At 41.2% G+C, this 288,358-nt stretch overlaps 6 protein-coding genes across 8 annotated transcripts; 2 read left to right on the plus strand and 4 right to left on the minus strand.

The window, feature by feature from the left end:
- Positions 1–26,288: 26,288 nt before the first annotated feature.
- On the minus strand, positions 26,289–67,176 carry LOC121858348 (ras GTPase-activating protein 3-like). The gene is made up of 19 exons (XM_042354772.1): positions 67,047–67,176; positions 65,948–66,068; positions 62,843–63,050; positions 61,369–61,448; positions 58,366–58,522; positions 57,389–57,576; positions 57,108–57,261; positions 53,097–53,245; positions 52,349–52,550; positions 50,400–50,511; positions 48,040–48,146; positions 47,352–47,513; positions 44,356–44,429; positions 43,687–43,793; positions 43,313–43,437; positions 43,014–43,132; positions 42,267–42,418; positions 31,065–31,248; positions 26,289–27,993 (listed from the first exon to the last, which is right to left on the minus strand). Exons 1-19 carry the CDS (start codon positions 67,099–67,101, stop codon positions 27,870–27,872), a joined length of 2,580 nt encoding a protein of 859 aa, XP_042210706.1. The 5' UTR covers positions 67,102–67,176; the 3' UTR covers positions 26,289–27,869.
- Positions 67,177–96,792: 29,616 nt separating this feature from the next.
- Positions 96,793–123,783, minus strand: LOC121858349 (ring canal kelch homolog). 3 transcript variants are annotated; one of them, XM_042354775.1, is made up of 15 exons: positions 123,628–123,768; positions 121,066–121,159; positions 118,800–118,949; positions 117,814–117,920; positions 116,505–116,623; positions 115,743–115,918; positions 115,342–115,438; positions 114,128–114,284; positions 111,239–111,363; positions 107,182–107,294; positions 104,557–104,734; positions 104,310–104,450; positions 102,850–102,964; positions 99,961–100,101; positions 96,793–97,373 (listed from the first exon to the last, which is right to left on the minus strand). In XM_042354775.1, exons 2-15 carry the CDS (start codon positions 121,086–121,088, stop codon positions 97,198–97,200), a joined length of 1,818 nt encoding a protein of 605 aa, XP_042210709.1. In that variant the 5' UTR covers positions 121,089–121,159; positions 123,628–123,768; the 3' UTR covers positions 96,793–97,197. The 3 variants fall into 3 exon arrangements, with proteins under 3 accessions (XP_042210709.1, XP_042210708.1, XP_042210707.1); XM_042354774.1 differs by lacking the exon at positions 121,066–121,159 and having other exon boundaries at positions 111,254–111,363; positions 123,628–123,783; XM_042354773.1 differs by lacking the exon at positions 121,066–121,159 and having other exon boundaries at positions 123,628–123,783.
- Positions 123,784–133,192: 9,409 nt separating this feature from the next.
- Positions 133,193–187,059, plus strand: LOC121858350 (proteoglycan 4-like). The gene is made up of 5 exons (XM_042354776.1): positions 133,193–133,296; positions 150,207–150,249; positions 182,361–182,638; positions 184,623–184,756; positions 185,831–187,059. The coding sequence occupies exons 2-5, from the start codon at positions 150,213–150,215 to the stop codon at positions 186,975–186,977; spliced, it is 1,596 nt and encodes a 531-aa protein (XP_042210710.1). The 5' UTR covers positions 133,193–133,296; positions 150,207–150,212; the 3' UTR covers positions 186,978–187,059.
- On the plus strand, positions 141,559–147,493 carry LOC121858415 (keratin-associated protein 6-2-like). Its single transcript, XM_042354862.1, has 2 exons — positions 141,559–141,604; positions 147,168–147,493. Exons 1-2 carry the CDS (start codon positions 141,559–141,561, stop codon positions 147,491–147,493), a joined length of 372 nt encoding a protein of 123 aa, XP_042210796.1.
- LOC121858351 lies at positions 174,568–188,720 on the minus strand. Its single transcript, XM_042354777.1, has 2 exons — positions 188,572–188,720; positions 174,568–175,144 (listed from the first exon to the last, which is right to left on the minus strand). Exon 2 carries the CDS (start codon positions 175,065–175,067, stop codon positions 174,576–174,578), a length of 492 nt encoding a protein of 163 aa, XP_042210711.1. The 5' UTR covers positions 175,068–175,144; positions 188,572–188,720; the 3' UTR covers positions 174,568–174,575.
- An 8,540-nt stretch (positions 188,721–197,260) lies between these two features.
- On the minus strand, positions 197,261–277,609 carry LOC121858416. The gene is made up of 12 exons (XM_042354864.1): positions 277,204–277,609; positions 276,358–277,108; positions 209,081–209,318; positions 208,242–208,375; positions 206,982–207,228; positions 206,010–206,104; positions 202,587–202,656; positions 201,800–201,913; positions 200,188–201,274; positions 199,618–199,751; positions 199,103–199,314; positions 197,261–198,689 (listed from the first exon to the last, which is right to left on the minus strand). The coding sequence occupies exons 1-12, from the start codon at positions 277,607–277,609 to the stop codon at positions 198,521–198,523; spliced, it is 3,657 nt and encodes a 1,218-aa protein (XP_042210798.1). The 3' UTR covers positions 197,261–198,520.
- Between the last annotated feature and the right edge of the window lie 10,749 nt (positions 277,610–288,358).

Consider the following 288,358-nt stretch of genomic DNA (forward strand, 5'->3'; position numbering starts at 1 on the left):
TGTAAGTGGCCAGTTGTCAATTCTCTTTGTATGGGCACACAAACGTACGTACATGTAGACTCCTCGACTGCGAGGTCACACAAAGCCTCCGAAACAGAACTCAAATCTCCCAAGAAACACACACAACACCAGCGGCCACTCTAACCCGAAAGGCCCAAACAGACCACATTCACCACCTACTCCGGGTCATCACACGATACCCTCCACCCAGATAGCTTAGAAAGTATCCTCTCCCAGCAAGTGCGGACCCCAGTTCGGGGGGCGCGCCACTCCGAAACTGACCACGTCCAAGAGTGGGGGTTGGTGGTAAGCGTCCACTGATCGGGGGTCCGCTCACACTTGCAACCTGCAGTATCCTTCCAGTCTGCAGGTAGGACCACCTCCAATCCCAATCCGGTCTGGCTGCTCCTGGAGCTCCAGCCGGAACCACCAAACGGGCCGCCTATAGGCAAAGGCCCGTGTCGGACTACGGTCCGACAATCTCAACAACAACAACAACTACATGTAGATATCTCACACTCAGGAATGAGGTCGGATAGAAACTCACAATGCGCTTTCTGTATATATATTGTTGTACAGCGCAGTGCTTAGGAGTGACTAGGTGAGGAGAAACTTGCTCAGAGGTCCTGTACGGCGAGGAGGTTTCAGAGGAAGCTGAGTGGTGAGGAGCTGTGAGAGATGTTGCTGGTCCAGTAGCCGAGTGTAGAATGGTCTCTCTGGACATGACGGCTGTACGCTGATTGGCTGGTAGGCGCGTGGCCGGAGCTCAGTTGGGAGTTGTAGGGGAGAGGGGCCACTACACATTCAATGTTCTTTGATTTTTCAAAGTATCTGGTCCACTTTTTATGTGTTGGCAGATTACTAAATTCTTCATCACTCTTGTAATTTTCCACAAACTGCTTCAGGTTACTAACTTGGTCAAAACACTTCATCAACTTCTACCCCCTTATCAATCAAATATTTGACAGCTAAGTTGACAACACCGTACAGGAGTACAAGTGACTTATCAGCTGACGAAAACTGTCTCTACGGTTTCCACCTTCTCTCTCTCTCTCTCTCTCTCGTCATTACAGTTTCATGTTTTTTTTCCGTGGAGAAAATGATGGAAGATGAAATTCCGGACTTTTGAAGAATTTTAAAAATTCCTTCCGGATGAAGATTTCGAGACCTAAATGGAGGACATGTCCGGGAAAATACGGACGCATGGCAACCCTAGTCTTTTCCCTCTGAAATTCAACTGGTGATATTAATACTCGTCCATCTGACTTAATAATAATAAAAAAAAAATTTTGGAAGAAATTATGTCGAAATTGAACTAATATTCTCCTGTAATAAACCGTGTTTTCTCTTCCCCATTACGGAACAAAAGTTTACGTTTGTGTCTGGAGGGATTCGAATTACTAAGAAACACTTTACATTTGACTGCGTTCCAGCTACCTACCAGTTTACATATTCTTCTCTTGATCTGAGATTTACTGTAGACGTTTATTTACAATATTTACAACCGTTTAGTCAGTAACTGATTTATGATAATCGTCCAATGCCATCCTGGGTAAAGAATTTAAAAGAATATTACTTTCTCTTGTACGTCTGTCCGTCCGGGATTTGCCGAACACTAAAACTCCAACAAACAACATTGGATTTTAACCACATATTGCCTCTGGAATAACTAAATGTCAGGAGATATCAATAATCGGCACTTCCTGTCGTTGCCGTCAGGAGTTATGATTAATTCGACTCGGGCAGTAGTTCCCAACCCTTTCCGTTCTGTGGTACACCGGAAAAAATATAACCTTCGTGGCCCCCACCTTTCTCTTTCTTCGACGAAGCAAACAAAGCAGGTCATGGACATGTGAAAAATTAAAAATTTCTGTTGTGTCTGCAGTAAATGCAGTATATTATTATATCACATAAATAAACTCAACTCGACAACAACTCAGGTAATCAAAACTATGGACGCAGTGCATGCGCGCAAAATTTACGCGCATGCAATAAGAACACTAAAAAACTAAGTGGAATGGCTAAAATTGCATTTTTGTTACCAATTGGGGTTGAGTCAGCGAGGGTACAGAGGAAGTAATCTTCCATGTGGAGCCGATGACGTCGTTCCGACTTGATGCCCAACAGCGTGGAAAAACCCGCTTCGTAGAGATAGACGAGAATGGTAGAAGCACTCGTATTGATATTTTGCTGATAGGGTAACCACCTAAAACTCCGTCAAGCTCTTCTCTTCAAATGTGTCTTTGGCAAATGAATCGTTTCAGAGTTCCAGTAATTCATCTTGCATTGCCTCTGGTATGTTCTCCACGCGACAATTTTTGCCTCATTGTCGTCTAAATGAGGAAAATACTCATGAAATTCTACCTCCAGTAACTCCAGATGCTAATTAATGTCGCTTTTCGGTACAGGATTAAGCTACGCTAGTGCTGTGCTAGTATACTGCCATGTCGTTCAAGTTTTACCTAAATTTGATTATTAATTAGCAACATTAGCTCATATGGTTAGAATCCCCCCCTCCCCCCCCAGGGTGGTAACCACTGAGTTAGACTTTTGAGAAACGGTCGACAACCTTTTTTTAATTATCGTGTTTATTACGACAGAACTTGTGCAACACTTACTCCCATGATCTCTTCGTTAAACATACCCTATACATATTGTCGTTACTCCCACCGCCACCACTCTCAATACAAAAACAATAATCACTGCTGTTGCTCCCACCACCACCCCTCCTCTTACAAAAACAATAATCACTGCTGTTGCTCCCACCAACACCCCTCCTCTTACAAAAACGATAATCACTTTACTTTTATTTTTTCACTTTTATCCTCTTCACCACTAATCGGCTTGTTTGCCGCTTGGGCGATCGGTCACGTCTCTATTACGTACTGTTGGCAAGTACTGGGCATGCACCAGCTCCTGAATGTATCTGAACCTGCTCCAGTGCTTGTCAAGTCTAGTCTTGAAAGAGCCCACACTCGGTGCCGTTACAACTCTCTCTGGCAGATTGTTCCAAGAGTTTACAACTCTCACTCCGAAAAAGTTTGCCCTCACAGTTTTTTGGGCATGCGGCTTCTTCAAGCTTGAGTTGTGACCCCTTGTGGGGCGAGCGTCCGCCAGCTCCAGGTAAGGGCACTCGACTGAGTGTCCTTACCTGGAGTTTATACACCCCAATTAAGTCTCCTCTTGCCCGTCTGTAGTATAAACTAGGCAATTTTAGGCGTTTTAATCTCACAGGGTAGCTGAGGTGCCGTAGTGCATGCACCAGTCTGGTGGCCCTCCTTTGGACATTTTCAATCGACTGACAGTCCCTAGCATATCTCGGGAACCAGACGGGGTGACAGTACTCCAGACGGGGAAGCACTTCACTCTTGAAGATCGTTACGAGGGACTTTCTTATAAGACCTAATAATTTAGTTGCCTGATTTACCTTCTTCTCGCAATGGCCCGAGAACTTCAGATCATTGCCAACATACAGTACACGCCTAGGTCCTTTTCACATTGTCTCAATTAATGCAATTTCCTCGTCCCGTTGGGACATATGATACGCCGTCTTACTGTTGGTACGTCCCAAGTGCATCCTCTTACACTTCGCGACATTGAATCTTAGCCATTTCTTCGACCAATCCTGAAGCTCACAGAGATCCTTCTGCAGCTCTTCGCAGTCTGCTTGATTCTTAATTTCCCGAAATAACTTGGCGTCATCCGCAAACATTTGTATGGAGGAATGTACAACGTCAGACATGTCAGTTATGAAACAAACAAACAACAGCGGGCCCAATACACTGCCCTGTGGTACCCCGCTTGCCATTAATCACCATACACTGCTTGCAGTCATGGAGAAAGTCTCCAATCCACGCTAGGACATTTCCCCGAAACTCGTACCCTTCCAGTTTAATTTTCAGCCTTTCATGAGGTACACTGTCGAAAGACTTGGCAAAATCTAGGTAAATATTGTCGATATTACGACCTTGTCCCAGCCTTTGGGTCCAAACGTCCAGTACTTTGAGTAATTGTGTTAAGCAGGAGCGCCCCGGCATAAAACTGTGTTGGCAATCCTTTAAAAGGTTGTTTCGTAGTAGATGTTCCATCATGGCATCTCTTATAATGCTCTCAAGTACTTTACATACTATGCTGGTTAGGCTCACTGGTCTATAGTTTTTCGTGGAGTGATGATCGATCGCCCTTCTTGAAGATAGGACTCACAGAAGCCACTTTCCATTCACTGGGGACATTTTGCTCATCCAGGCATTTACAGAACAGGATCTTCTTGGGCTTAGCAAGCTCGTTGCACAACTTCCTTGGCAATCTGGGATGCACCATGTCAGGGCCGGGACTCTTATGAACCTTTAGTTTAGACAGTTTATTACTTACAACCTTTTCTGTGAACACAATGTGAGTCAGTGCTGTGTCGAACCGTCTGTCCTCAAAAGCAGGAAGTTTAATCGCATCCTCTCTTGTGAACACCGAGGAAAAGAAACTGTTCAATACCTCAGCTTTGTCCTGGTCAGAATTTGCGTAGCCACCATCTTCAAGCCTCAGGTCTGATACTCCTACTCACGTTTTTAATTTCGACTTTGCATCGCGGTAAAACACCTTTGGGTTTGACTTGACCTCGCTTGCAACCAGCCTCTGGAACTCCTTTTCAGCCCTTCTATAATCTGACTTTGCTTGGTTCCTGGCTCTTGCATACATCCTCTTGTCCTGCTCATCGTTTTACCTAACCCACGCCTTGAATTTCTGGTTTTTCTTAACTTTGTCGACCGCCGCATGGTTCGTGTGTAGGGGTCTCATTGTATTCTTAGAGGCACTGGGTTTGGTCTTGGGTATATATTTCTCGATCAAATGGTTCAATTTTCTAGCTATGATATTCAGCGTAGTGTCTGCGTTTTTATGCCGCTGTTATTCCCACCACCACCACCCCTCCCCTTACAAAAACAATAATCACTGCTGTTACTCCTACCACCACCACTCCCCTTACAATAATAATAATCACTGCTGTTACTCCCACCACCACTCCTCCCCTTACAAAAACAATAATCACTGCTGTTACTCCCACCACCACCCCTCCCATTCACAGCAACAACACCCTTGTTCCACCGTCTAGACTAGCTGGTGATGGGACATAACATTAAACAAGGCACAAGCATCATCGCGGGGCATACCAATGGCTACATCATACTGGAGCTACAACTGTAGACACTCCAAAATCTCTCTCTCTCTCTCTCGTGAATGTTCCGAGGTTATTATTTCAGTGTGAGAAACCACCATTTTTACAGATACGGATTAGCTGCCTGGGTTCAGTCAGAAAATTCAACAAGAAGGTCTTCATTAAAGCGATAAGAACAGTTTTACAGTGATGAAACAAGTCAACTTTCCCCTAGCAGTGAGCCAACACCAGTAACTTCCTGTCGTCGACATCAACACTTACCCCCTTTACTGCGCAGTATGATCGCCCTATCTCATAACCATCTCTGTTACTACGCTTTTTGTTTATTTATTATAATGATGTTTATATTACTCTCACGTTCTTAAGTCATGTGAAACCTGTACAGTATTTGACTACGACATCTGCATCTCGACACCTGCGTTCGCTCATTACAGGTGCAACACCTTATATTTGCTGATTGCAATGTCTGTGTATGGAAACGCGGCATGATGCAAAGACGTCTAGGTGTTTTTAAATATTGTTGTGTAAACACCTATGTTATGACATATCAAAGAAAAAGAGACACGTAGGTGTTGAACACTAGAGATACGCAGTGTCCGGTCGCCCACTAACGGAAACTGACGTAACATCCGGCAACAATAAGCCCTTGGTCCTTCACACTCAAAAGACACCCCCAGGGATTCACTCAGGGGTACAGTGCACACAGAAGACACCCCCCAGGGATGCACTCATGGATACATTGCACACAGAAGACACCCCCCAGGGACGCACTCAAGGAATACGTTCAAAAGATACACTCAGACGATACACTCGGGAAATACACTCAGACGATACACTCGGGAAATACGCTCTGAAGATACACCTAACTAACTTAACCTAACCCGATCCCCCCAAATAGCGTCAGAGTGGTTATTTTTGGGTGAAATAAACTTGGGGAGAACTCTTCATGGCGGTGATCACTCTGTATACTAAACCTTCAGTACCCAATGAGGCAGCGTACCAGCACTGCACTCGACCGCCTTCACTGTAAAGTCAGGTACCTATTTACAATTGGGTCAGCAGAGAGTACCCCCGATTTGAACCACGGACCCTTAGGGCAGGAGGCGAGCACTGTATCTAACCGGCTACTGCAATCCTACATTTAGTTATCAAACAAAATCGGTGCAGAGGATCTTATTCAAGGGATATTCTCCCCCTGTTTTCCCCAGTAGGCGATACATGAAACCATCTACGGTAGTTAAGGTAAAGTTTCAGTATACTGTAATTCTGATGATATTTGTGGACCTTAACTTTGCAATTTAGTTTGTCAACCAGTTACTCTTGGACCTTCAGTCACGAGAACTATCAATCCTACGAACCTTTGGGAATCCCTTACCAGATTACTGTCGTGAGGTCGTCATTAGGACCCGGCCACAAATTTTGGTTGCCTTAATTGTAGTGGATTTCTCCCCTACAAACGCTGTTGTCGCTGAGTAGCCGATCCCGCGAATTCCCCAGTGTATGCCTCGTGGTCTAGGTCAACCAGCGCCGCCATACGTGACGGAGGTCAACTACTAAGCCACGCCTACCTCCACTATTTAAGACCTGACCTCGTGGTGACCTACCTCTCTTTTCTACCTACACCAACCAGCAGGCAACACCCCCACCTCCGCCGCTGCCTGGCGGTCCTCGCTCCAGCCGGCGAGCATGGCGACCCACAAGCTGTCCTCCTTTGAGCACCCTCACCAACCAGCTCTCTCTACATCACGCTTGTAACCACGCTGCCACTTCCCAGCACCAAGCTGCATTGTAAATCCAATACAACATGTATACAGAGAGCACAATGTGAGTTTCCTTTCTCCATCCCATCCTGAGTGTGAACCCATACCCCACAAATGGTGACCCAAACATCCTATACCCCACAAATGGTGACCCAAACATCCTATACCCCACAAATGGTGACCCAAACATCCTATACCCCACACCTTAACCAGATTTGAGCTCCGTATCCTCATCTTCACGCACTTGGCCTTTGTACAATGTTTCTGGGGTCAAAGCTTCATACTTCCGTGGTCTATATAATTACGTAAACTATATAGGATTAATTCTCTCTCATCCTGGTTCATCGGGCATTAAAACAATTATAAACAAAAACAGTACAATGCAGTCGTCAAATTCGACATTCTTAAAGCTGAAATTCTTCGCTTTAAGGGTTCATGTTTGAGTTTCAATGTTGACACGATACATCTTATTTTTTTGTCGTTTGTGTGTGTAAAGAAGACATTTATAGCGTATATAAGGGCCTTAATATCCATGTCAGGAACAAATGAAAGTAAGTTAAGACCTTATCTGTACGTCTGTGTTCATGTCTGTATCAATGGGAATCTTTTGGAAACAAACTTTGACATACGCGAGGGGCCGACGGAAAACACTACTACAGGGTTTATGACATGAATTTTCTTCTTGAATTATTAAAAACTCCAGCTCCCACTTTCCCTTCCCATTCTTGATAAAATAAAGGTTTGTATCTTTAAATCTGTAAGTCAACAATTTGTATGAGCAGTTGGCAGCAAAAGTTCTCCCACAGCCATGTGTAGCAAGTTGTGGGAAGACTATTGCTGGCAATTGTACATAATCTGGAGTGAAGTGCTTGTTAAGAGGAGCAATATATTTATGTTGTGTTGTCAAATAAGAGAAACAATTGAGACCCTGCAATTGTGTGTAAATGAGGCACAAAGTCAAATCAGCAACCTGGGACTTGGTCAAAATTTTTGTGATGCCATATAGCAGCAGGGTCTACCATTAGACAATATATGCTTCCAATATCTTTCCAGGCGTTAGTACCTCCGTTTAGTAGCTGCCTACTACCTGCAGACGGCAATGTAAAAAAATGGTACGTGTGGTGGTCCTGGATCAGTGTGTGCTGTTCCCATCAGAGTGTACTAATGGTATCATAGTCTTTAATATTTTTCCTCTTGTTTTTAAGTTCACACATATCTAGGAAACAGTTGCTTGTGGCCAGAGAAGCCGTTATATCATCTTCATTGAGTGGGACGGGTTGGAGAGTCATTTAAAAAAAAAACCCAGGTATTCTGGCTGATATCAGCTTGAGTAATTGAATCATATGCCATTGGGATGAAATACAGTACTAATTTTGATCATAAAATATGCCCTACTATTCATTGCAGATGGCCTCAAAAAGTACCTGAAACTGGTAAAAATTCAAGGACTATGGGCTCGCTACACTTGGCCCCTCCTTACACCACTGAATGGAAATAAAATAATGTCCGCATCTTCAAGTCTTGCCCCTCCCCCTTTCCAGAAACTTATATAAGCCACTGGTGCAAACTCGTCTGGAAAAAGTCACAGAAAAAGCAATAGAAACGTCACAATTTTGGACTGGGAAACTTTTTTTTTAAGATGAAGACATATTTTGAATAGCCTAAATAAAGTTTGGTTAAGGTTATAATAGGTACTGGTTATGTTAGGCGTGAGACATGCCTTTGACTTTTTTCTTACATTAAAAAATTGTACCCTCTCCCTTATGCAGAACAAAGTTCAAGGGCTATTCCAGTCAGACTCAGGCACAAACTTTTTCCCTTGTCAACATTCCTATCTTTTGTCATCGTTAATCTTCCCGTTTCATGGAAGGGATAGATGAACCTCAGTGGCTACCTATGGTATTCAATCTTTTCGTCCTACAACTTTTTGAGGAAATTTTTTTTCTTATAATAATTCCTCTCCACTTGTCTACACCATGTGGATTGTGGCAGGCTAGCAGCGTCACCTCACTAAAAATACCTGCTGCCTTTTGGCCACTCTGCCTATCCAGTACACAATGAACATTACTTTACTTTTATCCTCTTCGCCACTGATCGGCTCATAAACCACTCTGTTGGAAAGTACTAGGCATGAACTGGCTCCTGAATATATCAGGAAAGCATTGACTTGGGGACAATACTGTACCTGTACTTCTACATGAACAATATTGTATGTTCTAAGCATAGGTGATCAAAACCCTTGTGTCAAGTCCCATGTCAAAATTCTGAATACCTGTAAATTTTTTATTTTTATTTTTCTAAAAGGAAACAATTAAACACCAAACTCATTGTCACACCTGCACTGCCAACCAGTCCGCAAACACCATAGGCCTGGTATACTGATAATTTTTTTTTTTTTACGGGAATTAATGTAAGTGTGTGGTGTATGCAGTATATCCCCCCAAAATGAGTTCAGGTGCGAGACACTATTATTAATTCTCCAACACTATAATAGTTCTTGATACGAATATGCACGTCATAGCTGCTTTACAACTTTATCATGCACCGAGTGAAACCAACATGTGGCGTCAAGGGTGTGTTTTAATAGATATTGTTTATTTGTTGGGGAGTTAGTGTGGTAACACGAAGTTAAAGCTATTTATACGTTGCAGATTCTAAACACATACTAACTGTATGAATGTCAAGAATGCATTTTCAGATGACCTTACTTCAGAGAACAAGACAAGAAGTAAATGAATATTGTAGCCATGTTATTTATTAGTGGGAACAAAATATTAGTTATATAAAAAGGATATGTTTAATCATTTTTTGAATTCGTGGAAAAATTCAACACTGTATGGGGGATATGTCCATGGACTGTGCCGATGAGTTCTCTTACCTGGATCATGCTCGATGATATGATCAGTGCTTGAGAAGGTGCTGAACCCAGCTCAGTTACAAGAGTTAAAAGTGGCTGGAGGAAGTTTATTTTATTATTTTTTTTTAACGGGAATTAGCCCACCCGGGCACAGGTCAAACGACCCACAACGGAGCCTGGGGGGCGAAAAAAAAGAACGGAAAGAAATTAAAAATATAGAAAAAAAGGTTATACTGTATTAATCTACACCACGAAGATGCCGGAAAACCAGCTTTTTAAAGTGAGACAGATTGTAAGAGCATGGAAACACAGAAGAAGGCAGAGCATTCCACAGTTTGGCTGTGTGAGGAAAGAAGGAGGTACTATAACGGGTTATTCTCGTGTGACCGACATCCACAGAGAAATGGTGGGCACCGCGGGCAAGACGTGTGTTACGAACCCACGGCCTTGCCGGCGGTACACAGGATGCCAAATCCACTGAACATTGCTCGTTAAAGTACCCGTAAAAGAGAGAGAGTGAAGCAACATTGTGGCGAAGAGAAAGGGGAGATAGATTGTCGACTAAAGGAGGAGAGTTAATAAGACGAAATGCCTTTGATTCCACCCTATCTAATAGTTGGACAGAAGAAGAGCCACCCCAGATATGAGAGCAGTACTCCAAGTTAGGACGAATGAATCCCTTATATACTTGGAGCAACTGCTCAGGAGTGAAGTAGCTGCGGCATCTGTACAGCATTCCCAACTTTCGGGAGGCAGCTTTAGTTATACTAAGGATGTGTGATTTCCAGGACATATTGGAGGAAATGGTGAGGCCTAACATATTTATTTCAGAATCTGGATGATAGCGTCCTGAAATGTAATTGGTGGGAGATCGTCTACTTTACAAAGTGTAATTGGTAAATATTGAGTTTTACTATTGATCTTAACCAAGTTTGTATCTCCCCATTCAGAGATGCTGCACAGATCCGCATTGATAGAAGTAATGATATCAGTTCTAGAAACAGATCTAGTTTGAGAGTTAGGAGGAAGGGGAAAATATGAGGAAGAGTGAAGAGTAGAATCATCGGCGTAAGAATAGATAGAATTAGTTGAAGTGTGAAGTAAATCATTGATAAAAAGAAGAGAGAGAGTTGGTGAGAGAACAGAACCCTGTGGGACGCCACTATTGGTAGAGAAAGAGCGAGAAATCGATCCCTCGACAACAACTGCCATGGATCGATTCTCAAGGAAGCTAGAGATGAGAGAGCAAAGTGGGGGAGAGAAACCAAAAGAGGGAAGTTTAGATAGCAAAGACTTGTGCCATACCCTGTCAAATGCTTTGGAGATGTCGAGGGCCACGACAAAAGTTTCCCCATAATCCCTAAGAGAGGATGACCAAAGATGTGTGCAATAGGAGAGCAGATCACCAGTAGATCTCGCCTGGCGAAAGCCATACTGGTGATCCGACAAAAGAGAATGGTGTTCAAGGTGGCGGAGAAAATGGGAGTTCAAGATAGTTTCGAAAATCTTAGAGAGGGATGAAGTTAGGGCAATGGGGCGATAGTTAGAGGGATTAGAATGGTCACCCTTCTTTGGGATGGGCTGAATCCAAGGCATGCTTCCAAGAAGAAGGAAAAGTTTTGGTTTTGAGGCAAAGGCGAAAGAGGCGAGCAAGCACAGGGGCCAGGGCTTCAGCACACGAGGGGGTTTTCCGTCCGGTCCATGCGCCTTACTCACATCCAACCTGGATAACACACCGGCAACCCTGCGAGTGGAGATTATAGGAAAGTGCATGGGTTCAGTAGGAGGTGCAGGGGTAGGAGGGGTAGAGTGGGAATCGTCTAAGGTGGAATTAGAGGAGAATAAGGTGCCAAAGAGGTTGGCTTTCTCAGGGGGAGAGTTGGCTATAGAGTTATTGGGACGGAAGAGGGGAGGAAAAGAAGGCGTGCAGAAGTTGTTACAGATGTTTTTAGCTAAGGACCAGAAGGATTTACTAGAGGAAGAATTAGTCAGGACAGCAGTCTTTCTTTTAATAAAATTCCGCTTGGCCCTACGAAGAATAGCCTTACAACGATTCCTAGAAGTAATGAAAGAGGTGTGGGTAATAGGAGGAGATAGTTTCATAGCTCGATATGCCCTATCTCTCACCCTGCAAGCAAGAGAGCAGGAGCGATCAAACCATGATTGTAATGTGAAAGTTTTGGTAGAAGATGGGATAAATGCACTCATACCGCCCTGTATAACCCCAGCAATGCTGTCAGCACATACTGAGGCATCCCGAGTGGAAAAGCAACATTCATCCCAAGGAAAGTCGGTGAAGAATTCTCGCAAGGATTGCCAGCTTGCCCTCCGATAGTGCCATAGTTGACGTTTAGAGGGGGGTGGGGGAGGTGGTCGTGCCCAGTTTGATTTAATAGAAATAAGGTTGTGATCAGAAGACCCTAAGGGGGCAAAAATTGAGTATGAATAGTGTGAGGGGTTAGAGGTAAAACAAAGATCAAGAATGTTAGCAAGTTGATCGTGTCGATCAGGAACGCGTGTAGGGTGTTTGATTATTTGTTCCAAATCATTAAGTAAGGAAAAAGAGAGTGCCTCAGCTCCACCTGGGTCATCCCTTGCAGAGCCAAGCCACTCTCTGTGATGTACATTGAAATCCCCTAGGTAGAGGATCTCGGTGTTGGGGTGTGTGGATAGCAACGACTCATGGCAAGAAGTGAGATAGTCAAAGAGTTCGAAATAGTTGGTAGAGTTGGGAGAACAGTATAGGAAACAAAGAAAAATAGTCACAGTAGGTAGAGATATTTTGAGCCAGATGACATCATAAAGGGGAGATTCAAGATCCGTGAGTCGGGCTATAGGTGTACGTGTATTGCAGTAGGCGCATACACCTCCCTTAGAACGGAAGTAGGTATAAAGGTTGTAGTTAGAGACTTGAAAAGGTTTGGGTGAAGCTGCTTTGGTCAGTTGAAGTTCGGAGAGTAGTAAGAGATCGGGGGAAGAGGTTAATAGATGGTGCTCCACAGAAGAAAAATTGGATCTCAGTCCGCGAATGTTGGAGAAATGAAGCGTGAAAAAAGCCGATCCTCCAGCAACAGTAGTGGCGTCAGTTGAGGCCCCAGTAGCTTGATGATGATCAGGTCGGCCCTGGGGTCCACAACCTTCCCGACCAGTGGGACCCATCCGAGAAGGCCCAGCTTCAGTATTAATATCAACTGACATAGGAGAATAAAATAGAATGAATAAAACAGATCAAGAATGAGTAAGGTTTTAGTTGTGGTGTTGTCAATAGTAAGAGAGACAGTTGAGACCCTGCAATTGTGTGTAAATGAGGCAGAAAGGTAGATCAGCAACCTGGGACTTGGTCACAATTTTCGTGATGCCATATAGCAGCAGGGTCTACCATTAGACAACACATTATGCTTCCAATATCTTCCCAGGCGGTAGTACCACCCTGTTTGGTAGCTGCCTACTACCTACTACCTGTATTGACATTTGAAAGGAAAGATGAATGTAACTGGCATAAGAAGTGTAATGTTGTATGGCAGTGAAATACAAGCATATACGTAAAAGGGATGACTTATGTAGGATTGAGTGAACTGATATGAGGTGGATGTGCAATGTGGCATTCAAGGACAGGGAACCCTGGTCAAAGCCAAAAGGAGCTCGGTCTATTGGCAAACTTTTGCATAGAGGTAGGCAGAGATGGAGGGCATGAGGAGAGAATAGATGAGACCAACTGGGTTAAGAGATGCACGAGTCTAAATGTGGGGAGGAGAGCCAGGGGCAGACCAAGAATGACATGAGGAGAAGTTGTAAGAAATGACATTAGAGTTAAGTGGCTGTAAGACACCATGCAGCATAGAGAGCTGCCATTAAGTAATTATGGCTAGCCCACCCAAGTGTGGAAAATGGTTGTAAAATGATGAGAGTATATGAAACTACATTAGGTTGTATACCTAATTATCTAATATATGCATACCTTTTTGTAACCACACATACTCCAGTTTTGTTCAACACTGAAGCGGTGTTTATTGCAAGCTTAACTCTCTATCCTTCTGGAGAGTGAAAACCTCTTTTTGATACATGATCCTATTCAAGACTGAAAACCTGGTTTGTACTGTTATTACTTAACCCCTACACAACAGAGACATCATTTTTAATACTTTATTTGGCTAACGTCAGATGATTTTATTCAGCACAAGGAAGATCCCATGCACAAGTAACTAGCATGTATAATTTCTCTAAGTTAGCCATAAGCTATTAGTACAGTACTGTATTTTTTCATGTTACAAGAAAATTACCACAAATGGGAATGAAAAAAAAAAAACTGATTCAGTACAACAGAGATTGCCTTTTGTGAATGAAACACTTCTGATGGGGTGTATTAATTTTTTGTTGACCATTGAGTATAGATATGAGTATCATTCTTAAAGAAACTCTCCAAATCTTTCCAGATACAGTGTAAATCCATCTTTCAAAGTTTAGCACATACGATCCTCCATGAGGTGAATTTCACATGCAAACCCCAAAATCCGAGCTATGTGAACAGTAGCTATGCTTGTTGTGGTACATCCTGACAACCGCTGCACACTTACCAAATCATTCACAGCCACTAAGAAATCCCTCCTTCCATCACCAAAAATATTTCTAATAAATTACAGTCAGTAAAGGATATCTATCTGTGGTTCACAATGGATATACTGTACAGTATGTCAATTCCAACTTTAGTAGTACTGACTGTCTAATGGGACATCCATTAAAAATTTAACTAAACTTACAACAAATATTATCAGGCAGTTGTTTGAACAACCTCACCTTAACTAAACAGACTGTGGCTACTATAAAACCCTACTTACACAATGTATAGGAACTTAATTCTTGCACTCGGGTATTTATCTGTTTCATACATTAGAAAGAGATTATACATAGTCAGCTTATAAGCAATTGACATAATATCCAGTCAGCACAAATGTTAACATCAAAGTATATATAATTAGGTTTTGAAAGACCCATTTTCTGAGTTGGATAATGAATTGGTTGGTGCAGGGAGGATTTAACCTATAACTTGAGTGACTTTTCCATCCTTCCTGAAGTACCCTTTTCTTTTATGAGCTAGGAGATGGTACAGTATATTATGGTTGACAAACTGACTGACCAGCACCCTAATACTGTTTACAAACTAGTCAAGGTAGGTTCTGGCACAATCGACTGGTATGCTCTCTACATCCAAGGCATGTATGGTTTGTTATTTTAAATAGAAGACATTTTGTATAACATTTCTTGTTTACACTCATTTAAAAAACTGCTCAAATATGAAAATAAAAAGCAAAAATCCTTCAAAGACTACTCTTTAATAGTCAATTTACAAATTTCCATTTAATCATGTTTCAATACAAGCATAGTAATTTTCTTTAAAAATTACTATTTCTTTGAAATATCAAAGAGTGGTGAGCTAAACTGTGCAAAAGGGGTTACAAGAAATGCACATTCATAGTTAATAAAAATTGTTGTACATAATGATTTACTGAGGACAGTTGCATTATTGTTTTTTTTCAGTCATTACTTACCACTGGAATTCATCAATTACATATGGCATTTTCTACTGTACTCACAAATAAATTTATGATATTCATATACTGTACTGTACTTGATGGTCATACGGTAATTCATAAATTAAATTCATCAGCCAAGTACTCATGAAGGTACAGGCAAGAATAAACTAAAATGTAAATGTCCATTTGCTGAAAACTCATTCCAAAATAGCTATTTGAGGAGATACTAATATTATTGTAAACATCTTAGTTTTAAAATAACAGACCCCCCAAAAAGCCAAGAAACCTCCAGATGGCGACACATCAAAATGTATCACTTTTTAAAAAATTTTCATACCAAAGTCCTCTTGGTGGTCATATGCGTATAGTTTAATGTAACATAAGCAGTGAATCATACAAAAATAACAAATACACAATTTCTATGGCACAAATAACAAAATATGTAAGTAGAAGAAGCCCTGAAACACTAAGTCTATCACTTGGAATGTTAGGTTATAAAAGGAGACTGCTGTAACACCACACAATATTCAAGTCATCCATATTTCCTTTGTTATTAATTATTCTAACATAATATACTGTAACCTTGTACAATATGGACTGAATTCTTAATTTAAATTTTATCTGGTATTAACATGATCAGTGTCATTAGTATACTTTAAAAAAAAAAAAAAAAAAAAAAAAAAATAGTGACCCCTGAAGGAAGTAATAAATTTAGTTACCACTTAAAATATTGTACAGTATTGTATACTGCCAAATGGAAGAAGCCATGAAATTCTTATTGAAATCTTTACTAGTTCCAAAGAGCAAAACTGTTTAAATAATAAATACAGCAAAACCTATGACATGAAAGAATGCTTACACTGCTATATGATTTTGCATTTGCTTCAAACTAGAAGAATCTTCTGTAACATAATGTGATGTGATACCAGTTATTTGGCCCATATGTCCCTACAATTAAAATTTTACATTAAACTCAAATTGGATACAGAAGACACAAGGTCATTTCAATACTTGGGAGCAGCTTAAGATGTCAAATACATATATTCATTTGTGTTTAAAACAAGATTATTACACAGATGACTTCATTCACCGGTCAAGCTTGACCCCCAAGATCAATGAGTGTGAACAAGGCTTAAGACTTTAATATCAATACTGTGCTTGTATTATCTTTATCAATCATTTTTAATAAAAATCTACTCACCAGGTAGTTATAATGTGACAATACATTATTTTTGCCAAAGTTGTTGCAAATAACACATAAAGAGCTTACTCTCAAATTTTTCACTTTGATACTTAGTACAGTATTAACAAACGCATTACCTTCTTAAAATTTAATGCCAATTCTTTACAAAATACATACGCAACAACTTTGGATTATCATGTTCAAATATTTTACAAGGGAAAAAATATTTGGGGAAGTTTAATAAAAAAAAAAAAAAAAATATTAATTTTATCACAGAGAAGTCTAATAAAGTCAATAAATCACATGAAAGAGGTCAGCTATATGCAGAAGATGAGTAGGCTATCATTAATAATGGGATCACACCAGCAAGTGCATCCATGAACTGCACCATTTATAATAAACAAAAATAATTTAAAAATTATCTTCTATAATTATTGTTTTATTCTTATCATCTGCCACATAACACCAGAAATATAAACTCAATTGTAGTATTACAACCCAAATTCACTTAGTGACATCAACACTAAATTATCAATTAATGGAATAAAACATCCCTCTAATGAGGATTTTCTTAACTTGAACTGTTAGATCTGGATATACAAAACTGTACACTAAAAGGAGATGTGAGGTTACATGCACTTCATTCAGAAAAAGGAAAGAAGAAATCTATGTTCTATACAGAGGTAAATTAAATAATACCTACTATGGTTTCTTTACTTAGAAATACTGTATAGAATCAACAAAACTTAAGTACTGTACAAACATAAGGCTTTCAGAACTACCAAGATATCACTGGTAAAAAAAAAGTATTACAAAATTATGCCAAGAATTTAAACGAGGACCAGATAATACTCCCCAAAGTACATACAGGTAAAGAGAAAACATTACTAATCAACTACAATTGGTTGCAAAATGTGATTCAGCTCATCAAGAGTCATGAATCTTAATCTGTCAATAAAAAAATCTGCACCTAAAAAAAAAAAAAAAGCATCGACAGATATTAATTAACTCCTTGAGATCATGCACCAAAAATTGTCTTACACGCACACAAATATCACATTAGAGAGTCCTTTGATTCAGTTAAAAAATTTATACTGTATGAAAATGCAAAAAACCCACTAACAGAATGTATAAAAATATTGATAAATATTACTAGAAAGACAATACACCTAACACATGGTAAAATAGCACTATAATTTAGGAAAATGAGCAAAGACAATCTATACAAAAATCACAATAAAAAATATATATATACTGTACTGTACTGTATATTATAGCCTACAATTATCACCCCAATAAGTGGGATATAAACTTTTTGCCTGATTCATAAGTAAGTATTCTTTTTTTTTTATATTTAAGAATAAATGAAGCACTTTTTTGTGTAACGAGAGATGAACAATTTACGAAAATTATTCACGAAAAGTTTATGAGTAAACACTGAGTTTGTTCAGACTTTGTACATAAGTCTTTAGTATTACATCTTGGCACATAGCATGATTGTTATACTCAACATGTATGGCAGTAATATCACTCTAATATCATACTGCTAAAATGATGGAGGGATATTTACATATGGCTTAGCAATAATAATGAAACTCTTGACCCACATTATGTAATTGTCATTTTGTCAGGAACTACAAACAGTTCCCATTTATGAACTAACATAATGCAACAATGCTTTAAGTTGATAATGATATTATTATATACATAAATTTACCTGACTGGAACAAGGAAAGAGTTTTTCTGTCATTGTTCATTACACATATGGTAGCAATAATAATTACACTTACAATTACACTGAAGATGTCTTGAATAAAGACGAAAGCTAAGGTACTCCGTTGTTTCCATTTTCCCGTGTGATTTTATCAAGATATATATATATATATATATATATATATATATATATATATATATATATATATATATATATATATATATATATATATATATATATATATATATATATATATATACACACACACACACACACACAGGTATACCAAAAGCTTAGCCCTTCAGCATATGTTTTCACCAAATTTCACTACACGACTTTTATCTTTCATTGTACAGTACACACACAATGCAGTAACACCATAGTTTTGGATTCTCATTAAAAAAAAAAAGGTCAATACTACTCTTAATGATACCATGTTTTTGCATAGTTAAGAGCGATACACATTTATGATTCACTTCTGACAAGAAAATGAAAGTTTGTGGCACGAATATTTTCTTGTACATATTGTGAGAAAATATATAATAATATTCTCAAGTCATTTGTGACAAATACACATTCTCGTCTCTGCTGAGAATGGAATATATTCTTTCATCAGTTGTGACTGAATCATATTCACAATACAGTGGTAAAGATGGATAGAATTGTAACTGAAATAATACATGAACAACTGAGACATGTTAACAAAAAATACATAAATAAAATTGTAAATGACTTCAGAGTAGAAAATTGAACATAAGGAACACTTGTATGTGCAGCTTGGCAAAGTGTGTGTGTGGAATGACAGAGAAAGAAATAGCTAGATGGTACTATGATATCCACAGATCCATAAAGGAGAATACTGTACAGCTTATTTGCTCATGCTACAAAATGTGGGATTTATTATGAAGAAACAAGTTTAAAGGAAATGCAAAAAATAATACACAAACGGTCAACCGATATACAATATAAGTACAGATAAAATAAGTTACAAGAAATATATAGGAAGTAAAGTACAACATTCGATTAAAATCTAGGAGTGTTTTGAAGCGCTAGTGTTGATATGGTATGGGCTCGTGAAGCAAGTGAAGAGGCGTCGTTATATATAATGTACAGTAAATGAGACAAATGAAAGGAAGAAACAGGAAAAACAAGATTAAAATCGAAGAACAGAGTTTATGAGTAAAAGTGAATGCGAGTTGTCTTGTTACCCAGAAATCTCTCTTTCCTGGAAGTACTCTGCACTAATTGTTCCAGCTAACGGAGATATTACTATGCGGATTCCCATTATGTTTTGTCGTCACAGAATGCACCACAGCATAAAGTGGGGGTCATATATGTATATATATATATATATATATATATATATATATATATATATATATATATATATATATATATATATATATATATATATATATATATATATATATATATATATAGAGGACCCTCACTTTATGCTGTGGTGCATTTTGAGACAACAAAACATAATGGGTTTATTCCCTCTATGTTTTTGACCTTATGAGTTTATTATTAAATTTTTTGCACATTCTGTAAGAATGATTGTGTGTGCATGTAACAGGATAAAATACAATTATGTACATCTACCCAAAATTATGAGTTGAACAATAGTGTAGCTCAGAACTCAGGCACAGCCACTCTGACTGCTATGTGCTAGCTTCATGGATATTATTCCTCATTATCCCTCTTTTAGGATATTATTTCTCGTTATCCCTTGTTCAGCAATCATTTCACTTTTTCAGGAATGCATCCCGATCGCTAAACGAGGGATATTGTACCTGTATATAATTACAGAAGCAGATTTTTGAGCTTCCAGTTGTGGCTTTTGAATTTTGATATGACTATTAATGTGAAGGGTGGGAGAGGAAATAAAAGAGACAAATGCAACCTACTAGCACAGCTGACAGAAAGAAACTCGTGTACAGCGGAACTCCGCCCATGCTTTAGTACTTCCTGGAAGTTTCCATCGCAAGATCATGCAGTCGTCTATGAGGCACAAAAAGTTGACGCAATTATCTTGAAAACTTTGGGGGAATATTTTTTTTTCAAATTTAATAACGCAATCCGCATCACCGATGCAAATAGTGCCACCCAATTATTTGACGTGATTTGTGTCAAGATGCACAAGAGGGTTAATTAGGAAGGGCATAGTCATGGTGCAACTGAGTGTGAAGGATGTACTGCTGCAATTCTGTAAATATGTACAGAAATGGGGTTGGCTGAAGCAAAGATTGTACATGCCAATTTGCTATAGAGTAGAGAGGACAGGATATAAGTATGGTGATCATACTTTTGACATCACAAACACAAAAAAATGAGAAAATTTGGTTGTGAATCATTTGGAAAAAAAAATGACAAGGGCATTCACATAAATGATAACTAGCAATGGCAATGATAGAAGAGCCAGTGAGAGAAATTAAAATATACTTTAATTTGTACCTATATCTTCATTCTTCTCCCATTTTTGTGAAGGATGGATCATGGGGTACAGAAACCTCCAACTATGAAATAGTAAGGCATTAACTTTTTGAATAGAAATGTTAACCTCAGTATATAAAAGAGTTCATGACAAACCAATGAGTAAGGAGAGATATACTCTTTTAGGGCCAAAAAGAAGAGAAAAGTGAGCTGGGTGATCCTCTAGAACACTAACTGGAAGAACCTGCTCAGTTCAGATGGCTATCTTTATTCTAGACCGGGAGGGGCGCAGTTTAATATTTAAATTTCTACATAAACACCTGGTTTCCCCGTCAAACTAATTTTTACGAAGCAAGCTCCTATTCTGATTAATTAATTCCTTTAAAATTAAATGAATTGCGTGGTATAATGGTGACAGTTCACTTAACTCTAGCACCTCGGTCAAAAGCATAGATCCTAATCTTTGTTTAAAAAAAAAAAAAAAGGTTAATTTTATATTTTTTTCTCTAAATCCTACAAAGAATGCAACAAAGCTGTCAAATATGTTAAAAGTAGGTGAGAGGTTGGGGAAATGAGAGGACTGAAGTTTGGGACCTAGTTTGTGACCGAGTGGAGTGAGCCAAGAAAACTGATTCAAAATGATGGCTTTTAAACTACCATCAGATTAAGGCTGTGCAAATAACTTTTTATTTGTTAACTTAAACTGACCTGACAGCCCCTGGGCAAGGTGGGCTCTGTTAAGGGGGAGGAGGTATAGTTAGGAATCTCACTGCTCACTTGTCAAACAACTTGCAGACCATAAAAACTGTATGATTATGATAAAAAACCCTGTCTCAATTTAACCCAATGCCCTGTAATGAAAAAAGTTGAAAATTGCAATAAAATGTTTTTACATGGTATTGGTAAAAGGAAGGCAGGGAGAGTATGCAATAATTGTACCTGTATATGCATATGGGTAATCATGCAAAGACCTAAAATAAAGTCCATTATAAAAAATTTATACAATTAACTACAAAAGGATTAGTACATCTCAACTGGTATACATGAATACAACAGATGGGAGACTAATTTAAAGCTAAGAATGGACATAAACGGACAATGCATAAGAAATCACAAATGAGATATACAAGAAGCAAGGATCAAGAGTGTCTTTATGTGTATAGAAAATGAAAGGATATAACACCATGTAGAAGAAGTGTGCATCAAATTGCGTTAATTTTTTTGCAAGAGAGATCCAAAATAAGGTGGTCCTAAGTGCTGAAAATTAAACTATCTGATTTGCTGATTGGTCACCAGCATCATAACTGCCAGTGGCTACATCTTGAGGCAAAGAAGTTAACTTAACTGGACTGATAGCCGGAAAGACAACTTTCAAAGATTCATTCATGAACCTTTTCCATCAACCTCTACTGTGTTTTATGCCCTCATTTTTAAATGTAACTTTCCTTTGCAAAGTACTGTACAAGTTAATATCTCCATTAGCCAGAATCCCTCTTGGCTGGAACACTCCAATACCCAGAATTAAAATTTGTTCGTAATTTTTCCGAAAATTTATCACAATTCTCGGTTTTGGAACACTTTTCTAAAAAAAATTGAAAAAAATTCTGGGGGAAAAAAAAATCGGGTCTGGGAGCAAATTCCAAGGGTGAAATAATGTAAAAATTCAAGAAACTTTTCCCAGAACCCGGAAAATTTTTGGGGATGGGGGATTTTTCCGTGTTTGAGAGCCATCTTGTTACTCTGAAATCTCTCATTCCCAGAAGTGCTCTGCACCAATTGTTCTGGCTAATGGGGATATCACTGTAGATCTATGTGATTGATGGCTGTGTCCCAAATAATCATTAGTAGAAGTTCTTGCAACTGAGGGATTCCTTGGAGGAAGAAATTTCACTTCCAAATACAGTACTGCCAGTCTAATTCACTGATTCATAAATCTGACAATAACCTTCTTTGAATGCTGGTCAATGTGGAAATCTGAAATGTTATTTCCAATGATGCTGTCACACACAAATGACATTGTATCCTGATGATGATTATGGTTATTATTATTATTAAATTATTTTATCTATACAAATTACCTGACTGTCCTAATGAATACATATACAGTATATAATATAGCTTGAAACTTCCTTTAAAATTTATTGATCTTATTTAACCTCACCTTAAGATCATCTTTAAAAAACTTTCCTGAACTTCACAACCATATAACTGTTTGTGTGCTAACAGGTTATACAGACCAACTGAGTAATACCAATCCTTCTAAAGACTTTGCCTAAAACAACTAGTTCCCAGTTTCCATAAAAATTTATGGCACAACACAATGGGTTTGTCTTTAAAGTCACTACTTCCTACCTCAGCCTTCATTATTTTGTATTTTAATTTCCCACAAGACAGGAGACTGGTTAGCACATAATTGAGGAAACTTAAATCACAATGTTGATTTCAGTTTAGCTTCTACAGTTTAGCGATGTTGTATTAATGAGAGTGAATTTGATGTGAAGCTCCCTAGGTTTTTGTAATTATATTTTCACAGATGTCTTATGTACAGCAGTACAGCGTGATGCAGATGGCTGACACAGGTGCAATGAGACAGGGACCGTGTACGACCGTATGAGATAAAGGCAGTTACAGGGGGAGGGAGCTTCACATCATATTCACTCTCATTAATACAACATCTTAAATGTATTGTAACATGGAAACAAAACAGAATCTGGCATTTTACTATAGACACATTGTGGTTTAGAATTATCCAAGGATTTCATCCTCCAATTTAATGTATTCTTTGCTGAATCACCCTATACAGTTCTTGGAAGTTGAACACTCTCACAAGAGGAAAATAGATAACGAGTTTTGGAATAATGCACAAATTAAGTCAACCTTATAGTTCAGCCCATGTTTCACTAGTCCAAAATTTACTTTGACTGATTGCAAACAAATTAAATTTCACTATCTGAATAAAATTGTCAGTTAGTCTTTATGAATAAACTTCAATACTTCATACCCTGCTAACAGGCACCTATAAGAATGATGTCTTCAATTAACTATTATATTATTCTCTTCTCCATCTTACCATCATAAATGGTTGGTTTGAAAAAAAAAAAAAAAAAAAAATTAGATATATATATATATATATATATATATATATATATATATATATATATATATATATATATATATATATATATATATATATATATATATATATATATATATATATATATATATATATTATATATATATATATATATATATATACAGTGACCCCTCCGTTAACGAACTCAATCCGTTCCAGAAGGTCGTTCGTTAACCGAAAAGTTCGTTAACCGAAACCATTGTTTCAATGGGTTTTTGGGTAATTGGTTACAGCTCACCGAAAATTTCCTAAATTCAACAAAAATGGTAGAAAAGTTCACTTACTTTGAGGTGTGTATGTAGAAGGCTCCTGGAGGATGATGATGATGATGATGATGATGATGATGATGATGATGGGATTTAGAATGGGGCTGGAGGAGAAGGAAGAAGAGAAGGCATTGGGGTGGAAGAGAAGTCGCCCCATGGTGCCATTTCACCCATAAAATTTTAGCTCTCTGGTGTAATTCAAGATTATTTTCTTTAAATCAACACTGCACTGCATTATATATTGTCAATATGCAAAATATATTTCAAAATGACCAATAATTTGCTTGGAAACACAGAAAAAAAGCGTTTAGTTGAAGAGAGTCTCAAGCAAGATGTTACCTCCAGTGAAAACAGAGAGAGACTAACTCCTGTTTGCTGTGTTAAGAGGCTGGATGCCGTGCATTAAACTAGTCACTTTACCTTCAATTATGTTCAATAATTGTTAAAATGACTAAAAAATTGAATATTATACTTTTAAAATTATTGAATAGTATAAACTTCTTGATATTTACTAAAATAGTAAGAATTTGCCCCAGAACCGATTAATGTATTGGCGACTGATACTAAAGCTGGTTGCTCCGGTCAGTGCAAGCGTAAAAATGATGTTGAGGTCGGTTCGTGAAGAACTTTTGTTAACCAAATTTTTTTTTTTCGCTAACCGACTGAAGATCTCTTATGGAAGGCAGTTCGTTAACTCCAAATTACGTTAACTGGAGGTGTTCGCAAATCTATATATATATATATATATATATATATATATATATATATATATATATATATATATATATATATATATATATATATATATATATATATATATATATATATATATATATATATATATATATATATATATATATATATATATATTCTCTCTGAACAACAAACATTTAACTTGAAGTATGCTAAACATATATGGGAGCAAGCAATACCACTCTTTACACTGAAGGAACCATAGAGTGGTACAACTTCTTCAAATAAAATTAGTTCAGTAAATGCAAGAAAAATGGGCATCTTAGTATGATTCTCTCTGCAACTAGAGCAATCAAAAAGGATTCTTTACTTCTTAATTAACTTAAAAAATGGGAAGTATACTATAATAGATGAAATTTTGACAGAATTTGATAAAAATATAACTATGGTCCTTAAAATTTGAACGGAGTTTGGGACTGGTCACCACAGTAACCTCACCCCATGTAAAGTACAGTATTACCCCGCTTTACGCGGTTTCACTTACGCGATTTCTCACATACGCGGTGCCTCGCCAGAACCGAACTTTCACTTTCCGCGGTTCATCTACCCATATACGCGTGAAGTATATATATATTTTTTTTTTATTTAGCTCATAAAATTCATACAAATTACCCGGCCAGAATATAATTTACATTGCTGGAATTCTTACAATTTGATGATCATTTTGAATATAAACATCATAGATTTTGCATTAGACATACAAATTTTAGATGTAATGTTTACTCTGAGTAAATATGTTATCTTTTGTGCAAAATATATGACATTTATATTCAAAATGTTCCTGGTCTTACAAGGAATCCAGCAATGTCAATTATATTATCCTAACTTTAGTCTGAGGTATTATTTGTTACTAAAAGTTAAAATTAGCTTTTTCACCAAACATTTCTCTGGTAGGGAGGCAAGTTGGGGTACTTTGATTGACAGATAGTGTCATGAAGAATATTTTTTTTTTAACTGAAGATATTTGTTTTAGCTCATAAAATTCATACAAATTACTGGACCAGAATATAATTTACATTGCTGGAATTCTTACAATATGATAATCATTTTGAATATAAACATCATGGATTTTGCATTAGACATACAAATTTTAGATCTAATGTAATAATTTGGTTTACACAAAGCAAGTATTTTATCTTTTGTGCAAAATATATGAAGTTTACATTCAAAATATTCCCTGACCTGCAAGGAATCCAGAAATGTCAATTATATTATCCTAACTTTAGTCTGAGGTATTATTTATTACTAAACGTTAAAATCTAGTGTTTCACCCAATCATTTCTCAGAGAGATAGGGGCCAGTGAGCTGGGAAGAGGGGGGGGGATTTGAGTCTATTATTTGAATGGACATTAACCTGGCGACTGTATTTCTCTTAAATATTAATTGTGTGAGCATACCATCATAAAATTTAGATGTTATTTTTACTACAACATAGGTATTGTGTCGGAAAAAGTGGAGTTTGGGGGTCGGGCCAGTCTCTATCGGAAGTAATCCCATATGTTCTGTTGTTCCATTTACGCGGATTTCACTTTCCGCGGTACCCTGTGGGTTCAATTGACCATGTAAATCGGGGTACTACTGTATAAGTTGTTTGGACTGATAGCTGCATTTAGTACAATGATTGAAATCAATGGCTAAATTATGAAGCAAAAATTCTTATCAATATAGTCAAAACATATCACAAAGTGACTTGAAATTCTTTAGCATTTATGAATACAAAAGTTCTACTACATAATTATATTTACAAAAATGAATTTGAAAAGTAGCACAGCATTTGTTAATTTCTAAAAAGTGTTGGAATCAGGCACGAGCAAGTCATATGAAAAGGGAAATATTTCTGTATACAGTTCTGAGTCTCCACTGTTATTCGGCCCAACTTAAGTACACTAATGTATCTAGCAATGCAAAATCACAAAATCCTTGTTCCTTTCAATCCAGATAATTTTGTCTTTGGCGTGCATTATAAACTTCCCTATGTAATCCTAATCTCTTACAAATATTAGCTCTTCAAGATAAAATCATGTTTCTAAACAGGTAGAGAGCTAATTTCAGAGAAATCTGAAAGTCCATGCAACAACAGCTCAGGGCATGTTGCAACAGACTCAAATGGAACCTTTTGAAAGCTAAGCCCAAACATTCACATTTCATATGCTAATGACTTTGGTCACACCAATGTCACACCCTGAACTCCTTTCATTAACTAGACTGGAAGGATAGTTAACCTTTACCAGTTAATCACTTACAAAATTAAATAACAAACTTTTATGCTAATCTATACACTAAAATATAAAAATTCTTGGTCATAGCCTCAAAGTATAACCTATTTAGAGCAAAAAGTCTATTAACATATATTCTACACAGTTTACTTTTATCCATTACCATTCATCTCTTTTCATTACCATTCATCTTACTGTCTATGAATTCTTAGTTCAATTTAGGTTATATACTGCAATTTTTCAGAAGATTCTTTTAATACAAATAGCAACTGCAATTAACTCTTTGTACTTGAATAGGGTATCACATGTACTATTTCACAACAAAGAAATATGCTATCTGAATCAACCATAAACTTTAGACCAGTCTTATCAAGTTCCCTAACTACCAACGAACCAATGACATTGGAGTCAGCCAATACCAATTGGTTTTTCTTTAAAAAGACCATTAAATATTTTGAAGCACATTTGGCAAGCTCTTTAAGTTAATTCCTATGAATATCCGAATAATGTACTTTTAACTGTTAATAACTTTTAGACTGATCAGACAGCTATTCTAATGTGCAATTAGCATACCCAGGTCATCAGTAAAACTATCTGATGAATCCTAGAAATGAATTGCGATTCTAAGTTGGCAGAAAAATTCTGAACTATGCAGATGTAATTGGTTAACAATCCAATCATACAATACATAAACTTTTAACTGACTGCATTATTTGCTTTCTCTCATGAAAATGAGTAACACAGATGAGGTGAATAATCATATGTTTCACACACACACACACACACACACACACACATTGAGTTGCAATCAACAACAGTCAACAACAAAATTGTATTCAGGATGCACCTCAGGTCAGCAGGGACTACTCGAGGTTTTGTGTACTGCATTAGTCATTTCACTTCCACTGGTGTTCAAGTCAAACTTAGCAATACTAGAAGCCAGAAGCAAGTAGTTGTCATCACCAATTGGGGCTTGTCTGAAAGAATATCACCAAATTTTTAATGGCATGAATATTATCTGAAATCACCAAGTTAGTTTGCTAATGAAATAATGATTGCTCAAGGAACAAAATAGTTGTAAATATTTAATACTGTAGTATCACTTGCTTTGAAATGATGAATGAATTGTAAAAACCACTTTACAATTGTTCCTCCAAATTTCTTATGTCTAATATGTAGAGTTTTTCAAAAGTTATAGAGTCTATCAATCACATTCATTTCCTAGCCATATGAGGTGGAACATGTGCATGTGCAAAATACTACAAAATTAGTACAGTATATACTATATTAGAGGATTTGATCCTGAAATCATTCATGGATGTGCCTGCCAAAAACCTGAGTAACAGAATAAATTCACCTTTGATTTAATGTATAAATAATTTGTCACTCCCAGTGTCTCTTGATAATATAGTATCAAAGAAAATTCCTTCTGAAAGTGATCAGAATGAAGTGCAAAATCCAGTGTAAGAAGTTTCCATGTACAAAATGTCGCCAGTTGTTGATTGGAATTTTTTTTTGACATTACAAAATGCTTATGATCTTTATCTACTCTCCGAATCAGGTCAGAAAAAATATTTGATCAGGATTTGAATGAGAAAGAAAACTAAATCAAACTTAACCAATAAGGGGCTAGTAACCCTTTAAAACTGCTGCAGATTTGAGGGAACCTAAAAGATCTGACAGGGAGGTGGCAACAATTAAATCTGACCCCACTTGTTCCAGTCCAAGAGAAAAGTATCAAATCATGCCAAACCCTCCTGAAGAATAGCCGACAGTGATTTTCCAACCTAAACCCCAACTACAGTACAGTATACAGCATTTGAAAGTACTGTACAAATTGATCTGGTCCTAAAACTCTTTAACACAATGATAAATACTATTCATAAACTTACCATTCACCATAAATCCCACATGTACATATGATCTCAACATCCACAAGTACATTTAATGGATTTTTCATTACATATACAATTTATTAATATTCATCTATATTCTAAAACACATTTCAGCATCACTACTACTCTTGCTTCAGTACGTGAATCATTGTCCGATTCTCACATTCCCACTAATTCAATTTACTAGGAATGGGAGGCATGTCCAGTCATCTTTACATAAACCTGTATGTCTGATGAATGTTCCATCCAAATGAATGTCCTATCTATACATTTGCCCCACCATTGGTTTTCATTCAATACAGGTTACAACTTCCTTGAAATGCTTTAACATCATTTGCTAACCCCTACCCCCCAAAAAACCCAGTCTGCCAACCTACAGAAAATACCATTGGATCATTCCATTGTGAGGTTCGTTACAACTTATTCATGTATTCCAGTTATATTGCTAAAGTATAACTACTGTACAGTACAGTATAATCAAATGCCTCTTATAGCATATATTACTAACACTTAGAGTTATATCATGCCACTAATCAGAATGTCCCTGTGTTATAATATGATTTTATATTTAATTTCAAATGTTACTGTGAGGGTCTTTATCGTTACACTGCCCATCTAGTTAATCCCAAGTGTTCATTTCCTCATTTCTGTGAATTGACGGATTCACTCAAGAGTGCTTCATATTAGTAGTAAGTCAACGAATACAGTTCATGACCTTACCTGGTAAATTAGATTAGTCATTGTAGTTTTGAAATTACTGAGGAAAATGTGACTGAGGTTTTGTTACAGGAAAACATAAGGGATGTTGCCAAGCAATTACCATTTCTTTGACATTAATTATGACTGGAGATAACTTATACAATATATTGTAGCACACAAACCTGTAACATTTGCTGATTGATATTTTCAATCATGGCACAAAAACACGAACAAGTGCACGAGGGTCGTTGCTACTGCAGTGATAACGATACCTCACGCTTAACATGTAACAAACTTCACGGGTCTTTGTGGGATCGCAAAGCTCCAGAGAGAACATTCTAGGGTCACGTTAGTATGTTAATAGGAACTTATTTATAATATAAAATTAATTGGACTTAATCTAAATAAGCTTTGTATTGGGATAAAAAAGAAAAGAAAAAAAAAAGAGGTCCATTACTTTGGAACTACAGTACTGTATAGTATTCCCCCAAGTTTGTGGATTTTTAATTCTAGGCTATACGCGGATGACACCCTGGATGTACCCAAGAATGTCTGTGGTTAGTTTTAAAGTTGCCCGCATTTTCGCGGCTGGGACAGGGAGCTATTTGTTCTAGAGACAATACACACACACACAAAACACATACAAATAAATAATATTTGGAAAATCCTGACAAATAATCAGAAAAAAATTTATTAAAAATGTGAGTCTGCCCTCAAGTCCATGCTCTATTAATAAAGTATGTAATAGAGCACGGACTTGAGGGTAGACTGTCACATTTTTAATAAAATTGTTTCTGATTATTTGTGAGAGGATTTTCCAAATATTTATTTATTTGTATGTGTTTTGTGTGTGTGTGTGTGTGTGTGTCTACAAACACACGCACACATATACAATACCACAGGTAAAAGAAAAATTTTTCCTAAGACCAGAAACATAAAGGTAATATACCCCCTGTACATTTCTTTGTACACAAGTAAAAATATACCCCCCACCCCCTCCCGGTCCGCAAATGTTATTTGCGGATTTGGCGATTCGCGGCCATTTTGAGAACCTAACTCCACGAATTTATGGGGATCCCTCTACACACATTTCAAGCACATGTCAATGAAAAAGTACACAAGATAATTAAACATTCTAGCAGTGTTTACAATACAACAGGATCCTTGTCATTCTGTACCATTTAAAAAAAAGCCTCGACCTATAGATACTTTGGCAAATAATGATGGTAAATGCAAAATTTTAGGTAGTTCTGTTTCTTCTGTTACATGATGTGACAATTTTGATTATAGCTGTTTTTTTGGCTGTTAGAGATTTTTTCTTTTGAATGCTTTCAAAACACACAATTTATTAATTTTGGTGAATTTTCAGTTCTGGCTCTCAGGTTGACATTTTCAATGGATGATCCCATTCACAATAAAATAAATAAATTACTTATTTTCATTTTCCAACTTACTTTGATCCATATCTTAAGGTACGTAGAAGTCTTCGCTGGTGATCACGATGCTCCTGTTGTAATTGTGTAACACTAGTAATAACTGAACTGAGGGACTTCAAAGACACAGTTGGATTGTCCAATACAATACCCCCAACAGCAACTTCTTGTGGAGTTCCATAAATGGTGGCACTTTCACATACATCTGCAGAAATTATAAATACCTTTCAATTAAACAGAAAAATCTGAGAATATACTGTGCACAAAAAAGTAACAAAGACTGGTACATGTAACAATATTTTGCATGGTATACTTGTTTACACTGAGGCAGGCAGTCGCATCCATGGCGACATGTGCATCATACAAATTTTTAAATACCTCATAATCAAAAATTTTTCCCAATATTTCAAAAATTGTTAATACTCTGTACGTCTAAAGGCATATTGCTTTCCTCTGCGGCATCACTGTCAAGGTCCCTCTCCTCCCCAGCCTGTCTCTCCTCTGCCTCTGTCCTCCGAGGCACTAACTCATCCCCCAGACTGTTTCTCTCCAGACTCCACACCTTCTTCAATTTTCACATCTAAACTGATGGATAGAAAGACAAGATTTCTTGGGTACAATACCAGCAGGACTGTTTGCAGGATGTTTACCATGCATGGTGATTTATAATATACAGGTATATATAAATTTTTTAATGTTGGCCTAAAAAATAATTTATGGATCAGCACAGCTGTTGTAAAGAAGGAAGAAAGTGTAAGACTGAATTTTGGAGGGCTGGGAATGTGTGGGTGAGGTGGGCCCTATACTGGTACCATATGCGAGATTCAAAATGACATTATACAGGTATCCCTCAAGATACGAACGTCACAGGTACAAAAATTAACTTGTATGAACTTCCTAGTGACACCACTATTTCGTATTATGAAAGCTTTCCCTCCTTATATGAATTTGGGTCCCGGTATAAATTCAAATCACACATCCCCAGGAGTCAGCTGTGGCAGCCACAGCTCCTTACCAGGCTGAGGTAGGAGTTATTATACAGTATAGTCTGCATTTACGTGGTCAATTGAACCAGTGGAGGCCCGCATAAAACGAGAAACGCATAAATGAAATAACAGAACATATGGGATTAATTGAAATAGAGACTGGGCCGACCCCCAAACTCCACTTTTTCCGACAATACGTACGTTGTAGTAAAAATAACATCTTAATTTTATGATGGTATGCACACACAATTAATAATTAAGAGAACTTTCAATAATATTAGGTTGTTTAACACTTACGTTAGTAGAAAAGCTGGGTCGGTACACGTGGATGGCGACTGGTTCCGAGGCAGAGGGCAGATTAGTTGCCCTCCAGTGAATCACTTTCACTACTCGCAGAGGTTTGCAGGGCCTCCCTGACAAACCCCTCAAAGTCCATATCCACACTGTCACTATCACTGACTTGGGCTGACTGTGGTTGTGGTGGGTTGCGGGCGAGGAAGTCCTCAAGATTACGTTGACGACTAGCATTGATGTTGTCGTGATAGACCTGGATATACGGCTCCATAACTTTCGACAGAAGGTTATTAGACACTTCATACCGATGCTTGTCTGGGTCGTTGTCAAGGACGAGCTTAATTTTCTCCCCCAACTCGATGATTTCCTTCACATTATCTTGGCTTGGTCCAGGTAATTCAAGGTTTTTCTTGGGTGGTGGGGGTCCCGGGAAGCCATTGTGAGGGGAATAGAGGGCACAAGAGAGAACTGTATACGCGGACTGAGAACAATGAGACAGGCCTGACTAGGTCAGCGACTTCTACCCTCTGGTGGCAGGGCACGTCATGTTACATTAGACCAATCACAGCTAGCGGCGGAGGGAATGCGTGGGCAGTAAGGATGCGTGGCCCAATCACAGCTAGCGGCGGAGGGAATGCGTGGGCAGTAAGGATGCGTGGCCCAATCACAGTCCGATACGTCATATGACGTCAGCGATAATGTAAGAGTGGCACTTCCCGCGTATGGTCAAGAATGGACCTCGTGGGAAAAAAATGGCGAGGCGGTCTGGACGTCTCCAGCTGTTCGTTGCGTAAATGACCAAATTTACAGCGTAATTAAAACATTTTCATTCTGGCAAGGCACCGCGTAAATGACCAAATGCGTAAACAAAAACCGCGTAAATCCAGACTATACTGTACTGTAGTTATTTTGCTTTATCAATTTTCCCCTAAAACTTATTTTTATTGGCATAAATCTTATATCTTTGGCTTTATAACTAACTGCTCTGCAACATAAAAAAAAAAAACCAAGTACTGTATAGTATATAAGTAGTAGGCAGCTATCAAACAGGGAGGTACTACCGCCTGGGAAGATATTGGAAGCATAATGTGTGGTGTAACGGTAAACCCTGCTGCCATATGGCATCACAAAATTGTGACCAAGTCCCAGGTTGCTGATCTGAATTTCTGCCTCATTTACACACAATTGCGGGGTCTCAATTGTTTCTCTTACTTTGACAACACAACATATATACAGTATATCGTTTTTCACTATTGATCTTTTGTTTTTGATTTTTGTATTTATTTACGGTTCTATATTCTAATTTTTATTATTATTATTATTATTACATATATTTTTCATATTTTTTATTAATTTTTAATTATTATTATTAGTGTTATTATATTTTCACCCCCAGGTCCTGATGTGGGCCACTGACCTGTGCCCTGGTGGGCTAATCCTGTATATTAAAAAAAAAAAAAAATAAAAAAAATAAAAAACATCACTTCTAATAAACATGAAAAAAGTACACACCAACATGTTCACAACCTCCTAGCTCAAAATTGTCTGAACAGCTTTTTAAGTCCATTATTATACACTGCTAGAAGTAGAATTTTATGAGCTTCCCAATGCAGTACTGTAATCAGATTTTTCATATAACCAACAGATTTTGAGAAAATTGCAAAAAATGATTCTCAAATGGTACAATCTTTTTTTTATCTTTTTCGATTATTTTTGTGCCAATGTTTTATATGGATATAAATTATATTGCATCTTGTAGTCCACTGTTACCTGGTATGTGCGGGTCGGATCGTGTTGCGTCTCTGTAACAAAGCGTGTTGATACTTGGGACTTCGTTGTTGAGTGCCAGAGATTGGACAGTGATTACATAAGAGCATCAAGATCGTCTTAGTGATGTGAAAGTGTAAATTGATGTAGGACTTTTATTGTTAGTCGCATTTGTATATTTGAAAATTCACTCTCCACCGACTAGAGGTACAGCAGCCTACAACGCTAGGCCGGGAGGCTTACGACCATAAAATCATTGCCATATGACACGATTTATTTTTTTTATTTTTTGAGTTGTGCTCATGGCTGTGATTGACCATCCAAAGGCCAACTAGAGAGTGTAGTACTGTGACTTTAGTTAAGACAGTTCACAGCGACATCAGTGACCGCCGAGGAGGTTGTAAATAATTTGAAGTTAAGAACAAATTGGAGCTAGTAATTAAGGTACCATTGCCAGCAGTAACCAAGTTGTATTATTTGTGCCACAAAGAATTTTTCTTTCTTTTGTGTGTGTGCTTTCTCAAGGACTGAAATTGTGCCTACAGTCTCTCCTAGACTTACGGCAACCCGGACATACAGCCGCCATGGTCGTATAAAATATTATTCACATTACGTATTTTCGAGTCCCGAAACGTTTGGTCGTAATGTGACCCCGTACGACAGCGTGGGCTGGGCTGCCTCGTGGTGTACAGCATCCATGCCGTAGCCCACTCAGTTGGTGTTTGGTCATCGTTGTTGTTGTTGTTGGTGATCGCGCTGTATACTGACAAAATTTTCGTTTGTAATTCCCTTTAAAATGGCTGGTAAGCGTAAAAGTGAGAGTTCTCGTGGTAATGAGAAGAAAAAGAGACAGTCAATTACTTTTGAGATGAAAATGAAAATAATGCAATACGAAAATGGAAAAATGGTAGCAAACACTTCACGCGACCTTGGCTTCTCTCAATAGACGATATCAATAATTTTGAAGGACAAGGAACGAATCTGTGAGGTAGTGAAAGGATCAGCACCTATAAAGGAAACAATAATAATGAAAAAAAGACAAGGTCCTCTTCATGAGATGGAAAAATTATTTGTGATGTGGATGGAAGATCAGCTGCAAAAGCGTGTACCCTTAAGCCTTCTAACCATACAGGCTAAGGCAAGAAGCCTTTTCGAAAGCCTGAAAGAGCAGGCAGGAGATGAGTGTGACCAAAACTTCACAGAAGTCATGGGTGGTTCCAAAGGTTTAAGAAACGTTACAGTTTGCACAGTGTAAAGGTGAGTGGAGAGGTAGCAAGTGCTGATGTGGGTGCTGCTGAAGCTTTTAAGGAGATAGATAGTGTCATTGTGGTGGGAAATTATTTGCCTGAGCAAATATTTAATGTGGATGAAACTGGCTTATTCTGGAAGCGCATGCCAGAACGGACATACATCCACAAAGAAGTGAAAACCATGCCGGGATTCAAGGCATTTACGGACCGAATCACACTTTTGTTGGGAGGGAATGCAGCTGGTTTTAAGGTAAAACCCTTCATGATATATCATTCAGAGAACCCAAGGGCTTTTAAAAATGTCAGCAAACACACACTGCCAGTGTTTTATCGCAGTAATAAGAAAGCATGGATAACCCTAGCATTGCTTGAGGATTGGTTCCTGAGTTGTTTCATTCCATGAGCCAAGGAGTATTGTCTGCAACAAGGGGTTGCATTCAAGATTTTATTAATTTTAGATAATACTCCGGGACACCCACCACACTTGGACGACCTGCACCCTGATGTTAAGGTAGTCTACCTTCCACCTAACACTACCTCTATCATCCAACCCATGGATCAAGGTGCTATTGCTGCTTTTAAAGCGTATTATTTACGTACGACCTTCGCTCAGGCTATTGCTGCTACTGAAAATGAGAAAACGCTCGGAGAGTTTTGGAAGGACTACAACATTTTGCAATGTGCAAAGAAAATAGCTACAGCATGGGATGAGGTTACAGGTCAGTGCATGAATGGAATGTGAAAGAATGTTCTGAAAAGATATGTGAACAGTTTCAAAGGATTTAATGAAGATGAAGCAATTTCTGAGATTAGTAACAAAACAGTGCAGATGGGTCAACAGCTGGAGTTAGAAATTGATAATGAAGATGTTGAGCAGTTGGTGGAAAGTGTAGCAGAAGAGCTAAGTAACGAGGATCTTATTGAACTGGATGCACAGAAAATTGCAGAGGAAGAAGACAGACAAAATGTAGAAGAACCTGCACCCCTAAAAGTTTTCAGTGAAACAACTGGCAGAGGCATTTGCTACTATTAATAAGGGGATGCAAATATTTGAATAAATGGATCAAAATGTTGAGCATTTTGCAAAAGTTGACAGACTGATCCAAGATGCACTTGCTTGCTACAGGGAGATTTACAATGAAAAGAAAAGGCAAACTGTGCAGTCTAAATTGGACATACTTTTTAAGAAGTCCCCCACTGTTGTCTCCTCACGCCCCACCACTGCTGCCTCTTCACTCCCTAAAGATGATCCAATACCTTCAACAAGCAAGTATGTTAGCCTGTCTGAAGAAAGCGAACTTGATGACCCACCCAGCCCTGTCTCCTCCTCAGCTTCATCCAATTAATGTAGTCTCCGTGCTTAATTAAAAAATTATTGAGGACCTGTGTGCATTCAACTGACTACATTAAAGGTAAGTGCACAGTAACACTTTATTCATTTTTCAATGTTGATTACTTTTACTGTACAAAGTGTACAGTCTCTCCTCGACTTACGACGGGGTTCCATCCAGACGACCGGTCGTAAGTCGAAAATGCGAAAATAATACACAGAAATTCTAAAATGGGCGTCTCTTTTTCTTCTCAGCACCATGAGAACTCTCACTTTTACACTTGCCAGCCATTTTAAAGGGAATTACAAAATTTTTTTTTGTCAGTACACAACGCGATCACTAACTCGGTACAGTACAATGATCCCTCGGTTAACTACGGCTAACGAGCATTCCCTCGATTAACGAATTCCTTACGAATTTTTCCCAACATGTTTTCGCCTGCATTTGGCTGCCCACAAGCTGTAGTATTAGTCCGTCAATACAGTAATCGGTTCTAGGGCTTAAATTCCTTACTATTTTAGTAAATATCAAGAAGTTTGTACTATTCAATAATTTTAAAAGTCTTGTATTAAATTTTTTTTAGTAATTTTAACAATTATTTAACATAATTTAAGTACAGGGAAACTAGTTTTTTGGGGGCCAAACAGCCTGTCAACACACCATACAGGTGTCAGTCTCTGTGTCTTTTCAGTGGAGGTAACATCTTGCTTCAGACTCTCTTCAACATAAATGTTTTTTTTTGTGTTTCCAGTCAAATTATTGGTCATTTTGAAATTTTTTTTACATATTGACAATACATAATGCAGTGCAGTGTTGATTTAAAGAAAATAATCTTGAATTACACCAAGCGAACTAAAATTTTATGGGTGAAATGGTGCCATGGGGTGACTTCTCTTCCACCCCAATGCCTTCTCTTCTCCCTTCTCCTCCACCCTCATTCTAATTCCCATCATCATCATCATCCAGGAGCCTTCTACATACGCACCACAAAGTAAGTGTACTTTACTACCTTTTTTGTTGACTTTAGGCAATTTTCGGTGAGCTGGAACCAATTACCAAAAAACCCATTGAAACAATGGTTTCGGTTAATGAATTTTTCGGTTAACGAGCAACCTTCTAGAACAAATTGTGCTCGTTAACCGAGGGACCACTGAGCCAGAAAATACTTAATTTAAAAATATTTTATACGACCACGGCGGTCGTATGTCCGGGTTGTCGTAAGTCGAGGAGAGACTGTACATAGATTTTGCCAAGGCTTTTCACAGTGTACCCCATGAAAGACAAAAAAATAAAACTGGAAGGGTACGGGATTCTGGGAAATATCCTAGCATGGATCAGAGGCTTTCTCCATGACTGCAAGCAGTGTGTGGTGATTAATGGCACAAAATCATCATGTGTACCCGTCACAAGCGGGGTACCACAGGGCAGTGTATTGGGTCCGCTGTTGTTTGTTTGCTTCTTAAATGATATGCTTGACGCTGTACACTCCGCCATACAAATGTTTGCCGATGAAGCCAAGTTATTTCGGTAAATTAATAACCAAGCAGACTGTGAAGAACTGCAGAAGGATTTCTGTGAGCTCCAAGAATGGTCGAAGAAATGGCTGCTAAGATTCAATGTCATGAAGTGTAAGAGGATACACCCGGGACGTACCAACAGTAAAGAGGCGTATCATATGTCCCACCGGGACGGAGAAACTGTATTAATTGACACTGAATGTGAAAATAACCTAGGTGTTTATGTTGACAATGAGCTGAAGTTCTCGGGCCATTGCGAGAAGAAGGTAAATCAGGCAACTAAATTGTTAGGTCTTATAAGAAGGTCGTTCAGATATCTAGACGGTCCGTCCCTCGTAACAATCTTCATGAGAGAAGTGCTTCCTCATCTGGTCCCTAAGATGTGCTAGGGACTGTCAGTTGATTGAAAATGTCCAAAAGAGGGCCACCAGACTGATGCCTGCACTACAGCACCTCAGCTACCATGAGAGATTGGAGTGCCTGAACTTGCTTAACTTACACTACAGACAGGCAAGGGGAGACCTAATTGAGGTGTATAAGCATCTCAAAGGGCACTACTCAGTCAAGTGCCCTTACCTGGAGCTGGAGGACTCTTGCCCCACAGGGGGTCACAGCTCAAGGTTGAAGAAGCCGCAAGCCCAGAAAACTGAGGTGTAACTTTTTCGGAGTGAGAGTTGTGAACTCTTGGAATAATCTGCCAGAGAGTGTTGTGATGGCACCGAGTGTGAGCTTTTTCAAGATTTGACAAGCACTGGAGCAGGTTCAGATACATTCAGGAGCCGGTGCATGCCCAGTATTTGCCAACAGTGCATAACAGATATGTGACCGATCACCCAAGCGGCTAATGAGCCAATCAGTGGTGAAGAGGATTAAGGTAACTCTATTATAGAGAGAATGGTATTGATAAATTTCATGTAAGTCTAGAAAATCATCCTCTTTCAGAAACTTTTTTCGAGACATTGTCACCATAACGAGGTTGTATAGCCTGATACGGTAGCGGCTTTTGAAAACTAAACACTTTCCCTGTAAATAGGGAAAAAATATTACATTACACAACCATCACTTCACTTTACTTCTCTAACACCAAAAATAAATTATTTCAGGAGTTGGGTAAGCACTGAATTCCAGTTGGAGTTGAGGCAGCCTGCACAGAGTTATGGAAATTTAAATGGACACTGTTCACACTCATGGTCTGACTGCGGAGATAATACTGCGCACTTATTGTTCTGATCTTCCCTTCCTATGGGCCTCGAGAGTGGTATTTAGTTTATTTGATAGAACTTACTTGTTACTATGACGCATCAAAATTTGACGTAATTCTGTTGAAAACTTAATTTTTGGCAAATTTTTTAAAGTTTGGCGACTCGATTTGCGTCACAGTGAAGTTGATCTGGTCTTATCACAAATACAACGTGAATCACGTCAATATGTGTGAGAGGGTTTAAGAAATGATTATTATAATGACAAAAACATAGAGAATAAACATTACATTCCTGGAGTTAGCTTGAATCATGGGAGCAGGTGGTGGTTCAGCACCAGGTTCTTGGGCAAGATGTGAGCTGCATTATTGTTATTTTTCAACTCATATTTTCTGGTAGATATACATAATTTTCTTTTTTTCTTCTTTACTCTGTTACATGCACACACAATCCTTCATACAGAATGTGAAGAAGAAAAATTTTCATTAAATCAAAAACATAAGAGGGATTAAACATTTACAGGTTGACAATCCCTTATCCGAAATCCTTGGGGCCAGATGTAATTCGGATTTCGGAATTTTTCGGATTTCAGAATTTTCTTTTTTATTTATTTTTTTTACAGGGATCAGCCCACCCGGGCACAGGTTACTGACCCACATTGGGGCCTGGGGGATGAGACTGTAATAATAATATTAGTAATAATAATAATAATACAGGCATCCCCAGCGTTACGGAACCCCGGGTTGCAGAATTTGTAAATTATGACCAGTAATTTTGCGATACGGCCCGTAAATCTGCCCTTACGGAAATTGGGGTAAATTTTAACAATTTAAAAAAAAAAAAAAAAATGCAAAATAAAATAAAAAATTTTTGTTAAAAATTATAATTTGTTTGGTGTGGATTTCTTGGTGTTTGTCACAGCCACGAGGAGTCACTCCATTTTTTACATCCAGTGTGCGCGAATGTTTCTCGCCCCAGCAGTTGGATTTAACTTTTACAAACATACAGTAAGTACAGTACAGTGCATTACCCTTATTCAAGATGACTGGAAAGAGGCCATCAAGTGGAAGTGACCGCAGTAGTGCAAAAATAAGCCGCAAAGGCATTACATTGGATATTAAACTTGATGTTTTAAGAAGGTATATCATAAATTATTTAATGTACTGTATTGTATGTGTTTATAAATGTTTATTTTCATTCATAAAGTGCTTGAATTACTTTTTTGGGGCCAAAAAAATTCCTTAGGAACGCATCTCCAGTTTTATAATGGAAGTCAATGGAAAAATAGGTTTTGCTTTACGGAATTTCGTGATACGGTCAATTTTCCAGGGACGCAACCCTTCCGTAACGCGGGGGATGCCTGTAATAATTCATAGATATTGGTCGTGTTTCTCACTTGTGATATTTTTTCCATTCTTGCAGTTCTTTATTATTATCATTATTATTTTATTAATAATATTATTACTATTGTTATTATTTTATTTTTGTAATCTTTTATTATAAATTTTATTTACTGTGAATTATTATTACATTTTCGCCCCCCAGGCCTCAACGTGGGTCGGTGACCTGTGCCCGGGTGGGCTGATCCCTGTAAAAAAAAAAAAAAAAAGTATTCATATATTTTGCTCCACTGAAAAACTTTCAGTCTTCAGAGGTTCTCGGTTTTTGGAATTTCGGATTAGGGATTGTCAACCTGTATTACATGTGTGGGAGTTAGCACAAAAAAGTGGAGAGAGTGAGGTTCTCTCACGGCTCTGCAGGAGACCTGGGGGTCCAGACAACCCCTCCCCCCCTCTTTTCATCAGAAAATTCCAATACTTATACTTTAATGTGGTATTGTACTCAGGCATTTTTATATTGTAAAATGTAACTACTACTGACATCAGAATATCTCCTAATATCAAGTGTACATAGCTTCAAAATGCCCATGATATTGGACGATTAAAAAAATAAATAAAATTCTGGGGGGGGAAGAGGCTTATAGCACCTGGCCAAAACTTCCCAGCTGGGTGGGCTTGCTGCACTCACCATGTTCCCCCACCCACAACTTTTTGGACACATCCCCCCTTTGATATTCCTAGACCTGCTCCAGATCTGCTGTCTCATGTTAATGACAAAATTGCCAAATGACAATGCAGTATTTTTCTGTCCTTTTAACTATTTCTCACATTTACTGATACATTATATATTATTTTATGTACAAAGAATAAGTTCTTCCACATGCAAGCCATCCTAAGGTCGGAGTGACACATTCAACAGCTTAGCCTGGCAGTCACCGGGGACAACTTTGAACCTCCTCCGTGGGTCGTACGTATTATGCCCTCCCATAAGGAAATGTACTAAAGTTAAACTTTATTTTTTCCAAGTGTTAGGTAGTAAATTAGAGTAGTTGTGTACTATTTACCATTAGTTATGAAGGTTTTGTTCTTGTTTGTGAGCTGATTTTGTGTTTTTGGGGAATGATAGTGGATCATTTTTGTCATTAGGGAAACAGTCTATTTTTACTACATGTGTATCAATCTAATACAAAATTTCATCCAACAATTTTGCTTTTTCTAACATAACTCAATCATATCTTGAGGGATACCTGTATCAGAATTTTGCAAAATATCAAACATTGTTCCCTAATTATCAAACAACTTTATATAGAAACGACGCTGTTTGGCACGACGTAAATCAGTGAATATCTGTACAGTCTTACCCTTTTCCTGTTAATTTCTAGTACATGACACACCTCAATCAATTCCCCAATGACTGAGTTTTCTGTACCTCTTGATCTACACAACAAAAATGTAAGAGATGACTAAACATAATAAATAGACATAAAGAGGGACTTTGGTTTTCTTATACAACTAGGAATGAATATTCTAGATACATACTGAGTAGCTTTTCTAAGCTGGCCATATTTTCCATCAGCACTGAACGCAGTCGCTCCATTTCTCGATCACTGTCTATGTGAATTTTTAGGTCACATTCCAAATAGTTTGAAACAGCACTACAGCCTGGGGCATGTTCACTTGTGGACTTGCAGCTGGTGATTGAGTGCAATATATATTAATGTCATCTGCACAAACAACAATCTATGACAATAAAAATTTCATGTCATTACATACTTCATAACATGGCATATTGATAACAAAATGGGAATTAAAAAATGCAATATAATGAGATTCTTGAATCATGGCCTGCATTAACAACAAAGTATGAATACCCTATACCATATAAGGAATACTTTACTTTTACAGTCAAAAGTTTTAAAGAAATCATTTAAGTAGTTAGAGAAAAAGAGAAGGACAGTGGCAACTTGGCTCCCCTTGTATCAATGACTTCAAATTTAATAGTGACTCCTTTTAGTATCAGTGGTAATTGAAATCTACTATAATTATTAAAATCATCTGGAAATAATAAAAAAACAACAAAAACTTATCAAAACTATTGAAAAAGGCAAGGATCAAAAAAGAAAATGCTTTATATGTTTGGTCTAAATCATTTTGTTTAAATTGGCCAACCCACACTAACTAGTATAATGCAACAAGCTGCTCTATTAACCTTTAAATATAATTTAATTGATTGCTTGTGAATATACATGTGTATGGTAAAAACAAACAAAAAACAATGCCACTTACCATAGCCAAATGGAGTTGATATATGCTCCTGGATGATACTGTTTCAAGCGATGGCTGTTATACTGGCACACTTTAGTAAGGAGATCCAGCCACTCCTTCTCTTCCACACAGTTCGTTGCCTAAAGAAAAGTATTTTCAATGCTGACTTTCAGTATATAAAGCAAATTCAGCAAACCCCTGATTCAACCAAGTTAGTTTCTTAGAAAACCCCGATCCAAAGACTTAAAATGTGAAAACTTAAAATTCTGCTTCCATATTTATAATTATCCAAGTAAAAATATGAATTGCATAATAATTACCTGGATGTAGAGTGTCCTATTTGGTTGAACTAGTTGGAACATATTTTTTATTTTGAACGACGATTCCTGTACTCTTTCCACTGCCAGGATCTCATCTACAGGGATTGCACATAAAGGGGTTCCACCTAAAAATAAATGAATACTGTATAAGATGCAAAACTACAGTTTCTCCATTTTTTTTACCATGAAATTTGGCCAGAAATTAGTTACATGTTGAGCCATTTTCATTAAAAGGGGATGTTGAGTTATCACCATCCATCCATTCATGAAATCCAACACAGGTTTCTATTTAACAAATAAAGAAGACTTACACAAACCTCATCTAAATTTACAGGGAGTTTAAGTATTATAAGAAAAAAATCTTAGGAGCTAACCTTCTGTCTTAGAATATGAGAGACTGTGAGTTGTTAGTCTGAAGAAACGAGTTTTGAAATTCTTGATGCCAAATTTTTTTCTTCCTTGTGCTCGTTTGATCATTGTTCTGCAAGTAGAAAGGGATAATATTAAATGGTAATTTTTCTAATTACAGTACAGTACTCAACAATTTCAATGGTAGACATATTCAAAGTTACATTGCAATTACAGTACAGTACAGTTTTTATGTAAAAAAAGAAATAAAATAAAATAAATATATAAAATAAAATAAACTAACCTTTATCACTCCTCTGATGGCAAGTAAAGAGAAAGATAAATTACACATTTTGACTAAAATATCAGTACAGTAACTTACTAGAAAGAAACTTTGATAAATGGGTAAATATCTCTTACACTAATCCTTTAATCATAAAAAAAAATATCTATTTCTTCATTAAATCGATTATTAAGGACATCTGACAATAGATGTAGGGATGCCCGGTAAATGAAAAACAATAATATGATGCATTTGAAAACTAACACCTTTGAATGCAAAAACAGTACAGTACAGTACAGTACTTGTTATTTTATATATAAAAAATCCTTAAAAAAAAACTGATGGCTTACTGCACATCCTTTATACATGTTTTACTGGCATCTGATATTCACCAGAAATGTGTGGAACTTACCCTTCCTTAAGTATAAGTGGAGTGTCATAGGCTTTCTGGCCTCCATTGGGAATTGACGAGATTATTTCCAAAAACTAGAGAGAGAAAAACAGATTAGTTCCAGAATAAACAATTCAATTTCCATGTGTGTCCTACTTGTGCAACAAAGACATTTTTTAACAAACACAGCATCAGGTTTACTGTAGTGAATGTGATAATGACTATGCCAGTGTACTGCAAAACAAGAGAAATTTTTTTCAATATGGTACAGTAATCTATTTATGGTGAAATATGTACAGTCAACCCTCGCTTTACGCGGTCCCACATTCCGCGTTACCACGTTTACACGGTACCCTGCCGAAACCGGAATGCTCACATTCCGCGGTGCGTGTACCCCTTTACGCAGAGAGCGGCTGGAGAGCCGCGCCATTTTTGGATCCAAACCTCCCGCCATCCGCCATGTTGTGTAAGTGGCGCGAGCAGGGTGCGCACAAGGTCGCCCAGTCATCAAAACATTACCGAGTTCTTCACCTGCCACCCACCACAGCCGGCCCAAGTCAGTAATAGTGATAATTATAGTGAGGATATGGACATATATGGACTTTGAGGGGTTTGACAAAGAGGCCCTGCAAGCCTCTGTGGTGGATAGTGCTACAATTGATACAAGTGATACAGGTGAGGGCCAATAATCTGCCCTCTGCCTCGGAACCAACCCTCCATCCCCGTGTGCCCAGCCATCTTTTCTACTAATGTAAGTGTTAAAAACCTAATATTATTGATATTTCTCTTTAATTATTAATTGTGTGTGCATACAATCATAAAATTAAGAAGTTATTTTTACTACAACGTAGGTATTGTGTCTGCAAAAGTGGAGTTTGGGGGTCGGCCCGGTCTCTATTTCAATTAATCCCATATGTTATGTTGTTCACTTTCCGCGGTACCCTGTGGGTTGAATTAACCGCGTAAAGTGAGGGTTCACTGTACTGCTTTGTCACCAAAATAAGATGCCCTATCTTTTTTACCTACAGTATTCTTATTTTGAATTCTTTCTACTTTCCATTATATTTCTATGTATTTCTTCCTTCTTTCATTACTCCCTACTTGCACCTAGCACTAGGTACTGTATACCCTTCCCATCTCCTAAATTTGCACCATCGTCATCTTCTTCCTACATCGTTTGCCTATTCTTATTTTTCATTATTATTCCCTTAAACCCACAGGCCTATTCCATTCTCAAGGATTGCTCTCTCAAATGGTCCGATTCATCTTCAACCTCCCGGACATACAACACCTTATCTGAATCACTTCCTTCAATCTTTCTCCCACACTGCTTTTCTTAGCTCAATATATTTTATTCCCCTTTTCTCACATCTTAAGTATTATTCACTCTAAACCTTTCATACATTATTTGTCATATTTCTACCAGATAATGGCTAGCTTCTCCAACCTCAGCTCATCTTAGTATATCCACATTAATCAACTTCCATTTCAATCTTGTCCTTCCATTACATAAGCTAACAATATTCTATCTTCTCCATTGTCCCATCTCTATGCATACTTATGATTTTTTTTCTAACTGTACTGTATGTTTAACTAAATATCAATCTTCTCTCAACATCTTGCAGTTTCACTACATTCCGTTCAATTCTTGCCCTCCACACTTCCCTCAAATCTCCTTTACTTCCCTATCACCAATTTTCTTATTCAAATTCTCCATTAATATCACTACTGTATATCTCTTACACTAAAGCTTTCAATACAAATACAGTATACAAGTTTTCCAAAATCTTTTTCTTTCCCATCCCATGGTACATGTTTACTTATGATAACACATCTTTTGCTCCCTAATAATGTGAGTAAACCCTTTATATTAAATGAAACAACTTCACAGTTCATCACAATTACAAAACCACACACTTCTAGCCTTACTTAACCCCAGTTCACCTCCCCCCTTTGTTTTTGTTTTATCTTTGTTTCACACAAAACCAAGATATTCTTTCAATCACACCTCGTCTAATCACCCAAATTACAGTCATACACATCAAAACTGCCTTGCCCTTTTTTTTCTGTTTTCTCTCTCCCACTTCCTTTTGTTAGCTGAAGACAAGGTGGGGTTACCAACACCATGTTTCCAAGATGATAACAGCTCTCTTGCCTATACCTGTATATATTACAATACAATACAGGAATACCCCGGTCATCGCAAGGGATGAGTTCCTAAAAGTCATTGCAATTAATGAAACTGAATATTAGGGCAATTTTCCCCATAATAATTAATGTAAATGGGGGATATGCGTTTCCAGCCGGCAACTTTCACCACACATTTTTTTTTACATATACTGTACAACTGTACAGTATTCCTCATAATGCATGGCTATTAGGGACCAGGCAATCAAAGGTTGGCCTAGCAAGGGGAGAGGTAAGGAGATGTAGCGACAGTGGTTGGCGACCTGCCAAGTCCACACACACACACACGTTCATTAGTCCGGGTTTTACTTGGGCCCCACACGGGAGAATGCACGTGTTCACACGGACGTGTTTTTCATGCTTCAGTTCACCTGTATATGACAAAAATAATCACAGGCACTTCCAGCCCCTACCATGTTCATTATATAAAAATTTCTAGAACACTCGGTGTATTTTGGAAGAACAAGTACAGGCATGGGGTGAGTGTCTCTCGCACGTGAATTTTCATGCGCTTTCTGTCCCATTGAACTTCATTAATTTCTAAACCTCATGGGTCTGTATGAGCGAAAAAAACATACACACAAAAACAAGCAATCATGTGTGATGCGGGCCTTACGTCATAACATAAAGCTGCGGTTAGCTCACCCAGTTTGAAATATTACTGTAGGCCATCATCATTTTTCATATGCGAATGAGAGGGGTATACCTTGCGAATATCGATTAGGGGTGTTAAAATATCAATTGTAAATAAGCAAAATTGCAATTAACAGGGTTGCAAATAGCGAGGTATTCCTGTATTACTAATAAGTAAAGTTATAAAGATAACTTACCGTGCGCATCCCTTCAACGTGCTTATCTGTAACACAATAACCGAAGACCTCTCGCATGTATATCTCTCTAAAGTTTGGATGAGACGTTCGAGAGCTAACCAGATTCCCAACACTTTGAACTGTTTTACTTAACAAAGTAAGTGTTCGGTGTGTTGCAGGATCCTGAAATAGTTGAAAGAAATCATTAATAGAATGTAATTATAAAAATTAAAATAATAATAACAACACCAAGAATGAAGGAGGATAAGAAGTGAGACGATTATTTTCTCTTGTGATAGACCACACCCACAAGGTGAGCTTTTTCAGGAAAGAATTAAGATAAAATAATATTTTAACTCTAATATATCATTTCCTGAACTTATAAAACAAGTGTATGCTGCTATTACAACTGAAATTTTCCACTTAGAAATCCAACTAATCATAAGTGAAAATAAAGATGTGCCAGTCAATATACTATACATGACATAAGTAACAGAGTTAAAGGATAAAGTCAATTTTATCAAATGATGCTTTTCTCAACTTGGATTACCGGTATGGATTTCCAATGTTTCCTGTACTTCATCTGATCCATACAATGGCTGCTAGATATTAACTTTTTGTTTCATTGTATGTCCAGGTTTGCAATAGTAAAATTACGTTGTTTCATGAACACAAAACAAAAATTACATAAAATAAATAAATATCTTACAATCTGTTCTGTGGTGAGGTCAAAGAGCTTTGGGTGAAGAATAGCTGGTGCAAAGAATCTGAGGAAGACGAAGCCAGATATGACAGAATACCTGACTTCTCTCTCATCTGTTGAAGAAAAATATAAATTTTGAGTTATTTACCATCTGATTTCAGCAACTAATATTTTTCACAGCTATTAATAAATGCAATGCCTTCCATATCAATCAATTCATCTAAGTATATTAAAAAAGTACTGAATCAAAAGTTTGAGTAAAAATTCCTTTTTGTTAAATTGATCTAAACTAGGGGTCTGCAACCATAATAAGAGAGGGACCTGTGCAAGGCTACGACTACTGATCAACCTGTAAATGAGAGCTAGTGTAAACCACTCAATAACAGGAAAGGCTAGCAACATGTGGAACTGCTCCCACTTGACTTAGCATTGTGTGGTCATTAATGTTATTTATAATAAATGTAGTTTTCCAACTTCTCTGAAATGTTTTAAAGCAAATTACATAATATTAATAATTTGATGCTAATTGAAAAGAATCAAATATATCCATTAGTATGTGTATTGGGTCATGAATATCAGCCTGCCATAAAAGGACACCATATTCAGACTCCAGCCCATCCTCCTATCACCAATAGCTTACCTGAGAGTTCCATAAAAAAAAAAAAAAAAATAAATAGTAAAATAAAATAAATAAATAAATACACATATATTGCACAGACTTGTAACACAAGCTGGGAATGCAATCCTAATATGCGGTACAACATTCTAAGCATAATTTATGTTTTGCCCTATGTATTTACAGTAACCCCCCTATAACTCGGAACATATGGGGCTCAAGGCCTTGCCGAGCTATCCCAAATTCCGACTCATTGAGGCACTTTCCCCCTCCTATAAAAATACAACAATAAACAGTTATCGACCCACCCACATATGTGTACATGTAATTACTAAATGTAAAAGAGTAACACTTACCAGAACTGCAGGCAAAGAATGAAGCATCATAGTAGGTGACACTGCCGAGTTATATGAAATTCCGAGTTATGAAATGCCAAATAATTGAGGGTTCCTATCCTTGCCTAATATATACTATGTTGTAACTGCAAAAGTAACTCCTTACACCTCCCCCATCCCTCTAGAACCAAACACCCTCCTCAAATCCCATATCCCACCACCAACTTACACACTGACCCTCATCATCCCCTGGACCGCTTCTCTCCTTCACTTGTGAATGCTTCAGATTCATGAGTCGATACTCTTGGGTTCACACCTCACGGACGAACAATGCTGACAGTAACAGTTGGAAAAGTCCCAAACTCTACATATGAACGATTCCTGCTCCTACTCAAGATTTTGTCCATGATGTAACATGTTTGGACAGGGTCCAAAAAATAATTTGAACTTTAAATTCTATTGTACATTGATATGTATGTTAAGCATTTGTAAATATATATGGTTTAAAGATCATAGCAGTTTAATTTTTTTCCTTCATAAATGACCATGTCTAAACATCATTTAACAATGCTCTCCTGGATGGGCTTTGCCTGAATGATTCCGCAGGTGAGCAGTTGCTTGCTCTCCTTCATTTTGATCATGTACAACAATCCAGGGTAAACTATATCTCAAGCATGGTTGTGAAGAGAGAGTACAAAAGCAGAACATATCAAGAATAAATACCAACAAATGTTGAAATATATTGGTGTGCATCAGCTCTTATTTCTGGCCAACCTGCATTATAAAGAAAGAAGGAAAGAGCGAAAGAATCATTTGAATCATTATATCAAATTAACTGAAAATCAAAAAGCAAATGTTCTCTCAGTAAGATTCAGTGCAGTGAAGCACATGCATGGAACTGCTCTAACCCATCCAGAGCCACTACATCTTTTAGACATATCCAACTACAGGTATGTGTGTAAATAAAATTGTCAAGACTATTTCAGAAGTGAGGAACAAAAGTTTCATTGGCAAGAGAAAAAATAATCCAATAAGTTTTCTTAAAGGTGGTGAAGACTAAGCAATCTTACTGTTTTCTTAGTGTTACAAGCTCTTTCCCACTACATTACCTATAATGCAGGATGGCTAGAATTAAAAGCTTTAGAAACTCCATCATTTGCCTTTTCTAACTACCTTACCAAATGTTTTATGCTATCAAGTCCTACTTCCGCTTTAGGAATTCATCTTGACATCAACACAAATCTAACAGTGGCTCTCCCACTCTAGGAGTCCCAGCAGGTTTTTAATAAAGGACTGTATATATTTTGTACACTATATGAGGAGCATCCTGCATGAATGAATGCAGGGAAAGCAAGTATAGATAACAAATATAATCCTGAACTTAAAAACATCAAAATCATACCCTTCTTACATACTTGGAAAATATGTGTTGGCTAGTTCCTTAAGTTCTGAGAATATTTGGCACATAACTGGTGGGCAACTGAGTGCAGAGTTGATGATGGCCTTCAAGATGAGGCTAATATACTCCTGTGAATTATAAGAAATTAATAGTAGAAACTGTTTTTGAATGCATTTCAAAGCAGTAAATACAACACTACAACACAGCATATATTTTAGTAAGACAGTAATGGTATGAGTATGAAAGTAAAAAAAAAATATACAGTACATGTAGACAAACCTTCATATTCATTCAATTCCAATTTGCACTTTATTATATATGCAGTAATAATGCCATTAGTTGGAATAATTGGTGCAGAAATGTTTTAGGAATGAGATTCCTGGATATGGAGAAAAATTTTCTCTTGACCAGAAAAAATTGCACATCCCTGGAATTTTTCTGGGTACAGTACAGGGGAATGTTTTCTGAGAGTTTAAACTACTCATTTCACAAGTACAGACACTATTGCAATCCCTGAAATTTTCCAGGTACTGTAGTGTACAGCATATACAGTCAATAAAATTAGCAAAAAAAACAACCTCCACTCCACCTTCGGTGGCGTACATTGCGAGTGTCGTATAATCACCTCAAGACTCGACTGCCTCATGATAATTTAATAATTAATAAGTACTGTACTTTACTAACATGTATTATGTGGTTCTGTTTTTAATAAACAGGTATACAGGTATTATAATGCAGCAATAATGAATGCCACACGAAACACTTTCTACTTCGAATGATTCTCGTATCACTCTCCTATTATATCAAGCCACAACCACAAGCAAAAAAGTGTATAAACTTTTATCCATAACGTGTTCTAAGGGTTTTTTACGGGCATTAGCCCACCTGGGCACAAATCACTGACCCACATTGGGGCCTGGGGGCGAAAATATAACAACAACAACAACAACAACAACAACAACAACAATAATAATAATAATAATAATAATAATAATAATAATAATAATAATAATAATAATAATAATAATAATATTAATAATAATAATAATATTAATACTCCTGGGAGCTCCCAGTTCACCTAGCTGTAAATGGGTACCTAAGTTTACAACTTGGGGAAGTGAATCGGCTACTTGTGCAATTAACCAGGCCGTTCACATATATTTATTATTTGGGTTTAAGTAACGAAACCCAAACTGTAGTTCCTGGTTTTATTATAAAAAGGATTGTATCTATAATTCCTGAGTGTAGATCGACCGTAAGTTCCACTGTATAGGAGTGAATGAGAAAAGGACGGCGTTTATGTATTATAAACGTTAGGTCACGTCCTTACGATATAACTTTCTGTGAGCGACTACTCGAGTAAGGGCCTCGCTGTGCGGGCTTACAGATATGCTGACAATGGGTCTCTACCCTCCTGGAAGAGTTGCCCTCTCACGTGTACAACTCATGTCTTACTCATAGACATTGGAAAGTTACAGGGTGGTGAATCTGAATATAATATCAGATGTATTGACCCATTTATATAATATGTTCTGTTGATGAGACAGGGGCCCATTACAGAAGTGAAGGCAGTCGAGTGCAGTACCAGCCATGCTGCCTCCTTGTGTACCGAAGACTAAGTATACAGTGTGTTGTACCCACACTGTCCTTAAAGGGCAGTCATGCCTATGGAACCCACTTTCACTTTTTCATGTCTCATATAGTCAGCTTGGTTAATTTTGGTTGCATAAGGTGTCTGAAAAACAGCTTCTACAAGCAGATGTATCCTACATTTAAAGTACCAAGTCTATGGAAAAATCAGGTTTATTTTTATTTCACTTTAAGTAAACATCCCTTTCATATACAGTAGCAAGGACTACCTGTACTTGAGTGAAATGCAACATGAGTAAAACTACTTGACATTTAAAGATCTCTAGAGATGACCAGTGGTCTCAAAATAAAGTAATTATTTAAAAATTTACAAACCTTAAGATTAGTTAGGTTAATTTCTCGACTCTCTCCCTGTTGCAACTTGGTGGGGTCAATTTCACAAGGCTTTCTTTCCCTGAAGATCAAATCTAGTGTTGGCTTAAGTGTTGAACGTAGGTAGTGATGACCAACAAGCTTCATCAGTTCATCAATACACTTTGAAACAAGTGTATTTCCACGAAATATTGTATTTGTGTCCCTGTAACAGAAACAATGCATAACTGAGTACCTATATGTACAAAATCTTAATTACTTAGTCCCACTGCCTACAACACATACAATGAATTTTCCCTATTCAGTAGAATAACAATGGAACAAAATCAATGCAAAGTGAACAGAAGTGGATCAGTTAAAAAAAAATGTTCTAGTAATTTTATTTTTAGCTTAAAATTATATAAGGCATTTATCTTTATTATATTTATTACTTTACTGTTGAAAGCAATTCATGAACAGTGTGAAGAATGGAAATTACTGTACGGTACGTCAAATACCTGTATACATGTATATTGTATCATATATTTGTTTACCTTACTGTAAGTTTCAACAAGACTACTGTACATAGAGGAAAATTTACCAATTAGATAAAAGGTCTTAAAAATCATGCTTAGCAACATGAGAGAGAAAGATATCTTAAGATTTATAGCTTCAGCTCCTTCGATAGTCAAGTATATATAGATCAAGTAAAATTTACAAAATTTGTTCCTTGAACAAACAAAACTTTAGCCTTAGAGCAAAATCTACTTACGTGACCTTTGATATTTCATGACGTGCAAAGGCAGAGACAAAAGCCACTACTTGGCCATGATGCAAGAAAACACGAGTAAGGGGCTGCACAACATCCTGCTTCTGAGGTACCACTTCACCCAGTAGCCACGACACAGACGATGTGATGGGCTGTAAATAAAAAAAAAAAAAATGTGCAACCTTGATATTCATGCTAGACATACATTTATATAACCATTGCACAGCCTTTCTTGAACCTTCCTTCTCGTCCTATTTAACTAAATTATCTGCAAAACTTTTTATGCTTTTTATTTGATAACTACAGTTACCAAACAATCTCTCCTTCTTTTTGTAATATTTATTCCTCCTCCATTTTTTAAGGGGTGGAACATGGTAAAAAAAAATTAAATAAAAAAATAATATTGCCCTCACTCATACCTTCAGTTGAGTTCCTAGAAAAGGCTGGTATAAGTGACAATGGTAAACACAAAGATATGATTCAATAGTAAGAGATGGCAATAAAGAAATCTGGTTGGTAAAAGGTAAACCATGTCAAAGTCAATTTGGTTATTGTGGAGCTCATATAATGAAGGCAACTTGTAAAGGAAAGTGCTGCAAGACAAGCATGGAAAGTTATGAGATATAACCAAGAAAATAAGCAGATATACCCACTAAACTAACAGACCCTAGGCCTGCATATACAGTTAGGTATGCAAAGTGAATTCTTGGTTTCCACATTACTTCACAATGCTTAAAGCTAATCACTATGCATAATTCAGTATGTTGATAATACATGGGTTTACATCCATTCCACAAGCATTTTTGCACAAAATAAAAGTAGCTATTCCACTAATTTTCAACACTCTCCTCTTTCGTAATACAAAAAAGCTGTTCTTACAATTTATCCAAAGGTCACCAACTTTTATCATATACTGTACACCTCAGTGGCACATTCTTTATGAATGAAAGTCTTGTTATACAGTGATATTATATTACCTAAGAGTTGTTGTTCCACAAGAGTGGCTATTTAATAAGGTTTCTATAAATGTAATGGGAACAAATGCATGCAATTCATAAACTGCATTCACTTGTCGAGAGGCTATGTAGACCAGCGGCGGCTCTCCCTCAGCTGGACAAAACTAGTCCACATTATTATTTTTAAAGTTTCTAAATAACCCAACAGTCCACTTTCAGTTAGTTTTTTTTTCACTTGGGAAAGTTATTCAGTTTTCTGTTTTACTTGAAATAATAATCGGATCATACAAATAAAAATATTTACTAATTATTTAAATGTTCAGCAATAGGATCATCGGCAACTTAACAGAGGTCCAGAGTTGTGCATGATGTCTTGACATTTTTTAACTATACTTTATTTCTAAATTACTGTAGATCACACTGAAAGCTTAATATTCTTTTGCCGTAAGTATTTTTGCATCCATTATTTAATGATTTATAATACCTGTAGATACTTTGTCAGATGCCACTGATATAATTTAAGAAATTAAGTGAAGCTGTAATTTAGATTCTTAATTAAATCGCAACTAGCCAAACATAAACAGTAGGAAATAGGCAGTATATAGCCTGGTGGCCTAGTCAATAGATTGGCGTTATGTTCAGTAACTAATCAGTGATGGTAAACTGCCCCCGTTAAAATCACGAATGATCAAGATTTTGAAAAATTAAGTGACGATGTGTTACGTGAGCCGAGATGAAAATGTTGTAGTTTGTGCACGTTTACTGAGCAAAAAACAATCCTCGGAGAGCTGAATTTCAATATAAGTAAATATTTCTTGACAGCAAAATGATTTGAGGCAAGATATTTAAATTTTAGTATACTGTACAGGGGCTCCCCTACTTACGAAGTGGTTAGGTTCTTGAGGTTTGTTCGTAAGTCCAACATTACTCTTATCAATACTGAATACTGTATACAGCATTGTAAAAAAGGGTTGTACAGGCAGCTATATACCCCAAATAATACTCGACAGTATTTCTTACCAGCCTTAAACGGTATTTTAATGTATGAATAGCATGTATAGTAATAATAAATAAACACTCACCATGTTTAGCCTTTAAGTATTCAAAGAGATTTATGGCCTTCCGCTGAATTAGGCTTATGGGCATGCAGTGCTGATGCTGGTCTTCCAACCACACACTCAAAAGTTTTTCCATCTGCGATCACCGAGCCTCTTTTCTTACTAATGATCGTGGAATGCATTGGCACAGAACCTATCACATGTTACATAATGGGCTCTTTGTCCTTCAAAATTGTCCCAACAGTCGAACGATTCATCCCAAAAGCATTTGCTATGCTTAGCATTTTCTCACCTCTTTCACAACACTTTATAATGTCCACCTTAGTAATCAACGTAATAGTGCGACGCTTCTTACTATCATCATCACCACTGGCATCACTCTTACGCTTCTGAGACATGTAGGGGTCAATAATATTCGTCAAAGCCACAAATAACACCGTGAGGCAGCAGAGGAACACAACAACAACGACGCTACGGATACAGGGCGACGCTGAACAGCCAATGCCATCTATCGCGCGGCGATTAAACTTACAACCCAGCGCAGTTTTCAAACAGGCAATTGGACATATGGACGGGTGTGTTCGTATCTCCGAAAGTTCGTAACTCGAATGTTCGTAAGTAGGGGAGCTCCGGTACGTAGTTTCTTATGTGTTTATAAAAGCATGACAACTATTATTTAGAGAAAGGCCATATGCTACTTGATATTTGATTTGATAACTGATTATGTGGGTGTATCATCAGTACAACCACAGTACACCACTGGTATACCTCTTACCATTCAGTAATGACTATACCAAACCGACTCCACATATTTTCCCTATGCAGTATCCCCTCTTCTAACGGGCTCCCAAGTTCTATCTTTCCACTACATCTCTAGTCTTCTGTATCACCAGTCTTTTTGTATCACACTGATGTACTGTAATAGGTATCCTGAAGGAGTTGCCAACTTGTAGTGACAGACTATCAGTATACAAACAACTTTGCAACTGGGCCAAATCAAAGGAAGTTTGTGATTGGTCGAGTCATGCTGGATAAATGTGTACACGGGAGGTGAAAAAACAACAAATGCCACTTATTGCTTTAACTTTTTTTTTCCACTATGTACAGTAACTAAAACATTTTTTTTCATTATGTACTCTTAAGTTATTAATGTGCTTTACATGCAAATTTAAATTTCCTGGCTTCAGTTACCCTTCATCCAGCTAGTCGGCTGCATTGATAATTCTGTTCAAGACCCTGGTTGCAAAGCTAATGTGAACCTCCAGAGTATAGGTACTAAACACTCAAAACAAACACTTTAGTCACAATTCCTACATTGATAATTTTAATTAGGTTATATGATTATCACAGTATGGAGTGAATACAGCTGAGATAAGCCCTTCAGGTGCTACTAAAAATGCGGAAGAGCTGCCGTGTTTTTTAAGCATACACAATTAGGCAGAGAAATTGTAAGTTTGAAGTTATCATCTGGCTTCTATTAACACAGTCAGGCAATGATTCGAACCATCCTTGTAAATTTATAAATACAATATTCCCGTCTATGCAGCAAAGCATTCTTTGAAAAAAAAAAGAATAAAAATTACTTACCTGCTCTTGTACTGTATATACAATACATTATACACACCCAACCTATACTCTTCCATTTATTTCTACAAACATACTGATTATTTATCTACAACCCAAAATACTATTTCCTTCAATAACTGGTTTACGGGGATCTCTTTGCGCTGAAGAAAATCATCTGGCATTGACCAGATGAAATATTAAAGGTGGCATCCTGTAGTGGAGATAGTTTATTAACCCCTTAGGAGGGTGTCTGAGCTGAGTAAAATTATCTGGCATTAACCGGATGAAAAATTAAAGGTCACATCCTGCAATGAAGGGGTTAACAAATGTGCTGGACTGCAGATTAGAAGCGGACTGCTTATTTTTACCTAAAATATGGTTAACCTTTAGAAATCTATTCTTCAGTATCTTTTCCTCTCTTCAGTCAAACTTACCTCAATCCCAGTGCTTTGAAGGATGAGGTTTCGTAGAGAATCATAAGACTGACTAGAGAAAACATGATCGGAGGTATAATGAAGGTTTAGCCTCAGGGTTCCAAGGTCTCCCCTTTGGTGCTTTCCTGCTGAATCTCTTGGCTGAAGAAAATACCTGAAGAAAACCAAGTATGTATGAACAAAACTTTAAAAAAACAAATTTGGTTATAGCTGTACCTAATAATCTTTAATCATTCATTTCTTTGGCTCATATATTTGCCCTACACAACAAATACACTCACCAAGCATTGTTTTCATCACCGGGCAGCATATCATTGAGGGGAATCTTGACTTCCCCAAGAAAAACATTCCCAAACACGCCTGGAGAATCATGCCACAGAGCAACTCGAACTTCTTGGAAGCCAGCATCCTCATCTACTAAACTGTACATGTTCTCTCGATCCTGACTCCCACTTCTTTGGCTACTTTGCTGCAATTAAAAGAAATATACAGTTGAACCTCAATAAATCGGACTAATTGTGGCAGACCCCAGTCCGAAAAAAGCAAATACTGTATATGGGAGAGGTGATATAAAACTGTTCATCTGAACTGTTTAAAGAAAATCATTTGTTTTTACATTATCACCGCACTTCAACAACTAAGGTCTTCAAGCATATTACACGGTTATTAAAAGACTTACATTAACAATGTATGGTTGTAGACAACTGTTTTCACCGAGATAATTGTTATTTACTGTAGTGTTATATGTAAGTAACCAAAGAATTTGTCTTATGGATAAAGAAAAAACTGCATACTGTACAGTACTATAAAGAGAAAAATAAGAAGTGAAGGAGTATATTGTGTGTGGAAGACGAATGTATATCTGGGACCAGCAGGCAGAGGGGAAGGGCCGAAGGTAAGTGGGTGGGTGGCCCCCTTCCCCTCTCTCCCTCCAGATACCTTTAACATGTCTTGATGACAAAATGCAATGGAGTTTCATTGAAATAAAGTTGTTTGGTATACTGTACTATAAAGATGCACTACAAATGTTATGTATTAAATTTAGATTTGAATAACATATCTTCACCACTTTTTCTTCTCACTATTCCTACTCAAAGGCTTGGCTGTGAATTCAGGCATGATCCAAGTTATCTCTTTTACTTTGTGAGAGGTGAATCAAGGGGTACAGAAATCTAAAAAACAAAAGGGGAGAGAGAAAAAATACTGAAGGAGAGGAAGGCATAAATATGGAAAGAGACAGAAAGGTTTCACATCTTACCTCAAATATGAATACTTCATCAAACCTTGGTGATATGGTTTTCTTCTTAACCTTTGTTCTCTTGGATTCTTGTTTCTTATTTGTGTAGAGCATTGTAACTATTGCAAAAGGATCACATGAACCACTGTTTATTGCCAAGTCACTACATTCTTGAATTCTGAAAGAAAAACAATGAATTGATAAGGGATATTCCATCTTTTTTTTTTTGGAAAGAGATTAGCCCACCCAGGCACAGGTCAATGACCCACAACGGGGCCTAGGGGCCAAAAATTAAGAACAGAAAGAAATTAAAAGTAGAAAAGGAAAAGGTTATATTAATCTATAAAGCGAAGATGCCGGAAGACCAGCTTTTTAAAGTGAGACATTGTATGAATATGGAACCACAGAAGAAGGCAGAGCATTCCACAGTTTGGCTTTGTGAGGAAAGAAGGATGCACTATAATGGGTTATTCTAATGTGACCGACATCCACAGGGAAAAGGTGGGCACTGCGGACAAGACGTGTGTTATGAGCCCACGGCCTTGCCGGCGGTACACAGGATGCCAGATCCACTGAACATTGCCATTGAAGTACCTGTAAAAAGAGAGAGTGAAGCAACATTGGGGCAAAGAGAAAGGGAAGAAAGATTGTCAACTAAAGGAGGAGAGTTAATAAGACAAAATGCCTTTGATTCCACCCTGTCTAACAGTTGGACAGAAGAAGAGCCACCCCAGATATGAGAGCAGTACTCCAAGTAAGGAAGATTGAATCCCTTATACATTTGAAGCAACTGCTCAGGAGTGAAGTAGCTATGGCATCTATACAGCATTCCCAACTTTCGGGAGGCAGCTTTAGCAATGTTGAGGATGTGTGGCTTCTATGATATATTAGAGGAAATGGCGATGCCTAGCATATCTATTTTAGAATATGGCAGAATGATAGCGTCCTGAAATGTGATTGGTGGAGATCATATAATTTGGAAAGTGTAATTGGTAAATACTGAGTTTTATTATTATTGAATTTAACCAAGTTTCTACCTCCCCATTCGGAGATGCTGCACAGATCCGCACTGATAGATGATATCAGCTCTAGGAACAGATCTAGTTTGAGAGTTAGGGGGAAGGGAAAAATGTGAAGAAGAGTAAAGAGTAGAATCACCAGCGTAAGAATGGACAGAATTAGTTGTAGTGTGAAGTAAATCATCAATAAAAAGAAGGAAGAGAGTAGATGAAAGAACAGAACCCTGTGGGACACCACTATTGGTAGAGAGAGAGCGAGAGATTGATCCCTCGACAGCAACTGCAATAGATCGGTTCCCAAGAAAGCTAGAGATTAGAGAACAAAGTGGGGGAGAGAAACTATAAGAGGGAAGTTTAGAAAGCAAGGACTTGTGCCATACCCTGTCAAATGTTTTGAAAATGTCGAGGGCCACGAAGAAAGTTTCCCCATAATCCAAAGAGAGGATGACCAAAGATGGCTGCAATAGGAGAGCAGATCACCAGTAGATCTCGCCTGGCAAAAGTCATACTGGTAATCTGACAAAAGAGAATGGCGTTCAAAGTGACGGAGAGTCAGTACAAGAAGACCCATGCAGTGTATCCTTAAAGTATATGGATTGCCAACCCAGGTTACCATTTATGGCAAGAAACTGCAAAAGTCACAGCCACAGCAGACTGTTCAACCTGGTCTTCCTTAGTCATTCATCAGCCATGTTGTATTTTTAGTAACAAATCTTGGTCCAGCTAAACTTCAAAATAAAGTCATTGGGAGGAAAGAGGGTTTATGAGTCTTTAGTGTTTTTTTACATAAATAAAGCACAAGGAGAGATAGGACACAAGCTGCTGTCAAATCTAGTCACAAAGGCATCCTCAATCCAAATTGGTTAAAAATAGAATCTCTTGTATCAAACAATCATATATTCATGTCAGTCCAAGGATACTTATGCATCTGCTATCAGGTAGAAAAAAAGGAAGCACCAGAAAAAATCCATACTACTGTGACCCACACCCTAGGAGTGTTGGCAGGTGGTAACTAAATAGCTACATTATGACAGTAAGGCTTGAAATCAAACTCCCATTGCTCACCTAATAGTCAAATCCTAACTTAACCTAACTAGAATGGACATTAGGGCCATTTTTCTTACATATATGATCACTTTGTGATGTTCCTTTGAACAAGAACCCATCAAACACAGCCTGGTTGCCTGGGTTAGACATCTGCCTAGACATTGAAATATTAGAAGCAACACAAGTAAACGAGTATATTACCTGCTGCCTTCTGTTATATTAGGGGTCGTGCTCCTAGAGGAGGCTGGTAATAAGCAAAAACTATATAAACAAAGATAGCTTTCCAAACATTGATCTCCCCTTTGACAAATATTGTGTTCTGTATTAAGTTTTCATGCCTGCAGTACTGCAAATTTTATTGCATTACATAATGAATGAGTATATTGCACATGTGGCTGATAGGGAGTATGTTATACTGTACTGATGTCAGAGCTCCCAAACAGATGGTTGTTTCATTGTCGTGAAATTATGAAAAATGAGGTAAAAATGGGGCTTGAGCTGTGCAGTATAGTTTTAATGTTTAATCCATTTTATAACATTTAGAAGTATGTAATCATTGAGATTAGAAATTTCAGACAGTAACCGAACTGTGACAAATTAATATTTGCACAGTAACAAATTATGGAGGTTTTAGTGTACCTGTATATGTTATGGGAAGAAAAATGGAAAAGTGGCGATAAGACATGAAAATGTGGAAAGGATATACTGTACTGTACAGTGCAATAGATATACTGTACAATAATGTGAGATTTAGAAACGAGGAAGGCCAGGATAACCTCGAATGAGGTGATCCAGGGAATTGAAAAAAATATACATTGAGGAGAGTATAAGTGTCCAAGAATGTGAATGGACTATGTACTAATCAAGTTTCCCTAAAAATTCGTAATTGCATTACTAACAAGCTACAGAAATACACCTATCACATAAAATAAATCACAGGTAAACAGAGTAAACTTACTTGATTTCCACATTGTGCTGTGGGTATCCATCATTCATTTGTCTTATCTGAAGTAATCGAATTTCAACATGAACTTTGCCCTGAAACACGATCAAAATGAAAATGTTATGCCTCCAAATATTAATGCAGCTTTCAGTCAATTTGTTAAATCTGACATGCAATGATGTAAGAGTTTATAATTACCGTATCTCTAAATAATATACAGAGGTCCCTCAGTTAACGAGCGACTCGGTTAACGAGATTTCGGTTAACGAGTTATCTTCCATAAGATTCTTAACTTCAGTTAACGAGCAATCCCTCGATTAACGAGTTTCTTACGAGCCGACCTCAACATGTTTTCGCTTGCATTTGGCGGTCCACCAGCTGTAGTATTAGTCCGCCAATATAGTAATCAGTTCTAGGGCTTAAATTCCTTACTATTTTAGTAATATCAAGAAGTTTATACTACTCAATAATTTTAAAAGTTTAATATTGAAGTTTTTATTCATTTTAACAATTATTGAACATAATTGAAGCACAGGAAACTAGTTTTATGCGCGCCAAAGAGCCTGTCAACACACCAAACAGGCGTCAGTCTCTGTGTCTTTTCAGTGGAGGAAGCATCTTGCTTGAGACTCTCTTCAACTAAACACTTTTTTCTGTGTTTCCAAACAAATTATTGGTCATTTTGAAATTTATTTTACATATTGACAATATATAATGCAGTGCAGTGTTGATTTAAAGAAAATAATCTTGAATTACACCAAGAGAACAAAAATTTTATGGGTGAAATGGTACCATGAGGTGACTTCTCTTCCACCCCAATGCCTTCTCTTCTCCCTTCTCCTCCACCCCCATTCTAATTCCCATTATCATCATCCAGGAGCCTTCTACATACACACCTCAAAGTAAGTGTACTTTTCTACCTTTTTTGTTGCATTTAGGCAATTTTCGGTTAACAAGTTTTTCGGTTAACGAGCAACCTTCTAGAACGAATTGTGCTCATTAACCGAGGGACCACTGTACTACAAAAGTGCAGAACAGAGTTGTTTGAATATACACACGATTCCTGTTCAGATTTATAAGAACAAAATGAACTGAAACACGATGTACTTTTGTGAGAAATCCAAAGCACAACAAGTCTCCATGAGTAGTAAGGAAAATTTGGATTTGTGAAGTGATAGTCACTTATCAGAACAAGAATTAGGACCAAACAATACACACCCCAAAAGGTGCACATCAGTGTGGTATGATGTAAATCCAGTAAATAAATACAAATGGTAAAAAGTGGGACAAGAAAAGACAAAATCAAACAGTCTGTAAATTTAAGCACATCACCTAGAAGCATACAAATAACTTAACTGTATGTTCTTTACATTAATCTGTTTACAGCTTTATATTAAATGTTAAAATTTTAATAGAAATGTGCACAAATCAGTCAGTAAAAAAATATCATCAGGTAATCTAAAGATGTACAACTTTTGAACCATCTCACCTGTACTTCCGAGTCTGCATCCACCGGTGTAATGGGGAACCACTGGTCTTTGCCATGGTATTTGTGTAAATTATCCTTCTTAATTGACACCTTTCCCATAATTCTGTCAGTCTTCATTGGGCGATCACGATCATATAGATAAAATGAGAGGAACCGGAACTCACGTGGAATGTCAAACTGGAACTCTTCACCAAAGAAGGCTGAAAGGCTGCAATGATTAGATCCAATTAGTCATTCTTTAGTAAATGAAATGAAAATTCCCCTGACTATTTTATGAACTGGATTCACCCCTGATCCATAAAAAAATAGCATAATTAATTGTAAAAAAACACACAGAGAGAGAGAGAGAGAGAGTGTGTGTGTGTGTGTGTGTTGAAGGAGGTGTCTTTATACAGCTATGCCTACCTAATCCATAATGCACACATTTGCACCACAACTGATGGGACATCACCTTGGATTCCTGAAGTGACTCCTCATAATCAGTACCCTGCTAACTACTCAATAACCCTGGGGAAAAGAGAGGGTAACTATGCTTCTTGGTTATGAGCTCAGTTATAAAATTGAATTTCAACATCAATCCTCCATTCCTAACAAGCAGCTCTCAAAACAGCAGCCAGCTAGAATAGAGGGAGGTGGTGGTACTAGAAGGGCTCCAAAAGTTCAGATAGAAGCTTAGCATTAAAACTAAGTAAGGCCAACTAAAAAATTGGTAACCCCTAAGTCCCCCACATCTTCAAGTTCAATATTATTCCCGGAAATCAATGTACACTCGCACCAATAAGTATCGGTGCAGGGTGTGATCGACAACTTCCGAAACGATACGTATACACTGTGATATGTCGGGAAGGTTGGTAAGTGTATCCTCATAACCCCCCTCCCCCCAATAGGTGTTGCCAGATGGCTGACAATCAGTGTGTTTGTTTCCTCTTTTCGGATTGTTGCTTTGTGTCGACTGAATGATGAGCGAGGGTTCGGTGTTGGTGAACGTGGGTATAAAACAGAGGCAATATGAAGCAGTAGAGATCTACACATGCCAGACGACATGGAAACCTCAGAGGGAACACGAGGAGCTATTATTGCCCTTCATAACAAAGGGTTCGGCGTCACAGATATTAGCCGGCGGTTTGGTGTCCACAGGAACACCGCTGCACGATGGATTCGGCGATACCTCGAAATTGATGCTACAGACGACAGGTCTCGGAGCGGCCGTCCACGCTGCACCACCCCTCAGGACGACAAGGTTGAGTGGTTTATTTGGTAGCATAAAATAATGTGGCAATATTCACAAGTATCACAAATAATTTTGTTAACAGGGAGCTCCTCATATTTCATACTGTCTATTTATCACTTCCCGACCTTATTTATAACGGTTTGTTTCACTTGACCAGGCCATAGTAGCTGCTCAGCAGGGTTACAGGGCTGCCAACAACGGCTGGAACAACTCGCCTTACCCAATACCTATCGTCACTGGTCTCAAATTGTTCACACTACAGTATGCACCGATACTTTATGTTGCGAGTATACAATAACTCGATCAATCAACGTTCATGGTGTCCTGTAGTATGAACCTCAAACACTTCTTATGAAACTGGTCATGTGAAATCATTTCTCACAACATATCACACCTAAACCGCGTCGAAGAATTCTGAAAGATAAGTGACATACCTTAATAAATACCCGAGAGGAAGATTACTCCTTAATCAAATCCAAAATATGCAGAAAAGTTAAGGAGCTGTCACCCAATCAAAAATTGCACTTAATACTAATAAATACAGAATTCCAGTCTTGTCTTTATAATAACTTGAACTGTGGCAAATTCTACCAACTACCATCTTAAAATGCAAGAAGACAAGGCAAGCCTGTAAGTGTGAAGGTTAAGAGAACATGACGACCATCCAAGGAAAGTATCTGGAGAATGAATAAGGAGTCAATCCTGGGATTCAGTGTTGTGTGGAAAGTGTACTAACATGGTGGGCATAAGTCTATTAAGAACTCCCATACCAAGCGAGAATATTCAGTTTCAATATCCATTTCTAATGGCTACTGTTAAGATATTAAGTAATGGATAATCATAAGATCGGTCTCCAGCTATCAACAACAAGAGTCTAATGGGTCTATTGTACTGTTAAGTTGTATCATGAGATCTGCTAGGTAGAGATCATTAGATTAGAATAGTTATCTATAAAACTTGTTTTGCACTCAATTGGTCAGAAAAGGTGAAGAATATTCTACACATTTACTCCACATAAACAGCCACCCCTTTCCTTACATTCACTCCAATTACATCTGTATATTTTAGTCTTGTGTGAGGTCTACGTCGCACTCCTGGCATACCCCATTTACTTAATCACTGAATTAATTCATTTTAGCCATATCCAGTTCCTAAGTTCCTCTGGTGTGTTGACACCATCTGAACTTCCGTGTATAATATAGTTAGCATCCTTTATGTTATATCCCCACAGTTGTGTAAAGTGGCAACCACTAAGCAAAAAGGGCTAGCATGCCCAGTATATAAATCATACAAAATAACATACTTTCAACCAAGCTTAGCCATGCCATCTAACTCACATTTCATAGATAATAGTCAAAGCCCATAAAGTGAGCTATGGCTTTCTTATAATTATCTACAGCCACATCATGAAACTGGCAATATGTGATGGCACACTCTTCCCATCCCATCACCCTCTGATCAAATTATTTGGGTACTATTTCACTTGTTGCCACTAAATGAATCTCGGGAATTTTATAGTTGCAATCAGTAACTTTGACATTCTAAGACACTTTTCTTCAATGGCATTCCTGGCAAAAACTACGCTTAAGCGAGATATTTAACTTTTTATTATGTATGCTCGAATGTGGCCGTACTCACGAAAAACATCAAATGACCGTGGAGCTCCCCAGTTAGGTTAGGTTAGGATTTTGTTTTTCGGTGTTTTGAACACTTTGTACCTTGATTTTTATAACAAATCTCTAGAAATGAAAGTCAAATTCGTTCATCAATAACCACCGGAAAAACAAAGTTTTAACTTCGAATTCGTATAGTGGCAACAAGTGAAATTTTAACATTATTTTCTACTTGACTTTACTTTGAAAAAAAGAACTCACTCTAATGTCTTTTCTGCTGTCGCTGATCGAAATATTTCTTCTTGGTCTAGGGAAATTGCACAGTAAACATCACGCTGACCTGAATTACCATGGTTACGGAGTACAAGATTTTTGGCTTCACCTGAAAATGAAATAAAATGTAGACTAAAAATTATGCAAAATTAGAAAATATTTTAATGGGATCTAATATTTTCATCAGATTTTTAAACCATCAACATGAGAAAGTGACTAAATTTGAATAAAGCATAATCAAATACCATATAGTACTGTACAGTACCCCTCAAAACACAAGGGTTATTCTCAATTATTTCCCTAAATAATAAAATGTCAAGGGAGAGATCAGTCATTGTCAAATTTACTGATCGTAGCATATCCATTACAAAAACCTGAATCAAAATCAAGCAAAATAATTTTAACTGAGTGATGAATTTTGGATCCACAATAGACATTACCTTTCCCAAATTAATATTGGTGTCACCAATGTTACCTATATTTAAATCTTTTCAATGGGAAAAAGTCTCTTAATTTAAAAAGTAATCATGACAGACCAAATCTAAGATATTAACTCCTATGTACAGTTGTGTACTTTATCCAAATCCTTGTTTTTAACTATGTATACCTAAATTTGGGAGAATAATTCAATCCAGTTGCACCATAATTAGCACACATACATTTCACTGTTTTTTAAATAATCACGATAATTTTAATGAGAGATGAATGCTTCCTGTCCTTATCTTTACTCAAACAATGCAGCAGGTGGTTTAGTCCTACATTTCTAGGTCACACACACCTTGTTTCCTTGCCATTTCAACATCAAAAGACATCCCCTGTCACTTATACCAAAGCTTTAAACTGATCATCTGGTGGCTGCCAGGGATGAGCCTCGGTGTTACAGTAATACACCCAAGGATGGTTATTAACGTCACCTCGGTTCATTCAGTGACAGTCAACAGACCATCACATCCAAAACAAACTTTTACAAGGTCCGTTCTTAATGGGAATTCAATATATTTCTCCTATTTTTTACTTCTACATTTTATCGAACACAATTTTAAAGTACAAATAAGACGTTTTTGAGATTAAAAACTAATTGTCATACCTATTTTAACCCTTAATCTCTGCTCTAGCCTGACTTGGCCAGGCGAGGCGGCCATCTTGCTCCATCACCCAGCCCTGCCAACACTCCCGACCCCTACACGGTCACCTTATGGCTCTGGCTTTATCTTACATTAAACAACTACTACTGAAAAGTAGTTCCAAATAATTGTTATTAACTGTCTTTATAATAAAAAATCGACTATAATTTACTGATAGACAATAAAGTAATTATGATTTAATATATGGCATTATTTATATTTTCCAATGTAAGATTCGGTACACTCGGACTAGAGGGTTGATGACACGCAGCCAGTAGTATAGTAGAGAGAAAATGGGAAATTCATTCACAAATGGGAGCAGACAGGCTAAACCAACAAACTTATTTGGTTGACCATCACCACAAACAATTAATTCTCTTTTATAAGACAACACCAGTAAGAGCACGACCAATACCTAACTTGATAATCCCTTACCATTCCAACAAACTGAAAACATTATAACTTAGAGGTGTTTATGAACCGAATAACACTATTGTTTCATCACTTCCCCTGTTGTTTTTTATAAACCATAACGCAACACGAGAAATACAGTTAATGTTGGAGTATGGTTAATATAATATTTGTGCCGGAGATGTGTACAACACAGAAAAATAGCTAAGCAGAATTTTATAAAAAGAAAGACCGCTGTCCTGACTACCTGTAACTCTTCTTCTGGTCCTTGACCAAAAACATGTGTAATAACTTTTGCACTCCCCTTTTCCTCCTCTCTCCTGACCTGATAACTCTACAGCCAACTCTCCCCTTGATAAAGCCAATCTCTCCGGCACTTTATTCTCCTCTAACTCCACCTTAGACGATCCCAACCCTATCCCTCCTACTGAACCTATGCATTTTCCTATAATCTCCACTCGTAGGGTTGCTGGTGTTACCCAGGTTGGATTTGACTAAGGCGCATGGACCGGACGGAATACCCCCTCGTGTTCTGAGGGAGTGTGCTGAAATTCTAGCCCCTGTGCTTATTCGCCTCTTTCGCCTTTGCCTCAAAACCCAAACTTTTCCTTCTTCTTGGAAGCATGCCTTGGTTCAGCCCATCCCGAAGGGTGACCATTCTAATTCCTCTAACTATCGCCCCATTGCCCTAACTTCATCCCTTTCTAAGATTTTCTAAACTATCTTAAGCTCTCATTTTCTCCGTCACCTTGAACGCCTTTCTCTTTTGCCAGATCACCAGTATGGCTTTCGCCAGGCGAAATCTACTGGTGATCTGCTCTCCTACTGCACGCATCTTTGGTTATCCTGTAGCGTAAGTATCTGGCGCACTTACTCAAATTTATCTTTCTTTAGGACTACAAACACACGTACATAAAGGAGATCTCGCACTCAGGATGGAGGTGAGGAAGGAAACTCAGAATAGCGTTAACTCCACGTATATTGTATGTACAATGCAGTAGGATGCTGGGGTGTTATTTACATTAAGCCTCTTCACCACTGATCGGCTCGTTAGCCGCTTGGGCAATCGGTCACGTCTCTGATTACTTTTCCTTTAATCCTCTTTACCAAAAGATCGGCTCGTTAGCCGCTTGGGCGATCGGTCATAAGAACATAAGAAAGTGGGATACTGCAGGAGGCCGACTGGCCCATACAGGGCAGATCCCTTTCACACCCATCCCAGCACTTCCATGTGCCTATCCAACTTCGTCTTGAAGCTCCCCAGCGTCCCCGATCCTACTATAACACTCGGTAGCCTATTCCACATATCCACAACTCTATTACCAAACCAGTGCTTGCCTATATCCTTTCTGAATCGGAATTTATCTAATTTAAAGCCATTTGTTCTAGTTATTTCGTTATTACTGAGCTTCAGAACATCTTCCATTTTACCCTTGTTAATCCCACTTACCCACTTGTACACCTCTATCATATCTCCTAACTCTACGCCTCTCAATGAATGTAAGCCTAAGCTTTTCAGTCTTCCTTCATATGGAAGGTTTCTAATATTATGGATCATTTTTGTCATTCTTCTTTGTACTCTCTCCAAAGAATCTATGTCCATTCTATAATAAGGACACCAGAACTGAACCGCATAATCCATGTGTGGCCTCACTAATGCTAGGTAAAGTTTCAAGATAACGTCAGCAGTTCTGTTACTCACAGACCTAGATATGAACCCAAGAATCCTGTTTGCCTTGTTGCGAACGCTAATACATTGTTTTCTAGGTTTCAAGTCGTTGCTAACAAATACACCTAGATCTTTTTCACAAACTGAGTTTTCTATTTCCGGCTCCTGAATGTACCTGAACCTGCTCCAGTGCTTGTCAAGTCTTGTCTTGAAAGAGCTCACACTCGGTGCTGTCACAACACTTTCTGGTGCATTGTTCCAAGAGTTCACAACTCTCACTCCGAAAAAGTTTGTCCTCACAGTTTTCTGGACTTGCGGCTTCTTCAATCTTGAGCTGTGACCTCTTGTGGGGCGAGCGTCTGCCAGCTCCAAGTAAGGACACTCAACTGAGTAGTGCCCTTTGAGATGCTTATACACCTCAACTAGGTCAGCCCTCGCTACTCACCCAACAGGTCCTCTAAGCAAGCTTCTCACCACATGGCAACTCCCTAGCACTGCACTGTACTTACAATATATAAAGAAAACGCAATTGTGAGTTTCTCCCCTACTTCGTCCTGAGTGTGAGATATCTTCTGGCCACACATTCAGTACGCTACAATTGGTGACCCCCGGAGCTGTGAACACCACACTCTCTCTCTCTCTGCTGCCGTGCCCCCGGAGCTGTGAGGACCGCCCTGTCTACTACCATGGACGACAAACGGATCTCTCTACCAACCTTCAACCATAACATCGAGGACTGGTTAATTCATGTTGAGGCAGCCCTTACCGGATCAACAGCTAATGACGCGCAAAAGTACGTCGCCCTGCTCTGTTCACTGCCCATGGAAGTCGCCACGCAAGTCTCGGAGATCATTACCAACCCTCCAGCTGACAACAAGTTCGGTGTCCTGCGGGATGCTCTGAAGACGCGTTACCACACCAGTCTTCTCCAAACCCTAACGTCTCTCTCCCTCGGCAACTCAACGCCTGCACGTCTCTGGGAGTAGATGTGTAGACTGAACTCCCGGCACACAGACAGGCTTCCCGACACTGTCCTGCGTCAGCTCCACACACAGAAGCTTCCCACACAAGTTTGCATCGCCCTGTCCGCAGTAGATTACTCTACGACACCAGAACTCTACTGTACGCAACCTCGGCAGACAGAATATTCAACGAGTGTGCTGCTGCACACCTTGCCGCCGCGGACAACCCAATGACCAAACCAGTACTTACCTCCGAATTTGTAAACCTGGTCAGCACCCCTCAGCCGAACAATACCTCACAAGACATCAGGGACCTGTTGCAAACTTTGAACCGCAGGATGGACACCATTGAACAGCTCTGCTCCCCCATGCCTGCTGCTGGGCCTGTTCCTGACTCACGCACCGCGTCCTACAAACCCCGACGCCTCCTTCCTGCCCCGGAAACCGCCCCCAGCACAACGGATCTACCCTCTGCTGGTATCACAGACGCTTCGGCGCCAATGTTCGACACAGAGAGCCCCACTGCACCTACTCGGGAAACGGCAACAACGGGGATTGGTAGACGCCACAGCCTCCGTTACTTCAGGTGTCTCTTTACTGCATATCACCGACCGCATCTCCGGCGTGAAATTCCTAGTCGACACAGGTTCATCGGTCAGCATCATCCCTCTCTCACTTCAAGACACATCAAAGCAACCCTCTTACGACTTGTTTGCTACCAACGGTACCCCCATCGCCTCCTTCGGCACACACATCCTTGCCTTAGACCTCGGTCTTCCCAAGACTCTGCGCTGGTCGTTCGTGGTGGCAGACGTCTCTCAACCCAACCTTGGCTTTGACTTCCCCACCTTCCACAAGCTCGTCGTCGACCCAAGCCACCTCTGCCTCCTCCATGAGCCTACAGCACACACGATCCGGGGTACACGTGCCGTAGCCGCCGACACTATCACCTGCCTCTCGCCGACCAACGAGTTATCCCCCCTGCTCGAAAAGTTCAAGAAACTTTTCTCACCACGAGTCTTACCCTCACCACCTACGTCAGGAATTTTCCACCACATCGAAACTAAAGGACCTCCAGTCTTCTCACGCCCCCGCTGCCTGCGCCCCGAGCTCCTGAACATAGCCAAGGCGGAATTCAACAGACTCCTGCAAAACGGAATCATTCGTCCTTCAAAGAGTCCCTGGGCATCGCCTCTCCACATGGTCCCAAAGTCATCATCCAACGACTGGGGGGTATGTGGTGACTACAGGGTCCTGAACCTCGTCACCAAACCCGACAGGTACCCTATTCCGCATGTCCTGGACTTCCACCACAAACTCCACGGAAAGACCATCTTCTCGAAGATCGACTTGGAGCGTGCCTTCCACCAGATCCCTGTAGCACCTGCAGATACCCAGAAGACAGCCATCACCACTCCGTTCGGTCTCTTCGAGTATGCCTTCATGAGTTTTGGTCTATGCAATGCAGCCCAGACTTTCCAGAGGTACATGGACCACATGCTTTGCGACTTCGATTTTGCCACTGTCTACATAGACGACATTCTCGTCGCATCTCAGATGCCTGCCGAGCATCATCACCACCTACAGCTCCTTCTCCAACGCCTGCAGAACAACAACATGAGAGTTCACCCTGCCAAGTGTGTCTTCGGAGCCTCCTCCATCGACTTCCTTGGTCACAGAGTCTCGCCGAGTGGCATCCAACCCCTACCACAGAAGGTAACTGCCATTAAGGAGTTCCCCAGACCTGAAACGGCGAAGAAACTCCGAGAATTCCTACCACCGCTTCATTGCCAACACCGCCACTGTCCTAGTCCCCCTCTACGACCTTCTCAAGTGGGATTTAAATTTTTTTCTGTAAGTATAGTATGCACTAAGCATGTGCTTTGACTTGCGTACATTTTCGGCATAAGAACGTTCTCAGGAACGGAACCCATTTGTAACCCAGGGACCCCATGTACATAAAAGATACACTAAAAGTCAACTGATGATTTTCATCCTACAATTGATGGCAAAGCAAAGGCACATGTAAAATAAATTAAAGAAAAATGACACACCAAAAAAATGAAGAAATCCAGCGTTTTAGAAAACCCCTTGTTCATAAGGCATGTCCTTTTTGAAAATATAAATAAAATGGTAATGAAAAACAATCACACCAGATACAGGGTATCCCATACCAACTACTACAGTGTTTGACCATTTTGGTGAAGGTAAGAGAGATTCAACACTTATTCAAGGACACTTTATTCAGATGCTGTCAATTTGTGAAGAATGTGATATTATGTGGTGCTTACCTAAATATCACAGGAAAGTAAGTTTCAGTGATGAAATGATATGTTGCATGAAAATGCATGGACACAAAAATTGTAATGTGGACATATAAAGTGTGTATGGACCTGGATTTGTACCATACAAATAAAATGATAATTCAATATCTAGGTGTTATAGCATGACACTTTTACACCATATAGTAGACCCTTTCTATTCACGGGTTGGCGATTCGCGATTTCGACGATTCGCGGTAAGCAGATGGTGGCTATGGTGGCTAGCTTGGGAGCTTTCTCCCGCAGCACAAAGAGTCGCCCCACGCAGCATCTCGTGTTTTACTCTCAAAACTTTAGTGTTTCTGTGTGAAATGGCCCCTAAAAGACTGCCAAGTGTCAGTGCTAATGGAGTGAAATGTAAAAGGCAGAAGTCAGTGATGACCCTGACAAAGGAAGTTTTATTACTAGACAAATTAAAGGAGGGGGTGAGTACTGCCAGGGCTGGTCGGTTGTTTGGTATAGGTGTACAGCAGTGCACTAAGGCAGTATAAGTTGCTGTTTGCGGTTTTGCCTATTCGCGCCATTCCTTGGAACTTAACCCGGTGAATAACAAGGGTCTACTGTACTTTAAAATTTTCATTAAACATAAAATGGTAATATACTGTACTACAGTATATACTGTATATCACCAAGAAGGCTGCCATACCTTAGCAAAACAATATACACTGTCATATCCAAACAACATTGGTTACTGGTGACTGCCAAAACTCATTTCGTATATTTTACTGTGTACTGTACAGTATTGTCATTTTTTTTACTGTAAAATCCAACTCATAATCTAAATAATCAGTGAATGAATGCATTTACTGACACTCAAAAACATGGTTTATTTCATTCTATAAAAAACACCTTTAGGGAGTAGAGGAAGTAACCAATATTATCCCTTGGTTCAACCTTGCCAGGTCTTACTAACACATCATTATCATCTACAAAGCAAATGGTTTGCAGACTAGGTAGTTTGATACACCTGAATGCTTTCTCAAGAGACTATTAAACTGCTAATACTTAACAAACAAAAATAAGTCTTCAAAGCATGGTGCAAGATACAAAACCTACACTGCATTACAATTTCAACATTTAATTGTACTGGCAAAGGCTTATTCTCTTTTTCATAAAAAAATCTAAATAAAAATGTTCTACACATTTTCCTGACATCACAATATATATATATATATATATATATATATATATATATATATATATATATATATATATATATATATATATATATATATATATATATATATATATATATATATATATATATATATATATATATATAAACTGCAGATGACAGGAAAGGTCAAAGACAGTTAATAAAAAAACCTGCACACTTGCCCATATCTTTAACTTGCATAAAGTCAGAAATAATTATAGTGTGTATAAGCCTTCACTAATCCCAGAAGCAAGGTACAACTATGAAAATTAAGATCTGGTTTTAACTGCTCTATTAGCTTAGTACATGTACTTTTCCTCCAGTTACCCAAATAATTTTTTTAATTCCCTCCGTAATGTACTTAAAAAACTGGTAAATGTGCATTGTCACACTGTTCTCTGTTAGAAAGTAAAAAATATATTTTTCTAATGTATTTGTGTGTTTAGACCGAATATGACCTTCATTTTTGGTGGAAATTAGCCTTTTTTTTATCAAATTTTTTTTGTTGGACGTTTTCTGGAAAAAAAAAATCATGGCAAAATACACCAAAAAACACTAGAAAACAAAAACCAAACCAAACCTAACCTAACCTAACTAACTCTCACCATATGATAGAATCACCTATTTCTTACCTTATTGGCCTGGTTCTTGTTCGTCGTTGGATTCTGAGATTCTTACACAACGCCACATATGTAGGTCTTTGCGATATTTACATTCGGTCTTGCTCTTAGTACACTTTACTGAGGTTGGAAGAACACCATGCGATCAAAAAAATGCTATACTTTCTTCGTTTTTTCCAAAAAACTCGCAATCAGCTCCATGAAATTTAAGTGACACCCATCGCAGACTGCCATGGTCGGAACTGAACTTGAATTTCGAAATATGAGAGACCCAAAATAAAACTCGAATTTGATTGGGCCAAATATACTGTGAATTAAACCCAAAATAATTTTAATTGGTTGCAAAAACAAAAGCTTTTGATTGGCTGCGTGACGTGTACGGAACGCATGCGCGTGATGATTTATGAAGGAGACACAGAAGACACGCAGTGTTGGAGGAGAGGCAGACGATAATATTGGAAGATTAATGGAAGAAAATATTGAAAATTTTGGATAAGTTATCTCCGTTATTATACATCTCCCCAGGTAATGTAATAGAAGAAAATTATCTTATAATTTGACGTCTTATTCGAATATGATAATTGATTAGTGGTAGGAATGAATGGTGTGTAAAACGAATAATACCAAAAAACTTCTCATGTAAATACACTAGGTATGAAACAAAAGCACCTGATACTACCAATGCAATGTTTTATAGAATGTGAGACATAAAGCTTAGTGGCTCTGATTATATTATTTAAGATGTGACTAGTCAAATTGGCTCCAGTTCTAATAATTCTTAACCCAACTATCAAGATTTGGGTTCACTCCTATTGGGTCTCAATGCTAAGTTAGATTAGGGTCTTCACTACATGGGCTCCACTTTCTCGTTTTAATTTGGCTGAGAGAGGAGCCCATACACAAGGGGTTAGAACTGGAGCCTCCTTGACCTGTAACCATTTCAATTAAATTCAACCTGCAACCCCAACCTTACATGTGATGACCATTATACAGAGATATGATTAACATGACATTTCAATATTCCCTATTACATTTAACTAGATGACTTTCTGTACTGTAAATGAGATTTTGTCTCTCCTGAACTATACACAACTGAAAACTTGTGTTAAGAAATACCCGGTACACAAGTTATCTGAAGGTGGCATATTCTCCAGTCATGGTTTACAGTTTTATATTATAATGGGTCACAGAGTCTGTGAAATTCCACTAAAAGCTTTGGGTAAGTTAGTTTTACATTTCAAATTTTTTTTATTTCTAACAACTTTTGATTTGAGTCAGTCTCTTATATGGTGTACATTTCTTTGTAAATAAAATGATATATTAAATAATAGAAGAAAAAAATTGATACTGCACCGTATATAATTTGTATTATGACTTCAAAATAAAAGGACAAGCTGTATCAGAAGGCCATGTCTTCCCTGACCACTGTTTCACTACCCGCCGACTGCCGTCAAGGCCAGCTTTTGACCTGAATATTATTGATTTATTATTATTATATTCCACTATGATCAGCATCTTATAGCATACAATTCATGATAAATAATATAAAGTCTTCAATAACAGAAAAAATATAATACTGTATATACAGTAAACCCTCGGTAACTCGGCAAATATGGGGCTCTGACCTTGCCAAGTTATCCCAAATTCCAACTTATCAAGGCACTTCCCCTCTCCTACAAAAATACAACAATAAAAAATTATCGACCCATATGTGTACAGGAAAAAAAACAAAAACAACACTTACCAGCACTGTGGACGAAGAATGAACCATCATAGCAGGTGACACAGAGGCATGGTAGGTAACACAAATCCATGGTAGGTGACAAAGATCCATGGTAGGTGACACAGAGGCATGATAGGTGACACAGATCCATGGTAGGTGACACAGAGGCATGGTAGGTAACACAAATCCATGGTAGGTGACACAGATCCATGGTAGGTGACACAGATCCATGGTAGGTGACACAGATCCATGGTAGGTGGCACAGATCCATGGTAGGTGACACAGATCCATGGTAGATGATGCAGGTGGCCAGATATGCAGATTTTCCCAGATAATTTTATATATCCCGGCATTTCCCGCGTTATACTATAATACATTCCGAGACCATATCCATGCCAATATATATGAAATTCCGAGTTATCGAGGGTTTATTATAATATGTATTTTGACTTGATAATAAAAGGATACATTGCATCAAACGTGGTGCCTCACTTCATCTTCTCTCCCTCCTCCCTGCCACAACATAGTAACCCCCCATAAAAATGATAGAGAGAGAAGCCATTTATTATGTCTGCAGTTGACTGTATTTCTCCAGTAACCATATAGAACAGGCTTATGGGCACAAGTTGGCAGGCTCGCTGAATCTAAAAATGTTCCGTTAGCCCACAGAAATTTCCAGTAGCCCGTAATTGTTTTTGAAATGTGTGGGGAAATCTTTCAAAACTCTTAAGGGCAGAAACAGTGGCCAAAGCATCAGACAGTCCTTCAACCAGAGGGGCTGGGTGAGGGGAGGAACGACGACTCTACATGGACTCAACGCTTCAACACTGGTGAATAGGTCTCAACTTATGCTGACATTCCTTAATTTATGCTTATTATGTTTGCTTTTATTCTTGATTGACAATCTGAACGACAGATTAATCAAGGGGAGAAGGGAGTGTTTTGGGGGGTGGCTGGTCCCTATCCTCCCCAATTTTTTATATTCTTATGGGATTTATTGCTTCGAAAACCATTGATTCTCTATCTGTTCACCTTTCGCAGTCCGCATATGCGTCGGTTATTGAGGTATACCTGTACAGTACATTGGTATACCCCACCCAAGAAGCTGGGAAAGGTGGAAAAACAAAAATTACCCAAGGACATATATTATGCTCTCTTATCATGTGTGTGTGACGTGTTAAACTATGGGCAAGTTACTTTACACCATTTGCCTCTGTCTACCCAACAGTAATTGGGAACCTGGATGTTAATTGATTTGTGGATCGTGTTCCGGAGTAATGGTTAGCCAGTGCAGTTGGCGAGTTACCTGGTCTTCTTGGACTATTAGTCAACACTGGGTCATGCAACTTGTTAGCTTAGGGTATGGTTGTTGTGTTGGTGACAGCTTCTACACCTTAAACAAATTTATGCCTAGGGAGCCCTTGGGCCGGCCATCCTCGTTACACGAGGAGCAACCATTATATATATACTGTACTGTATATATATATCAAACTTCACGACACTAGTTCAATTCTATGCAGTTTACCCAAAATTTTAAGAAAAAATACTATACTACCCTAACTCCTGCAAAGTTTGGCTTTTATACTTGAAGAAAGGACAGGGTATGCAATATACTTTCATCAAAAAACTCCCAAACTATGAAGCCTACATTATTTAAGCCATACTGTACTTGTATTGTACCTGCAATTTACCCGAAAATACATTAAGTTTTATGTGGACATGTGGTATAAAAGCAAAATTATGTTGATAAGGCTACTGCTAATTCTGTCTCAAGACAATTAACTGAACTACAGTCAGAATAATGCTGGTGTAATTATCTATACTAAATCTGATCTGACACTGACCAAATTCAAACTGTTACAAAATTTGTATTTCATGTATATTTATCCATAATAACAGTTGCATCATGAGTGAATACAATAAATGGTTCTGGCTGGTTCTATACTCTAGGCCCTACTTAGCTTAACCTTCAGAGTGGTACAAATTTCTAATGAGGCTGCAGTCCAAATGGAACCGAAACCAAACTATTAAGTTAGATGGGACCATTTGACCTGCTAAGAGACATACTGCTACAGGTGCCTTCCAAAATATTAAAGTACAGTACAGTACGTATATTAAAAAGAAATGGCTATTTCTAGTGATAAATATAAATAATTTACACATCAAAATATATTATCATCATTGTACTAGTTACAGTGGTCTGGTTACACAAGTTATTTCACATGAGATAGGAGAGAACACCGTGCAAAATTTTTAATGAACTTTCCTTTTTTCCACTCCAAGCTGTATTTAAATTTGAAGTGGTGACCACCATCTTGAGGAGTTTTCATGACAACAAAGTAAGTTCTGCCACAACTTCAATGCATCTTGATACTTTGTCCTGGTATATATAAACTCTCTTTGATATGTGTATACAAAGAATAGACTCACATTTATTCATGTTATAGCAATGTTTAATTTTTATATGAAATTCTACTTTCAAGTGACAAGACTAGCAACTTTTGTATGTATTGCCCCAAAATCACTCCGTCTCACAGCTGGGGAAAGTTCCGAGTGCTACACTCTCTCACAAATGTTAACCCCATCAGTGTGAGACCAGTGAATTGCAAACCACCTGGGTAGAGTCCATCATCTGATAACAGTGGGTAGGCGTGTGGGGGTGTGCGTGCAGCATACAGTTGTCATGTTACAGATTTCTGCTGGTTAATTATGGATGTAGGTAGAAGGGGTTATTTTGACTTAGAGATAAGGTTTACATATTCCTTAAATACTGTATATGAAAATATATACAAGTAAGTAAGGGAGGAAAGGAGAACATATTGTAAAATATTGAAGCTTTCCATGCAGTGGTGACATTAACAATGTCAGTAGCCAATCACAATGTCGCTGAGGTATTGTCAGGATTACATAAGTATCAAAGCTTATTATCATCTTGACTTCTCACGAAGAAAAAGCAGGAGAGGCAACTAGCTTTGTAAGGCAACATTACTATTTTCATATTTTCTGGACACAATTAACCCATTACAAAGGTTGACTATACAAAAAGTTACTAGCACCCAGTCCTCGCTTAACGTCGTGGTTACGTTCTTGTAAAACACAAAGTTAACGGAATCAATTTTCCCCACAAGAAAGATAAAATATGCTAGTTATGTTCCCCAGCCTCCCTTTGCCCCATAAAATACATTACATATACATAAATTCAATGGAATTTTATGGAAAATATATATTATAAACTAGCATCAATAACACTTGATGGGCCCTTGGGAGCCATTTCGAATGGTTACAGTACAGTATTTATAGCAAAAACACTTCGGCATGCATGTACGCTGTGGAAGCTTAACAAAGATGTGGGAAGAAAACGCTTGGGGATGCTGTGACGCTCCGCGAGAGAGCGTAGATGGCCAAGATGAGGGAAGGTGGCACGCCATAAAAAGTAGTCCGTGTTGGGTGGCAACGTTATAACGAATCGGTTGGGTCGTAAAACAACGTTGTTGGAATCATGGGTATCTAAAGAGTAGCAATGTTATAACGAAACAACGTTAAGCGAGAACTGGGTGTATTTTCTAGCCCATGTTCTTAACTCATATTAGGACCCTTCCACCTTCATCTATCCTTATTATACAGAAACAATACAGTGGTCCCTTGGTTAACGAACTCAATTCGTTCCAGAGGGTCGTTCGTTAACCGAAACCATTGTTTCAATGGGACTTTGGATAATTCGCTCCAGCTCACCGAAAATTACATACAAAGAAAAAAAAATGCAGTAAAGTACACTTACTTTGAGGTGTGTATGTAGAAGGCTCCTGGTTGATGATGATGATGTGAATTTGAAGTGGGAGGTGGAGGAGGAGAAGGGAGAAGAGAAGGAAGTGGGGATGGAAGAGAAATCACCCCATGTTTGATGCCGTCATTTCACCAATAAAATTTAAGTTCACTAGGTGTAATTCAAGATTATTTTCTTTAAATCAACACTGCACTGCACTATATACTGTCAATATGTTAAATAAATTTCAGAATGACCAATAATTGTACTGTAAAAACGTAAAAATAGTCTATGTTCAAGAGAGCCACAAGCAAGATGTTACCTCCACTGAACAGACACACACTGACACCTTGGTGGGTGAATGAAGTGGCTGATGGGCGCAGCAAAAACTAGTTCCCTGTACTGCAATTATGTTAATTAAGTGTTAAAATGACTAATAATTTTAATATAAAACTTGGAAAAATATTTAATAGCACAACCTTCTTGATATTTACTCAAATGGGAACGAATTTAAGCCCTAGAACCGATTACTGTATTGGCGGACTAATCTACCAGATGGTGAGCAAGCAAAAACATGTTGACATGTTTTCGTAAGAACTTCGTTAACCGAATTGAATATTCTTATGGAAGGTAATTCGTTAACCGAGGGACCACTGTACTTGATAACTTCCTCCTGCACAAAACTCAGACACACTACCACCATCCCAAACACCTAGCCTTCCATCTGTCCCCATACACAGTGTTACAAGAAGAACGGAACTCTACCAGTTGTTTGAGCTCAATGGTATCCCATTTGTAGGGTTCGAATTCGTGGGTGGGTGTATCACTCGGAAATTTCCCAAGCTGTACTACTTACATAGAAGAAGCCTCATTCTTTTATTTCTCCCTCTTCAAAATTGCAGAACTCTTCAACTATCCTCGTAGGCAGCCTTGGTCAACTTTAGGTGCAAAGGGGAAATTCCCGAATTAGTAAACTCCAATGTATGAAGACATTGCCAGACATATAAATTGATACTGAAATTTTTTTCAATGAGTACAGTACCCTAATTTTAATATGAGTAAGACAAAATATGTACCTTCAGTATCAGTACTACTGTATTCTTACCTGTCCTACTGACAAGAAGCATAAACTTATACAGTATTATCATTATAACTTAGACTCAGATGAGTACTGTACTGTATCAACTAAGAATTACAGAAAATTTAAACCTTTGATACATCTATACCGGTAATAATGAGTTTCACATTCCAGGTCTAGATAATAAAAATGGTACAACTATTCAGATCATTAAATATAACAACAATACTTGAATAACTAAAGTTGTGATATGAATCTAACCTGCTTGTAAAATAAAATCATTGCTGTTTAATCTGCCACGACTTTTATGTTCTGTATTAACAAATACTAGTGGAATGCTGGTAACTACTAACTTCAGGACCTTGCTGTGGAGGGAGAACACTATCTGGTAAAGGCATCTAGGAGAATAAGCATATTGTTCTTTTTTCTGGTTTGCAGGTGTGGAGAATAACAATACATAGTGTACAGTACTAAACCACATGTTCTTTAGACTTTTGACAAGGCCTAACTTCACCATTGTAGGTTTATCATACACATAAATAATATTTTTATCATAATTTTAGTCGTTGACAAAGTTTAAAGTAACGGCAAAACAAAACAGTTGGCCATTGTTATCAAGACTGTATTTATAAAAAAAAATGATAATGTGTCTTCTTATGACACTGTAATCATAAACACCACAAGATACCCATCACTGTATTGATACATTAACATGGTAATTGTTACCCAGTAATATACTGTATTGCTATCTTCAACTGTGCTGTATAAACCAATTGTTAGACAAAGAAACTCATGTATGCAAATATTTTTTGGATGACTTTTCAAATCTGTTGTACGAGGTCACAACTAACAGACTGTGTACAGTGGTCCCTCGGTTAACGAGCACAATCCGTTCTAGAAGGTTGCTCGTAAACCGAAAAACTCGTTAACCGAAACCATTGTTTCAATGGGTTTTTGGGTAATTGGTTCCAGCTCACCGAAAATTGCCTAAATTCAACAAAAAAAGGTAGAAAAGTACACTTACTTTGAGGTGTGTATGTAGAAGGCTCCTGGATGATGATGATGGGAATTAGAATGGGGGTGGAGAAGGGAGAAGAGAAGGCATTGGGGTGGAAGAGAAGTCACCCCATGGCGCCATTTCACCCATAAAATTTTAGTTCTCTTGGTGCAATTCAAGATTATTTTCTTTAAATCAACACTGCACTGCATTATATATTGTCAATATGTAAAATAAATTTCAAAATGACCAATAATTTCCTTGCAAAAACAGAAAAAAAGCATTTAGTTGGAGAGTCTCAAGCAAGATGTTACCTCCACTGAAAAGATACAAAGACTGACGCCTGTATGGTGTGTTGAGAGGCTGGATGGCATGCATAAAACTAGTTTCATTACCTTCAATTATGTTCAATAATTGTTAAAATGAGTAAAAAATTTAATATTAAACTTTTAAAATTATTGACTAGTATAAACTTCTTGATATTTGCTAAAATGGTAAGGAATTTAAGCCATAGAACCGATTACTGTATTGGCGGACTAATACTACAGCTGGTGGACCGCCAAATGCAAGCGAAATCATGTTCAGGTTGGCTCGTAAGAAACTCGTTAATCGAGGGATTGCTCGTTAACCGAAGTTAAGAATCTTATGGAAGGTAACTCGTTAACCGAAGTCTCGTTAACCGAGGCGCTCGTTAACCGAGGGACGACTGTACTGTATTTCACATGAAGCATGTACAAGTAATGATCTCTGATCATAATTCTAATGTGGCATGACTTGCAACACATTATAATTAACAAGTAACTCATTTAACTTTGTTGTCTGTAAGATAACTGTAAAAAAATTTTATGATAATCTCCATCAGTGTAGAGATGTGCTGTACCTGTATAGTACTTCACTGGTCATGGTCACACTAAGTGCTGTAAAAAATTAAGCGTGTTACTTCAAGACAAGGCAATGGGTGATAAATTTTTGTTATTACTGTACATACTTATAACAATAGTGATAATAAAATTAATCTCTGCAATACAGTACAGTATTGTAAAATTCACTGATCTTCACATTTTAGGTTTGTATTTATAACCACAATTGGTATATCATTGTAGCAACAGGTGAATGCATAGTGCCAGTGTACATTACCATGAACCACTACACTACAAATAGATCTCGGAGTGGACAGTTGAGAGTGGTGTATATATAGAGATGACTGATGCAGCTTCAAATCTAAAAGTAACAATTTATCTGGCAGGCAATGTTCAAACAACAGTCAAAAGTGATATAAAGTTGAGACAACAGAAACTATCCTTCTTTACTGAATTATTGAATGTGGTCTTAAAACCGAGCAGCATTCACATATTACAAAAGATGCATTTATACTTTTCTATACTATTATTACAGTACAGTATAACAAAACCCAAAAGATTGAAACAAAAATAAACTTAAAGATAAATTTCACAATTAAAACTTTTAAATTTAAATCTCAGTTGTCAAAATTATTTTCATGAAAACATATTTGACAATGTCATACAGAGGTGAAGTGAAGTTAAATGGCTAAAAAAAAAAGGGAAGCACGAGGATAAGATGCAACATTGACTCATTAATTATGATTCCAATGAGACTTTACTTTATTGAATAAAAAAATAAGAATTGACTTTTCATTAATTGGCTTTATATACAGTGGTCCCTTGGTTAACGAACGCCTCGGTTAACGAATTACCTTCCATAAGAATCTTCATTTCGGTTAACGAACAAAAATTTGGTTAATGAAATTCTTAGGAAAACATGTCAACATGTTTTGGCTTGCTCACTAGCTGGAAGATTAGTCCGCCAATACAGTAATCGGTTCTAGGGCTTATATTCGTTTCCATTGGAGTAAATATCAAGAAGGTTGCGTTATTCAATATTTTTCCAAGTTTTATATTAAAATTATTCGTCATTTTAACACTTATTTAACATATTTGCAGTACAGGGAACTAGTTTTTGGTGCACCCATCGGCCACTTCACTCACCCACCAAGGCGTCAGTTTGTGTCTGTGTTCAGTGGAGGAAACATCTTGCTTGTGGGTCTCTAGAACACAGAATATTTTTACGTTTTTACAGTACAGTGGTCCCTCGGTTAACGAACACAATCCGTTCCAGCAGGTTGTTCGTTAACCGAAACCATTGTTTCAATGGGTTTTTGGGTAATTTGTTCCAGCTCACCGAAAATTGCCTAAATTCAACAAAAATGGTAGAAAAGTTCACTTACTTTGAGGTGTGTATGTCAATATGTAAAATATATTTCAAAATGACCAATAATTTGCTTTGAAACACAGAAAAAAAGCGTTTAGTTGAAGAGAGTCTCAAGCAAGATGTTACCTCCACTGAAAACAGAGAGAGACTAACGCCTGTCTGGTGTGTTAACAGGCTGGATGGCACGCCAGAAACTAGTTTCTTTACCTTCAATTATGTTCAATAATTGTTAAAATGACTAAAAAAGTTAATATTAAACTTTTAAAATTATTGAATAGTATAAACTTCTTGATATTTACTAAAATAGTAAGGAATTTAAGCCCTAGAACCGATTAATGTATTGGCGGACTAATACTAAAGCTGGTTGACCGGCCAGTGCAAGCGAAAACATGTTGAGGTCGGTTCGTAAGAAATTCGTTAACCGAATTTAAGAATCTTATGGGAGGCATTTCGTTAACCGAGGCGTTCGTTAACCGAGGGACCACTGTACAATTATTGGTCATTCTGAAATTTATTTAACATATTGACAATATATAGCACAGTGCAGTGTTGATTTAAATAAAATAATCTTGAATTACACCTAGAGAATTTAAAGTAAGTGTACTTTACTGCATTTATTTTTACTTTGTATGTACTTTTCGGTGAGCTGGAACCAATTACCCAATATCTCATTGAAACAATGGATTAGGTTAACGAAATTTTCGGTTAACGATTGAACTTCTGGACGAATTGTGTTCGTTAACCGAGGGACCACTGTGTGTGTGTGTGTGTGTGTATATATGTATATGTATATATATATATATATATATATATATATATATATATATATATATATATATATATATATATATATATATATATATATATATATATATATATATATATATATATATATATACAGTAATGTATAGATTTATTCATCAATTCCATAAGATTGGTCACACAAAAGAAGTGATGTACCTTATTAGTACAGTACAGTATATGATACCGGACAAGTTAATAATGAACATTAACACACACCAGTGTTTTATATTTGTGGCACATCATTCCATTTTTATGATGTTTTCATCACATGGAAATGAACTAATAATGCTGTGCTGTACTGTACTGTACACTGTTAATAGAAGAAAAGAGCAAAACAAGACAGTGTTGATCCATCATCAAACTGAACAAGAATCTAAAGAAACTGAAGCTTTATCACAGAACAATTGTACAGTACTTAATACTGTTCAACACACTGAACATCAGTTACTTGCTTCTAGAATATAGATTGTCTTTCACTACTACAACTAACCCCTCTTTTTGAAATCTGCAAATGTACTGAACTGAGTGACATTCAAGGACATTAAAAAAGTGCTTATTTTTTAAAAATTATTAATGCATCACCTATTAGCTTTGTTACATTTCTTTGGCATGTGTCACTCCCATTAATGTGCACTGATAACAACTGGAAGATGTGTCACAATGTATGAAATATCTTTATCCACCAAATTTTGGAAGCAAATGCCTAAGAAACCCATACTGTACTGTATCATTACCAAACTTCAGTATTTTGGTCATCATCCTAATTCATGTTTATTTCATCTCTTTCTTAAACCAAATTATAACAAATCTATAGTTTCCTATTTCACTTTAATGTTATCAAACATATAATTTGTAAGGAAACAAAAACTTTGGCAGAAAGTGTAATATCATGGCATTAACATTGAATATCAACAACATTTACCGAAATAAGTGAGTGCAGAGGCGCCATGGTCTTTGCATTTTGACATAGAATTTATGGAGGACTAAGAACAAAGCTGTACATCTAATTTTTTCTAGCAATACCCAAAAACCCATTTCCCACATCTAAATAGATACAATATCACAATAAAAGCAATCCCTTAGTCAATCCAAACTGTATGACATTTTATGTTAAAGTCTCGTCTTGGACAAAGACTTTTTACAGTACTGTACAGTATATTCATTGAGTTATTAAATTTCATTATCACCTTCTATAAATGCTAAAATTTTACAATAAAAGGGCCTACATAGTATTGACACACCATTCATTACATGATACAATTCAACACAAAAAAGGTAGCAGTCATACACATCTTAAAAGGTACAGTACATCAACACAGCTTGTATCATCAATGAGCTTAAAGTAGCCTTAAACTTTGTCTCTAAAAATTGAATTCTTAACTTTCATCGGTTTATATAACTGATGCTCATCTAACCTGTGTAGGAGAGCAATAATGAGATTCATAACAATGACATCATGATAATGTATAATACTGTACTACATGTGACTTATACCATACTATACCCTACATGGATCTGTTGTACTTGTCAATTTTTCTTGCCACATTTCTGTTACAGTACTGACATTGAAAAAAATGTCCACCGTACTTATGAAATACTTCTTATAATTCTAATGGAGATTTTTTAGTATAATACCTATGCCTTCAGCATGGATAAATGAAATGCATTTTATATCTTTGCAAGTTTGAACACAATTAAGTGTTTTGGAAAAAATCACAGACCACATCCCACACAAGGGTGCCACAATGAGTCATAACACTGCAGTTACCGGTATAGTATTTACCAACTAGTATGTTCATCAGTGCAGGGGAGGACCACCATCTTTATTTTTACTAGAACAAAGCATACTAAACAGAACACCAACCTATTGCAAGTACTGTATATCAAATGAGGATACTGTAGGTGGTATAAAATGACATTTTAATACTTTTGAGAATTGTGACCATAATACTAAACATATTGAAAGATTCAAATCTACCATGAGGTTGAATGAAATAAGCTGTATAAACTTCACCTTAGTTAAAGGAAATCTGATTCCTCAAAATGTATTATGCAATGATTATTTCAAATACTGTATACTGTATCTCAGATTTATTATGATAGTTTTTTTTGGGGGGTGGGGGGCAAATATTATAGACAATTTCATAGCTGAAACTTAAAAGAAAAAAAGAAAAAATAATTGTCAACTGAAAAGACCAACTAAAACTGAAATAAATTTAGGGTAAAGATTTTTACGAGAATAAAGTGATTTTCACTAGACTAAAAATGAAGTCTGAGGAGGACAATAACAAAAAGGCAGTCATCTTTATCTCCTACTATTGTAACAATATTGTAGAGTATTCTTATAGAAAAAGGCACATTGTTGCTAATAGACTAACTTGTACAGCAAGTTTGATGAAGATAGATTCAACAATACTTGGCTTACGACATAAACAAAATTGGATGGATGGACGGACAAACAGAAGAATAAACAAAACCCATTTCAAAATCTCCTTTCCTTCCTCATCTTCACTGAAGGGGGGTTAATAAAATGGGATATGTCTAAAGATTTAGGCCTAAGTTACACAAAACTCGGAAAGGATGTTTTCCAGGTTTCCCCAAGACAGTAAGGACTTGTAGTAATGAATATAAAGTGATTGATGAGTAAACTAGAAAGCTGCATAATTACAGTCTTATGGAAATGATTTGTAATACTGTATATGCTTCAAACATATTCATGATAAAGGCATTAAAGGAAAGTAAATTTAAACATTGATCAAGAAAACCAATAAAAAGTGATTGTAAAGCATCAACGTGGAATTACTGTATGTACGTTATAAGTTTATAACAAAATGGGCTCAAGTCATGGCAGTTTGAGAGATACAAAGGGAGAGTTGTGCATGTTCTTGATTCTGGCCACCCTGCATCAGAGCTAGAAGTTTTCAAGGAAGAAAAAGATTAAGAGCTAAAGTTTGCCTCGTCTACTCGTAGCAACATGGTCCTTGAGAACAAATTTTATCCCTTTTCTTTATCACCACTAAATATAACATAGATACAGTATAGTTTATCCACAAATAATACTGATGACCTTACAGTCCACCTACCTAATTGCAATACTTAAGGATACCAACTTGGACAATTTTATTTATCATCCTATTTTCATGATTTTTATATAGTATGTCATTATGTTATGTATATCTATAGAGTATTGATTGCATCAAGTTTCAAGCATTTTAGTCGGGAATTTTGTTTTATTATTATTACCCTGTATTATAATAAAATAGCAATTTCAAGAAATTTTATTTTTATATTTCTCTGCCATCCCATGAAGAATTGTTTTGCAAATCATTCATGTGATAGCTATCAACATAATTTAGGATATGTTGGAATCATTTTTTATATTTTTTTTATATTTAGCAAAATATTATTTTTTATTTTTATTTTTTTCGTTTTATACTACAGGGGGTCCCCACGCTACGAACAGGTTCCGTTCCTGAGGACGTTCTTAAATCGGATTTGTACGTGTTTAAAATTCCACTATATCAGAGCCGAAGTCCTTATATGCATCTAAAATCACTTGATTTAAGAGAAAAGAAATAGAATACCAAAATACAGTAAATGAAAGTAAAAAATAAGTCATCAGGTAAATAAAATACTGTAAATTTCAAGTTTAACCTCGTTCATATCGGCGGGCGTTCGTAAGTCGGGGGACCCCATGTATATTCAACCTCACCTAATCTATTTTTTTCATAACAAAAAAGTATGACAATCAAATTTGTCATATTTTTTGTCCTTTCAAATGAGACCTCATTTTTTAAAATCGGCCCACAAATAGTGGAGAAATATCTGAAAATACTATAAAAAAACTATTTTGGGTAAGCGCAATGGAGCGAGGATTGCGGCAAGCAATAACTCGTACGTCTGATCGCTTTGACAGTTGAGAGCGTACCGCTTCTCCAGCTAGCCCAACACCTCCTCCGTCCTCCCTTCCTCTCTCCACATAACAGAAAGATGCTAGATAGTGCCAGAGAAAACAGAAGTAAGTTCTCTATCTTTTCTAGTTTATTTTCTATGAATAGTTTACAAGAGGTTGTTGATACGCGCCAGAATGACCTTGACCACGCACGTAAGGGGGAGGGGGGGGAGGGGGGGCATTCAACTGTTCATTTAATTGCCAAATGTCCGAAAATAATTTTGATATTGTGGGAGTGGCTACTCGAAGGGTGCACAAAGCTCTTTAGATTTTTTAAAATTTTTGATTATTTTAAATATTTTTTGATCATCTCGCCTCAGGCGGTTTCCATAATTAAAATGAGGTGGGAGAAAAGGTGCCAGTGGTTGGAATTACTGTCTGTAAACCGATGGAATATGTAGGGGATAATATGTGGTTATCAATGAATAAACATCAATGTGGAAGACTGCCCAAGGATGTTGTGTAACTTGGCCAAATTACAAAGCAGGAGAGAATTTTATCAGCATCTTTATTCCTTGGGGTACAGAGATATTAAAGACTGGAAATAATAAGAGAATAATGAGCAGAACACAATAACTGAAATGTAATTATTTAACAAGTAAAATTACAAGGAAGCGATGACTGAAAATATACACCACAAAAAATAAAAAAAGACAATAACTGATGAAACAATGAAGATGCATTGAATGAAGTGAAAAGTACACTCGTCCCATAAAATTTCTGCACCCCTTGGTCTGATGGCCACTGCAAAGATCACTGACTGAGGCCATGTTAATTGGTAAGGTTGGTATTTCTAGTTGTGTGATGCATTGTATAACCAGTGTGATGTATTTTTTATATCACATACAGTTAATACAGAGAAATTAACAAGAATCACCAGCATAAATGAGTGTTGTCGGAATTCTTGGTCCGGTGTGTCATATTGTTAAAACCATGAAGGCACAAAAAAATTTTTTGTTGACTGTACATGACAAAAATAAAAATTGAGTTGTTTTCCTAATTCAAATAAAATCTTGTATCCTTATCCCATTACTGATCAAGACCCAGCCTGACATGTATTCTTGAAAGAAATAATTCATTAGTGAATAGAAACTACCCTGTACTGTAGAAGATAAACAAATCATACAGCCTTCTGAGGAGAGGAAAATAAAATTAATGGACAAAAACCCAACACCATACAGTAAACCCTTGATAACTCGGCACCTATGGCGCTCTGGTCTTGCCGAATTATCCCACATTCCAAATTATCAAGGCACCCCCCCCCCCCTACAATAATACATTATCGGCCCATATACTATACGTGTAGTACATGTAATTACTAATAAAAATAAAACACTTACCAGCACTGCTGGCGAAAGAATGAAGCATCATAGTAGGTGACACAGGCATGGTAGGTGATGCAGGTGGGGGAGGTGATGGAAGGGGAACACTATGTAAACAGTAAACAGTGCGGTGCGGCACTTATGTATGCTACTGTAATTTGGTCAGTTATACAAAATAAAGAATAAATTTAAAACAAAATACAAATGTTTTCTCTAATTATAATTCAAGTCTGAGTATGTATACAAGTAACTTAAATCACTCAGGATATTATAGTCCACCCTATACCCTTTCAACGCTAACCTGGCCTGTAAGCCACGCCCCTCTTCTATAAAAATAGCCGATTGGTTCATAGAAAATGTTTGTGTAGCTGTCCATTTATTCAAGCTAAGTAAGCTCACAATTGGTAAGCAGATCTGTTATTCTCTAAAATAATGTTAAATAACTAAACTATCAAACTGTAAATGTTTTTAAGGCGCATTAGCACTTGAGAGAGGATGTCAGAAAATTTTTAATATTTATCATAAAAGGTCAAAGTTAAAAATGAAATTTGCTTTCGAATGAAGACTTTTCATATGTCTTTATTTTGTACCAAACATAAAGCAAACAGAAACAAATGATACCAAACATGTAGCACAACAGGTAATGAACTACAGTTTGTACGGCTGGATATATCATTTGCTACATTAATTGATTAAACTCGATATAAATATGCGATTACAAACGCGCAGCCCAGTTTGAATAAATGGACAGCTAAATGAACAATTTCTATGAAACAATCAGCTTCTAGTAGCTGTAGATGAGGGGAGTGGCTTTCGGGCCAGGTTAGAAGTACAGTACTAGAGTAAAACCATTTTTGTTATTATAAAGCAAAAGAGTACAGTATTGTATACAGTACAGTACTCTAATGTGGCTTACAAATAAAGAAAATATAATACTATATAAAACAAAAAAATATGAAAACAAAGAGCAAAATTGTGTGTTTGTGTGTGTGTGTGGGAGGTGAACGTATATGGAGGCAGTGAGCTGCACTGCATGGCCAACTCACCCGCCTTTCTCCAATGTGATGTAAAGGCATACGCACATACATTTCTCAGTTAGCTGGTTGACTGCCAAGCTGAATGGTGTGGTGTCACTTAAATGAAGGCTTGGGTATGGAAAGAGCTATTTTTTTGTACAGAAAATATGGATATTGAATTTTATAATATTACTATGTATTTATCAATTTTATTGTTTATCATAGCAAATTTGGTGTCAGATACGGGAATATATGACTTCAGTTGTGTTTGGATTCTTGGACTAAATTAGAATTTTTACCAAAGAGGACAAGTTGGGATACCTGGAAAATTTAGATAGTTGGAATTTGGATAAAATGAATTGCACTGTAAATTAAATAAAGTCTACGACACTGGATTTACAGTAACAGTAGAGACCTTCTGCATGCAGTGGCTGGCCTGACATGAATGGGGAAGGTTGTTGGGTGTTACTGGGTGAGTACCTTGTCAGTACATTGTAATGGCATTATTACAATGTTAATTACTCACCAACTATGGGTTTCCAAGGTGCGATTTTGGTGTTTTCGTGTTATTCTGGAAGTACGGTACAGTAGAATCTTGATAAATTGGACTAATTGGGGCAGACCCGTGTCTGAAAAATGTGAGTCCGAAAAATCAAATCTATGGGGGGGGGTCACAACACTGCTCTCCTGACCATTTAAAGAAAATCAGGTGTTGTCATAATGTTATTACTGTGCTTCAACAACTAAGGTCTTTAAATGCATAACAAAGTTATTAAAACATTACACTAACAATAAAAATATGATCAAAACTCTCAGGGTTGAAAATCAGATATACGGTAAGTCTGGTTGTCAACAACTGTTTTCTTCGCGATGATTGTTATGTATTGTAAAGTGTTTCATGTAAGTAACCACAGAATTTGTTTTGTGTATAAAGAGAAAACTGTATACAGTAATGTAGGTACTATAAAAATAAAAATAAGAGGGTAGAGGTATATTGTGTGTGGGAGATGAGTGTGATCTGGGATCAGCAGGTGGGGGAGGGGGGGATAGCACTGGTGGATGGGTCGCTCTTCCAAGATCTTTTTAACACATCTTTATGCAATTTCACCATAATTCTCATATCATTTACGTTCCTTTGGTGTTGGGTTCATAAAATAATCAACATTCCTGAAAAACGATTCCCACACTCAACACCACAAGTCATTAGTTTACAAAAGGCAAGCAGCTGATTGGCTTAGGTCCTTCACATCTCGTGTTTACCACACGTTGTGTCTTCAGCACTTTGTAAATTAATACAGTACTGTAATGTATTTATCAGCACTTAAGTAATATTGTAGTGTATAATATTATGCATCTGTATATATCATGGTGTATTCATTAATCAGTTATGTAAGGGTACAAATAGCAAAACCGAGTCGTAATGTATCACTTAAAGGCAGTAAATAACGTTGTTAGGAAGGTATCTTCATATTAAATACTATACAGTGTGTTATAATAAACCCTGTTGTAAGCTGGTTATCTGAAAGCTCTCACACGAACACATCCCGAGTGAATAACTTCTGATACAGCTTATCATTTTATTTTCAAGCCAAAATACAAATTACATACAGGGGGTCCCCGAGTTACAAACACCCGCCGATACGAACGAGGTCCCATAAGGTCTATTATTTTAAGAATCAGACATAGGTACACCTAGTTCATAGTATTAACATACACAAACTAACTTGTGTGGTGTAGAGGCAGGTGAGTCACCCAGCCTTGAGGGAGCATCAGTACACCTTACCCTCACCTCAGTAACGTGTGTCATCAAGTACAAACTTTTGCTTTTAACTATTATCTGCCCTCATCATGGCTCCCAAACCTGATGCAAGTGATAGTAGTGCAACCAAGAAAAGGAAAACAATTACAATGGAAGTGAAAGTTGATGTAATTAAACGTTCTGGAAAAGGTGAAACACCCTCAGTCATTGGTAAAGGGTTGGGCTTCAGTCGGTCAACCATCGGAACAATATTGAAAGGCAAACACAAAATTCTTGAACATGTAAAAGGATCTACACCAATGCACTCAACTGTGATAGCAAAACTAAGAAGTGGATTGTTAATTGAAATGGAAAGATTATTAGTTATATGGGTAAATCAGCCAGCCCCAAGGTTTCAACGTCAGTATTAAACTTTTAATTTTTACTTTCCTTTAATGAATTTTGTCATTCAATTTCTTCTTTTTGCTTAAATTAAGTGATTCAAGATGTATATAAGGACTTAAGCCATGATATTGTGCACATTGAGTATGAGTTCTGACTTGCGTACATTTCCGACTTAAGAACGTCCTCGGGAACGGAACTCGCCAATAACTCGGGGACTCCCCGTATTGTAATTTTTTCTATTATCAAATATTTTATATTAATCATGAAGAACCATACACCATAAGAGGCTGATAATATGAGAATATAATAACAACTCAATAAATAAACCTGTGGAATAAATGCCAGATCAACCCTCTCCTGTCCCAGCCTGCTTGTTAGGCCAACAGTAAATCTGGTTAAACCATTGTACAGTATTCAGTGAGCAAGTGCTGTTCTCTTCATAAGATTGTCTTTTTTTTTTTAACTCGGTCCGAAAAAAGCAAATTTCGATATTTATCGAGGTGTTTTAATTCTTGTACAGTATTTACCACAAAGTTGGTGATGCTGTTGATGGTTAATTTTTTCAAGTCATATTTCTCCATCAAAACTTTTGCAGACACACCTTTCTCATGATCTTCCAGAACTGCTAGCTTGTCCTTCAAACTAAACTCCTTTCTGGCCCTATTCTGACTTCCTTTTGAAGTGGTCTTGCCTTTGGAAGTCATGGTAATTAGTCCACAAAGTCACAAACAGTCCACAGGAGGCAAGAGATGCATACAAAAGAGCTGTAGCAGTACAGGTGGTTTGTAAACAATGCAGCTGGGTCTGGCATTCATGTGCGCCAGATAGCAATCCAGATATTTCATCCAGATTTTTCTCGGTCAATCCATACTTTTTTTGTGGAATAAAATAAACCCCCTCCGGAACTCACTTTATCTGAAAATTTGCTTAACATGAATTGGATTTCTCCCCAAATTAGTCCAGATTAAGAAGGTTTTAATGTGTGTGTGGGCGTGTGTATCCTGGTCCAGTGATGTAACCCAAGTGGTACACGACACCGTCTGCTCTACATGGAGGTTAAAAGACAGTGGGCCACCAGCATCACTGGTGTTTCACAAGGAACTTGCCCACCCAACCTCATCACGGTGTGGCACACAGGTTTTAAACAAATGCAGCCATGGGGTGTGTGACAAATAGGTACAAAGACCAACAAACATACATGTAACGTCCTTCATATGAGGCCACTTTTATGAGAGCAGCCATTTTTTAAATTGCATGCCAAGAACATAGTACATCAAGTGTTCCTTTAGATCTCTCACTACCCACACCTCAATATGCCTCTCAGTTACTTTCTGCCACTCCCCAGCTTCCTCCTCCCCCTAGTATCTTGGCCCCATGCATTAGTTTAACAGTACCGCAGCTGAACAAATATAAGTATAAATATATTTAATCTTATAAGATAATAAGTTTCAAAGTTTTTATATTTTGTTTATTATGCATACAGACTAAAAAATATTCAGTAATAAAATCTTGATTTTCTTTATTTAATGTTGATGAAAAAGTATGAACTACAGCCATTTTGGCATACAGTACTATAATGAGACAGGTTGATTTGTAAGTTCATTGTGTATGTGTGCGCACACACACACACACATAATGGTTGCCCCTCGTATTACGAGGATGGCCGGACCTAGGGCCACCTAGGCTTGGATTTTTTTATGGTATAGAAGCTGTCGCCAACACAACAACCACACCTTGAGTTAACGAGCTGCATGACCCAGTGTCAAGGAATAGTCCGAGATGACCGGACAACTCGCCAACTGCACTGGCTAATCATTACCCCAGAATACGATCCGCAAATCGATTAACATCCAGGTCCCCAATTACTGCTGGGCAGACAGAGGCAAATGGCGTAAATAAACTTGCCCATAGTTTCACCCTGCCCGAGGATCGAACACGGGTCCGCTCGCTAGCGAGGCGAACATGCTGACCATTTCACACACACACAAAACTACAGACAAAACTAAGTTTATCAGCATATCTAATGCTTTATCACAGTACGGCAATTTATTAAGAAAACAGCAATATATTAAGAATACATTATTTTACAAAAAGTTTTGATAATTCACTATAAAGTTGGCATTTCTTTGTTAAAACTACAGTTCTCTTTACCTTGTTGGTTCTCTTAACTAAAGGTTAAACAAACACAGGTAGTCTGTTCCATGCTAAATTGGCCTTAGTCCTATTGGACACCAACCAAATCATTATGACTGAGGTCCTTTAAGACAGGGCTCCATCCCAAATGATTTAAGTTAGGTTGGGCCTATCAACAACGCCCAGTTGTCTTTTCACTGGCTTAGCCTAGTCTGGTTTCATCTTTCCTACAGTATTTGAATAACTGATGGGGGTGGCCATGACATCAGAACTCTTCCTGCTTATAATAAATTCTCAAGATACTCGATACAAATATTGTGCACCAACTATTTGAGCCAAATTTTCTATCAACTTTACTTTTATCTAATCTTTTTTGTGGGGTGGATCATGGGTTATGGAAACCTCAAAGGGGGCAAAAAACAGGGGAGAGTGATGATAGACAAGTGCAGAAAGTAATAGGAAGAGCTAAGACAACAAGTAGATATCACCCATACTGATTCATATCTTCATTTTAAATGCAGGATTTTTTAATTTGGATCTTCATCGTAATTTATGTATTATTATTATGACCACTGCTTTGCAACGAGAGCCTGTTTGGGGAACCTTGCTGTACATGTCAATTCAATCACATTCCTAATATATATATATATATATATATATATATATATATATATATATATATATATATATATATATATATATATATATATATATATATATATATATATATATATATATATATATATATATATATATAACTTGGCAAAGTAATATAAATTTATTCCCTAAAACCAAAAGCAGGGGTCAAAGGCAAAATCAGGGATTTTTTTGACCATGGGTAAGTTATACCAGGGCAAATCTGATACTGAAGCAAGCACTATCCCAAACTCTCTTTACAAAATGTGCTTGAGCTAATACACTACTGACATTGCAATTCAGACAATATATTAAAAATATTAGATCCTTTAAATTATAAGCAACATAAAAAGAAGCAAATAACATGAAATGAGTGGGAGTCAGCAAAAAAAGTACAGTTTATTACTCAAGTAAAACAACATTGACTGTCAACCTTGTACATGATGATCTTTTGAGTGAGAGAGCTCGGAACAATGTGTCTGATTCAGGTCTTACAAATCATTCCGAAAAGGACATCATCAGAAGGTTCATACAGTATGTTTAAATATTACAGGGGCCTAGAAAGTTAGGGATCAAAGTATATTACTCTACAAGCCAATTAATCAACTACTTTTATTTATCAAAGTTCTGGTCCCATGTTGAAAGAATTATTCATATTCTGATGTACTTCCAAACTGATTTTTTATGTAAAAATATTGTACTGTACTGTATATTAAAAATATGCTTACTGATACAAAATGATAGATTATTTTGATCATATAATTTACTCTGTTGTACCATTTTTCATGTAAAAGTAAAAAAAAAAAACTAATATTTTTTTTAGCTATACTGTATTCCCTTTAAACAATTTAGTTTTCTATTCTAAACCATTACCATTTTATAACTCTCAGAAATAATAAATAATGGCACCAATAACCATCTTCAGCTCGTAACACCAATGATGTATAATAGGATGCAAAAAATTATAACCATTAACTTAAGGCTGCTAGCATATCAGATATGTTTTATACTGTCCACGATTCTGTGAATAATAAACCTTAAGTGGATGGCAATATAGAACTTAATTTACCATGAACTAACTTAAGAGTACCCAAATTATTCTAGTGTAGTCCACTGGGTATACTGTACTGTATATATCAATAATCACAGAAGTCACTCCCCTGCACCCTCTGCCTCGTCTCAGAAACCCGGTTTATCAATAATAGCTACACCTGCATAGGATCTGCCAATGCCCATGTGTGCCGGCAGTAGAGTCCACACGTCTGTTTTTGGGTTGAAGACCTCCACTGATGCTAAGTTGGAGGTACCATCGTCTCCGCCAACTACATAGAGCAACCCATTGAGGGCAATCACACCTGCAATTTTACATTTGTTTAATAATGTGAAGAGAAGATAATTAAATTAATTATTATGCATCAGCCCTTATTCCTAACCTATGGTCAGTACTTATTAGCCCCCTTAAACACTGCCCCCCAACATGATATCAGTGAGCGGTCATCTCACTCATAATAATTTTACTCCCAGTATTTTCTCTCCCCACACATTTCACTCCATGAAATAATTTACAAGTGCAAAAAAATATATATTATAGTGTTCCATAATCAGTGCTGGCTGTACAGGTAGTAGCTCAATGAATGAATAAGTTGTTTGAGAATACATTCCGATGGTTGCAATTGAGTGCCCTCCAATTCCTCAAAATAGGCCTGGTTATGAAATTCCAGACAACTATAAATTCCTAGAGACAAACTGTTCTTGCAAATTTGACAGCGATGAAAATGATGGAAACAGATTTCCTATTTTCCATAGAGAAGGATCTATAGCATGGCAGGTGATGTAACATTGGGCAGGTGATGTAACTTTCAAATATTACAAACATTTACTTTATTAGTTGTATACTTTTCATGTTCAGGTGATGTCATTTATTGTTCCAAGATTATAATTATGCACTTCTTCTAAACAAAACGTGAGATGTACAATTTATTTTTCACAGTTATTAAAACTACAGTAAAAACCCCATTTCGAAATAATGGGAGCTCTAATCATTACAAATTACAAGATTTTATGAATATGGGGGACACCTGAAAAAAAATAAAAAAAAATAAAAAAAATAAATAAAAAAATGGTACTTTTATGTTATCTGTCCCAATCAAAATTTAAATGTTACTAAATACAATGCAGTACTAAAAGAAAGTTCTATGTTAATTATTACTTAGTTATTTTACCTTCCATTATTTGATTTTAGTCTTTTAATCCTTTATTTTAATTCAGCGACATATGACCTAAGCCAGAGGTGGCCAGACTTTTGTGCGACTAGATCTACCTTTTCCATGGTTATCCACAAACTTGATCTACTAGCACAATTTTTCCTAACATCCAGCAAACAAAGAATAGATTTTGACTCTTTATGGGAAGAGAGAGAGGGAAAGAGAGCTTATATAATTTTCAATGTATATCATATATCCAAGAACGATATGGGGAAGAATTTACTTTAACCATGTGATCTTTTTGTTTCCATTACATGATACAGTACCAGAGCAAAAAAACTGATGGTTTTACATGAAATATACTGCACCATTCAAAGTTGTGTTTTTCCAATTTCTCCAATCACCATTTTTAGAGAATTGACAACTTTTTCAATTAAGCTGTTCCACAGATTTACATTAAGTAATGAAAAGATGTTATGCATCAGCTTAATTTGTGGTCATGACGTGAACTACTTGAAAGTGTAATCTCTGGTATTTCTATAATATAATCTCAGTACTAGGAGCATCTCTTATACTAATAGCCTTTGCTCAGAGTAACAGTCCATGCTCTAACCTGCTTAACAAAGTATTTCACTTTTTATCAATTTTCTTGATTTCACATTTTAATGATTTTGTCTTAAAGCCATTTATCACATTCACCCAAAAATAAGCCATGGATGTGGAGATAAATATTGCTTCAGAATGTGACAACTCATTCACAGATATGGCAACCGAAAAAATACGAGCAACACAATTAATCCTTATGAGAATGGGGATTCACGATTAAAACGTGGTTTAACGCAGTTAGCTTGAGGGAACCTTCACAATACAGTACAGTAAGCCCGGATAATTTGCGGATTTTTATTTTGAGGTCCTCTATTATTCGCGGATGACACTCTGGATGTACCCAAGAATGTCTAAGGGTAGTTTTAAAGTTGCTGGCATTTTCGTGGTCGGGACAGGGAGCCATTCGTTCTAGAGACAGTTATTTCCTTTACCTGTATTGTGCAGTCAGGGTCAAGAGTTTTGAACACTTGACAGTATGTGGCATGTAACTACCCGAAGATCTTAGGTATTAAGGAGAGTTTTATCCCATTTTGTGGTTCAGGCATAATGTGTGATGACAAGTAGTGTTATTAGTATATCCCAATCATATATGTATAAATAGATGCCAGATATTGCAAAGTGTTCAAGACTTTTGACCCTAACTATACACATGTGTGGAGACACACAAAACACATACAAATAAATAATAATGGGAAAATCCTCTCACAAATAATTATAATCTTTTTTATTAAAAATGTTGAGTCTACCCTTAACTCCATTCCATGTTTTGTTATTAATAGAGCATGGAGAAGACTTGAGGAAAAACTTAACCTTTTTACTTTTATTTTTTTTCTGATTATTTGTGAGAGGACTTTCCCATTAATATTTATTTGTATGTGTTTTGTGTGTGGGTGTCTACACACACACACATATATATACAATACAGGTAAAAGAAATAATTGTCCTAATGCCAAACACAAAGAGAATATACATTTCTTTGTACACAAGTAAATATGTAACCCCCTCTCCCCAAGTCAGCAAATGTTATTCGTGGATTTGGCGATTCGCGGACATTTTGAGAGCCAAACCCCCGCAAATTTGAAGGGCATACTGTAGTTAGCTTGGAGGAAACCTACACAATAGAAAGACTTACCTGCATTCCTACGACAAAGGTTCATGTCAGCAACGGGGTTCCATCTGTTGGTGTCAGGATTATAAACTTCTACACTCTTCCTCACCAGTGGACCATCATGACCCCCAACAGCATACAGGAGACCATCCAGCACTCCTACCCCTGTACCGTATACATCAAAATAAATAAATAAATAAATAAATAAATAAATAAATAAATAAATAAATAAATATATATATATATATATATATATATATATATATATATATATATATATATATATATATATATATATATATATATATATATATATATATATATATATATATATATATATATACCTATATATATTTTTAAGCTACCTGTTCATTTATGAACACTTGAGCTTCATATTAATTAGCACATGAGTAAAGGATAAGAAGATAATAATGTTGGACTGGCCTGACTGGCAGTTTGTGTGCATTGGCTACTGCTCAGAGGACAAATGTAATTACAACACATGGTGAGTACAGTACACTTAGAGGAAGTTTTAACAATTTAATTCAATTAACCTAAAACAGCTATACCTGTACAGTAGTCTTCATATTACTAGTTTGACATGCGGTACAGTACTGATATTGGAATTACACTGTACATTTTCACTTTCCTGTCTACTTTTAGGCATCCTTAAGCTGACATCGCACCCACAATGCACTGTGAGCAGACCTCAACATGTTTTCGCTTGCACTGACTGGGAAACCAGCTTTAGTATCAGTCCGCCAATACATTAAACGGTTCTAGGGCTTAAATTCCTTACTATTTTAGTAAATATCAAGAAGTTTATACTATTCAATAATTTTAAAAGTTTAATATTCAATTTTTTAGTCATTTTAACAATTATTGAACATAATTGAAGGTAAAGTGACTAGTTTAATGTGCAGCATCCAGCCTCTTAACACAGCAAACAGGAGTTAGTCTCTCTCTGTTTTCACTGGAGGTAACATCTTGCTTGAGACTCTCTTCAACTAAATGCTTTTTTTCTGTGCTTCCAAGCAAATTATTGGTCATTTTGAAATATATTTTACATATTAACAATATATAATGCAGTGCAGTGTTGATTTAAAGAAAATAATCTTGAATTACACCAAGAGAGCTAAAATTTTATGGGTGAAATGGCGCCATGGGGCGACTTCTCTTCCACCCCAATGCCTTCTCTTCTTCCTTCTCCTCCACCCCCATTCTAAATCCCATCATCATCATCCAGGAGCCTTCTACATACACACCTCAAAGTAAGTGAAATTTTCTACCATTTTTGTTGAATTTAGGAAATTTTCGGTGAGCTGGAACCAATTACCCAAAAACCCATTGAAACAATGGTTTCGGTTAACGAACTTTTCGGTTAACGAACGACCTTCTGGAATGGATTGAGTTCGTTAACCGAGGGGTCACTGTACTGTATATAATTATGCCATGAAAAATAAATCACAGAAATTATAATTTATTTGGTGTGAATTTCTTGGTACTTTTTACCACCAAGTGTGGGTACAGTGGCTTAACAATGCTGACACAGTGTGTCGTGATCTCTCTGGGGGATAACGGCACAGTGTGTTGTTATCTCTCTGGGAGATAACGGCACAGTGTGTTGTTATCTCTCTGGGAGATAACGGCACAGTGTGTTATCTCTCTGGGAGATAACGGCACAGTGTGTTGTTATCTCTCTGGGAGATAACGGCACAGTGTGTTATCTCTCTGGGAGATAACGGCACAGTGTGTTATCTCTCTGGGAGATGACAACACTGTGTTGATAACAGAAAATAACAGTCAGTATCATAAAAATATAACAAATAATTTGTATTGACTTGATAATAAAAGGATACATTGCATCAAACGTGGTGCCTCACTTCATCTTCTCTCCCTCCTCCCTGCCACAACATAGTAACCCCCCATAAAAATGATAGAGAGAGAAGCCATTTATTATGTCTGCAGTTGACTGTATTTCTCCAGTAACCATATAGAACAGGCTTATGGGCACAAGTTGGCAGGCTCGCTGAATCTAAAAATGTTCCGTTAGCCCACAGAAATTTCCAGTAGCTCGTAATTGTTTTTGAAATGTGTGGGGAAATCTTTCAAAACTCTTAAGGGCAGAAACAGTGGCCAAAGCATCAGACAGTCCTTCAACCAGAGGGGCTGGGTGAGGGGAGGAACGACGACTCTACATGGACTCAACGCTTCAACACTGGTGAATAGGTCTCAACTTATGCTGACATTCCTTAATTTATGCTTATTATGTTTGCTTTTTTTTCTTGCTTGACAATCTGAACGACAGAGATTAATCAAGGGGAGAAGGGAGTGTTTTGGGGGGTGGCTGGTCCCTATCCTCCCAAATTTTTTATATTCTTATGGGATTTATTGCTTTAAAAACCATTGATTCCCTATCTGTTGACATTTTGTAATCTGCACATGCATCGGTTACCGAAGTATACCTGTATTTACAATCTGTTTACATTGTCTTAATTGTGAAACATATTATAGGGGAAAAGAGAGGCTGGGAATGTAACCTACTTATTTTTTATGGTTCCTATGGGAGACATTGATTCATTTAACGTCGTTTCACATAACTTTGCATTTTACAAGAACATAACCACGACGTTAACAGAGGACTTACTATTTTTTTTCTTACCCTAAAACACTATGATCATTAAACTAAATTCTTGCTCAGTAGGACCTAACTGTGCTTATAATTACCCTTGGGTTTTACACCATAGAATTGTAGGCATGTCTCTCATGGGTCACTCCCCGTAACCCTTATTTTCCATTAGACCCAGTCCTTGTCATCCACGTTTTTGCCAACTGGAAAAATTCTAGGACCTAGCTCCTGTAGTTGGTGAGGGACTACTGTATGTGCTATAGTGTATTGTCTAAATTACTGACCTGCGCCACTCCTGCGTGCTGACATCTCTGATACTGATGACCACACATCAGAATCTGGACTGTAACATTCTACTGATGCCAAACACTGCCGTGATGCTCCATCATATCCTCCAACCTTAAATTGTAAAAATGTAATTATAAATCCTATTGAGTAGTGATAAAGTGTTTGAGAAGAAAATGGTTATAGGTTTAATTCTCAACCAGAAAGGAGGACTGGGTTTCTTCCTTGAAAACAAGCCTTAGTGCACTCAGCAACGACACAAGCACAATATCGGGTCCCCTTGCCAAAGGTGGAAGAACCCTTCAGTGGACTATAGCATCTTGTCAAGGGGGTGCAGTAACCCCAAATTCTGAATGCTGAGCATCAGGAGATAAGTACTTACCCACCCAAAGGTGCAGCAAATGAAGTTACTTAATTACATTGTACCATTTAGAGTTTTTTTGTTTGTTATTTTTTTTTATTTTTTTGTTTTAGTAAAAGCAACATGTGTTAGAAAGGGAATGATAGGTTTCAGTTGCATAGGACTAAGTAATGTTGCTATGATGTTCAATATTTTCCTGAGAGAGGTAGTAACAGCAAAAGCAAGAGAAAAGGTGAGGTGAAAAAGTTTGGTAAAGAGGGATACGAGATACAAATGGGAGGCGAGTCCACTGCTGTTTACAGATGACACAGCTCTGTTGGGAGATTAGTAAGAGAAGATACAAGGGTTAATCAGTGTGTGTGTGTGTGTGAGTGTGTGTGTGTGTGTGTGTGTGTGTGTGTGTGTGTGTGTGTGTGTGTGTGTGTGTGTGTGTGTGTGTAAGACTGTATATTTAGAGATATTCAATTATAAATGTGAGCAAAAGTTAGGTGAAATAAAGCAATGAATACAGATAGACAGGAGGCAAAGAAAAATAATTATTATATTTTTTATGGAGGTACAATGGCGAAAGTATGAGTAGTGGAAAGAAGACATACAGGTAAAAGATGTATACTAAATGTAAGAGAAATGACATGACTGGAAACTACACGTGGGGTGAATAATATGTAGAAAACAATTAATACAGAAATTAGAAATGGAAATGAAATCATTGTTAGACTGAGAGCTGATTGGTGTTTGACAAGGTGATATGGGCATATTGTGGGAAAGTTAGCTGAAGATAAAAAAAAAGAGAGTATATTATCCAGAGGAAAATGGGAAGACCAAGGAGATGTAAGGTTGGGACAAAGAACATACTAAAATGAGGGAAATGGAAACCCAGGAAGCATTGGTGTGCAAGAATGATAACAGAACATGACTTTGATAGGTTTACGGTGAAGTTACAGCAGTAAAAGTAAAAGGATGACAGCAAGTGAAGAAAGCATCTTTGTTTGCTCTTCAGTTGTTAAAGTGGTGACAGTGGGATATAGAAAACTTGTGGTATATAACAGAGAGAGAGAGAAAAAAAACGAACAACTCTTAATTTAAAGGCAGACTTACTGCATAGAGAAGCCCGCTCACAACTCCTACTCCAACTGATGACCGCCGAGTTGACATTGGGGCAATCATCCGCCATTCATAAGCTTTTGAGTCGTACATCTCTGCACTGTTCAGACCAGTAGAACCATCAAATCCACCCACCTGAAAAATTTACCTCTCAGAACAACAGCTTATCAGTCCTTTTTAATTATCTTTCTCATATCCAGTTACAAGCAAGAACCTATGAAGGGAGGAGTTTAACACTTACGGCATATATACAGCTGTTAAGAGTTGCTACACCCAGTGTTGATCGTCGTGCTTCCATACTGGCACAGGAAGACCAAGAATCTCGAGTGGGGTCATAAACATCCACAGTACGTACACGTAAAGAGCCATTAAAACCTCCGACGGCATAAACTTTCCCATTGATTACAGCTATGCCACATCTGATGATTTCCACAAAAAAACAAACAAAAAAACACAGAATTAATTACAACAATGAAAATGGGTCTCCAAAGCATGACTGCCATCTAGAACAGTAAGGGTAAAGCATACTAAGCCCTGAGTATGCAAGGAGGCAGCATGGCCAGCATGTACTGTATTATTAGACCACCTTCACTTCCCTTTCTATAAAGTTAGGTATCCATTCACAGTTGCATGAACTGTGTGTGTCCCAGGATTGAACCATCAACCTCTAGGGCATTAGGCTAGCACTGTATCTACTCAGATGTTGTGTCTTTATAACAAAAGTAACTTGAGGTTAAAATTATTCCATGGAAAATATAAGTAACTAAAAAATATCTCGTTATAAAAAAAAAAAAATACAACTTTAAAAAACTATAGTTAGTGACACTTTTAAACATTAAAGGACACATCACTTAAACTTTCAGTCACTGCAAAGACTGTACATAAATCACCCAAAAATCTATGACAAAAATAATATCTTGCACAACTTGCCAAGCCTGTGTTAGCCTGAGATACAAAAATTACAAAAAAAGAAAAAAAAAGGAGAGTGCACAGCCATGAATCTGACCACATTAGGAGGAATGTGGTCATTCCTGCTTTGAAATTTTTTGAAATGTTTTAAACTTTACTGTAATACTGGTATTCTAAGAGGATATGCAGATACCACCAGAGCTGTCTTGATAGGATTAACCACAAAATATACGAATATAAAGTTCACTAGCTAATACTTTACTCTAAATATTAGACTTTCAGCTAATATATGGTTGTCTTTAAATGTCTTTCCATTGTTCATTATAATAAAAAAAACAATTCCTTTTTATTCTGGATAGAGTTACTGTACAGTACAATATCAGATTTGTATATAACTTTCACATTAAACGATTGAAATTAACTTCCCAATCTTTAACAAGAGTTACATTTACAAACATTCCTTTATGTAATGCTACATTTCCCTTCTTCTTGACCTATCCTTACCAATTATCAATAATTAGTTCTCACAAAGCCTTCTCAACCATCATCATAATATCCAAGCTTCTATTCCAGACCCCTCTACAATAGCTGGCACATTATGTTTCAAAAGTGCTGGTTCTTTTTATGATAGAAAAAACTGACTACTGTAGTGTTGAACATTTAACAAAGTTTAAGAGACCAACAAGAAAGATACAATTATTAAGCACTACAACTACAACCATCATCTAAGCATGTAGTTGTACGTGTTACATTTAGCCAACAATTTAGTGGTTTATTTTAGATTTTCTGTTATTGGTTAGTTTCCTCACCAAGGGAAAGGACCCTGCTGGAAATAGCATATGATGGCTTCCCTGGAATATCCTGAGTCAAGCTAACTTATTGTTTACCATTGCTTGTATACCAGCACTGTCTATGTACATGCAGAATCTATGTCAACTTGTAGGACAATTTTATTGAATAAATATCTATCTACAGTGTATTTATAAATTGTATTAATATAGGTGTGTTTTGAAACTATATGATAAGTTGGGAATTGTTGCAGATGAGTTGGAAATAAGACAGTGATCTGAAGACTCAAGGGTATTGGCAAGATAGTCATATACAGTATGCTCTCAGAGTACGCAAGGCTTATGTTTCTGGGATCTGCATGTAAGTGCAAATTCGAATATATTCAGGCCCCCCCCCCCCCAGATCATAATTTCTAATGACATAAGACTGCTGGCTTTGTCAGGAGCATGTGAAAGGAAATTCTACCAGCAAATACACCTTTACACATATCCGTTGAGACATTGTTACATAATTATTTGACAAATTTCATAACCGAATGACAACACATATCGAATGACAATCTAAAATAACTTCGTTCATGCTAACGGAAGTGATTGACATAAGTTATGAAGTTGACAGACGTGAACAATAAACCGACAGTCTACATTTAGTTTGAAAATGTAACAATTGGAGAATGACATACCACCAACAGTTATTTTAGATTGTCATTCGATATGTGTTCTGTCATTCGGTTATGAAATTCATCAAATAGTTATGTAACAATGTCTCAACGGATATGTGAAAAGGTGCATTCACAACACTTTAAAAGAATGTGTCCAAATGTTGTGTACAGTACTAATTTCCTTTCTAGGGTTTGTCCATTCAGTTAAACCTCTGTTATTTGGTTAAATATGACAAGCATGACCCTTGGAGAGTGATCAAGAGTTTTGTCTTTTAGGACTGGGTACAGTGGTGTGAACTGGTTCTTCCAAGGGAATACCATTACAAGCATTTGGTCTTTCTACATTGAGAGGCAACATCCACATCACTTGGCAGATCCACATGTGCTGGACAGGTAACAACACACAGTTGTCTAGCTCCAATTGCTCAGAGTACCATTGGGTGACATTGTCATAGACTTAGCATGCTCATATACATAGATCAGTCATTGTCTCAATCTTAAACTTACCTGCAACGTCTTGTTGGCATTTCTGCCACAGGAAACCACCGTTCATCCTTGAAGTCATAACACTCTACACTGCGAATTGCCTTAGGAGCCTGTCCACCAACCACCAGTAGAACCTAAAAATACAAATTTATTGGATATGTAAATTTTCATAAATATCTTAAAATACATTGGTACTAACAATAATACATATTGGTTACACACTTAATACTTACATACACTCATCAATAGACCTAAAATTTCTGTAAATTCTTGAATTTTGGTTAGATTGTCAGATTCTAAATGACATACTGACAAGCAGCAGAGGCGGCCATATTACAACATCTAAGATTTTTATAAATAACTTCTAAAGCGAACTTACTCTGCATTTTATGGAAATAGTACTATATGCAGTGACAATCTCATCCGTTACAGATATCATTCGCCCTCTGAAGCTTCAGTGTGACTCTCTAGTAAGATTATTTTTATTACCAGTATTAATATTGTTTGGAAGTGGCAAAATTGTACAGCTCTACCAAATCAATACACATATTGCACTTTAAATACAGCACAGTACTTATTGGGCTCTCATCACAAGGCACGTTCTTAATGGTGAAATTATATTGTTGTACGTATATTGTTTAGTCAGTCTTTGATGGGAATGTTGTCCTTAATGAAATTTGTGTTTGTAATATGTCTTCCTATTCAATATAAGGACTAGCAAGAGTTTTGTACAGTGCAAGGGATATTTCTTTAGGTCACTTGAATGTCCTTTTCCAAAAAGACACATTTTTAACTACATGTAGTTCACTGATTTTCAGGCACCCCCGTGACCAGAACCATGCTGGACCAGCGGTTTTTCCAAACCATCAGAGGTCAATTTATCGGTAAAATCATGGACATAATTTGTAGCAACACCTCACATTCACACCAACGTGTCTTGGCCATGACCACCACCACATCAGTTGATGCTATGAACAGTGTTATCAACTCTGAAATTGAATTCCTGCCAGTTACCAGCTCCCATGAAAAATAAAATAATATATACCACAGTAGGTAGTAGGCTGCAATCAAGCAGGGAGGTACTACTGCCTGGGAAGATATTGGAAGCATAATGTGTTGTGTAATGGTAGACTCCTGCTGCCATATGGCATCACAAAATTTGTGACCAAGTCCCAGTTGCTGATCTGACTTTCTGCCTCATTTACACACAATTGCAGGGTCTCAGTTGTTTCTCTTACTTTGACAACGCAAAATACATACGGTACATAGTTTTTCACTCTTAATCTTTTTATTTTTGTATTTCTTTATGGTTCTTTATTATTATTATTAAATTTTTGCTTCCCAGGCCCCAACATGGGTCAGTGACCTGAGCCCTGGTGGGCTAATCCCTGTATAAGAAAAGAAAAGAAAAGTAACAGCCTAAACGGTAAGTCAAATGCCTGAAGCAAACTCACAACTTCCAATACCTATTTGCCAGCATTCATAAACCATACCACCTACCTTTCTGTAGTTATTTAACAATTGTGCTACTTCAAACAACATTTGTATACAATCTAGATGAAAAATACAGCTAAAACAATTAAGAAAAAGCCAAATGAAAGTTTAACACAACTGCCATTTGCATAAATACTTGGCCACAGCAACACAGGTCAGCTCGAAGACGCTACCTCTGCCGACTCCCTAGCAACACCACCCTCCACACTCCACTCCCTTCCCAGTACAACCAGCTAGCTCCTGCACAATGAAATGTTAATTCCTTTTATGTTTTTGACCTATTATTATTATTATTAATATTTTTCTGCACATTCTATATGAATGACTGTGTGCATGTAATAGAGTAAAGAAATATATCGTACAACTCACCAAAATTACGAGCTGAACAATAACATAGCTCACAGCTCAGCCTCACCCACTACTGGGTGGTGAGTCGGCTATACAATTATAGCTCCTCCCCGACTTAAGACCACCCAGACACATGACCGCCTCAGTTGTACCCAAATTTTGTCAAATTACGTATTTTCGAGTCCCAACGTCAGTGATTGCGCTGTGTACTGACAAAATTTTTGTTTGTAATTCACTTTAAAATGGCTGGCAAGCTTAAAAGTGAGAGTTTTGTGGTGCTGAGAAGAAAAAGAGACGCCCATTTTAGATTTTCTATGTATTATTTAAGCACTTTCGACTTACGACCATTTTGACTTATGTCCTGGATTTGGGTCCCTAACCCCGTTGTAAGTCGGGGAGGACCTGTACATGCCATCTCCACGGATATTATTCACAGTTATCCCTCATTTAGGTTATTATCCCTCGTTTAGCAAAAATTTTGCTCAACATTACGTTTTTCAGGAACAAATCCCCATAGTTAAATGAGGGATACCTGTAACTCTGTACAAATATAGTTGTTATTAGGGGTAACACTCTAAGCCTTTACCATGGGAGGGAAACTTTATGATCTATAATACAAATGCCAATCATATCACCAGCATGTACACCTTTTATAGTCCCCAATAACCCAGCCTCATGCTGACTGAGAAAGTTTTGGATTTTTTATGTACTATACCTGTACCTGTATTACATAAGAAACTTTTCACAATGGTGTTCAGTACACATAATCAGTGTTGATGAGTAACAAAGTAAAAATACAGTACGTACAGGTATCCCTTGAGATACAAAGGGGTTATGTTTCAGAAAACTTGTCAGTAACTCAAAACGTATTTCCCCTGGACTTCCTATATACAACTGCAGATATGTTCTTAGGAGTAAAAATTGTCCCCACAAATTATACTAATTAAGCACCTAAGACTTTTTAAGCAAATAAATAACTGATTTTGTCTTTTCATAAACCATGTACAGGTATCAGTGATGTGCAAAATTACAAAAGTGAAATTAACCCCCCCCCCTCCCCCAGGTAATGTGTGTTAAGGGGGGATGCATTCCTGGGTGGGAATTTTTGTTTGGGTACTTGGGCTGATTTTTCATACAGAAACACACAAAAATCAATAACAAATATACTGTATATGGAATAGAATATAAAATGCACTTGAGAAGCATATCCATATTGTTGCTCTCAAGTGATGCATCTCTAGAAGATTCATCAAGTGACAACCGAGCACCACTGTGGCACAGTTAGCCACTACACCCAGTTTCATAACTCTTACTTCTTTAAAACACTAAGAATGTAATAACTCTAAGAATGTATAAAGAATTGCATAAGTTGTGGTAATTAGTGACCACCTGAGAGCTGTGTGCATGTTCTGTCTCTCACGACCATATGTCAACTCACCAACCACCACCATTTGCTGTACAATACTGTAATATTTACCGCTCTTATGACAAAAGCAATAACTGCAGGAATGCATAAGAGAACAGTGTAAACTGTGGCAATGAATGATTTATTGAGAAGCACGTGAGGTTTCTCCCTTACACCGCAGTTCGTAGACTGAATTTTTAGAAGGTTCTATTAGATGCTTCTCAGTTGCAAGTAATTTGTGTAATGAAATTTGCAATAAACATAGATTACTTGTACAGTACTAGTAAAATATTACATATATTTTTAATGGACATATTGAAGAGAAATATGAAGCTGATTCTTGAAAATAATAACCCATAAAAAGCAAAAGCAAGGCTTGTCTAAGTCTGTGCCCCTGAGATTTAATCAAATAACACTGAAAATAATTTTGGTGTCATAAAATAGAGTAAAATAATAATAATAATAATACTGTACAGTAGAACCTTCTCCTTGAATGCCCAGAATCTCAGCTTGATTCAGGGGCACTTATGGAAAGTAGTTCACCCTCCCTCCTCCACAAAAGTTTATCAAGATATACTGTAGGTACGTTAGAACTGTGTGTTACTACATACACTTGTACTAACAAATGTTATAAAAAATACCAATCAACAAAGGAATAATTCAAAACGTGTCTAAAAAAAATAAAAAAATATTAATCTCCAAAAAGTAATGTTAATATATGTTAATAAACAGGAAACAGTGAAAAAACTAAAAAAAACTAAACAAAAACTTCTAAAAAAAAAAGGGCATTACGAGAAAAGCTTATAATTATATATGACAATATTTCCTTACTTCGCTAAAATTTACCTTAGGAAGACCAACAGGCTGCCGGGGTTTGGTTCTTGGAGACTTAAATAGTGCCTTCTGTTCACCTTTTAACAGATGAAACTTCATAGCTTCTATTAGGTAATCTTTACCTGTAATTTAAAGACAAATATATATAAAACTACGTATAGTTAAATAAATGAAAAATACATCTTAACTTTTTTTTTACACACTTTTAACATTATCAGTAGCTTTATGAATACCTAGCCTGAGTGACTGACTGATTCACCCAGAGCTCTTTTCACCAGACCACAAAGACCAACTCACTCCAATGAAGCTTCTGGTCACCCAGGTTTAACTACATCTGAAATTTATCATAATTTTGCTTTGTTCCTTACATTCAGCTGAGTGGACAGTGTATGCCTAGTCTAGGTTTAAGACGACAGCATCTGCTGGTGAGTACAGTATACTGTACCTTATACAGTATAGTAGTAGTATACATTATTTTGTTTACAGTACAGGTATTAACAATACACTTATTCCCCAGTATTCACGAGGGTTGTGTTCTTGGAAATTGTCACAATTCGTGAATCCGCAAATACTGAAAAAAATAGGGTCTGGTGCAGTTGTGGAAATGTGTTCCTACACCCCCTATGGTAACCCGTGTCTCCAAACGGCACCATTGCAGTAAGTAATATCTCCGTTAGCCAGAATCCCTCACACCCAGTACTCTCCAATAGCAGGAATTGAAATTTGCTCAGAATTTTTCCGGAAAATTCTCAGAATTCTGAGTGTGGGAACAAATTCCGAGGTTGAAATTCAGGAGCATTTTCTGAAAATTCAAGAAAAATCTTAAAAAAAATAAAAAATAAAATAAAATCTGGGTCTGGGAATAAATTTCCAGGGCATTCCAAAAGATTGCATCATGCTCCAACCCATCCACACAGGCCAGGCACGTGGGTGGATCCCTTAGTTCCTATTCTGTTGCCATTGTAGAAAGTTGTTCCCTCGCTAGCTGCTGTTTTTGTGTACAATTTGTGTTGTGCAGTACTGACCATTATTTTCCCAGAACCACATCAGCCAAGAATACAGTGTGCAGTGTTAAGAACATAAATAGTGATTAGTCACTTGTACTGTACATTCACATTACCCACACTGTGTTACACACATCAACACCACCCACACCATCCAACAACCCCCTCCAACACCACCCACACCATCCAACAACCACATCCAAAACCACCCACACACCCCTACATCACTCAAACACACCCTCACCCACACCCTCCAACAACCTCCCACACACACACACACCCTCCAAGAACTGCCCACACCCTCCTACAACCCCCCACACACACACCCTCCAACAACCACCCACACACACCCTCCAACACCTCCCCCACACACCCTCCAACACCACCCACACACCCCAACATCACTCACTCTCTCTCACACACACTCCCACACCCCTAACACAGGAATTAAGACAGCAGGCATGAGGGTCTTATTGTATGATAAATTTGTGCGTGTGTGACTGCACAGTAACAAGTAAAATATCAGCTGTTGAGGAGCGCTTGGCAACACTCTTTCCACTTCATCTTTCTAATTACCCACACCTTTCTGCTTTCTCACTATATATTTTAAAATGTTATGTAACATAATGCTGAAGGGATACAACTTTGCTCATATACTGTGTACTTATACTTATCACAATCTCCCCCAAAATACTTTAGGTTTCATGTTTATTCAAGACATCTTTAGGTCACGAGACCCACTAAACCCCACCCAACAAAGGGTGACCTGACATTCCATCAGAAGTTCAGTAATATGAGACCACTAATCCCCCATCTTACCTCCACCTGACATTGTTGCAGATCAGGTCAGTTACATGAGACCCACTAATCCCCCACAGCTCCATGGGAGTGAAAAATACCAGCACCGGTATTTGCTGTTACACATATTAACTCACGGCCGTAACATATAGATCTATAATTTTTAAATACAATATATTTATTTAACCAAACTTTTAGATAAACTATTCTGGATTCATTTAGTAAAAAATGGAGTTTCTAACTTGATTGGAACTGCTTTTACGAATTCCAGTACAGTAGTTGAGACTCAAGGAAAGCATCCCCAGTTCCCAGAAACATTCTGGGGGAAGTGGACTAGTGTCTGTGCAAGATGTCTAGTTTAGACATTCGGAACTTTTCCCAATAACAGGAAAAGATTCACAGAATAAGGAAGTTTTCCGGGTTTGAGAAAGTTGTCTGGTTAGCCGGAAATCGCTCATCCCCGGAAGTGCTCTGTAGCAATTTTTCAGACCAACGGAAATAGCACTGTAGTAGTATCAATACGTATTTATGAATGAAACACGTCCGTCTTTAAACAACCAATACCAATTCATTCATAAATAGTGATGCTACTACTATTGTGGCGGTGCCATTTGGAGACATGGGTTACCACAGGGGGTCCACAACTGTACCATGGCACCAAGATTATCATTCTTGTAATAATATTTTGGGTTAAAAATTATAAATGTTTCAGAGATGGTGTTGATGCTTATCTGGACCGAGTTTATGTAATACAAATAAATTTTTTTTAACAAAAATTAATGTTTTCTCTGCATATAATTCAAGTTTGAGCAAAAGAGTAAACATTACAATACTCTAATGTGGCTTAGAAATAAAGAAATTATAATATACAACTATAAAATAAGAAAAATGAAGAGCATAGGTGTGTGTGTGTGTGTGAGGTGAACATATGTAGAGGCAGTGAGCTGTACTGCGTGGATGACTCACCCACCTCCCTCCAATGTGACATAAAGGCATACACACATATGTCTCAGTCTGCTGGTTGACTGCCTGGCTGAACAGTCATTGTCATTATATAAATCATGCTGTGAAGCAAATGACTTACACTGAGTATCTTGTTTCAGAAGGGGTTCTTCTTCCACCCGCTGGATGAGATAGTCCTGAGAGAGTAGTGGCAGACGTACATATTCCATCAGTTCTGCTAGATACTGTTCTCGGTTGGTCAGATCACCACTCACCCAGCTCATCACACATTCAAATACCTACAACACAAAACAAGTGTTTAGTGCAGAAACACATACATACACACAGACTGACAGTGAAACCCACAATACCTTAAGAGTTAAAATAACCCAGGTTTGATAAATAACACTATTTACAGTAGTACGTACAGTATACACTTTCTGGAAGGTACTCCATTTATCCTCGCACTTTACTGTGCAGTACTTACAAGCCTTCAAGCAGAACACAAAAACACTAAAATTATAATCTACTGATGCCTGTGGTGGGGATCCATTTTCTCTTCAAGAGTTAAAATAAAAATCTTAAAATTCACACAGTTATACACAAATATAGATTATATTAACTCCCTGACTTCGGGTCATGTCACAATGACTCGCATTTCAAGAGTTCTGGTTACATCATATGACGTTTTCATATTTTACATGCTTGGTATCATTTGTTTCTGTTTGCTTTATGTTTGGTACAAAACAAAGACATATGAAAAGACTTCATTTGAAAGTGAATTTCATCTTTAACTTTGACCTTTTATGATAAATATTTAAAATTTTCTGACATCCTCTCTGAAGTGCTAATGCCTTGAAAACATTTGCAGTTTGATAGTTCAGTTATTTAACATTATTTTAGAGAATAACAGGTCTGCTTACCAATTGTGAACTTACTTAGTTTGAATAAAAGGACAGCTACACAAACATTTTCTATCAACCAATCAGCTATTTGTAGCTATAGATGAGGGGCGTTGCTTATGGACCAGGTTAGTGTGGAAATACTATAATACTGTATAACAAAAGCCTCATTAATATCTAATCTTAAATGATGTCCCTTTTTTCAGGGCTATGGTCACAACCTTGTTTTTCAAGTGATAACTTAATGGGTAATTCACAAGCTGCTTATTAGAGTGTGTTAGGCTTTGTATGATAAGTACTGTACAGATATACTGTACTGTAAAAGAAAATTTAAGGTAATCGTAGACCAATAGGAATGACTACAATGCCACACAAATTTCAATCCATACAATCTTTACCCTACTTTACTTACTCTTCTCTGAACTCAGGAGAAAGCAATAAGAACATCTTATACCTTTTCTTCAGATGGTGTGGTGAGTCTATCACTTGAGATAAGTTTGATGACTTGTTGAGAAGTTAAGGATAGGAACTCTTCACACTCGACCACCTCTCTGTGGAAAAACACAATTGATAAACTACATAAGATCATTGCATATTCTTGATTAGTAAAATTTAATCCCCCAAAAAGGTTTGTTTTATAAGAAAAAACTACAATACGAGATTGATTAGTCAGTAGTTTGGCCCCACTGATAGAAGTTTTCAAGGTGGCCAAAGAAAAAATACTGTGGCTGACTTGACAAGAAGTCTCAACTACTATCATCGTAAATGATACATTGTAGCCAAAGAATCTGACATAATAGCTACAATTTCAAGAATAAAATTATAGAATTCCAAGTTGTCAGTCAATAAACTTACGTAAAATGCTGTTCAACGTAACTTTCTGCTATGGACAGTAACTCGAGACACCCATGAAGATCTGCAAAGGCTCGAATACCAAGACAGTTTGTGGGGTGGAGCTGAGACTGAAGGAAGTCACAACAAGCATCTCGAACATCTGTCAGCTGAAGAAGATTAGCAGCTGGGAGAAGAACCTGCAAAAATAAGAAATAAAAAAACTTATTACACAATACTGTACTCTAATTTTCCTGACTACATTTTCAAATCTTCTTCTTTTACCAATACTGTATAATAAATGGTGGAGGTAAAACAAGTACACACAGTAAAACACTTTCCTCATTATGATTTTATTCATTCTTACTGCTGTAATGTGTTCTGCTATGGTTTTAAATTTTATGTTGGAATTTTAAATACTGTTATCAAATTAAATGTTTAAACATCCTGCCTAGATGGCAAGTCTCCATATCAGCATCAATAAGTGACATGACACTCTTAACACTTATAAGTGACAGATATATTATCATCTATTTTCAAATAAAAAAAGAAAAACTCATGATTTCCTGTAATTGTATCTACACATCAGTAAAAAAAGTGGTTACACATTTTTAATTTCCTTATTGTAAAAAATGAAAAATTTCTGATATATGTACAGTGAACTAATATGTTTATTATTACAAGTGTGTTTCTACAGATACTGTATCTGCATATTACATTTAAAAACACAGTGCTGTACAGTATACGGACAAGGTCATGCCATGAGCACGTACAACCTTATCTCACCTGAACATTTTCCTCTGTGACCAAAACTTCTGCTGTGTATACATAATCAATAAGAAGTTGCAATGCACTACCATCAATATCTTGTAATACTATTCTCTCTTGTCGACTTTCCTCAAAACCTGAAAAAAAAGAAAATACAGTATTGATACATCAGAAACATGTGTTACAACCAGGTAAATGCTTATGTCATGATGATGCTGATTTCCAGCACTGCCACCAGGGCACATTATTACAATAAATCGGTGGGACGCTCCACTTTTACAGGAAAGCTTACGGTAATTAAATCCAATGGTCTTTGGTAAAATAAATAAATAAATAAAAATTCGAGGATATTTACAATTTTCAAGCAATTTCAATGTCAAATATAAGAACATCATGGTTATGTCAACTTAGGAAAAAAAAATGAAACCAGAACTTTCAATATTAGATGGATACAGTAATTCAAACTTTTTGGGAACTAACCTGAAATCTTATAAAGTTCCGAAAGAGTTAAGGGGGAGGGGTCTTATTCTTCTATACTTATCAACTATTAATTCTATTTCCAATCCTTAGCTAGTATCAGAATGGATGAAGGAGTGCATAATTTAACCTCTCCCTACAAATAGCAATGTTGTACTACAGTATTTAAGCATATTATAGCTCAGAGCTATGACACTTGGCATACAGGTACAGTACACTAAAATACAATACAGTATACTGTAGTACAATATATTATTTGTTATTATACATATGCATGGATAAGAAAGCAAGGAGACAATGACTGTTCCATCTACCAAATCCTCTGACAGCCCTATGCAACTTACATTTTTAACATTAGTTCAACAGTTCTAATAAACTCCAGCATAATTAATGATCTGAGCATCACCAACTTGCCAATTTCAATTAATAAGTAAATTAACTAAATATGTACAGTTGGCAACTCAAGGCCGTTTGATTACTATAGTACGTTGTAAAAATTAAGAATGCATGTAAAAGTGATTGGTGATTGCTTACTTAGTTCCCCGTTACTTAATTTAATGGTTGGGCCTAGTTGTTTCGTATTATATTATACTACGTACTATAGTAAACAAACGGCCTAGAGTTGCCAGCTGTCTCCAGCAGTGTTCGAAGAGTCTTGAACGAGCCTGTACAAAGAAAGACAAAAGTCGTGTTGTTATATTTTGTGAAAATATATGCTGAAGGGCTAAGCTTTTGGTGAGTTCTGCCTTGTGGTAGGGGGCTCTCATAATGTTTCACGAGTTATATTTAATCTTCGGACAAAACCGCGACACGACTTTTGTCTTTGTACACATCGCAATACAATACTCACTAGTAAACATAGCATGGAAGTATGGACTGCATGAAGCCAACACCATCTTATGGGCTGGAACTTCTGTACTGTCTGCAACTAATACAACATCGCACAGCTGACTTTGTCTGAAATCAATATGAGTGTATTAAATTACTACACTAGAAAAAGAGGTTCACAATCATAAGTGCCAACAAAATAATCCAAACACAGTTGATTCCTCAGGTTATTCTACGGAAAATTGCAAAAATCCACAGGCCCTTACATAATCTCTCATGATTATTGAGTCTTTCATATAATTTCCAATTCATAAATTTGTCTGGTGGCTATAAAGGGGCAGTCAAGAAAAGTGAATGATTATCTCCTGGGTCATGACTTTATCCCCTCACAGTCCCCCTCCTGTGAGGCATTTACAAAATTGTAGAATATTGAAACATAATTATGCTGGTTTCTACAAAATTAGAAACTTCAAAATCCATTTCTTAAATAAATATGATCTTTCTATTTGTAAAGTCCAGTACATTCAATATTCCTTAAATTACAATTGAGAGCTTCTGCACAATTACTATTCTGTAGCCTTCAACAAAATAATGTTTACTCCAGTGATACTAAAACATGACAGTTAAAAGCAATAGTTTTTACAGTTGAAAGATGCAATTAAATAAAAATTCAAGATCTGGTTCCCCATCGTGTTAACAATTACAGTATACTTCTTCCACTATAACTTTTTTTTTCTGGGAAAATTAACATTTCAAATTTTTGGTGCCCTGCAATTCTTCACTTACACCTGCAACCATACTGTATTAATACACAGTTGTATATTCATCACCCTATTCTAATGTTTGTGTTTCATGGTATACCAACTTTAAGATATCCCTAGAATGTCCATTATGACTTAATTACTAAACCCATTACAAAAAGAACTCTGTAAATTATGAAATGCCCAAATATTTCTAATTTCACTCTGAAAAGATATTTAATCATTGCACCCTAATATTTTGTCTCACCTTCGCATCAAATTCAAATTATCAAATGCTCGAGGGAAATGTTGAGGGTTTCTGTAGGGCAGCTTGTGCTTGGTCTCTGAGCGTGGAATGTGTTTCTGAGAACTCTCATCAAGGGAATTTTGGCTGGCATGACGCAGTAGCAGGCGGTTGCTGGAATACAGAAATTTTTTTTTGCTTTCTTACCTCATGAAAGGCCCCCAAAATGCAGAGAAATATATATAAAGTGTACAGTACAGTACTGTATATATTTTATAATTCATAATGTATAAATCTAAAAAAATAAAAAATAAATTTCTACATAAATACAGTATCATCATGTCCTGTTTTTCCTTGCATAAAAGCATAAAACAATAAACATTATATCATTACTTCTATTAACAGTGGACCGCCAAAATAGCTCAAAACAGTGTCGGGTTATTTAGGCGTGACCAGTAATGCATCCTATTCGTTAATTCAGAGAGTTGTGCAATGAGCTTGCTGATCCCCTAAAGATCTTGTTAGGTAGATGCCTGGATGAGCAAAATGTTCCCAGTACAAAGCACATACCGGTAGACATCATTTAAGTATAATTTCTTTCATCCTTCATGCCCTGACTACTACAGATGATTTATGATCACAGAGAAAATGTGAAGAAAAAAAAAATAAATAAATAAATAAAAATAAAAAATAAATAAATAAATAAAAATAAAATACATAACATAAAACATGGGAATTATTGAGGACTGACCTGCAGCCGATTTTTCATAGAAAACGATTATAAAATGACACACTTTCATTGTGTTTTACAGTATAGTGGACACTCGTAGTTTGTGCAAATGTGTTAAAAAAACAAACAGAAGTGCTGTTAAAAGACTTCACCAACCTAACCAAATAAACCTACCTAACCTTACCCAACTTTCTAACCAGGGGCAGTATATTAAACAGAAAGAATTTACTATTATCGGTATATGGTGTAATTTTATGTTTTTTTGTGGACGTGAGAGCAGCCGCCCGCATCGGCATTGATCCAGGCCAGGTGACAGTGCTTTGAAATATGTCATATACAACACTGTACACAAACCCAGTTAAATTTCACAGTACTGCTGTGAAAAGTACTAGAACTGTAGCACAAGACCAGCGACAGCCTTTACACACCATGCTGAAAATGAAACTGGTACTGAAATGAGAGGCAAGTAAAATAAAGAGCGCGGCCGTATTACCACCGGGAAGACAAAGTAGTGCACCTTAGGCGCCTAAATATCTATCAAACTAAGTATATGCACAAGAAATGATTATCATATCAGTACTCACTGATGAAAATAGAGCACGAAAATAAACAGCAAAACAAATAACTCATCTGCAGTTCAGTCATAAATATTAACCAAATGGTTAAATATTATAAAGTAAAAATTAAAATAACTCAAAACTATAAATTTAAGACAAACATTATTGAATAAGTTATTTGTATTTTTTTTTCTATCTCCCCATATATGACTCGACCTTCAGTTAGGTGGTGGTAACTAAATATTAACTGGTCAATATTCAGAGAGTCACTAGGGACCTGAGTATTGAGTCATATATGGGGAGATGGAGAAAAAATAAATAAAACGTTTCCATCAGAAATGTATAGTTTTGAGTAAAAGTAAATAAAGGTAAACTATATTTGGCCAATCAGCATTAGTGTTGATGTGACGTTATAGTCGTGCACGCCAATCAGCGTGTGTGCTGATGTGATGTAATACTCGTGCACTAATCGGTGTTCGCAGCCAGTTAGAAGATGGCATCTGTGTGAGATGGATGTACAGTCGGCCACAGGAATAAATAAACACACTACAGCAGTAAGGTCCGAAAATGGTCTGGTAACGTTGAAACTGCGCATCCAGATGCATGATGAAACTCAGCTCCCCCCACCTATTATCTCTTAACTATTTTCTGTTTCCCCTTCTTTATTCTTCTATTTATTCCTCTTCCTTCCTTCCTTCCTTCCTTTACTAATCCAAACATCAGTAAAAAAAAGTAGGGTAAGAGACAAAGTGGGGGAGGAGGAGGGAGCCGTACGATAACTGCAATCCCATTCGGCAACAAGTTTACTAACATTGGATAAAATATATTACTTGTAATATAAACACAAGACACTAGTAAAAAATTCACAACAAATGTATTTATGACATATATGTAGGAATAAAACAAATTACAGGTCATTTTGTAATTTTGTCTGTTTTGTTCAGGATAGTGTTACCAGATATTTTGTCTGTAGATATACAGTATACTTATTCTTGTGACTGACTGTACATTGGCTGGCCGTTGCATTATTCAGCACATTTTGGCCAATGAAGCAGCAGCTGTTGTCAATTTTAGGGCTCACGGTGTTTTTGTTTCATCTGTAAAGTGTCAGAGATGTAATGGACGAGTTGATGGTTCTGGGTAAACACAAGAAATACACTCTACCACATTCGTAGAGTGATACAGTATATAGCTCCTCCCTGATTTACGACTGCCTCAGTCGTACCAAAATTGTCAAATTACGTACTTTCGAGTCCCAACATCAGTGATTGTGCTGTGTACTGACAAAATTTTTGTTTGTAATTCACTTTAAAATGGCTGGCAAGCTTAAAAGTGAGAGTTTTGTGGTGCTTTGAAGAAAAAGAGACACCCATTTTAGATTTTATATGTATTATTTAAGCATTTTCGACTTACGACCTGGATTTGGGTTCCTAACCCCGTCGTAAGTTGGGGAGGAGCTGTATATAATTTGCAATAAAAGTTGAAAGTCCTGCTATAATAGTCAAGATAAGTTTATTTCTCTAGAAACAGGGCTGCCATTTGCAATGACATCATTAGTTTCAAACTTATCGCTGCAGTCGGAGGTAGTAGAAAGGATGGCGTCTTCAGACCCCAAATGCAACGTTCAGGTAAGTTTTAAGGGTGTCTTTTTTTTATGGTCTAAGTCATGGACATTTCGTAAGTGAAGAAATGTGCTGTGAAGAGCAACTTCAAACATAGGTTGGATGGATATATGAGCGATAGGGGTTGGGTGTAAATACTACTCCCCAGTATGGGCCAAGAGGCCTGCTGCAGTTTCCTCCATTCTTATGTTCTTTTGGACATAAAAAGACTCCCATATTCACACCAGCTCAGCTGTCATGTGCTCTTACCTGGTAGACTTTCCCTTTTTTTTCCCCCAGTGTATTTACTGAGTATATCAGTACTAGATGGACATACGAGTAAATTTAGAAGTAATGACATCGTCTGGACTTTGTTTTGAGAATGCCCGATGCAAGGTAAACATGACAACATAGTGCTGTTATTGTTTTGATGATTTACTAATGAACCACTGGGATATATCATCATTTATATTAATTAATGGGTACAATTTTACTTTAACTACCAGAAGCATTTGGATGTTTAGATTTGAGATAGGCTATATAGGGTAAGTTTTAAGTTTGGGTCGTCCCTGTACTTAGACATGCAGACTATGTTTCTTTCTGATGGTTTGTGATGTGTTATGAACGATTTAGACCTTCACTTCTATCGAAAATCACTAATTATGAGTTACTACCCCCTTCCGATGTATGTTAAGCTAATCTTATAACTTACCATGCCCTAACCTAACCTAACATATGACCTGTATTTTCTTATGCGATCGAAAAATGTTTTGCGACACAAATCTCGTAGAGATAATAATGTGTCTTATTATTTAAAGTTCTTAATCCCATAGTTAGAATCTTAAGGTTCCCCAGATGACCATAACCAAAATAATACCAGATTGCTTGGAATGTTTATATTATGAAATTTGTAGTAGGGGCAGCTAATATACATTGAATTAATTAATGTGCTTAGTAATATTTATATATTCAATATAGCATTACTGTGTTGCACAGTAAAGCACAATTAATTATCTAATAATATTTATTTAGAGTCGATCAACCGAGAAGGTGGGACAACTACTGCTGGCTGCCTCCGGCTGGGAAGCTCGCCCCAACCAGTGACTTTACAACCAATCACAGAGCTTTTTGCAGTCACGTGACTTTTTAGCAACTTTAACCCTTATTTTTGACACTTTTTGGACCAATTTATTTAGAAATATGATCACCATAGTGAATTTAAACATTTTCTTGACCTGCCATCTTACGAAATAATTCTGAACATCAACTTGTCCATTCAGAGTGTGAGTACCGCGTAGGCATGGGACTGTGGTAGAGACGGACACCGTGTAGATCACCTGGCATGGAACTGTGGTAGAGACGGACACCGTGTAGATCACCAGGCATGGAACTGTGGTAGAGACGGCCACTTCCTCACTCAAGTGGCATCACTTTATCCTCCTGTACCTCTTACCTAAGGCACGTTTCTTATGCACTAGGGATTAGGTTAGGTAGGTTAGGTTAGGTTTTTGTTAGTTTTTTAAGGTTTTTCCATTGTTTGACCTACCACTTCCTTTCCAATATCTTCACTGTGCATCATTTCCGACGGTAACGTTAAATTTGTATTTAACACGATGAGTTACACTAGAAAACCCTATTTATAATACTTAGGTTCCTGGTCACCCTTTGTGAGTATTGACCAGTTAACCAATACACTAATAACTATTTTGTGCCCCTTTAATAAAGATGGTCTATGATGCATGTGACTTATCACTGTTAAAGACGACTGTATAAGTCTAGCTTCACTTCTATCACTTTATAGAACACATGAAAATTATATGTACATTTTAATGAAATCATGACATTATTTTTTGTTAAAGTTTGAGAGAAATATTACAGTGACAGTCTCGGGCAGTGACACAAGTAACAACATTCCACGGTTCATTTCCTGCCTCAGGCGGAGGGACCACAACGACTTCTCTTACCTGAACTGCTTATCCAGGTTCTCCGGGTCCGAGTCCATGGTTGTAGAGGGTAGTTGAGGCAGGGTTAGGTGTACATGTCAGCTGCCAGGTCCTGTAGTGCCACCTGCCTCCCCTGGTGTTGTGGTGTTGACGCCAAGGTCACCACCAGATGGCTCCACCGGTCACACCATGTTAAACTACTACTAAAACTATTTTATAATAATTATAAATTACTTTCTTAACTTTAGAAATCATACAAACCAAAACTATCCTATTGATATTAACATGGCAATATTTATATCACTATATTTGCTTGATTCATTGAAGAGTAATTGTGCTCTCTTTCTTCGTGGTTCTTATTTAACATTAATCATTCTCCCTGGCCACTACCTCTATATCTGCTTCAGTTCAAACACATGGATGAAGCCTACAGTGGAACATGAAAACTTATGTATTTCATTGCAGGTTCCAGTTTCATATTTGGTAGTCATAAGAATGGGAATCCAGTTAAATACCACAATTTTTAATTTACTTTACTCTTCTCCTCCTCGCCAGGGATCGGCTCGTGGGCGGTCGGTGGATCACGTCTGGTGTTGGCAAGTACTAGGCTCGCACTAGCTCCTAGCCTCCTGAAGTATCTGTAGTTCTGTACTATGGTCCCTTCCCTCAGCACTCCCTCCCCCGTCACACGCACTACACAGTGCGCCATCTATTACAGCACTTGCCTCAGTTGCTTCGTTATTCGAACCTTAAATGATTCAGTCACAGTGTGGCTGGCTGATGGAAGGAACTTTTGTCCACCATAGTACCTGTTCCAGTATTGGTAAAGTCTGGTCTTGAAACAGCTCACACTCGTTGCCGTCACTCCGAAAAAGTTTGCCCTCGCAGTTTTCTGGACTTGCGGGCAGCTTGAAGGCTTCTTCAACCTTAAGTTGTTACCCCTTGTGGGACGGGCGTCCGCCAGCTCCAGGTATGGCCACTCGACTGAGTAGTGCCCTTTGAGATGTTTATACACGTTAATTAGGTCACCCCTTGTTCGTCTGTAGTATAAGCCAGGGCGTTGCAGGCGCTCTAATCTCTCTGGGTAACTGAAGTGCCGTAGTGCAGGGCCGGCACCCAGTCTGTTGGCCCTCTGGACATTTTCAATTAACTGACAGTCTCTTGCATTACGTCAGGGACCAGATGGGGTGGCAAGGGCGTGGACTGACTCCTGAATGTATAATTGTATACAGTATAATTATAGTTTCTTCAGTTCATGAAATCTAAATAAATAAATGAAACAGAAGGGATGATGTACGCATCACCTTCGTCTTTTTACTTTACTTTATCCTCTTCACCACTAATCGGCTCGTTAGCCGCTTGGGGGATCGTTCACGTGAAGGCATTCCGTTGTCACTACCAGACAAAGAATTCTTTTTTTGTCTGTTGATTGTGTGCTTTAAACAACCAGATTCAACCTATGAATCTATGAGATGTAATGCTTGTCTTTGGCTACCCTACGTCTTCAATTTAAAACTTACCACAGCGGGTCTTCTCGTACATTTGCACCTGAGGGAATGGATATGAAACATGTTAATATACTGTAGATTACTAGCAGTTGAAACACATTGTTAGTTGTCTGCGGTGGCACTTAATCTGGACGTCCAGACTGTTTATATGTATATTTTCGACCGTGAAAATATAGACATAGAAGCCTCATGTATGATGCCATTGTGTAGTTACAAAAATATTGAAGAAAATAGAGGTAAAAATCTTCGCTAATGGCAGCAATAAATTGCATATTACAAAGTACAATGCATACCCTACACCCTTTTAAATGGTTGAATATCTACAGTAGTTTCGATGATATTGAAGGAAATATGTTTTTGGTGAAAGTTAAGCTAAAACGGCCGCTGCGCGACATTTTTACAGTGGCTTCATCATATGGAAATCTCCTTAAGGGCTAAACTGCAGGTGTCTCAAGTTTGATATTTTTTAGGAAAAACACAGTTTTGCACTTGGCATTTCTATTTTAACCATCAATCTTAAGTCAAGAGGGTCCTACCAATAATCATCGTTCATTGTAGTAAGCCGTGCACCCATTCAGGTTCTGAGGTCACTGATTATAGAAAACGACCATTAAGAGAGGACAATATATCCGTCATCCAAATACAAAATTCCAAACAGCTTCCTATTCCCGTCAATCTGGAGTTCGATGACGACAGTTCAGGGGCGGATCCAGAGGGGGTCCTGGGGGTCTGGACCCCCTTTTCATCAGGAAATTCCAATACTTGTTCTTTATTGCAGTACTGTACTCAGGCATTTTTGTAAAATAAAAAGTAACTACTATTGACATAATAATATCTCCTAATATCAAGTGCACACGGTTTCAAAACGGCTCCAAAATGCCCATGATATTGGTCATATTAAAATAAAAACATCAGGGGGAGGGGGCTTATAGCGCCCCCCCTAACCCTCCAGCTGGATGGGCTCGTTGTGCTCGCCATGTTTCCCTACCCCAAACGTCTTGGACCCCGATATTCCTGGATCCGGTCCTGCAATTTTCATTGTTTAGAAAATTTTGTATCGCCTCGAAAACCTTAGGGTTACGTTTCTGACTTGAACCAATACTTTACCCACTACACCTTCACCTAATGTAAGTCCTCTTCTCCCTACAAATGCTTTCGTATTCCCATGGTGTGTGTTCTCAGGCGTGTTCTTTTAAGTCTCGTTGTTTGAGACTGAGAAGCAACACTGAAAACCAATTTAGAACCTTAGTTATTAAGGGCAAGGAGGTGAAGAATCGCCAGATAACTGCTCAGCTTGATTGGGGATCTAAATGAACAGAGGTCTTTGGTGAAGAAAACAAACAGGTTTGGTTAGGAAAGCATATTACTATAATACGTCATGGAATTCGCAATCCTCTCTGTAGAACATCGGTTCATTCATATGCTGAAGGCAGAACTTTAACAAATCAATATATTACTCTAGCTTAGACTTTATATCTTTAAACATGTCACGGCCACTACTGAATAACTTCTCTCAGCAGTGCATCAACTCCTAGACCCAGTTATCAGACTTAAATTCTGAAATAACTGCTTTGGTTAACAGACCAGCATCATGTAGAAAATTTTATGCTACCCTCCGGCTGACAGTCAAGGATGACATTTCGTACAATTCCACTGTGAGATTACATCCAAGGAATTTCCATTCATTAAATTGTGCAAAGTGCGTCAGGAACCAAATAAAGGTTCGCATTTGCTAAAGAAAGTGTTCTGCCTTCAGCATATAAATGAGCCGATGTTCACACAGTATCACCTAATATTCACTCATAATACTAGTGAGTAAATTAATGCCAAAATACTTACAGTTACATACAATAGAACTCTGGAGGAAAATCTCTCAAAACGTAAAAAAAAAAAAAGAAATGTATAGCAAATCTTTTACAATTACAATATGCATAACTCAAAACTTTTTTATACAAGTACATAATATTATATTAATATAACATTATAATTATATAGGACCAACATAATTCACATGCAATGCAAATAATAAACTAATTATTACAAAGGTTATGCAGCCGATACAAAATTAGTATACAGCATACATCTTGATATTATATAAATGCATAGACGTATGTATCTTGTGTAACTAGATTACTAATTACACAAGTCCACCAATAATAAAAATTTATGAGAGAACTAATTATTACTAAGCAGCACTCACTAAGACCAAATTTGTTTATAATGAATTACTAATAAGAATTTTATTTGAAATAACTTAATCGACATTTTGTACAGTTAGAGTAAATAATATGCTCAATATCGAGTAATAAAGTTATATGAATTTACCCCCTCGTTCGGTTTACTAAAAACACTTTCCAATACTGTATATATCTTAAGTCCCCTGATGGTGTGCGAGGCCCGTGGCACTGTCTGTTGTTTTATAATGAACAGTATGTACTCGTATAATATGATAAGGAATACTCAGATTACGAGCGAAATTTGAGATCACTTCTCCCTAAATGCGTGCAATGATCAGCATGATTAAATTGTGAATACAAACATATTAATTTCACTCAGGATCAAGGAGTGGTGATGGGGGTCAAGGAATGGTGATGGGGGTCAAGGAATGGTGATGGGGGTCAAGGAATGGTGATGGGGGTCAAGGAGGACTAGTGAAGGGATTAAGGTGTGCTGGCGGGGTCAAGGTAGAGTATTAGTGAGGGAAACTGAGAAGAGAGGGAGGGCCGAGGGATGGTAAAGAGGGAGAAATGAGAAAGAGAGGGAGGATTGATGATAGTGGTGGACAGCTGATAAGAATGAAGGGGAGGCTGGGGGAGACGAGGACTTAGTGGGGGCTGGTGGATGGAAAAGCGCTAAAACACGTTGAATTGTCACCTGAGGTCGTTCTTGACCAGTGAATGAGTGAACTGACCTTACCTTCGTGGAGAGATGTGGGCTCCTTTTCCCAGTGCTGTCCTTAAAATCTTTACCAAGCTGTAATTCGTCATGATCCATTTGTTGGAAGGAGGTGAAGGACAAATGTAAAGTACTCAGTATAGGAGATGTAAACAGGGAAAGCAGATACCAGATGAACAACGATGTTATTGAGAAATCCGACTGCGAGAGAAATTTAGGAGTAATGATAAGTAGGAGCCTTAAGCCAAGTAAACAATGTGTATTTGCTCGAAACAAAGGTAATAAAGAATTTGGGTTCATACAAAGGAGTGTTAGTTACAAGACTAGCGAGGTCATCTTAAAACTATATCTTGCGCTTGTGAGGCCTCACTTGGATTACGCAGTTCAATTCTGGTCACTGTATTACAGAATGGATATAGAATCTTCGGAAAGAATTCAGAGGAGAATGACAAGACTAATACCGGGCATTAGGAACCTCGAGTACAGAGACAGGTTAAAGCATCTTAATTTGCACTCCCTTGAGAGACGTAGAGTGAGGGGCGACATGATCGAGGTGTATAAATGGAAGTCAGGGCTAAACAAAGGGGACATTACAAAGGTACTCGAACTTTCCAACCAGGAGCGAACTCGTAACAATGGTTTTAAATTAGACAAATTTAGATTTAGGCGCGAAATAGGTAAACATTGGTTTGGAAATAGAGTAGTGGACGACTGGAACAAGTTACCAAATATCATCATTAACTCGAATCCGCTGGATAGCTTCAAACTTAGGTTGGATGGATATATGAGCAATAGGGGCTGGGTGTAAATGGGACTGCCCAGTATGGGCCAATAGGCCCGCTGCAGTTTCCTCCATTCTTATGTTCATGTTTCATGGAGAAGTTTGTCATGGGAGCACATATACCGAGTCACAAGTTATGGCTAGGTGCTATTTATTTTCGTAAGTGTAATTCATAGTCAAATATTATCTGAAGAAAAAATCGTGATCCTTTCCAATATTTTTAAAGGCAAATATAGTTTACAGAAATTCACGAGCAAACTAAGAAAAAAACTTGTAAATCTTGGTCAGTCTACAAGACATCACGGCGGAGTATTTTTTTATTATTGACTTAAAACTATTTTCAAAATTATCTTGATGTCCATGAAATACGATAATTTTCATTAAATTGAGAGGGTAAAGTGTGTATCATCATCGTGATCAGCGACGTCAGTAATGCAGAACCTTACCTGACAGCAGACACGATACTGTGCCGGCAGTTTCGTGTAGCTAAAAGGAAATAAAGAGCGTAAAAAATATAATGTGCAAAGTTTTTAAAAATAAAAAGGGTCTCTACATAGGAAATTTTATTTCTAGAGGTACTTTCAGCTTAGCTACAGAAAATTATAATATAAACGAAATCAAGGCAATAACTTTACTTTGCGTCTGGCAGCGGTGCTGAAGCTCACTTTCTATTGCCGCGTCGAGATCCCTGTGGGTCTGGCCTCCTCCTCCCGTCCCCAATGAAGAAACAGGTAAGACCCACCAAGCCCCCCAACCCCCTGGGAGCAGACACAAGCGCTTTGGTGGTGGTTGGTCGCAGCTCCTTATCGTGGTTGCTGGATTAAGATATACTGTACGTCTTAAAACTGTTGCGTGAGTCCCACGAATATATATATATATATATATATATATATATATATATATATATATATATATATATATATATATATATATATATATATATATATATATATATATATATATATATATATATACAGAAGGGGGTATATAAAAACATAAGAGACCTAGAGAACTACAAGAAATCGATAATATATTGCTGGGGAGAGACTAGAAAGAACAAGGTAGATGGGAGAGAGACTTGGAAGAACAAGGCGGGTTGGAGAAAGACTAGGAAGAACAAGGCGGGTGGGAGACAGACTAGGAAGAACAAGGCGGGTGGGAGGGAGACTTGCCCACAGCGAGGACATGTAACTGTTAAGGCGGTGGGGAGTAGTTCGCCAGCCTCACACAGTCATATGAGCGCCTCACTCCTCGTCAACTTTTGAATTCTTCCCCGTACTAACCTAACCTAACTTAACAACCTAATCTGACCAATCTCAACCAGAGAGATATCTTACTCGCAATGTAGCATGTTAGAAGCGACTGGCTTGTCCCCACAGTTCCCACACACTTATCGTTCACATAAAAATTACTTGTTTTCGCCTCAAAACATACTTATGATAATCGGCTTTTTTCTCCTTTCATGAGACTAATTTTGCGTTTCATATAGTGAAATATGTACTTCAGTTTTGTATTAATTTCATGTGTGGTGGGGAAGTACCAGCTCTACTGTATAAATTATACCTTCTTCCTCAGTTGCACTGCAGGGCATTTTTTTTGGTCCAACGGGTATGTACAGCATATTTTCTTTTTTCTCCGATTTTAATTCGCCTAATCTTTGTTTTTATCTATATAGCATTAACCCCAACGCAGAACAGAGTCAATTTCCTGCTTTAATATCTGCCGAAAAAGGAAATAAATGTTGTTATCGTGGGTTGGCACAAATAGGTTGTACCGATAAAAACGCTCCGGATTCCTCCCGTTTCTACATATTGTTACGTATTTTTCTCCAAAGTTGGGGTATAAAGGGAACATATCTAGTTATATTATTGTCTCCGTGTTATCTTGAATCTATATTTGTCTCTTGCCTTAAGAGAGACTGTTAGAAGCATTTTTGTAACTCCAGTTGAAGAAAATGCGACGTATGAAACAGATTCTAACAGACGTCTACTCATTACCTGTTTGAGAAGCCTTCGGCCACTAACGGTATACTGATAAACTAGTGGGAGCGTTGATATTATGATGATTGAATGATATTGGTAATTACAGTGATACATAGGGATATGCACAATTATGGTGATAAAAGAATATATACAGTACAGTAAACATTTATGGTAATAAACAGATTCATACAAAGTTAAGACGATGAACACCAGAGATTACACACATGTATTATGAAAGATATTTATAATCATGGCTATAAACAAATAAGATGATAGAAAAATAGACAGATGTAGATAGATTAAATAAGATATGATAGAAGAGATAAAGGCCTTACTCCTACCTTGTGTTGGATGTACGGGTGAAGGGGTGAGGGGATGGGTGAAGAGAGGGAGGGAGTGGGTGAAGAAAAGAGGGGGGTGGGTGAAGGGAAGGGGGGAGGTGAGCGATGAGAGGGAGAGGGTGAAGGTGCGGGTGAAAGTGGCTTGACGGCTGCCTCGCTGGATGAACGGCCACTTGACGGCTGCCTCGCTGGATGAACGGCCACCTAGTCAAACCCAGCTCATGGTTGTCTCTTCCTGCAAAAATTCTTCTCAACTATGATTTTTATGATGTGCTGCTGAGTCTTCTGATGTGTATATACAAAGGATATTAATAAATTTGTTGTTGTGATGGTGGTAGAGGAGGCGAATATTGGTGATGGTGATGATAAATGGTGGTGATGATAAGTGGTGGTGGTGACGGTAAATGGTGGTGGTGGTGACGGTGAGTGGTGGTGGTGTACAGACACCACACAAATTTGGTTCTCTATACGGTATGAATATAGTTTCGGTCATCCCTGTATTTAGATACCTAACCTAACCTAACCCAGTGGTTCTCAACCTTTTTCACTCCATTTCCCCTTTGAGGAATTTTCAACATCCTCGTGGCCTCCTTCAGTTTTCTCCCAGAACAGACAAACAGACAAGTGATAAAGACTAAAGAATGATAAAGAAGGACAGATAAATAGGACAAGAGTTAGAATGGCAAACACACACACACATTCACATACATAACACGCCCATGCACTCACACATAAAGCACACATACAGTCATACACAAACATGCACACAGGTAAACATTCACACTCAAGCTAGCAAGCTGAAGTGTACTTCCTGTAAGCAAGAACAGGCCTCCTTTGACATGCACTGCCCAACTTGGAAGAATGAGAAGAATAGTGAGTCATACCAATTTAGCACTAAAAATGGTGGGATTATATAAGTAAAGAATGAGTATGAACAACAATGGCACCAACAAATAAGGAAATAATTAATAAAGGAAGTGGACAAATATTTCACCCACGTAAAGCAACGACCACATGAATTATGAAACAGAATAAGTAACACCAATTATGGAGTATATTATGCTTGAGTCAAGCTCAAACACAATATATGGTTCAGAGACAATACACTCCACTGTTTTCGTGATGGTATCCCAGGCCAGACTGAGATCATTCGGTCTTATCACCACTTGCAAAGGGATGACACACGGACACGTACTGAACAAGTCAGTTCAGCAGCTCGGTCCACCGCCTGTCACACAGACAGGGACTGGACCTGTGAAATCTTAAATAATCCGTAAAAAAAAAAAAAAAATTAGCACCAGAGTATGTAAATATTAAAATTGTATTGTCGTTATGATTAAACAAAATGACAAAAAAAGAATGAAAATTCTCTTCTGCCAAGTCAAAATAAGTAATACAAGTTTTGTTTAATTCAGATTCCCAACATTATTTGGAAACGTACAATTTATAACAGCTCGCCGTGGCTCCCCTAAATTCTTGCCGTGGCTCCCTTGGGGGCCATGGCCCCTAAGTTGAGAACCACTGAATCCTTACCGAACCGGGGGCTTCGCCTCCCAGCTCCTAAGATTCCCCGGATGACCGAAATTAAAATAACACCCTCTAGACTACAAGTTTGACTATCCCAAGAGCAGACATACTAATGCGATGCTGAAAAACTCTCCTTGAAGCTCCACCTTTCACGTAGCTTCCGTAATAACTCAATGGTAACTTAGTGGCGTATTTAAATGATAGTGTTGTACAGACTCAAGGTGCAGACGCAGAAACCTGTATAAGTTCATTATGTCTTTATAATATGAAGATTAGTTGCCTGTAATAAACACCACGACTGTATAAAAAGTGGATTACCATGAATATGGCAGAGACGTTATGGGGCGGTGAGATAAACGGAACTGCATGTTTTCACTCTCTAAAAGTTATGTCATTGCTTCTATGGGTAACATGATAGCCATACAGTGATACATGATCGCTCTCCCCCTTTCCAATATAGCCTACTGGAGGTCATGTGACGTATATGAGAGGAGCCCGCACCCCCCCTCCCCCTTCTGTACGACACTCTGGGCGAGAGTAAACGGCAACTGAGGCGATCACATCACCTGGGAGAGGCCGAGTGTTCCCCTGGCATCCAGTAAGTGAGAACGTGAGCATTACCCTCTTGGTGGAGGTGTTTGCGACCACTACTAACTGTAAGTGATATCCCTCTCAATTATATTTTATTATTGGAGTAAAACAGTTTATTATGAATGGTGATATGAAAGAACAAGGTGTTGTATCCTACATATGTCGTAATTGTGGATGTGAAATCACTAAATGCGACGTGTAAAAGTTTATTTGAGTGTACAATGACTAACAAACTTTTCTTGACCTAACTCAGTATCGCCTTAGGTTACAAATAGAAAATTTATCAGTTTTATAAGACAAGTGATCGTCGGCGCAGTACACTTTAACCCCCCCCCCCCCAGAACCTAAACTTGGACTCCCAAAGGCTCATGCGTTCAAATTTTCCTCGAAATTGGGGATATAAGAACGCATATGATTAGCCCACGTAAGTACCACCACACAGACAATACAAAAAGTCCAAAATGGCATCGGAATTGCACTGGGACTCTGCCTTCCCTAGACTTGTTCCCTCGTTCCAAATTAAAGGAAGGGAATTCACGAACGAATCTTTGGGAACCTAGAACCTATATCTATGCTATCAGTAAATCCCACACCTTATGACAACTGTTAGGCGACGGCACGCATTGTACTCACGCCTGACCCTTATGTTGTGGACCGCCGCTACCTCACACTCAATAATGCCATCGTGGCCAGGTTAGAGGTGATGTGGCCAGGCTAGTGGTTGAGTGGGTAAGCTAGTGGTTATGTGACCATGAGTGGTTTTATGGCCAAAATATTATTGTGAGATCAAGTGAGTCTTTATATGGCTGACTGGTTGTGTGGCCAAGTGACTGGTTGTGTGGTCAAGATAATGGTTGTGTGGCCAAGCTAGTGGTTGTGTAGTCAAGATAATGGTTGTGTGGCCAAGCTCGTTGTTGTGTGGCCAAGCTAGTGGTTGTGTGGTTAAGCAGTGTGGCCATTATGGTAGTTGTGTGGCCAAGCTAGTGGCTGTTTGATTAAGCAGTGGTTGGTGTGGCTAGGCAGCGTGGCCAAGCAGTGGTTGTGTGACCAAGCTAGTGGTTTTGTGGCCAAGTAGTGATTGTGTGGCCAAATAGTATTTGTGTGGCCAAGTTAGTGATTATTTGGCCAAGCAGTGGGTGTGTGGCCAAGAAGTAATTGTACGTAGCGGCCAAGCCGTGGTTGTGTGACCAAGCAGTGACATAGAGCAGTGATCGTGCGACTAAATAGTGAATGTGTGGCCAATCAGTGATTGTACGAGCAAGCAGTAGCTGTGTGGCCAAGTTTTGGTAAATATAAAATTAGTAATATAATTAAAAGATTTTGAGTGGTTGCGTTATAGTTATGTTGTTATAAAATTATATACAGTGTGGAGTGATCATTTGTATAAAGAGCGAAAATGACAGTCGTCAACGGCGTGTGTTTGATTACATAAAGTGGGATCTCAGCCATTGGTAGTTCCGTCATCTATTAACATTTTGGGATTAATTAAGCTGTTACTAATATTGTTATTCAACCACTACTACTACTACTGATAATAATAATAATAATAATACAATTATTATTATTCGTGGAAGACTAAGCGAATTCTTTAAAATTGGCGTATCGGCAGCCTTCTTTTCCCCCGGAATTTCCATTAATCTGTTTTTTTCTTCATATTGTTTTATCTTTGTTATTATGAAGACAGTACGTGAGGGTATATAGTGATATAGTTCAGAGAAGTCTACTCATTAACTGTGAGGCCACCAGTCGCTATTTACGTGATCTGAAAGTGCTAGTGCTGCCAACTAATTGTTGTGGTTAATCATTAATTGTGTGGCCATGTAATAGTGGTGTGGCTAATTTATGACTATGGGGTTGTGTGTGCCAAGGTAATTACTGTGGCCAGCTAGAAATTACGAGGCCAGCCAGTTTATGTGACCAGGGGTTAGGGTGGTGAAGGACGAGGTGGCCAAGGGGAGGGGCAGTGAGGGAAGGGGTGGCCAGGGGGGGCAGACAGGGCCAGAGGTAGTGAGGGAAGGGGTGGCCAGGGGGGGGGTAGTGAGGGACGGGACGGAGTGGTAGCTATAGAACCATCTCGCTTCACTCACTCCGTCCTTCTTGTCACGCTAATATCCGCCCCTACGGTGTGTGTCGTCATCACTCACTCAGTACTGACAACTCATTACCCAGAGTTCAGCAACCTACAAATACCTGCGTCGTAAAAAACTACAAGTGGGGCACATCTTATAACGCTGAGAAGTCGAAGTAACGTGGTGTTTTGTAGTTCATTCGACATCATCTCTTGGACGGAAGACTGAAACCAGAAACAACAGAAGATATCTCAAGCATTAAAAAGAAAAATAATATTGAAACAATGATTACAGTCTCTACAAACAATGAAAAACGCCCTTGCACTCGTCAGATTAACAATGTCCGTCTTCAAGAGTGTTCATGACACTCAGGTTAGGTTAAGTTGGGGTTCAGTCTGGCCAGGGTGTACTGGGCAGAGGGGCGTACTCCACGAGTCCCCAAATTACCGAATACATTTAGGTCTAAGTGAACAAAGGCGAGCCAAGACGTCTACTTTGATGTGAATATATAGTAACAAGACGGTGGGGAGTGCGACTCGACTCCTGCCCCAAACATCTCCTGAGTCCTGGAGTCACTGGTCTGCTCGGCCCCTTGTCTGTCATCATTGGCTCTCACAGTGACCCTGGAAATGTGTCACTTCATCTACTGGTAACTATAATGTCAAGATTCTAAATACCATACACAGGTATTAATGTCCTAGTTTTACACACTAGAAACCAATTTAGTGCTTTTGATCATTATGGTTCTCGGAGCCCTGGACAATTCCAGAAGAGTGCAGCGCAGTGTAGAAATTTCTAATTATAACACACAGTATACAATTAAATTGCTGTTGGGCAAATTCAGAAATACGGCTCGACTTGTTCGACTTTTCAACTATAATATAACTCATCACATTTTATGATCCTCATTTCGATACAGTTTCTTGATTGCACAAATCAGACTTAGACCGATTTCCCAAAATTAGCAGGTTCCCCAAACCTTGCACCAAACTTTAACTAACAGCTAAAGCCCTCCGCCGGGCGCCTCTGAGCAACACACCTGGAGCAGCAGTCGTGGTTACTCCGTGCGGGAAATTTCTCCGTCACTGGAGCCGAGAAAACCGTGAAACTTAGAATATTGAGGTTAATTTCTCCATCAGATGGCAGTGGTGCGGGCCGCTCCACTGGATGCCTGGGTAGATATTTAACTGTTTGTACCATATGTGAGGCTTTTCCAGGTTGTGGAGGCCAACTTGTACGGCAGTGATCCACTTTATTGTGGTCATTATCGTGAAAGTTTGCTACTTGTAACGTTTTTGGCTGTGTTTTAAATTTCAACGAAGTGTTTATATATGTATGTGTTTATTTGTATCCGTAGATTGTTTTATAATCAATTTTTCCCAATACCTAATGACATCACAACATAGAGGGCCGTCCCCAGTTAGCCACCACACAGCACCGACACACTCGCTGTTCCACTACATACCACATTTCTTTTGCTCTACTGTGGTAAAGAAATCCGTCAAAACAGAGCAAGCAGCTTACTCATAATATTAACGAAGGTGGCAAGGGTGGGCTGCAGGTCAAATGGGCTCCAACTCAGCCTTACTTAGTCTTACAATTAGGAATGGGGCGGAGTTCTAACGGGTACCAATTCTAATGGCTGGATTAAACTTAGAACCATTTAATCAATCACCGATGACAATGTAGGAGGATCAGCCAGTACTCATACCTGTCTGTCACAGGCTTAGACAACAATTCAGTCTCATACAATATTCAGTAAATGTTCTGTTGTTGATAAACACACCTGAGGAGTTACAGTGCGTTGAGTCACCGATGAGAACATTTCAGACATCCTGGGCCGGTGTAAGGTTCGTACTTCAAATTTCTCTTTTTAACTGGATGAATAAGAACGCCCCTAACTAGCTGACTTTCCTGGGGACAAAAATAATGTCCAAAATGGCATTGAAATTACAGCGAGGATATACCGCAATTGAGGAACAGCTCGGTATCAAAATAAACTTAGTGTTTCTGAATCTGGTCCCTAGACTCGATAACAAAGACCAGGTTTGCAGTGGTCGGGTGGAAAGCGACTTCTAGACCCTTTGAGAACTCGGCCATGGGAAAGGCCTTGATAACTTTGTACATTAAGATGCACGTGCATGATGCTGTTGACATGTGGTGAGAGGTGTTTTGGATGGAGAGAGTGTGTGTGCGTGTGTTTGTGTGTGTGTGCACTCTCCCCAAGCTTAAACTTTCTGAAGGGCGTGCAGATAACCGTCGTATTATCTGATCGTGCTCAGTTAGAACACTTAAATTTCAGATACAAGGTAACTTGCTAAAAAGATCTAGTCGAGATAGTCTTGGTGGCATACAGTACAGTACGTTTTCGTCAATTACCACTCACGGCGACGGGGTGGAGTGACCATGACGGACAACACCATCTGTACCTGGGAGGACAAGGAGACGCACACATGTATATATTTACTCACTCGGTATATTCACCAAGGCGTATACTCTAAGTGTGTGTGTATATATTCTTACACGACAATATATTTCATAAATACTAAGTCACTGTTTTAAGAAAAATAATCTCTATAACAATCAATAATTTACGGTCATATACTTGAGACCGCCATATATACGTCGACCGCTGTGATACGGTAACAAAATTAACTTGAGACTGTTACTCCCACGTAGCTTCCATGTACTGTACGATCATAACCTCGAAAAATACATGAAAATCACGGTAAGGATTTTGCATTCTTATCTCACCATTCACACTCTTAGCATTACGATTTTTTTAAAGTAAGTTTTATGCGTTTTAACACCTTTGTCGCACACTTTTCAGTCTTTATAAAACTTGTACAATGCTGAAGTAAGAATTAAAATTAACAAATTATTACCAGGAAAAACAGTATAGATGTATTTTTTTATATTCCTTTATTTATTAGAGTAAAAATGGTGTCTTGGTCTATGTACGAAAACAAATTAATCTAAAAACAAACAACTTGTGGCCCTCGAGGACAGTGTTCGCTTCAGAGCTTCATGGACGAGAGAACCTTCTGTCAGGTACAAACATTATCAGTCTGACCTCAATTTCTAGATCTTCTGATATTATTTATTATTAAGGCGGGCGGATGAGTCCTTTTAAACTCCAGGTTATAATTTCATTGGAGAGTTAGTCCCATTGAAATAAAATAATACAATTAAAGAATCAATACAAAAAATTAAAGAGAAAAACACTACATAATATCAAGACAAATTCCAAGTAAATAAATACACAGTAAAATTGCGTGACAGACACAGACAGAACTACTCAATATCACGGTAGAATTTTTTGCGGGGATGTATAATAACAATGAAATACTTTATGTGCAAGTTGAGGATTTGAGGGAGTGTGTATGTTGAGTCGATCTACAGCTTTATCCACTTTTGTTTCACTTTCTCCAGGCATTAGTCCCTTTCTTGTGGTTTCCATTTTTCTTGTTTTAATCCACACAAAAGTAGATACAAACAAACACTCATACAGATGCTGCTCCACCGTTATTACGTGTTTATATCGAAGGTGTATATATTGCCTCACGGGTCCATGACAAAAAACCCACCGGACAAAAACCCCAGGACAAAATCCCCACCAGACAAAAACTCCACCTCTACTGGACAAAAACCCCACCTCTACTGGACAAAAACCCACAATGGACAAAATCCCCTCACAGTAAATGCTAAAACAAAATCTATTTATAGTTTTTAATAGCCAACATTATGAAATGTAATTTACCTGATAAAGAATAAACTAAAACTATATAAACATCAACATTTACCTCAGGTTAAAAAAATAAGACAAAATCTATTTGGAGTTTTTATTAATTTCTTACAAAACCACTGAAAATATCTCTTATTGCAACCTAACCTAACGGGTCCCCTGAGGTCTCAACAAGTGAGGACAGTAATGGTAAGATCTAATATCAAAGTGGGGTTCTTGTCCTAGGGGATTTTGTCCGGTGGGGTTTTGTCCGGTGGGGTTTTGTCCGGTGGGGTTTCTGTCCATATCCCATTGTCTCACGGACAGTTTCAGACTTATTAGTATTTTCCAGACAACGTTAACACGGCACCCAGCCTTGACTGGTGGTATAATGTTTGTCTGTCTCGCTGTTATTTTCGTTGTCTGCGTATAAAACTTTGCACTTTTCCCGCTTCTTGTGAACTTGTATTTACTGTGCATGAATATACTTCCTCCAAGGGCGCGTCGAGTCAAGTTAGTAATTAGCGTTACGCTACAGAGGACTTAACATTCTTTTGTGTTCTCCGGGTGTCCTTGAGACCTTCTCGCAAAAATCTTAAACAAGGAAGGCTGGGGAGGATGAGAAGCAGGTATGGTGCTCCATCCAATCCACCACTCGGCTGAACCATGGGTAACGAGGAACTTACATCAACGTCACATGTCTGCCAACGGGTGGTGTAAAGAACTCTTCTCTGTTTCGGAACGACTTTCATCCGAAAATTTCCACTTATAATCTGATTAAGAGTGAGTCTTGACCGTGAAATCTCCTGGGTATTTTTTATGTCTCGTAGGTTGCGTTGTGTTACACTGACCTCAAGAGGAGGTCTCAGCTTTCTCAAACTTTCCCGACATTTATCGATAAATTTGTATAAGCCGCACCGGGTATTTAGCTTACAAGATACTTTCGAAAATATTAATTAGCGCGACACAGTGTTAAAGAGTATCTCAGGGGGCGTACTGTTTGTATACAGCATTTGGTTGTTAATGTCTGACAACGACACAACACGCCTGGAGACTTGCACTTGTCTGCTTGTTTACTTGTGAGCGGCGCCAACTTTCTAGGATTACACGAGGGCTCTCGCTGCTCGGGGTGTGGCTCTGTGCTACATACCGTGATTCTGATGTTTCAACTCTTGTCTTTTTTCATATCTATTCACACATATTGGCTATTTATCGCAGCCTCCCATTACTTCATCTAAAACCAATATTAACTTGAATGAATGCTAGTGCAGTTTTCAAGTGTACATTGATGTATGTCATTACTACCGCTAGCTACTGCCCCTGGAGAGAGCTGTTTCTTTAGTCGCGAAGACTCTTGACTAACTTGAATTTTACAATTCACAAGAGCAGTTCTTATAATCTACTGCTTGCGGTAGTAAGTGTCGCCAAGAAGCGTATCCAGGCAGCCAACGAATCGAAAAAAACCCGTGAAAGTGAAATCAGAATAATGTGTGGAGCTCAGGGGGCAGTGAACAGCACCTGGGTCTCCCATCCTCCCTCCATGGACCTTCACTGACCTACGTCCTCTAGTCAGGTACAGTGTCTCCAAAAATTATCCACCAGGATGGGTCTGATGACTTCCGAAATGCCCATAATGCACACGGACTTCTACATATAATCAACAACCTCACCCCGGCAGGACTCGAACCCACGATCTTATGTGTGTGAGCAGGGAACGTTACCTCTTATACCACTAGGACACTAAAAGCAATTCTAGACTTTGTTATGTTTCACACAAGGCCTGTTCGTCGAGCTTATGGCGCCGTGAACCTCCAAGGAAATTGCCCGTGCCTCTTAGTGGTGTAAGAGGTAACGTTCCCAGGTCACACACATAAGATCGTGGGTTCGAGTCCTGGTGGGGTGAGGTTGTTGATTATATGTAGAAGTCCGCGTCATGTCCAAATTATACAATATTGAACATGCAGTTACATGACTCTCTGACATGACTGTTGACAGTGGCCACTTAGTATCTCCAACAAACTAGCCAAGGAAATTGATTGAAATACGTTTGAACGGAGAGGTTAACATACCGCATATATTTATTTCCTCTCTTTTTCTTCAGTTTTCGTGCAGGAATACTTGTTCATACGTATCTCAAATATCTGCGTACACTAAACATCCATTTCACCTTTATTTGGTTTCCATAAAGTTTTGGCTGCCCAGAAAAAGTTGATAACCCGAGAGATAGTATAGTGAGCGGCGCTAGTCAGACCAACTACTGCACTCTCCCTTTCACACACGGGTGACCCCGCTCTTGCCACCCACACCTCCCCTATTTTTTCCGCTATACTCACTCGGTTTGTATAATAAAATTAATATCGTCTTAGTGAATTTTAAATACAATTAAGTTAAATGCGAATGACCGAACGACGGCCAGAGGTTTAATAAACATTTGAGGCTCACACTGGTGTGTTGCAGAGTTATGTGAGTGGTAGCCAGCAACTGAACCTCTTGGTTGTATGTGGATCAAGTTCGTGTCAGGGAGTGTCGTAACCATGACGGGGCTCCCAGTCACCCTTCATACTAAGGTTCTCACAGCCCGTAACCATCGTGGGGTTCAGTCACCTTCCACGGCGAAGTTTATACAGCAGGCTGCGTTGTTGACATTCACACACTCACTCACCATGATGGGGTTCAAGCCTATTCAGTGGTCAAGTTGTCTCATTGCAGTATACTGTATTTAATTAATATTGGTACTCTGTTCGACGCAAAGCCAGTGTGTGTGTCTATTTCTCAGCGTATACAATCTGTCTCTCATATCTGAATTGACTTAACCAATAAATTAAATTTTAAAATCTCTAGACTACTAATATTAAAATCACAGTTACTTATATAAAAAACTGGCATCACAAAGAACGGTTGGCTACTAGGTAAGAACGGTTGGCTACTAGGTACACTTTTTCCCGAACAATAACAAGTCCTCCCTGGTAACAAAAAAGTCAATGATTATGTAAGTTTTCTCCTCACCGTCGACAGTTTAAATTCAAGACGTGATTGTGGACCGATTCATTGTTTATCACGTGTGTCCGAAGTTATGGTGGTGTACTGTGGCCCATGTTTTCTGCCACTCATGGCTGCCTCAGGAGGACTCGAAGCCATAAATTCGATCAACTCCCTCTTTATTCGGTATCAAAGAAGAGACTGATTAAACTACATCGGAGGAATAGACAGTCACTCTTTACTCGTGGATGAAGTGAATAGTTCCCCAAGCAGCGTGTGTGTGTGTGTGTGTGTGCTGGTAGGGATTCGATGAGGCAGTATGAATATACTATTAACACGCACGGGAGGACTTGTCCACACTACCGTCAGGACCAACACTCTATACTGATTTAACAGAAAGTGACCCTTTAATTTTTTTTTTTTTAAATTATTTATTGGGCACTCCCCTACATCCTTGTGTAAGGTGAAGCGCAGAAGCGTTTACAGTGCCCAACAGGGAAACATGCTAAGTTCATGCTTGCCTTTATGTCTCATGAGTTAAGGGCGTAGAAGCCTGAAGAGTCAAGGGCATAGAAGCCTGAAGAGTCAGTGGTTTGTGTCATCAAGTTATTGGAAGCTCCAACAACTTGTCCCTGAATACGAATTCGCAACTTTCGACTTACAACAGGTACCTACTTTACTGCTAGGTGAACAGGGACTAATGGGGGCTAGGAAGTGTGTCCAAACAACTTCTCCGGCCCGGGAATCGAACCCGTGACATCTCGCTTGCGAAGGCAAGAGCGGTACCACTCTACCACCAGCACCCCTGACCCTTTAATGACGTAATATATTAACAAAGAAGAGGAAGATACACTGTTGACTTCCTCACGTCAACGTTAAACACTCCTCTTCCTTAGTCAACATCCTAACTCTTTCTTACACTCCTCAACCTGGTTCTCATCGTCCCCTCTCCACTTGTCTGTCTCCCTAGAGTCGTTCATTCTCTCGTTTACCCTTACCCTCTCTTATCTCTTGTTTCCCTTTACCCTTTCTTATTTCTCACATTCTTGTCCCCTTCTCTCACCACTCCCTCCCCCCTCTCCCCGGGCCACGTCATAAGGAAGAGGGAAGAAGGGATGTGAGTGACCTGAGGCGGGAGTCCCTCAGCAGGTGCTCCCGAGCGCCACTCACACCCCGACGTCACTCAGACGTTACAAAAGCATGAAGGCGGCCAAGGCTGTGTTGTAAGGCTGCGTGTTCCTTCACCATTACTGCTCCTTGTCTTAACTTTTTGCCCCTCAACGGTCAGAGGGTTCGGGGGCACTACTCATTCCGTCTGTGTCTGGTGTTTGTCGTCTGTTAACTTTTTTGTGTTTGATTCCTCCCACTAAATGCTTAATTATTTCTCGAGGTTTTGTCCAGTAGGCCGAGGAGTTACTCATCTTTCACGACCACTAATTTTAAGGGGTTCTTGTGTGTTTACGTGGCCAAGGTGGACCTGTGATGCCTTCCCCTGTTCTCTACACTTGGCTTTCTGTCACTTAGCATCCAGATCCCCGTCACCTCTACATTCTCACATCCTCCTTTCAACAGATTTCTCGTCTTATCTAAGAGCATACTGTATAATAAGCATTTCTTCCATATTTATCATGCTGCATATATCGAGACGAGCACCAACTAATAATAACAAAATTACCAAAAACATCTCAAACATACGTGGGCGGTGGTAATATAGGTGAACCTTACACAGAGAAACCACCGCTACCGAACCTGTCAGGCTCTCAACTGGTTAAATCCAGTCGACTGGGCGCAATGTCTGCGGACCTAAACGTTTTGGACTAAATAGGTTTGAGATTTTTTTTGTCTTTTTTTCTTATTGTTACCAGCACTGTGTTAATTTCGTCACATCCTAGACAATTAATATATCAAATTGGGTGTAAAAAGAGTGGGGGAGGAGAGGGAGGGTGTAATTCAGAGGCCGTTCACACTGGTGTAAAAACGGGTTATCACATCCCTTCTCCTCACACCACACGTTAGCTGCAGTCGTCCCCTTGCACCTCCGTCTTCCAATACTTGTGTTAACTGTTTAGTCTGGAGGGTTTGTAACAAATATTATCTGAGTTCTGTATCCTTTACATTAAATCTTTATCTGGCTGATGTTTGTCTTGACGTCCCTCAAACGTTAATCTGTCGTCCGCATGGTTTCATATGTGCTGTCCATATTCTTAATGCACTAGGATCAAGATGTTGCCAATAATAAATACCGAGAAAAGTAACAGATGAAAGTTAGTACTAATACTTTGAGGGGTTCCTGTCGGTGAGGTCTGGGGGACGATCATGAGAGAAGAGTGAAAGAGATCAGGGCCCACACACACACACACACACACACACACACAAAGATCGTCATTACCGTATAAAATATCATCAAAGTGACTCAAAACCTTATCAACATGGCGTCACACACCTCTGAGGGCCTCCGACTAGTATAACAGCCGCTGATGAGTCACTCCTGCATTTGACCGGATTGTTGTAAACACCTCCGCGATGGTTTCAGGTCTCATAACCCCTAGTCCTAATAGGTACAAGCTTAACCAAACTATTAGAATTGGGTCTCATTAGGGCTCGGGTCCATTAGAACTGAGCCCATTGACACTGGAATCTATAAAGACCGGGGCCTATTATAACTGGGGCATTAAAACTGGGGGCTATTAGAATTGGGACCCAGTAAAACCGGAGTACACTAGAACAGGACCCAGATTTAAACGGATGGGCAGTGTCTATCCGGCCTCACAGTGACCCGTTCTTATGTTGACACTGACATTTGTTTAACATTACTGTTTTTATAGACCATTGACGCCCACCCTTCTCTCCAGCCCCACCCACACCATTATCCTTACCCCTCACCCACCACTCAGCCTTATCCCTATCCCCAGGTTAATTCAGGCCATTGACAGGAGCTGGAGGAGAAGTGTGTGTGTGTGTGTGTGTGTGTGTGTCAATACGTCTTACATGCGAACTTTGCCTGCTTATATTTATGTTAATTTTATGATTTAACACTTATAAAGTTTGTTTCTTCCTTTAACGTGAAATAAAATCTCACACGATATATTTTTTCTTAACTTAAATATGAAAGATAATTACTGGTTATCAAGTGTCTAAGTGCACAGTTACCTTGTAGAGGATGATAGGGAGTGTTTATACATGAAGGACCACTCATAACGACCACAACACAGCGATAACTGCCGTGGTCAGCAATCACTGTCATCCTCATCAGTTTTTGTAAACTCACCAACAACTACGGTGCCATTTCTCTAATAATTAAAACCTCGTTGACAAGTGTCATCGTCACCAATATGTGAGTGTCACCAGTAAGTGGCAGTGTCACCGGTAAGTGGCAGTGTCACCAATAAGTGGCAGTGTCACCAGTAAGTGGCAGTGTCACCAATAAGTGGCAGTGTCACCAGTAAGTGGCATTGTCACCAGTAAGTGGCAGTGTCACCGGTAAGTGGCATTGTCACCAGTAAGTGCATAATCAACTCGGTGATGACGACACATCTAACAATTGACGAAGGAGTAAGGTGGTTGTGTGGCGGGTCACTTCAGTGTTGTCCATCAGTAATCAACACCCAGTACAGTGTTGTCTTAGGCTGTGTACCGGGACACTACACAGGTCATGGCTGAGAAGCACCAGACACGGCTCACTCCCGGGTGTTACTCTACTGGTGTGTCAACAATGGCGGTCCTAGATTTGACAGCCACAATAAGTGCCACACTTACCAATGACTGATGAGTGCCACACCCAACACTAAAGGGTAATTACACTTGTTGAGTGCCACTCCACCCATAAGTGTCACTCAACAATTGAGTGCCACTCACTCATTGAGTGCCACTCAATCATTGAGTGCCACTCAACCTAAGTCTCTTTACTTTCTAATACAGAAAAATTTCCCACACTTTACCGCCAGAATTAACACCAACGTGAGCGAATGAAGATCGTCTTGAGGGTAGTAAGGGCATCACGACCCAAAGATATATAGTTGACGGTTGCATCATGACGACAATAGCACAATTGTGGGGTGACGACCTCTGACCTGATGCCTTGACCCAGCACCTCCACGAGGCCGCTGGCGTCTTACACTATTCACTTTTCACCATCACGACCCTACGAGTTATCTTCGTATTTGGCTTAGACAGCAGCGGTACCTAAAATTCGATTTAAAGTAACTTTGGCCGTACACATACATTCTGTATATCAACTAAATACAAATGCTCATGAAGTGTGAATGACGGAACAGTAAGCACCGTGAACACTCAACACGGCCAGACAAAAGACGAGACGAAGAACAGTGCAATGGAAGTGTTCGCTGATGTATCAGGATAAGAAAGAATAAGAATTTTTTAGTTACAATTAGTTATATTCCTTTCACGAACGATGTCTATTGTACCAGGAGTAAATTCTTCTTTTAATTTTATAAACATCTTGGTGCAACTCTTGTTAGAACACGTCACTCCTCGACCCTCCACTCAAGAACGGTAGATGAAGCGAGTCATTTATTATTACTAGATTTAAAACCTTTACGGAGAACTTCAACAGTTAAAGTGTTCACGCTGCACTCCGAGTACCCGGGAAATGCAGTTACAAGTGGGTGGTGATGGGCTAGATGGTGGTGTGAGGAACACTTATAAGTAGTTGACGCTAGACTGACGTTGAGGTAAGAGCAACAAGCTGTTGAAGATAACGATGGGTCGATAAACCCCACCACAGTTATCCGCAACACGTCTCTACCGGTTGTGGTTGAGAGAAACTCCACATATGAAGTGTAACAGTGCAGCGGTTTACAGCACTTCACCATCTGACCTGACTACACTTTTCTTCAGGAAGTCTTCTACACTGAACTATAAAACGCCTACACAAACACCCAGCGTCTCATGTTTTACTGTTAACGGTGGCCCGGTGACCTCGAGTCCTGATAGTCGATCACCGCTAGGACTGAGTCTCAGTCGTAACGGTTAGGCTTGGGGTTATACTAATCTGGGTTCTATTAGTAATCAGCTTGATTGGGATTGAAAACCATGAACACTACACCGGCCCAGTCCTAATTGTTAGGATAGATTAGGATAGAGGCTGAGGGAAGAAAAAATAAAGAAGGAAAAAGAGTATTTTAATATACTGTACACCACGAAGGTGTCGTTGGCTCAGCCTACGGGTCGGTCGTTGGCTCAGTCTACGGGTCGGTCGTTGGCTCAGTCTACGGGTCGGCCGTTGGCTCAGTCTACGGGTCGGCCGTTGGCTCAGTCTACGGGTCGGCCGTTGGCTCAGTCTACGGGTCGGCCGTTGGCTCAGTCTACGGGTCGGTTCGTTGGCTCGTCTACGGGTCGGCCGTTGGCTCAGTCTACGGGTCGGCCGTTGGCTCAGTCTACGGGTCGGCCGTTGGCTCAGTCTACGGGTCGGTCGTTGGGGAGCCTATAGACGTATTTTACCTAAACTGTTCCATAAAACTCAGCGGGTGATCCTTTATGCTCCCGCTACACCCAATGACGTCACAAACATCTCGATAAAACAAGATGAAGTTGACAGGAAAACTGGTTCGACCTACACACTGGGGATTTATAAACTAAGGTGTGGTATCCTGGGCATGGTAGGAGGAGGTGTTCAAGGTTGTGACTTTTGGAGAAGTGAAGGCCAGTGGACAATGCTGCAACATTATTTCGTCCACCACTTGTCTCGCCGGTTGCACCAGTTGGGGTCTAGTTTTTCTTCACCTCTTTTATGTCACTGAATAAAAACATTGTTTGGGAGTGTACCCTGGTCAGTGCGGCTTGCACGTGCAGAGAATAAGAGTGAAGGATTAACAATGATGGCACCTCAGACTCGGGAAAGCAATGATACCAGTGAAGCATCTGTGCCATGACCTCCGACCTAGACGGGTAAAAAGGTCACTCCTTCCACTCTCTCGTCACTAGGGCAGCTCGTGACCTTACCGTGGCTAGTTGTGCTGACGGGGTCCCGCCCCGGCTTTATGCTGGTTACGTACTTGGCCCACAGGATCTGCTGCTGGTGCTGTCAGAACTGCTCTTACTGTTGTTGTTGTAATGGTATTTTCGCCATTATTTTTGTTGCTAAGTGGGTGTTCTCCTGTGAGGGCGGACACTACACCCGGGGTCCTCACACCTCACTACAGTGTCCTGCAACCCCTCAGTATCCAAGACCTCTTTGTACCAGCTGACTTTAAATCCTCCTTTCACTTCAGCTAAACTAGTTCTTAATATTTTGCAAGATTTGTAGCTTGAATATAAAGAGGCTATGGCACGTATTCGATTGAAACACAATTTTTTCTGTTTGATTCAGTTCAAGTTCTGTCAAAGCGATGGCGAGAATTTTCACCATCTTGAGGGAGATGAGAAGCCTAAACGATATTTAAATAATTTCCTAGTGTTAAAGACTTACGATTGATAGTCGAAAGCGTGCGTGTTCAATGATACGTTGTGTGTAATACTACTACTACTACTACTAATAATAATAATAATACAAATAATAATATTTAACTGTTTACTGAAGAGCATGGCAGCCAGAAGGCTGAAAATATACATTTACATGATTGGGGAATGGGTCACTTGATTGACAAATAATATACAAGTAACATAAGTGAAACAAATATGATATATAATAACTAGGTGGGGAAAAGGTTATACTACAGGGTATTTCAACATAGTGACAGTGCAAAAAGGGAAGATTAGCTGGGAGTAAACACACTGGTTGATTAATTACGAGTTGATAATTTTTACAATGGTTGGGACTGGACTGTTCTTAGAGAGATCAGTACGTGTTCGTATGGGCTGGATGCGGTTGTGGTGTCGAACAGCAATTCGCGGACGAGGGATCTCTGGTGGAAGTAGGAGCCGGTTTCGAGGTTGGTGTAGAAGCTTCTCGCCAAATTTGCAGATGAGGTCGTGGTGATGGTTAGAGAGAGCCGAAAGGGTCAGTGTGTTGAGCACTTCTTGATATGTGGAGTAGGAAAGGGAGAGAATAATCTTGCATGCCCTCTTTTGCACTTTTTCTAGGTGTTTACGTTTTGTGGTATTTAGGGAGGAAGACCAGGCAGGGGAGGCAAAGGTGAGCTTGGGAAGTATGAATGCTTAGTAAACACTAAGGAGCTCGGGGGCAGGAACTCCGAGGGACTTGAGTTGGCCGAGGAGGTGGAGACGAAAACTGGAGGATTTGACAATTGTACTGACATGCGTTTTCCTATTTAGTTTGTTATCTATAGTGACGCCGAGGAGCTTGGAGGAGTCCACAACCTGGAGTGTGTTGGCGCCCAAAGTAATGAAGGGAGGTGGGACAAGGTCAGAGGAGAGGTTGATGTGCATAACCATGGTCTTGGTATGATTGATGGTGACATATTTGTTGGTGGCCCAATTTTGGAGACTGTTCAACAAATCGTAGAGGGCGGCGTAGTCGGGAGCCGAGTGATTGACACTGATCCCAATGGTGGAGTCGTCGACATATTTCCAGCGGGCAGGGGTTTCTCTTAGAGCATCATTGATAAGCATGGGGAAGCCGAGCGGTCCCATCTGTGTGTGTGTGTGTGTGTGTGTTTTTTTCTCTAAAGATTATCGATTTTATACTTTCTCTTCCGTGTGGAGGATTATAAAGATAAGGTTGTTTGTTTACGTCGCCTCAGGGTGTTGTTTACGTCGCCTCAGGGTGCTGTTTACCTTCCTCACCTTAACATAGCTGCAACATATTTACTTGTCACTGTACAAATCTGAGAGACTACTGACATATAGAAATAGTGGCGGAACAAATAAGGTTTTCTCTGCAGTGGTAATCGGATGTTCCCGCCCTTGTGACTCATCGAAAACAATAGAAAAGCGTGAGTGCATCTTCGTATAAGTTGATATTATTTACACACGAGGCAGCAGCTAAGACCGTTCTGCTCACCACCCACTCAGATTATTACTGATATTGTTAGGAAATAATTTACTCTAACATTATAAACACCATTTTGTTTTATAATATTTGTAGCTATTTTTTATTGCTTTACTCTTTAATTTAATATCTAGTCAACTTGTCTACCCAGCCTTCTCTTACCTCAATGATCTATCAGGTACGAGGTCAGGAAACGTATTCAGAGTTATAATACATACAGGTGTGTGTGTGTGTGTGTGTGTGTGTGTGTCTATCAATTAGTATTATGATATTAACACTCTTTCCCTGTTACAGGTGACCATGTTGTTACGGCGACTGTGGCTGACAGGCCTTGTTGGTAAGTACTTCCCACCATTTGTTAACATCACCTACTTCACGCTCGACACTCAGCTTGACGACGGTATTAAAATTATGAGTCGCTGCTGATACTCTTCTGTCCTGCCATCCATCTCTCACCCTGAGTCATTCTCGTCATTCTTCTGGCCTGCCATCCTTGTGTCTCCCCGCACATGCCTGACTTTCTCCACCTCACTTCCAAACAATGCTGCAAACTTCTCACCTTTTTCTGGCGTCAATATTCATCTAATGTCGCCTTCCTGACTTGTCTTCCTGACGTTTGTGTGTTACGTCTCACTGTTTCTTAAAGCGTCTATGTGTATTTGACCTTAAAGATAAATTATGGCACTGGATAATCTAAATCACATTTGGTGGAAAGGTGAATGAGGTAAACGTGTGACCACCGACTCGTCCCTCGTCTGAGTTGTTGATAAACTAATTTAATAACAATACCTTAAACACTGTTGCTGTTATCGTCGTTAGAAATGTGTTTGAATGTCTCGCATTTCAAGACATTTAGAGATAAAATTGAAGTTTTTATTATTGAATGATATGTGTTCACAGCTGTTACAGGTGACTGGCTTTAATGAACTATGATGCATAAATAATCAGTAAATTTATATATTGTACAGTTAATTCGTAAATATATACTTAAATGGTAAATGACTATGCAGGTAAGTTATATGTAAATAATGAACTAAGTCATGAGCCATGGCATATTAAAAACTGATCCAAGGAACAGGAAGACAGTTTATATTACGTAAATTTTAGGGACGAAATTAATAAAGTAATTTTCACTGGTTGATTAGGGAGGCGAGGAGATAGACCTTGGGTGCCGTAGTGACCAGGTGGGGGGACTTCGCTTCCTGGTTCACCTGTAAGGCATCCCCCACGACCCAGAATGGGGGGGGGGAAGGTGACTGTGCGGGGAACGGTAGCGTGAAAGGTCAAGGGGCTGGCATCTGGGCCATGACCCCTCAAGCTTGTAATTCTCCTCCACCCCCCCCCCCTCCTCACCCTCTTCCCTTCTTCATCACCTCCACCATCTTCCCTCACCCCTTCCCACATTATCATTATTCTAGTCCTCCACCTGTTCCCTTCCTTCCCTCCCACGTTCCCCTGTTCTTCCTTCATTTGATTGTGGGTTAATCAGCGTCTACCTGACTGCACTTAATGACACCCGTCTTACTTTTGGTGACGGGCCCACTACCTCTCTCTCACCTCCACCATCCCTTCTCCATTCACCCTCAACCCCATCAACCCTCACCTCCATTCTCCCTCACCACCACCCCCCGCTACCACCCCTACCATTTCCCGTCCAATCTCCCTCACCATCACCCCCTTCTCTCATTGATCAGGTCAGGTCAAGTTTTCTGCTGTGCGTGACCTCATATTTTCTCGTACCTGTGATTCCTAAAACCGTGTGACTGAGACTCATACCTGCTCTCACGGCCACCAGCTACCACACTTACCAGGTAGTTTTTATCACCAGTCAGATGCAAGACAAATAGGCACCAGTTCTAATAGGCCCCATCCCAATGTAACAATTAGTACGGGAACCATCAGGACACGGCCAAAATGTTAATGGTTAGGTTAGGACTGCGACCTGTTTGATCAGTTAACAGGACAAGAGAAATATCTGATATTTTGTCTATTTTCTACCTGAACTGTAATTTTTGTGAATTAGTTTTGTTTACTTGAGTGAGCTAGCTGTGTTACCTTAGAGGTCAAGAGGTCATATGCAAATGAGCCTTGTGAGCCATAAAAGGTCACCTGTAAATGAACCATAGGGCTCGTAAAAGGTCAAGAGGTCACCTAAAAGTGAATTACATGAGCAATACACACACGAGGTCACATGTGAGCCATAAGAGATGACCTGGCAAGAGGTAATGAGGTGAACCGGTTGTGTGTGTCACTTATATACGACCTGGAGTTATGAGGATGATGAGGGTCACACAGTAGAGAGGGGCGTTAGGGTAAATAATCCACTGTACACTAACGAACGACCCGCCAACAGCTTCGTCGTTTGACTTTATTTGCTCCAGCAATCTGCCGATCATCAAACATTACAGACCTACTCTGTCACTAACAGGCCCTAACTTAACATCAATTTGACACTAACAGGCCCTAACTTAACAAAACCTGACACTAACAGACCCATAATCAAACACCAATCTATCATTAATATGCTTTTAATTTAACAATTTTAACACTGTTAGGCCCCAATCTAGCAAAGCTGACACTAATTTAACACAATATTCGTGTGTGAACAGACAGACAGGTGTTGGTGAGAGGGAGAGGGAGGCGGTCACCCTCTGACTGTCCTTGACTGGAGGGAAAGTAGGAGTGTGAGCGACAGTGGCCAGGTAAGTGGTGGTGGGAGTGAATGGAGGAAGAGGGGGGGTGGAGCGGTGGAGAGAGAGGGAGGATGCAGGTGAATGGAGGGAAGAGGAGAAGGGGTGGCTAAAAAGGGAGGGAGAGAAGGAGGTGCAGAGTGAAGGAATTAGGAGGAGGCGGAGGAGATGAAGACGGTATGTGGCCAAATGGCGGAGGGAAGGGGGAGGGTTCTGGTGGTTGGAGGAGAGGGAGAGGAGCAGTGGTGGCAACTGAAGGACATGTAGGGATGAGGGAAGATTGTGTCTAAAGGACAAGAAGAGGACATTAGAGGAAGAAGTAGGGGTGTGTTGGAGGGACGAGGACGGGTGTGTTGGAGGTACAAGCAGGGGAGTGTTGGACTGCTGCAGGAGGTCGTGTTAAGTCAGGTCAGCAGTCCTCGAGGATTACAGCCACGTCTCCAGGTCTGGTCGGGTCAAGTCGACAGTCCGACGCAGGATGTCCCGTTACGTTTAATGGCTCGAGCTCTGGTTCCCGCTTTATCAAGATTTTATTAATACACCTTGTTAGGCTAGAGTGCCCTGGACTGTTCTTTGGCTGATAAGATATCAGAGGTTGAGTGAGGTTTACACACACCCAGGAGAGAAGGTCGAGGCTGTGATATCTTATGCTTTAATAATTGAATCTTTGACGGACCAAACTTCGATATATTAAAGTTTTTAATGTCTTGGGATCACGCGACAATCTTCTTTAACGAAACAAGTTTTCATGGTTGCTACACGACCCTGACAACTCAAATTTGTATGCATACAATGTAGTAAAATACAGCAAAATAACAAATGTAGAAATTAAGAATTCGTGCTGGTTACTTTGTATGCAATTGAGAATACGAGGATGTGTCAGTGAGTGTTTGTGTAGCGTTCCTACTTATATTTTAAGCCCATCCCTGTCACTTCCTACCCCTGGCCTACACTAGTCTCCCCTTACATTTCCTCACATTCTCAGAGTTTCTGTTCCTAGGGACCCATCCCATGCATGTGTTAGTATAGGGAAGACTACACTGAGTCTTCGAGGTAAAATATTATGGGCCAGATACTAAGCTGTTGATTACTCAGACATACATATAACGTTCTATACGCTTTGTTTATAGAGAGAGAGAGTGTGTGTGTCAGGCCGTCCGTAGATCAAAGAAGTGAGAGGAGAAGGGCGGGTCACGTTTATGTTGTAAATTATGGGCAGCAGACCCGTGAATGTGTACAAGCCACAGCGAGAACAAGGAAGAGCAAATGGGTTGATAAAACTTGTGGAGAGGAGACGGAAGAAAAGAAACAGAACCACAATACCATGACCAACGTATAAGACATAAAATAATGCCCAAAACAAAAAGACGAAACAGGAACTCTACGAAATATTAAAAATATAATAAAATCGATAAATTTTAGCCCAGAAGCAACAAGAATAATGCACCAGTCTAAGATGGATGCAACACTTAACTCATACAATGTGGCAACCAAGGAACTACATACATACATCATTTCTGGCTTTTTTTTGTCTCTCTTACTGCATCTTGAATATTAACTAAGAACTATTATGCAAACTTCAGGTGAGCAGCTGGGTGGGACCCGTGGACGGTCGCCATTCACAATTGTGGACTGTAAAAGGGTAGACAGTGTGATCCTGCCCTTAGCCCCCCCCCCCTCCTTCCCCAGCCCTCACCACCTCAGAAAGATCAAACAGACACAACGTACATGACCTGAGTCCTGCTTTGTATACCTATTAAGAGTCTTTTCTAGTACACATAACCTCAGTTTTGTGTACACTATCAGTACGACTTGACAAATTTTCGAAGTTATTTTTAAAGTAAAGGATGGAGGGGTAGGGGAGGTGGGGGGAAGGAGGGGAGGTGGGGGTAGGTAGGAGGTGGGGATCACTAATCTTTCAACCAGACACCTAACTTAATTTAACCTAAGCCTCCCCCTAACTCCATCTACTGACAATAACACAACTTAATCTACCTTAACATAACCCCGAATTTACGTTACTCAATTTATGTCACCTAACCTAACTTAATCTAACCCTGAATTAACAGAGCCCTATCTATCTCTCACCTAACCTAACTTAATCTAACCCTGAATTAACAGAGCCCTATCTATCTCTCACCTAACCTAACTTAATCTAACCCTGAATTAACAGAGCCCTATCTATCTCTCACCTAACCTAACTTAATCTAACCCTGAATTAACAGAGCCCTATCTATCTCTCAACTTACCTAACGTAACCCAACCCAGTCGTACTTCGTGTGGGTGATCATTTGACCCTTTTAACATGAACAGAGTTTTGCCAGGGTGTACCGAGCGCTTAATCTGTTGATATAGCCTAAATCTGCAGCTTTATTATGGCGAATTAGTCCTTCATTGTACACCATCGTCCGCCATAATCACTGTTTATAGACGAGCTTGTTCTGTGTTTGGTCTGTGGTAGCTTTTGTGAACTGGAATCGCTTACAGACACGCCCACCTCTTACATCTGTTGTCGTCATGAACTTTCAGATGGTGGCTGACTGAAGGTTATATGAGATCTGGTAGTGTGGCGGTTACTTCATTGTGTGTGTGTGTGTGTGTGTGTGTGTGTGTGTTCCTTGTAAGAGAGTGATCGTGAAGGTGATCAAGAGTATATAATAAACATGAACACTTCTCCACACACCTTCCCTCATTCCCTTTATCGGTAGGATGAGGAAGAGGGTACGTGTGTTGGAGGCCAGGGTGTGTGGTGGAGGCCAGGATGTGTGGTGGAGGCCGGGGTGTGTGGTGGAAGCCGGGGTGTGTGGTGGAGGCCGGGTGGTAGGGAGGCTGGGTGTGGTGGTGGAGGCTGGGGGAGGCTGGGTGTGGGAGGTGGGAGGCTGGGTGTAGGAGGCTGGAGGTGGAGGCCGGGGTGGGGAGTTGAGGCTGGTGATGGTGCCAAGGTGAGCCACAATCACCACACTCCCCTCTCACCCACCCCTCACCACACTCCCCTCTCACCCACCCCCCACCCCACACCCCCCTCTCACCCACCCCCCACCACACCTGTCACCACACCCCTCACCCACACTCTCTCACCCACCCCCTCTCACCACCCCTTCACCACGTCACCACACCCTGTCACTACACTCCTGTCACCAAACCCGTCACCACACCCTCACCACACCTGTCACCAACTTCACATACCCTGTCACTACACCCTTCACCACACCTTCACCACACCTGTCACCACACTACCCAGTCACCAACCTGTCACCACACTCCGTCATCACACACCCACTCCTCACCACACCTTCACCACACCCCTTTTTTCACCACTCCGTCACCACACCCCCTTCACCACACCCGTCACCACACCCCTTCACCACACACCACACCCCCTCTACCACACCTGTCACCACACCCCTTCACCACTCACCACACTCCGTCACCACACCCCTTCACCACACTCCTTCACCACACCTTCACCACACCCGTCACCACACCCCTTCAACACACTCCCCTCCCTCTCTCCCCTACACCACACTCTCCCTCACCTCCCGAACACCGCTTACAGCTTGTGTTATTTCCACTAAATTCCCCATGATACGAAGTGCTGGCCGGAACATGAAACGCCTGTTGCGTCAGTTGAGTTACTCCCGCCACTTTCATTTAATTATTTCTTATATCTGATTCCGATTATATGTGTTGAGGCATTGTGTATTTGCTTTTTTCTCTCTATATATGTTCAAGTAACTTATCATGTGTTACTGGAATAGAATATTGGGTAATGAGTTCAGAGTTTGTACAGGACTGTTCAAAAAGTTATTTTCGTTCAGTTTTATTTATTGGTCATGTCTCCTTAGGAAATGTCAGCGGGGTAAACATGACCTTCAACCCCACTCTCTTTAGTAATCACTTTTCAGAAACTTGGAACGTGTTGTGTTCAGTTTGGTTATGTATATTGATGATGTCATGTTTACGTCACTCATTACTAGTTAGTTTAAACTTGTCATATGGTACAAGAACTGGCTTGTCTCTTGATGCTCGCCAAAGTTGTCGTTTCAGATTCTCTTACCAGTGTAGATCAAAGGATGGAGCCCAATCCTAATGAGCTTAACTCTCTATCTCATGAGGCCCCAATCTGAACGGTTAGGTTAAGTTGGATTAAGGATTATCAAGACTGAAGCGTATTAAAACTTAGAGCTAACCTGACCTAAAGTTGGTATTCGCCACTGAGGGCCACTGCGCGTCTCCAGCAGGTAGTGCCCGGGCTAGCCTGACATTTTCACTCGGGGACAACCCCTGATATGTGGCCACTTTACATTAAAGAACAAGACCGTTAGCTTGCCATTACGGCACATCTCTCGGAAGCTACAGTAGACGCCGGTAGTTAGGTAACACAACTCGGTATCTAGACGTATACCGTTAAGGAGCAGGACTAGTACAGTACCTTGACATTTTGCACTGGGGGATAACTCTTCACTGCCTGGGTATTTCCTGTTCGGTGATATTAATCAGTTTTAGGACATATATCTCTTTGGCTCCTAAGATGGCGCCTATAATGGGCTCCAGTCCAAATAGGCCCCAAAGTAATCTAACCTATATTCGTATTAGGTTCCAATTAGGATTTGGGTTCATAAAGATCGAAACCAGTCGGACTGAGGACCAATAGAACTGGGCTCCAATATAAAGGTTTAGGTTGGGTTAGAAAGATCTTAAGACGGAGGTCCATTAGATCAGTCACCCTGACCTCAGATCATCAGTTGCTGGGGACGGTCTACTGCTCTTGATCAGTCTTGTTTACTTTCGCCTCAGCTGGGCGGCGAGCGGCTGATGCCATACATTGCCCAGACTGATGCTGCCCAGCCTGACTCTTGCTACCTTCACGTCCGCAGGTGTTAAAGGGATCCTCTGTATAACTAGCATTTCATAGTCTATTGACATTATTATACTCCTAAAGGAAATAAAAGGCCACATAGTATTTAACAGTTATGAGTGCTCGGAGGCCCTGGTTGTGAAGGCAACGATCATTTTTTTTCTTGCAAGAGCCCAGATTGCATAAACCGATGACTAACTCGAGATGCTCTTCTCTTACAAAGTAGTTCTACCGTTCTCTACATGTAAGGAATAATCCCAAGTGGACGAGAGAGAGAGCGTCAAGGCCAGTGTTACTACACCCTAGCTAACATGGTATCAGGCCACTAATACTACCTACAGTGATGTAACAGATAGGCGGTTCGCTCACCGCCACGATCCGAGATTCTCAACGAATAGTAAGTTATTTTCTTCCCCTCATGGAAATGTGGGAATGTTATCTCGCGACGGTAGACTGTCAATGGAACTTCGCCGCCGCTGTCGTTTGTACGGGACCTTTAATGCGACTCAGGTAGATACGTTCTCATGTCACCAGCCAGAGAAGAGTTTTACACTTATAAGCATTTGACAATCCCCTTCCAGGCTGCCAGGGAAGGATGCAGGATAAATGGGTCCCAACCTAAACTAATCCAACGTAACATAATATTATTAGAATTTTGGCCCATTGGGACTGGGGTTTATTTAGACTGATATAGGGCCTATTAGTACTAGGGCCCATGAGTACTAGAGCCCACTAGGACTGGGGCCCATTATGATAAAGCTCATTAGAAATGTGCCATAATTCTAACTGTTAGGTTAGGTTAGGGCTTATTAGTAGAGCTGGGACCCACATGACGAGTCACCGGCGGCGGTAGGTTGTGGGGGCAGCTTAACTTTCCAAGTGAGAGAGAAACCCAAGAGCCTCGGCACACAGCCACGGGCCAGCCACCAACCGTGTTAACCCGCTGCTACTGCTTGCTGACACCCGAAATGAAACTAAAATTACGGATCATCTGTAGAATCTCCCCCTCTAAACCTAACCTAACCTAACCATCATCACTCTTTCAGCTCAATCTTGACTGATTCACCGACTGACTAACCTTCTGAGAGAACCTTTCGTCACACAGGTTATTTAATATTTATTCAGCTCTTAAGTGTGATGAGGAGCGAAACGCAGTGTTAGTGATGGATACATTAGTCTCCGGTGCGTACATAGGGGTTACGTTTTCGATTCAGGAACATTATATACGCCTTACAATGTATATGTTTTATGTTTCCTATTATTATTATTATTATTATTATTATTATTATTATTATTATTATTCGAATGAACCTTGAGTTACAAATCCACCTGTAAATTCGTAACCCGTTCTCAGGTAACTTGTCATTTCTTACCTGTTTTCCTTCACCTGTTATCACGATCACCTGTTATAATGCCACTCATAACGGGTCTTCCTGTTACTGTTCAACGGATTTCCTGATGTTCTGAAACAACGGCGAGGAGCTGTTGAAAACGGTACCCAGCGATAAAAAGTTGCTGTTAACGGAGTGACGAGTGGCTCTGCAAACGGTACACTCATTAAAACGGAATTATTCACAAAACCTTTTCAGTAATTCCAACCCCTTGAGTACGATGTCTTAACCCCTTGAGTACGATGTCTTAATCCCTTGAGTACGATGTCTTAACCCCTTGAGTACGATGTCTTAACCCCTTGAGTACGATTTCTTAACCCCTTGAGTACGATGTCTTAACCCCTTGAGTACGATGTCTTAACCCCTTGAGTACGATGTCTTAACCCCTTGAGTACGATGTCGTAACCCTTTGAGTACTACGTCTTAATCCTTTGAGTACGATGACTTAATCCATTGATACTGCACTCAGGGGGAGTAGTCATCGTGCTTAAGGGGTTCAAAAGGGGCTCAGGATTGGATTATTTTTTTATAAATTTATAGGAAGTAGAAACCTTCTTATCTAATGTTATCTCCCCTGAAAGATTATCCTCGCTATAAAAGTTACAACAACATTCACTATAGATCCCCAGGTCCCTCGCCAGGTCCCTCGCCAGGTCCCTCGCCAGGTCCCTCGCCAGGTATCCCTCGTCAAGTGTCCCTCGCCAGGTATCCCTCGTCAAGTGTCCCTCGCCAGGTATCCCTCGCCAGGTCCCTCGCCAGAAGTGTCTCTCGCCAAGTGTCTCTCGCTTCGGTATCCCTCGCCAAATTAATCCCTCGCCAGGTGTCCCTCGCCAGGTGTCCCTCTCCAGGTCCTTCGCTAGGTATCCCTCGCCAAGTGTCCCTCGCCAGGTGTCCCTCGCCAGGTCCCTCACCAGGTCCCTCGCCAGGCTGCCACCCACGAGAGGAAACACTATGGCCACAACACCATGAAACAACGAGGAAAATGACCCATTATTAAACTCTGTTATACGTGTCACAGATGGTGACTCTTGGTTTACTTTATTCTCGTGATATGCGTTTAAAGACACGGACTGGCAGACACACACACGGACAGGCAGACGCACACACGGACAGGCAGACGCACACACGGACAGGCACACACACACACACGGACAGACAGACACACACACACACGGACAGGCAGGCAGACACACACACACGGACAGGTAGGAACACACGGATAGGCAACCGCTGGGCTGAGCAAGATGTTATGTACCAATACAAAGATCAAACGTGTCAGAGGAAACCCGTCTCTAGTAGAGCATCCTGTTGAGACATCTTAAGTGCTTCTGTAACATCGTCATTACTTGGAGTTATCCCTTAAGTAGCACAACACTGAATGACGAACGCACGCAGTTATCACTTAAGCGGTCCTCTGTTACATCACCAGGTCCAAGGTCTGGCAGGTCTCCCCGTTACTAGTGAAGGACCAACGCCACTGTTTCCAAGGCCATACACCGCACACTGGACCAGCCTACTGAGTCTCCCTCCAGGACGAACACAGACTCTCACTACTTCTTCCATACTAATAATAGGGCGCGATTCAAGTACAGTAGAGGCTAAACTTAAGTGAGTTTAACAGTCTAAACCGAATTAAGATAAATCCAAGTTGATTCAAGTTACTGTATAAACCAAAACAAGTGACGATGTAAACCGAATCGAATTAAAAGTAAACCGAATCAAGTGCCATACCATATAATCAACAGACGTTGCGTTTATTGACTTTTCAGAGATATTTTTTTCTTCTCTACGTCGTTCGTTCTGGGAATGTAAGAGTGGTGGAGGCTCAGGTGTTGACGTCATGGGTCGCCAGGTAATGTTTAGTTAAGTAGGAAACATTTACATTTGACTTGGTAATTTGTATCTGTGTGTTTATCGGAGTTTTATTATGTACTTTCGTGTGTTTGATGATGATGATGATAATGATGTTGATATGTGTTGGTTCGTGCTTATTATTACACATGCACACAAGCACACACACTGGCTTACACACACACAAACGCGCGCGCACACACACACACACAGGTGGTCTTTGGTGTGCGATGGCGGTTCCTCAACTATAATACCATAGACTTTCACTCAAGACTTTACACCTATGAAAGGGAATTGAACGATATACAATAAAACAATCGAGTAGAAAAATGAGCCGAAGTAGATGAGTTGAGATGGTAGACAATAATAGTAAAAAAAAAAATCTTAAAGTTAGGTACCCATCCACAGCTGGGCCGACTAGAGGTTCCCCGGACGCGAGAACCAACGACTCCTTAGCGTAAGAAACTACCACATAAGTATTTAAGTAACAAACACAACAAATACAATAGTACTTAAATGCATAAACTTACAATTAGATAATATATTCAACACATGTACTGTACGTAATTTGCTGTACAAACATGATATCTTACACCAGTCGATAAGGAAGGGAAGCTAATGGGGCTTTGGTGGCCGTCCTCACCTGCCCCCCCACACACACACACACAGGGACAGGGTAGTGTGAGTATCGTGAGGGGTGTCTTGTACTGTGTGCTACTGCTAGGGGTCACCTCTCTCTCTCTCTCTCTCTCTTCTTCCTTTTTTCATCTTTCACCTTTTCCACAACATCGTGCCTACTGCTTCCTCCCCTCTCTCCCTCAGTCGGCCAGGAGACCAATTTACCTTGTTTGCTTTCTCTGTTCCTGCATTATTCTTCCCTTTCTCTGCCTCTCTCTCACTCACCACGTTTTGTAGTTTTTTTATATGGCTACTACAGTTTTTATTTCTTGTCATTATTCTTATTCTCACCTCTCAATCTTTAACTGTTTTATCCTTTATGTAATTCTGTGTTTTCTTCGCTATTGTAATTCTTAAATTCCCTCATTACAGAATTACTTCATCGTGTCCATTGTCTCTTGGGTGTATTGTCAGTATAAGAGTTTTCCACATCTCTGTTTTGTTTATACACTAAGTCATCCACTGTCTCTGGCTTCTCCATCTCTTGTTCCAGTCTTGTACTATATATAAGACCATTACACCGCCAACGCAGGCAGAAGGCGAGCGAACCAACGTCTGGCGTTTTTTCATTGAAGGGCTCAGGGCTTCACCAGGAGCCGCTAATTGATTGTGTTGGCGCTGTGTTATAAAGCTGGGATATGGGAAGGTCTTCTCACTAGTGGAAAATTGACCACTTAGACTGTCAAGAATGTTACGTTAAAATTTCTTCTTTAATACAGACATAAGAACATACTTGTCTGTTTGAACTGCAATGAAGAACAGAAGAATAACACCAGAATGGAAACTGTTTACCTTAATTAGATACGTTCAGTCAGCACCACTTAGTACACGCTGTGCTTTATCTTGCCTCTAACTGGGGTTAAGTCAACGTCTCATGACAATACCATAATCCACCCAGGCCATGATGCTCCCAGGCCATGATCCTCCCAGGCCATGATCCACCCAGGCCATGATCCACCCAGGCCATGATCCACCCAGGCCATGATCCATCATGGCCGTCAGCCATCAAGAGGCACACTCTCACTCTTATCTTCAACAACTTGACCACACCCCAACCTATCAGGCTATGAAGAGAAGAGAAGAGAAGAGAAGAGAAGAGAGGAGAGGAGAAGAGAAGAGAGAAGCACTACACACGTCACCACAAGACTCTGGAGGTTCTCAAGGTTATAGGTTGCCTGAAGAACAAAGACTGTCTCCAGGGCGCTGATCCCCCTGCTGCTGCCACCCGCCCCTCTGACTGGACACTTTACAGTCTTACAGCGCTGCAGCGTCTTATTGTCTACAGTCTACGGTCGTGAAGGGGCTGTGGCTATCTGAAAGCTTAGCAGTGTTGTCAAGGGTTTATGTTAAACTACATTTTTAGCAGTATTGCCAGTAATCATGTTTAATATGGTGTAGCAGTGTTGCCAAGGTGCCTTTCTAACTCTCTCTCTTCCCACGATGGTGTTATACCTATGGTGATAATAGGTCCTGTTTAACCCAAGAGGATAAACCATCGTGGAAATATCACTAAAATTGATACATAAACAACTGTTGCAGCTAAAAGACTGTAGCACTAACTAATCTCTCTAACCATCTCCTGTATTTTCTTCACGGTCTCTTGGGGGGGCTGAGCGAAGGGAGGAAGTGGTACGGGAGATGGTGCAAAACGAGTGTAAAAAGGGAAGGGGAAGAGGAGTAACAAGTAAAAACAACACACACACACAGTCAAGCTGCAGACAAAGTACTTTATAAACAATTGACGATCACCAACGTGCTCCGCGAGACCAAAGAGAAAGGAAATTCTTTTAAGTCTTCATTGTGATTGGTTAAAACGATAAGTTTGTTTTTAGGATATTGTGTGGATGAATGTTACCAACTGATCTCTTATTATTAATCATCCTTTTGGTTATTAAATCCTAAATGATGAAAATATTAGAGCTCGACTTTATTGAACACTGTATCTCTGTTGATGGTTTACACTGTACCTTATAGTGTACAGTGAATAACACTTGATTCAGGACAAATTAAATTATTAGGTTTATCCACTAAATTATATTAGTACTGCCAGAAGTGTATATAATTTTATGCTATTATTATACTTTAATTTTTGGCTACTGATGGTGTAAAGATCAATGGGCAACTGGCCAGTGTTTATCAGCGCTTCCACCCTGATGGTTGGAGCCACTAATAGTACAGTCAGCGTTAACTAATTGACTGAATCTCATGGAAATACGCAGTACAAAGACGATACAGGAAGATACCAGAGGAAGCTCTCCCACGCCCTCTACCCTGCTCAAAAAGTAAACAAAAGCGAGTGACAATGACCCACTGAGATAGAGACTCTCAGTTGTTTCTCCACAATGGCGCTCCATTACGCTCCCTAGTTTTTCAGAGATCCCGAGGAGCACAACTGTTCTACACATCGGCGTTAGGTGGGTCTTGGAAGCTGCTTTGTTCCATCTGGCCCTGATGTAATACATTATCTGGAAGGAACCCTGACATGCGTGAGAGAATTTTAGCATATTTAGTTCTGCTCAAAGGAATATTCACCGAGCCATGTTAGATGTTTTGTACGGCTAATGTTGCTGGAACTGAATGTACTATACATTTATTTATTATAACAAGCTTTAAGATGGATTAAAGTTTTCATTTATTGCTGTTTCAATCTTCATAACCACCAGTGTTGCCTTCAAGATCAGTATCTTGAGTTCAAGGTCCCTGATGATACAAAATTATCTCATTCCAAAAGCAGCAAAAAAGGGGCAATTCAGAGCCAAGGTCACACCGTGTGTTCATGACAAGAGGCAGCAACTGGTTAGGACAGGTTAATAAAACGCTTCACATTACATTTTTCTTCAAGGTCGACCACCAGCTTACTGTATAGATAAAATTTCTTCATCAAGTGTTACTTAATGATGCAACAAAAACTTGACAATTAAGCACACGGATGTTACAGTACGTAGATAAAAGAATGATAAGCAGTTTCTGAAATAACTTATAAAAAAAAAAACCCGTGAGACAACACTTGTAGACGAAGGCGACGCAGGAGTAAGGAGTCAGCTGTTGTGCTAAACGTTAGTCAAGCTTCCAAATATGACGTCAGTAATCCACCAACTTATGTGCACAAGATTTAGTTAAATGGCTTAGTATCAAGTAAAAAAATGTCCACCCAATGATATTCTGATTCACGTCTTTACTATAATAACGCATAAATGATTAACTAAACACCAAAAGACAGAAAGGTCGATGCTTAAAATGCTTTTATTCTTCGTTTCATTGACCGTCTCAGTTGTTTCCTGTATGACAAAGATTCCGAGGAGAGAACTTCTATGATAGAAACTGGAAATTCCTTTTGGAGACCAGTAGACCTTTCTTGGAAACTGGATCTGAGATAAGAAGGGCGTGGATGGTCATCTGGAAGGCCAAGAATAACTTCCTGGAGGAGGTGCTGCCGGGTACTGGTCGATACACAAAAAGGGGAGGAACGTCACAGGTGTTAACAGATACTCGGTAACCTTCAATCCAGACCTGCTGTAAGTGGCACCGCCCTGAGAACTTCGCTATATCAAGCTGACAGTTCCTACCCGCCCAAAATAAACCCATATCTTTCCCTCCCAAATGTTTCCGAGCAGCACAAATAAGGAAGAAGGTCGCTCAAAGATTGAACAGTTGAACAAGTCGTGACGCTGCTCACTGCGGTGCTCTGGTTCAACTGTTACCTGTCTCACCGACCTCCCAACTCACGCAACCTTGGCTCAAAAACTTTCAACTTAAGCACTAGTAACTTACGCACACTCACTCACTCACACACTCACTCACTCTATACAAGTGCCTTCAGCTTCTTATTTAATTTACGTTTAATTGACACATCCTAAATAATTTGCACACCCAATTAATCGGCTCACTCACGTAATCGAGGCGACAGAGTAATCAAAACATCCCAGTTAATCGGCACATCCGGTTACTAAGTGTATTCTGTTAATCGGCACACCCACATTACTCGACGCCACCTAAAGGGTAAGGACAGGTTTTTATCTCGTAAGTAAATAAATTTTTTCCTTCTCAACAAGGGTGGGACCATTATGGCCGCCGGGGAGTTCACCAGCCACTCCCTCCTATAACACCACCACCCAGTTGTCCTTGCCACATCAGTCCAGGGGATGACTAGTTCTGATTGGCTTGCCTCCTGATGAGCTCCTGGCGCTGAGTTTTGATTGGCTTGCCTCCTGGTGATGTAGTAAGATGAGCTCCTGGTACTGTGCTTTGATTGGCCCTTCTCCTGATGAGCTACTGCATTCTAATTGGCTCTCCTGGTGATGTAGTGTGATGAGCTCCTGATTTGCGTTCTGATTGGCTCGCTTTCTAATAAACTCCTGGTACTGGGCTCTGATTGGCTCGTTTATCCAGTGCAATCTAATGGGGCTATATTGTCACGTATAATGAATCAAAACCTGTAATCTAAGCAGAGGATAGATTTACGATATCCCCCCAAAATTAACATTGTTATCTCAACGTTACCGCGATAACCACCCGATATCGCAGCCACTTCTTTTAGTCAAATATATAACATTACGATAGCGAGCCATTGAGAGATATAAAATGTATGCTAATCAGGATAATAATAACGTCCAGGTATCGTGAAACACCAACCACTACTTATAATCTAATACACTTAAAAGAGTTCTCGAAGTTTATCGCGCCTCTAATATCGATACAAGGGGATTCATAAAAACACAAACACATACTATTTTATATGTAAAAAACAACAACAAAAAACCCACAGTATTAATCATTGTCACAGCACAAACACACGAATTAAGTTTGACGAGGTGGGGAAGGCGACGGGGCGGTCGACACAGTGAATTCCTCGAGCTGGTTCTGTGTGTGTGTGTGTGTATAGCAGGTTTGTTTGTATATAGCATTTATGTTTGTGTGTATAGCATGTACGTATGTGTGTGTGTGTATGTTTGTGCATGTGTGTGTATGTGTGTGTATGTTTGTGTATGTGTGTGTATGTTTGTATAGAGCATATGTTTGTAAAAGATATGAATGTAAACACCATTAACTCTACTGTAATTGAGTTATATGTTAAACAAAGGACTCTGTAATATTGGTGATTTTTTAGGTCAGGATTCTTGCAACTACAGAAACAATAACAATAACACATCATGACGGTCTATTTTGGCGACATTTGAGCATCGAGGACTTTTAAAAGTCAGTAATGTTTCGTAGAGAATTGTTCAGTGCAAGGCGGTTTTCTTGCTTTCTTGTGTGTGTGTGTGTGTGTGTGTGAAGAGCACAAAAATGGCTCAATTTCATACAACATCTAAATTGCTTCACATTTTTTTTCCTGGAACATGACGGAGAACCGACACACAAATAACCGATGGTCTCAGGATAAAATGACATGTTGGTTAAGTGAGAATGAACGAATACATACAATTCTCTTCTCCATTATCCTGCACTACCTGTCACCTGTTCTAACTTCAAGTGGACGACAACAACGGAAGACTCGTCACGTCCTACCTGTCATAAACAAGAGAAAACTCACCTTTATTTACCTGTTGAAAATTCTGGAGTTAATTGGCCCTCTAACTCATATATACCTTTGTGTTTGGTGCAGTTAATTGTCTAAGTTTCTCAGCACATCGACAATGATCAGCCGGAAGTGACACGACGCGGTTCTTGACCACACCCGCTCAGTCATGACCAAGTATGACCAGGATCTCAGCTGGTGGGAGCCAATGGTAACCGTCTGTCGTCTTTAAATGGGGTGTGGCCCCATGTACCCCAGTGTAGGGGGAGGAGCCACATGGTGTGTGTAGCCTATGAAACGGCGTGGTCTATGAAATCTCAGAAAGGGTGTGGTCTATGTAACCTCAGAGGGGGCGTGGTCTATGTAACCTTAGAGGGGGCGTGGTCTATGTAACCTCAGAGGGGGCGTGGTCTATGTAACCTCAGAGGGGGCGTGGTCTATGAAACATCAGAGGGGGCGTGGTCTATGAAACATCAGAGGGGGCGTGGTCTATGAAACATCAGAGGGGGCGTGGTCTATGAAACATCAGAGGGGGCGTGTTCTATGTAACATCAGTATTAAAGTGTTGTCTATCATTAACTTCAACAGGGTAGGTCAGTAGGCTTGGTACAGCTCCAGTACAGATCTTTGGACGGACTCCATCCGCTCTTCATGACCTTCAGTGTCAGATAATCCAAATCAGTCCAAGTTCAGGTCAGACCAGGACACGTCGCACGACTCAACAAAATAACTATTTCAGTGATAACAGGATCTTGGTGTAACTGCCTGCGTTCCCTGTGCTAATCCTTGGTGTTAGCCCCGGGTTCTCTAGTGACTATTTACGGTGTTGTCTCAGAGTGGGGGAGTAAACTAGTCTCCCCTCCCCTCCCGGAAGTGATGCTTGACGGTGATCACAAGCCTCGTTACGTGGACGAGTTCTACTTCTTTAAAAAGTTTCTCTGGTTTACAGCCGCGAGTCTGACTTCCACCTTAGCTACAAACTTGTGGTGGCTGGGATCCGGTGTCCCATCACGGCTCACGTCTCTGGAAGTTTTTGATCTCTAACAAATCAGGAATATAAGTTTCTCTTATAATGTGATCTGAGCACTTCAGTATTCAGGTAACTGTCTGAATTTTGAATTTTCTTACGCTTGAAAAACTACAGTAAATATTTTGACCATGCAGTATATGGAATATTTTGTGTCGTTCTAGTTGTCTTTATTTTGCTGCAGTTCATGAGAGACGCAGCGACCTTCATTATACCTGAACAGAGGTTTGTCGGACACATGGAGGAGCTCTTAAAGGCGACCAGTCAAATAGGTATGAACTGTTTGCTTAAGGTGAAGAAACTGGAGCCTTAACAACACCCACGCCACTCCTTGAGTTCGCGAGCTGTATGAACCAGTGTCAAGAAGATCGGACAGCTCACCCAACTGCACTGGCTAACTGTTACTCCGCAACATAATCCACTAGTATATTAATATCCAGGTTCCCAATTACGTAAAGAAACCAACCCATTGTTACACCCAGCCCGGGGATCGAACCCTGGACCATTAGCTTGCGAGATGAGTATGCTGATCACTATACCGCTGATTACCCTTAAGACACAACTGCACAAGTGTCACTCTCCAATATTTTGCTCTTAACCTGTTCCTCTCAGTGGTTTATCGGTAAAAAAAAAACCCCGTCAGCTTCGTTTTATTAATTCATTTTGTTCGTTCTCCTACAGTCACTTGTTTTAATGTGGCGGATTAAAAAGTTAGTCAGTTTATGAAGACCTGAAACACACAAGAGAAAACTGATCTCGAGCTTCGCACCTTAACGCTGTACTTTCTAAATTCAATTGTAACTTACACACACCTTACAAGGACCGTGGTCAAGCTCGCACAAATTAAGTAAACTATAGCTCGCGTTACACCTCAAGATTGGCTTTTTTTCCGGATAGCTACCTGGGAAAAAATCATATGCATTTTTGTTATTCATGGTTATTAATTATTTAAATGAAATCCTCCTCAAAACACATAAATTTTAACTGATGTGAATATAATGGTTTCCCGACAAGTTCTGGGTTCATTGAATTCAAGTCGGGAAACTTCTTAGACGGGGCGGGGCGTGTTGGAGGTGGGAGTGGCGGAGTGAATGTGAGTAAACCCTGCTGGTGGAGGTCACAGTATACTGTAGCTCTGACAAACGATCAACTTTCTCGACAAAGGAGTTTTCTCTGCTGATAGCGGAGTCGCTGTTGTAGCGGATCTTGATGTTTTAAACAATAATTACGTAAGGTATATCACTTGTTGGTGTTACAATCGCGGCCATAACTTCTACAGCTGTTTCCTCGAGCTGTGTGAGCCTGATTCCTTCAACATGTTTTCTTCTCACCTTTCCATAAATTTTTCCTTATTATCAGTAATTGTTTTCCATTCCATCATCATCATTGCTTTATGGTCTGGTGGCCTGTAGGACGGTCCCGCTCACTGTGGCCAAGCCCCGTTGGATGTGGCTCTTAATGGGACGGCGGTGGAGGAGTCGGCAACACTACCGTCACATCACTGGGAAAGTTTACCATTAATTCAGTTATTACTTTTACTGTATTCAAAAGCCTCGCTTCCTTCTTTTAAATCTCTTATAATTCTCTTTATATTACAGCCGAAAATTTGCTTTGTGTTTACACAATGTAGAATTAATTCGCCAAGCTGTACTTGTTGTAATGTTTTCTTGACGCTAAGGTGGGAGAGTAAATAAAGACGATAGACTTAAAGGAGGAAAAAGGGGGGGGGGGGAAGGGATGGATAAAAAAAAGAAGAGAATAACTCGTGTAAACACCGCCACCATCAACACTCCCAGGTAGTGGCTGGCGGTGGGAGGATCACCACTGAACTTTCCCTGAAGATGATAACTTTCTCTGGTGTTGAGGTCTGTGTGGGGGATCTGCCACTCTCGCCCTCCTGCATAACTCCACATGTGTCTATCGGTAATTCGTCATACATAAACCCGCGTCCGGCACCTACCGTGTCATAACGTGCGGTGGTTCTCACGGCACCTTTCACCAACACACACTGGTTGAGTTCCCTTCTCGTCGAAACTTCAAAATTTACGTTTTCTTTTAATCTTTATTTCGTCTCACTCTTTAAGGCAATTGAAATTTCACAAATCTCTCATATTCTTTTCATATATTTTCACATTATTAGGACGGTTAAAAAGTGCGAGTGATAGTTAGGTAATTAACATTCAGGTAAATTGTGGGAGTTTTACCGGGAGAAAGAATGTTCACACACACGGCGCTGAGTCCCCGTGTTTAAGGTGTGTGACGGAATTATTTATATTTTCATGTTCAATGCATAAAATGGCGTGAGAAAATTACCTAATATATACTGATGTTTTTCAAAGTATCTAATGATAATAATAAACATAAGGATAATGATAGTAAAATAATAATAATAATAATATTAACCCTTATTTTTTGTTAAAACACTTAAGAAAATGATCACCTCCGCGTAGGGTGAAATTTGGTAAAGTAATTTGTTTAAGCCACCCCTGCCTGTCACTTTCACTGAGGTCCGTCCAAGGTCACTGTGGCTCCTGATCCCCTCCATGTCCCTTCACTTTGTTCAACTATCTTCACTATTCATTTTCTGAGTGAAATTTACGGAGTCATTATTCAACTCATTTTCTTGAATAATAAGTCATTTTCGTCGCATTTGTCAATCATTCGCTTCCCGTTTCTTGCTTCCCTTGTTACTCGTCTCCGTCACTTACCATCCGTTAATCGTCTTCAGTCACTCGCCGCCCCTGGACTACGACAATTTCGTTTCTTCCTAATTTTCATTGGTGTATTTTTTAGTTAGATTAACATTGTGGTGTTTAATCAACAGGTAAAATAAGAAAGGGTTTATAAACGTCACGAGGGATGTATTCCATTCCTTTAATTACGTTTCGGCTCGTTTTTATTTATTATTTTTCCTTGTCAAATATTTAAGAAAGGAGTCATTCAATAAGGTTATTGTTATTATTTTGTTTATGTTATTCTGTCTATTTTCCGTGTTCTCTCAAGCTCGATAGATATTCACATTTTTGTAATTTTCTTTTTGCATTAGTCACTCCTAAAGGTCAATGGTTTTCCTTCTCTCTCTCTCTCTCTCTCTGTGTCTGTTTATCGTCTCATCACCGCTGTCACTCACCATTATCTTTGCCCCCTAAGCGCCCTCTGCTTCACCCGGTCTCCAAGCGCTGCAACCGTGTGCGTGTCCCACCGGTTGTCCTTCCTCGTGGATAAGGTGACCGATGTGGTGGTGGTGTAAGTTGCCGGAAATTCTGGGAACAGTGGAGCCCACCAAACCGGATCTATAGTGACCAATACTGAGCCAGGCTGTAGAGATGGTGGTGCACTAACTCATGTTCACTTTTCATTTGTTTTCTGTGTGTATTGCTTAAGGAAAAGTCAAGTCATTCTTTTTTTTGTGGAACCGATTTCTTATCCAGATTCGAATTAAGTGTTGAATTTAGGGCTAAGTTGAGTTAAGTTTGGCTAAAAGTTAGTATGATAAAGCGATTATTAGGCTAGGTAAAGTTAAGTTAAGTTAGGTTAGGTTAGGCTAGGTAAAGTTAGGTTAGGTCAAAGTTATCATTATGCTACGGCTTCTCCAATGTCCTACGAGTGTGTATATATTATCGCCCCTGGGTCATGAACCTTGCTCAGTGTCGCCTCGACGTGGCTGCTGAAGGTGACCACACAGAGGCAGCTGGAGGCTCGCAGTGAAGTCTTGGGAAGGAAATGTAAACACTGAAGAGTTTACCTTGCCTCGAGGATCATTATATGAATAAATCTGACTAATAACTACTCGTGCTGGAGATGATATAATGCCGGTAATAACTGTTGGTGCAGCTGATAATTCAGGAGCAATTTGTGTTTTTTGATTCATGTAATGACTGAGAATGTGATGTTTTTTTTCTTCAAATATTTTCCTTCACAAGACAACGCCACCATTGTTCAATGACGTTATCATCGACCACAGGGCACCCCGTGTACAGCTTGTTACCAGTCGAATGGGCCCCAGTACAAATAGGCCCCAATGTAAACCAACCATTATGGCTCAATTAGGCTGCCCTTCGTTACAATGTCTTCCTCAATACGCATCTGTATACACGAAGGCTTAAGTCTACGTAAGAAAATAAGGAACAAAGTACAAGATGAAATTCTTTATCCTACTCCTTCCTTCTGGTCAAGTCCTCAGTCTTCATCAACCAACAAATCAGATCAACGGCTATTAGGACTAAGGACCCATCTGACCGGTCACGCCTCCTGTCTTACTCTCTCGCCGCCGCCGCCGCCACCACCATCACTCCCCCTTGTTCCTCATCACCCCTCACCCCCTTTTACCCCCCATAACACCCTCCCCATGGTCTCTTAATGTTATAAAGCTCCCTCCCGTCATAACCTAATCTAACCATAATAGTTTTGCGAATCAACACCTTCACAAAATCCTTCCCATCACAACACAATACAGTAGACCTTCATTTACTTGTTTGCGTCACAACACCTTTTCGCCACTTTAGACCATCCGTCACAACACTTGCCCCGTCGCTTACTACCTTGACATACGCTCTCCCCTTCACCCATACCTGTGCCGGCCCTTCCCTCATTATCATCACTGCTACTATCAACAGGTCAACTTTCTCCTGGTTTACTGCACAACACAGCGATGAAGTCCTGCTGCTGCACCTGTCCCTTCCCTGCTGCAGCACCTGTCCTTTCCCTGCTGCTGCTGCTGTCCCTTCCCTGCTGCTGCACCTGTCCCTTCCCTGCTGCTGCACCTGTCCCTTCCCTGCTGCAGCACCTGTCCTTTCCCTGCTGCTTCACCTGCTCCATCCCTGCTGTTGCACTTACACACACGCATGCACGTAAACGTTAAATATATTCACTTTACAACCAGAGTTCAACAACCTGCTCTTGGCACCCGAAGGAATGTGGATCATGCGCCTTGACGCTCGACACACCACTCCTTTGATCTCTCCGTTTACTGTAAAGGACGTTTGGGGACCTGTAGGGACGTGGTTCAGTGTTATAGGATGTCTGTGGGGACCGGCAGGGAACCTTTGAGGAGTCTGTGGGAGACTTGTTAAACCAATGGTAAGCCCGTGAGAGCTCCGCGGGGACCTGTAGAGCGGCTGATGATGATTCTCTTGGGATCTGATTAACTCCTGGGACGTGTGATGGTGGTGGTGGTCAGGGACGGGAGGGCTTCTTTGACACAGCAAAATACTTAATTCGGTACTTCTCTGTCAATGCGTGTGTAAGAGTGCGTGTAACACTCACTCTTTACTGTAGCCTACGTGGATAAGACACTGCAAAAATATATATCTACGTTTCCTACAGTTAAGCGTTCACCTACAGACAGCTCACCAACATTCTCCCTCAGCCAGATCGCGTTACTTATAGGAAGCACCAGTTTAGTGATTCCTACTGGACCTTCACGTTATAATGTTGGTGCTTGTAACATGCAGCGCAGCACAAGTACAGTAGAAGGTACAAGGTATAAAAGAGTCACCAAACATATATTCCTTCATAATTTATTGTAAGTAACATATTTACCACACACGTGACATCTCTTCATCGTCATACATCACTGTGTTGGAAACTTTTATAGCTGTAAAAGTGAAAAAAAAAGTTACGTAAATTTATTGTTGGAGTGAGTAATGCACCAAGACTAGTGTAGTACAAGTCGTGAAGGTCGTGCCTGAGGTGGTCTTGGGGTGTACAGGCACAGTAGTATACGACCATTGTTCCTCAAGTCTCTCCAGGAAGTGTACTTAACTGTGAAGGTAACCAGTGCTAGACCTTGGTATCTACCCCTTTAATTAAGCACTGTAAGACTGACATCACTAAACACTGTAATCGTGTGTAGCTTCTCCGAATAGTGCGCGCGCGCGTGTGTGTGTGTGTGTGTGTGTGTGTGTGTGTGTGTGTGTGTGTGTTCATGTGTTCGTAGGAAGACACAACATTAGTTTTAAGGTGTTTAAATATTCATCAATTTACACCTGCATCATTAAAAGTTAAAAAGTAACTGACACAAAAAATTCGTGTTAACTCCAAAGATAAAACAGTCGCATGTAATAAAATACAGCATTTAGAAGGAATAATTACTCTGGTGGACGTGGTTGTTGTGGGCAGGCAGGCAGGCAGGTAGGTACAATACTCGAGTAATTTATTTCACCACTTGAGTATCACACATGGGAGGAAGATCTCACAAGTTTTAAGAAAAAGAATGATCTCTTAAGACGAAGGTTACATTCTACCAGTTGAATTTCCGCATCAGTTTTTCAGTATTCGGTGTGTACAGTATAACAAAGCCTTCATGGTGTAACCTCTGGGCCCCTGCCAACGACGGACTGACTCGAACACGCTGCCCGGCTGACTGAGTGCAAAAACTAGTATTATGGCGAACACAACCATTTTCTTTTCTTTTTGTTTTACAGCAATTAACTTTAACTTAACATTTTCCTTTTTGCTGTTTCTAAATAAAAAAACTAAGTTTGCCTCCTAAGCTTAATCAAGGGAACTACACTCAAGCTAATACAATCTCTGAAAGAGTAACTCGACTCCTAACAACACCCCGCCCAGTGTGGCTGTGTTAGGTGGATTATCGATTCTGATTCGCTAGATTTGTTGTTTGATAATTTCGCTGCTCATACGACAACATTTTATTTTTTACATATTTTAACTTTAATAAAGTTACCCAGTTCGTCAAAAAGACCAGCACAAATTGAATCCCACGTCTCAAGCAGTTGGTGAAGCCTGGTGACCCAACCCTGAGAGAGATTTTCCAGCATGAGAATCCACGAGTCATTCAGTTCTCGAGATTCAGACCTCCAGGCTTCGAGCAGTTCTTCAGGGATGAACCTCCAGATCTCAGACAATGGTCGTAGTGTAATAGCCCAGGTCTCAAACAGTTGATGATGTGTATACTCCCAGGTGTCATACAGTTCATTATGTACAAAATCACAGAGATGTACCAATTCTTGGTATGTATGCCTCCAGTCCTCAGGGAAGTCTAGAAGCACAGCTCTACAATCCCCATTGATTTCTTGAAGTACTGTCATCCAAGAATCAAAGAGGCCTTCCATCACGGTCTCCCAAACTTCAGAGAAATACTCTAGCATGGCACTCCACACGTTCAACAGTTCTTCAATCATGGCTGTAAGCTTCAAAGAACCAGAGTCTTAAGGACTACTTGTTGTATGATCCCCCAGTCCTCAGACAATTTCAGCTTCTGTAACAAAAAATGAAGCAATTTCTTTATACGATGTAGTAATACCAACCATCAGCACAGTACTGTACTGACCGACAGTCTGAGGTACAGTAAATAACAGTCACAGTGTAAAGTTAATTATGTCATGATATAAAGGACACGCATTTAAAACATCAAATATCAAGTAAACTCTGACATTTTCTTAAGGTTAAGCCTCCGTTACAACCTCGTCTTGGGAGTACAGTATGTAAAGAATGTCTCCTTCCTGCTGTCAGGTGACCTTCCCGTATGATGCCTCAACCAGGTGGACTAGTTTTACCTGGGACAACACGGGCACCAGGAAGTAACATTGAGGCAGCTGTAGCAGTCTAATTATTGTGAATGACTCCTTCCCCGTCACCGTGGATGGTGATCATAACTACTATGTCAACAGCATGAAAAAAGTTACATAACCAATCAACAGGAGGGCCGCTTCCCTTAGAACTTGTCAGGTGTTTACATCTGACCTACGATATTTTCATGTCAGGATCAACCGGCTTTAAAAGTTGGTGCTTTAAAGGGAGAACGACATTGAACACGTACAGTATATTGTTCTATCTTCCACATCGTATCATCAACAAACTGGCCAGATTAACAATATTTAATCTAAGTTCTCCGCTTATGTGGTTAGTGTTTGATGATGAAGGTGGAGAGAGTGAGACGGGGAACTACAGACGACCCGGGTGTTACCTGCCTGTACAGTACTCACGGCCCACAGTGTATTGCAACAGTGTGTTGCGGCAGTATTATCAGGTTATTTTTTACGTATATAAAGTGTGATAGGCCAAAAGACAAAGATGCGCCCGCCCGCATAGCTAGTGTGTGTGTGTGTGTGTGTGTGTCAGGCGACAGCCACTGTGAACGTCATAAATCACTTGACTGCCACAGTTAATATAATACTGTGCTGTACACGCAGGTAAGAGGTGAACCCTCCTCAGTTTCCCTACACATCGGGATATATATATAACCTTAACTCATCAGAACAAGAGGGATATAGTGCCCAACACATCAGAGAGAGACTTATTTTTATATACTGCACTACATTAATCCGAGATCCATTTCTATTTATCTCGCTCACTTCTCCAACTCACGGATGGGAAGTATTCTCAGGGGACAATAAAATTATTGGTGCAGCTAAAAACCCTCGCCCCTGTGTGGACTGATTGATAACCTGGTTAAGTGACTTGTCAATGCTTCGGACTTGCTTTTAGGGGTAACGATAACAAGTGACGAAATGTCTGACCGAAGTAAACATTACGAATAGCTTGTGTGAGGGTTTCACTGTACTGACCCTGCAATGATGGTCACAAAACGCGGGTATTGAGGAACTGTAGGTGACTGTGAGGAGTAAGTTGCAGCAGGGAGGAATTCGGGGACAGATTGTGCCCTTTGGTTGACTGAGCACGAGTCGGAGCCTCAGGAGGCTACTTGAAGGTGACTGGTCAAATGGGTGCCATTCCTAACGGGTTCCACTACTATTGGTGACAGATCCATTTGGCATGAAACCTAAACATCGACAGTCAAGTGAGGGAATTGTACAGGTAATTGTGGTAGGTACCAGGCAGGCTAGGCTAACACTCCCAGGCCGCTTTGGTGTTTTTGTTAGTGCTGTATGGTGGGCGGCGCTAGAGGGTCGAGGTCCTTGCCTCAGTAGACGCTGTAGGCACCTCCCTTCCGGCCGCCCTCAACTGGTTGCAACAATGGGTGTGTCAGGTAGAACTGCTCGGGACACCGGTGGAGGAGTGAGGATAGCAGATGGGTAAGGGACAGTTTGTCTCGGATTAAATTATATCGAGTCTGTCTGGATAGAATACCCCCCATTTTTTTTTAAATATTTCTCGACACATTAGTATCTACACAGAGAACACAAGGTGGTAAGGTTTATTGTATGTGTTTATACAGACGGGCAAGTTGTCTCAGGTCAAGTTATGTTGAGTTCTTGGTTGGGACTAAGGCATCGTCTCGTATTAGTTCGTAAGTCAGTATCTGAACAAAAGATCTGAATAGACTTCATTCATAAGGGATGGGGTTTTCTGTGTGTGTGTGTGTGTGTGTGTGTGTGTGTGTGTCTAAGGAGCACACACAGCTTCTAGCATGCACACAAGTCACTTTCACTCGTGTACACACGATCATGTAGTCACGGTGGGAGCGTTGTTACCACCGTCTGCCAGGTTCCATCCGTTCCATTACAGCCATAATCTTCACGTGTCTGGCTTCTTATTAGTTATTGTCCGCTTAATGGCTCTCTTAATGTTCTGCTCTTCAGGGGTGAACCCAAAACGTCTTCTCTCTTCCTGACAATAGCAGTGTCGTCGCTCACCTTTTACTGAACGGGTAGGCGTGTGGTCTCTTAAGGGTCCACTGGTGAAATTAATCTAATTTTACTGGTCTTGTTTCACTGTCGATTGTTGTTGAGATGTTCATGTCTTCTGCTGGTCTGGGTTATTTCACTGTTCTCTCTTCACTGTTCTGGCTGTGTTCTCTTTACTGTTCTGGCAGTGTGTGGCTGTGTTCTCTTCACTGTTCTGGCTGTGTTCTCTTCACTGTTCTGGCTGTGTGTGGCTGTGTTCTCTTTACTGTACTGTTCTGGCTGTGTGTGGTGTTCTGTGCTGTGTGTGGCTTCACTGTTCTGGCTGTGTGTGGCTGTGTTCTCTTCACTGTTCTGGCTGTGTGTGGCTGTGTTCTCTTCACTGTTCTGGCTGTGTGTGGCTGTGTTCTCTTCACTGTTCTGGCTGTGTTCTCTTCACTGTTCTGGCTGTGTGTGGCTGTGTTCTCTTCACTGTTCTGGCTGTGTGTGGCTGTGTTCTCTTCACTGTTCTGGCTGTGTGTGGCTGTGTTCTCTTCACTGTTCTGGCTGTGTTCTAGTACTGGTGGAGTTTGTTTACCTTCAGTGTTCCTCACTCAGACACTTCCTGCACATATTACAATTCGTCGTCATCATCATCATCTCGCTGACAAGAGTTAAACTGTAGACTTGAACCGATGCATTTCCAGTTTGTAACTTACCGATTAACTGAACCTTTTGATACGGGGGAAAAAATAATCCATAAACCGGACCAAATGATCTTCGATTACATTGAAGTTCCGGGTCTTGGCCAGGAAGAGTGTGAGTCTCCTTCATGTGTTGTACAGTAAGATGACACTTAAGGCTGGTATATCTCGCTGTGAAATATGACTTAACAAGTACGTCACTCTGGAACTTTGGTCTTTAGGAGTATATACAAGAGTGAATGGCTTTTACTTTCGTGTATTGCTTCCTGGTTTGGTGTGTTTGCCCTGTACAATTTACTGCTGTTTCCCCCCCCATATTCATTCCTTGTCCCGTCGACCACTGTCCACCGGGGTCACGAAACACAGGAACACCAGGGAGGAACTGAAGAGTATTGGGTTATAAGAATCAGCGAGGAACTACAAGGTGGAGGCAGGAGTTGGTGGTGTCTTATTACTGTAGCGAGAGGGAAAGTTACCGGACGATCTCTCTCTCTCTCTCTCTCTCTCTCTCTCTCTCTCTCTCTCTCTCGAGAAAAAAGGACCATGGCAAAGTCCCTACGCACAAAAAATAGTTTATTTCTAATGACTGCAGTGCTGATGTAAAACTAAACCTGTTTGGGGAGATCCATGGCGTCAGTGTCACAAACCTGGACATAAACACTGATGAAGGGAGAGGAATATTTGATAACGCTAAAAACACAAACCATCAGATTCCTGGCTGGATGTGTCCATGGTGTCAATGGGCAAACTTTCTAGACTGATGGGGTGAATTTTGCACCATAACATTGTATCGTACTCCAGATATTAAGTTATCGTACGAGTATATGAAATAAACAAAACACGAAAATGTATCGTAGTCTTAATAATATGTCGTAATAAAGCCGTAAATAGCCGAGCTTTCATCAACGTTCCCAATACATCTGTTTATCATGACGGTAAGTGAGCAAACTGTGGTGAGTGCTGTGGATATTACACCCACCTCACACCCTTAACGTCTATAGTCTTTATTTACGGTTTCTTCTGGTAGTTAAGTGACGTAATGTTTAGATGTTGCTCTTATTACACAACTCTTGTCATATGTCGAAGTGTGGGAGTCAGTCTGCTGCAGGTTAACCCTTAGTCTCTTGAGCGTGTACAAACTGTTCTCATGTAGTACAAAACCCAACCACCTACAGCAAAGAGAACCACCTGAAATATGTAAAGTTAAAACGTAGTATAGGCCTAATCCTGAACCATCTGTAGCAGAGAGAACCATCTGAATTATGTAAAGTTAAAACGTAGTATAGGCCTAATCCTGAACCATCTGCAGCAAGCCAACCACCTGCTGAGTCGTAAGTGTGCCCAGTTACTGACTGCTGCAAAGGAACAGCTGGCAGGAAGTACGGAGAGGAGAAAGATGATTACCTCAGCTGGACAGAGAACATCAGGAAAACACCACTAAACCTTACATAACAGTGTGTGTGTGTGTGTGTGTGTGTGTCCAGTGAAGGGGACAACATTAGTCAGGACCACTCCGTAAACTTTGCTTAAAAAAAAAAACTGATTTAACAAATAATATATGAAAGAATGAATAAAATAAATAAAAGAATAATACAAATGTTATAACACAAGAAAGTCAGAACACAAGTTGTCTGTACAGTTATTTGACTGATTGACTGATAGTGAAGCAGAGTGAGTGACAGGTGTGTAGCCCCAAGTTACAGTTACCTGACCAGTTGACTGTTGGAGGACAGATGTGTGTGCCACAACAGTTGGCTTTAAGTACAGTTACTTGACCGAATGGCTGGAGGAGTTGGGTAGTGTGAGTGGAGGTGAGGCAGGAGGTATAGATAGAGATGGGGGTGGAGGTGCAAGTGTGGGTGGAGGTGAGGGTGGAGGTGCAGGTGAAGACGTGGATGGAGGTGGAGGTTTGAATAAGTTCATAAATATAGTATAAACGATCCTCTATGTCACACAAACCTCTTCACTAAACTGCTAAAAAGCAACTCATGAACAGCCTTAGTCTAAACTTATGCATTATGGGAAAACAGACCAGAACATAGCGGACTGATACAACGAGAACAATGTGACGGATAAGAGACGAATTTTCCTGTGTATTTTACGTGATGAATTTGACCGGTTGTGTCTAGATAAACTTGTCCTTGCCTACACACGAGACTACTACTAGAGATGTAAGACTTGTGTTCCTAGACGAATTACTGGTACTATCAAACCGTACCACATTGGTAGGCGAGAAGGTGTGTCTGGTATTGCTTTCGAGAGCGTGTACGTGGCTGGTTGGCAGTGGAGGTGATGGTGATGACTCGAGCCGACCTTCTGTTGACGGCGTGGCCTTACTTAGCCAGTAGGTTCTTAAGGTGCGCGCTGCGTCTTAACTAAATGATGGCGCGTGGTGTGGGCTTCAGTCCTAAGAGGCTTCCCCAATCACACCTTATAGATAAGACTGGGACACCTTGGGACCCCCTTTCATAATCTGTGGAACTCAATAAGACTGTGGTCTATTAGTACTGGGGCCTACTAGTACTGGGGCCTATTAGTAGTGGGGCCTACTAGTACTGGGGCCTACCGGGATTGGGACCCATTTTACCACTCAACACTTTAAACAGAGAGGCCAGTGGGTGTCGTGTGACTGAGTGGTCGCCCCCCGTCCGCGCCTCACAACCTCGGCGACACAAACCATAATCCTCTGGCCAAGTTGATGTCCTACACTGCCCATCTCGTCTTCGAAATACACTTAGTCATTCACCTATTCCATTACTGATACTTATTTTACAATCTGTTTGGGTATATGGTGGCATTCAACGATTTTTTAAAGAAGTAAATTAGTGATGAATGTTTGGCCAGTTCCTTTTATTTGAAGATGATTTTTTCCCTTTGAGGTGGACACTAAAAATAAATAAACGTACAGGGCCGTAAGCCTATTTATTTTTCACAAGACACAGACTAACGAAACCTAACCAAAACTATCGTAAGGTCTCTGGGTTAGATTGGGTTGGGTTAAGTTAGACTGGATTGGGATAGGTTAAGTTAGGTTAGATTTCCGTCATCTGCTTTAAAAAGGAAATATCTTGTAAACACATGATTTAGAGGTCTCGTTCGTGGTACTTTTCTTGCATTGGTCATCTTGCCCTTTTACCACAGCTGACAAACAACACCCACACCGACTCTCTCCTGAAGCGACTCCCGTTACTTTATATTCTTTATCGGGCGTCACTGGGTCTCTTGCCCCCCCCCCCCCACAACTTCCTTGGTTAAGTCAATAATGTTAATCACAACATCACATCAAGATAAAATAACCATCAACACAGGTTCGACGCGAAGAAAAACACATCATTCTTGAGGGCGTGTAAGAGGTGACAAAACTGAGGCAGGTCGAGATACCGCAAGGAGTAGTCTCTGTTTATCGTCTCATCACCGCGGTCACTCACTCCATCTATCTTTGCTCTCTAAGCGCCCTCTGCTTCACCCGGTCTCCTCCAAGCGCTGCAACCGTGTGTGTGTGTGTGTGTGTGTGTGTGTTTTGCTGGTAATTCGTAACAGGTATCCAACAAGACGAAAGGATCAGGTAAAACAATTAATGCATGTTGGTTCAGTATAGTCAGTTGGCCATGGTTCAGGGTAGGCAACAGTACAGCGTTCATAAATCTACAAGAATGCAAAAAGTCTCAAGTTCAGTGACCAGTTATAACAGGACAGCGAGGAGGCAACCCAACACACCCTAGCATAATGGTACAAATGGATTCAGGTCAACACACTTTCACTCCGATTCTTGCGTGCATTATGTCCCGTTCAGCAATAAAGATTTCGTAAGGTAACGACAGCAAACTAGAGTTATGGATATGTACGTAAGATTGTGTAGTCTTTTTTTTTATTAGAGAAAAGAAATGTTGATAAGTTCAGAGTGAGAGTAAAGTGTGAACATGTGAAGTAGTCTTTGTGTTGCTGGTGATGTTTAACCCGCCCTCCAACTCTTGACATTCATTCATACACCTTTACTTACTGCTGAACCACCCTGTCACGTCATCCATCATCTCACCATTGCTAACTTTAAGTATTGTTTCACCATTAAACTATCCCACTGTCAGCCAGTCTCTCTCACACACCCTGTATGCCATCAACCTGTTTTTCAGTAATTCATTTCACCGCCAGAACGTGTCAGCGTTAATCTTCAATCACCTTCCTCGACTAATTAATGTTCTTGTTACAGGGTTACTCGCGGCTTGCTTGGCAGCAGCCCAAGACAACTCTACTGCCGCTGATCCTGCTGCCGAAGAGAAGCCGGTAGATGACAAACCCAAACTGACGGGGAACCCTCAAATAGATTACCTTCTAGATCCTAACCTGCCACACGAGCTTATTGGTTACGATCTTAGCAACTATCCCTTCTTCAACAGGCTCCCGAAAGATCTCCTCGATCCCAAGTTCAACTTCACCTGCGACAACCGCCATGATGGCTTCTATGCCTCCATCCCTCATATGTGTCAGGTGTGTATGTGTGTGTGTGGGACCTTCCCTCCGAGGTGAAGGTGAACAGTTTATACTGGTGTGTGTGTGTGTGTTAATAAGCACATACACATGGTAGTAATAATAAGGGAAGAGAGCCAGCACCTGGAGGTTGGTTAACAGGTGTAAACAACAAACTCCACATAATAAACACATAAGAAGCATCAGATTTCATCACACTTTACTGTTTTGTTTCTGCTCAATCTTACCAACAACTTTCTGCAAAAGATAAAAATACCGCGTAGGACAAAAATAAATAAAAGGAAGTGAGAAATCAAATCGACTCATCCTAAGACACCTAAAAGAAAACTATAAAACTTCAGTGATCTAAGTGAGACTTCTTAGATAATCGTGCAAAACAACTCGAGTGGGACGGAAAAAGAGAGAGGGCAGGGTGGGACTGATATACGGAGAGAGCAGGGTGGGACGGATATAGAGAGAGAACAGAATGGGGCGGATATACAGAGATGGCAGTGTGTGGCGGATATAAAGAGAGGGCAAAGTGTGGCGGATATAGAGAGAGGGCAAAGTGTGGCGGATATAGAGAGAACAGAATGGGGCGGATATAGAGAGAGGGCAAAGTGTGGCGGATATAGAGAGAGGGCAAAGTGTGGCGGATATAGAGAGAACAGAATGGGGCGGATATACGGAAAGGACAGCTGGAAAACCACAACTGTATATGCAACAAGAACATAAAAAAGCTGCTACCTCAAACACCTTAGTGCAGGTCTCCTACACACACGGACAAGGACGTAGTTCTAATAAAAATAAGGACGACAAGAAACTGAATAAGGAAGTCATCCTAGATACTGTTGTCAGATCCTCAAACCAGGCAGGAAGTCCCTCTACCCTACACTCCAGGTCGAAACTGTATCTAACCTAAATGAATTAAGGAGTCTTCAGTGAGTGGATACAATTTTGCGGACTTGTTAGAGCCGTATCAGAGCCTCGGGTGTATTAACAGACTTGACAGCATAAAATTTTCAAGTCCCATTCCGCTAAGGGGCACGAAACTATCACAGTGTGTGGACATGAACCTCTTCTATAGGTTTAACAGCGCTTATAGAACCCCCCCAAAAAAATGGCATTGGTGAGTACATACGCGAGGGAAGGAGTCACAAAGCCACTACAATCCTGTTTCTGGCTACACACGAATCCTAACTCCTAAAGACTGCTGGTGGGAGAGGAGTTTCCATTTGGTTAAGTATAAGTTAGTGCATGACCAGCTGAGCATCACCGTGAAGAACATCCCTCAAGATATCATAGAATTCAGTACCTTTCGTCTTGTTGTTATGGGGTTTATACTTCACTTCCAGGATCAACAAGATGGGCTTAGAACACAACTTCTCATTATTATTTCATTTATTGACAGAAGTGATTGTTAATAATTATGATTCCAAATTTTGTTGATTTATTGATATTGAAGCCATTTGAATTCTTTTAGTTATAATTATTACTGTTATAACTGCATTATTAATATTATTATTATTATTATTATTATTATTATATCCTTCGTTCCCAGCGTAAGTGATAGAAAGTTACAGCTTTTTCTCTCTCTCTCTGTGCTACTTTCCTTCCAGTGTCCATTGTCACTTTCTCTTTCAAGGGATCTCCTCAACTCTCTCTCACAAGTCACAACCAATTCTCACAACCCTCTCTCTCACCCCCCTCTCTCTCTCTCTCTCTCACCTCCCCCTCTCTCACCTCCCCTCTCTCACCTCCCCTCTCTCACCTTCCTCCCTCTCTCACCTTCCTCCTCTCTCTCCTCACCTCCCCTCTCTCTCACCTCTCTCTCACCTCCTCCTCTCTCTCACCTTCCTTCTCTCTCCTCCCCCTCTCTCACCTCCCCTCTCCTCTGTCACCCACTACTCCCTTCCTTCCTTCCTCTCACCCTCTTCCCTCCCTCCATCCCACCCTCTTCTCCCTCCCTTGCTCTCCTCCCTCTCACCCTCTCACTCCTCCCCAGGTATACCACAACTGTCTCTTCGGCCAGAGATACGACTTCCTGTGCGCTAACTTTACGGTGTTCGACCAGAAGAACTTCATCTGCCACTACGTCAGCGAGGTAGACTGCCCGAACTCAGAGAAATATTATAGCAGGTGAGTAACCAGAGGGAGCTGGATACTCTCTCTCTCTCTCTCTCAGGCGTTCACCCTCAAGGGACTAGAGCAGACGAGTGACGGAAGGGAGGTGGATAAATCACTCTCACCACCTCACCCACGTACTCAACTGCTCATGCATTTACTCATCTACTCACCAGAGCACTCTCACTCACTCAAGTAGCCAATGCTTGGGTCAAAGTCTTCAGTGCTCCAAGATGGCGGAGTTTGTCAACGCCGCCATTTTCTATCACCGAGACTCGTCCGGACATTATTTTTTTTAGCCAATTTTCCTCTAAATATATTTAAAACTTATTAATCTTTTTATTTACATATTGTTTCATTATCATTATTATGGCGTGTACATATGATTTATTTCACAAGTGACTGAAGGGTTAATGTTCAGCTTACATATTGTTTATCTGAACAAAAGTAAAATTTAATCAAGAGGTAATGGGTTAATAACTTGTTTTAATATTATCTCCGAATATAACACTTCAGTAAGTACCATTAGCATTGAAGTAAAATTTAACAAACTTTAATGAACGTCTAACTAAACCTGAAGACGATGCTGAACGTATTAGTTGGCCTGAAGGGTAATACTTGTAGAGATGTTGTACCAGTATGCATTAAACGCTGTTCACAAGATTTTTCACCATATAGCATTTATTCATTTACGTTAAACAGTGCATGATATTTACAGACAAGAAAGACTAAAGACAAACCGCCGTTACTGTCACGTTTTAAGGACTGCTAGTGGTTCAGGTTGTAAGTTTCAGTCTACTTTTCTTCTTTGTCTTCCAACCTGACGACGTAAATGTCTGCGTCTAGGAAATTATACGCGAGAGAGTGTGTAGATGAGGCTTTACTTGTAACTGTTTAGCGTGTTATTAAATAGGTCCTTAAGTAGTATTAAAATATTAAGACTCCCTCTCATTAAGCATTATAGCAATTAAACAGTTGATGTATTCGACGAGTGTATGAACTTTGGTAAGAGAAATGACGGCCTCTGGTTGTAATGTCGCGTGCAGCTCAGCACTGGTCCACTCATCCATCTACATTTCTCTTTTACAGGAACGAGGAGTTATATGAAACCACGACAACGACCACCGTCCCCCCGCCTCCCCCTCAGATCATCTATGTGGACAGGCCTCGCCCTTCGGGTAATAGGCCACGTCCTTTGGGTGGCAGGAATCGCCCAAAGCGTCCTAACCGTCCTCGCCCCTTCGGTAAGCATCGCACCACCACCACCACCGCAGCACCCGATTACTATTACGACGATTATTATGATGATCAGTATTACGATGACTACTATAACGATTATACGAACGAAAAGACCACGACAACTACGACCACGAGAAGGCCACTGCGTCGTCGTCGTCCCAACAGGCCAAGGTCAGGCCAGCAGGGTGACGGTGACAGACAGGGTGGGCCATTTAACGCTAGGGAACGCCAGAGGCCGAGGATCAACCCGCCTGTGCCACAGTATGATGAATTCGACGGCCCTCGAGCATCCCACCTGCAGCAGTCCAACAACCCTAGAGAACAGATCTTCGACGATGTTCCACAGGACGCCCCATCTGGAGATCGCAGACGTCGTCCAAATCGTCAGAACGATTCAAAGAATCACCAACGACGTAAGAAGCCTACTACTACTACCACCACCACCACAACCACTGAGGTTGCGCCAGATTACTATTATGATGAATACTATGACTATGTTGATGATATAACCTCGACTACAACAACCGCTGCTCCCAACACTCGCAACAGACCTCGCGGCACAGGGTCAAGGTTGCGGCTAAATCGTCCAGAGCGAACAGAAGCGCCCACTACCGAGGCGCCTGTTGAGGAGCCAACAACTATAACCGCAGCTCGTGTCAATGCAAGGAGAAATCCTGTTAGTAACCGCCGGGTGACCCAAGCAGTGCCCGCAGACGTTGCTTCAGATCCATCCCAGCCAGAGCGTCAAAGTCCCCAGCGGACGAGACCTAAATTCCCTCGTCGAAGAACTCAAGCAGCCGCAGACGAGGCAGAGATCATCGTAGCGCCAGGGGTGGAATTATCTGATGTTAATGCTCCTGTAGAGGCTGCACCTGTTTCTGAGGCACCAGTCGCTCGGGAGAGGGTTCGTCTTCCAACTAGGCGCCAGCAGGGAGGAGCTCGGAGTTCTGGGGTGCGTGGACAAGGCCAACCACCCGCAGAATACAGCGACTTTTAAACCTTATATTTATTGTGTACAGTCATTACCTTGTTTTTGTACGTTAGTTGTATTGTTTTTACGTATAAATCTTTTAAATAACCACACGACTATCTATATTAATCCTTCAGGTTTTATTTTTAAAATCTTGAAAGCCTTTTGTCTCGCTATATTGTTTGGAAGACGAAACCAAGAAGGAACAGTGACTCCCTTCCAGTGACATCATTCCTTGTTTCTATTCGCTGTAACAAGTTTCTTCTGCCTTGGTGTTGCTCTCCCAAAACACAGACTTTATGATACTTGTTTGTTTTATCTCTGCCGCTTCATATAAACTAACATAACTACCACCAGAAACCACTGAAGCATCTTGGCCACATTACACAAACGCGACGTACTATTAACTCACACTTAACACTACACACTAACAAACACTTGGCCACATTACACAAACACGACGTACTATTAACTCACACTTAACACTACACACTAACAAACACTTGGTCACATTACACAAACGCGACGTACTATTAACTCACACTTAACACTACACACTAACAAACACTTGGCCACATTACACAAACACGACGTACTATTAACTCACACTTAACACTACACACTAACAAACACTTGGTCACATTACACAAACACGACGTCCTGCCTCCATATTATTTAGTTTGGGATTCTCTTCTCACTAAACAATGTCTATATGTAACTGCAGAAATATGTCCAGAGAGATGAAAGAAATAAACCAAAGAAGATGACACATATGAGGTGAGACGAATAGTGAAGATAAGAGCCATCCGTAGCAAAACAAACCAGGCGGATGGTGGGAAGAGTAACTAGACAACGGTATTGGAATAGTGGATGTAAAAAACCCGGAAAGGAAGTCAATATTAAGGTAATAAGTAAGTAAAAATGCAGCATAGAGCAGATGGGTTTGATCAGCGCCCAGCAGAATTTTTAATACAAATGGGATAGAATACCCGAGTCCCGACCGCTTACAGCAAGGGAAACCAAACAAATGACTTAAAAAACCCAGGATTTCTGTTATCTAAAAAAAAGTGTATTATAGTTCACCCGTTTAAGACAGTTTAACAAATCATGGCAGCAAGGTGTGGTAAAACTAAAACCGAGTTTATTTGAAGGTCAAACACTAGCTCAATTTGGATCAGTACTTGACTGTGTAAGGGCACTGAACAGGCTAAAACCATTATCATAATGGAGTCTTGAAGTCATCATTAATCACTCCCTTCGTGGAGCTAAAACAAGTGTTCTATAGACCCCAGCTACGACAGACATGGATACAAACTTTGGATCGTGACTGTTCTGCACATTCCTAACTTTCACTCGCTCTTAACGCTCCAACGTCAGTCAACCTGATTTAGAAATACTTTATAATTACCTGAAGATAGACAAACACACAAAAGAAGGCATTGTACAAATTTTAGGCCCAGTTACTTTTTTAGACGTGTGCAAACTAAGCCAGTCACGTGTGCATTTGGCCGACGGATACTGAAAACTTGACCTTTTCCGAGACAAATATAAGGTCTTAGGATCTATGGTGCAAATAATGAATAAAGTCTATATTCATTTTTAGTTCTGTTATTGTACTCACCAGACTCCTGCTGGAGGGAGGGGGGTAGTTCCAGTGTTCTTCCTCACCACTTAGTACCTGGACGTCTTGGCTTCATGTCCGAGTTAAATTTCCATTTTTCCAGATTGTTCCCCAACTTCGTCGGGAAAGTCCACAGAAACGTTAGATACCTGTAAAGAAGTGGGGAAGTTTACAGTTTCGTCAGTGATGCCTTGGCCGCCCACCTACTCTATTGCCCCACGATTCACTGGACGAAATATTTATCCAGTTCCAGAAGAGCTCCGCCAGCTTATCAAAATTAGAAGACAAAAAAGTAACGATAAAATAGGGCGAAGAGAAATAATGGAATCTTCACTTGATGATACTGCCCACGCGATTTCAGAGGTTGTGTAATTAAATAACAAATATCATTGAATTATATACAATATCTGATTTCAGCAGGACGAAACACTAATTGTCAAACTTTCGTACATAATGGTCAATTGTCCGTTTCTGGTTAAAACCAGACCACGTTGTGTTCTTCATTTAAACACCAAAGGCTCCGGCGGAGGCAGCAGTGTGAGCCCAAAAAATTTCTTCCAGATTTTATGGTCGGTAACTTTCTTTACTCCAATATTATTATTTAAAAATACTTTTATGTTAAGCTTCTTATAAACTTAACAACTTAGTGGAGCTCTTCTGAAAATTTTACATTCTTTAATATGTAGAGTATGAACTGTTAAGCTAGGTTGAGAGATTAAGAGTGTTACGCTAATCATACATGCTATGCAAGTTTTAAGTCACGATAATTACACAAAGTCAGTTCACGCTCAGTTATACTTGGTTACATGTAAGAAACTTGAAGGCAAATACCGTGTGGCTGGCTGGTCATCAACTTACAGTAGATCCAGCGAGGCACCAGTGTTACACCTCGGTTATAAGAGATCGAAGAAATTTCACTTGTAAGTTCACCATAACAATGCAGTTAATCAATACAACACAATATTGTAGCTACTAAGTAAATCAATCTTGGTGATTAATTCGAACTCAAACAAAGCTCAGGGATATTTATTTATTTTTTCTCCACATTTTCCCTCTACAGTACTTCAAAGCCTTGTCCACTTTAAACTTCCATGATTTTGTTGGTAACTGGGTTGGGGCCCAGGGGTCGTATCTCCATAAAGACTCATTTACGACGGAAATAAAGGTCAGATTCGTTTGAAACAACACCAAATACACCCGCAATACTTCACTTGATGATCTTAGTTGCGAAAAACAGAGAGTCCATGGGCTACAAATCAGAGTGCACCAGCGGCCCTTCAGGTGGTTTGTAGTTTTAGGATTTGTATAGGTTAAGTTAGGTTTGTTTAATGCGTTTTTTTTAGTATTTTACCCAACATTTTCCCTCTACTTCAAAGCCCTATTACACAACCGAATTACCTGCGGCCAATTCATTTGTAATAGGACACCATTAGCTGTCAGAACTCCGAGATGCAAGCAGGTGATTAGCGAGGCCTCTGAATGGTCGTGTTTTCAGACTTGGGAGTTTTTTTATAAACTTGCATTTTTTGGTGTAAAATTAAAGTATTTAAAATTATAATAAACTTGATAATCACCATAAATCACTGGTGTGGAATAAGACTTACCAGCTTCTTATATACCAGCAGCTATGGAGCCTACGAGACAGTCAAGTGCCCCCCCCTGCTCCTCGCTGTGTACTGTACCCCCACTCACTTTGAGACCAAATGAGAAAAGTAAACAAAAACGTCACCAGGCTTACCACTAGTGACCAGAGCCATCTAGTGTTGTGATTCATAAGTGTTTAGATCCTATATTGTAATTAAAAAATATTCTGAGCCCTCACTGGCTTATTCTAGTGACAAGTTCTCTAATGCTCATTTTGTGGTATTCAATATATATATATATATATATATATATATATATATATATATATATATATATATATATATATATATATATATATATATATATATATATATATATATATATATATATATATATATATATATATTGTATTTCCCCGACAGCCTTTAAGGATATAGTTAATAGTTAATGCATCTAACTCATCCATTGTTCACATATTACTGGAGCAGATCATCGGGTGGTATTCACTGGGCACTCTTAAGGGATGAGACGATACACTAGTTTCTATTTTTATTACTTAAAAATGTGTAAACAGACGAGAGCCATTTTACGGCGGCGTGTGGTGCTGAGTACAGTACTCTCCTCCATGGCAGGAAACAGCAAAAACTGAAGTTCCACTACATGTAATGACATATGTTATCTCCGGAGTCTTTGTTATTGTAATTATTCATGTTGAAGAAGTCAGAATGCAGGGTAGAACTAAAGACAAACCTTAAGTCACGAGCAATATGACTCCGAGGTGAGATTTTAGGAGAAATCTTTAAGAGAAGTGTCTCAATATTATGACCAAAGACTTAGGAGTACTTTGCACTAACCGTCTACACGTATAAATGGTGCCCTAACTTACATAACAAACTCAATCCGCAGATAAGCTAACAATAAGGATTTTTTTCTGAATGAGATTTTCTTGTTTTTAAATCACATTAATTATAGTGCTGTCCACATCGAACATAGAAGTCACCAGGTGAAAGGTCTCTCCCGAGCGTTATGTCGACGTCTGCAGCGTTGAATACCTTCAGAGCCTGGGCCTGAATCGTTGCCTGAGTAGACGTGTCATTGCTCAAGCCATCAAAGTAATATTCTGATGGCATGACTGGTACGGGTCCCTGTGATTCCAGGCAGTCGTAAGTAAACTCATAAGGGTACCAGTTGCCTGAGGTGGAGCACAAATAGTCCCCTGGCACGTTCAGCTCAGGGGGAACCTGGAATTCCGTATCAGAGCCGCACATAGACACAGAATCTGCCAGCGTAACTATCGTGGCAGACGAGAGCGCCGTAGACTGGCAGGTCAAGAGTGTGGCAAGGACATCCGAGGATGGTGACAAGGAAGCTACAGGTGCCAAAATTGGTGGAATTGTCCCAGGCAGTGTAGGTCATCTGATGCTGTCCCCAGCCCATGACCGACCCTGCTGGGTAGTTGCTCTCCACCTGTGACGGAGGAAGTCAAGACGTTAGTCAATGTGAGGTCAGGTACCTTCTTAAATCAATGATTAAAGCAAACAAGAGCTTTACATACTGGAGACATGATGATTCTAAGGAAACAATTTGTCCAAATATTCCTCGAAGCAAATGTGGCGTAAATTGCCCTCGTGTTTTGAACCAACACTGGCCGAGCAAGACAAAGGGACCGCCATGAACGAGCCCCGCTCGCTGTACACTCACCCCGTTGATGTAGCCAGAGTCGTCGTAGAACACGGGATCAGACCAGTTCACGATGACAGGCGAGCTGCTTTCTTTAGTCTGAGACTTAGGACACAACTGCTGTTCCGGGGGCGTCTGGTCTGGTGTAGTAGTTTTGGTAGCCTTACATTACAAACACTATCGTAGGAAACATATGATGGTTTTTATTATTAGATTACATTTGAGGAGCTACTGTAGTTACGTCATTATCCCCCTCCTCCTCCTCCTCCTCCCCCTAATTTTCATTGTGGTTAAATAACTCTCCTAGTCTCATCTTGTGAATTAACATCTAGTGTACTTAAGGATGTCTTGAGGACAGCATCTCATTAACTCGGCTTCCTTCAGTGCTGGTACCGAGTGTTGCACAGAATGTACAGTAACTCCTGGCTCCAATCTCCACAAATTTGTATGGTAAGAATAAAGGCAAATTTCGTCTAATGTAGAAATGGATAAGTTTATGTCGAGTTCAAGACCTTGACCTTATTGTTCACTAGGGGGCTGTGATGTAACAGTTACACTTGCGTTACACACGAACAGAGGAAAACAATGGTAGTTATCACTTTACATACTGCCGCCACCCGCTGGAGTTGTCGATTTCATTATCATATTCAAATTATGCTGTCCCGAATGTGAACCCTTGTTGACAGGTAGACTCTACGTATGTTTTGACTAAAGATGTTTTACCTCCCCTCCTCCACATTTTTTGAGCGGCAGTCTACACGTAACCTACCAACCTTTGTTTTACTTTGGCAGTGTTTGTTGCCCGATAAACGGGGCTAAGTACCACCAAGTGTCAGTTCCCAGCGCTCACTCACGTGCCTCACCCAGAGCCAGGCTACGTGTGTGTGTAAACGTCAACAGCACGCTTCACTCTTCTTGTATATATTTCTCTGAAGTTTCTATCTATGGGTTTCTCAACATTGCTAGGTAGAGTCATTCCATATTCGTGTGATTCAATAATTTCTTGGTATTACAGAAATTAAATATTAACAAAGGATGAGTTACCTTCTACATTGTCTGATGTCCACTTTTAATAAAATTATATTTTTTAAAGAGAAAAATTGTTGTTCCCGGATTAACTGTTCTCAACTAGACCTTTCCTTTACAGTTTATGATCTGTTTATCACCGCTAATGCTTCATCATCGACCAATATCACTTTAAATTAAAATGTAACTTAGTGTTTATGTACTACTCTATATTTACTGCCACCAAGCTCTTGGGATCACGCTGGGGTTAGGTTATGGCATAGGAGCATTTTCTTCAACAACCTGATTAAATTTCTTGACAGTCCTCGATGTAAATTTTTCATATAAAAAATAAGTCTGAAACAGAAAACTACTACTTGAAGAAATACACGAAACGGGAAATCATGGAGAAGCCATCACTTAAGAGGCTTTTATACAACGTGATAATTATGGCCACTGCTTAAAGTCGTCCAATTTTACCTTGGACCATTAGTGTTGCCAGCAAGCTACTGATGTGCAGTGTGGAGACAGTTGAGTGTATCGACATATTTGAGATTATGATTCTTAGCTTTCTGAATCTGAGTTCCTGATTATATGTAGACTACAAGGAAATAAAACTTAATTTGGTTCATATCGAATAAAGCGAGCAGAAAAAAAATATTTGTTAAGTTGTGACGCGTCGCAGCGGTCAAGAACTTTACATCTCGTCCAACCATTTGTTGGCAACACGAAATATTATCGTGAACCTAAAGTTAGAATGAAACATGAGTTAAGTTTTGTTCCACCGTATAGAAACTGTTCACTATACTGTACAGTAAGTATACTGTAACTGTCAGAGTTATGGCGCCAGTACAGCTGTGGTCTTCACGACTGAAAACAATGAGGAACCCAGAGCAGGTGTGCACTCAGTGAGAAGTCACTTGTGATGCATGGGAAATACTCAAGTGTAGCTGAGAGAGAACAAGCATGTGGAAACATCTTTATACGTGATTTGTGTTGATTATTATAGCAAGTGTCTCTTCGGTACAAAGCTTGTATTATACAAAACTGTTCCTCAATAGTTTCACTGAATATCTAAAAAAACAGATGAACTGTATTACATTAACGATGATAATAAAGGAAAATAAATACTCTGTAAATCAAAAGATTTTATTCATTGTATAATGCACATTATAAAGACATTGTACATGACACGGAAAGCCACCAGTGGACCACTGGGCGAAAGAACTTGACTGCATCCCAAGACCACTGGAGAGAGAGAGAGAGAGAGAGAGAGAGAGAGAGAGAGAGAATGTCTTAGCCAAGTATTGAAAAAAGTAGAAGGGATCCCTCAACAGCCCTGGACCACTGGCTGGGAGCTCAGCACGGAGGACAGCCAAGGAAACCGGACATAAAATATTGGAAAAATATCTCCCCAAAACATGACACAATATTTCTGTGGCTAAAACAGAGACTGTATAATGACTGAATGGGTTGTGTACTTACGTTAGACTTTATCCGTAAGTTTCATTATTGGTTTATATTTATCAAAATGTAAATCACATCATACTAAAAATGTTTTGACTCGACTAAGGAAGCAAAGGAAAACGTTATTTAACAAGAAATTTGTGAATGAAAGTCGGTTCTCACAATAAATTCTGACGGCACAGGATCCACTACCAGGGACCTAAATTGAGGGAAGGATCCGGTGGCAGGGACCAATGAGCAGCACCCCATTAGGGCAGAACCCTAAGGGTACCACTCCAAAAGCAAGTACCTAAGGGCATCACACTTTAGGAATGGGACCTAAGATTGGTACTCGTGAGGGCAGGAAACAAAGACAATGATCTATAGGCAGGGACGTACCTAAGGGCAGTACTCCAGAGGAAAGGGCAGAACCAAAGGACAGCCTTGTGAGATATGGGACCTAAGAGTAGTAATCCAAAAGGCTGGTCAAAGAAGACATTCCTATTTGGACATGGACCTAAGAATGACACTGAAGGAAACAGGGAGGAGGGCATCATGGGTAACATTCAGGAAGGCAAGACCTAAGGGCAGCACCCAATACTGCGGGGATCTAAGGACAGCACTCAGGTCAAGAGGTCAGGGACTTGGGGGAAGCACTCCAGAGGGCAGAGGTCCTCGTACTGGGATATGTTGACAAAATACATGGGACTTAAAGTGGAGGTTAACACGGTCGGGATCTCATAGTAAAGAATCTAAGAAGGACATGGAAAAAGATGTTCTTGTATCTGAGTTCTAAAGTCTAGATCTCTAAGTCTCTTACTTGAGGGTGAGAAAATTTAAGATGCAAATTAGTTGTCCTATGAGAAAGGAAACACTAAAAGAGTAGAAGCAACTATAAGGAGCCAAGTCAGAAACCTGTTAAGAGTTGTAACTAGATATACTAAAGGGTTAGAGAATTATTATTATAGATCTACAACTGACAAGTAAAAGGGAAGGGTAGGGAGAAGAGGGAGGGAAGGGGAGGGAGAAGAGGGAGGGAAGGGGAGGGAGAAGAGGGAGGGAAGGGGAGGGAGAAGAGGGAGGGAAGGGGAGGGAGGAGAGGGAAGGAAGGGGAGGGGGCAACAGTTGGCACATGGATGGACTTTGGGTTCGGACGAGGCTAGCCCACCCCACCTCACGCCCCCTGGCTCACACAAGTGCGCTAACATTAACAGGCCGGCTCAGTAGCACCTTCAGACATCCTTCTTCACCTGGGATCCTCGGAGAGGTTTTCTACAAATCTTACTGTATGATCAGGGGGGAGTGGGTGAGCCAGGGACGTTTGAGTGGGCCGGCTGCCAGTAAGCTCTAGACTATGCCGACTCGTATGACACTCATGTATGATACAAATGACACTTAAGCTTCAGTGTTTTTTGGGGGTAGATCTACAAACTGAACGCCTTTATGGCACTTGTGTCCTTTAAAAAACTAGATTAGCGGTTGTGACATTTATATAATAGTCTTCAATTGTTTTACTTTTTTCTTTACACGAGGCAAGATTATATTCATAATACATATGGGACTCATGAGGCAAAAGTATACATGGATCACACCTGTAGACATATCAGGCAAGACCACATACACAACTCGTGAGGTAAAATCACATGCATCATATAATGTTACTGATGAGACCAGATCACATGGATCATACATGTAGACTCGAATGTGTACATGGAGGGATTCACTTCTGAGGTCCTGTTGGAGACTCACGGAGGCTGACTCAAGACTCACGCAACGCCAGGCACACGAGGCACAATAACAGTGAGCATAACTCGCATTACAATAAGTCGAGACAAACTTAATTTCCTTTTTAATTCTCAGCCTGGTATGAGCACCCACACAGGACCTCTCTAACACCTGGGGCTTCACGGGTCTACCCAAAATTCCGCGGTTTGGTGGAGGTTTGAGGCCAAGCTCACTGATGGAAGATTTGAGATCAGGCTCACTTGTGGAGGTTTGAAGCCAGGCCCACTTGTGGAGGTTTGAGGCCAGGCTCACTTGTGGAGTTTTGAGGCCAGGCTTACTTGTGGAGGTTTGAGGCCAGGCTTACTTGTGGAGGTTTGAGGCCAACCTCACTGGTGGAGGACTCTGACCAAGAGCTCACTGTAGGAGGACTGAGGTCAAGATTGGATATCCACTTTGAATAAATAGCACCAACACCACTGTCTCGTTTCCACCGCCTGCTTGATATGTTGTGGCCAGAGCGACACTCACCACAGGTAATGACTGAAGAACAAGCTTCACATAAACATCTCACAAGCTATACATTTCAGAACAAGGAATGCGTCACAGTGTAAACATTCTGGAAATGCTAAAATGGTTTCATGAATGATTTGTAAGTGGTTAAACTTTTATGAATGACTGAAAAATGATGCATATTTATATACATACACGAGTTCTTCATTTAAAAATACATTTCAAAATATAATGGAAAGCTTAGTGAAGCATATATAGAGTTGGCCAAATCACTGCATTCCTGAGCAATTTATATATCCTCAAGTTTATCCACCAATCCACTGAATTCCTCTAAGAAAACAAAACAATATCTAGGGTAATCTCAGGACACATCTTCCTGTATACAAAACATGATTCTACATAAATTATTTATACATTAAACTTTTATCAGGGAGGGAAATAAGAGTGCAAGAAACCGATCACCAAAGTTAAGATTAAAGAAAGTTGCTGGTCAGTATTGGCTTTACCAGAGTACGGTACGGTACGGTACAGTACGGTACGGTACGGTACGGTACAGTACAGTACAGTACGGTACGGTACGGTACAGTACGGTACGGTACGGTACGTACGGTACGGTACGGTACGGTACGTACGTACAGTACGGTACGGTACGGTACGGTACGGTACGGTACGGTACAATACAGTACAGTACGGTACGGTACGGTACGGTACGGTACGGTACAGTACAGTACGGTACGGTACGGTACGGTACGGTACGGTACAGTACAGTACAGTACCGTACAGTACGGTACGGTACAGTACAGTACGGTACAGTATACAATATTTTCTTACTTCTTTCACAAGGAATGATTCTCTGAGACTCACTACGTCATATTCTTATCAATGTTTGTCTTCTTTTTTTGCAATGTCTTTTTTCCCATCAATCCATCATTCAGAATATATATATATATATATATATATATATATATATATATATATATATATATATATATATATATATATATATATATATATATATATATATACTGTATATATATAAGAGCATTTTATGTAAGATGTTAACTACATGAACATTAGCGTCATGAAACAGAAAACACCATAAATATCAATAAAGCAACACACATATATTCAAATACTGCTGTACAATACTGAATAATAAATCTGTATTAATATTCCAATAAACAACTGTACAATTAAATGACTCGAAATATAGAAACACATGAGAGCGTAGCAGAAGTACCACCTTGTAGACCTAAATGCTGGAGTCCTACTCAACCTCAGTTAATACTTCGCAGAAATCATCTTTGTGTATTTTACTGCCTGGATGACACCAATCATACCCCACAATTGGTGAACAAGTGTGAACAACAAAGGCTTACTTAGCCACCATGTACTCCCAGCAAGCAAACTCTCTTGGACCCAGAGACTAGCATATCTGTTGCCTGTGTTGCTGTTTACTGTCTAGAACAGAACAGAAACATTGGCAGTGGTGGTGGTCGGGGGAGCGAGCACTTGACGTGTGCCAGTAGGTGTCACGTGAATGATGATGTGACCTCGATGGTGTCCGTGATGGACTGATCAATGGCCGACATAAAGGACGGGTTCAATTCTTTTTCTCTTTCTTTCTAATTGCCGGAGACAAGTTAAGCTCAGGGACCAACATCTCAACACCACGTATCGGGACCAGTCTCTGTTAGCTGCTGAAGGTAGGCACCAATATTTCCTGCTGCAGTCTTGAAAAGAACCATTAATGAGCTACCGAAGAGATGACTCAGTGATGTACAAGCTCCTTAGAAACTGTATTGAAATATATCAAAGGCTAATAATTTCTGACTTTATCACATACGAAAAGCTTACATTGGTCATTATCGGAATGTGGAGAGGAATGTCTTTGGCATTCAGGAAGTGCAAAATGTAAATCGTTATTTGTCAGCAGAGGAATGATTCTTGCTGATAAGGGACAGTATGATGAGTCCCAGGGAGGCGTCGCACAGCTGACCTACAGGAGGGTAATGTTGTGGTCTCGGTCAAGGCGGCGACGGGCGCGGTGAGGGACCTTCGCCATGATGTCTGAGGGTATGGGTAGGCCGGGGCGCGGTGCTGCGTTCACTTGGTAAAAGGTCTCTGTATTGCTATGTCGGTGACCCCACAGCACTGCCTCTCCACACCTGTAGAGAGATAATATAGTTTCAATGCTAAACAAACTGCGACTAAGTAATATGTCTACACAGCAAAAAATCTTCTATCTACACAGTTTGATTACGATTACCAGTACTTGAGAATAATTATGCTACTAATTGTCTTGTGGTGATACCAATAGTGTGTTAGCAAACAATTTGGCATCGTGTGAAAGACTGTCAAAAGGAACAACTGCTTCATGCTATCTACCACACATCATCGTCCTAATACTAAAACTTCACTTGCAAAAGAGAAGCAATACAATGGGAAACATCCCAATGAAAACATTCAATCTTGATATGCCTGGTCAAAAAAGTTTCAGTTGTCAGATCTACACAAGCCTGGTGAGTCTTGTCAGTTGGTCAAGAGAAGAAATGTTGAAAAACAACAAGAGTCTACCAACCGCAAGGTGACCTCCATGAGGCCTCGGTGGTGCTTGAAGTCCTGATGAGCCATGGCAATGAGGTCCATGTTGAGGGCTGTTGGTGTGACAGCAGAGAGAACGCTGTATGACCACTGTAGGAAAGCATCCCCGCCATCGCCTGCCTCAGACACCTCCATCGCCCGCTCTACTGCAGCCTGTACGTCCTCCAACCCAGACACTCCCAGCCGCCACTGGTCAATACACCATCAGTATTAAACACCCATGTGTACTGAGGGTTATGTCTGTTTCTCTTTCTCAGGGTATATGAGAGACATTTCTTGATACCATAATTCAACTAACATAACCTACTTCAACTGTATAAGCCAAGAACAATACAGACAACAAGATTTTTTTATATAATAGTTAAGTTTATCAGAGGAAACATAAACCAGCCTGATAGGTAATGCCAGAAACATTTTATTATTTGAAAATGATATGATGTAAACCATCCATTCTTCTAACTATTTTGACATAACAATGTATGATGGACTAACCAGGTTGTAGATGAGCTGAGAGTTGTTAGAAGCTGAAGGAGACAGCAGCAGGTGGAGGATGGTGTCGGAGTGCTTCTGAGTGTACAGGGTCAGCATCTCCCAGCCCTCTGCTGACCCACTGGCCTCGTGCTGACCTGTTGATACAAATATCACTCAGTTACAACTCCGCCTGCACTCTCTATACAGTATATGGTATTTTCATAATACGTACACAAAACAGTTTATGAAATTTCCCACCTTGCTGTGTTCCCCATGATATAAACAACATATAATCCTGACTATTATTAACTCCTTTATGTGCTGTGTAAATGAAGACTAAACAAACTGTGGTATTAAAACACTTTAAGAGTTAAACTATTCTCTTAAAGAGTTGATAAAATACTATGAACCTCCCCTGAACCAAGCCACCTCCCCCTCCCTCTTCCTTCCTGCGCTATGATGACAGAAATGAGGACATCATCTTATTTTTATGTAGGGAATGATAATTTGCTTCTGTCTTGAGTTATATTACTAACACGTGTAATGTATTTAATTACAGTATCATGTTGCAGGGAGTCAGTTGTTACCCACCTGACTCTGTGAGGTGATTCTCGGACGAGCGGTCACTCTGCATCAGGTTGTCGTCATCATCGTCCCTCGTCGTTAGCTCCATCAAGCCCCTCACAGCCTCTGCCAGCTTCCGATCTCCATTCTCTTTACTCTCAATATAGTTACTCAGGTCTAACACACTGATCTCCGACTCCTCGCTTCTGGACGTGTCCGACTCATCCTTGAAGTCCAACATTTGAGACTTCAGGCTCATGAGGTTACCATTAGGGCTGTCTTTACCGTTTGAGTCATAGTCTTTGGAGAGATTCCCATTAATCTCTCGGGTAATTTTCGGTTCGTCGTTGCTCAACCCATCAAGTTCTATCTCGTGACTTGGTCTATTTATCTTGTCGGGCGCAAACTGTAAATTCAGCTTATTTTTTGTGTTTTTTATGTTAAGCTCACTGTCAGACTGTACCCCGTCCTCGAAACCACTTTCGCTTTTTTCAGACTCATAGCCCAGTTTTGAGGTGGTCACAGTGCCGTTCTTAAGGATGGGTTTGGCAACGTCGCCTGTGATGTTAAGTAGTTTATTGTTGGAAGTATTTCTCTTTTCTACACTATAACGTGCCAGGTTGGACACTCCTACTCCATGGACACGTTTAGAACCAAAATTGATGCCATTATTAGCTGTGTCGAGGTTCCTTGGAATTCCATTACGTCCTCCTGGCATCCTCCGTGGGGTGGAGTGTGAGGACGCTGGTGGCCGAGGCCTGCGTCCTGTCAACACCTTGTAACGTAGGTCAGGTGAGTTGCTACCTACGTCTGGCAACGTGGCTGCCACTCGGATCTTCCTGGGTGATCCTGGTAAGCTCTGTGAAGGTCGCGACTCCAGCTCATTACATCCACTTATCCTCCTCAAGAGACTGGGACCCTTGGGTAGATGCTGACTGAGCTTGTGTGATTCCTGTGGGCTTGAGCACCTCTCTAAGGGGGTGTCCATGGCGGCGGGTAGAGTGGAGGGGTAGGTATGGAGGGACTGGCGGGACTGGAGGACGGAGCGGAGAGATGCCAGGTCCATGGACGCTGCTTCACTGTGTAGTCCCCGCTCTCCGCGACGTGGCATCGACTGTAAGATTCTGAATGTTAATGTAGGTCCTCCGTGCAACTGTTACAATGAATGACAATATAACTTTTGAAATGTTATTCAATCTGTAAATTTACCTTTGAACTGTTGTTCCATCAGCAAAAAGAACAATCGGGTCTAACTTTTTTCACAAACTACTGTGAAGGACTAAGAGAACAGGCACAGCAATGTCTTCTGATGGTCAATGACGAGTGATCTATATACAGTACAGGTTAGGCTCGTCTAGTACCATGGTTAACAATGATATCAAAAGATGGAAGTTATAATATAATTTTATACAAACTTGTACAGAGTTGTTAGGATTCAAGTCTTAAATTATCCACATTAATAAGCGATGAAGGACTAGACACTGTGGCGATGGTGTTGTCTGGTTCCTTACTGGCAGCTGGCCGGCTGTGTCCCTCACTTATAACTGGCCGCCTATCCTAGTCAAAGCTAACAAACTGCACTACAAGCTAAGGTGCTGCACAAGAGTGTGAGGAGTGAGGGAGGTGAACGTGTGGTTACCTTTGGGAGATTGGCGCGGAGAGTGGAGTGGGTCTCCTCGGGTACATGAAGCTTCAGAAGCTGTACTCCACCTGGCAGCTGGTACTCCACCCGACGCTCCTCAAGCACTCCGCTCTGAGAAAGATAATTAGATATAAATCCTCTTGATCTCTCACAAGACATGTAGATAGAGGCTGGACTCATGAGGTATACAGTAATATAAATTTTCAATACAACATGATCGCTTCACAGTCTATGTCAAGACCACTAACAAATAGAACACAACGAAGACATGAATAAAAATCTACAAGAGTTTGATGCGATATCTTCACTGGGAGAATGGAAGGTGAAACACTAGTGAAACATGGGCATAAGTCACAAGTGGGGAAGACACAAGGAGGATATCGATGGACCGGGTGAAGGCCACGTTATTCAGATAATTTAAATATACTTCACTCGTCCAAAATTGACAAAAAGGTTTCATCTATATCTTCAATCAGTTAATATGAAGTAAATTCCTATCTGACTATAAGCTCAATATACTTTAAGATTATACCACTAACAACTACAAACTGCAACTACTGACAAGGTTGTAGAGTAACAATCCTACGCCCCGATAAAGAATGTAACACAAGGGATTATTACAATACATTACCAAAGACCTCAACAACAATCCTACATCTCATTAAAATTTTTTTTAACATATATAGTTAGTCTTCTATTCACTCTTGTCCAAATATTTCGTCTGATTCTTCAGTTCTGAGTTGGATTGTTATTACTGATTGTATAAGACTCTAGTTATATTTACCTTCTGATTGTGCAGTGGGAGGGAGGCTAGGATGTGCGCCAGGTCACTGTCCATCTGTGAGTTGAGTATCCTGTAGGAGTGTAGGAACTATTAGTTAACACACACACACACACACACACACCCCCCCCTACACACCTCTCACAATAACAATAATAAAAAGCGACAAACTGACAGCTATTTCATACATCAGTCTTTTTGGACACTATAAGTGGATTTGCAGTCAGTGGTGGCGAGTGCTGGCAACATAACACTGTGGTGTGTGTATGAGAGCTAGATAAAGCGATATTGATGTTGTGCAGTGTTGTATTACTGCCGTCAACAACTAGGGTCTTTAAACCACGTTATCTATTATATGAACAAGGTATCCGTAATAAAACATTAAGAGAGATATTATGGAACCACTGAACTGTTGACTCTGGAACTACTAAACTGTTGATTCTGGAACTACTAAACTGTTGATTCTGGAACCACTGAACTGTTGATTCTGGAACTACTAAACTGTTGATTCTGGAACCACTAAACTGTTGATTCTGGAACCACTAAACTGTTGATTCTGGAACCACTGAACTGTTGATTCTGGAACTACTAAACTGTTGATTCTGGAACCACTAAACTGTTGATTCTGGAACCACTAAACTGTTGATTCTGGAACCACTAAACTGTTGATTCTGGAACCACTAAACTGTTGATTCTGGAGCCACTAAACTGTTGATTCTGGAACTACTAAACTGTTGATTCTGGAACCACTAAACTGTTGATTCTGGAACCACTAAACTGTTGATTCTGGAACCACTAAACTGTTGATTCTGGAGCCACTAAACTGTTGATTCTGGAACCACTAAACTGTTGATTCTGGAACTACTAAACTGTTGATTCTGGAACCACTTAACTGTTGATTCTGGAACCACTAAACTGTTGATTCTGGAACCACTAAACTGTTGATTCTGGAACCACTTAACTGTTGATTCTGGAACCACTAATCTGTTGATTCTGGAGCCACCAAACTGTTGATTCTGGAACCACTAAACTGTTGATTCTGGAACTACTAAACTGTTGATTCTGGAACCACTTAACTGTTGATTCTGGAGCCACTAAACTGTTGATTCTGGAACTACTAAACTGTTGATTCTGGAACCACTAAACTGTTGATTCTGGAACCACTAAACTGTTGATTCTGGAACCACTTAACTGTTGATTCTGGAACTACTAAACTGTTGATTCTGGAACCACTTAACTGTTGATTCTGGAACCACTAAACTGTTGATTCTGGAACTACTAAACTGTTGATTCTGGAACCACTTAACTGTTGATTCTGGAACTACTAAACTGTTGATTCTGGAACCACTTAACTGTTGATTCTGGAACCACTAAACTGTTGATTCTGGAACTACTAAACTGTTGATTCTGGAACCACTTAACTGTTGATTCTGGAACCACTAAACTGTTGATTCTGGAACTACTAAACTGTTGATTCTGGAACCACTTAACTGTTGATTCTGGAACTACTAAACTGTTGATTCTGGAACCACTTAACTGTTGATTCTGGAACCACTAAACTGTTGATTCTGGAACTACTAAACTGTTGATTCTGGAACCACTTAACTGTTGATTCTGGAACTACTAAACTGTTGATTCTGGAACCACTTAACTGTTGATTCTGGAACCACTACCTTACCTACAGCGTGAACACGAGGCAAAACACCATCATCTGACGTTGCCTTCTATCTTCTTTCTTCCGCTCTCAACCATCATTACACGTTAATGTAAGCTACACTACAATATTCGCTCGCCCGCCTCTATACTTGCAGTGGGGCTCTCATTTGCGGCACGAACCCCTAAGCCTTCTTCAAGAAAATGACGCAATTCTCCTGAAGAAGGCTTGAGGAGCTCTCTGCCGTGGCTCTGCGTCTACAACTCCGCCGCCTGAGTAATTGGACTGCCGGGAAGAGGTAGATTAAGATACCTGTGTTCTGTTTGGTTTGCTCTCGTGTCGTCTACCTGTCGGCTGACTGAGTGAGAGAGAGAGAGAGAGAGAGAGAGAGAGAGAGAGAGAGAGAGAGAGAGAGAGAGAGAGAGAGAGAGAGAGAGAGAGAGAGACGGAAAAGTAAACAGAGTAAGAAAATAAGAAGGAGGAGGGGGAGGAGAAAAGAAGAAGAAGAAGAGAAGAGATTGACCTTTAACTGCCTTTATGGGAGCCAATTGTATTTTCGTGTAAAGAAAGGTGGTTACAGGAGAGAGTTAGGTTAGGTTAGGTTAAGGTTGGTGACTTAAGAGTTGGCTTCAGTGAGTTATGTTTGATTTGATTTAGTTTGGTTAAGTTTGGTTAGGTTAGGTTACAGTGTAGTCTGGCTTAGTTTTGTTACGTTGGGGTTTGGTTTGTTTAAGTTAGATTAAGTTAATTCTGGTTGGGTTAAGTTCCACGTCCGGGTCCGAAAATTATGGAATCCATAACCTAGCCGGCGACACCTAGTAACTGGGAGCGGGGGGGGTGCACAACGATTTGTCATCAGTGATTGAGTGGCAGGGTTCATGTCACCGTGATTGACAGTCGTTTGTGACAGTAGCGCCGATGGATTATGTGATTTTAATGACGAATGCTCTGTTAGTTGTGACAGAGGGCGTGTGTTTGGCGTGACAGTGGACGTGTGTTTGGCGTGGGAGTAGGGGTGTGTGGTGTGCGGGAGGCTGGGTATTGGGTATGGGTAACAGGACTGTGGTGGACGACTACAATACATCTGATGTGAGGACAGGTAGGTCACGTCTCAGGTGACGGAGGCAGCCAACTCACCAAGTCTCGTAGTTGACGTCTCGTAGTGAAAAAGTCAAGAGTCATTTAAGAGATTCAAAGAGCAACGATACTGTTTCTGAACCAATATTTAGATAGACGACGTTAATAGTGAGCTGTAAAACCAAAGAACACTCGCGTCACCTCGAATGTGAATCTCTGAAGTGATCCCTGGTATAAAAATTCAACTGGGTTAGTGAGATGCTGAGTAGAGTATGCACGTACAGCCAAGGTATATCTTCCCAAGCCAGATGAATGTGTATATTGTTTACAGGTCACCTTAAACTTAAAGGTCCACAGTTGACACGAAACTAGTGATTTTTGGTCTTATCTGTGCCCTCAAAGGCTCAAAAACATCATCATGTCATCCCTCAGCCCTGAAAGCTCCCTTCAAGGCTCTCTACTTTGAGCTTCGACAAAAATGAACGACAAGAGTAAGGCCAAGATCACTGCACTGTTACAATGATCACAAGGACATAGTTAAAACTTAAACTGTAGGTAGTATAAATTATCTTAACAAGTGACAATACGCGAGGCATCATGTGTTTTAAGGATCACCTACAGCATTTTCCTTATAATTATTAGGTAAAAACAGCCCTATACAAGTGCCAGTCTCTGTATGCGTGTTGCTCTCTTACCTGTCTTTATGCATGGTGGCACCGGCTAAGACCCCTGGCTGCTGCTGACACACCTCCACCAGCTGCTGCGCCCTCAGGAACACGCCGCCCCCGCTCTGTAGGTGGCCATGATGGTGAGTAACAGTAATGGATGACGGTCATGTGAGGGAGGAAGATGAGGGCCTTGGAAGGGAGGAGGACCTAGGGAAGGAACAAGAGAGGGAGGAGGAGGACGTGAGGGAGGAACAGGTGAGGGAGTAGGAACTGGGGAAGGAACAAGAGAGGGAGGAGGAGGACGTGAGGGAGGAACAGGTGAGGGAGTAGGAACTGGGGAAGGAACAAGAGAGGGAGGAGGAGGACGTGAGGGAGGAACAGGTGAGGGAGTAGGACCTGGGGAAGGAACAAGAGAGGGAGGAGGAGGACGTGAGGGAGGAACAGGTGAGGGAGTAGGAACTGGGGAAGGAACAGGTGAGGGAGTAGGACCTGGGGAAGGAACAAGTGAGGGAGGAGGACCTGGGGAAGGAACAGGTGAGGGAGTAGGACCTGGGGAAGGAACAGGTGAGGGAGTAGGACCTGGGGAAGGAACAAGTGAGGGAGTAGGACCTGGGGAAGGAACAAGTGAGGGAGATCCAAAGTAAAAATCAAATTATACAAGAAATACCGTATACTGAAATACAGTCTCTAATGTTTACACAATATACAATATACAGTATCTATTAAACACTAAATACATCTCTTGACTTAGTGACGTCTAAAGTGAGTCTCGTAATACAAGATATACATAGGTGTTAACAGAAGGAAGCTCACCAACTCTGATGTGAAAATACTGTAATGCTGTATCGTTTTGCTTTGAATATATTTACGAAAACTCCGTACGTGTTAAAGGTGATATGTATTAAACTCTCAGTAAAATGAACTGCTCTTAGTTATAGAACACCGTAGAGGCAGTGTTGAGGCAGCTGCAACATCTGATATGCCCTTATTGACTCCCACCTTGGGCAGCTGGACGGAGGGAACAGCGTTGAAGATCCTGTGTAGGAGCGTACAGGCCTCCTCCTCTCGGTCCTCTCCCTTCTGACCTGATCTTCCCCCATCACTGGAGACACCTCCCTCTGAGGCCTCGGTGGCGGGGGAGGGGGTGCTGGAGGAGGTGCTGGGGGAAGACTCCAGGATTTGGTCCTCCCCAAAGTCAGCGTCTGGTAGAGCGTGAGGCAGTAGGGCATCCAGGACCTCCGTCAACCTGTTAAAGGAGAGAACGACAGTAAAACAGAAACACCGTCAGAAACAAAGACGACGGAAAGATGTTACTAATGGCTTCTTGTGTTCTCATACAGCTGATGTTGAAGAAACTTAAATTATTGTCAAAACAGAAACTGAAAAGATTGAACGTGATGACAATAACTGATTTCTGAACAATAAGTTTAAAATCATAAAAATTACCATAAATAACAAAGACAATAATGCCTAGACAAATAATAAAACAATTAAACCCAAGATATTAATTATAACGTCAAATAAATTTATAAAGAAATAATATTAAAATAAATATACAAGGAAAATAAAAGAAAGCAGAAGGAAGATATATATATATATAGAATTACAAGATAGATGAATTATATTATTTAGTTTTTACACAAAACAGAAAAGTAATGTAACTGGGTTTTTTTGCCTATAAATCAGACGGTTTCATTAACTCTTATTTAAATTAATAAACGTATGTGTAGCCTCGACAGGAACATTTATAAAACGCGTGAATAATTAATGAGATCTCGTATTGATATTGGCACCAAGTTCCTATTATTTACACAACCTTGATATATGGCATGACGTCACCTTGTTTACGATTGACAAGTTTTACCACGTCATTTGTTGAAGGCCAGACTTAACTATGTCATCAGTACACGGAGGAGGAAGCCGAGGTATTAAGTCAATACTGAGTCTCAGTTTATGATTTTTACTGAAGGTGTTATTATTAGAGAGAGTTGAGTCATGACATGAGCATGGTGTAAGGTACTCGGACACGATGATCGAAAAGTCTCTGTGCATTAATTGGCGATTTAGTTATTTAATTTGTTTTACATATTGTAAATGTAGGAATAATAAGTTAAATATAGTATTAGTTATTATAGATGCAACTATGTCACCATGAAGTAGTGCTCTAATTCGTTAAATAGTTTAGGGAAATGTTTATTTATACATGACGTAGTTGTTTTAAGGCACTTCTGTTCATACATACAGTACGTAACGTCTTACCTGTCGGTGAAGACCTGTTGGTCCCAGCCACAGGTGACCCACAGGTGAGGAAGGCCGCCTGTAGATGCATCCAGTAGCCGCGTCACCTCCACCAACCTCGTTCGCGCCCACTCCCCGCCACGCCCACACACCATCTGCGGAGACACACGTCCCTTTAATTCATCAGCTGTCACGCCCACCCAACGCCCACCACCACCTGATCTCTGGGTCATCATCACGTACTTAAATTTACCATCAAGACTATCATTAACCAGGAGAGCGTGACTCTCTCTCTGGCTCCAGTCTCTACTCACCCCGCCATCTTCCTTGTCTCCTTGCCTATCCTTTGTCATATTCTATCTCCCGTTTACTTCTTTTTTCTCTCCCAGTCTCCCTGTTTCTCCCCTCCCCTTAATCTCACCGCCCTGTGTTCTCTCCCTCTCCCCTAGCCTCACTTCCCTCTCACCTCCCCATTCTGTATGTCCCCTCACTCTCCCCTCACTCTCCCCTCCCCTCACCTCCCCTCCCCTCACCTCCCCATCCTAAGCGTCCTCTCCCCTGGCCTGGCCGCTGTGTGTACCAGTAAACAATGGAAGGTTTGTCCTCCGTATCATCGCTTCTCAGCCAAATTGTGAGAGAAAGATGGCCATGTTTACCTCCCTTGTTGTTGTCCGCGAGCGCTGGCCTAATAATATTAAGGCTTATGTTGTTGTGGTGGTGAGTGTGTGTACCTACAACACACACACACACACACACACACAGATATACACATACATACACACATACACATACATACACATACACACATACATACACATACACGCACACACACACACAAAACAGTTACTGTATCAACTCACCACAACAAAGCGGCCGTAGTCCTTGAGGGCCACGTGGGCGTGTCTGGTCCGTACGACGGTGGGCGTGGCGAAGGCGTGGCGGCAGAAATGGACCACGCCCGCCAGCTGGCCGGCGAGGGAGGTGCGGGCGGTGGTGGGCGTGTGGCGTGGGCGGAAGTACAGAACAGCGTGGGCGGGGTCATCCTCCTCCCGGGTACACACACCGCTGTCATACACGACCACCGCTGGCACACACCGCCTACAACAACAACAACAACAACAACATTAGTACTGCATATGTCTAATAAAAATAAACAATAAAACAACAACATCAACAACAACAACCTAAACAAAAACAACAAAACCTCAACCGTGTTTTTGTTACTCGCCAAACCAGTAAGTCATGAAGTCTCACATATCGAAACACCACCTAAGTGTTATTGAGGTAACTGAGACGACAACAACCACACTGTAATTATCACTAACAACATCTAAAACAACAAACATAATATATGTCTTTGTTGGTGCCTATAATCACAACCTACAACCATTTGTGTTGATACCTAAAACAACTACAGCCACAGCTATTATTATACTTGACAAAAACAACAAAAACATTTAAGTTAGTAACAAAAACAAAAGCAAAGAATAAATGATTAAAAAAAAGTAGCTAATTAAACAAAAAATAAAAGAAAAACACAAAATACAATATTCTATTTAATTACTGTAGAGAAAAATAAAAACAAAATATAGTTAATTAAACTCTGTTAAACTTATAAAAACAAAAACACAACAAAGAAAGTTCTACAAAAATAAGTGAAATAAACTTAACAACAAACAAACAAACAAACAACAGCATCATATTAGGTAGAGTAAAGCAATTTAACAAAACACACAAGCAACAAATTAATAAAAAAAACCCACATAATACACGCGTTAATAGGCTTCATAAAACCTATTATTCTCTGTAAAACTCAGCAATAAAACAGACATTATAGGTCCTGTTATAGCTTGTTAATACCGGACACACGAGAGGCGGCTAACTGTTGGCTTTAATATAATTGTCGTCAGCTCTTGTACCTATGATAATATCAATAACATTAACACACAATATTGGCCTTGTAATGCCTCCCATAAACGTATCATAATAATACGTGTAATGATAAAAAAAATGACCCGGGTATAAACGGTAATAAATATGCCATGAAATTAACGTCCGTTCATAGGCTAAACTAACGTGTAAATACTTACCGTCAATGATTATAACAACACTCTCCTGTGCCGGTTGATCCCACGCGTATAGGGGTTATGACTGACGCGTGTTGCTTATTTGCCTGTGTGTGTGTGTGTGTGTGTGTGTCAGAAACTAGAAGAACGATTGTGATGAAATTTAACAGGCGGTTTAAGTGATAGGTCTAATTTTTGGAGAAAGTAGGTCAAAGGTGAAAGGTCATAGGTTGAGGTCAAATTTGTGGGTCATGTGAGGTTGTGGTGGGGTAAGGAATTCATGTGGACGTACAGTAAAAATAAATCCTCACATGCGAACCACAATATCAGCTTGATTAAAAGAGGTGGGCTCATGACTGGCTAAATGCAGCCCCCCAAACAGACAGTTCTCACATCAGAAGACAGTGTTGTACAGACATGTTAAGGAGGAGCATTACTCTGGTGTGTGTGTGTGAGGTGAATGGAGGCTGGGAGACAGGTTCAAGTGGTATAGTCGACGCTAATATGAGTTTTGGTCTGAAAGAATTACTTAATATAATTTAATACCGATATGGGGATAATTTTTTGGCCACCAGGATATGTTCAACTATGTGTGTGTGTGTGTGTGTGTGTGTGTGTGTGAGTGTGTGCGTGTGTGTGAGGGTACTAATATATTGCATGTTTATATTAGTACTGACTCGTGGATTTAAAGATATGATGGTGTTTAATAAGAACAATAATACCTAAAAAAAATCGCGAATATTTGTATAAAGAAATCATTAATAATATAACTAATTTAGAATATAAGTTGAACCTTCTCACCCCCCACATAATTCATTACTTTGAAATATGGCTCCGTTATCTCCACAAGGGGTTCGGTGCTCGAGGATTTGGTAGTGGGTTTCAGGACTGAGCGGAGATATCAGCTGGGATGAATAAAACAAGTGACAGTCGGCAGCAGAGGAAGCTGTACCGGGGATGTTGCTGCATTCAGATAAAGCCGCTCTGGTGAGGGTCGATACAAGACCTGCAGACACTAGTAGAGGAGCAGCTGTGTACCACAACCTTCACGGACACTTCCTCAGATCCTCACAACACACGGTCAGGAGCTGAAAACAATGTCTATTCGAAATCTCTCACATGGGATTCACTTCACGTGCCCATATATTTTTCCTCGCTACATCTTGCACCAATTCCGATACCACGTTGAAGAAGGCGCGCAATAAAGTACATCCTACAATAAGAAAATGTACTGTTTATTTTCTGTATTCTCTTCACGTCGTGTGGTCAGTATTTTTGGATAGGGGCGGCAGAGTGGGCGGTTCTCTGTCTGTAGCTCCTGTCATCGTAAGTTAAGAAATAAAAAAGAAAGTTACGAACACTTGGCAAAAGACGGGAGGGAAAAGATAAAAATGTAAAACAAAACAAAAACAGAGTCACAGTGTTTCATAAAGTGGAGTCTAGAGTTCAACACCTGGCAGAATAAACACAATATGAAGGAGACAAAAAGAAAGAAGCCTGACTGGTATGTTTCTTAAGGTGGAGTAAATGTTGGAGTGTGCTGGCAGGCTGCTGTTGTTGTTGTTGCTGCTGTCTTAACATTTTGGTCCTCCAGCAACTACGGTTATTAAGTACAGCGAGCACAGGTCTTGGTATCAACACATCTGAGAGGTAGAGAAAACTTAGGTCTCTGAGGCTGTTACTTGTAGGTCATGTTGGAGGTAAACGAGAGGATTTCACATTCAGATTTGCCACCCCCCCCACAGAGGCGCGGAGGCTAGTTTATTAGACACCCTCTTACACCATCTGCAAGGTGAAGCGCATAGGCATTGCAGCGCCCAACATGGAAGCAGTGGGGTTGATGATGGCCTCAGATGATAAATGGGCGAGAGTGTTTGAGGGGCCATTACTCGTGTGAGCAAATTATATGAAGTGAAGGAGTGAGACGTGTACATTGAGAGAGAGCATTCCTTTGTATAGGTTCACCTGTTAACAAAGCTTGGCAGGTCCCCAGTAACGTCAAGCGCCACCAGGCCTGTCTGAGAGAGGAAGGATATTTGGTCAGGGATGGACGGTGACGGCTGGGGACCTGTAGGAGGGGGGTTCGGGACCTGTAATAGGAGGGTTCGGGACCTGTAGAGAGAGGGTTCGGGGCTTGTAGGGGAAGGGTTCGGGATCTGCCAGGATGTAATGGAATCAGGTCACCTCTAAAAGTTATATATGTATTATTTTGTAGAACTTATTTATTTATTTTGACAGACATTACGTGGAGTTATTCTTAAGCACTGAGGTGAAGCCTAGTAAGACTGGGGGAGTACCTAGTCACCATCTGCAAGTTGAGAGAGAAAGTTTGAGTGAAAGAATAGCCGGATATGGGGAAAGTGTACAGACATGTGCGACTGACGGGAGTTGGCAACTTTCTACCTCGCGACCGCCCTGTCCACCGTGTGACTGGTGTGTTTACAGTTTATGTTAAAACACGGTGATAATAACTGAACCGGGGACCATTATAATGGAAGTGAGTGATAGCGCCATATATATTTCTATCCTCATAAAAGATACATTTAAATCACCAACAATTAAGTGAAAATTTATATAATTGACTCACAAAAGCAATACTTACATTAGCTCACTTAAGTGATGATTTACAAGTCGAAATTTAGATACGTGATTTATATATAATCATAATTTATATCCCAACAGGTGACTCGTTTACAATAATGAGTCATATATAACTTATATACAAGGTGTGACATTCAAAATATCATATATATATATGTGTGTGTGTGTGTGACTTATTCCACAGGTATACACATTTCACCTCCAATTACGGAATAGTGTCAGCGCCAGGCTAGTTCAGAGTCCGGCAGGCGAGCCCCCTCAAAAAGAAAAAACTAGAATTTTATTTAACTTATTTTTCTCCCCCCGACTGGTGGGTCCGTGTGTGTGTTCCCTCTCACATATACGACTTTACTTCACTTCAATTTAAATTCCAAGTTTTTGGTTTCAGGGAATAATAGGATTTAGGCCGCGTCATCAGTTGAAAGGTCAGGGGTCACCACCTCTCGGGGATATGACGTCAGAGGGACACGACAACACATACGTACACACACACACACACACACACACACACTACTACAATGCCAAAACACACACACAGTCTCTCTCTCTTCCACCCCTCCACCCTCTCCACCCTCCACCCTCTCTCTACCTCCACCTCTCACCACCCTCCACCCCTCTTCTCCACCACCCTCCACCCCTCTTCTCCACCACCCTCCACCCCTCTTCTCCACCACCCTCCACCCTCTTCTCCACCATGTTAATAATCAGGAGACTTAAAGAAAAGTTTTACGAAGAAAAAAACGACAGCAAAAATCCATAAACTTGGTTGAGTAAACTGACGATGGGAGGGAGGGAGGGAGGGAGGGAGGGACAGACTCTCTCTCTCTCTCTCTCTCTCTCTCTCTCTCTCTCAACAGTACACCTCAGCAAGACATCTTTTACTAACAACTCAACTACTCGTCAACGCTAACAAGTTACGTGTAATTAAACCCCTTAGGAGGATAGACCGAGTATCATCAAGGGAGAGAATAAGGTTGTGGGAAGCTGTGATAATAGTAGCCACGAGAAGTACCTGTCGAGGGTGACCTAGTGGTGTGGTGTGGTGCAGTGTGGTGTGGTGCAGTGTGGTGTGGTGTAGTGTGGTGTGGTGCAGTGTGGTGTGGTGCAGTGTGGTGTGGTGCAGTGTGGTGTGGTGCAGTGTGGTGTGGTGCAGTGTGGTGTGGTGCAGTGTGGTGTGGTGCAGTGTGGTGTGGTGCAGTGTGAGTGGTGTGGTGTGCAGTGTGGTGTGGTGTGGTGTGGTGCAGTGTGGTGTGGTGCAGTGTGTGGTGCAGTGTGGTGTGGTGCAGTGTGGTGTGGTGCAGTGTGGTGTGGTGCAGTGTGGTGTGGTGCAGTGTGGTGTGGTGTGTCAGTGTGGTGTGGTGCAGTGTGGTGTGGTGCAGTGTGGTGTGGTGCAGTGTGGTGTGGTGTGGTGTGGTGCGGTGCAGTGTGGTGTGGTGCAGTGTGGTGTGGTGCAGTGTGGTGTGGTGCAGTGTGGTGTGGTGCAGTGTGGTGTGGTGTGTTAAAATTCCTTGTTAAATGACTCTCCCCCTGACATTATCTATTAAACATATTCCCACGAATAATAATAATAATAATAATAATAATAATAATAATAATAATAATAACAATAACAATAACAATAACAATAATAATAATAATAATAATAATAATAATAATAATAATAATAATAATAATAATAATAATAATAATAATAATAACAGGCGACTCACCCGGTCATTGTTGTAAGTCTCGCTGGATAAGTAATTATATAGGACTAACCCACGAGCGAAATTGATTGAAAACAATTATAAAAACGCCGGATTTTCATTGTTATATTATAGTGGACACTGTTGTAGTTTGTGGAAATCTGTTAAAAAATGGATATTTTTAAAATAAACACTACTTAACGTTTGTAGGCATGAAGAACTGACCTAACCAACCAAACCTACCTAACCTTACCTAACTTCCCCGATATATTAAACATAAAAAAATTACTATAACATGGTGATATTTGAGGCATTTTCTGGACGTGAGATGATACGGCAGCATCGGCGCTATGCAGCCAGGCGGGTTAGTCCTATATATTAACCAAGAAAACAGATCACCTCTTCCACATATTAATAAGATATAATGAAAAAAATAAATAATAACAACTCAATTCCCCCCCTTACAATCTATGCTGCTTTTTATCATTGTACTTTTATCATTCATGCAAAAATGTGTAAACTTTTACTTTTAATTTTCAGTCCGAGTTGGTTTACCTAAGTGGTCCAAGTGAGGGCTGTGGTTCCTGAGATGTCACTGGCCAACAATGACTATGGAAGGATATGCTAAGCTGTAGAGGAGGTTGTGTGAATATATCGATATCGAGGATGTACAACAACTGATTGATGTAATAAGGTATTGATGTATATGCGTATGTAACAGGCCCACCCCCAACTCGGCCCACCCCCAACTCGTCCCACCCCCAACTCGGCCTATCGCCAACTCGGCCTATCGCCAACTCGGCCTATCGCCAACTCGGCCTTTCGCCAACTCAGACCAACTCGGAAAACAAGAGCCAATAAAAGGTATCTGTTAGCCCAGGTTATTGTAATATCTCTTAATAAAAGTCGTATTGTTAACCCCGAGTCATCTGGTGTTTATTGTGCGACGTAAATCAACAACAACAACCACAACTATTACATCTAAAGTGATTTGAATCTAACTTTGAATTAGATAACTGGTCATTAAACTGCCTCAGTGTCTCTCTGAATTCACTGGATCACAGTCGGCTTCAGATTAACGCTGATTGGCTGTAGCTTAAGTGCCCTGGGCCAATAGAAATTCATCTCGGAAATGGCCTAGTTGGCGAGGCAGGTAGCTATCGCAGGTGTAATTGCCAGAGTAGTTAATATGTACTAATGAGAGTTTAGATGGTGGTTCCGGATGCACCTCAATATCACAATTACATCTACGACCGCCACTGTGCTCGTTACGACCACGATAATGCTTCACACACCCCTCGGTAGATGTCACCTGTGTCTGAGGAACTGATATTACTAATACTACTACTATTACTACTTCTGAATCTACCACTACCACCACCACCACCACCACCACCACCACTACTACTACTACTACTACTACTACTACTACTGAATCTACCACTACCACCACCACCACTACTACTACTACTACTACTACTACTACTCCTACCACCACCACTACTGCTACTACCTTCTCCAACGTCACCCCCACCAAACACAACACCAAACATCACACACACTTATGAAAGGTTCAAGACACCAGTAAGAGTCAACAAGCTTACAAACCCTAGCGAACACACTCACTAGCAAACACACTCACTAGCAAACACAAAAACTAGCCGCGAAACAAATACTTAAACAACACACCCAAAGCTTATTCTGTAATCAACAAACTCAATGATAATCTCTTAACAAATATCAAAAGGATCTTAACACACACACAACGAACTCTAAAACACTCACACACCCACACTAGGAGCGCTCACTTTCCATTCTCGAGAGCCCCAACACACGAGCTCTAACTTCATCCCAAACTTGGTCTTCAGTCATTAATTAAACACGAACTTTGAGGTAAAAGCCCCGGCGACCACACACACACACAGTGAGCTCACAGTTCAGACTTCAAGTTGCCACAGTGCTGGGTGATGATGGCAGCCTCCTCTCACTATCTATCTATATATCCCTCTTTATCAGTCTCTCACTCTCTCTCCTTTAGTTATATATTCCTATATCTTATTTCTTAACGTATCTTTCTCCTCTCCTTTATTCTTCTTTCACTTTCCATATATATATATATATATATATATATATATATATATATATATATATATATATATATATATATATATATATATATATATATATATATATATATGTGTGTGTGCGTGTGTGTGTGTGTGTGTGTGTGCATATACACGTGCATGAGCCTATCTCTGTGAACGTATATGTGGGCGGGCATGCATTCGTGTGTGCTTGCTTGGGTCTCCAGAGGCACGCTGTGAATAGCCGAGGGTTGTCCAGTATATCAGAGACAACAGCACTAACAGCACATTACCCGTCGCAGCACCGGGGAGCGTATTAGACCCACCTTGTTCCATCCGCCTCTGTATACTCCCCGCACACAATACGGCCCCTCATATAACACTGGCAATAAAAGAGACCATTCCCCACGTTGAGAGTATCACCATTAAAACTATGATAACCCCATTAGTTGTAATAATAACCCATTAAAACTACAACTGTTAACACAACACGCCCCCCCCCCCACCACTAGCACCTTGTTTAAGTTAAGGTAAGTTAGGTGAGTTAAGAGTCCGGGTACCTCAACAGTGTGGGAGTAAGGAGTTGTGAAGTGGGTGGTGGCTCCCTGAACTTCACCCTCTTGTTATATCGTGATTTCTACCCATAGGAATATAGGTTTACTTGACTATATGAAGGTACTGCATTATTTATTCCATGTACTGTATATAGCTAATAGCGAGTCAGTATACACACACATACCGTACGAGGAATTATATACACGATGCTGGCTAATAATATATAATGAACGACGCTGAGACCCCCACTAGACCGCAACAGACCTTCTACAAGCAAGTCGTCACAGGTCGTCCACAAGTTAAGTCGTCTACAAGTTTTCAAGTGAAGGTCACAATCTAATCTGAAAGTTACTATTGGCTGAGTGACCTGTGACCCTGTGACCTTGACCTCTGAGCTGTCTTGACCAACATCAATATCATAAGTTTCCAACCACGACCACAAGAACACTCGCTCTGATTACATACATACATACATACATACATACATACATACATACATACACGCGCGCGCACACATACACACACACACACACACTCAAACTAATTTACAAATCATTGCACTCAAAGGTAAGAGTTTCTTCCCCCTGGCAGAGTTTCGTCACCTTCGTTAGGACAAACTTACAACCTGACGGAGTTACGTTTGAATGACTGACTGACTGACTGACTGACTGACAGACGTAAAACTCAATAACTAAGGTCAACTAAGGTCATTATCCCTGTGATTGTTAAAGGTTCTCCAAATTGTCGTTCGCCGCAGTAAAAGGGTTGAGAGTATTTAAATTAACATATTCATGAATAATAATGAAGAAAAATGTACAATTCTTTATCATTTTTGTTTTAGTAAATACCTTGTTGAAGTAATTGTTTGAACCACCACCACATTAATATAATCCCCAGCCTTAATTAAACTTGTGACGTAATAATATGTATCTAAAACTCGGAGTCGAAAAGTATCGTCTAACTTTAATTAAGACTGAGGTAACATATTTCTTACCTGGTGTGTGTGTGTGTGTGTGTGTGTGTGTGTGTGTGTGTTAATATACAGTAACAGACAAGGAACAACAGTAAATAATATACACTTTAACAGACAGTATAAATTTATTTGTGCCGTGTGTAAACAACAACTGGTACTTGGCATTATGGGTAATTAATTTTAACAACATAGCAAAGGATAGGAAGGACATAACAGCTCCCCGCTCGGTCATAACAACCTTCGGTCATAATAACCTTCGGACATATCATCCCTCGGACATAACCATCGGACATAACACTCTCGGACATAACAGTCCCTCGGACATAACAACCTCTCGGGTATAACAGCCCTCGGACATAACAGCCCCCACCGGGACGATCAGACACGGCTTAATTCTATCAGACCATCAGGTTGACGCCGGTGTTTCCTCAGGCGCAAATTGTGTTAGCCAGTGAAAGAGCGACAACAATGGCGGCGGGGAGCGAGCGCGCCATCACTCCCGTTTACATTCTGACAGCCCAGACAATGACCGACGCAGCGGCGGGGTCCTGACGCAGCGCCAGCTAGTTCCCTCCTCCTCCTCCTCCTCCAGCCGCTATCCCGCCACGCTACGACCATCCTGCAACAGCTGCAATCACACTCATCTCCGAGTCATTACCCAGTACACTGCAACACGGGGAAATACTACACCTACTGCAGGGAGGGAGACCGCCTTCCCGGGCCCCTCCTTCACACTGCCAGAAAATGAACAATATTGCCCGGACGAATTGGCTCGTTTGTTCACTTGGCCAGAGCCGACGGCGGAATAATCAAGACACACATGGAACAATTCTGATGATAAAATCTCGCGCTACCTTTACGACGGATGGGAGGAAACAGACCAGGAAATTAGCCTCGTATGCCCCGGATGATTACCACCGCTGGCTTCGTCCGCTTCCATAATACTTCGGTCACAAGGGCACTATCGTTCATCAGGGCTTCACAACACCATACACTTAAAAACACTATATTATGAACATACTTAAATATTTTAGAATCACTGTTTTATACGGGTAAATGTTAACATAAAGTAGTAAACATTTTATATAGCTAATAAAGGTTGACTTCTGAAACGGCGGGAAGAGAGAGTTACTAACATCCAGTGTCTTCCCGGCGACGATGTGGGAACTCATTCTCTCCTCGATATCCTTCAACATGAAATTCCATCTGCAGTATTCGATAGGCTATGAGGTAAGATTGCCAATTATATTCACCTCTTCGGAATTTCATTTAAGTGCAAATAGAGGTAATGAATCGTAATCATGTTGACTGGGAGGATCATAAGGTGTGCTGGGACTATGTGCAGCTGCTTAGTCTCCTTCCTCGTGTGACAAGGTGCCAGCTTTAATTAGGACATACTCAACCAAATATCTTTAGAGAAACTGCTCGTAATGCTAACTTTATGACGATTTCATTACATCATAACGTGGAGGTGATTGTCCACTATACCTCGATGAAGTTTTCTCATGACAATTTTGTGTTTATGTTGTGATGGAGTTTTGGTGACGACCTCCCTGACGGTGAGGAGCAACATGAATCCAAGTTGATCAGAGAAAATGACAACAGACGCGATGCAGCAATAAAACAAAGTATTAATAAATTACCAAAACTGAAGGAGTAAATCTTAAGACGAGGAATAGCCCGGTCCTGCACTTAGGTAAAGGCAACAGCTCGGAATTTTCCAAGTCAGGGCCTTTAGTGGGTCCTGGGTGTTGTGGAAGAGATTACTCTGTGCTGAAAGTTTGTATTCCATCGCTAGTTTATACAGCAGCACACACAAGTAACATGTGCAGTAGTGCTGACCCTCCCATAACAGGGAACAACTCCCTCGAGGATGGTAACTTTAATAACTGGTTTATAAAATCACAGTTACAGATTTTTACTACGATGCCTCACACTGTGATGGCCACAGCTATGAATAAATATGAACTCTGAAATTGAATCTAAGTTTCAATCTTAATTGTGTATGTATATTTCTCTCGTTATTACTTATTTAACACAACCTGTAATACGTGAAGAGTCAGCCGGCAGTCCACCGAGTCACTTAACGTAACACCGGAGCCGCCGTCCACAACAAATTGTCCTCGTAGCCAGGGACCAACTTCAACTCAGGTGCCTTGAGGAATGTGTCTTTGAAATTCACTAACTTAGGATAAGTGTAAAACTTGTCCTGGGAACCTCCGCTGCTGAGGCGCCAGACCTGCAGGACGAGGCCAGGAAACTGTCTATGGGCCAAAGGGCAGCAAAACTCCATCTGAAAAATGTCCTATAAAGACACTGCCAGTCTGGAACAATATGGCTGCCCGGGTGTTGGACACTTCTGGAACAACACAACTGTCCGGGTGTTGGACACTTCTGGAACAACACAACTGTCCGGGTGTTGGACACTTCCGGAACAACACAACTGTCCGGGTGTTGGACACTTCTGGAACAACACAACTGCCCGGGTGTTGGACACTTCTGGAACAACACAACTGTCCGGGTGTTGGACACTTCTGGAACAACACAACTGTCCGGGTGTTGGACACTTCCGGAACAACACAACTGTCCGGGTGTTGGACACTTCTGGAACAACACAAACAAGGTCAACAAACACACAGGTGAACGATAACTACCAACGTTATTTAACAAGCAATAACCATGACATAATTGCCTACCATTTTTACATCGTTCTCTCGCATGGGGTGTTTACATGGGGTGTTTACATGGGGTGTTTACATAGGGTGTTTACATGGGGTGTTTACATGGGGTGTTTACATGGGGTGTTTACATGGTGTGTTTACATGGGGTGTTTACATGGGGTGTTTACATGGTGTGTTTACATGGGGTGTTTACATGGGGTGTTTACATGGGGGGTGTTTACATGGGGGTGTTTACATGGGGGTGTTTACATGGGGTGTTTACATGGTGGGGGTGTTTACATGGGGTGTGTTTACATGGGGGGTGCATGGTGTGTTTACATGGGTGTTTACATGGTGTGTTTACATGGGTGTTTTGTTTACATGGGGTGTTTACATGGTGTGTTTTACATGGGGTGTTTACATGGGGTGTTTACATGGGGTGTTTACATGGGTGTACTTATGGTGTGTTTACATGTGTTTACATATGGGTGTGTTTACATGGTTTACATGGGTGTTTATGATGGGTGTTTACATGGGGGTGTTTACATGGGGTGTTTACATGGGGTGTTTACATGGGGTGTTTCATGGGGTGTGTTTACATGGGGGTGTGTTACATGGGGTGTTTACATGGGGTGTTTACATGGGTGTTTATATGGGGTGTTTACATGGGGGTGTTTACATGGGGTGTTTACATGGGGTGTTTACATGGGGGTGTTTACATGGGGTGTTTACATGGGGTGTTTACATGGGTGTTTATATGGTGTGGGGTGTTTACATGGGGTGTTTCACATGTTTACATGGGTGTTTACATGGGGTGTTTACATGGGGTTTACATGGGGTGTTTACATGGGGGGGTGTTTACATGGGGTGTTTACATGGGGGTGTTTACATGGGGGTGTTTACATGGGGTGTTTACATGGGGTGTTTACATGGTGTGTTTACATGGGGGTGTTTACATGGGGGTGTTTACATGTGCTTCTTTCAAAATTTACTGTATGTTTCTTTCACCCCTTAATTATTTTCTTATATTTATCCCACTATTCTTGTTTTTATCTATCTATCTATCTATGTATCTATCTATCTATCTATCTATCTATCTATCTAAACACACTTCTATATATATATATTTCTAACCATAAACTTTTTCTGGTGACTTAAATATAATAATAATATAAGTTTTTTCAATTATTATTTCTGTCCATCTCCCTTTAATTATTTTTCCTGCTGGTTTAATTATTCTCTTTATATAATTGTTATGTCAACCGTCTCAATGGATCTCTTGTTTTCACTCTATTTTTTAACTTTCTTTTTTAACTTTTTGTTTCTTAATTAGTGTGTGTGTGTGTGTGTGTGTGTGTGTGTGTGTGAGTGTGTGTAGAAATGGATAATGAATATGAGAATGACAGACAGACAGACAGACAGACAGACAGACAGGAGATGGTTGGAGATCACTTTGTCTCCGTCTTTCTGTCCAGCCATCAGTATTTCTATGTATCTGTCTGTCTGTCTGTCTCTGTCTGTCTCTGTCTGTCTCTCCCTGCGACAACTCTTGCCCCGCCCACCTCACAGCTCACCTTGTTAACAGTGGCATATAATTTTCCTCCCCGGATCCGCACACACCGCACACAAGAAAGGAAATCACCAATAACGTCACTTAAAATTCGTCTTTATTGCTTTTTATCGTAGCAATATCAGACTGCGCCAACCCAGAGCTGTCAAGACGTGTTCAGATGAAAGTGAGATAAATTACGGAATTACATACAAAAGGATTAAAATACACATTGGAAGATTAATACCAAATAGAGGAAGACTTGTAAGAAAATATGGCATTATATGAGAGGGGAAACTGCGATAAAAAAATGTGATATATATATGGAGATGTATGATAATGAAGGGATTAATAGAATGAAGAAAGATATATTGAAAGAAAAAAACTAGCAGAATAGATTGAAATATAAGATAATTAATAAGAGAAAGGCAAAAGAAACGCAGTCGCATTAGGTTGGTTTGGTTTGGTTTGGTTTGGTTTGGTTAGGTTAGATTAGGTTAGGAGTGCGGCTCCAACTCACCAATATCACAGAGCCCCTTCTGCTAGATGTTATCACCAGGCCAGAAGCCACGTTCCCTGCCCCGGAAACACTCAGACATTTCCCTATGATTTATCCTAGATTTTTCCAGCAAATATTTTTCCTATACTTCATGTTCTCATTCAGGGTAAAGATGATGACTACGCTGTATATTATAGTGACCAGGAATTTACACATTTATTAACTATGCGAGATAAAATATAATGCAATGTTAGGTTAGGTTCGGGAAGGGTGGAATCTATCAGGTTAGGATAGGATAGCATCGAGTAGGGTAGGTTAGGTGTGGGTCTATTAGGATCAGGTTCCCTTTCACGAGCCTCCAACACACATTCTTCACAATTGGATTCCCTCACTACACTGATCGGCTGCTGTTACCTGAAGTGAAGTCGTCTCTTTGATGTGCTCCAGCCAGGCTCACTCCTCTGAGACCCTCGACCAGGCCACCTCTTGGTAATCGAGCCCCACTTGATACAGTAAGGTCACACAGCAGCCTCTATTAGGGCTCGCTTATGTCCGTGTTCCAGGGACACCCAGTGGTCAGCGTAGGTGCTATACTGGGTGCTGGATTGGATTAAGTATCTCCAGGACCGTAGGTAAAATGGGCCTTATATAAACTAGCCAATAGGACTGGGGTCTATTTCACCATATATCATTACAAGTTATCTAAGCGTCGTCTCCTCTTAAATCTAATTGTTCAACAAAATAAATGAAAGGTGACGTAAAGATACGAACTTTTGCTTGGGTGAGACCTCCTGACTGCCTCACACCAGCTGGGAGGTGAACCCACCCGCGAGGTCTCGCTATAATTACCACCGTAACCAGTACACAACTTTCCTCACTGACTGGCTGGTTCAGTGCCTCGCGAGACACTCAGCACCAGGGTCCTGGTGGACATCAATATCAATGGCCGCTGATCCTAAGGTTAAGTTAGGCTGCGGCCTAACAGGACTGAGACCAGCGTGTGTTTGAACTAAGCCCGGGGACTGATAAGACTGGGGCCCATTTAACCTTTAACTACCATCAACACCACCAAAGACCCTACAAAAATCCACGGCTTCCTCAGCCAAATGTCAGTTAGTTGACCACGAGGACACGGTCAACACTGAAGCCAACCTCGACAAACAGCTCAGTGAACCAGCTCCAACACTCTCCAAATAAAAATAAAATATTGGTTCACTTAACAACTATGAACAAGAAGGAGACGTGTGTGTGTGGGAGGTGGGAGGTGGGAGAGCGTCAGAGGCTCTCACTCTCACTCACTAATTAAAAACGTGAGGATATTACAAGCCTGGAGAAGTTAATTAAGACGCTGCCAGGATCACGACCCGCTGGTCTACCTCTGTCAAACCTCCTCCTCCAGACACCACTATACACGCTTCTGTATACTGCTTTATACATTCATACATACACCACTAATACACGCCTAGGCACACACCTCTGTATACTGCTTCATACATTCATACATACACCACTAATACACGCCTAGGCACACACCTCTGTATACTGCTTCATACATTCATACATACACCACTAATACACGCCTAGGCACACACCTCTGTATACTGCTTTATACATTCATACATACACCACTGTACATATCTATACACACATCAAGATAAACGCCCACACAGACATACACACACACACACATCATTATATACAAGGCAACAGAAAAATATATACATATCGCTACGAGTATATACAGAACTTGAGAGTATACACACACACGAAGGCAAACTTGTTACAATTTTACGACGGAACCTTCAAATCGTTAACAAGGAGCTTTAACAACCCTCAATAGGAAAATATGAAAAGAATAATAAATAAAAAAAAAAAGAGAGACGAAAAAGACGAAAACGACGAAAATCTTTTTGAGGTAAAATCAACTCAAGTTCACAGCAGGTTTGTGAGGCTTCCTGTGGCGCAACCAACTGTAAACCCGTCTGACGGTAACAGCACAAAAGACTGTGGGGGCAGCAAAAGGGTCTTATTTATATTGGGTCTTAGGTCTATCGGGTCTTAGAACTAACGTAGCCTTAGAACTAGAGTCCGATATGACGGGGGTCCCTTACTACTGGGGGTCCCTTACTACTGGGGTTCCCTTAGAGCTGGGATCCCTTAGAGCTGGGGTCCTTTAGAACTGAGGTGCTTTAGAGTTGGGTTCCCTTAGAGCTGGGGTCCCTCAGTCACACCAGCCTGGTCGACCCTTCATAAACTCCCAACTACTGAAATTGTTTCCGATACAACACTAAGAATCAGCCAATTACTCTTCCACACAACAATAACCTCGCCGCTATTTTTTGGTTTACACTCACCAGAACCAGCTGTTGTTGTTTACCTTTTTCTTCGTTAACATTAATTATAACTCGCGAGGGAAGTAAACCTTTGGTCAAGACTTAACTTCAACTATTGCATGACATTTTCTCCTCCTGGTCAGGCCTGGGATTACGTCTGAGTTATAGCTTGAAATAATTGCTTGAGTGCCACTTGGGGTACCTCAGAGCCGGAATCCCTCCTGATCAATGGTCACAAAAATCCCACCTGGTTTATGGGCTGGAATCCCTCTGAAACTTTTATCTGAAAACTTGGTAACATATTGTCTGGAACTCATCCGTGTTAGTCTACAGTCTGGAATACCTTCTAGTCCATTAGTTGGAATATCTCTCCCTCTCCATATATATCTCTATATCTCTCTCTCTCTCTTTAGATATATATCTCTCCCCATCTCTCTCTCTCTCTCCCTATCTCTCTCTCAGCACTTCAGAAGCCCCTAAGTTCACAGCCTCGACCACCGCACTACCAACAGTCAGTCGTCTGTGTAGTGTTTATATTAACGCTACTCCTACTTCGTGCTGTTCCTCTCACTTCAACCTCCTACAATCCAGCGTTCATAAAATCCTAGCAACCTCCGTCAAGACACTCTCATTGACTCTCTCACTCTCCTGACAGCCTAATATTCTTTCTTTTGTATTTCTTAACATCCCACCTGGCCCACCTCCTGTCTCACCTGTGACCCGGGCGTTCAGGTGTGCCGTCAGATGGTGTGTGTGGGCCTGTGAGTCACCTGCCTGGAGCCACACACACTATCTCACTCGGTTCTTTGTGGGGCCGCTACAACACCCTTGACGGCTTCCTATTCAGGTGTGGAAATCAATTTGTCAACGAGTCTCTTCCTCAGCAGGTGAGGCGAGGGGAGAAGGGGAGGGGGAAATGGACCGAGGGAGAGAGCAAGAAGGGACTGGGGAGTAAGAAAGTGGAAACAAGAACATGGGTGGGGAGACAAAGAAGGAGGAAGGGGAGGAGGAGTTAAAAGTGGTGTGGCTCATGGATGATGGAGAACGAGGGGAGAGAAGAGAGGGGAGAGAAGAGAAGGGAGAGAAGAGAAGGGAGAGGAGAGAAGGGAGAGGAGAGAAGAGAGAGGAGAGAAGAGAGAGGAGAGAAGGGAGAGGAGCGAGGGGGAGGGGAGAGGAGCGAGAGTGTCGTGGAAGGGGAGAATATTATGAAACTCATGAGATGGACAAGGAAGACTGGGAAAGAGACAGGGTAAGACGCAGGTGGGAAGGGGAGATGAAGGGGAGGTGAAGGGGAGAGAGAAGGGGAGGTGAAGGGGAGAGAGAAGGGGAGGTGAAGGGAAGAGAGAAGGGGAGAGAGGGAGTGAAGGGAAGGTGTAGTTGGGAATAATTTCAAGACAAAAATAGGAACCAATAATGACCTGTATTTAGAATGAAAGACAAAGGTGAAGAGAAGAGAAGAGAAGAGAAGAGAAGACAAAGGAGAAGAGAAGAGAAGAGAAGAGAAACAATAGACGTAAAATGAAACTGAAAGATGGTCGAGAATGATAACAGACTGGAATAAATAGACCGACATTCACACTTCTCGCCATGATCATCGAGGTCAACACCAAGTAGAATGTAGTGTAAGGTCATGACACATGTGTAATATTCCTAAGTGCCATGTTCCACACACCTGACTCCTACACACACTGCAGGTCTACATCAGAGAAAGATGACGACGCCCTTAAGGAATCTGTCTGCATAACAAGTGGCCGATTGTCAACAAGGATCAAAGGAAACGACTCGATGATCAAGGCCAGACTATTGTTGTGTCGTCTCCATGTCGTTGCTTCTAAAGACGACCATCAGTTCAAGGGCGACTAATAACACGTGTGAACAAGACCACAAGGTATAACACCTGTCTGTCTGTCTGCCTGTCTGTCTGCCTGTCTGTCTGTCTGTCTGTCTGTGCGTTTATTGATGTAAGTTGAGATATGCTGTCTGTGTGGCCTCCAGTACTCACTAACGCCAGCTGTCTGTGTGGCCTCCAGTACTCACTAACGCCAGCTGTCTGTGTGGCCTCCAGTACTCACTAACGCCAGCTGTCTGTGTGGCCTCCAGTACTCACCAACACCAGCTGTCTGTGTGGCCTCCAGTACTCACCAACACCAGCTGTCTGTGTGGCCTCCAGTACTCACTAACACCAGTTGTCTGTGTGGCCTCCAGTACTCACTAACGCCAGCTGTCTGTGTGGCCTCAGTACTCACTAACACCAGTTGTCTGTGTGGCCTCCAGTACTCACTAACACCAGCTGTCTGTGTGGCCTCCAGTACTCACTAACACCAGGTGTCTGTGTGGCCTCCAGTACTCACTAACACCAGGTGTCTGTGTGGCCTCCAGTACTCACTAACACCAGTTGTCTGTGTGGCCTCTTCACGGCTCTCACTTACCTGTAATAAGAACACAAACATTATTAAAGGCTCTAATATATTAAACAAACAAATAAACAGGCAATAATTTACACCTCACACCTGAACATAAAATAAAATTGGTTAGGTTAGGTTAGGTTAGGTTAGGTTAGGGTAGGTTAGGTTAGGTTAGGTTAGGTTAGGGTAGGTTAGGTTGGGGTTAGGTTAGAGTTGGGTTAGGTTGGGTTTGGTTGGGTTGGGTTAGAGTTAGGTTGGGTTAGGTTAGGTTAGGTTGGGTTGGGATTGAGTTGGATGAGATTGGAGGATTGGGTTAGGTTAGGTTAGGTTAGGTTAGCGTTATTGAGGGTAATATTAGGGAGAAATAAGCAGGGGGGGATAATCTTCAGGTGATTCCATTGTTTATACGTCAGTTATATAAATAAATAAAACAGACCGAGGAATAAGACGTAAACAAAACCCTGTCCAAGAAGTTTAGAGCGTGAAGTGATTGGTCGAGCGTCAGCCAATCAATCTCGAGCGTCAAACGTTAAATGGATTTTATTTATTTTTATTTTTATTATTTTTTTTGAGGCGGGGGTTAGGGAAGGGGTTGTGGGGGTGAGGGCATGGGGGAGCTGGGAGGGTTGTGGGAGGGGGTTGTGGGGGGGGTTGTAGGGGGGGTTGTAGGGGGGTTGTCATCTAATTTCAAATACCTGACAAGACAAAATATTGAGGGTAGGATGGCTTACAACTACCTAACCTAACCATATCATTATCTTAGCAGCCTAGTCCTAATAAGCCCTAATCCTAATAGCTATTTTTGATCAGCTCGGGATATAGGAGTATTTGGATAAAGACCCACAGACCCGTGGCCCGGTAGAAGTCAACACTGACACTCCCGTTCACCAGTGGTCGGCCAGAGTGACGCCCAATCTCCTCCTCGTCAGCTTCCAGGATAGCTTACTCCAGCACGTCCACCGAGGGAATTAGCTTCTCGTTTTAGCTGATACTGTAGCTGTAAACAAGGATTTGACGACCCCCGCAACGCTTACTCAGGTTTTAATCCAGACAACGACCGCGGGATTTTCAGTACGCCGGTCTACAGGAAATTGTTGAAGGATGTTTTTTTTTCATTTTTTTTTTAAATCCGGGTCATGCCAGTAAATAAACAACTAAAAACTAAAATGCTTCAAGTAAAGCTTATTTGGTTCAAGTAAAGCTTGTTTGGTTCAAGTAAAGCTTGTTTGGTTCAAGTAAAGCTTATTTGGTTCAAGTAAAGCTTATATGGTTAAAAGTAGGTTCTCGGTAGGTACTGTCTTCCTCAAGCTTCGGTACCTGGTGACGTGACTTCAAGCTGCCCATCACCTCTAAGTACCTGACCGTTTCCCATCACTTACTGTACACCATCGTTTCTTCTTCCTCCCATCATTAGAGTCCTGTACCATCCCCCCTCTTTCCCATCACCATTGTACCATCCCCCCTCTTTCCCATCACCATTGTACCATCCAGTTCTTTCCCATCACCATTGTACCATCCAGTTCTTTCCTATCACCATTGTACCATCCAGTTCTTTCCCATCACCATTGTACCATCCAGTTCTTTCCCATCACCATTGTACCATCCAGTTCTTTCCCATCACCATTGTACCATCCAGTTCTTTCCCATCACCATTGTACCATCCCTTCGTCATAACTTTCCCACATCATTCCTTCGCCATTACCAGAACCAACCCCTCCTTCCCCTACCCACCACCCTCCCCTACTTCTCTACCGACCTCGTCACCAGAAGCAGCAGCTCAATTTCGCTTTTAAACGCAACAAAAGATATTTATATTGAGCTCATCACCGTGAACGGCTTGACAGTCGATAACAAAAGCTGGGAACACAATGGCCGCCACGGAACAATACCCTGCCCAAACTCCCCGAGGAACCTCCTGCCTACAACTTTTTTTTCCTTGTTTGTAAATGATACTTTGGCATAAATATTGGTTACCTATACAGGGTTTGTTTGTTCCCGCTGGCTCGGTGTAATTTTTAGTTGTTGTTGTTGTTCCAGGTTTGTTGTTATTTTCGGGTACGGCTGAGAGTTGAATCATTCATTTTAATGGACGCGCGCAAACACACACACACACACACAAATGTTTTCCTTTTATTCTGCTTCGATGATTGCATTTTTTTTTAAATATTATTTAGGGTACAACTATACCTGAGTGATTTGTTTAAATTGAAGTAAAAAAAATACTGTATACATAGAGTTTTTGTTTGTTATAACTCAACTCTAATGGCTGCAAATATACATATGTATTTTTTTGTTCATTCTATGCGAGTTTGTTGTTTTGGTGCGAACAATATTGAGTGAATCATTATAACGAGGGTAAAAATGGGAGATGTTTGTATGTGGTTCTTTTTTAACATTTGTTCCGCGGGTCAATGTTGCCGCCTCACCCGTTATCGACTCTCGTGGGGAGTTCTTTAATGTTTCTTGTCTTGTTAAAGTTATCAGGGCTGGAGGCTTCTCCCCCCTATAGATATGTTAATGTAAATATAAACAAAACAATAGAGGTGGATTGATGGATATGGTATTGGTATTATGGTGTCAATTTTGGGTTTAAAAATGGATGGATAATGCCTTGGAGTCTGTCTGTCTGTCTCTCATGGATGCAGTACCTAGTGTTACAGATGAGGAAGTGAGGGAGGCCGAGTACAGTGTCGGCTAAGTTGCCTCATTGTGTACTGATGGAATGACTAGATAACCGACAATGAGTGACTGATTGAATAACCGACTCTGACTGACTGACTCCATTGCTGAGAGAACTTTCTGTTGGCCAATACACCTGACTTTGATGTCAACACTAACTAACCCTTTGGCTAATGAACGGTAAATTCTGGGTAATAACAAGCATTTTAACATATAAAAGAGAATTTCAAATGGCAGCGAACCGTTTCATTAATTAGCGAGGACTTGTTCAACACAGAATATTTGAGCTAATTGTCCAGTATTTAAGTAATGACAAAAGGGGGAAATAACTCATGATATTATTTTTAAGTATTACAAATATTTTAAGGTAACAACGACAAATTATACCAAATATCTCAAGTTAAAATAATTCCCCAGAGAATATTGTCTGCCCCCCCCCCCCAGAGAATACATTGGTTCACTCCCTCTAACAGGATACAATACTCCCCTCCCTGAGAATACAATAACTACCCCCACAGGTAATACAACAACTCCCTCGCCCCAGAAAATATAGGAATACATTAGTCCCCCTGATAGTGTCCTCCCCAGAGAGTCAGTGGTCACCAGGGGGGAGGAGGAGGTGGAGGGGGAGGGGAAAGGGGAGAAGGAAGGAAGGGAGGGTGGGGGAGGGGAAGGGCCTCAGCTCGTTGCCTGTGGCGGGACGAAGACACTTGAGGTGGTCGATGGCCTCACGTCAATAAGACAATATCGGTGTTTACACTCACTTGATGACAACACAGCCGGGGTAATGTCGCCCCCACACAGCGTTACCAAGTACAGCGAGGCATAACACAATGTGAGAAGCAGTGTTACCAAGGCCAGTGAGGGAGGTGAGGGAGGGAGGGAGGGAGGAGTGAGAGGAGATGGTGAGAGGGAGGGAGGAGATGGTGAGAGGGAGGGAGGAGTGTGTTTCTACGTTTAAGTAGTGAGGGTTGCAGTGTATCGTAAGCCAGGAGTGAAGTAGAGACGGTGGAGGGTTCCTATGCAAATTTTGGCTGGATGATGGATAGAGTTTCATCGGCCCAGTGACTGTTAGAGTGGTGGAAGAATAAAGCATTGAAGGATAGTGGACGAGAGAGAGAGGGTGGCGGTAAGGTCTGGATCGGTGATAAGGTGGAGGACTCTTAGATTGGATATTGTCAAGGAGGGTTTCAAGGAAGAGGGGACAGGGGCGTGGACGGACCTCTCCTTTCCTCTCCTCTCCTCTCCTCTCCTCTCCTCTCTCTCTCTCTCTCTCTCTGGATAAATGTACAACAAATATTCGATGTGACAGACCAACTAGGGTGGTTAGGAAGGGTGAGGAGGTGGGAGAGAGAGAGAGAGAGAGAGAGAGAGAGAGAGAGATGGTAAAGGAGGAGAGAGATCAGATCATTCCCACATCCCAACACGACATTCGTAGAGGTGTTGATCTTACGGGAGACGATAATAACCTAACCTAACGTAACCTAACCTAACCTAACCTAACCTAACCTAACCTAACGTAACCTAACCTAACCTAACGTAACCTAACTTAAACGTTCCCTAATGGATCATTAACTCTAACATTGAGTCTCGCTTGAAACACACCAGTCGGTACAAGATCTCCAGCCATTCCATCATTCTGATTGGCTCTAAAGTAAATGGATGTGATTTTGATTGGTCGAGTGAGAAATGCAATTGGACCAGCCAGTTATTCTCCAATAGACAATATCGTGTAGACTTGAAAGTTCTACCAGTCTAAACAACTACCTGACAGTCAAAACAACTACCTGACAGTCTAAAACAACTACCAGCCAGTCTAAACAACTACCTGACAGTCTAAAACCACTACCAGACAGTCTAAAACAACTACCAGCCAGTCTAAAACACTACCAGACAGTCTAAAACACTACCAGACAGTCTAAAACACTACCAGACAGCCTAAAACACTACCAGACAGTGTAAAACAACTACCAGACAGTCTAAAACAACTACCAGACAGTCTAAAACACTACCAGACAGTCTAAAACTCTACCAGACAGTGTAAAACAACTACCAGACAGTCTAAAACACTACCAGACAGTCAAAAACAACTACCAGACAGTTAAAACAACTACCGACAGCTCCAAAACTCTACCAGACAGTGTAAAACAACTACCAGACAGGCTAAACTCTACCAGACAGTCTAAAACTCAACCAGATAGTAAACAACAGACAGTGTAAAACAACTACCAGACAGTCTTAAAACTCCTAACAGAGTGTAAAACACCATCAGACACAGTCAAAACACTACCAGACAGCCTGTGACACTACTAGACAGTGTAAAACAACTAACACAGACAGTGTAAAAACAACTACCAGACAGTCTAAAATAACTACCAGACAGGCCTAAAACACTACCAGACAGTCTAAAACTCTACCAGACAGTAAGTGTAAACAACCACTGACAGTCAGTACTACCAGACAGTCAAAACAACTACCAGACAAAGCCTAAAACACTACCAGACAGTGTAAAACAACTACCAGACAGTCTAAAACAACTACCAGACAGTCTAAAACACTACCAGACAGTCTAAAACTCTACCAGACAGTGTAAAACAACTACCAGACAGTCTAAAACACTACCAGACAGTCTAAAACTCTACCAGACAGTGTAAAACAATTACCAGACAGTCTAAAACACTACCAGACAGTCTAAAACTTTACCAGACAGTTTAAAACAACTACCAGACAGTGTAAAACAACTACCAGACAGTGTAAAACACTACCAGTATAGCCCTAAAACACTACCAGACAGTGTGTAAAACAACTACCAGACAGTCTAAAACACTACCAGACAGTCTAAAAATCCCCACCAGACAGTGTAAAACACTGCAGCAGTCTAAAAACTCTACCAGACAGTGTAAAGTCCTACCAGACAGTGTAAAACACTACCAGACAGTCTAAAACTCTACCAGACACAGTGTAAAACAACTACCAGACAGCTCCAAACACTACCAGACAGTCTAAAACTCACCAGACAGTGTAAACACAGACAGTACCAGACAGTGTAAAACAACTACCAGACAGTCTAAAACACTACCAGACAGCCTAAACACTACCAGACAGTGTAAAACTCACCAGACAGTGTAAACAACTACCAGACAGTCTAAAACAACTACCAGACAGTCTAAAACATCACCAGACAGTCTAAAACTCTACCAGACAGTGTAAAACAACTACCAGACAGTCTAAAACACTACCAGACAGTCAAAAACAACTACCAGACAGTCTAAAACACTACCAGACAGTCACCAGACAGTAAAACAATTACCAGACAGTCTAAAACACTACCAGACAGTCTAAAACTTTACCAGACAGTTTAAAACAACTACCAGACAGTGTAAAACAACTACCAGACAGTGTAAAACAACTACCAGACAGTCTAAAACTCTACCAGACAGTCTAAAACTCTACCAGACAGTCTAACAATTTAACCAGACTGTGTAAAATTCGACAAGGTTACCTAAAATTACGGCGCCTTCAATAGCGACATGCAATTGGTCGTCGAAATTGTGAATTAACCGCTGATTGGCTGTCGAGGTTCAAGTACAAGCGGGGTCAAACGAGTCGGGAAAGCGGGGTCGAAAGGGGGTCAGGGTGTTGCCAACCACCTCGTTAAGGCGACCACCATGGTTTTAATGACCAATTAGCGCCTAGACACAACCAGCTGTTAAACGAGCTCATGGGCCAGCCGATCATGGCCTGCACCCTAATGTCTGTGTCTGTCTGTCTGTCTGTCTGTCTATTTATTTATATTTGCACGCACAGACAGACAGAGACAGACAGACAGACAGACAGACAGACCCTCAGGCAACTGGACGACAGGTAAATGGCAGTTCATAAATGGTTATTAAAAGTGGAAATATTTCACCCGAATAAAACATTTAATTGAATATAACAGTTAACTGGATTTAACGGCTAACTGAATATAACGGTTAACTGGATATACCAGTTAATTGAATATAACAGTTAACTGGATATAACAATTATAAAATAACGTATAGTCATTATAATATAGCCCAGATAGTCATTATAATATAGCCCAGATAGTCATTATAATATAGCCCAGATAGTCATTATAATATAGCCCAGATAGTCATTATAATATAACCCAGATAATCATTATAATATAGCCCAGATAGTCATTATAATATAGCCCAGATAGTCATTATAATATAGCCCAGATAGTCATTATAATATAGCCCAGATAGTCATTATAATATAGCCGTGTTATATATTCTAGTCTCATGATCTTCCTCGATATATTATGACCTTCTCAAAGACTTATATCGTTGAGGTCTATTCTGGTCAGTGGCAATAATGTATCGTTATAACTCTTAGCTTCTATCGCTATCATGTCGCCGATTTTTCTTATAATTAATTCTTGTTATTTCGTTGTATTTTCTTTTAATATTTATTGTGAAAATTCTCGTCAAGTTTTGTGTGTTCATGTGATATTTGGTCTTCTAAGTTGATGTGAGTTGTTGATAGTCGCTAGTGTGAGTCGCTAGTGTGAGTCGTTAGTGTGAGTCGCTAGTGTGAGTCGCCTGAGTGTGTCGTGTCCAGTGATTATTAGGTAACAACACGTGCTTGACACCCTATTAAAATTCTTCCTTCATTGTCTGTCTCTCTCTCTGTCTCTCAGTGATTGTGTTTCTCTCACTCTATATCTATCTGTCTCTCTCTCTTCCCACAATATTTTTTCCTGTATTCCTCCCCCTCTATCTTCCTCCTCCCGTCTCCCCCCCTCCCTATTCCTCCCTCTCTATCTTCCTCCTCCCGTCTCCCCGCCCCCCTCCCTCCCGTTCACAGGGCCTTGCTGCCCCCGACAGGAAAATCAATACATTTTCTCCTGTACAAAATAAACAAGTGGAGTCCAATCTGAGATATTAGCGGTGGGGAGGAGGAGGGGAATGGGAGGGAGGGGGGGAGGGAGAGGAGGAGGAAGGGGAAGGGGAGGAGGAGGGGAAGAGGGAGGAAGAAGGGGGGAGTGGGAGTGGGGAGGGGGAGGACAAGATATCCAATTTGGGAGTTTCTATTATAGTAACTCGTTAATCCTCAGATCCGAAGCCTAATCATCACTTAACCTAATCACACATACTATACCGCATAATTAACCTAACCTAACCAACCCTAATTACAGCCTACAGCCCACCGTCACCAGTCTTAACCAAACCCTAACCTAAGTAACCCCGGTTTCAGTATGACATTCAGCCCCTGATTTTGCTCCGGTTTCGGTATCGGGTTCGAATCCATGAGTCTCGGAGTCAGGTTCGAGTCTGGTTTCGGGTTCAGTTCCAGAAATGAGTTGGGTTTGTTTTATATGAAGTTGATGGCAAGAAAATTAATTCTTTAAGGATTATTGCCTCCAGATCTGCTCCGGGAGGCGACTGTGTCACGAGGGAGGCGGAGGAGACGTCCTACTCCAAGTAATTGTAGATGTGTCCACTGATTGGCTCCCCGTTGGGTTTATACTGGCTTCTGATTGGCTGGTGGCACTTATTCATTCGTATTCTATGGACTGTGATTGGCTCCCCGCCTGCTTTATACTGGCTTCTGATTGGTTGATGATCTTCAACCTCACGTATTTACGAAATTTGATGGAAACGTTAAATTTAGCTCGTGAGGAAAATATTCCTGAGACAGTTTGGCCGGCAGCAGGGTCGACTGGAGGCGCCTCAGTGGGACCCGAACCGGATATCGTTGGGTTGGAGTTGAGTGTTATATCCACTCCACTACCGCACTCCACAGCTGATATATATATATATATATAGAGAGAGAGAGAGAGAGAGAGAGAGAGAGAGAGAGAGAGTCAATCTATCTTTACAATACACCGGGACATTAGCCTCTACCATTGACCGTAACTTTGATGTGATATAATTTGCAACTGTGTGTGTGTGTGTGTGTGTGTGTGTGTGTCCGCTCCACTGGCCGCTGATGACTGATGAATTAACTAGTGGAGGCTGACATGCGCATCTATTGTGTCCTCATCCCAACACACACACACACACACACACACACACACACACACACACACACACACACACACACACACACACAGACACACACAGACATACAGACACACACACACACAGACATAGACACACACACACACACACACACACACACACACACACACACTCACAGACACACACACACACACACACACACACACACACACACACACACACACACACACACACACACACACAGACATACAGGACATACACACACACACAGACACACACACACACACACACAGACACACACAGACACACACACACAGACACACACAGACACACAGACGATCTTTTTACGTTATTCTTGTTGAGAGTTGAGAACCGTAGAGAGAGAGAGAGAGAGAGAGAGAGAGAGAGAGAGAGAGAGAGATGAAGGAGGAAAGTGAAGGGGAGAAGGGAAGAGAGACAACGTGTTATACGATAGAGGGAGAGGAGAAGAAAGGGAAGGAAGGGGAAGAGGAGAGGTGTTCTGTGGAAGAGTGAGGGGAGGAACAGATGTATGAAAAGAATGAAGGGGGGGAGGATAGATAGAGGAAGAAGAGGATGATAAGAGAAGAGGGAGATTACACTGGGTCATATGGGAGGTTAAGGAGGAGAGGGAGTGAAGAGGGGGAGGAGGGGAGTGAAGAGGGGGAGGAGAGGTGTGACGTGAGGGGGAGGAGGGGCTTGACGAGGGGGAGGAGGGAGAAGAGGGGAGGAGGGGAGGAAGAGGGGAGGAGAAGGAGGAAGAGGGTGAAATGAGTGAGGAGGGGAGTGATGGATGGAAGGGGTTAGTGGTGTTCGCCTGGAGAGGGGGCGATGATCCCTGTAACCCCAGCTCCCTCTCCTCCCCCACCTCATCCCCTCATCTCTCCCCGAGCGTCCCCAAGGACTATCGAATAATAGATCATCATTAACCTGAAGGTGAACCTGGATGAAGATCACCTCCCCGTGAGAGAGAGAGAGAGAGAGAGAGAGAGAGAGAGAGAGAGAGGACACACACCCTTGGTCATACCTCCGTCAGTAATCAGTTCTCCAGGTGTATATATATAAACAGTGTTATTAACCCGCTCCCCTTCCTAATGTGGACTAATTAACACATCAGCGTCGCCACAGATCAACAGAATGGTCGAATGATTTACCCTGTACGTATATCTGATTGTCTCTTAGGGAAGTCTGTGTGTGTGTGTGTGTGTCTGTGTGTCTGTGTGTGTGCGTGTGTGTAATAGTAAACTCACAACAAAACGTACAGTAAACTAAAGTAAACTCGGAGACCTTTGTTGCGTCTGGTTAAGCGGATCTCCCTGAAAAACGTGGATTACGGACAACAGGACAGGGAGGTTACGGACAAGAGAAGAGGGAGGTTACGGACAAGAGGACAGGGAGGTTACGGACAAGAGGACAGGGAGGTTACGGACAAGAAGACAGGGAGGTTACGGACAAGAGAAGAGGGAGGTTACGGACAAGACAAGAGGGAGGTTACGGACAAGAAGACAGGGAGGTTACGGACAAGAGAAGAGGGAGGTTACGGACAAGAAGACAGGGAGGTTACGGACAAGACAAGAGGGAGGTTACGGACAAGAAGACAGGGAGGTTACGGACAAGAGGACAGGGAGGTTACGGACAAGAAGACAGGGAGGTTACGGACAAGAGGACAGGGAGATTATAGGTAAGAGGAAGGGCAGATTACACACTCCAGGGAGAAAAACATTACAAAACTGAGCTGACGCGCTGATTACAAGGGAGAGGGGAGAGGGAGGGTGCTAGGGAGGGGAGGAGGAGGTGAAGGAAGAGGAGGCAAAGGGGATTATAGCCTTTGGTTGAAGGAGGAGGAAGGAGAGGAAAAGGAGGAGGAGGAGGATTACCAGCGTCTAGTAAGGGGGATTGCATTAACTACCATGGGAGGGAGATTACTACCATGGGAGGGAGATTACACACTACTAGCAACGGTTATTGAGTTTTTTTTAACTATTCAGTAAAAGGTAAACATTACGCGCCAGGTAAGATGATTACATTTCAAAAGAAGGATTTACAGACCTCAAAATGGGCGGGAGATTACATGCAAGCGGAGGCGGATTTTAGACCTGTTGTGAGGGGGATTTTACTCTTCTTTCTTTCTCTCGAGAGAGAGAGAGAGAGAGAGAGAGAGAGAGAGCAGCATTAATTCATCAGAGAGACAGGAAAATTTCGGGTCAGGAAAGAGGAAAATTATAGAACCCAAAAGGAGAGGAGAGGAGAGGAGAGGAGAGGAGAGGAGAGGAGAGGAGAGGAGAAAGAAGAGAAGAGAAAAGAGAAGAGGACAGGCATAGAGAGATAGGAATCGCCTTCAACAGAGCTCTGGAGGCACTGGGGGGAAGAGGCATTACTCGTCCAAAAACAACGGGATTATAGATACAGGGAGAGAGATTAGAGGAAGAGGAGGAGGAGGAGGAAGAATACGATGAGGAAGAACAGGAGAAAAGATAAGAGGAGAAGGAATAAGAAGAGGAAGACAAAGGATAGGAGGAGAAGGAGGAAATAATACATTCAGACGAACAATTTCTCCCAACTTTAACAACACAAAAAATTCTTCACCTTTGACCTCCAGCTGTGACCCCTGACACACACACACACACACACACACACACACACACACACACACACACACACACATCTGCCTACAGGGGAGCCGGTAGTAGAACGGTACTGCTCTTGCCTCCCAAGCGAGATGTCACGGGTTCGATTCCCGGGCCAGCGGAAGTTGTTTGGACACTCTTCCTAGCCCCCCTGGTCCCTGTTCACCTAGCAGCACAGTAGGTACCTGTTGTAAGTCGAAAGTTGCGTATTAGTATTCAGGGACAATTTGTTGGAGCTTCCAATTACTTGATGACATAAACCATTGACTCTTCAGGCTTCTACGCCCTTGACTCATGAGACATAAAGGCAAGCATGAACTTAGCATGCTTCCCTGTTGGGTGCTGTAAACGCTTCTGCGCTTCACCGTGCACAGGATGTAGGGAGGTGCCCCCCCCCCAAAAAAAAAAAATAAGTGTTACAGTATTTGGTAACGATCGGCTGTGTAGACTGAGAGATTCTTCTTACCTTGGCTGAGAAAATAACAACAATAATAATAATAATTACGATAATAATCATAATAAATCATAATAATAATAATAATAATATTAATACTAATAAGTAATAATAATAATAATAATAATAATAATAATAACAATAATAATACAATAATAATAATAGCAATAACACTAATAACAATAACAATAAAAACAATAACTAATAATAATAACAATGATAATAATAACTAACAATAATAACAACAATAATAATAATAATAGTCGTCTCCCCACACCTTAGTTGCCGTAATGTTAAGAAATAAGTAAAATAAAGAAACACGTGAGGTGGTGGACAAGTCTAGACGTCGATCGATCACTTTTATGATTAAATGGTTGACTCTTGTTGCCGCCCCGATGGCTTCTCACCCACCCTGCGTCGCTCTCGTCGTGTTGGTGTCAGATTTACTCCTCCTTCGTCGTGTTGGTGTCAGATTTACTCCTCCTTCGTCGTGTTGGTGTCAGATTTACTCCTCCTTCGTCGTGTTGGTGTCAGATTTACTCCTCCTTCGTCGTGTTGGTGTCAGAGTTACTCCTCCTTCGTCGTGTTGGTGTCAGATTTACTCCTCCTTCGTCGTGATGTCAGATTTACTCCTCCTTCGTCGTGTTGATGTCAGAGTTACTCCTCCTTCGTAGTGTTGGTGTCAGATTTACTCCTCCTTTGTCGTGTTGGTGTCAGATTTACTCCTCCTTCGTCGTGTTGGTGTCAGATTTACTCCTCCTTCGTCGTGTTGGTGTCAGATTTACTCCTCCTTTGTCGTGTTGGTGTCAGATTTACTCCTCCTTCGTCGTGTTGGTGTCAAAGTTATCCTCCTTCGTCGTGTTGATGTCAAAGTTACTCCTCCTTCGTCGTGTTGGTGTCAGATTTACTCCTCCTTCGTCGTGTTGGTGTCAGATTTACTCCTCCTTCGTCGTGTTGGTGTCAGATTTACTCCTCCTTTGTCGTGTTGGTGTCAAAGTTACTCCTCCTTCGTCGTGTTGGTGTCAGAGTTCCTCCTCCTTCGTCGTGTTGATGTCAAAGTTACTCCTCCTTCGTCGTGTTGGTGTCAGAGTTCCTCCTCCTTCGTCGTGTTGATGTCAAAGTTACTCCTCCTTCGTCGTGTTGGTGTCAAAGTTACTCCTCCTTCGTCGTTTTTGGTTCATTATGTCCAGATGACAAGCACAATGTGTATATTGAAGGGGCAAGGTGTACTATCCGAGCTAAACTCCGTCAGGAAGCTCCTCTTCTGTTGCGATGACGACTTCCGGTGTCAGGAGCCTCCAGGAATCACAGATAGTGGATGCTAAGGCTCTGGGTTGTATTGTAGGGAGGCTTCATCTGCTCTCACCGCCCCAGCCCCTCTCCCAGGTAGCCAGTCATTGGGCCTAACCTACAAGTCTCTCTCTCTCTTTTTTCTCTCTCTCTCTCTTTCTCTCTCTCACTTATCTGACCTTATCTTACATTGCATATACGTTCCCCTTCTCTCTGTCTCTCTCCAGCTGTCTCTCTCTTCCTCTTCATATCAAGATCTTTCTCACCCTTAGGGCTATATTTGCCCCGCTTCATATCCCTGGTCGAGTCTTCGTGTTCCCCGATGATTGATTTCTTGACCAGTGGGAGAGTTCATCTGGCCAGTGACGTCAAGGGGCTCTGATTGGTTTTGGCTCTCGGGTGTCAATGACGTCAGTGACCCCTGATTGGCTAAGTTTCTTTGTGTGTAAGTGACGTGTGTACTCTTTATTGGCCGAGGTGCCTGGGTGTGGTGTATACACGCATAGAAACAAGAGGGAAGTTATAGTGAGAATTACGTTAAATAATGAAAAAAACAAAAACATTGCTGATCAGTGTTGGCGGATTTAAACCAAACATAAAAGCTATTGTTCTTTAATCTTTGCCTTTTTATTGGTTTTACTTTGGTTTAAATAATTTTTTTTTGATTTTTATTATTTCCAGATGGTTTTAATGTTTATGGTAGATTTCCATCACCACTGATACTAAAAGGAGTCACTATTGAATGCATCACACACTGTACAGTATCCAACACTATGTATCACACACTGTACAGTATCCAACACTGTATCACACACTGTACAGTATCCAACACTATGTATCACACACTGTACAGTATCCAACACTGTATCACACACTGTACAGTATCCAACACTGTATCACACACTGTACAGTATCCAACACTGTATCACACACTGTACAGTATCCAACACTGTATCACACACTGTACAGTATCCAACACTGTATCACACACTGTACAGTATCCAACACTGTATCACACACTGTACTGTACACTAACCATCACCACTGGTTCCGTTTCTCTCCCCACCATCCATTGTCACTCTAAAAAAATGTCTAAAATTTGTGTAGCAATTAGGCGTGGTCGTCCCCTCACCAGCCTCAAGTTACGTGGGATTTATCTTGTTCATAACTATACAGAACCGTCGAAAAAGAATACCTAGAATTTAATATCAAACTATAAAAATATTTGGGTATCCTTTTTCGGCAACTTTGTATATACTGTGAACACACGCCCCCTGTAGAGTGCAAGGCTGAGTCGTAACCCTGAACCGAGATTGTTGTCAAAATTAAAAATGTTACGTGACAATTGTCGAAAAAAAAAATCAAGTCATATATATACACATACACACATATAAAATACATACAAATACAGGAAAAAAATACAATATACACATACATACACACATATATACTGCGTGTGTAAATGGTCGTCTGTTGGTCATATTGAATCACCTTCATAACTGTCGCACCTGTACGAGTCTTTTATGGTAACGTTAACATGAACCGAAACGTGTGAGAGAGAGAGAGAGAGAGAGAGAGAGAGAGAGAGAGAGAGAGAGAGAGAGACCTATGGCGATCCCACCTCCTCTCAACTTACGCTTCACTATTTTCAGGTGTGTGTGTGTGTGTGTGTGTGGAGGGGGGGATATACGTCCAGACATTGGTACGGACAATCTCCTGAGGACAGTCGGGTGAGCGGACGTAAGAATTCCACAGTTGACCATCAGAAAGTCTCAACAACAACACGCCACATTACACTTGAAAGCGTTACCGTCAGTCTTTTGTTTTGGTCTCCTCTGAGGCGATCCACCACCTATAAATGCGTTGATGAAGTGACCTTATAGCCAGTGCCTACTCTAACCTGGGACCTACACACACACACACTCGTACACACACACACACACACACACACACACTCGTACACCCAGGAGGGGAAGATAACTGAAAACAAAAGAACAGAATGAGAGAGGAATTAGAATTAGAAAATAGGTAATAAGAAAAAAATATGGATAACTAAGATAATAAAAACAAGATTATAAAAAATACTACTACTTCTACTACTAATAATATAGACTAAAGAAGAAACGAAGAGGAAAAAGAAAGAAAAAATAAGAAATACGAAATAAGAAAATAAAAAAAAAATACGGAGAAAAGGAAGTAAAACGAAGAAATACCCAACAAATTACCGTACATTCTTTGCGGTGAAAATAACACTTGGTGGGGGTGAACTGAGCAACAAGGGAGACAACTAGTGTTAAGTGTGGTCACAAATATTACCCCCAACTTTCAATTCGCCTCCAAGTTGTAAAAGGATATTTCTGTTCTTGTGTTTACCTGTGCTGTATACTTGGCCAGAAATGGTCTTAATTTTCTGCAGTGTTTGTATACCTGTAGTGTTATGTATAGTGTTTGTATACCTGCACTGCCTATTTACACTGTATACTTGCAATATGTATTTTTCTGATGATTTTACTGAATATCTATCTATCCATTCCACGGGTCTATAAACACCAGTTAGTTTTCGCCAAAGGTGATCTTAATTCCGAAGACTTCAGTAGAATTTTTAAGACGGGAATACCTGCGTTAGACACTGGTTTTAAATACGATACGAGACCCAACCCCCCCAAAAAACGATACCAAGATCCCCAAAATACGATACGAAACCTAAAAAAATACGACCCTCCCCCCCCCCCTCTTCCCAAAATACACGATACAAAACCATTCACGAACAGCAAAACCGACTTTTCCCCCCAAAAAAACCTTAGACCAAACTGCCAACTACTTTATAAGACTCGAAACTGAAGCGGGAGATAAAAAGAAATCGCCCCTTCCTGTTTCTACATGAGCATCAAGAAGTTCAGCTCGACGATGTGGGAAAAGTTGGACAAAGCCAGGAGTGTTGAGTGGAAACCTTCCTCCATCAGGATTTTACCTCTATATCCTAGAAACTGGGGTGATTTTTCCCTCCAAAATTGTATTCAGGACAATTTACCTTCGTGGGGGGGGGGGTATATAGACTTTAAAGATTTATTTCTAGAAGGCTGTGAGTCTCCCTATTCATCTGTTCTGTGCTAGGGGAGGGGGTGGGGTAGGGGGAGAAGGAGTGAGGGGTAGTTTATGAGGGAGTCGGTGGTCGCAATGGTCGCAAATACCTCCCGTAGACAGGGTGTTAACTGTGTCTAGGGGATGGACAGGGAGGTCGTCAATACTGCGAACGTCGTCTGGTAGTGAGGCTGACAGGTGAGGCTAACTGTGAGGCTGGGCTGGTGAGGCAGGGCTGGTGAGGCTGGGCTGTGAGGCTGGGCTGGTGAGGCAGGGCACTGGTGAGCTGGGCTGGTGAGGCTGGGCTGAGTGAGGCTGGGCTGGTGAGGCAGGGCTGGTGAGGCAGGGCTGGTGAGGCTGGGCTGTGAGGCTGGGCTGTTGTTACTGCATAATCCCGAGACACCAGCTTCCTCCCTCTCACACTTCTCCTACATCACCATGGCAACGTACTAACGACAACATGGCGCCAGACAGTATTGTTGTATTACTACTACTATCACTTCTACCACTACTACCACAACTATATCTACTTTATCACTAGCACTGGTACTACTATTACTACCAGTGCTACTACTATTTCTTCTACTACCACTTTTAATACTTGTCTTACTCCTAAACTGCAACCACTACGACTATCTCACTATTACTACGACTACCACTGGCTACTACTACCACAACTACTATCCCTCCTCCGCATTCTACCATTCCTGCCACTACAGCTGTCATCTTTGGGGGGGGGGGGACTGCTGCTACAACTCCTACTACTACGTATATAACTGTTCTTACAGCTGCTCCTGCTGTTTCCGCTCCTCCAGCTGTTAATTTGTGTGTCTGGCGCCGGATGCTGCACTATGTCTGGTCGGGAAATCCAATTAAACCCAATTTCTCTGGCCTGATGTATATTATCTAGTGTCTTATATGTCACTCTTACCCTTAGCTCTCTCTCTCTCTCTCTCTCTCTCTCTCACACACACACACACACACACACACACACACACACACACACACACACACACACACACACACACACACACGCACACACACACACACACACACACACACACACACACACACCAGAGTGAGTCATGAACAAAAGAAACTCTGAAGTGTGATGATCAGCCCAGCACCAGGGAGAGAGTGAGAGGAGGGAAGGGAAAGGGAGGGAGGGAAGGGAGAAGGGAGGGAGAAGAACGAGATGGAAGAGAGGAAGGAAAGAACGGAAGAAAAAAACGTTAAAGAAAGGGAGAGAGAGAGAGATAGAGAGATAAACGAAGGGAGAAAGAGGCCACTGTCTCATTAAGTTCTCCTACAAGACAAGAAATTTGCATAATGATGGTAATAAACGTATCAACTCCCTTAACAGCAACAATAAAGTCACCTCTGAGAGTCTTCCCCTTCTATCTCTTTTAATTTCTTTACCTTCAATATTGTTATAGTCACCCCTCGTGTTTTAAGCCATCCGTTTTTTATCTTAAAATATTTTTTATGTTACCCCTTGCGCTTATACCTTCGAGCTGACAACCACCGTAAGAGTTCCTTAATTAATCTATCCATTCATCTATCCAGTAAACAACAACAAATTTGATAGTGGAGTACAATTATGTGTCTTAGATTAATTCGAGTATGTTGTTCTTGAGTCTGAAGCCAGAATTAACCCAACACGTAAAGATTTTCAGCTGAATAATTGAGTTATCTAAAGTATGTTGACTACAAGGGCAGGGAACATAGACTGTGCGGTGACTTAAAAGTGATAGGCCTATTGCTTGGTCTGCGGCTCGGGTACGCCACACGCTTCTTATGGCTGTGAAATAGTGAAGATGATGCAAACGACAACAAGATTAAAGAATGGTCATCAAGAACAGATCATATTCTCGGAAAGTTCAATGTTCAACATGTGCCGCGGCTACTGTACAAGAGTATTTCTTCACCACTGCATATAAGACTTGGACACACACACACACACACACACACATTTACAAACGGAATACCTAATATCCTGGCGGTAATTGTGTTACATTAATTACGTTATCGTATGAGATTAGCGCCCCGCCCTGCAGGCTTATCTCAGGGCCTTCTGTACGTACGTACGTGTGTGTACGTGTGAGTGTCTTTGTGTGTGTGCGTACGCGTATGTAAGAGTTAGAGAGAGAGAGAGAGAGAGAGAGAGAGAGAGAGAGAGAGAGAGAGAGCACCTCCCGTTGGCGGGCCACTAAGTACGTTGCTCTATTTCGGGAGATAAAATTTTTGTGGCATAACTGTGTGTGTGTGTGTGTGTGTGTGTGTGTGTGTGTGTGTGTGTGTCAAGGTGTTATTGTCCCCGGCCACCAGTCTTGTGTTATGACCACGGTGAGAACAACACCCCCCCACGGCTCAGGTGCCAACGGGTCATTTTTTTTGGTTTTACTGCACACTGGATCAGGTCCCAACTTGCGTTGTTCTCGCCATTAACTTTTGACAAATGTGAATCGCCACGGTCGGCCGGCAAACACGGACCAAGTCACAGTAGTTTTTAGTAGCGTGAAACAGTTTTTAAAGTGTTATTCCTGATGTATTTGATTATTTTGTACTTTAAACACACACATACTCGAATATATATATATATATATATATACAGTACAGTTTCTTTTCCTTGTCAGCACTATAAAAAGAATCATCATTCAATAAGCCGAGCCGACAAGACACAACGGTACACATCTCGCAGACATAAGATCCATTTCCGACAACAGTTAGCATGGCGGCCTCGACCTTGTGGCGGCGGTGGGTGAGCTGTCTTGGTGGCCAGGTGGCGGGGTTTATGGCGCAGTCCAGCCGTGCCTCGGTGCCATAATTAAACCTCCACACAACACTCACTCCAATTGTGGCTCGTAAAGAACTATATCATGAATTATATTACGGTGCGGGAGGGAGATTGTGCAGAGTGTTAGGGAGAAAGAGGAGAAAGGAAGGAAGGGTGTGCAGAGTGGGATGAAGGGAGGGTGGGAGGGTGGGTGGGTGGGTGGGTGTGTGGGGGACAGACTTGACGTGACTGGGTGTAACCTCGTAGACAATAACATCAATGCTAGACTCATACCAGAATTCAACAGTAATTACCATACACTACAGCCACAGTGGGTGAATCTTACTGTGATCTTGTCGGTGTCATTACCATCATCTATACCATCTGGGTAAACACAAGGAGTGGCATTTGACTACAGGATCCCTCAGTGCTGAATAAAATCGTCTCGCGTTAACTAAATAAAATATTAAAATTGACGTCCCTGTAGCGAAGAGGTTAATGTTCCTCCTCAAAAAACTATTGACAGTCTAAAAATAGTTTAAAATATAGCCATGCACATCATATTACCACAACACAAGACCTACCTGAAGTATTATCATCAGAAAAGAAGTCTTGCGGCCCAAACAATATCCAAACTGAACTAACCATTTACCCTTACAACTCAGACCGTCTTGCTAACCTCCCACAAAACTCTCTCTTACTTCCTTAAATCCTTATTTTGATATCCTGACAAGTTATCTTAATTCACTCCTCCAAAATGACTTCCAAAATGTGATATCGTATTAATAAGTCCATCCAGAGATCACACTACCATGTCAACTTATGAATGGCAAAGGACATTTTCTCCCTAGATTTATGAACCTCTGTCCTGTGTGGCAGTGAACAGTGATAATGTTCTCGATAACACGACCTGACCGAACAACTCAGATTAGTAAAATGGTACTCTGATCTTGTTAATAAAGACGCTAAATTATACTAGGAAAATGAGAGAGTGTGTGTGTGTAGGGGAGGCAACTTAGCACACTGTGAGAGACTGACTAATGAGACACACGGTAGACACGCCCATACAGGGATGTCTCAATATCTCTCATTCATTAACAATATGCCTTGAGATATACATACTGTAAATATATACTTATACATACACAAAGGTACACATATGTGTATATATACATAATACACACACGTATACATAAATATATACATAATACATTTAAATAAATCCATAAACATATAATTACTTACATACACTAATAGAAGCACTCATACATACATACACACAATATAACAAAGCCATACACACATACATATTTACACAAATTACAATAACACCACAATGACCCGTACACAAACATGGCCAAACTTTATGAGACCAATAACGAAACATTAGCAGCTGAAGCAATCAACGTTGGTCCACACTCATCTATATTCGTCGTGTGTGTGTGTGTGTGTGTGTGTGTGTGTGTGTGTGTGTGTGTGTAAACCTGACTGGCAGTTTTCATTGTCATTTGTCAACAGTACTCGATATCAACTGACTGGTGTAAACAATAACAGCTGACTGGTGTAAACACTAACAGCTGACTGGTGTAAACACTAACATGGCCACAGTCCTGAGTAGCAGTGAGTCGCTCGTTGTGGTCAGTCAAATGGGTTAGGTTAAGCTGGATCAGGTTAGGTTAGGTTAAGCTGGGCTAGGTTAGGTTAGGTTAAGCTGGATCAGATTAGGTTAGGTTAAGCTGGATCAGGTTAGGTTAGGTTAAGCTGGATCAGGTTAGGTTAGGTGACATCATCGGGTAGACGCTCACATACACCTTCTGCAACTCAGGTGTTACAGGGAAGAATTACCCTAAATTACATCATACATAAAGGTGTTAATGACAATATCTGTGTATAGACTCGAATTCCCAACAAATTCTCCTAATTTATGTCTCCTCTCCTCTCCTCTCCTCTCCTCTTCTCTCCTCTCCTCTCCTCTGAGATTTATGTTCTCTGTCTGGGGTGGACTAAGAGATACGTCAATAAAGGGAGGAAATGGCATAGGGGAGAAAGGTGTAAGAATAGTGTATACAAAGAGAGAAGGAAGAGAGGAAGTGGTGCAGGGGGAGAACGATACAAGACAAGGGTTGGACATACATACATACATACATACATACATACATACATACATACATACATACATACATACACCACAAGATAAATAACAATAACCACAAAAGGTAAAAAAAAAAAAACATGAGAAAACACCAAATCAATAACCGGACACCTCTCGTTACGTTCAGTCCACCAAAAGTCGAACACCCGGTAAATCCCCAAACGACACACACACTGCCTCGTAATTCTCGACAATGAAACTGAATGGTTAGAGGCATCAGTTGTGAGAGTTTAATGATGCCTTCTGGTAGCCTTGAGGCATTAATTCTCAGCTAATAATGCCGATAATTACAGGCATTAGAAGGGGAGGAATTGAAAGTTACTGAACTAACATTGAGACATATATATTTACTTAATAATTATAAGGAAACATGAATGATAAGAGTTTTTGAGAGGCATTTTGGCGGAAGTGGTGAGAGGTAAAAGAGGCATTTATACGGCAGAAGTTAGAGTCTGAGGCCTTTAGGTAGGAAAGGTGAGGGGTGGAGGACTCGTTGGTGAGAGTTATAGGGATTTAGGCAGAGGAAGGGAGAGGGAAGGGAGGGAGGTTGGGGAGGAGGGAGAGGTCGGCCTGGATGATGCACGGCGCAATCACCGTCTATTGATTGGTGGCTGGAGGTCGCTCGGTGCCGGCCTACTGTCCAGGAGGGATAAGGGGGTGAGGAGGGGAGACAAGAGTCCTACCTGGGGCTATGTGGTGGTGAGGAAGGAGCCATAAACACCCTAACTACATAACTACAAAATCCTCATTTTAACAACCCGTATAGTCCTACAAGCCATCCAGCCCCCCTTACTAAATCTAGCTAGACCAAGGGGACTACGGGGCCTGTCCTGGAGAGAGAGAGAGAGAGAGAGACCCCCACCAACCATTTTATTAAATATTTATCTCTATAATTTCGGGGGTGAGAGGCTATGGCGGCTCAGGGGTGATGGATGGAGGTGTTGAGGAGGAACACCTGAAGTGGATGAAGACAGACGGGAGGTAGACAGAGAGTTGGTCCATAATAGACAGGTGAAGCTCTTGAGGACTGGACGGAGGAGGAGGATCTGTTAGCTTAGCTTAGGTTAGGAATAGGTTAGGTTAGGTTAGATTGGGTTGTATTAGGCTAGGTTAGGCTGGGGTGTGTTAGGTTGGGGCCTATAAGGACTGGGGCCTATATGGACTGGGGCCTATAGGACTGGGGCCTATAAGGACTGGGGCCTGGGACTGGGGCCTATAAGGGACTGGGCCTATAAGGACTGGGGCCTATAAGGACTGGGGCCTATAAGGACTGGGGCTCAAGGACCTGGGGCCTAGGACTGGGGCCTGGACTGGGCCTATAAGGACTGGGGCCTATAGGACTGGGGCCTATAAGGCTGGGGCCTATAAGGACTGGGGCCTATAAGGACTGGGGCCTATAGGACTGGGGCCTATAAGGACTGGGGCCTATAAGGACTGGGGCCTATAAGGACTGGGGCCTATAGGACTGGGGCCTATAAGACTGGGGCCTTGCAAGGACTGGGGCCTATAAGGACTGGGGCTTATGACTGGGGCCTATATGACTGGGGCCTGCAGACTGGGGCCTATATGACTGGGGCCTATAAGGACTGGGGCCTATAGGACTGGGGCCTATAAGGTCTGCCTATAGACTGGGGCCTATATGGACTGCCTATAAGGACTGGGGCCTATATGGACTGGGGCCTATAGGGGACTGGGGCCTAGGGACTGGGGCCTATAAGGACTGGGGCCTGATGACTGGGGCCTATAAGGACTGGGGCCAGGGACTGGGGCCTATAAGACTGGGGCCTATAAGACTGGGGCGACTGGGGCCTATAAGGACTGGGGCCTATAAGGACTGGGGCCTATGGACTGGGGCCTATAAGGACTGCCTATAAGGACTGGGGCCTATATGGACTGCATAAAGCTTTCAATAAGACACAGAAACAACTAATTACTGGGGAACATTGACAGACAGAGACATAGACAGACAGACAGACAGACAGACAGAGACAGACAGACGACAGAGACATAGACAGACAGAGACATAGACAGACAGACAGACAGACAGAGACAGACAGACAGAGACATAGACAGACAGAGACATAGACAGACAGACAGACAGACAGACAGACAGAGACAGACAGACAGAGACATAGACAGACGGCAGACAGACAGACAGACAGACAGACAGACAGACAGACAGAGACAGACAGACAGACAGACAGACAGACAGACAGACAGACACATATATAACAACTAGTTCCCGGTTGTCTCTTTACACCACAGAACACACCACCTATACCGGTATACTTCTAAGACAATACTAATTAACTCTCTAGTATATTTCGATTTATATTAAGGATAAGGCGCCATCTTTATATATTACAGCTGCAGTGTAGGAGTTACTGTACCTGTGCACTGTACCTGAAACTGTACTTGTAATTTTGCATTGATAACTCTGGTGGAACTCTCATTAAATAGGAATTACTGTAATTAATCTTATACTCATGGTGAAAGTCTCCGAGGCTCATTAATTAACTTTGAAACTAAGGTGGCACTGTGAAGCTGACATGGCACTGTGAGGCTGACGTGGCACTGTGAGGCTGACGTGGCACTGTGAGGCTGACATGGCACTGTGAGGCTGACGTGGCACTGTGAGGCTGACGTGGCACTGTGAGGCTAACATGGCACTGTGAGGCTGACATGGCACTGTGAGGCTGACCTGACACTGTGAGGCTGACTTTGCCTAGGGGAGGGGGAGGATGACAGACGACCAATTAGTGAATACCACAGGTCAGCAGAGAGGGTGCCAAGGTGCCTGGGGTCATAACTCAAAATAGTGATGACTCATTTCTTATAAAGATAAAATTATGTAAAAAGTATCAGGTAATTATCTAATAAAGAGTTTAAGAAATAATTATGAGAGAAATTTACCAAAGAAACTCAAGACAATGTGTTCCATGTTATTCTTGGCTTTTGTTATTCTTGGCTTTTGTTATTCTTGTTTTGTGTGTGTTGTGTGTGTGTGTGTGTGTGTGTGTGTGTGTGTGTGTGTGTGTGTGTGTGTGTCTGATAGTTCTGGCTGGGGCTGTGGACATAAGAAGAAACACCTCACTAAATCAATAACCTCTCATGTTAGTAGCAGCCAGTGAGTCTCCTTTTGGTTATTAGAGCCAAGAGGTCAAAGGTTAAGCCCACACCCCCCCCCATTTCATCCTGATGCCTCCTCCTGAACCATCCCCCTAACTAGCCTATCGTTCAGGTATTCAATAATTAGGTGGTTTAATCTTCAGGTGGGCCATTCTTGGAGTTATAAGCTGGGGTGTCTAATCTTCAGGTGATACGAGCATGGTGATCTAAATATAAGGTGAGGAAGAGATAGGGTTGTGAGGACTTGTTTACCTGAACCACTTACACACAGGTAGAATCATTACCAATATATCCAGGTAAGTTAGTTTAATTTGTCATTAAGGAGGCCAATGTACCCGACTGACTTGTCTGGGTACGAGAGAAGAGTAATCAGCCAAAACACAATACATAATAAAATATTCTTTAAAAACACACACAAACATTTTATCTCTCACTAATGAGAAAAGTTTCCCACTAGACTGAACACACTGAGAGGTCCGTGATGACGTCCTGTACTTACTGACACCCGTCGTCCGTGGGGCCTCACTGGGCTCGCTTACCTGTAACAAGAAGAGACAGGTAAGTAATTTGGCTATGGACAGATAAGTGAATAATTAAAAAACACACACACACACACACACACACACACACACACACACACACACACACACACACACACACACACACACACACACACACACACACACACACACACACTGAAAATGACTTACGTAATATTGATCTTCATACCTTGACAAACATATCACCAAGAAAAACGAATAAAATTGAGGTTATTAGTTCAAAGTACCATAACGTAACCTAACCTAACCTCACGACAGTTTGTAACAGCAACAACAACAATCAGGGTAAATTTATTGCTGGATTCTATGACAACATATCGCTCAAAGCCTCAGTATCGCCATCTTTCATAACATCATCAATTGGTTCTTCTTCGTCACCACCTTCAGCGTCAACAGGTTCTTCTTCATCACCACCTTCAGCGTCAACAGGTTCTTCTTCATCACCACCTTCAGCGTCAACAGGTTCTTCTTCATCACCACCTTCAGCGTCAACAGGTTCTTCATCACCACCTTCAGCGTCAACAGGTTCTTCTTCGTCACCACCTTCAGCGTCAACAGGTTCTTCTTCATCACCACCTTCAGCGTCAACAAGTTCTTCTTCGTCACCACCTTCAGCGTCAACAGGTTCTTCTTCATCACCACCTTCAGCGTCAACAGGTTCTTCTTCATCACCACCTTCAGCGTCAACAGGTTCTTCTTCATCACCACCTTCAGCGTCAACAGGTTCTTCTTCATCACCACCTTCAGCGTCAACAGGTTCTTCTTCGTCACCTTCAGCGTCAACACTCCCTCTCATGTTTATGTCGGACAGCAGTGGTGGAGGAGGAAGGACAGTGAGAAGGTCGGCTTCATCCGTTGCCATAGTGATAATGACGTGGGGATAGAAGCACGTTACTAGACATATGTGGTAGGTGTGGTAGGTAGGTGTGTGGTTTATTCGGCTTCGTGGGTTGAGCGTCAGACGGTGGTGATGCAATAAAGTGTGAGGGAGGAGAGAGAGAGAGAGAGTGTGTGTGTGTGTGTGTGTGAGACCATCTAGAGGTGCGTACAGGGTTGTTCCTTGTACAGTACAGAGATATAGAGTACCTTTTCACACCCTACTACCTGATCTTGCTTCATCTGTAGTCTATATAGAGTTGAGTTAGAGCGTAAACCTGTTTTAAACCCCACGACTATTGTACACAAGGTAAGGCACAGTAATGGAGTTTATACAGCGGGAGATTCAGCCACCCAACATCACTGCAGAATATTCAGTTACTAAAAGCCACAAGTTCGTCAGCGTGCACAAGTTAAGAATACCAGGGAAGTCTGAGGCTACGTCGGAGGTGCTGCTGGGGTTCTGGAGGAGGGAGAACCAGGTAGGAGGTGCTGATGGGGTCCTGGAGGAGGAGAGAACCAGGTAGGAGGTGCTGATGGGGTCCTGGAGGAAGGAGAACCAGGTAGGAGGTGCTGATGGGGTCCTGGAGGAGAGAAGAACCAGGTAGGAGGTGCTGATGGGGTCCTGGAGGAAGAAGAACCAGGTAGGAGGTGCTGATGGGGTCCTGCAGGAAGAACCAGGTAGGAGGTGCTGATGGGGTCCTGGAGGAAGAAGAACCAGGTAGGAGGTGCTGATGGGGTCCTGGAGGAAGAAGAACCAGGTAGGAGGTGCTGATGGGGTCCTGGAGGAAGAAGAACCAGGTAGGAGTGGTGACCTAACAGGATGACGTATCAGCACTTGGACAAATATCAGATGAAGGAACTGGGAGAAGAACCTGACGAGGGGTGACCTGATTATAGGACCTGGGGAGTAGTACTTGTCAAAAGAACCCGAGGACTGTAAAAACTAGGGGTTATCACACACACACACACGGGGAAGGGCCGTAGCGAGGCAAGTCGAGGCGAAGGGCGTCACATGAGGGATGTTACGAGTCTGATGAGCAGATGGGTAGCCGAGACCCAGTGAGTGAAGACTTTTACAAGGCACTGACGGATAATTGAGGATGGCGGAAGGGGCTTCTCTCAAATCAACCACCTCCTCCAGTAGTCGCTGAAGACTAATCAGACTCCTGGGGCCAAGTGACTTCAATTGATTAAACCCTTCAAAGATTCCAGGAGGAGGAGAAGGTGGAGCAGGAAGAAGAAGGAGAGGAGCAGGAAGAGGTAGAGGAAGAGGAAGCAGCCAAAAGAACAAGCGTGGTAGGGGGGCGTTATGAGTGACAGAGTGAAGGTGGTCGAGTGTTATGTAATAGAGATGAGGATGGCGAGGGAATGTTATGATGGCAGGAGGACATGAAGGAGGGAGGGGGGAAGGAGGGAAGGAGGGTTGGAGGGAAGGAGGGAGTGTATGGTGATAGGAGGCGAAATTATGAGGAGAAACGCCAAGGAGGAATTGTGGAGGTTGATGTGTGAGGGTAGAAAGTGCTGCCATCTACATTCTCTATGCTAAGGAGTCAGGCCATAGAGATAGGGTAGGTGGGAGGGGGAAGGGAAGGACGGAAAGTATGGTCATAGGTAGAAAGTGATAGTGTCGGCATGATAGTGTGAGTCAGGGTATATCACGTTCATAAAACTATTAGCAAAAGTGGTGGTAGTGGTGTAGGTGGTGGTAGTGGTTTAGGTGGTGGTAGTGGTGTAGGTGATGTAGGTGGTGGTAGTGGTGTAGGTAGTGGTAGTAGTTTAGGTGGTGTAGGTGGTGGTAGTGGTGTAGGTAGTGGTAGTGGTGTAGGTGGTGGGAATGGGTGGCAGAGTGGTGGTAGTGGTGTAGTTGGTGGTAGTGGTGTAGTTGGTGGTAGTGGTGGTGTGGCTGGTGGTAGTGGTGGTGTGGTTGGTGGTAGTGGTGTGGCTGGTGGTAGTGGTGTGGCTAACAGAGGCATGGAACACTGTACGTGGCACCATTTACCGTGGACACACCTTACATTACCTCCACGATACTTTACCCAATACATAAGCCGCCTCATTTACATAGGAACTTACAATACACGGTGGAGGACAGACGCCACAACACAACGGGGAGGTCCTCTTGAACCAGCGTGTGACCTACTGTATGACCTATGACCTCTGACCTCTTGGGTAATTCCCCGGGAAGTCGTGTCACCATAATAATTAAGATTTGGATGACAGACTGCAGGGGCTTAGTGGTGAGTGTGAGCTGACAATACCGGTGGTGAGTGGGGAGAGGAGGTGAGAGGGGAGGGGGAGGTGAGGTGGAGAGGGAGGTGGAGTGGGAGAGGGGGAGGTGAGTGGGGAGGGAGGTGGTGGGGGAAGAGGGGAGGTGAGTGGGGAAGAGGGGGAAGTATGTGAGGAGGAAGAGAGAGGAAAGTGTGTGGGAAGGAGAGGGAGAGGGGAGTGTGGAGGAAAAAAAGAACTAGACGAAGAAGAAAACGAAGAAAGAGAAAGTTGAAAGAAAAAGAAAGAAGTGAAAGAACACATAAACCGAGGAGGGGAAGATGGATATGCGAGCTGTACTAGTGTGTGTTATGGTGGCTGTTAGGGTGTAGTAGTAGTAGTAGTAGTAGTAGTAGTAGTAGTAGTAGTAGTAGTAGTAGTAGTAGTAGTAGTAGTAGTAGTAGTAGTCGTAGTAGTAGTAGTAGTAGTAGTAGTAGTAGTCTTCCTATGATGGCGATCACGCCATGGTGTGCAAGAAGGGGGGCTTCATATGCATGAGGCATGACGAGGTAAGGGATCTCACAGCAAATATGTTGAAGGAAATCTGCCGGGACGTCATGGTAGAACCGACCCTCCTTCCATTGGATGGCGAGATCTTACAACACAGGACTTCAAACACATCTAACGAAGCCCGTGTGGACGTCAGTGCTCGAGGATTCTGGACGCGGGGACAGCGAGCTTTCGCTGACATCAAGATTTTGATCCATAGCCGCATATCACCGTAACCTAGCTCTCGATGCTGCACATAGGAGAACGAGAACGACAAGAGAGGGCATAGGAGAGAGAATTCAAAACGTTGATCAAGGACAAAAACTATCACTCAAGTGTTCTACAACCTCTGGTGAGATGGGCCCCAAGTGCAAGATGTTTCTACGCCAGACTCATGGAGTTGATCTCCGAACAGAAGCAGCAGCCCAGAAGTTATGTTACAGCCTGGATGAGATGTCGACTGTCCTTCTCTCTCCTTCGGTCGGCTTTGCTCTGCCTCAGGGGAACGAGAGCTTCTGCCCCTACTCCGACAACTGCTGCAGATATTGACTATGAGGCTACAGTCACTGAATGCCGCATAGATCTGCGGCTCAACTAATTTAACACAGATAAGATAGCTTCTTATGTATTAGGATATTTAATATTAAGGTAAATAAATGGTGGCGAAGGTGTGGCTATTGGGGGAGGCTGGAGGCCACGTAGTAGTCGTAGTAGTAGTAGTCGTAGTAGTCTTGCTTAACCTATACTCAACTACCCTTAGGTACTGGCATCAAGGAATATCAACATTAAAAACAAAACAAGACTAATTCCTTTACACACACACACACACACGCACACACACACGCACACGCACACACACCATAAAATAAAAAATAACACTAATTTCAAAAGCAATAAAGAATTATCTGGACAATTGTAAACTTGATTATCTTGCCATGGCGAGGGTCACGATGGTCAATTTAGCCAATAAAAACAAACACATCGTATTTTATCACCGTGCTGTGTGAGAGATGGTGTTATGGTGCTGTGTTATGGTGCTGTGAAGTATGGTGCGGTGTTATGGTGCTGTGCGGGATGGTGCGGTGTTATGGTGCTGTGCGGGAGGAGTGCTGTAAGAAATAATGCTGTTAAGCGCCACTGTTACTGTGACAGAATGCTGTGAGGCAGAAGGGGGTGTTGTGAGGAGGGGGGTGGGGTGCTGTGAGGAGGGAGGGGGAGTGCTGTGAGGGGCTGCTGGGTGTCCGGCTGGGGTATCTCATCGTAGACAATACCATGTGGTGATTGTCAATTGTTGAAGCAATATTGTGTATTCTGGATGGTGGTGAGAGGAGAGTGGAAGGAGAGAGGAGAGAAGGGGGAGGAGGGGAGGAGAGGATAGGATGGGAGGAAAGGGTGTAAGAGGTGAAGAGTGGGAGGAGGAGGGGAGAGGCACAGGAGGTGGAAGGGGAGGTTGGAATAGGAGGGGAGAAGGGAAGGAGAGGAGGGCAGAAGAGGAGGCGGGGAGGGGAAGGAATGGGAGAGGAAACGGAACGGAAGGTGGAAGAGGAGGGGGGATGAGGAGAAGGGAGCCGGGCAGGTCACGTTGACATGTCCAACAAATTGTATTCAGTATTGAACTTTATTATATTTGTGTGTGTGTGTGTGTGTGTGTGTGTGTGTGTGTGTGTGTGTGTGTATACAAATCATTCTTACGAATAACCGTGTGACAAAATAAAACAAATACGTTATGTTTGCTGCCTTTATACACTACTCGCAATAGTCTTTATAATAATAATAATAATAATAATAATAATAATAATAATAATAATAATAATAATAAATAAAACCACATCACGTGAAGAAAAACATCAACACCGCCGGGACACAAACAGGTCGTCGACTAAACAATAAAAATATCGATAAAAATATCTGATATCTATTGAATCGAACATGACTCGTAAAAAACAACAACAATAACACTTTCCTACTGACAATCAACACTGTCTCGTTTGTTCGGACACAGTGAGTCGGTGTTTTGTTTATTCGGACACTGTGAGGGGGGGTCGGTGTCTCGTTTGTTCGGACACAGTGAGTCGGTGTTTTGTTTATTCGGACACTGTGAGGGGGGGTCGGTGTCTCGTTTGTTCGGACACAGTGAGTCGGTGTTTTGTTTATTCGGACACTGTGAGGGGGGGGTCGGTGTTTCGTTTGTTCGGACAGTTGGTCGGTGATTTGTCTAGTCGGAACACCTGGCATAGGTGCCTCACACGTCACAGCGACAATGAATCACCTTGGACATTTCCGAACAATGGTCCATTATCTCGAAATAAACAAACATTACGGTCGAAGCCTCATAACACGAATAACAAAATTTGCGCCATTGAAACTGTGCTGGGGAGAGGGGAGCCGAGGGGAGGGGAGCCGAGGGGAGGGGGAGGAGGAGGGGGGGCCAGGAGGAGCCGAGGGAGGGCCTATATCCGAACAACATTATGACGTCACAATACTATCGAATAATGAAAAAAAAATCTTAACTATCAAAGACAATACTATCCGTACTATTTCACCCTTTATCTCCCCTCCCCCCAAACCATCAAAAAACCACATCAGCCCCACAAAGCTTTGGGAGATGACAGAAATATGAGAAATATCGGAAATTTTCACTCTGTTGGTAGCGCCGGCGATAAAATATATATAACGGCAATCCCTTCCAGCTTAATGTATCGGCCCATCGGAGTATCTGAAGAGAGTTTGGCCCACGGGGAGAGCTGAAAGGGATAGGTGGTGGCTGTCATTGGCAGACTGTGCGTGCGTGCGTGCGTGCGTGCGTGCGTGCGTGTGTGTGTGTGTGTGTCTAGTAGTAGTGAGATAGGCATTGATCTGTATGCCCATGATAGGCCTTTATATCTAATAACACACGCACACACACACACACACACACACACACACACACACTCTCACACACACACACACACACACACACACACACACACACACACTTAATCCTCAGAGAAGACCGTCAGACAACATAAGCTCTTGGGACAACAAAAAATAACGAGTGAGTGAAAAAGTGAGTACACGGGTTCGAACCTCCTGGAGAACCACTCAAAATACTCATAATATCAGACCTTAATAAACCCCCTCCTCCTCTCCCTCGCTCCTCACCAGGCTACTTGGGTACTCAAGAGTCAAAAAAAAGAGTACACAGCCGTGCTCTTGTGTGTGGGGGAGACCAGGAGTACCGTACTTGAGTCTACTTGTGGGATCCGTGAGGCAGACAACGGGAGTAAACAGGTAAACAGTGCCATAAAGATACACAGTGGCAGGGGGTTTATCTTGACTGAAGGAATAACATACACGATACACAGAGACCAAAATCAATAGACGGAAAGATATAATCTGTGTATAACCGACCAATACTACGACAGGTCTCATGCAACTCAACAAAAGTGTGAATGTCTGTTGATGATCTTCATAACTAAAAAAAAAAAAATAAACAACGTATCGAAAATTTTGAGAATTTATGTATTGTATATAAAGTCGATGAAGATCTTAAGTTATTTGAGGGTTCGTGTATACTGCAAAGGCCTTTAGTAGTAACGTAAATACCAATTAAAAAAAATATATCTAAATTTAGCCGAACGTAAGTAGGAGCCAGGCGGGTGAGGCGTGGCGTGGGGGAGAAGAGAGGTTAGTGGGCTTCTACCCTGACTCCTGGTTACCTATGTCATATGAACAACACCTATAACGCGACCTTAATGCTAGGTTAGGTTAGGTTGGATGCCACGAGGACTAGGACCTACTAGAGCTTGGGGCCCGTTTGGCAGGATTTCATATGTACTGGGTAGTGACGAGGCCTTCAGAGCTCACCTCTTGGCTCAATATTCATGACCACAACACAACACTCCTGCTTGGACTCCCACCAGCACCCACGGCTATACTGGTCCCCTCTTGTCATGTGCGGAGACAACAGGTATCCACTAGCAGGTCAACGGCGTCTGATTGGTTTAATTTGTTCCTACTACCGCATTCTTTTCTCCTTCTACGCCCTTCCTTTATCTCACCTTTCTCTCACACCATTCTCCCTACCATTACTCCCTTCTTTCCCTCACCTCCTTCTCTCCCATTACCCCTGCTACTATCCACATCTTCTTCCTCCCTCCCATTATCACCTCCATTTCCTCACATTTCTTCTCATCTCCCCTTCCCTTCTAATCACCCCTATACCCCCCCTCCCCCGCCCCCCATGATCCGAAATCAATGGGGATTAAATCAAGGGCACAAAAGAAGACGTTAATGATCTGACAGACTTTTAATCCTCACCATTATGGAGTGGCCTTGGGGACCCCCGCTACCTGGTCAGTAAGTAATGGAAAAAGATGTACAAGTCGGCCTCTGCCAGCCTTAATTAGATATATTCACGCTCGTACCAGTCCTTGGGGGAGGGATTGTAGACCCCTCCCCCCCCCCAATCACCTACCCATAAACACGACCCTTCCCTGTTACTGTCAATCCCTATCCGGTTTCACTGCAGTACGAGAGCTGGGGACGGAACAGCTGGTGTAGTCGAGTCTTCAGGAGGCACATGTCCCTCTTCCCTCACTCAGGTCTCAAGGTTATAAGACCATGCGGCCTGGCGGGCGTACCTAACCTAACCTAACCTAACCCCTAGATGACAAGCTTGGCAGTGGTGAAGGAGGGAAGGGGAGACTGAAACATGAGTTGTATTCGATGGGCATTGTGGTGTATACTGTGTAGGATAGAATGTTACCTGTACACAGACATACAGACATAGGTGGAGAAGCGCAGGTGAGTTGCTTGTCTCCAGCAGGTGTCATCCTCAACATAAATTTGGCTAAAACGATGTCATATGCCACAGTGTGTCATAAGGCATAGTGTTTCATTTTTCCAATACTGTTTTACCCACCATAGTGTACCATCCACCATAGTGTACCATCCACCATAGTGTACCATCCACCATTAAGTGTTGTACCACCCACCACAGTGTACCATCCACCATAGTGTACCATCCACCATAGTGTACCATCCACCATTAAGTGTTCGTTGCCATTACTTACTTACAATACTTTTTATTACGTAGATTTAACGAGCGTGCCGACAATTTGTTTATATACACGCCGTTCAAAAGTTACATTAACTGCATCACTAAAATAAAACTTTATGACGGAGTTAGAAAACGAGAAGAGGGTTATGGCTCTATTATGGCTGGAAGGGGGGTTGATGGGGAGGAAGGGGGAGGGAGAGGGAAGCAGGAAGGAGGAGAGGGGAAGCAGGAAGAGGGGGGAAGGGAGAGGAAAAGACAATATAGAGAGGTTGGATGGGAGCGGAAGGAAGGAGGGGAGAAGAGGGGTGTTGTTACCTGGTGGATTAATTAAGGGGAGGAGTGTCAGGTGAAGCAGCGCTGATCAGTACACGTCAGTCTGTGGAATTGATCGGAAGAGGTCGATGAAGCTACAGTCGACCAGAGGTCGATCAAGAGAAGTCGATCCAACGGTAATGAGGTAAGTTGATCAAGGAAGATCGATCAAATGATGTTGATTATGTAGGTCGATCAAAATAGCTGATCGCAGGACAGCTGATCAGGGCGGTTATAATGAGAATCTTAAATACTGAAGATATTCCATTAGAGGCAGAAAGACGACCTCCCCACACACTAGAGGCAGTAACACGACCCCCACACTAGAGGCACTAACACGTCCCCCACACTAGAGGCATCAGTAACACGTCCCCCACACTAGAGGCAGTAACACGTCCCCCACACTAGAGGCAGTAACACGTCCCCCACACTAGAGGCAGTAAATACTGAAGACATTCCATAACACGTAGAGGGTAACACGAAAGACGACCTCCCCACACACTAGAGGCAGTAACACGACCCCTACACTAGAGGCACTAACACGTCCCCCACACTAGAGGCATCAGTAACACGTCCCCCACACTAGAGGCAGTAACACGTCCCAATGCACACGTCCCCACACTAGAGGCAGCAACACGACCCCTACAGGCAACACGTCCCCCACACTCAGGCAGCAATACGCCCCCCACACTAGAGGCAGTAGCACGCCCCCACACCAGAGGCAGTAACACGTCCCCACACCAGAGGCAGTAACACGACCCCCACACTAGAGGCAGTAACAGTCCCCACACTAGAGGTGAGGGGCGGCTCAGTGCTCACCGATTCTTCACCTCATATCGAACTTTTTAATTCTGACAAAAGTTAAAATTAGATCAGGACGCAACTTGGGGCTACGACCTTACCAGTCTGGAGGGGGGGGCTGGTGGTGGAGAGGGGCTGGTGGTGGAGGGGCTGGTGGTGGAGGGGGCTGGTGGTGGGAGGTGGGGGGGGCTGGTGGTGGAGGCCATAAGGGAGAGGAGAGAGAAACTATATTTCTGTAAAACTCACGAGTAGAAAAGTGTATAACCATAATGTACACACGGACGGGTAGTACAACGACACCCCCCACCACTGGACTCGATTATACTGCAGTCGAAGCTAATCCTCTCTTATTTCTTCCCTGCAGATCCCGGTCTTATCCCCGCAAGTGAGAATGACACACCCTTAAACCGGTCCTCCTTAGGTGCACTTTCTCCCGCGTGTCGTATTCGTTCCTTAGGTGACACTTTCTCCCGCGTGTCGTATTCGTTCCTTAGGTGACACTTTCTCCCGAAGGCTCTGGAGAGTTCTCAAGATTCAGGGACGGTAGGGAGTGAGGTGCATGGCAGTGGGAGTCCTCAACCTCAGTTTATACCCCATAAGAGAGGCATCCGGCCAGGGCCACACCTCGTAAATCCTCCACAGGCTAAAGCAGGTCAGGTGCCGAGCTGCTACTGACCTGCATTAATAAGACGGAGCTGACCTGGTGATTGATAATGGTGATGCTGCCATAAGAGTTAAAAGCAATATCCTTCTCATCTGGTGGTCGTGTTAGTGATTGCTGAAGATTATCCTCTATATTGAACTTGTCTTTTATTAATGGTGTAAATATTACCGAGAGAATCTTTTACCTTCAGAGATTAATAACAACAGCGTAGATAATAAGAGACTCGTGTCACCCGATACTCTCACTGATGTTACTACAATGTGTCTAGTGTTTGTGTTTAGTTTATTTATTCTTTATGTTAAGTGACCAACACAAGGAACTGGGTGTCAGTGCTCACTTGGTGATGCAGGTGAGGTATAACTTGTCTTCACGCCTGACTGGTCACCTCAGAGGTCAGGGCTGAACAAAGCGACAGACAGTCCTCAGAGTCACCACCAAACACAGCCTCGCCGCCACAAACACTCAGTCTCACAAAGCGCGAAATGAATTAACCAGCGGACCACGAAACGCAATTAGCAACTTAATTTGACCTCCGATGGGAAAGCTTTCTGATACATATATGACTTATACCCACACTGGTGTTCTAACTCCTGAAAATCTAATCATACTCTTGATAATTACGTATGTTACTGTATGAAGCCATGAAAATATAATTATTATGAGTTACATATAATACACGAGTTAAATAATATAATTTTCTTAAGCATCAGAAATTGACAGCAACTCCTTATGTTAATTGTGGTGGCCAGGGAACGTATGTAGTTAAGGTAGTTTGAGTGTTATTATCATACCATTTGGAATAATATTTCCTGCATTAACTCGTATCAGCTACTTATGGCCGTTCTTATATCTCCATAACGAGGACATCTCACAGGTACAATCCTGCTCCACTGTTCGTTTATAACAAGTAGATGTAAAATACTTAGTGTGGGTTAAAAATATTACACACACACACAGCAATGTAGTTCACTCACGAGATGACCTGACCTGACCTGACCTAACCTAACCACCACGCCACTAAGAACACAGAGTATTGTATAATGCTAGTTTTCTCTTTCTCTCTCTGTCGTGTGTGTGTGTGTGAGAGAGAGAGAGAGAGAGAGAGAGAGAGAGAGAGAGAGAGAGAGAGAGAGAGCATCACCTCTCCCCAAAGCGTGGTGGACAAACAGCTAGCGAGAGACTATGTTTATTTATGTTATACACCGATGATTGACTGTTATTGAGTGTTGCTGTTGATCCCTGCAGTTAGTCACGGGGGTCCTCCTCTGCCTCCCGGGACTGACAATTTCCTGCTGTATATTGTGTTGGCTCGACTCTTGGCTCCGTGAAATAGCTCTCTGCGGCCCCTGGATCTCCTGAAATATATCATGGGGAGTATGGCCATGGAGGGGGGGGGGTGGCCATTGTTCCTTGATATATTACTCTATTTCAACTTTCGAGAATTCCTTCCATCTTGAAATATATTGTATGGCGACTAGTTATTTATCTTTTGGTGGAATTTCCTGTTGGTTAGGTTAGGTTAACATGAAGCTCCTGATCTTCACTGGAGTATTACTTTGGATTGACTCTCTTCAGTGCCACTACAGCCACCAAGATCTCTGGTTACGTTCTACTTCTGTTATAAACGTTCTTTCAGTTATTAAGTCAGTCAGTCAGTCAGTATAGGTATTCACAGAGCTACCTGATGCCTTTCCTCACCTCGAATATTAACTGAAATATCTGTTCTACTGAGTGTGTGTTGTCATCGAGTATTCAGTGAGAGATCTTTACAACGCTATCACTCAGGTCTCACTACTGAACTGAAACATCTCTCACGCTCTGACTACCCGTGTGACTCTCTCTCTCAACTATTTACAGGACTATGAATGACTATTCTCTTGATTATCTCTAGGGCTTGAGTATTCACACATGACTATCTCTAAGGTGTGGCAAACTATTCGTAGGACTATCACTTGACTATTCCCTGACGTGATTTAGGTCCACCCAGGTGCAGTATAATTACGGGTTAAATGGCCCCGTCCTTATAAATCCCTAACTTATCCATCAAGTTATGGTCCCATTAAGGAATAGGGTCCCTTTAGACTAGGCCTTAATCTTAATAGTTAGATTAGGCCATGTCATTAGGTTAGGTTAGGTTAAGGGGCTAATATGACAAGAGCCAAATTCATCAGTAACTTGTAGCAGAGGCCCAAGAAGACCCCCCTCCTCCCATAGCCCCCTCATCCCCCCCACCCGTCTCGAGTAGCTGGTAGGGGGGGGGGGGCACCAAGCTCGTGGCTCACCGCAGTAATTTTCGCTTTTAAACAGATGATAAAAACGTCACGGCGGGGGAAGGAGGAAGAGGAGTTGTTTAATGATTCAATAACTTGGGGGAGAGAAGAAGGGGGAGTGGAGGGAGGGGAAGAGGGGGAGGGAGGAGGGAAGAGGGGGAGGGAGGAGGGAAGAGGGGGAGTGGAGGAGGGGAAGAGGGGAGGAGAGGGGAAAGGAGAGGGGAAAGAGGGGAGGAAGAGGGGGAAAGAGGGGAAAGAGGGTAAAGTTTAAACATTATTTCTCCCTATTGAAAAAAAAAAATAAACGAAAGTAGGCGTTAGGAGTAGTGTGTGTGTGTGTGTGTGTGTGTGTGTGTGTGTGTGTGTGTGTGTGTGTGTGTGTGTGTGTGTGTGTGTGTGTGTGTGTGAGTGTGTGTGTGTGTGTGAGAGAGAGATAAAAATCGCCCGACTCTCAAACAGTGGCCGCGCAGTTTGTCTAGATTCCTCCTCGTACTTAACATACAAATTACCATATTACGCCGAGGAGAGGACCCCCCACCCCTACCCTGATTTACGGCAGACCGATGAAAAGTTCCCGTGGGCGTTAACGTCGAGTTCTTGCATAAAAATGTCAATGACGAATAAAAATAACAGCGGTAATTTAACACCTCGCAAAATGGTGCTTCGTTGGAGCGACTCTTCTCCTGCTGTGACCCTGGCAGTTGATGGAGGATGGTGGTAGGGAGGATGGTGGTAGGGAGGATGGTGGTAGGGAGGAGGGTGGTGGTAGGTAGGGAGGAGGTGGTGGTAGGGAGGAGGGTGGTAGGGAGGAGGGTGGTAGGGAGGAGGGTGGTAGAGGGAGGAGGTGGTAGGGAGGAAGGAGGAGGGTGGTAGGGAGGAGGGTGGGTAGGGGAGGAGGGGTGTAGGGAGGAGGGTGGGTAGGGAGGAGGGTGGTAGGGAGGAGGGTGGTAGGGAGGAGGGTGGTAGGGAGGAGGGTGGTAGGGAGGGTGGTGGTAGGGAGGGTGGTAGGGTTAGTGAAAGGTGGCGTTGGAAGGTGATAGGAATGGTGGCAAGGTCAACATAGGTCAGGTCAAAGGTTGTTAACACTAAAACACATATTATGGTCCGCAATATCAATGTACAGCCTAAACAATAAAACAATAAACTCACAGCACTTAACATTATGACACTTTCGGGTTTTATTTTGTGGAAATTAGAGCCACGTGTCGCGCTAGGAATTTATAGCATTACCTTGTAGCTGTGAGCGTAAAAAAACACATTGAAATTAACTCTCCCGGAGCGCCAGGTGTAAAACTGTCACAGTAATTAGCTAAAAATGCCGACCATGATGTATGATGAGGGCAGAGTTGTGGGTCAGGTGCCTCCCCCAGTACTGACACAACCTAACCTAACCATTTAGAGTGGGGCCCGAGAGGACTAGCCCTTCATTCTAATGGTTTGGTTAGGTTACACTGAGACACATTGAAACTGGGATTGAATTCTAATAGGTAGGTTAGGTTACATAGAGGCCTATTAGGACTGCGGCCCATTAGAACTAAACACCAGTTGTAAGGTCTGGTGATCCCTTTAGCCTACCAACGCTCAGGGTAGCAGAGGAGGAGGTTATCCCAGGTTAAGGTGCGTCGTCATGTACCCCTCACTAACAGGACTGAATGAGTCGCCCCTAACACCAGCTCGGAACAGTTCAACGGCCACAACCTGGTGCTTACAGTGTGTGTGTGTGTGTGTGTGTGTGTGTGTAGTAAAGACTCCCGTGTACCACTGCATGCACTTACTTCATAAACAAACAGACAAACATCTTCCTCGCATTGTGCCGAGAGAAATAAGAAATCTCTCTCACTGGTTCTTACACACACACACACACACACACACACACACACACACACACACACGAACAAAAACTCGTTCAATAATCAAAAACAAACATTCCGGTTCAGATAAATCCCAGATTAAGCTGCTAACGATCACAACGGGAGAGGCAGACAGGTGGCAGCGTGACCGACTACATGTATCAGTTCTGGCACTGAGTCAGGTTCAGTGCCACACATTATCCTCACCAGGTAAACAAAGCCACACACAGGTCAAGAAAGAAGGTGGTAGTAGACGGGAGATAACGCCTTTCACTTGGTCAACCCCAGCCAGACCTTCCCCCACTGCTCCGTCTATCTGTCTCTCTCTGTCTATCTCTATACCGTCCCTGGACACAGTGACGCCAACACACAAATGTGTAAAACAGACCACGACATTTCTACAACAAGGAAAAAGTCGCTGACATGAATCGGAAACGAAAAACTAGTAAGAGTCAGTCAGTTGTCTGATGTAACCACGACCTACAGGTACACACCTTCACCACAGCTCAGCACCAGCAGCACCACCACCACCACCACCACCACACAGCAGCAGCACCACCACCACCACCACCACCACCACACACCACCACACAGCACCACCACCAGCATCACCACCTATGTTTTACCCGAACTGCTTAAACCATCACCTCTCAACCACCCCTTTCTCCACCATTATTCCCCATCACCACACCCCTCACCACCACCACCTCTTTCCCTCATCAACTCACCATCATTTCTTTCCCTCAATACCACACCTCCTCCTCCTCCTCCTCCTCTCACTGCCACTTTCATCACCACCACCACCACTAATCCTCACTTACCTACCCTACCCTTCATCACTTGTCCTCTCCCTCCCCTGAGAGTGTAGCGGTGGTAGTCCTTGACACAGAGCCTCAAGGTAGAGAACAAGAACACAACACCTGTCCCTACCTGCCTCCTCAACACTATTCACCTGGTCGTCTCTAATGCACAGTACACGAGTTGTCTTCTGAGAGGGTTTATGGATCTGTAGCATCACGGTTGACTGACATACGTACATACAGACTTTCACACACACACACACACAGACCTACACACACACACACAGACCTACACACACACACAGACCTACACACACACACAGCCATACGTCACACCCTCCTCTTGTTGTCCCCGCGGGAATCCCTCACCCTAGTTAATCCTCTTTACCAAACCTCCTCACAGACGACACCTGGCTCAGGGGACATCACCTGTATACTGGGGACGTCACACCTGTCTCTTAATCACCAAATTGATTACCAAACTATTTCATTAAGGTATAAAACATTACCTGAAGTTGGGGAGATGAAATTGATAGTGGCGATAGGTTAGGTTAGGTTAGGTTAGGTTCTACAACATATATTAATCTAACACACTGTCAAGTTACCCCTTCCACCCCTCCCTCCCTCCCTCTTTCCCTCAGCTTCCCTCCCTCCCTCCCTCAGCTTACCTCCATCCCTCCCTCACAGCATCCACCATTAAATGAAATTACCAGTAAATTCATCCCTTCCTTTATCTTTTTCAAGGACCACATTTTTCTCATCCATTAAGAGTAAGATTACTCCCTTCCTCATTCATTAACTCCCTCCGTCCCTCCCTCCTCCGACGTCACAGCCAATGGGACAAAGTATAGGAATGTTCCGCCTCTTGCAGCCAATGACGCGTTCACACCGCCGGGAATACATTGTTGGCCTCTCTCTCTCGCTTTAATTGAGATAATTCACTTCTATTCTTGAAAAATTCTAATTCTCCAGATAAAACGAATCTTCATATATTAAAACGGCATAAAAGTCCATTAATGTATCCTGAAATGACCAACTTTATTATGCACATTTATAAAGGAAAATAACACTAAATATATTGGTTCTGACTAAATGTAACAATAATAGCAAGTAAGTCAAATAAACACATGGCTTTAGACAGACAGACACATAGACAGATAGACAGACAGACAGATAGATAGATAAGGAGTCAGGTATTTAGAGAACAGAGTTTAATAGACATAAGTTAACTGTTTATTAACACGTGGAGGTAAAGAGCATCGTTGACCATAACAGATGACTAACGCCCGGTGGTATAAGACGTTCAAAGTCCTAAGACACTGAACTTCTCAGATGAGTTTTGGGACGGCGGGGAGATGTGTGAGGTCTTCAGGGAGGTAAGTTTAACAATTAACAAGATATATAACGGTAATGACGTGAGATGGTCATGTCCTGAAATGTGTAAAGTCTGGCTGGATCTGGGTAGAACGCGATGAGGGGTGACGCGTTGGAGGGACTTGGGCGGGGAGGGAGGGGGGAGAGAGAGAGAGAGAGATGGTGCCCCCCCCCTCCTTCCCCACCCCTACCTCTCCACCCCCACCACTACTACTTAATGCTCCAGTCATCATAGTTGAACTACTTAAACCAGGTAATTACAGTGCTTGAAACATCCACCAGTTTTCTTTCGTTTCTCAAGAGTTCAGTTCCGTCGTGTTCGGTTGTGTCATTTTGTTCCATATAAAATAACACAGCGGTAAGGTACACATGCTACTCTGTTTCTAGTTACTGTGTTGAATGTTTGTCTGTTTCTCTACAGTCTACACCATCGACAAGTTGTTGGTTCTAATAGGATTCTCTCACTGCCCCTGTCTGTCTCTCTCTCTGTGTCTGTCTCTCTCTCTCTCACTGCTCCCGTCTCTCTCTCTGTCTGTCTCTCTCTCTGTGTCTGTCTCTCTCTCTCTCTCTCTGTCTGTCTCTCTCTCTGTGTCTATCTCTCTCTCTCACTGCCCCCGTCTCTCACTCTCTCTCTCTGTGTCTGTCTCTCTCTCTGTCACTCACACACACACAACTGTAGTATCCTCGTTTCTCCTCTCGAGGGTCGATGGCAATAAATACATAATAAAATCAGGGAAAGGCACCTGGCTCCCCTCCACCTCATCTTGTGACTGAATATCACCTAGTCCCGAGTATCACCTAGCCTCGAGTATCACCTAGCCTCGAGTATCACCTAGCCTCAAGTACCACCTGGCCTCGAGTACCACCTAGCCTCAAGTACCACCTGGCCTCGAGTACCACCTAGCCTCGAGTACTACCTAGCCTCGAGTACCACCTGGCCTTGAGTACTACCTAGCCTTGAGTACTACCTAGCCTCGAGTACCACCTAGCCTCGAGTACCACCTAATACTTGAGACCTATAAGTGTAACCTAATACTTGAAGACCTCACACGCTGTACTTCTACTGTCCCTCACACTAATACAGATTACATCTAAAATACAGTGGCAGGGAGAATCTTAAACAAAATAACAAGGCCAAACAGACGCCATAACACCCCCTCCACCCCACACACACGGCTGGGACCTTATAGGAGTAAAGCTCTGTAAAGACTATCAGTGTTGCAGGCATTCCAGAATATGGGAAGCCGCCTCGAGTACTAGTATGCAAATGAGATGAGGATGAAGGCCGTAAAATGAGGGAGAAAAAAGAGAGGCTGAGAGACACAGTGGAGAGATTATCTGTCATCAGTGAGATTTGTGAGACTCTAGCCTGCAGCTGAGTGAGCCGCGGAAGTGCTCCTGCCGGGTACCTGACGGGGAGACGGGGGGAGGGACGGAGGGAGGGAGGTTGAGGAAGAAGAAACCCAAGAGAGAGAGAGAGAGAGAGAGAGAGAGAGAGAGAGAGAGAGAGAGAGAGAGAGAGAGAGAGAGGAGAGAGAGAGAGAGAGAGAGAGAGAGAGAGAGAGAGAGAGAGAGAGAGGAGAGAGAGAGAGAGAGAGAGAGAGAGAGAGAGAGAGAGAGAGAGAGAGAGAGAGAGAGAGAGACTTCAATCAGGCGACCTTGGTGAGGATAACATCTCTGTCACTACCTTGGCATTTCTCAGGAATGCATCACGTTCCTGTACGACTAAACCCACAACTCCCTCCGTTCCTGTAGGACTAAACGACTCAACGACCTCCATCAGCTTCCGTACAACTAAACAACCCCCCCCTCCACGACCCGACGACCTCCCTCAGTGCCTATACGACTGGACGACTTTCCTGATGGTGTAAGTTGAGGTGAAGGAGGGCAGGAGGAGAGGCTGGGAGACGCACCAGTTATGGAGATGGAAGCTGTATTGGGTATTGAGTTAGCAACCCATCAGACGAGGTGCAGTGACGATGGCACCTGAGGTAGATGTTGGGGGGAGAGGGGGGGTAGGGGGAGAGGGGAAGGGGAGAACGAGGAAGAGAAAATGTAGGTTGGAGAGAGAATGTTTAGGGTGGGGGAAGGGGAGAGGTAAAGAGGGTATAGAAAGTGTTGAGGGGGGAGGAGGAGGAGGTGGTAAGGATGAGGACTCAGTGTGTGTTCCTGATAACAGTATTTCTCACACTGTTGATGTTTATCCCAGCACCAACGATAAGGCAGTCGTGTGTGTCGTGTGTGAAGGAGGGAGGTAGGTAGTAGTTGTCGTGCTGTGGCTGGTACATGCATGAACGCACTCACCCCTCCCCACTCCTAACCCCACGCATGATAATCACACACGCATTGTACCATTGTAACTGGTGGACACAGGGACGCACTCACCCCCAGGCCACGGGACCATAATCACACACACTCGCTGCAACACGCCACCGGATACCATGAAATTATTAACATTCTGACGCCAACAACTGCAATATTTCCCATGGCTCAGGAAGCTCCCCGCCAACCCTCTCTGATTTATTCATAGAAAATTTTTGCATCTCCGGCCTTCCAGCAGAGGTCGCCAGGGTGTGTTGCAGCCTCGCTCCTGCGCTAAGGTGGATGTAACCGCCCTGCACGTTGCTCCCTACTGCGCAGCTCTCACTTTGCAATATCACTACTGTACGTTCTTCCCACGTTCAACAAGCTCTCAAGATATTTCATGATTCAAGCTTTTCGATATCAGTGGATTTAGTCATCTTTATATAGTCTCTGATCATTCTTTAAGCTTCAACCTCTGTGATAACTTGTTCTGTTCATCCTCTGTGATATCAACTGCTATATTGGTGACGATCAACATCCTGTTTCACACACACATCTGTGAGGGAGTTACTACACCACGTGAGGTCCCTCATAACACCATCCGGGAGGGAGTTACTGCACCACGTGAGGTCCCTCATAACACCATCTGGGAGGGAGTTACTACATCACATCAGGTCCCTCATAACACCATCTGGGAGGGAGTTACTACACTACTTGTTTACTGTTCAACACCTACATTAATCTGTATGTTCACTGTATGTTCCTTTACCTTTCTCTAATGAAGGCTTTTGTTAAACCACCATGTATGTAATAAGTCATTTATGTCCAATGTATATTTTCAGCCTTCGGACTGCAGAACTTTTTTCAATAAACCGTAAATTATTATTATTATTATTATTGTTGTTGTTGTTGTTGTTGTTGTTGTTGTTGTTGTTGTTGTTGTTGTTGTTGTTGTTGCACACAGGAACCGAAACTATTTTTATACACTAATAAAATATCATAAACAAAAGACAGAAAAGTTATATTAATAATTAACGTTATGAAAGCTCCGTCCTACAAAGATCTTGAAGCGAGTCACTCATGAGGCTGAGAGACTCTTAAGACTACAAGGGAGAGATCCTTCTACGAGACTGAGAGTACTTGACATGAGACACAAGTTAAATCATGCTGTATCTCTCTCTCTCTATCTTTCTTGTCTCTCTCTCTCTAACTACCTACCCCCTTCTCTCTCTCTCTCTCTTATCCCTCTATCTCTAACTACCTACCCCCCTTCTCTCTCTCTCTCTCTCTCTCTAACTACCTACCCTCTCTCTCTCTCTCTCTCTAACTACCTACCCTCTCTCTCTCTCTCTCTAACTACCTACCTATCTATCATTATCTCTCTACTTTATTCGTCTCCTTCCTTCCTTCCTCCGCCCATACCACTATTATGGTATGGGCGCCTTTCGAGTGCTGGGAAGAAGTACCTCCTAACCCAGACAGACAGACAGGAGTGAGACAGCACAACAGGAAGGATGGCAGATCTGAGGACGTGCGTGTGTGTGTGCAGGACATTACCATACTGGGCGTTAACCAATCTACGCAGCTAATACAGAACTTGGACCAACCTCTCCCTATATTATTTTAACTGCTGATTAAACACCCTAACTCTACCTTAAGGGGTTAGGTTAGGTTTAATTTAAGGAGTTTGATCATCAGGTGAAATAAGCTGGGGGGCTGATCTTCACATGATCCTAATAATAATATGGACATTGCTGAGTCTATTGAGTGTTGAAGCTCTATTGAAGCCGCCTGATAGATAGTGTACATTTAATTGAAGAAAATCATTAGATAACTTAAGAGTGTCGTCTGGATTGGTGTGAGGGGCTGAACAAACACTCAGAGATGAACCAGTTTGTGTGTAAGTCTCCACCACCGTCCTCAACATCACGTAAAAGGTGAACAACAGAAAATATATAAACATCAAGACAGGACGCCGGTGTTCTGTGGAAGGTTACTAAAGGTAATAAAACATCATAAACAGCCAATAACAACTGTGATGAATGTAAACTGATAAACGTCCTTCGTGTTCAACAAGAGACAGACAAAAACACTTGAATATTTCACAACATAACTCCTTCAGCTAACTGTTGGCACCAATGTTATAATCATACGACGCCACAGCCAGACCACCGGCCAGCCCCTCCTGCTAAAAAGAGAATATTGTGCACATATTTTGTTGTGTCGTGTGCTCACAACAGCGTATAGGCAAGGCGGCTGCTGTCGTAATCTTGGAATATATGGGGAGAACTACGTGGTGACAACACTGGTGTGTGTGTGTTTAATGTTCCACCACTGTACTATCCTCGTCCAGGTACAATGACAAGGCACGCCAATACGTGTCAGAGCCAGCAGGTGACCACGAGGGCTACACCACCACACTGTATCCCAGCAGCAGCAGCTGGGAGAACATAAAGCATTTCTTCCGGGTAAAACCGTAAATGAATTATGATGATAAAACTATCGGAGAGTAAAACCAGTCATTATTGTCGAGAGAATTAGAATTTCGTCATAACAATCCTTTGGTCACACCCAGACATGACAGGCACAAGCCCTGGTCGTGTCACAGGCGCTGGTCAACCCACAGTATCAAAGACTCTGGTAGAGCTGCAATATTGAAGGTTCTCGTGGCTCCTCCATTACCGTCGGGGGAAACAAATGCGCCCCGTCCTTCTTGCAGCTACTTCATCAATCTTCCTGTCGCTTCGTCAGCTCCTACTCAGACTCTATATCGGCCTCCAGCAGCAGTGCGCCCCCCCCCCTCCACGCTCACTACGGCCTCCAGGGTACTACAGTGGTCCACAGCGACCAATATCCTATTAAAATGAGCTCCACGGGTGCCATATTGGACCAACCACCTGATATTTAATAATAAAAATGGTGCTTGAGGGCGGGGGAGAGGCTCACTTTACCAGCTTCAGATCAATATGGTCGCCGGTAACACGATGCCGCTCACAACCTAATTAATATTATGTTCTTAAATAAACTCGACCACTCACTACCCGACGGTAAAGTTGTCCCTGGTTCTGCGGCTAAAAGGGGAATCTAATACCCAACTAAAAGGGACTTCTCTAGTATTGTAGTAACATAAGACAACAATTTTCCTGCTGAGAAAGTGTTCCGGGTAAGGCAAAGACCTGAGGCATTTAAACACCCAAATTGTTGTCTTTTGTCGCTCTTAGGAGAATTTAATTACGGCACCTGTTGAAAGGGACTGTGAACAAGGGTGAAGTGTGTAACATGACCTCGTGGCTTATCACAGCACACTAACACAGCCACCACAGCACCAACATGACCTCGTGGCTTATCACAGCACACTAACACAGTGACCACAGCATCAACATGACCTCATGGCTTATCACAGCACACTAACACAGCCACCACAGCACCAACATGACCTCATGGCTTATCACAGCACACTAACACAGCCACCACAGCACCAACATGACCTCATGGCTTATCACAGCACACTAACACAGCCACCACAGCATCAACATGACCTCATGGCTTATCACAGCACACTAACACAGACACCACAGCACCAACATGACCTCATGGCTTATCACAGCACACTAACACAGCCACCACAGCATCAACATGACCTCATGGCTTATCACAGCACACTAACACAGCCACCACAGCACCAACATGACCTCATGGCCACACTAACACAGCCACCAAGCACCAACATGACCTATACCACAGCACACCAACACAGCCACCACAGCATCAACATGACCTCATGGCTTACCACAGCACACTAACACAGCCACCACAGCACCAACATGACCTCATAGTTTATCACAGCACACTAACACAGCCACCACAGCACCAACATGACCTCATGGCTTATCACAGCACACTAACACAGCCACCACAGCATCAACATGACCTCGTGGCTTATCACAGCACACTAACACAGCCACCACAGCATCAACATGACTTCATGGCTTATCACAGCACACTAACACAGCGACCACAGCATCAGGGTTGCCTCCATGGGGAATAAGACACGGCCAATTCAGTGGGTCGCCATCACCGTCGCCGCCCGGAGTCGGGTCACCCACAAACTATGAGAGATGGTCTTGAGGGAGGCGGCAGAGCACCTTCTTCCGTTTCTTACATCACAGTGTTTACTTGGTCAATTCTGGCATCTATACTCTTGAGATACTTTTGGGTCTATTCTGACATCTATACTTTATTGATGTGATTTTGGTTAAGTTTTTGGTTCCAATCATGTGTTAAAATTTTCTACTTCAATCTCAGGATTAATTATTTTTCCTTCAGTTACTTTGTTTAGTTATCAAAGAAACATAATAATAAATTAGTTTTAGTTCATTATTCTCACTTTCAATGTTTTCCGTATTTTTTTTATAATCAATATACTTTATAAAGAAGTTTGACTCAATGTTTATTCAAAAAGTTTATATATTTTGGAAACTGCAGTCGTTTATACTTAACAGGAAGTGGAGAACAGGAGGGAGAGAGAGAGAGGGATGCATATTATTTATCTCTTGGTATTTGATATTTAAAGGAGTGGATCTCTTTATCGTAGTTCTGGATCCTGTGGTGTAGTGTCTGATTCCTCTGTGTCCCTCACGCTTGTGTTTATGGTGATGGTAAATAGGTTTCGCTTTTATTGATGGTGTTGTCATATGAAGGGTTCAGAACACACACACACAGTATCGTACGCGCTTCAAACTCTTGCATATAACATCTTTTAAAGCTAAGTTAATCATAGGTAATAAGTATTATTAAAAAAATAAACTTTCTAATAATGTTAATAAACTACGAAACAGCAATAAAACAACAAAACTGTAGACAAGATCAAGTTTATAGAGTAAAATAAAAATACATTCCCTTACCTTTGTACTCGGGGATAAATGTTTGGCTTCATCTCTATTCCATCCTTGATTTCGTCACTCAGTCCAAACCAATCACCGATGGGTACTCTGCGCATGTCCAGATCTTTAGCTCTTTGCCACTCACTCTCTAACCACTCACTCCCCCAGTCTTTAGTCTTCTTCAAAAGGTCCCCTAAATCCTTATCGTCGAGCCACTCAGGTTTCCAGTTCCCTGATTTCACCCATTCCAGGGATTTCCAACTGTTTACACTCCAGTCGTCCGTTTTCCAGCACCGCTCGCTCCAGGAACTGAACTTAGAACTCAACTGGGAGAGCACTGGGTTATTGAGCTGCTGGGACACATATGGCAGACTGAGCTGTTGTGGGAGCCTGGACTGCTGGGACACGTGTGGGAGCCTGGACTGCTGGGACACGTGTGGGAGCCTGGACTGCTGTGTGGGAGCCTGGACTGCTGGGACACGTGTGGGAGCCTGGACTGCTGGGACACGTGTGGGAGCCTGGACTGCTGGGACACGTGTGGGAGCCTGGACTGCTGGGACACGTGTGGGAGCCTGGGCTGCTGGGACACGTGTGGGAGCCTGGACTGCTGGGACACGTGTGGGAGCCTGGGCTGCTGGGACACGTGTGGGAGCCTGGACTGCTGGGACACGTGTGGGAGCCTGGGCTGCTGGGACACGTGGATGCTGCAAGGTCTCTGAGACACTTGGAGACAAGTAGGCAGGTGCAGGCGCTCGCCACTGAGTTGGTATGACTGGTGGGAGTTAATGCGTTGTTGAGTGACGTGGAGGCTGTTACGCTGCCAGGGCTCCTGAAGGATACTGGCGTGCTGGCGTTCCTGAAGGTTACAGGACTGCTGGGAGTGTTCAGCGCTAATGTCCTGCTGGAACTCTTGCAAACTGCTCGGTAGCTCCTGAGGAACACTCGGTTGGTGGGGTTCTTGAGGGTAAATGGTCTGTAGGAACGCAAGAAAGTTACCGGATAGTTGGAACACGTGGTGGCTAAGAGACTCCCGAGAACCTTGCGGACCGGTGGGTTGATGACGCTCGACAACTGTTTCCTCGGTGTCACCATAAGGCGTAATGCTACGGCCTGTCTTCTGTGGCTGAGCCGAGTGGCCCCAACATATTTCTGAGTTTTTCGGGTTACGGTTCTTGACATCGTGGGTATTGTTGTTATTCTGGCGTGCCAGCCGCTCCTCCCGGCTTGCCCTCGTCTGCAGGTACAAGGCAGCGGTGGCACTCTGAGCTAACATACCTCTTCCCAGCGCTTGCTACGGGGTCTCCTCATTCATCTAGAGAATGATGTCCTTCACAGTCACTCACTCTAACTCACCATACCAGGTCACGAATATGTAGAAATCATTTTCAAAGAGACTAATTAAAAATCTTACATTATTTCACTTAACCGAACAAATTTATATCATGTCACTCACAAGAGCATTTTTCTAACTCAAGTTTTGTTCCGTGGTCGCCGGTAGCCGTGTCATTGTCGCGAGAGCATCACCTTTCCCAGGACTTCAGGAAGGAGTTACTGTGTGTAGTGGCAGGAGGCGGAGTTGTCCACAAGGCCATAGTTGCCAGGTACACGTCCGGTCATCACTGTCGCCTCACGATATGTTACTCTCACTCGAACCCCAATAATTATGATCTATAAATACAAAAATTAACTAAATTTACAAAGATAATATCAATTCTATGACCAACGTAAACACGATACAATACACTGAACAACAGCATCACTGGTACCATCTTGTGCTACAGTCAACAATACCAGCAGTGAAACGCCCGACCACGCTCGTTGTCTGTTGTCTCAACACTGAACTACGAAGATCCGAAGATGATCCGACAGATAACAACCCGACAGAAGTCAGCTGAGTATCCGGCACAATCCGTTACAAATCAACTGAGTATCCGGCACAACTACACGAAATGTATTTATAGTGATTTTTTCTCTTCAGTGATGTTAACTATCAAAATATTACAGATGTACCGGCGTGATACTCGGGTGAGGCACACACGAGGGACACTCAGCTGACTTGATCTGTTTTTTGTAATTTTTGCCATGTATAGCAGCTACTTTACTGTGCACCCGATACTCATCCTGTGAGCGATAGCGCAAAAGGATTACAGAGTAGAGGTCACAAAGGGTCTATACAACACACCCCAGTGGTCAGTATATTATGGCATTGAATGTTACAATATGTCTAGCCACACACTTTGTTATTCACATCTGCGTGAGAGGTATTCAAGAACATTGTGTGTTTGGTTCTATACATAGGAAATTATATGGCTACTGAGTGCAAAAAAATGGATACAATTTTAATATGTCGGCTATCTTGCTGACTGTGGCCACAAGCAGAGCACCTCGTCTGTCACCCACCAGCCGTCTCTGCCACGCTGGAACTTAACCGACTGAGCCACCCAATGCTCCACACTTCTCGTACATCTCTATATTATAAGAATATTCTTCTATCTTATTATCTTAGACGACGAAGGAAAGTAAATTTACACGTGAAAGGCATTTTCTCTCCTGCTTGTGAGTGTCTGTGTACAGTATGTCTGCAAGCGTGTGTGTGTGTGTGTGTGTGTGTGTTAGCATTTTTTCCAGGTTGCGCCTCGTCTACAGCCAGACCCCGCTTACTGCCACTCTTATATCATTTACAACAGACAAAATCTCACAGTAGGAACCACTCGATGTCACTCAGTGAACAAGATCTACACACAGTCTCCACCAGTATATAAAAAACAAAACAATAAGAGGGCAAACAGAGGCTTGGGTAAGACTCCAGTTTAGTGAGGTTCGACCGTGGTGTTTTTAGCAAGGCCGGCTGGCGCCAAGGTTCTCCCTGACTACTGCTGTTGCCTCTGGAGTCTGCCTCATGCTACCTGGTCAACCTCACATCCTCCCAACGCCGATAAGTGTAAAAAAAGCGAGTCGGGGCGAGGAGTGGGGGTATGAGTGCGTGCAAGTGACAGACCGGTGGCCATGGAAGGTTTAAAATGGACATGACTACCTGTTCCTGATAATACCTGGCGCCTTGATAACACAGTAACAAGGGGAGGGGCAAGAGGTGGGGGAGGGAGGAAACAGCACTGTAGGAACACGTTTAGTAACTACAGGGGGAGTGTATTTAGATTATTAGAGCGGCCGAATACCTTTTTCTCACCCTCCCCTTCTGGTCAGACACCCTTAGAGTTTCGTACAAGAGACACTGAGGTGGACAATATTAGTTTGGGCTGGAAAGAAGGGAGAAAGGGAAGAGAGAGGGAAGGGGAAAGGAAGCGGGGGGGAATGAGAGGAGCAGGGAAAGGGAAAGGGGGGAGGAGAGAGAGAGGGAGGGGGAAGGAAAGAGAGAGGAACTAGAGGAGCAGGGGAGGGAGGGGGAAGGAGAGAGGGGGAAGGAGGGAGGGAGAAGGAAAGAGGGAGGAACGAGAGGAGGGAAAAGGCGAGGAGGAAATGATTTACGAGACAGTCACACGAATCTTAAAAAAGGTTACTGGTCAAACGTGTGCACCCCAGCCTTAATGGGCCTTACCTTCTGTTTGGACTGGCCCTCACCTGCCCTACAACCCATCACTCACACACGTCTCATAACACAAACAAACCTGATGACTGTTTACATTCACTTCACATGTTCTTTACACCCGACGATACAAAAACATATGAAATCGTTACGTCACTACACCTGCCTTAACAATGTACAGTAACCTCTTCTGTTATCACGGCTAGTCTAACACTCACTTTATGGTAAATTAATTAAAATCGTGTTTCTAATCAGGAAAAACTTCACTATAACAAAAAATAAATCAAGTGCTGCTTCAAATGTCTTGTTATGAGAACACGAAGGGAATCGACATGCTTCACCCAACGGCAACAGACAGACGGAGGAGTGTAAAAAAACCCCAAAGAGATAGTGAAAGAAAACGAAGCTACGGAGACACACAGCGGCACACCCTCACGTCACAGCGGCCACAACAACACTAACCCATCAACTTCACCCCCACGACGACACTGCCCAGTACCCACTGACCTCCTCTCCTCCACGAAGCATAAAAAATTCACGAACTGGAACCTTATTGACGACAAATGCACTAAACATCCTAATATATCAACGTTCTTTTCCCTAAATGTTTTGTTCACAGGTTACGGAATATTTCGGCTTTATCATTTAGATTTTATTGATCAAAACGAATGAAAAATAAACGAAGAAATTTGATCACCGAAGAATACTTTACTTGGGTACTTGGTAACTGTTGAGTGCTGGAGGAGTAACTTACCTCTCCCTCCCTCCCTCCCTCCGTAACTCACCCATCCCTCCCTCCAATCCCAAGGGTTAGGTTAGGTTGGAGCCAATTAGGATGAGGGTCCGTATGGCCGATTATCTCCCCATAGTAATGTTCACACACACACACACACACACCTCTCTCAGAAGACCTAGAAGGGACGGGAACCCATTCTCGGACGTCCCGTAGTCAGTCTTCGGCTATTGCCAGACGTGTAGGGGCCTCGTGGCTGGTTAGGTTAGGTTAAATTTTGTCCTGCATCGTCTCCATCCTGTTCTTGGACTTATAAATGACCTAAGATCCTCCCCCTCTCCCCATAAACGACGGAAGATCCTCCCTCTCTCCCCATAAACGACGGAAGATCCTCCCTCTCTCCCCATGAACGACGGAAGATCCTCCCTCTCTCCCCATAAACGACGGAAGATCCTCCCTCTCTCCCCATGAACGACGGAAGATCCTCCCTCTCTCCCCATAAACGACGGAAGATCCTCCCTCTCTCCCCATGAACGACGGAAGATCCTCCCTCTCTCCCCATAAACGACGGAAGATCCTCTCTCCCCATAAACAACGGAAGATCCTCCTCTCTCCCCCCAAACAACGGAAGATCCTCCCTCTCCCATAAGTCTCCCTCTCTCCCACACGGAAGATCCTCCCTCTCCCCATAAACGACGGAAGATCCTCCTCTCTCCCATAAACGACGGAAGATCCTCTCTATAAACGACGGAAGATCCTCTAAACGACGGAAGATCTCCCCATAAACGACGGAAGATCCTCCCTCTCTCCCATAAACGACGGAAGATCCTCCCTCCTCCCCCATAAACGACGGAAGATCCTCCCTCTCCCCATAAACGACGGAAGATCCTCCCTCTCTCCCCCCCATAAACGACGGAAGATCCTCCTCTCCCCCCTCTCTCCCCATAAACAACGGAAGATCCTCCCTCTCTCCCCCATAAAACAACGGAAGATCTCCTCTCCCCATAAACGACGGAAGATCCTCTCTCTCCCCATAAACGACGGAAGATCCTCCTCTCTCCCCATAAACGACGGAAGATCCCTCTCCCCCATAAACAACGGAAGATCCTCCTCTCTCCCCACCAAACAACGGAAGATCCTCCCTCTCTCCCCATAAACGACGGAAGATCCTCCCTCTCTCTCCCCCATAAACGACGGAAGATCCTCCCTCTCTCCCCATAAACGACGGAAGATCCTCCCTCTCTCCCCATAAACAACGGAAAGATCCTCCCTCTCTCCCCCGAAACGACGGAAGATCCTCCCTCTCTCCCCCATAAACGACGGAAGATCCTCCCCTCTCCCCCATAAACGACGGAAGATCCTCCTCTCTCCCTAAACGACGGAAGATCCTCCTCTCCCCATAAACGACGGAAGATCCTCCCTCTCTCCCTTAAACGACGGAAGATCTCCCTCTCTCCCCATAAACGACGGAAGATCTCCCTCTCTCCCCCATAAACGACGGAAGATCCTCCTCTCTCCCCCCATAAACGACGGAAGATCCTCCCTCTCTCCCCATAAACGACGGAAGATCCTCCTCTCCCCATAAACGACGGAAGATCCTCCTCTCTCCCCATAAACGACGGAAGATCCTCCCTCTCTCCCCCATAAACGGAAGATCCTCCTCTCTCCCCATAAACGACGGAAGATCCTCCTCTCTCCCCTAAACGACGGAAGATCCTCCTCTCTCCCCCCCATAAACGACGGAAGATCCTCCTCTCTCCCCCCATAAACGACGGAAGATCCTCCCTCTCTCCCCCATAAACGACGGAAGATCCTCCTCTCTCCCCCTAAACGACGGAAGATCCTCCCTCTCTCCCCATCAACGACGGAAGATCCTCCCTCTCCCCATAAACGACGGAAGATCCTCCTCTCTCCCCCATAAACGACGGAAGATCCTCCTCTCTCCCCATAAACGACGGAAGATCTCCCTCTCTCCCCATAAACGACGGAAGATCTCCCTCTCCCCATAAACGACGGAAGATCCTCCTCTCTCCCCATAAACGACGGAAGATCCTCCTCTCCCCCCATAAACGACGGAAGATCTCCCTCTCTCCCATAAACGACGGAAGATCCTCCCTCTCTCCCCCATAAACGACGGAAGATCCTCCTCTCTCCCCCATAAACGACGGAGATCCTCCCTCTCTCCCCCATAAACAACGGAAGATCCTCCTCTCTCCCCATAAACGACGGAAGATCCTCCCTCTCTCCCCCCAAACGACGGAAGATCCTCCCTCTCCCCCATAAACGACGGAAGATCCTCCCTCTCTCCCCATAAACGACGGAAGATCCTCCTCTCTCCCCCATAAACGACGGAAGATCCTCCCTCTCCCCCCATAAACGACGGAAGATCCTCCCTCTCTCCCCATAAACGACGGAAGATCCTCCTCTCTCCCATAAACGACGGAATCCTCCCTCCCCTGACGGAAGATCCTCCTCTCTCCCCATTAACACCTCCAGCACCCTCAGCGTCTCCTCTGCTCCCTGATCTATCCTGTTTGATCCCCTGGGAAGGTTGAGGCCAGGGCGCTGCAGCATAGTAGGTTGTCAATACTTCAACTCCGCCATGACAGTCAGAGTCCCCCCCATCTCACTAACCAGAGAATAAAGTGTAGGATTCCCCCATGAGGGAACGCGCTGAATCCTCCTCGATCCATATACACCAGCCTGGGGTGAGATCCTCCAGCTCATCATGTGGTGGTGGGTCCGATGCTCTTTTGTTCTGTACCTAAGTATTTTTCCCAAGATTATTTTTCACTGAGCTTATACCTTATATATAGTGCACTTAATATCTACTTAAAAACTCTTAATATATACTACATAATACACATCTCGGGATTAAACTTCATACACATCTCGGTATCAAAATTCATACACATCTCAGGTATATAAATAAACACAAAATTCAGTCTATATATATGACAAACTCAGCTAAATAAGCTAACTTTAGACTCTGACACACTGAACTAAACAAATCTCAGACTGTGTTATCTGCCCAAACAAGGAAGGATAAAGTTATTTAATGCTAAGTGGGGGAGAACATAAGTCTTTGTTCACACTCGACAGTTGAGCAAAGTTGTCGATATTATACTTGTATTTCGGCGCCAAACAGAGAATAGTGTATACGAATTCTATACCTTTAAATGGGTAAATATACACCTATAGCAACAGCCTCACTTATAAACATACAGAGTCTCGTATATAAACACGTACAGTTCATCCTTATATTTACACCTAAGTTCAATAATTCAGGCGGCTGAAGCGGAAAATTTACACGTTAACTCGAGGCGTCACGAGGGTCTGACGTCAACATCACCTGGCGTCACGAGGGTCTGACGTCAACATCACCTGGCGTCACGAGGGTCTGACGTCAACATCACCTGGCGTCACGGGTCTGACGTCAACATCACCTGGCGTCACGAGGGTCTGACGTCAACATCACCTGGCGTCACGAGGTCTGTCAACGTCAACGGGTCAGCATCACCTGGCGTCACGAGGTCTGACGTCAACATCACCTGGCGTCACGGTCTGACGCCAACATCACCTGGCGTCACGAGGGCTGACGTCAACATCACCTGGCGTCACGAGTCTGAAGTCGCATCACCTGGCGATGCAGTCCATCTGGCGTCACGAGGGTCTGACGTCAACATCACCTGGCGTCACGGTCTGAGTCAACATCACTGGCGTCACGAGGTCTGACGTCCATCACCTGTCCGGGTCTGATGTCAACATCACCTGGCGTCACGGTTGACGTCATCTACTGGCACGAGGGTCTGCATCAACATCACCACGGTCGAATCACCAGCGTCACGAGGGTCTGACGTCAACATCCTGGCGTCACGAGGTCTGGTCAACATCACCTGGCGTCACGAGGTCTGACGTCAACATCATCAGGGTCTGAGGTCCTGCGTACGAGGGTCTGACGTCAACATCACCTGGCGTCGGGTCTTGTAACATCCTGGCGTCACGGGGTCTGCGTCATATATCACCGCTCACGAGGGTCTGACGTCAACATCACCTGGCGTCACGAGGATCTGACGTCAACATCACCTGGCGTCACGAGGGCCGTATGTCATCACCTGACGTCTGGTCGGCATCACGCCTAGTCCGGTCTGACGTCAACATCACCTGGCGTCACGAGGGTCTGACGTCAACATCACCTGGCGTCAGGGGTCTGACGTCAACATCACCTGACGAGGGTTGGCGTCAACATACTCGTCACGGTCTGCGCACGCAGATGATCAACATCCTGCGTCACGAGGGTCTGCTCATCACTATCACGAGGTCTGACGTCAACATCACCTGGCGTCACGAGGTCTGACGTCAACATCACCTGGCGTCACGAGGTCTGACGTCAACATCACCTGGCGTCACGAGGGTCTGACGTCAACATCACTGGCGTCAGGTCTGCGTCACATCACCTGGCTCGAGGGTCTGACGTCAACATCACCTAGCGTCAAGTGATACATGCAGGTTTGAGTTCAACCACCTGGGCATGGCAAAGAGATTAACCTGGGCTCGATACTTTCACCAAGATAATGTTACTCGAAAGTGAAAGGAAGAAATGAGACCAAAACAATATACCTGTAGTTTATTGAGACATTCATTCATCAGGTTAGGTATGAAGGTATGAGTGAGGGAAAATGAAGGAAGACTGCAGGAAGAAAGAAACATCTTAGTGAATGAATGAATGTGTTTGAGAGCGACGTTATGTCATAAACTCTGAACAAAAGAGTAATAATAATAATGTAACAAACACTTAAAATATATGAATAGTAATGTTACACCCAAATAAACTGTGCTAATAATAATAATATTATTATTAATAATAATATTAATAATAATAAAAAATAATAATAATAATAATAATAATAATAATAATAATAATAATAATAATATATATAATATAATAAAATATATAAAAAAAAAAAAAAAAAAATAATAATAATATAATATTAATAATAATAATATAATAATAATCTCCTTGCAGACAACCGTGAATTTCGAGAGAGAAGCAAGAACGTGACGCCTCTGACAGACACCACAACACTCGCGTATATGATAGAGCACTGTGACGAAAAACAATACCAGGGGGCTGAGGGGGGTTTGAGGGCACGGGGCTGGTGCCTTGTGTAACAATTGTCTCACGTATAAATTCGTTCTTTACGTCATTTCAGTGATGAGGTGTTAGTCCAGGGAGTGTTGTAGAGACGTGGACACACACGCCAACACGGCCGGAGGAACACTGACTGACTGATTGAGAGGCAGCAGAAATACCCTCAAGGAGTAACTGTATTAGGGGTGAGGAGGGGAGGGGCAGGGATGATGAAAGGAGAGAGGAAAGGAAGGATTAAGGAAGAGGAAGAAGGGATAAGGGGAGGAAGGTGGGGGAGGAAAAGGTGAGGAAGGAAGGGTGAGGGAGAAGAATATGAGAGAGGATGAAGTAAGAGAGAGGAAGAGGCGGGGGGAGAGGGAAGGAATGAGGGAGAAGGAATGAGGGAGAGGATGGAGGAAGGAGAGAGGAAGAGGCGAGGGAGAGGGAAGGAATGAGGAGAGGAAGGAGGAAGGAGAGTGGATGAGCTTGAGCCCTGTCTTCCTCCTATTCTTCCTCCGGCTTCTGTGTTTGATGATCCTTATCCTCTTTTTCCTCTTCTCTTTTCGTCTCCTCCATCTACTTCGTTCGTTGATGCTCCTCCTCTTCTCTTTCTCCTCATCATCATTCCACCCAGAATCACGTGTGGTCATGCGTTACCCAAACACCTGGAGATGATCGTCATGCTTGCGTTCATCCTCACGCCAATAGCATCTCCGAGTACCTGACCACCACGCCACCAGCCAGCAAAATCGGCGTGGCATGATCAGAGCCTGATGGGGTTGAGGGGGAGGGGGGGTTGAGAGGGAGGGGGTATACCTCACCCACCCCTCCCTCCCTTCCACCAAGAGTGACCAACCCACAAAGCATAAATCAGAGTGGCAGTGGCGGTATCTGGCAATCCTCCCTCCTCTCTCTCTCATAGGATCACTATTGAATCCAATCGGAATACCATGAATGTCCAGTATTCCCATTGGATTCCAGTTACAAAGGAGACAGCCCTAACCGCTTGGATCATCTCCCACACACACACACTCGCTCAAAAGAACATCAAGTATTTTTTTCCACGGTTTTTTTCTTATTTTCGGTGGGAAGAACCAGAGGTGGTGTGTGTGTGTGTTGAGAGGGGCAGTTATGTATCAAAGATCACAGTGAACTTGGGGGTTTTGCTGGTTAGTTTGAGTAAGTTTTTTTCCCGGGGACTAACCCACCCGGGCACAGGTCATCGACCCTCAACTTTAATGGCCAACTGATGCTATTTTTTTTATAGATTATTACACAAGTTATCTTCACTACTGTACCTTCTAAACAGGGATGGTTAGAGACAAAACACGTACAGTACACCTGGAGTCTGGAACACTCAACCTCGAGGTCTTTATTTTCTACCACAAACAACTTCTATAGATCAATAATAAGTTCATGTAGGCAGTAGGCAGCTACCAAACAGGGAGGTACTACCGCCTGGGAAGATATTGGAAGCATAATGTGTTGTCTAATGGTAGACCCTGCTGCCATATGTGACCAAGTCCCAGGTTGATGATCTGACTTTCTGCCTCATTTACACACAATTGCAGGGTCTCAATTGTTTCTCTTACTTGACAACACAACATACATATATTGTTTCTCTCTATTGATCTTTTTTTTATTTTGTATTTATTTATTATTATTATTATTATTATTATTATTATTATTATTATTATTATTATTATTATTATATTTCCGCCCCAGGCCCTGATGGGGTCATTGACCTGTACCCTGGTGAGCTAATGCCGTAAAAAACCTTTCCTACTGCCAAGATGATGGGGATCAGCAGACAGTGGTGTGTAAAGAAACAAACAAATAACTAGAGAACTGAAAGTGTTTGCTTGCCTAAGGTTTCTCCTTGTTGCTACACTACGTTTCTTGTCGTGACGTTACGGCTCTTCTTGTGAGGTTAGGCTATGACGTAACGCTCTCCATAGGTGCTGTGACGTCACGAGTCTAGACAGAGGAAGCACAACAAGTAACGGTAACTCAGCGAAGGTGTTTTGTAGTGAATGATTCAGCAGTTGTTCCCTTCACTCAGCGAGGTGAAGGTCACACTCTGCCTCACCTGCTGAATGTCGTGTCATGTCAATAATTAAACTTCACTTAGGTCGGGGGTAGGTGGAGGGGAAGGGAGGGGGTCAGAGGGAGGGGGAGGGAGGGGGGCAGAGGGAGGGGGAGGGCAGGCAGGGAGGGAGCTTGTTTACATGTCTGCCCAGCGCTTGTCCAGCCGTCTCTCGAAACCTAATTAATCAGACAGTGTGGGTTAGGTTGGGTTAGGTTAGGTGCCAGATCCGAGTGTCGTCGAATCCCTGAACAATATTTTAGCCCATGAAAGGTGACACTGAAGATGGCTCTTCTTCAGGCGCCGAGCACGCGGGTTCGATCCCATGACGGCCGGGTCGCGTTACCAGAGGGCGCAGCGCCAGCACGTGAGGCAAGTGTCGTGTTGCCCAGACGAGACAGTGATGTGTTGCCGTGATGAACCAGGAAGCTGTCGTGTTCCTCGGGCAAGAACAACAAATTATCATGTCTACTTTATGTCTGTTACAATGTCTATATACTGTCTGTCTGTTACAATGACTACTTTCCG

Source organism: Homarus americanus, unplaced genomic scaffold (genome assembly GCF_018991925.1).
Source record: "Homarus americanus isolate GMGI-L3 unplaced genomic scaffold, GMGI_Hamer_2.0 scaffold57980, whole genome shotgun sequence".
Classification (NCBI taxonomy): domain Eukaryota; kingdom Metazoa; phylum Arthropoda; class Malacostraca; order Decapoda; family Nephropidae; genus Homarus; species Homarus americanus.

Coding starts and splice junctions, on each gene's coding strand:
- LOC121858348 (XM_042354772.1), bottom strand. CDS start 67,101: ATGGCCGCCTCGCCTGGCCAAGTCAGGCTAGAGCAGAGATTAAGGGTT. Junction 31,249..42,266: donor CAGCTTAGAAAAGCTACTCA/GTATGTATCTAG, acceptor TAATTTCTGCAG/ATGTATGTGAAAGTGCCACC. Junction 27,994..31,064: donor ACCTTAAGATATGGATCAAA/GTAAGTTGGAAA, acceptor ATATTCTTTCAG/ACAAGCCCCAATTGGTGATG.
- LOC121858349 (XM_042354773.1), bottom strand. CDS start 123,665: ATGGACTCGGACCCGGAGAACCTGGATAAGCAGTTCAG. Junction 104,735..107,181: donor ATGCCAACAAGACGTTGCAG/GTAAGTTTAAGA, acceptor GGAAATCATCAG/ATGTGGCATAGCTGTAATCA. Junction 102,965..104,309: donor TGAGCGGGCTTCTCTATGCA/GTAAGTCTGCCT, acceptor TTACAATTTAAG/GTTGGAGGATATGATGGAGC.
- LOC121858415 (XM_042354862.1), top strand. CDS start 141,559: ATGACGGGGCTCCCAGTCACCCTTCATACTAAGGTTCTCACAGCCC. Junction 141,605..147,167: donor TACTAAGGTTCTCACAGCCC/GTAACCATCGTG, acceptor TACACCACGAAG/GTGTCGTTGGCTCAGCCTAC.
- LOC121858350 (XM_042354776.1), top strand. CDS start 150,213: ATGTTGTTACGGCGACTGTGGCTGACAGGCCTTGTTG. Junction 150,250..182,360: donor GTGGCTGACAGGCCTTGTTG/GTAAGTACTTCC, acceptor TTCTTGTTACAG/GGTTACTCGCGGCTTGCTTG. Junction 184,757..185,830: donor TCAGAGAAATATTATAGCAG/GTGAGTAACCAG, acceptor TCTCTTTTACAG/GAACGAGGAGTTATATGAAA.
- LOC121858351 (XM_042354777.1), bottom strand. CDS start 175,067: ATGATTGAAGAACTGTTGAACGTGTGGAGTGCCATGCTAGAGTATTTC.
- LOC121858416 (XM_042354864.1), bottom strand. CDS start 277,609: ATGTTAGCTCAGAGTGCCACCGCTGCCTTGTACCTGCAGACGAGGGCA. Junction 277,109..277,203: donor TGAACACTCCCAGCAGTCCT/GTAACCTTCAGG, acceptor AACTCCCACCAG/TCATACCAACTCAGTGGCGA. Junction 199,752..200,187: donor GAATCACCTCACAGAGTCAG/GTGGGTAACAAC, acceptor TTGTATCAACAG/GTCAGCACGAGGCCAGTGGG.